This window comes from Rhipicephalus microplus, chromosome 2 (assembly GCF_043290135.1).
Source record: "Rhipicephalus microplus isolate Deutch F79 chromosome 2, USDA_Rmic, whole genome shotgun sequence".
In the NCBI taxonomy this organism is placed as follows: domain Eukaryota; kingdom Metazoa; phylum Arthropoda; class Arachnida; order Ixodida; family Ixodidae; genus Rhipicephalus; species Rhipicephalus microplus.
This window is the reverse complement of record NC_134701.1, coordinates 187,213,116-187,501,473: the sequence shown is the minus strand read 5'-3', so window position 1 is coordinate 187,501,473 and position 288,358 is coordinate 187,213,116. Positions and strand designations below refer to the sequence as shown.

General features: G+C 44.4%; 1 pseudogene; it reads left to right on the top strand.

The window, feature by feature from the left end:
- The first annotated feature begins 127,437 nt into the window (after positions 1 to 127,437).
- On the top strand, positions 127,438 to 277,991 carry LOC142792913 (cell adhesion molecule Dscam1-like; annotated as a pseudogene).
- The last annotated feature ends 10,367 nt before the right edge of the window (positions 277,992 to 288,358 follow it).

The following is a 288,358-nucleotide window of genomic DNA, read 5'->3' as shown; positions in this document are numbered from 1 at the left end:
CATCATCATCATCATCATCATCATCATCAGCCTGACTACGTTCACTGCAGGACAAAGGCCTCTCCCATGTTCCGCCAGTTAACCCGGTCCTGTGCTTGCTGCTGCCAATTTATACCCGCAAACTTCTTAATATCATCCGCCCACCTAACCTTCTGTCTCCCCCTAACCCGCTTCCCGTCTATGGGAATCCAGTTAGTTACCCTTAATGACCAGCGGTTATCCTGTCTACGCGCTACATGCCCGGCCCATGTCCATTTCCTCTTCTTTATTTCAACTATAATATCCTTAACCCCCGTTTGTCCCCTAATCCACTCTGCTCTCTTCTTGTCTCTTAAGGTTACACCTACCATTTTTCTTTCCATTGCTCGCTGCGTCGTCCTCAATTTAAGCTGAACCCTCTTTGTAAGTCTCCAGGTTTCTGCTCCATAGCTAAGTACCGGCAAGATGCAGCTGTTATATACCTTCTTCTTGAGGGATAGTGGCAATCTACCTGTCATAATTTGAGAGTGCTTGCCGAATGTGCTCCACCCCATTCTTATTCTTCTAGTTACTTCAATCTCGTGGCTAGGCTCTGCTGTTATTACCTGCCCTAAGTAGACATCGTCTTTTACAACTTCAAGTGCACTATTACCTATCTCGAAGCGCTGTTACTTTCCGAGGTTGTTGTACATTACTTTCGTTTTCTGAAAATTATTTTAAGACCCACCTACCTGCTCTCCTTGTCTAACTCCGTAATCATGAGTTGCAATTCGTCCCCTGAGTTACTCAGCAATGCAATGTCATCGGCGAAGCGCAAGTTACTAAGGTATTCTCCATTAACTCTAATCCCTAACTGTTCCCATTCTAGGCTTCTGAAAACCTCCTGTAAGCACGCGGTAAATAGCATTGGGGAGATTGTGTCCCCCTGCTTTACACCCTTCTTGATTGGTATTCTGTTGCTTTCTTTATGAAGCACTATGGTAGCAGTTGATCCCCTGTAGATTTCTTCCAGAATGTTTATATATACTTTATCTACGCCCTGATTCCGCAGTGTCTGCATGAAGGCTGATATTTCTACTGAATCAAACGCCTTATCGTAATCTATGAAGGCTATGTATAGTGGTTGGTTATACTCTGAGCATTTCTCTATTACCTGATTGATAGTATGATTGTGGTAAATTGTTGAGTAGCCTGTTCGAAATCCTGCTTGTTCCTTTGGTTGATTGAATTCAAAATTTTTCTTTACTCTGTTAGCAATTACCTTTGTAAATAGCTTGTATACTACAGAGAGCAAGCTGATCGGCCTGTAATTCTTCAAGTCCTTGTCATCTCCTTTCTTATGTATTATGATGATGTTAGCGTTCTTCCAAGACTCTGGTACCCTTCCCGTCAGGAGACACCTCGTAAACAGGGTGGCTAGTTTTTCTAACACAATTTGTCCTCCATCTTTCAGCAGGTCTGACGTTACCTGATCCTCACCAGCAGCTTTGCCTCTTTGCATGCTCTCCAAAGCTTTTCTGACTTCTTCTATCATTACTGGTGGGGTGTCATCTGGGTTACTACTAGTTCTTATAGTATTAAGGTCGTGGTTGTCTCGGCTACTGTACAGATCTCTGTAAAACTGCTCCGCTATTTTAACTATCCTATCCATATTGGTAGTTATTTTGCCTTCTTTGTCCCTTAGTGCATACATCCGACTTTTGTCTATCCCAAGGTTCCTCTTCACTGCTTTGACGCTTCCTCCGTTTTTCAGAGCGTGTTCAATTCTCTCCATGTTATACCTTCTTACATCGCATACTTTACGTCTATTAATCAACTTCGAAAGCTCTGCCAGTTCTATTTTGTCTGTTCTACTTGACACTTTCATGATTCGACGCTTCTTAATTAGGTTCTTCGTTTCCTGGAAAGCTTGCCAGTGTCCTGTCTAACTACCCTGCCTCCAACTTCCACTGCACACTCCGTAATGATACTCGTCAGATTATCACTCATTGTATCTACGCTAAGGTTGGTTTCCTCACTTAGAGCCGAGTACCTGTTCTGCAGCGACACTCGGAATTCCTGTACTTTCCCTCTCAGTGCTAGCTCATCGATTGGCTTCTTGCGTATCAGATTCTGTCGTTCCTTCTTCAAGTCTAGGGGAATTCGAGACCATACCATTCTATGGTCACTGCATCGTACCTTGCCAACCACTTCCATATCCTGCACGATTCCTGGGTGTGCAGTCATTATGAAGTATATTTCGTTCTGATTTCCGCAATTAGGGCTCCTCCATGTCCACTTGCGGTTTTCTCGTTTTCGGTAGAAGGTATTCAAAATCCGCAAATTATTGCGTTCTGCGAATTCTACTAGCAGCTGTCCTCTGGCGTTTATAGTGCCGATGCCATAATCTCCTACTGCCTAGTCTCCAGCCTGCTTCTTCCCTACTTTTGCATTAAAGTCGCCCATCACTATAGTATACTGTGTTTTTACCTTACTCATTGCCGATTCTACGTCTTCATAGAAGCTTTCAACCGAAGCGTCATCATGGCTGGATGTAGGCGCATAAGCCTGTACTACCAGCCTGTATTTGACTAGTAATACCATAAAAATCGGGACATGTATGTCATGAATGTCATGATTTACATTTCATGATCTGCAGCTCTTATGCTGGTTTCTTTCACATGGCATGCTGCAAACCTGGTATGGTATGTCATGATTGCATGGCGAACACAAGCTATAGACCCTCACATAAAAATCATGACATGCTTGTTGTCACGTAACAACATGACTACGTTCCACGCTCATGATGCGCTTGCGGCCGTTTCGCTGGCGTCAGATATACGAAATTCGGTATCACCGTACCTGAATAAATGACGAAAGTATGTGAAGGGTTCAAGCATGATAATAACGACATGCGTGTCATGTAACAACATGACTACATGCCACAGTCAAGGCGCCAATACATTTCGATGTGACGTGATGCGCGTGCTCGCCGGCGTTAATTATGACGCCTCACGCTGGCATTGCCACGCCAGGCACCGGTCCTGCCATATACTCGCTGGCGCGCGCCGCGCTGGAAGGGGAGGTGCTACGGTCGCCAGTGGTAACAAACGCATGTCACATAGGCTCCACCGATTTGTGAATGTTTCCGGAAGTTTTTCGAACTCTGCCCTTGAAAGTGGCACACCATCGGACAGATCCAGTGATCGCGAGCCCATGGATACCAGCTTTTTGGGTGAACGTGAGCTTTCCGAGCTTTAAAGCCTAAAACTGCAAGAACTATACGAATGAGCGTCTAGGCCTAACGGTGGTTGGGCCTGGCGCATACCGCGTCTAACTCGAAGACTGAAAGAACAGCCGAGATGGATGTAGACGAGGCAGGGACAGGGGAAGCCACGGACTACAGCACTGAACAAACAAGAAGCGTTTCAACGAGTGAAGACGAAGACGCTGACAGCGTTGCAGATGGCTGGATTGAAGTTACACGAAAAAAAAGAGGACGCGCGCGCCAAACAACGTGGTGAGACAAGAAGACGCCCGTTCACCAAGCCCGATGCGCCAAGGCCACCGAAGCAATGTCAGCAAGGTTCTACGAGCAAGCAAGGTGCTCAGACTGCCCAGGGACGATATCAAGGTAATTGTTTGACCGAGGGATGGGCTGAATATAAGGAGAACGTGCGGTGCGAGTCTTGATGAGGCAATACGCAAAGGAGCAGGAGTGGGCGACGACGAGATGATCACAATCTGCCCCAACCCCACGCAAAACATTTTGGTGATAAGCACACCGGAGGAAAGCACAGCGACGAAAATCGCCAAGATGAAGGTTTTCACTATCAGCGGAAAGAGGTACGAAATGAACGCATATGTTCCAGCGCCTGAAAATATGACAAAAGAAATCATATGCAATGTACCTCTTAAATATAATCAAGATCAGCTCGTGGAAGCACTGGTGAACACAAGAAACCCCTCTCTAACGTATGAGAAGAGGCTCGGTAGTACGACAAACGTGATACTGCTCTATGAAGGAAACCGAGTTCTTCGTTGGTTTACTTCAACAGCGTTATGATAAGAGTTTCTCTGTAGCGGAAACAGATAGACTTCTGCAAGGAATGCAGCAGGCTCGGCCACAGACCTGACTTGTGCCCAAGACCAGATATCAAACTGTGCCCAGTTTGTGGATTAAAGAACCCCCTCAATGGACACGAGTGTACGCCCCAGTGCCGAATATGTGGTGAGACGCACCCCACGGCTGACCGGATGTGCAAGGCCAAATACAAAGTGCCGTGCATAGTGAAGCAGAAAAGGTGGAAGGCCAGGCTCAGAGACTTTCAAGAGCGAACCCCGTAACCATCGGATAGCAATGCTGGTGCCGTGGAAGTAGGCCGCCCTAGTCGCTCAAGATCCAGAACCCGCTCCCAACAGGTCATGGGTCGTTCAACCCGATCCGGATCCCCCACACCGGTAAAAAGACGGAGCAAAAGTCGTAGTATGAGCAGAAGTTGGAGTCGGAGCAGAAGCCGCAGTGAGAACCGACACTACCCCCAAAAAGACATAAGAGGGGCCACACCTGGCGGGAAACAGAAAGGGCCGCGCAAAATCAGCTGGCGTGACATAGTCACGTGAACAAAGGCGGACTCCGCACAGGGGCACCCTCTCTCCGGCCGCCCGCACGCAGCCGCCGACCCCGGCCTGGCAGCGAGAATGGAGAACATGGAGAAAAAGAATAGGAAGCTTAGACAAGAGTTGGCCAAGGCCAAAAAGCAGAATGAAAAATCAACGCGGAAAATTGAGGAGCTACAACAGACACTGAACGAAATCCTCAAGCGAATGGGAGGACACCCCGCAGAGACCTCATCCTCTGGCGCCTTCTCGTCCCATGGAGCTGCCGATGAATGCGACACAACTTCAGCAGTAGGAGACGGGGACACGGACATGGGCTGTGGAGGTGAATATGAAGCGCCGGTGACGGTGGGCTTTAGGCGTAAGAGCCCAAGCGATTCTCAACATTTTGAAGGCGCTGAAAATCACACGCAAGAACCGAAATGGGCACGACCGGCAGGCCAAAAGATAGACGTGATCGAAGAAATGGTAGACGAACTAACCAACAAGACACAGCGACTGTTTGAGACGCTCCTCATTCGGCTGAACGAGTTTGACGCCGAAAGGAACGCACAGTATGCCGTGGTCAATAACCAACTTGCGGCCGTGAATAAGAGCATCGAATATCTGGAACGCGGGACGGCGCAGTTGCAGCGACAGGGACAAGGCCATGACGAATTGGGAGGGGACGCATCGACCATTCTCAACAGAAGCAGCAATGTCAACACCACCCACACTGACAAAGGAGGGGCGCACGGACAGTCGCGTTCCCCCAACGCCTTTGAATAGAAACCATGGCTGCGTCCCACGAGTTTGTCGGCAGACGCATCGTCTGGCAATGGAACTGTAGGGGCTTCAAAAACAAAAAACCTACAATGGTGCAATATATGAAAACTCTCTCGAAAAGCAAACTTCCCGGCGTGATTGCTTTGCAAGAACCTTTCGACCGGGCTCAGCTACGAGGCTATGTGGCATGTGGCTCTCCGTGTGAATGCACGCGGAAGGACATAAAGGTGTGTGCCCTAATCAAGAGAGGGACGGCCTTTGTCGACCATTCACTAGATATCAGCGAGGAGTCAGACATAGACCACAACCTGATTGAGGTCGGGTCTTGCATTGGAAACCAGAAGACCAGCCTATTCGTGCTTAACGTGTACAGCCCCCCCCGTTCAAAAAGGGGCCTCACGCACAACTTTGGCGCCCTTTTTCGCGAAGCGATGGCGAAGGCTGCCTCCAGTCCCCTCTTAATCTGTGGAGACTTCAATGCACCGCACACGCAATGGAGATATGGAGCTGACTCGCCCAAAGGGAAGAGGCTAGCCGAAATTATGGACGAACTTGGCCTGGTTCTACTCAATGAACCGGCATCGCACACCCGGATTGGACAGGGCGCGTGCCGCGACACGTCCCCTGATCTCTCCATTTGGTCAGACGCGGGCGTGATCACCTGGTCGAACACCTTTGAGGATCTGGGGAGCGACCACAGAGTCCTGTACATGACAATGGGAGAGGATAAAGGCAAAATGGACGGCTGCCAAAAAGCTAGAGTCGTGAACTGGGACAAGTTTCGAGAGCAAAGAGAACGAGAGAAGCAGGAAGGGCCGATCGAGGATATCGGGGAATGGAGCAGGACACTGCTCGCGGACGTAGAAAAAAGCTACAAAAGAAATAGAATGTCCAGACAGGCGAAAAGAGCCTGAAGGTGGCGACAGGCCCTGCGGAAGCGTCGACGACAGCGTTCCCGAGCCGTCCAGGGTGGACAGCCGGCTTGCGCATCTTGTAGAGGCCAAGAAATCTATGCAGCGAAGAGCGAGTCAGCAGAACCTGAACAGGAAGATACGCAAGAAGATTGCCGAGATCAACCGAGATATTGAGGCCCACTGCGTTCGACTGTGCGAACAGGAATGGCAGGAGCTGTGCGATACGATGGACGGAAACACGAGTGCCGGGCGCACATGGAAGATTCTCAGGCACCTGCTGAATCCAGCCAGCACGAGAACGGCGACTCGTGTCCAGATGGCCAAGCCGCGACACAAGTACAAAGACGACCCGCAGGCCTTCGTGGAGGAGATCATCCAGACGCACCTCACTCGCCCGGCAGGCGAGAGTCACATGGAATACTGTGGGGCTCCCAACGAGGAACTAGACGCGGAATTTTCCATGCAGGAAATTAGAGCAGTCCTCCAGCTACTGAAGACTAAATCGGCGCCCGGTCACGACAAAATCACCAACCGAATTCTGAGGAACCTGAATAATGAAGCCATCGAGAAGCTACGTCAGTATATCAACGCATGCTGGAAGGAAGGCCGTATTCCACAAGAATGGAAGACAGCGGATGTCATACTAATACCCAAGCCAGGTAAACCGCTTGAGGTTCGAAATATGAGGCCGATATCTCTGACGTCCTGCGTCGGAAAAGTCATGGAGCACGCCTGCCTCAACATGGTGACGACGATTCTCGAGAAGCGGGATGCCTTCGGCACTCACATCATCGGCTTCCGCAAAGGACTTTCGATGCAGGATGCTATGCTGCAAATCAAGGAACAGGTCATTAACGCACCAAGCACGCACGTGGGCGCCCTGCTCGGGTTAGACTTTAAAAGCGCCTTCGATACAGTAAAACATGTTGCCACTTTGGACAAGATCAGCCAACTAGGTCTTGGTTCAAGGTTCCACCGGTACGTCAGCAGCTTCCTGACCACGCGCAAGGCGACGGTGAAGGTCGACGGTGCCCCACCACGAACAGTTGACATGGGGGTGCGGGTACGCCACAGGGCCCGGTGCTCTCTCCCATGCTTTTCAACCTCATCATGATCGGACTACCGGACCGTCTCGACGCAATAGAGGGCATCAATAACACAATCTACGCAGACGACGTGACCGTGTGGACCACAGCGAATACGAGCGTTGGTGAAATGCAAGAGAGAATGCAGCAGGCCGTCCGGGCAGTGAAGCGGCACCTCGAAGGCACGGGACTCGTCTGCTCTCCCGATAAATCGGAAATACTCCTGCATAGACCACACAAGAAAGGACCTCACCCGCAGGCTCTACTGAACGGCCGTCGCTTGGGAATCCGCGTCATGACGAAGGAGGGGACCCAAATACCAACGGTGTCCAAAATACGAGTGCTCGGCCTGTGGCTGGAAGAGAACGGTGCGAACCACGAGCTGGTAGCACGACTGCAAAAGAAAGTGGCCGCCTCAACGCACCTTGTGCGTCGGGTAGCGAAAAAAAAGAAAAGGGCTAAAGGAACACAACGTGACGAAGTTAATACATGCGTATGCGCTGAGCCACATAGCGTATGTCGCCGCTTATGCCGACTGGAACAGAAGCGAAACCGAGGAGCTGAACGCGGCGATTCGTCGAGCGTTCAAGGTAGCCCTGGGGGTGCCTGTGATGCGATGGTGATGCGACTGGTGCGCGTAATTGTGAATGATTGAAAAGTGCGCGAAATTAAAGGATGACCGAGTGCACGTGCTGGGTCGCCTGAACAACGACGACGCCGAGGACCGGTACACGTGAGAGCGTGGAGCGCAAGCATCCAAGACCATAAAGCAAACAAGGGCCAATGGCTGATCACCACGGAGTTTTGAAAGGCCAATCGTGACGAGACAAGTGTGCCCCAGAGGAAGCCAATCCTGAAGGGCAAAAGAGCTAGTAGTTCGAGGTGAACGAGGCAAGAGGAAGGTCACAGCTGGGAGCTGAAGACAGGCAGTCGGGTGGCAGACCTGAGCCTTCTGGACTTCACCCGGTCTGGACCTTCGGACAACGCCTTCCAAGGACGGCGAGCTGCCTCAACGGTCGAGACCAAGGCCTGCAGATTCCGGTGCGGGTGCAGCAACGGCAGTTCGGGTCACGGGCCTGAGCCTTGCAACCAGCCACCTCATCGGGCGAATCTGGGCCGCCACAGGCATCACCGAGCGAGTCCCGTTCCATCGTCGCCGCCAGCGAGCATCGGTACACGCCGTCGCCACCATTACAGCAGCAACGTTTTGGTGAGATCGAACTTGCTCTCTTCCCTGCACCGCCGAATCACCGCGTCAGAACTGCATCATGTAGCTGTGACTTTCCGTCGGCAGTTTCGGGACTTTAGATGTTTGTTTTCCTTCTAAATCCCGCTTTTAGCCAGCTACTCATTTCTTGTAGTTTGTGTTTGAGTTTTGCTTCAGTTCTGCAGTAAATGTTTAGGTGTTGTTTGTTAAGCAAACGGCTTTGTCTTTATTAGAAAAACTCTCCGGGGCTCAACCAGGAGAAACAAATCAGCAACAAGAACCCGCATCACAAACTGGCGTCCGCAGCGACAGGACGAAGCCGTTGGTTTGACACCTTCATTTATTGACGCGGTTGACATCATGTCGAATATGCGAGAGCTAATGGCCTTGGCGGATCGCATGGGAATTGATGGGGCGGATTTTAAAGCATGGTACGAGGAGAAGGAGGCACGAGCACGAGAGGAACGGGCTGCGGAACGAGAAGCTCGAAAGGAACAGTTGGAACGGGAGACGCAGGCCAAGAAGGAGCAGCTTGAGCTCGAGACGCGCGAAAAAGAAAAACAGCTCGAACTGGAGACACGCGCAAAGAAGGAGCAGCTGGAATTAGAGAACCAAAACCTGCAACTGCGTCTTAGACTTGCCGAAGCTGAGAATAGCCGTGTAGAGACAAGAACTGTTGACTCAGCACCAGGCTCAGCACAAGAAAGGAGTGTTTCATGCAGCGTGAATCCTCATAAGTTGATACCGGGATTTAATGAAAGCCGGGACGACTTGGACGCCTATTTAAAAAGGTTCGAGAGAGTCGCCATCGGTCAAGAATGGCCTAGGGACAAATGGGCCACAGCTTTAAGTTTATGTTTGAGCGGAGAAGCCTTAAAGGTGTTTGGAAGACTTTCGCCGGAGGATTCACTCGATTATGATAAAGCCAAGTTGGCGTTGCTCCAGCGTTTCCGTTTTACGGCCGAAGGGTATCGGGAAAAGTTCCGACAAAGCAAGCCACAGGACGGCGAAACAGGCAAGCAGTACGCAACTAGGCTACTGAGTTTTTTTGATCGTTGGGTCGAAATGTCGAGGACCGGAAAAGAATATTCGGCTCTTCGTAACTTGATAGTTACAGAACAGTTCCTAAGAAACTGTCATCACCGTTTGGCACTTTTCCTGCGAGAAAAGAACTTCAACAAGCTAGAGGACATGGCCGAGGCCTCAGATAACTTTTTAGAAGCTCAGAGGCAAGTCAACTTGTTAGTTTTCCGAGAAAAAGTGGAATCTAAAAGCAATACGGAAAAAAGTGGTAGTTACTCGGAGAGAGGAGCAGTACGTTGTTTTGTATGTGGCAAAATGGGTCACAGGGCATCGGAGTGCCGATCAAGGCCAAAACAACCTTTCTGTGGATATTGTCAGAAGGCGGGGCATGATTCCAAAACTTGCTCAAAGAAGAACGGTTCAGCCAACAAGACGTCATGTCTTTTGTCGCCAGAGGAGCACTCAACGGAAGTGAAGCTTTCACCGGACAAAGAAGAGGACATGGCGGGCGCCGTGAATACTCACCCGAAGTTTGCCACACACAAAATGCCCGTGTTACAGGGCCGAATCTTTGGCCGAACCGTCTCAGTGTTGCGGGATACGGGTAGCAATACACTGGTGGTGCGTCGTTCTCTGGTACCCGATGAAGCCCTCATAGGTACTACCGCTACGCTATTCTTAGCCGATGGCAGTAGCATCATCGTTCCTGAGGCGGAGGTGGAAATTCATTCACCTTATTTTTCTGGTACATCTATTGTCAAATGCATGACAAACCCACTCTACGACCTTATCGTCGGAAATGTACCAGGTTCACGTGAAGTCCATGACCCCGATACCAAGTGGGAGGAAAGGATTCCGGGAAAAACCTACCCCAACTATATAGCGAGTGGAAAAGGAGCAGATAGAGAGGATGGTACCCTGAAGTCTTCAGTGGTTGGTATCAAAATCCGAGAGCAACGGTCAATCTCATCTGAAATCGATGTACCCACCTTGAAGACGACCCGAAAGGATCTTAGTGCCGCTCAAAAACAGGACAAGACCCTAGATTCTTGCAGGAGTAAAGTAGGTCAAGGGCTACAGGGAGGATCAAAGTCCTATTCGTTCGAGATAGAAAAGGGGCTGCTATACCGCTATTATCACCTACCATCTGGTAAGGTGATTCAACAAGTAGTAGTGCCCCAAAGATTGCGCAGCCAAGTGCTTACTTTGGCGCACGAAACCCTGATGTCGGGGCATCAAGGAATAAAAAGAACGATTGATCGTGTTCTACAATCATTTTACTGGCCAGGAGTTCAAGAGGCAGTGAGGAGATACGTGCGCTCTTGTGACGCATGCCAACGAACCTACCCCAAGAGCAGAGTTGGTAAGGCACCACTAGGTCGAATGCCTTTGATAGACACCCCATTCGAAAGAGTGGCAGTGGACATTATCGGGCCTTTAAAGCCAATATCACACATGGGTAATCGATATATACTAACACTAGTGGACTTCGCTACTAGATACCCAGATGCAATAGCCCTGCCATCCATCGATTCAGCCACAGTAGCCGAGGCACTGGTAGAGATGTTTTCTCGAATCGGGTTCCCGCGTGAGGTACTTTGTGATCAGGCATCATGCTTTACATCGGAGCTAATGAGAGAGGTCAATGACTTGTTGGCGATCAAGAATCTCAGCTCCACACCCTATCATCCCATGTGTAATGGCTTAGTGGAGAGATTTAATGGCACACTAAAGCAAATGTTGCGTAAATTGTGCCAAGAGGAACCCAAGACATGGGACCGACTATTAGCCCCACTCCTGTTTGCGTACCGGGAAGTCCCGCAAGCCAGCTTGGGATTTTCGCCTTTTGAGCTGATCTACGGTAGAAATGTTCGAGGATCTCTCAGTCTACTTAAAGAATTATGGACCGGAGACAATCAAAGCGAGGAAGTGAAGACAACATATGGGTATGTCCTGGATCTCAGAGATCGCCTAGAAAAAACATTGCAGTTGGCACAAGAAAACCTGTCACGAGCTAAAACAACGCAGAAGAAATACTATGACCGGGGAAGTCGGATGCGTCGGCTAAAGGTTGGAGACCGCGCCCTCGTACTACTTCCCACGACGGAAAACAAGCTTATGATGCATTGGAAAGGACCTTTCAGGGTCACAGGAAAGAAGGGTGACTCTGACTACTGGCTGGATATGGGACATACTACCAAGCTGTTCCATATAAACATGTTAAAACGCTACGAAGAGCGTCCTCCAGAAATATCACCCCAGTCCGCATCTTTCATTGTAGTGGAAGAGGAAGAGACAGACACGCCAGTGCCTACCTTTAAAGCTACTGAGGGCTTTGGTACTGAAGCTATCAAGCTTGGTCCTAACCTCAGGAATAGACAAAGGGAAGAAATTGACGAGCTCCTAGCCACCCATAAAGACGTCTTTTCCGAAGTCCCCGGCAAGACAAACTTGTTAGAGTGTCGTCTTAAACTGACAACGTCCGAGCCTATCAACACTCCACAATATCCGTTACCATTCGCAATGAAAGAGGTAGTTGAGAAAGAAGTCGGAGAAATGCTGCGACTCGGAGTGATTGAAAGGTCCGACTCACCTTACAACTCACCATTGGTGCTGGTGAAGAAGCCCGATAAGAGTTACCGTACTTGCATCGACTTCCGTCGCATCAATGAGGTGTTGGTCTCCGACGCAGAACCAATTCCGAGAACGGATGTATTGTTTACAGAGATCGGCACTAGAAAATTCTTTTCCAAGTTTGACCTTACGAAAGGATACTGGCAGGTGCCCTTGGACAAAGAATCCCGGCTAAAAACGGCATTCTCCACCCAATCGGGACACTACCATTTCCTCTATATGCCATTCGGTATCAAAACAGCGTCCGCAGTGTTTACCCGGCTAATGAGACGTCTCCTTCAGGGCATCCCGAACGTCGTTCATTATATCGATGATGTTCTCGTCGCTACGACAACCTGGGAGGAACACATGCAGACTCTGAGGGAACTGATGAATAGGATTCGAGAAGCAGGACTCAAAATTAAGCCCCAGAAATCGGAGATTGGAATGACGTCGATTGTGTTCCTGGGTCATCGACTGGGAGATGGAACAATTCAGCCGGTAGAGGACACGATCATAAAAATCGCCAAAGCCCCATTACCCACTACGAAGAAACAACTACGTTCGTTTCTTGGCTTGGCAGGATATTATCGTGATCTAATCCCTCACTACGCTGAGAAGGCACGGCCTCTGACAGAGATGACAAAGAAAAGGGAGAGTAACAAGATCAATTGGAATATTGAAGGGCAGACAGCTTTCGAAACACTAAAGCAAGCTCTGGCGTCTGGACCTATTTTAAAGGCTCCGGATCTCAAACGTGGATTTGTACTCCGCAGTGACGCCTCCGATTCTTGCATCGGTGCAGTCCTTATGCAAGAGCACGACGGTGTTTTATACCCGGTAAAATACGCCAGTCGTCAGCTACTGCCTCGAGAACAGAACTACTCAACAATCGAGCGGGAGTGTCTCGCGTTGGTGTGGGCAGTGGAAAAGTTCCACATATTTTTATATGGGACATATTTCACGGTTCAAACAGATCACCAACCGTTGCAGTACTTATCTCGAGCAAAACACCTCAACAGCAGAGTTCTGCGGTGGAGTTTAGTACTGCAAGAGTACAACTTTCACGTAGAACATATAAAGGGATCCGAGAATGTTGGAGCCGACTACATGAGTAGGTTGCAGTGAATATGTTCTGTGTGTTATTATTACAAGGTTATGCTTGTGTGGTGGACTGTTACTGGAGTTAATGACTGTATTTGTACTGTTCTTAGTTGCTGCCAAAAACTTTTCTTATTGTTGTTGGTTGAATGTTACGTTCTGTGGACTCGGTGTTTCGACGTGAGACATGTCAACGAAGAAGCAGTGTGGTGCCATCGGTGTGTTGTGATAGCTTGTGTGGTGCGCATCGAACGACAGTTTTTCAACGGGAAAAACTTCTTCGAAAGGGGGCCATTGTGATGCGATGGTGATGCGACTGGTGCGCGTAATTGTGAATGATTGAAAAGTGCGCGAAATTAAAGGATGACCGAGTGCACGTGCTGGGTCGCCTGAACAACGACGACGCCGAGGACCGGTACACGTGAGAGCGTGGAGCGCAAGCATCCAAGACCATAAAGCAAACAAGGGCCAATGGCTGATCACCACGGAGTTTTGAAAGGCCAATCGTGACGAGACAAGTGTGCCCCAGAGGAAGCCAATCCTGAAGGGCAAAAGAGCTAGTAGTTCGAGGTGAACGAGGCAAGAGGAAGGTCACAGCTGGGAGCTGAAGACAGGCAGTCGGGTGGCAGACCTGAGCCTTCTGGACTTCACCCGGTCTGGACCTTCGGACAACGCCTTCCAAGGACGGCGAGCTGCCTCAACGGTCGAGACCAAGGCCTGCAGATTCCGGTGCGGGTGCAGCAACGGCAGTTCGGGTCACGGGCCTGAGCCTTGCAACCAGCCACCTCATCGGGCGAATCTGGGCCGCCACAGGCATCACCGAGCGAGTCCCGTTCCATCGTCGCCGCCAGCGAGCATCGGTACACGCCGTCGCCACCATTACAGCAGCAACGTTTTGGTGAGATCGAACTTGCTCTCTTCCCTGCACCGCCGAATCACCGCGTCAGAACTGCATCATGTAGCTGTGACTTTCCGTCGGCAGTTTCGGGACTTTAGATGTTTGTTTTCCTTCTAAATCCCGCTTTTAGCCAGCTACTCATTTCTTGTAGTTTGTGTTTGAGTTTTGCTTCAGTTCTGCAGTAAATGTTTAGGTGTTGTTTGTTAAGCAAACGGCTTTGTCTTTATTAGAAAAACTCTCCGGGGCTCAACCAGGAGAAACAAATCAGCAACAAGAACCCGCATCACAGTGCCCCAGTACACGGAAACCCGTCGGCTTCTGGAGCTGGGTGTGAACAACACCCTCGACAAGATAGCAAAAGCGCAGAGAATCGCGCAGCTCGAGAGGTTGTCTGGCACAAGAACGGGAAGACGCATTCTCGATCTGCTTGGGATTCGATATCACGAGGCGCGTGGACTGAAGGAAGTATTGCTACCGGAAGTCAGGGACGCCATAGTGACAGAAAACATCCCCAGGAACATGCGCTCGTTCACGACTTGCAACGACGCAAATGCAGAGCTCGAGCAATCCTGAAGGCACATGGAAGCCAAGAGGGTGTCCTGTTCATCGATGCGGCCAGGTATCCACTGTCAGCCGGAGGTGGTGATGGGGGACGCTTGGAACCCCTACCGCTACCCATGAATGAGCGAGGCGAAGTCGAGGCGCTAACACTACCACCACTGCTACTGCTACGACAACAACGACTGCAGCGACAGCGGCAACATCAACAGCGAGTCCGGTCAGTGGCGGAAGGACCTGCTTTTTGTATGGCGGTCCTGGATACAATAGGAAAGGTTCGGGTCACGGCATCAGCACGGCTGCCATCACTCGAATCTGCAGAAGAAATGGCCATAGCTTTAGCGGTACTCCACAGCGGTGTAGACGACAGCCTGATAATCAGCGATTCTAAATCAGCCATTCAGAGCTATATTAGAGGTTGGGTGTCCGAGGAGGTGGCACGCATGCTTAACGCCAGAGCTGGGGACTTCGCGTCAGGCAAGATTGATGACAAGGTCCTAAAGTGGTTTCCCGCTCACATGGGGGACAGTGGAACTATCAACAACAACAGCCGTAAAACTAGCAGCACCAACGCCAACAGCCAAAGACTAACCGGCATCCCACCCAACCATAACGAGCGCGCCCACCTCGTCGTGAGGCAACTTACCCGCCGCGACGCAGCCAACAAGGGAGCAGCCGCCACCGTGGTTGGGAGGAGCACCGGCCGAGGCACGGTGGTGGCTACAGGCACTGGCCATGCCGAAATTACCACCCCCACCACGTCCGTTGCTGCAGCAACTGAAGTTGGTGCAGAAGAGGCGAGACAGCAGAGGTGCGCCGACTGCTATGGAGAAGAATTTCCTGCCACGTACCACGACGTGCTTGCCCACTATAGGAAAAACCGGGAGAAATTTCCGCAACCCCACGTGCGCCTGGACAAGTCGCAGGCGGTGGACCTGAGAAGGCTGCAGACGGGCACGTTCACCAACCCCTACCATCTGCACCGCTTATGGCCCACGCTGCACTCGTCGCCTGGCTGCCCGTGGTGCGCGCACGAACGGGCCAATATGGCACATATACTTTGGCAATGCGAAAGAGATGAAGATAGGCCACGAGAAAGGTTGACGTCAACTGAAGGACTCACCGAAATGGGGCACCTTGCTGAGCGATGGCAAGCCGCCCTTCTCAGCGAGGCCCTCGAAGACCAGGTGTGGGCCGTCCAGCGGGCCAGGGCCGTCGCCGAGGACCTCAAAAGATGTTGCTCGAACGATGTGTCCCTGGCAGCCTAGCCCCGGGCACAGCAACAACCGTTGGGCAAATAAAGTTTATTCAACTCAACTCAACTCAGCGTCGCGCTGCGTTGCTTTGACACATGCACGTCTCAGCGCATCCGGCGTTCCTCCGTCACGAAAAGAGGGAGACGCAGTGTTGTCTGGGTAAAGGCCGTTTCACATCGACCCAAAAAGTAGCGATTTTCAGTCCGCGAATTCGCTCGCAGCGAAAAAAAGGCCAGTTCGCTCACGCCGCAGTGGTCCGCGGCGAGCTTCACACATGTTGGAAATTTTCGCTCTGATCGCAGCGGCGGGAGCGATTTTCGGTCGGGACCCGTCGAAATAGGGCGAAATAGCGTCAACGTGTTTGTTTTAGTAATGGCCGATTATGTGCATTTTAAAATTAATTTATATTGAAAAGTGTTCTAAAATGACGAAACACAAGTGCTCTTTGTTACCATTCATGAAAACTTGATTATATTATAACGCACATAATGTTACATGAAATATGCAAAATTCTAGTGTCTGCCACAACGAACGGTAACAAGAAACGTTTCTCGCAGCTCCATTCGCAGAGCGAAAATCGCGGACCGTTCGCGGTCCATGTGAAACAAAACCACCATTAGTGGCGTTTACAGAGTGATTGGAGCGAACGGAACAATTTTTTTCGCTGCAATCACGCCATGTGAAACAGCCTAAACGCATCGGCGCGAAATGCAGCATGTCGCATTTGACGCCGTTTCCCGTCTGGCCACGCTGACGGCCGCTGGACGAGCCTGACTATGGAGTGCTCGCGTTTCGCTAACGTAGCGTCGCTGTGCTCAGCGTGCGCGTGCGTGAACGCTACATAGTAGTATACAAGTGGGCTTCTCATGATGCACTCGCGGCCGTTTTGCTACCTCTACATATACCAAATTTGGTGTTAGGTGACGTCAGTGGCTGGTGAAAATATATGACTGGTGCAAACATGATAATCCTGACATGCGTGTCATGTAAGAACATGACAACATACCACGCTAATAGTATACTCACGGTTGTTTCGCTAGCTCCACATATACTAAATTTGGTATCACGTGATGTGAATAGATGACAAAGGTAAACGACGCATCCAAACATGATAATCACGACACAAAAGTCATTTACGACATCATTTACTTCCACCTCGTAATGTTGTGCTGATTTTAAAGTGACATATCAACCTTTATTCATGCTTCGCATATTGTCGATTCCCACTGTACGTGGGACCTGCCTTTGTTGTTTTTTTTTGGGGGGGGGGCAATCACAGCCATCTGTGTCTATCACAGAACAAATACAACCTGCGCAGCCACCGTCTAGGCGTGATCGATCTGTTTTCTTGGCGCATTTTGAAGCAATGTCGTGTTCGGCCATGCGGACTAACTGTGAGGTAACACCGCCAATGCTTAGAAGTGTACCCTGTATATCTCAAGAAGCTGCAGATTTCCTGCACATCCCGCCGTCGCCTGAAGAGGTTAAGGTGGCCCTGAAATCTACGAAACGTGGAACGGCCCCTGGGCCAGGCGGTTTTCCTGTTGAGTATTACTTGACATTTTGAAATTAGATTGGTGCTGCCTTTACCGTGGTTATCCGGCGATGTTTCGAGGATAGTGTCTTTCCATCCAGTCTTCGAGATGGACGCATTGTGCTTATTCCAAAGGGTGATGCTTCCTTTGTTACTCCTGAAGATTGCAGACCTATCACGCTCATTAACGTTGACTATAAGATATTCGCGGCGGTAGCTGTTCAACGTTTGAGGGGTCTGTTGAACACCCTGGTAGGTCATCACCAGATTTCATCAGTGCTTGGGCGAGAAATACACAGCTTGTCACTTACATCACGAGATATCATAGCCTATTTTCTGTCGCAATATGCGCGTGGTACGCTTGTGTCTTTGGACCAGGAAAAAGCGTTTGACTGACTAGAGCACACGCATATCCTTAATGTGCTCACAGCCTTCGGCTTTCCTCATTCGTTTGTGGGAATGATTAGAAATACCTACACTGGTCTGAAAAGCACACTAGTTCTAGATAGCTGGGAAGTGCTGCCTTTTTCATAACACGTGGGGTCCGTCAGGGATGTCCATTGTCTCCTGTGCTATTTGTCCTCAGCCTTGAGCCATATTTGCGTGCTCTTGACAAGGATTCACGTGTTCGGCTTCTTGCGCTTCCTGGTAGCAGTGTCCTGAAAGTCACAGCTTTCGCTGACGATATAACACTGTACCTTTCAGATCAAGACAGCCTTTCACGCAGCCTGCGTGTATTTTCCCAGTATGGAGATATTTCATGCGCATCGTTGAACATCTCCAAATCCTGGTGTTTCTTCATTAGCTATCCAAACTCCAGGATTATCGCCGGTTTTTCTATTCAGCCGGCCGCGTCCCTTCGTAATTTAGATATTTTATACAACCACTACAGCATTTGCGAATTCGTTTAGTTAAACGCTGTCGAAGAAGTAAGACTGAAAATTAAAGATGCACTGAATTTCGACTTTCCGCTTCTTGAGCGGAGGTACCTTGCGCAGACTGTATTTTGCGGTCGCATTTGGTATTTTTCTCACGTCGTGCAACCATCTTTACGTATCCTGCGATCACTGCAGTCTGCTTTGTGTTCCTTTTTTTTTTGGTCAGGCGGCACTGAGTTGGTCTCTCGTGAGGCACTGGGACAGCAGCGTTCTCAGGGAGGCTTTGCTTTCCCTTCAGTGTCCATACGCTGTCGGCTGCTGGCACTGCGCTTCCTTTTGCGCCTAGTGAAAGGGGAGGAATCCCCCGCACGAACGCTTGCATATTACTTTCTGGGTACTCATTTTCGACATTTGATGCCTAATGTGCACCTTAACAGAGAGCCGCAGTCAATAACACTTCCTGCATTTTATGCAACAACTGTTGCATTTTTTCGCCATGTTCAGTCGACCTGTCCCGACATATATGTGTTGAACAACGACATAGTTGAGACAACTGCTGCTTTGTTGCTTCCGTTGGTCCCCCCAGCCCACCGTGCTCGCTCTAGGACGGGTGTCTTGGAACACGTTAACGGCTTCTTTTCTGCCTGGACACCTCCGGGACTTCATGTGGCGCCTGTGATGGGGTGTGCTTCCCACTCTCGACCGCCTGGAAAGGTGGAGAATGGTACAGTCAGCAACATGTCCAAACTGCTCCCTTCGGGAAACAAATCAGCGTTTTCTGCGGCATTGTGTTATTGTTCGCATTTTTTGGAGAGCCGTACATGCCGGATTTTGGTGCCTCAGAGTAAATCACTTCATTTCTTCTGGGCGTTGTTAGCGAGGCCACTTCGCTTATCTTCTCATTGTTGCCGGCTCTTTCTGCCCCTGGCGCAACCGCTGCGAGGTGGTTGCAGCGGGCCGCCGCCGCCACCGCGCGCTCTTCCCGATCCTTGAACGATTGTGCTCGGAGCTGATGCTGATGCTGATGACCTCTGATGGATGGCGCTTACCCACAAAGGGGGATTGGCCAAGAACCGGGCGGCAGGATACTTAAATGAAACTAAACTGAAAATGAAGCCAATCTGAAAAAGTAGCCTAAAATAATACTACCAAAAAACAAAAATGTGTGCTGAGCAAGCGGTCAAGCCATCTTTTGTTTTTGAAAGACATAACTACGAATTATAAACTAAAGATCTGAAAAGGTAGTGGTTCACTAGCATGGTAATCTTTTAGTTGCGCTGATGTAATCAAACACAGCGGAGCATACATCCCTGTGGCAGTAACCAAATGAAGTTCCGCCAAGTGATAAAATTACTGGTAAATTTACTTGTATTCCTAGCTTTTGTAATGGGGCTACTAAAAATCTTTTTCTCTGATAAGAATAACGATGACAGAATAAAAAGAAATGTTCAATTGTTTCAATTTCGTTGCACCAAATGCATAGCGGCGACGCCTTGAGCTGAGCTTTATTAAGGTAATAATTTAGTTGTGGAACTGCACAGCGCAATCTGGTATAAGTGACCTCTAACTGGCGAGATACACACCACTGTTTATTCCAGCAATATCTCAAATGCTCGAAATCTTTGAATTTATCCAAATTACCTTTTCCTCATTGCAGGCAAGCATTTCGGAACCTTAGCGCGGTTACGTAAGCCGTATCTGGCAAAACTGGGATGATGGGCCCACCCAGGGATACTGCTGCTAAAGAGTCCACCATTTCGTTCAAATATAATCCGCGGTGGCCTGGTACCCATAGCAAATGCAGTTTTTTTTACGTTTTTCGGTACTAAATGCCGAAACGTATTCATCAGCTCTGAATTTACTGCCGCAGAAAGTGCCTTACAAACTGATAACGAATCTGTAATGATAACTGCTAATGATTCGCTTGAGGGTAATTTGCGTAGGGCAAGAACAATGGCCAATAATTCTGCCATGAATACCGGGGTATAATCTGGGAGTCGAATCGAAAAGGACCAGTCCAAAGAAGGAGAGAAGATGCCAACCCCAGCCTTTTCTTTTGACAGAGATGCATCAGTCGCTATGATATTGCTTATCTCTAGGTGGGCTAGATAATCTGCTAACTGGTCATTTAATTACCTATGTGCCAATTGTTTCGCGTTATGAGGAAATATATCATCTAATTGTATGCTAAGCATTGACTTTAGGTTGTGTATTGGACCAATATGTCTAAGTTTTACATTCAGTTGCTTTAGTAGCGCTTGTGCAAATACTATTTGCGGGGTGTGTAGTCGCGACCAATGGGTTTCGAAAAATAAAGTCGGTTCTTGAATGAAAGCGTAAAATGAGAGTCTTTGGTGTGAACTGTATATCTATAAGAATGCTTGCACAGTAAGAATTTTAAACCTATTTAGCAGAGAAGGTAGGCGAGCTTCCATATGCAACACGTTATTTGCAACAAACTTTGGTAGACCCAGACACAAACGCAACGCTTCTCTTTCCAGCAGTATTAGAGGTCTCATTTTATAGGCTGCGCTGCCAGAAAATAATAGACATCCTAATTTCATGATGGGCCGCACATAAAGTTTATATATCATTATTAGCACATCTCTTCTTAAACCCGCTTTACGGTTTGCAAGCTTCCGTAGCCCCCCCATGGCCCGTGTTGCCTTGGAGTACACATCATCAATGTGACTTCTCCAATTTAATGTGTCATTATAAATGATGCCCAAATATTCAAAGGAATTCGCCTGCGGAATGAGCTCATTAATGTACATTAACGAGATGTTGATAGGCTGCAGAAAAGAGAATGCAAGGAGCACACGTTTCTTTACGTTCAGGGTCATATGAATATTTTTAAGCCATCTTTCTATCATATTGAGATAATTTTGTAGATTCTGGTATAATGATTGAAGGTCGGTATTACTTGCGAAGAAAGCAATATCGTCCGCGTACACATATAACTGAATATCCTTAGTTGATGGAATGGAGCTTAAGAAAATGTTAAATAAAACTGGTGACAGGACAGCCCCCTCTGGTACGCCACGTGTCTGCTTATATCTATTCGATGAGTACCCATTTTTAAAGCAGTAATATTCTCTCCCTTTTAAAACTCCGACACCCACGCAGTGATGTAGTTGGGAAAGTGGTGATATTCCATCTGTTTTAATAAAATTGAATGCTCAACCCTATCGTACGCTTTAGCCAAATCTAAAGTAACTAAAGCACAGTATTGGCGCCGACGCCGAGCCAGTTGTATTCGGCTCTCTAAATCAACATGCGCACACCATATTGAGCAACCAGATCTAAAACTAATTTGACTGGGGTTTAATATTGCATTATTATTATTATTTCATTACCCGGGCATTCAAAACCCTTTCAATTAGCTTAACCAGATTTGACGTGATTGATATCGGCTTTACATTGTCCAAGGTTAATCCTTTTTCGTGCTTTTTAAGAAGTGGAATCACTTTAGACAGCTTCCATTCCGCATGTATCCAAGCTTTTGTCAAAGAAAAATTCACCAGATTAAGTAATTCAGTTGGACAAATCTCGAATATTACTTTTATCATTGAATTTGTTACCCCATCTGGTCCAGGTGCCGAAGGAGATAAGTGCCTTATAATCTCTGCCAGCTCATCTAAAGTAACCTCCTCGAAATCCTCGCCTGCCATTGGGTTCACAATGTGCAGTGGTAGAGTTGACATAAATCTATCTTGGAGCCCTTTCGCAATATTTTCTACTAAATCAGAGAGCTCACGGGGGGAAAGAACAGAAGAGTCAATATTTTCAGCGGGTGGTAACATCTTTTGAGATCTTAAAAATCTGAAGAGCGCTTTTTTGTTTTTAGCCCTAGAAAGATACTCATGTCGTTTCATATTATAACCATCTTTTGCTGTACGTACTGCGCGTTTGAAGTCTGCTGCTGCGAATTTAAAATTACACCAATTTTTTGGACATTGGTTGACCGGCAGTTGTTTCCATGCAGCTTTCCGTTTTCTATAGCTCCTCGTGCACTCTTCAGTCCACCATGGACTAAAAGAACCTCTTGTGGCCGATTCTAATTTAAACGTTGCGTCTTTTATTGATCATTTTAACACTGCACACAGACTCATAGCCCTAATGTCACTTTGTATGTCCTTGCGGTGATCAAAAGTAGCCCTCAAGTCTTTTTATAATTTTCTATAGTTGAGGAATGAGCGGGCCTTTTTGGCGACATGTATTCTTGGAAAGTTCAGTACAAAACTACTAGGCAAGTGGTCACTGTTAGTAGCACAGTCTAAAGTTTGCCACGAACATGTATTTAGAGATGAGCTTGAAAATGTCAAGTCAATTACAGATTTAGAGAGACCTTGGACAAAAGTAGCAGATTGCGAATTTAAACAAGATAAATTCTTGTCAATAGCCCATTCCCACAATCGTTTTCCGCTTAAATCTGTTTTAAAACCCCAGGCCACATGATGTGAATTGAAGTCTCCAGTGATTAATATATCATTTCTGCAGGCAGAGAACATATCGTCTAGACTTCATGTGTCTTGCACCCCGGCTGGGAAATACGCATTTACAAATGACAAGGAAGAAGCGTCTGGTAATATTATGTCTACTATCAAAATTTCACATTCTGGAGTCACACAACAATAAGAGATCGTAGCTTTGTGACTAAACTTAGTTGCTATCAAGACAGCAAGCCCACCATCTCTACTAGGTCGGTCCAATCGAAATAGCCCATAATTTTTTAGGGGAAACTTCTGGCTGGTTGAAAGCCAGGTTTCTTGCAGTCATATAATATCCGGGGAAAGTTGTGAAGAAAGATACGATAGGTCTGTGGCTGCGGAAAATATAGATCTGCAATTCCACTGTAATATCGTTAGTGAACCTATTTTGACGACAGAACCGTCACAGAGTTTGCTTGGTCCAAAATATCCTTTCGCAAAAAGTCTTTCTTAGACATGTTCTCAAAGAATTTCTTTTTGATAGATACTTTTTAGATTTCGAATTATGCGAAGAGTTGTTTGATTGGGGAGGTCGGGTTCGCTTCAGAGCCTTATGAGAGTCCATATCCATATCTGCACATGCTTCCGAATCATCCGTAAGATCACCGTCTTCAGTTGTTCTGGAAGTCCCTGCCTCAGGAGAAACCGCACGCTGAGGTGTTGTCGCACGTTCTATTTCCGTACGCTGCGATACCAATGATGTCCGAGGAGCCCAATCGTTCGTAGATGCTACACCTAGAATTTGAGATAGTTGATTGGAAACCAATTGTGCCAAGCTTTCAAAAAGGTTGTTTGCCAGGCGTTCCATTGCCTTTTCCATAGCCTTCTCTACGGCCTCTGCGATAGATGTTGCGAGAGATGCATCCATGGCGGTGGTATTACGTGCTGCAACACTGGCATATCCTTTGGATCTCTCCTGCATTACTGCAACGGCTTCTCTCCGAGAGCACCTCTTGCGTTCTACAATATCCAATATGGCAAGCTCCCTTCCTTTTGCTGCACAGTCTGCGGAGTCTGAAGGGTGCGCCCCATTACATAAGCAGCACCTCTATTTCTCAGAGCTGTACTCGCGGCTGTCATGATTTTCACCACACAGACGGCATCTAAGAACTGATCGGCACCCTCTGACGCTATGGCCATATCGCCAACATTTCAAACACTGCAGGGGTTTGGGGGAAAGTGGCTCTACCTTATAGATCAGTGGCCATGCCTTAATTTCGGAAGGTCGGACTGTTCCTAAAAAGGTCTTATCACCGATTCTGTTGGTGATTTTATGTTGTCAATTGTACGGGTGCACCTGTACACTGAAATTACACCCGCCACCGAAAACAAATCGAGCACATCTGCAGGTGTCAGGCTTGTGTCTACACCGCGGACTAATCCTTTCGAGCATGCGAGGTGTGCCGGAATAAATGGGCTTACCGGATGCGCTGTGAATTCGGAACATTGCAGGAGCTCACGAATGCATTCCTGATCTGCGGAACAGCACAGGATGCCTCCGCGACCAAACTGGCGGACCTCAGTGATCTTCTGGGGATGCGAAGTGGCTTTTCGAAGCTCCACTTGAATCGCCTTTGGGTTCTTCATCGGAATACTGCCCCCATCTGTAGGTACCAGCGCCACAGGGACACTTCTCGCTCCACTGCGTAACAAATAGTCTATCGGCCAATCCTTGGCGGGAGTGGAAGCTAACCAAGGGGAGTGCCCTTGGCCGGGGGAAGAAAATGACATCAAAATGGAATGACTCGCTTCAGCTGAGAAAGACCAATACAGTTACCGGAAAATAAAGAACTCTCAAAGAACAATAAGGATACTTCCGCCCGATCCCGAGCCCGGGCAGTTTCTTCACAGTCGAGCCTCACATTCGAAATGCGACGTGGCGTTCCAGGCCACGTCGAGAAAGAGAACCAGCGTTGTTCTAGAACGAGCAGATCACGACAGTGATCGCATATAACCGAGCCGGGAGGAATCGCTGTCGGCTGCTGGCACTGCGCTTCCTTTTGCGCCTAGTGAAGGGGAGGAATCTCCCGCACGAACGCTTGCATATTACTTTCTGGTTACTCATTTTCGAAATTCGATGCCTAATGTGCACCTTAACAGGAAGCCGCAGTCAATAACACTTCCTGCGTTTTATGCAACAACTGTTGCATTTTTTCGCCATGTTCAGTCGACCTGTCCCGACATATATGTGTTGAACAACGACATAGTTGAGACAACTGCTGCTTTGTTGCTTCCGTTGGTCCCCCCAGCCCACCGTGCTCGCTCTAGGACGGGTGTCTTGGAACACGTTAACGGCTTCTTTTCAGCCTGGACACCTCCGGGACTTCATGTGGCGCCTGGGATGGGGTGTGCTTCCCACTCTCGACCACCTGGAAAGGTGGAGAATGGTACAGTCAGCAACATGTCCAAACTGCTCCCTTCGGGAAGCAAATCAGCGTTTTCTGTGGCATTGTGTTATTGTTCGCATTTTTTGGAGAGCCGTACATGCCGGATTTCGGTGCCTCAGAGTAAATCACTTCATTTCTTCTGGGCGTTGTTAGCGAGGCCGCTTCGCTTGTCTTCTCATTGTTGCCGGCTCTTTCTGCCTCTGGGGCAACCGCTGCGAGGTGGTTGCAGCGGGCCGCCGCCGCCACCGCGCGCTCTTCCCGATCCTTGAGCGATTGTACTCGGAGCTACTGTCTGTTTTGTCGGAGGAGCTCTTCTTCCTCGGTAAAGAGGAATTTCTTCGGCACTGGTCTTGCCCTTTTGTGTCGGTCTATGACGGACGAGTGAAACTTGTCTTTCGGCCGGCCTGGTATTGGTAGGCTGATCTGTCGATGCGCCGGCAGAAATGATAAGCCAACACGTAAATATGCAAAATGTCCATATTTATGTTATATCTGTGTCTCTTGTTTACCTTGAAGTATTTTTGTAGTTGTGTTTGCGTGAACCAGCGAATGTACATGTTCCTTCAATGTCATCTCATATCCATGTTCATGTAAATGACGTCACTTTTGTCATCATCGTTAGTGTATGTACTAGAAAAAATGTACTGATGAGTGTTATTGACGTTTGTGACAATGATTTTTTGTGAACAAATAAGTCGTAGAGAAGAGGTTGGCGCTAGGCAATGGACGGCTTTAAGCTCTCCCATAGTAGAGTAACTAGTACTCTAAATCGTTACCCACTTTTTCTAAACACAAAATAAGTTTTTAGCTGCTGGAGAAATGAAACACGGGACACCTTTATGCTCTGCCATAATGGAGTAAGTACGAAGTACTCTAAATTGCTAACAACTTTTTCTAAACACACGTTTGCTGTTTAGGCCCACGGGATGGCTTTTTTCCCTCCCATAGTGTTAAGTACCAAGTGCTTTAAATTGTAAGCAACGTTCTCTCAACACGCCTTTCTCTCTCCCTTCTTATAGAGTAATCATACCGGACGGCTTTAAGCTATCCCATAGTAGAGTACCAAGTGCTCTACATCGTTAACCCTTTTTTTAAAACACACTTTACTGTTACTACACCGTTCACAGCTTCTGCACGGTGTAATTTCTGTCGACGTGGCTTCATCAAGGGTGAGCGCAGAGGGACGGTTTCACGATCTCTCATAGTAAAGCACCAAGTACTCTGATTCGTTAGCCACGTTTTTTAAATATACACAGTTGATAACAGGACCTCATCACGTATACGAGGCCCACGATACTGCGATATGTTCTCCAATAGTTACAGGCGTATCAGCCAGGAGGGCAAAGGGAGTGCGCCCCCCCCCCTTCCCACAGAGAAACGGTAAAGGGGCTGAGCCCCCCTTCCTTCCCCTTTCAACAGTGGTCACTCTCCGCTGCACGCTGGGGAAACCAACAAGTAAGGCGAAGTTTTTCGTCACAAGAGTAATCACTCAATTATGTTCTTACGGGAGAATGAAAATGTTACGAGGCAATGGTAAACATCATGAAATTTTGCCAACATTTCCGCTGTGATAATTTTCCTTGTCGGCTCCTTGTGGTCCGGGTCACCTATACGACGTTTTTGTGTTTTGTGCTGTAGTATTACCGAGCAGGCAACCTCTGCACAGGGGCCCCGTATTATTACACCACTTGTTCATGCTTTTATTCAGCTCTGACTTGTTGACACAGTTGCAGATGAGAACGAACAAACTTTTACAGCGAAAGCTCTGATGAGATCACAACTCAGGTCATGCGTGGTTGTTCGCCGCTGCCACTGGTGTCCGTAACCACATCGTGCGAAATTAGAAAAAAAAACTTAGCACCAAAGACACAGTGGGGCTCGAAACCCGTGTCATCTGGGTGGCACCTCAGCATTCAACCACTGAACTACGCCGGTGCTTGTGACTTGTTGGCAAACCTTGCACCAAAGACATGGGGGGGCTTGAACCTGGGTCCACTGGGTGCCAGCCCACTGTTCTACCACGGAGCTACGCTGGTTATTTCTTGCTTTATTGCCTGTTAATAGGCACGTACATCAAACCACAAGCACAGCAGAAAGAAGCAGCAACAGTCCGACACAAACTGAAATTCCCTAAGTGCCACTAAAGGCTCTACACTCGGCAACCACTCAGATATAATCTCTTGAGTTTTTGGCTGTTCAACAAACTTGGCCATAAATTCACGGAAATACATTCGTGCAGGCCGTGCATCCTGATCGCAATAAAACCCCGCCATATGGGCCCGCCATAAACAGTGAAGGCCACATACCGTAATCAAATCAAAAGGCATTCCCTCTTCGACCACTATTGGCAGAAATATTACACCATAAGAATTCAAAGGTAATTTCTTCTTTAATGTCCTTTGAAGAACATCCCAAAAATAACTCACTCCCATCAATATAGAAAAACAGGGTCTATAGTTTCCTATTTTTCACAGATAAGGCTATCTGTCCCCCAAGGTGAGTAAAAACCACGGTCTGCTTCAAATGTCCTGACAAATAATGTATCTGTGTACCTAAGGGCAAGAGCCCATCTTGCTCTTGCCCACCAATGTACATGGCATGGTACAGGGGTCCAGGTGAAACAACATCACACACATCTTTGTACAACTTTTTGCGAGTCACTGTAAACAAATATTCATTAGGAAATCTAGCAGATAAAAACCCTACATTTAGAATAACCTCCCTAAAATACCCGCGGACCACACTCGTCATGTCATTCATGCTAACCACATATCCAGGTAAAGCCCGCATCACTCTCTATTGGCACACTGTACGTAAGAAAGGATTCCTTGTGTGGCGAAAAAAAAAAGAATCTATTTACGACTTGGCGTATGAACAGATGTGGTAAACCCAGCCCTCCATGTTTCAGTCTTCGAAACAGATTAGTTCGACTGCATCTCTCCGAGATTGAGCCCCACGTGAACACTGCAAAGATGCGATGGAGCTTCTGTATATTTGCCCTTGAACAATGCAATACTTGCATCAAATACCAAAGTTTGAGGCAAAGAAAAAATTACAGACAGTCATCCTCGAAAACGTTCACAGGTGATTACCATTGCATCTATTGGCTTTCGTCCATTTTTCTTTCACTCGTTCTTGGCAGTAGTTCTCATTCCCTTTATAATAATCCAGTGGCACCCCAGGGTACTTGACAGGTGTGGTCACTCACTTAACATTGGCAAAATAGTCCGGTCTTGACGACCACTCTCCATGCCAGAAGCCCCGACACTTTCCCCAGTTTACTGTTTTAACTGCAGTGATGGTAGTGGTAATACTATCTAGATCGGTACAACAAACAGCCACATCATCGGTTTACACCAGCGTTTTAACTTTGCATTTTCGTAATCGAAAGCCATGAATGCTGCTGTTTTGAGTTATTGCTAAGCACAACGACTTTATATATAAACCGAACAGTAGGGGACTCAGCGGGCAGCTCCAACGGACAGAACGCTTTATGTTATTTGTATCTTCTAGTATCTTGTTGATTACCAGACGGGTCATACAGTTTCGGTATGCTGCAAATACCCCATCTCTGATTACAGAACCAACGTTGACTTGGTCACGAATGACAAGCAGAATGTTGTGGGAAACACAATCAAAAGTTTTCTCAAGATCAATCTGTAGAATGGCTACCCCTCCTTGGTTGGCATTGCAACGCTCGAGTACGCAGCGCATCTTGTGTATATTGGTCACAATCTAGCGTCCCATAATCCCGCATGTTTAGTGGGGCCCTACCACTTCTTTGATTACCCTTGACGTCGCCGTGCTATTACTTTTACTAAAATTTTGTAATCACAATTATTTATTGATATAGGTCTATACGAAGAAAGTAATTTCAACTTCTCTGAATGTTCTGTGTTAGGTATGAAAACTGTGTGTGCTTCAATAAAGGAACTAGGGAGGCCATCCAGTTTATAAGCCCGATTGAAGACATCGGTTAGTACTTGGAGTAATTCATTTTTAAACTCCTCATAAAACGAAGCACAAAGGCCGTCCGGCCCAGTAGATTTACCACGATTCATTTTATCTATAGACCTTTCTACTTCCGCTGGCGTTATGGATAGCTCTAAAGCTCATTTGGTGTCATCTGACAACTTCGGCATTCAGCTAAGAAACTCCTGCTTAAATGTCTCTGCATCAATAGGCGTGACAGTGAAGAGGGCTTCGTAGTGTCCAAACGCTCATCCTATGCTCTCATTGTCTGAAACTTCAATACCGTTGACTTCAATGGATTCTCTATGATTTCGTCCGACATGATTCTTCTCTAATCCAAGCGCTCGTTTCGTCGGGCAATCATCCACAGTCATTCCTGCTGCTCTGGCTAGCACTAGCGCTCAGCGATAGCGTTTCTCCTCATATACCTTTATCCTCTGTATGATGCTCCGCAAATCGTCAAACTATACTCCAGATTTTTCACATTCAAGGGCTCTTAGCCTCTCAAGTGTCCATCTAAGCTCTTTCTTCTTATTTTTAGCTTCAAAAAATCCATAGTCTCTCTATCGCTTTCATTTTGATTTGCTCTTTGAATAGCTCCCATTCTTCTCCTATTTTGTCCATACGCTTCATGTTAGTATTAATAATTTCTTCTATATCTGATGCACTAAATGAGTCATCACTTCAGAGGTTAGAGTTCATTTTGCACTCTTCCCATAGACGTTCCTTTCTTCTAAATGCGAAGCATTTCTTAGCGAACTTCGGTGACTTTGAGCGTATCTATCTATCTATCTATCTATCTATCTATCTATCTATCTATCTATCTATCTATCTATCTATCTATCTATCTATCTATCTATCTATCTATCTATCTATCTATCTATCTATCTATCTATCTATCTATCTATCTATCTATCTATCTATCTATCTATCTATCTATCTATCTATCTATCTATCTATCTATCTATCTATCTATCTATCTATCTATCTATCTATCTATCTATCTATCTATCTATCTATCTATCTATCTATCTATCTATCTATCTATCTATCTATCTATCTATCTATTTATCTATCTATCTATCTATCTATCTATCTATCTATCTATCTATCTATCTATCTATCTATCAAGCTATCAAGCTATCTATCTATCTATCTATCTATCTATTTATCTATCTATCTATCTATCTAGCCACCTACGACTTTTAGCTCTGCTGGCCATTTCGATAATGCTATCAATACCAAACTTGGTTTGGCATGACATGACTGTATGAAAAACATAATTGACTGGTCATAACGTGCAAATCATGACACATATGTCATGATTGTCATGATTTACATTTCATAGTCCTGCAGCTCTTGCGGTGTTTCGTTCACATAGCATGTTGCAAAACTTGTATGGTATGACATGATTGCACGGCGAACATAAGCGACAGACCCCAACATGAAAATCATGACATGCTTGTCATGTAACAGCATGACTACATGCCACGCTCATGATGCGGTCTATGAATCCCCAGCAAGGTGTTCCGAAACAGTTTTCTCCCAGCCCGAGTTGTTTTTTAGAGCATTATGGTTGAGATTTCACATGCCTCAAGTTCGCCATATGCAGTGCTTTCTTGACAACCTAAATGTCTATATAGGTGCCGTATCTCCGATCAGTGATAGCAACAGCTTTATCGAAATACAATTTGACCAAATTTTTTCCTAAACAAGCGAAACTAACGTCAGAGCGCGCTTTAACTTCTATTCTGAGCTATTATCTCGTTTATTCCCCAACTAGGACAGTCATTGCGGCAGATGCTTCGCAAGACTAGAAAAAATGAGGAATTGGAATATTAGCCCCTATTCTAGATTGGTCATTTTCTCTACGCATTTCAGATTTTCTACCGATCTTTGCAGCAGAGTTTTTGCGATAATTTTGGCTCTCTCATATTAACATCACGAACTAGTTCAGCCATAATTTTTACTGATTCGCTGTTGGTGTGTTCTTCTCTCACTGCAACTAAGAACTCCCACGTGCTGAGTACTTTCAAATCATGAGTTTCACCGTATATACGGTTGGTTAAAATGGTTTAGGTAACAGGGCACAAGGAAATTTTCCTCAATAAAATGGAGGATGCATTGGCTAAGTCATCATTTAATGGCCGGGTTCTTCACATTTTACGAGCATCTAAATTCGTTAAAGTGGGTAGATTTAGGAGGAAAATGATAGCAGAAGATTTTTCTTTGCCGTCCATATTATACGCATCCGAATTTCAGCACCAAAATAATTCTTGGAAAAGTAAAATATGTGACACGCGTGCAGTTGAAGTCACAATCATAAAGCTGAGGCGCCATACTCCTTATCTGAACTTCTATTTACACAGAGCTGGTCTGGCTGCTGTTGGTTTTGTAAAGTCGCTCAAACATCAGACCATTATCTGATATATTGGAAAAAAATACGCTGCATAGCGCAAAGTCACATTAGATGTCGCCTTCCTTCGCGTAAGTTTGGAGTTGACCATTCCAAATGTAATTTATTTGGGAACTTTGTCTTTAGGGTTCATTGACGGAAAATTTGGCAATGCCTTGCAGAGTTTATTAAAGCTTCAAAGATGTTCAGACTGTAGAACATAGTACTACTCCTAAATGATTTTTTCCAAATTGCTTTGTTTATTCAGTTATTTATTTTTGTTGCTGAAATCATCTGCTTAATTTTATATATCCGTTCTTTCTGAATTTACATTTCTCACATTTAATTTCGCCCTTTTTCTCGATAGATGAAAAATCGTGAGCTAACGAATTAACAGTATTTTGTCAGAACTACCCGGTTCTTGGCCGATCCCCCAGTGGGGGGTTGTGCCACAGATTCCAGGCCCTTCCTTCCTTCCATCGCTCGCTGCTGCGAAGCGCTCCGTTGGTTTTCTGCGAATGCCAAAACTTTTGAAACAGCTCAGCTAGTATAAAAAAAGAAGTATTAAAAATACCGAGGAATTTCGACTGCGCCTCTTTCACTGAACGCTCAGCGCCTGATGTAATTGTTCTAAGGAAAGGTGCTTTCGAAAAACTTTCTTCGGAAAACTGGCTGTTAGCAACAATGAACATGTCCATCTCGGTGTAACTGTGGCTAGTGTGCTCAACGGCTGACTCGAAGGTCACTGGCTCTATCACTACCACCGCGCTTCGATGGAGGCGGAGTGGTAGAGTCCCGTGTACTGTGCGGTGTGAGTGCACGTTAAATAACACCGGATGGTCAAAATTCCCGTAGTCCTCCACTACGGCATCGCTGGTAATTGCATAGTGGTTTAATACTTGAAACCTCCTATATCCTTTTTTTAAGAATAACAAACTTGCTTTACCTTCCCAGAAGCGACGCCTTGAAAACTTCAGAGGTAACCATAGCCGCAAAATTTTTCGCTCAGAAGTAGCTGGAGCATGCAATAGGGGAGTGAAAATGTCCCTCATAAAGCATCAATGTTATCTCATCAGTTAAGCAATACGGGAAATGTGGACCTCTTTTTCGCGTATTCTGGAACCATGCAAAGAAAAACGCAAGAAAAATTGCTCATGCGCGCGTGTAAACCCGTTGAAAAATTCATTTCAGGAGAACAGATATGCGACAACACAAAAATCAGATTAACATGCGAACTATAAATGGTGACAATTTCGCTTTTGTTGTAACTGTAAACCTGGTAATGTAATGCGTGCAAAATATATATTAGAATTATAAAAAAATAAACGGTTGTGTCGACATCGCGTAATGACCGATCGTGTCACATCAAATATTTGTGACTTGAGAAAGGAACAATTAATCGTTCATAAAACAGCACGAATATTCCAGGTCTTCTGTAATCGAAGATAAGCTGAAGGATAGAGCTGCGTGTGCACAGATAAGAATACTTTGTTAGAATACCTCACTAAGTATGCGCATAAGTTGGAAGAAAAGGGCGGGCAAGCGGCTGTTATATGTTATTATTTCGTGAGATCCCGTGTATTTTGTGATGCACTGCTATATGCCCACAAAATTTCCACTCACCCGTATAGGCAGTCGAGTAAAATACCACGGAATACAACTAATAGTGAAAACTAATCCAGAGTGTTCCTGAAGTGTTAATACATCCTTGCAATTTGTTTTCGGTGTTGTTATCGTTGAAAAACACGCAGTCCCTAAAAACACACCCCATTGCGGAGAGTCGGTATCGTACGGCACGATAATATTGTTCCCTGCGGGATTCTGTATATGGAAATGACTCTGTCATGCCTGAATCACGAAATATGGGACGAGTGAACAACGTTTAGGATGTTGCCTGCTCATTTGAGTTACTTCTATAATGCACTAGAGAATGTGGTGTGTTCCCGCAGACACAACAACTTGTTCGCCTATAAACCCACCACCCTTTTCCTGTAAACGGAGGAAATGTTAGAGTGAAGGAAAGAACGATCTTTTCTAAAAAAGTATTTCGGTAGTACAAGAGTTGGTGAACACCATAAGAAATCGAGCCATATATTGGAGATGGTAGTGCTGAAATCGTGAAGAGAAAAGGGACTGACGTAATGAGAAACAAGAAAACCTATTAATCTTTTTTTTTCCACATATAAATGAACAACAAGTTGTCACGCTTGTATGCTTTGCTTTTCTGCCATCATTCTGTGACATTCTGTGTCTGACAGCTTCTGAATAGCGAACTGAAAAGAAGAGCTTGAGAGGAATGTAAATTATATTTAAAAAAATAAAATACCGGATTAGAAAATTTCAAACACAGAAAAAAAGTAGTCATTCAGCGTGATAACTCAAACAGTGTGCTTAAGGAAATTTTAGGCAAGAAAACAAACTTATGCGTTCAGTCAATCTTCGTATAGTTTAAGAACAATTTCGACAATCATACCTTTGACATCAGTCCCCATAATCACGGAAATGAAGAACCCTCTATGATAGTCATTACCACAGTATGTAAGTTATCGTTTTCATTCTTTTTAGGGAGCGTTTGAATCACAGCAGCCACAACTGAAGATGCAAGAAAAATTCCTATTCCAGTAATCTCAATACTCGCGTTTATTGTTTTTTTTATTGCTACCTGGTCTATCATATCGAGTGAAAGTCTTGCTGAGCATTCTTTAAATACCAGCCTTTGATGAGCGAGAGCATTTCTTAAAAGGTGCCAAAAGCCATTGGATGTGCTCAAACCTCAAGGCTGGTATTCTCATATCTCGCATGCAAGCGTCTGCCTGTAAACGATGCGTACAAATGTTTTCTCAGGTTGGTTGCTTGGTTAGTTGCAACCGAAAGGGGTGCCTCAACTCGCCACAGTGGATTGGCGAAGAGTTCAAGTTTGTTCGTTGTGCAAGAACAGCCACCAGACAATGCTGCAGAGGAATTCTTTGATGGCACAAAAACTAGGTAAGTTTCTGAGCAATGAACGTTCATGCAAAACTAGCGAATTATTTGGCTTTTACGAATGTGGCGATTTCGCACGTTTGAGAAGGCGTAAATGTGAGGAAAGCGTTTCTCTCTAAACTATGCAGATGAAAATGGAAATCGAGTCTACAGTGCTTCTAATTGTAGCTATGCGAACCCTTCGCATGACAGAAGAGCAGCACCCTCGGTGAACTGTGCACTGCCTGCAAGTTCGCCTGAACACAATTAGAGCAGTAGGTAAATTTCAACGGCGGACATGTCCTATTACGACTGCTTTCATTTCAGCTATTATTTTTACTTTCTAGAAATGTACTCTACGATGGAATCCGCGCTCATAACACTGGCTTCAGAGCTCTCTCCCTGCAGACGAGCTAAGCAGACGAGCTGCGTAAGGGCAGGTGCACCACATCAATCTTTTCAAGCTTCCGCCACGACATTATCTCTGAAACTTTCCCCACTCTGTCTAGAGATATTTCGTCATCCCATATGTCACCCGCTTAGCTATTCAATCACCGTACTCCTTGCCTTCATCTCCCTTTTTTACCGCCTCTGTCAAGCTGTAATCTCCAGCAGCCACTGGCTGCGCGCTCGTCCGTCAACAAAACTCTGCCGAGCAAGCAGCGCTCTCACAATTCACGAAACTCACTCGTAAATGTCGCCGCTTGGCTCACTGCGAACTAAATTGTAGCAAGCGTTAGGGAAGAATACGGTCGAGTAACTCCCCGAGTTACGACGCAGTGTGTGGAGGTGGTGGTAAACTAATTATATTTAGCTGCGGCTGCTGCGGCTTGCCGAACGAGCAAGCAAGATTATGGAGATACGCGACCGAGCCACATTTTAAGGCAGTCTGCCCGGCAAGCTCTTTCGCGAAAGTAGGTGTAAAGTCCATCATTGGGCGATAACGATAGCTTCGCATAGTTGTGAACTTCCAGGAGTGAAAAACGCTGCTCTAAATGGGCGTCACTGGAAGACTATATATCTAACGTCGCGACAGTGGTGACTGAGCCAATGCGATGAGATTTTTTAGCATTTCTCAGCTGCCAAACGTGGCTCAAAAGCTCCCACAGTTATGTCGAGCTGTGCGTAGGTTTTATACGCTTTCTGTATGGTGCTATTCTATGGAGTGTGCCAAAGAGCGTTATGCAGAGCAGACAGACCACGGAATATGACTGCTTACAGAAGAGCGGTCTTGGTGCTCCTGTTCTTGTATGCGTTAAACAATGCTAACTGGCTCTTATGGGCACAAATGAGTTCTTTACACCGCCATTCGTTTACTAATGTGAGTGAATATTGTGGGCGTAAGTAAAATTTAGCACTAAGTGTTCTTTGGTTCTAATATGAGAGGTGGATATGATGCTGCATGACACTGCAGTCAAGCCGGTAACGAGTTCGCTACCTGTGTGTCCCACAAAACAAAATATTTACAGTATAATAACAGCAGTCATGGCCCTCTATCCTCCATAATCTGATCCACTCATCAAAGAAATTTTACGTATTAGTACTCATTTTATTTCCACACAATTGCTGATTATCGCGAGGGTCCGAAATAGTACACAACTCTTCGCGTGACACGTGCAATATCATTTATTTAATGGGTTTGACGTCCCAAAATCATGACATGAATGTGAAAGAAACCCTAGTTGAGCACTCCATGAATTTCTACCGCCTGAGTTTCTTTAACGTGCACCTAAATCTAAGTGCATGGGCTTCAAGTGTATTCGCTTCCATGTAAAATGCCACCGCCGCGACAGGGGTTCAATCCCATGACTTTGGGTTCAGAAGTCTTTCACCATATCCACTCTATGGAGGGCGCACGTCAAAGGCCCTATATATGATGGTCAGAATTGTTTTATTACAATATTCGTCATAATCTTATCTTGGTTTTAAAGCGTAAAATGCCGGAGTTCTATTAACCAATTGGTTATATCTTTATCAGTGCTTTCTCCTGGCAATCCTTGCATGGAGTTATTTTGTGAGCGAAGTAGTGCGCCATCATTCCTCCGCAGTTGCTCCTACCAGAGAAAAAGCAGTGTGACGAATCAGTTACCTCCCTAAAAGAGCAGCTTTGATTCCCCTTATCTTTCTTTACTTCATATAATGTAGGGTGTCGCAAAGCTGATCTTGAGGGCGTCGTTTCGGCTCCCAGTCAAAGCGGCTGCATTTCGATGGGAGCCAATTGCCAAGCACGCTCGTGTACTTAAATTTAGAAGCAAGTTAAGAACACAAAGCGGTCAAGTTTTCCAAACCCTCTCACTTAACAGTTATTATTAATATACTTATACGTCAAAAAATATGATCATGAAACCGCTGTTTGAAACGGTGATTATTGTATCATTCGTTCTGAGACTCCGGAATAAAATTTCCTAAAATACTCTGAGATTGTGGTCTACGTTGGATTACTACGTTGTTGAGATGACTTCGTTAATATTTTTAGCAATAAAATGCATGTATATCGTAATCAATTTGCTCAAAAGAAACTTGGGAACAGTCACAATCAATTTTTGATTACATCTTAGCTTCCCTATAATGTGCGCCTATAGCTATACAATATAAGCTGTCATCGCAAGCTATTTAACTGCTTCTATACAAACATGCCTATTTCCTTTGCCGAGCATTTCGGTCACCCAGAGTCAAAAGTAACTAACATCATTCTAGTACGCGTCATAGATTTGACAACCATTACGTTATGAAATTTTAGCACTCTGAAGATGTTATATATACTATTTTGTAGTGAATTTTACCATGTTGCAGAAGACGAAGTGATTCGTTTACGGAACACATCTTGCTCGTCTTTGTGCTTTTCTGGTTTTTTCGCCGCAGTTGTGGGGTCTATCGCCCCATATATCGTGGTGATGGATGTTCAACCTCACGGGGCACCGTCCGAGTCCGGTTCGACCGCTGGGACTGCTTCGAGGAAGCGAGGAAACGCGTCCAGTGAGAGTGAGGACACTGAGCTATACTCCGCATCAAGCGACGAGTCCTCGGACGACGGCTTCCAACCCGTCCTGTACCGCAAGGCTAAACGACGGATCGTCAATGCATCTTCGGCATCAAGCACGACTACCGTGAAAACTGTCCCTCAGCGATGGCCTCACTCTATCCTGTTTGTGCCACTGAAGGCTACCGACAGTCTACGCGGGCTGAACAGGCAAGCGCTCTCTGTGTATCTCGAGAATATTACGCGAAATCAGATCAAAGAAATACGTCTAAACGCAAGAAAGAACATCTTGGCAATCGATGTGCTGAACCCACGTGCGCTAAACGCGCTTCAGAAAGTAACGCAACTGGGTAACATCAATGTCAAGTCTATAATACCAGCTGATAGCACCACGTCAACAGGAGTAATTTATGACATCGCCACTGAAATTCCAGAATCGGATCTTTCAGTGCTAATAAAACCGGCAAATGAAGATAACGTCATTGTGAATGTCAGTCGCCTTGGTAACACACATTGTGTGAGAATTACGTTCAAAGGGAACTGTCTCCCCTCCCATGTGAAGGTTGGCCACTTTCATCACCAGGTCCGACCATTTATTCCAAAACCTATGCGATGTCATAAGTGCCAGAAGATCGGCCATGTGCAGGGAGCGTGCAGGAACTCCGAGTGTGCCCCCGATGCTCAGAACCACATACCGAGGACAAATGCAGCGCAACCATACTAAAGTGCCCTAATTGTCAAGGTGCCCACAGTGCATCTTCCAAAGACTGTCCACGCATAAAGAAGGAATTTACTATTCTTAGACAAACGGTGCGAGACAGCTCTACCCACAAAGAGGCCGCGGAAAAAGTCCGGCGAAGACGACGACGTCACCGTCGAAGATCTTCGCGAAGAACGCAGTCAACTACAAGTAATCCAACGCATCTAGGAACGGCGCCCACTGCAGGGTACACCGTGGCGAACGCAGACGATGGAAAACAGAAAACAAGTAGATCTCTCTCTACTGAAGATTGGCCGCCACTTGCGCGCACGCAACTTGTGGAAGAACCACATCAGAAGCCGCATTCATCAGAGCAAGCTGCTACAACAGAGGAGCAGCGGAACTTGGATAAGCAAGTGATTGCTCTTCTACGACCCATAACTAATGCCATTCGCACTGTGTTAAACAACATGCGCACAACGTCAGCCAAAAGTGCACTTCAAGTACTGGACGCTCTGAGTCCAGTACTGGCGGCTCTTGAGTAGATAATGGCCCACCAGCCACTGTGTTTCAGGGAAGAGGTCAAAAAAGCAACAATTTTTCAGTGGAATGCATGGGGACTGAAGCCACGCATTGCAGATTTCCGTCCGTTCGTTTTCACTAATATGTTTCCCATCATCGTCATCTGCGAGCCAAATTTATCGAGCGCTATTAGACTCTCCGGATACGAATCCTTTATGTCGGCTTGTTATAGTGGAAACAGCAAGGTCCTGCTGTTCATTCGACGTGACCTGACCTACATTATTCGGCCTGTACCACCTGACAACGATAACCAATATATATGCTTAACAGTGAAGAAAAGGGGTCTTACTGTCACTGTTGTCGGTGCATACCTGTCGCCATCAAGTAGATTTGACCACAGAAGACTAGGACACATCCTATCATCCACTCCTGGCCCATGGGTGATCATCGGAGACTTCAACGCCCACCATACGCTATGGGGGAGCCCGAAGATCAGCGCAAAGGGTAGAAGTCTGATAACGTTTGCTTCAGACAACGAGCTGTGCTTGTTAAATGATGGCAGCCCAACATTTTTACGTGGCCCTGGATACAGCAGTTGCCTTGACTTGACTTTTGTTTCTCGAGGTCTTGTCAGATGTGCCGGATGGTTTGCGGACACAGAAACACATGGGAGCGACCACATTCCCACATATGTCAAGATCAGAGGATTATCACCTTGCAAGGTACGCGAAACTATCCAAAGAGTAGACTGGACCAAGTTTGAATCTCTCATGGAAGAACGCTGTCAAGAGAACACCTCATTTGACTTAGAAGAGGTGATCAAGTCCACAGTGCAAGACACAGTGTGCACCCTCACATGCTCTTCGAGAGTAACCGAAATTGATGTGGAATAGAACGACTTCGGGCTCTCCGACTGCGTGCGGAACGAAGGTACCGACGCACGAAAACAATCGACGATTTACGAATCGCTAGACGTCTTCAGAAGAAGATACAACGCCGCATAGGCAAGCTAGAGTCACAACGTTGGGCAGCCTTCTGCGCTTCGTTAGATCCTCGCAAGCCTTTATCTCACTTGTGGAGGACAATAAGAGGGCTCCGGACATCTCCCATTCAGCGGTCTCCATTCAAGGCTCTAGCCCTCTCTCAACAGAGATCGGAGGTCGACGTGGCAGAAGAGTTCTGTGCCAACTTATCTGGTCAACTCGCAGATCCCAACATCTCCACGCTCTCACGCGGTGGCACGACATCACACGATCACCCCATGGACCAATTTTTTTCTATTCATGAGCTTCAAGCAGCACTGGCTTTGTGTAGACGGACATCAGCACCCGGGCCTGATGGAATATTGTAGTGCATGATCATCATCATCATTTTCTCAATCACCGCGCCGCGCCTCTCACGCAGCAGATGCTAGCTTGAGCTGCGCGAGGATGAGAACGAGCTCACACGCCTGGCGTGGCGGACGCTGGTAGCCGACGTGGCTTCGCTTCAGGCCTGGAATAAAGTGGCGCGATCGGCACGGCCCCATCGGCCGCCTTCGACGTCATCTCACGTCTCTCTTCTCTCGCCGCTACATTGGTGACCCGGACGTGATGTTGTAGAGCACATACAGAGCACTGTGTCACCTTGGTGAGTGTGCGAGGAGTGCCCTCCTCGAGATATACAACGACTCGTGGCGAGAGGGCACCCTCCCAGTTAACTGGAAGACCAGCCGTTTGGTTCCATTACTGAAGCCTGGCAAGTCACCATTGGTGCTCACATCATACCGCCCGATTGCACTGGCTAGTTGCTTGGGCAAAGTCATGGAGAGGATGGTACTTGGACGGCTAGGATGGTTCCTGGAGCATCACAACATCTACCCGGACGCTATGACGGGATTTCGCCGTGGCCGGTCATGAAGTGATAGCGTCATAGACCTGGTCACCTACGTGCAGCACGAAAAAGGCCGTAAGCGTCTCTGTGCTTCTTTATTTCTTGATGTTAAAGGAGCGTACGATAACGTCACACATGAAGCTGTCCTCACCGCTCTCAAGGAGGTAGGAGTGGGTGGTCGGATGTTTCAGTGGATACGCAGCTATCTCTCTGAGCGATCCTTTTTCGTGAGAACCGAGGATGGTGACACTTCGCTACACTACAGCCACCGTGGTGTTCCCCAGGGTGGCATACTTAGCCCTGTACTATTCAACCTGACGCTAATAGCTCTAAATGAGCATCTGCCAAGTACTATCAGATTGTCAATGTACGCGGACGATCTGCGTTTGGACGTCTGCAGTAACACGCCTACAGCTGCGAGCGCGAATTCAGAGAGCTGCCACTCAAGTTGCTATTTACCTCCGTCAACGAGGTCTGGAAATTTCCTCTGAGAAATGTGCACTAATGGCGTTTACGCGCAAACCAATGCATAACTACAGCGTTCTGATAAACAACGAAAGAATACGTCACCTCAGATCATACAAGTTCCTAGGTGTTTTAATTGACAGAGACCTCTCATGGAGCTCACATGTATCATACATGAAAAGGCGATTGACAGGCATCTGTCATTTGTTCAAGTTCTTCGCTAGAAAGAACTGGGGAATGTCCACAACTGCTATGTTGCGACTATACAGGTTTCTTTTCCTTGGATTCCTTCGGTACAGCCTACCTGTGTTAACCAACGCAAGTAAAACAAGCATACGAATGCTTCAAAGTGTCCAGACTCAAGCACTCCGGATATGTTTAGGCTTGCCCCAAAGTGCATCAACAGCGGCGACTATCGCCATCACAAGGGACAACCTCATCAAGACCCACATTAATGTGGAAGTGCTGAGGACACATATACGACACCTTGCTCGAACCCCTCGACATCACCTAGCCTCTCTACCAGTGGTCCGACCATGCACATCTTACTGCAAAACAGTGACCGCACATGGTGAGTCGATCCCAACTTCGTTCTCTCCTGCCGCTAGACCTGTGACTCCGCCATGGTGCCTCACTCAACCAATAATTATTATTAACATACCTGGCGTCGAAAAAAAGGCCAATTTGTCGTCACCGGCTCTTAAACAGCTCACACTACTTCTCTTGTATGAGAAATATCAAGACTCCACACATATCTACACTGACGGATCGGTTCAGCGGGACAGCTCTACAGGAGCAGTAGTGATACCAAGGTTGGCCACGACAATTAAATTCAAGACATCTCACGCAACAACATCAACGGCAGCAGAATTGGCAGCACTTCGTGCCGCGTTGCAATTTGTAGTTGATCAGCCTACGCGCAAGTGGACTATTTTCTGCGACTCGAAGGCGGCACTGCAGCCTCTACTATCAGCCTTACGCCGTGGACCACACGAGCAGCTGGTACTAGAGATAGCAGAGATTATACACTACCTGACTGAGAAAGGGCACCAAATTACATTTCAGTGGTTGCCCAGTCACTGCGGAATCATCGGCAATGAACGGGCCGATCAAGCTGCCCGCTCAGCCCACACAGAAAATCATAAACTGCGACCACCACTTTCTAGGACGGATGCTGCACGAGAGCTCCGCAGACTTGCTTGCCGGAAAACCACATCGCATTGGAATCAGCCGCACTTCAAGCATGCCCGACTGTACTCGCTTGACCCTACGCTAAGTTTTCAAGTCCCGTCGAGACTTCGCCGAGCAGACCAGACCCTGTTATGTAGGCTGTGGTTGGGCGTTGCATTTACCAACGCCTACGCTTTCCGCATCGAGATGGCCGACACCAAAGCCTGTGGCCACTGTGGCAAGGAGGAAACCATTCAACATGTTCTTTGTGAGTGCCTAGCGTATAGTAGGTGGCGACTATGCCTTCGCAGGGAACTCAACAAATTAGATGATCAGCCTCTGTCGGAGCAGGAAATTCTGCAGTATCGTCAAGATGCGACTTCACAGAAGAGGGCCCTGAAAACGCTGCTGAACTTTTTGCGATTGACCGGCCTTGCTGAACGGTTGTAGCTGGGACGCCCTTCCAGTGTGTGTTTTCGTTTTTTTTATGAGTGCGGGTGCGTTTTTTTTCTCTCTCTCTAACCCCTCTTTCTTGCCCCTACTTCCCCACCCCAAGCGCTGGGTAGCAAACCAGATGCCAATATCTGGTTAACCTCCCAGCCTTTCCTTTCTCACTCACTCACTTACCATGTTGCACGTTTCGCACCGGTGATTTCAAGAACGTTCGGTCAATGACTATTATTTTATTGCATATATACCTCATTTTGTATTTCGCAGTAGCATCTCAAATTTTTATTAGCGCGAAGCAAAGACACAATAAACAGCTTAGCATTTAAGAATAGTTTTATTTATTGCCACAAGATCAATGTTCTGTCCTTCAAACTTGTTTGGAAAAAATGTGCAGGCCAGCATAGATATATAGGTTGCGTTCAGACTGGACAAACTATTTGTACCTTTTAAAGACGTTACATAAAACAATTTTACAAGCCTATTTATTTGTAGGTGTAAGTGTTTGAGTGAAATAGAGTTGCCTTATTATACCCTGCATATTATACAATGCAATTTTCATATCTCTTCAGGCTTTACAAATGGCCCCGCCGCGTAGGTCTAGTGGCTAAGGTACTCGGCTGCTGACCCGCAGGTTGCGGGTTCGATTTCCGGCTGCGGCGGCTGCATTTCCGATGGAGGCGGAAATGTTGTAGGCCCGTGTACTCAGATTTGGGTGCACGTTAAAGAACCCCAGGTAGTCAAAATTTTCGGAGCCCTCCACTACGGTGTCTCTCATAATCAAATGGTGGTTTTGGGACGTTAAACCCCACAAATCAATCAATCAGGCTTTACAAATGGGTCTAATTGCGTTAATGTAGCACAGCGAGTCATGAAAATGACTTCTATGGACAGGCAAGAAGAAAGGCAACTTAACTCCGCTCCATTATGTGCACAGCTCCTCAATCAATGACTCGACCCTCTAGGCTGGCTTAATTAGTGACGCCTTCAAACGAGAGAACATTAAGCTGTGTCAAGTGAAAAGCAAGAGGTGAAGCAATGTGGTAAGGTGCTGGTTCCCTTGAAGCCCTACGAGAAAAATACATACTTCTTTGGCGATATCTTTGTATTTTGGCGCAAGATTCAACTTCTTTCTTTCTCTCTCTCTTCCTCTTTCGTTGTGTGAGGTGCACACAGTTTTGTTTATTTTTCTTCCTGGCCATGGTCGTCGGAAATTGGTTTTAATATCCTTAGCCAGATTTCACGAGAGAACTTGAGAGACTTCAGAAGCCACCTACCGGTCGCGTAGCTGTTCTTTCATCGCACTTATTAGTATTTTCGTTTTTCAAGGCGCGATTATTAAAACGTTTATGGAAGGTAAGAAGCAGAGGCAGGTGGGGGCGCTCGCCTAAAGGTCTGGGCCTATGATGTCAGCCCATCTCTTTGGACATCTCATTAAATCTGTATTGAGCCACACCATAAATTCACAAAAGGAGAGAGGCAAAGTGAAGTAGTGGAAGCGTGAAAGTTGCACACAATACACGCTGTTTAGAGCGCCATGCATTTTGGTATATTCCTTCCACTTCGTTTCATTGCCTAGTGTTTTTGTTTTAAATAAGCCAGAGTAATTGAACGAACACTGTTTGAGGCCAGCTACGGACAGCCAGGATGTGGAAGTGGTTGGCAAGGTACGATTCAGTGACCATAGAATGGTACGGTCTCGAATTCGCCTATACTTGAGAAAGGAACGACAGAAACTGATACGCAAGAAGCCAATCAATGAGCTAGCACTGAGAGGGAAAGAACAGGAATTCAGAGTCTCGTTTCAGAACAGGTACTTGGCTCTTAGTGAAGAAACCAACCTTAGCATAGATACAATGAATAATAATCTGACGAGTATCATTACGGAGTGTGCAGTGGAAAGTGGAGGCAGGGTAGTTAGACAGGACACTGGCAAGCTTACCTGGAAACGAAGAATCTCATAAAGAAGCGTCAAATCATGAAAGTCTCAAGTACAACAGACAAAATAGAACTGGCAGAGCTTTCGAAGTTGATTAATAGGCGTTAGGTATTCGATGTAAGAAGGTATAACATGGAGAGAATTGAACACGCTCTGAAAAATGGAGGAAGCGTCAAAGCAGTGAGGAGGAAACTTGGGATAGGCAAAAATCGGATGTATGCACAAAGGGACAAAGAAGGCAAAATAACTACCAATATGGATAGGATAGTTAAAATAGCGGAGGAGTTTTACAGAGATCTGTACAGTAACTGGGACAACCACAACTTTAATACTGTGAGTACTAGCAGTAACCCAGATGACACCCCACCAGTAATGATAGAATAAGTCAGAAAAGCATGCAAAGAGGCAAAGCTGCTGGTGAAGATCAGGTAACATCAGATCTGCTGAAAGATGGAGGACAGACTGTGTTAGAAAATTTAGCCACCCTGTTTACGAGGTGTCTCCTGACGGGAAGAGTACCAAAGTCTTGGAAGAACGCTAACGTCATCTTTATACATAAGAAAGGAGATGACAAGGACTTGAACAATTACAGGCCTATTAGCTTGCTCTCTGTAGTGTACAAGCTATTTACAAAGGTGATTGCTCACAGAGTAAAGAAAACATTATAATTCAATCAACCAAAGGAACAAGCAGGATTTTGAACAGGCTACTCAACAATCGACCACATTAATACTATCAATCAGGTAATAGAGAAATGCTCAGATTATAACCAACCACTATACATAGCCTTCATAGATTACGAGAAGGCGTTTGATTCAGTAGAAATATCAGCTGTCATACGGACACTGTGGAATCAGGGCGTTGATGAAGTATATATAAACATCCTGGAAGAAATCTACAGGGGAGCAACTGCTACCATAGGGCTTCATAAAGAAAGCAACAGAATACCAATCAAGAGGGGTGTAAAGCAGGGGGACACAATCTCCCCAATGCTATTTACCGCGTGCTTACAGGAGGTTTTCAGAAGCCTAGAATGGAAAAAGTTAGGGATAATAGTTGATGTATAGTAATTTAGTAACCTGCGCTTTACCGATGACATTGCAATGCTGAGTAACTCAGTGAACAAATTGCAACTCATGATTTCGGAGTCAGACAAGGAGAGCAGAAAGGTGGGTCTTAAAATGAATCTACAGAAAACGAAAGTAATGTACAACAACCTTGGAAAAGAGCAGCGCTTCGAGTTAGGTAATAGTGCACTTGAAGTTGTAAAAGACTATGTCTCTTTAGGGCAGGTAATAACCGCGGAGCCGAACCACGAGATTGAAGTAACTAGGATAATAATATTGGGGTGGAGCACATTTGGCAAGCACTCTCAAATTATGACAGGTAGATTGCCACTATCCCTCAAGAGGAATGTATATAACAGCTGTATCTTGCCGGTACTTAGCTATGAAGCAGAAACCTGGAAACTTACAAAGAGGGTTCAGCTTAAATTGAGGACGACGCAGCGAGCAATGGAAAGAAAAATGGTAGTTGTAACCTTAAGAGACAAAAAGAGAGCAGAGTGGATTGGGGAACGAACGGGGGTTAAGGATATCATAGCTGAAATCAAGAAGAAGAAATGGACATGGGCCAGGCATGTAGCGCGTAGACAGGATAACCGCTGGTCGCTAAGGATAACTAACTGGATTCCCAGAGATGGCAAGCGGGTTAGGAGGAGACAGAAGGTTTGGTGGGCAGATGAGATTAAGAAGTTTGCGGGTATAAATTGGCAGCAGCAAGCACAGGACCGGGTTAACTCGCGGAACCTGCGAGAGGCCTTTGTCCTGCAGTGGACGTAGTCAGGCTGATGATGATGATGATGATGATGATGATGATGATGATGACGGACAGTCTCTACAAGCGGAATTTGACGCTTTTCCATGGAACAGCCTTTTTCGACAACTGCAAGTCTTAGAAATGAGAGTGATGTGAATAATCGTGACACACCCGGCCCCAACCATCTGCCCCACAAGCTGGCCTCCTCTGTTGCATGCAACGCTACTGTGTAGAATTTTTCTTATCTTCCAGCAACCTTGAAGTACGGGCAACACGAGTTCTTGAGTGTCTCTTGGAACAACATAAGAGTATACCACGTACATGTGCAATAACGAATCTCAATACGCTAACAAATAATTAGACAAAAAGAAGAACACATCTCTGCTAACACTGCATTTCAATTAGTCGCTTAGAGATTTCAATGTTCTCACCCCCATCGATTTCATCGGAGCGTGATCTGATTATATAGCCGGCCACTGCAGACTTGAGAACCGACACGGACACGGCAACACTTCATGTGTGCTCGCTGGCACATGAACCGTGCCTAGTAGTATAGGTCACTGTTAACACCAACTGGCTCCATTCCCACATGCATACGTCCCACATGCATATGGCAAATAACTCACGGCCCTCAGTCCCCAGCAGCTGCGAAGCAACTGACTACGGCGGCGGTCAGATCTGCAACGCAGCAGAGGGTGCTAAGAATCTCTGGACCACAGGCCGCCATTGGAACCTGAACTTGGCAACGTTTAACGCTAGAACCTTATCTAGTGAGGGAAGTCTAGCTGTACTATTCGAGGAGCTAGAGGGTGTTAAATGGGATATAATAGAGCTCAGTGAGGTTAGGAGGACAGATGAGGCCTATACGGTGCTACAGAATGGGCACGTCCTTTGCTATCGGGGCTTGGCAGACAGAAGAGAACTGGGAGTGGGGTTCCTAATTCACAGAAACATAGCTGGCAACATAGAGGAATATTATAGCATTAATGAAAGGGTGGTAGGTATTGTAATTAAACTGAATAAAAGATACAAGATGAAGGTAGTACAGGCTTACGCGCCTACATCCTGCCATGATGACGCTTCAGTTGAAAGCTTCTATGAAGACGTGGAATCGGCAATGAGTAAGGTAAAAACACAGTATACTATACTGATGGGCGACTTTAATGCAAAGGTAGGGAAGAAGCAGGCTGGAGACCAGGCAGTAGGAGATTATGGCATCGACACTAGAAACGCCAGAAAAGAGCTACTAGTAGAATTCGATGAACGCAATAATTTGCGGATGTTGAATACCTCCTACCGAAAACGAGAAAACCGCAAGTGGACATGGAAGAGCTCTAATGGCGAAAATAAGAACGAAATAGACTTTATAATGACTGCACACCCAGGAATCGTGCAGGATCTGGAAGTGGTTGGCAAGGTACGATACAGTGATCATAGAATGATACGGTCTCGAATTCGCCTAGACTTGAAGAAGGAACGACAGAAACTGATACGCAAGAAGCCGATCAATGAGCTAACACTGAGAGGGAAAGTACAGGAATTCAGAGTGTCGCTGCAGAACAGGTACTCGGCTCTTAGTGAGGAAACCAACCTTAGCGTAGATACAATGAATAATAATCTGACGAGTATCATTACGGAGTGTGCAGTGGAAGTTGGAGGCAGGGTAGTTAGACAAGACACTGGCAAGCTTTTCCAGGAAACGAAGAACCTAATTAAGAAGCGTCAAATCATGAAAGTGTCAAGTACAACAGACCAAATAGAACCGGCAGAGCTTTCGAAGTTGATTAATAGACGTAAAGTATGCGATGTAAGAAGGTATAACATGGAGAGAATTGAACACGCTCTGAAAACCGGAGAAAGCTTCAAAGCAGCGAAGAGGAAACTTGGGATAGGCAAAAGTCGGATGTATGCACTAAGGGACAAAAAGGCAAAATAACCACCAATATGGATAGGATAGTTGAAATGGCGGAGGAGTTTTACAGAGATGTGTACAGTAGCCGAGACAACCACGACCTTAATACTATAAGAACTAGCAGTAACCCAGATGACACCCCACCAGTAATGAGAGAAAAAGTCAGAAAAGCTTAGAGCATGCAAAGAGGCAAAGCTGCTGGTGAGGATCAGGTAACATCAGATCTGCTGAAAGATGGTGGACAGATTGTGTTAGAAAAACTAGCCACCCTGTTTACGAGGTGTCTCCTGACGGGAAGGGTACCAGAGTCTTGGAAGAACGCTAACATCATCTTAATACATAAGAAAGGAGATGACAAGGACTTGAAGAATTACAGGCCGATCAGCTTGCTCTCTGTAGTGTACAAGCTATTTACAAAGGTAATTGCTAATAGAGTAAAGAAAACATTAGAATTCAATCAACCAAAGAAACAAGCAGGACTTCGAACAGGCTAATCAACAATTGACCACATTCATACGATCAATCAGGTAATAGAGAAATGCTCAGAGTATAACCAACCACTATACATAGCCTTCATAGATTACGAGAAGGCGTTTGATTCAGTAGAAATATCAGCCGTCATGCAGACACGCGGAATCAGGGCGTAGATGAAGTATATATAAACATTCTGGAAGAAATCTACAGGGGATCAACTGCTACCGTAGTGCTTCATAAAGAAAGCAACAGAATACCAATCAAGAAGGGTGTAAGGCAGGGGGACACAATCTCCCTAATGCTATTTACCGCGTGCTTACAGGAGGTTTTCAGAAGCCTAGAATGGGAACAGTTAGGGATAAGAGTTAATGGGGAATACCTTAGTAACCGGCGCTTCGCCGATGACATTGCATTGCTGAGTAACACAGGGGACGAATTGCAACTTATGATTACGGAGTCACACAAGGAGAGCAGAAAGGTGGTTCTGAAAATTAATCTGCAGAAAACGAAAGTAATGTACAACAACCACGGAAAGGAGCAGCGCTTCGAGATAGGTAATAGTGCACTTGAAGTTGTAAAAGACTATGTCTACTTAGGGCAGGTAATAACCGCAGAGCCTAACCACAAGATTGAAGTAACTAGAAGAATAAGAATGGGGTGGAGCACATTCGGGAAGCACTCTCAAGTTATGACAGGTACATTGCCATTATCCCTTAAGAGGAAGGTATATAACAGCTGTATCTTGCCGGCACTTAGATACCGAGCAGAAACCTGGGGACTGACAAAAATGGCTGAGCTTAAATTTAGGACGACGCAGCGAGCACTGGAAGGAAAAATGGTAGGTGTAACCTTGAGAGACAAGAAGAGAGCGGAGTGCATTAGGGGACAAACGGGGGTTAAGGATATCATAGTTGAAATAAAGAAGAGGGAATGGACATGGGCCAGGCATGTAGCGCGTAGACAGGATAACCGCTGGTCATTAAGGGTAACTAACTGGATTCCCAGAGAAGGAAAGTGGGTTAGGGGGAAACAGAAGGTTAGGTGGGCAGATGAGATTAAGAAGTTTGCGGGTATAAATTGGCAGCAGCAAGCACAGGACCGGGTTAACTGGCGGAACATGGGAGATGACTTTGTCCTGCAGTGGACGTAGTCAGGCTGATGATGATGATGCTGATGATGATGGCTCCATTAATACTTCCGAGTTTCATTTTGCGCATCATACGAACAATTTTTTTTTAGTTTTTTGTTTTTTATTTCATAGCGAAGCGGGTAAAATGACTGCTTGAAAGTTAAACTCGAACTTCAGGAAACCAACAATCAGCACTTTACTAAGTTCACGCAAACGCATTGGTTACGCTGATCCATTTTAGAGGGCATACCTCATGTGCCCTTTTTTGCGAACGGCCCGTCAAGGGAAAGAGCCCAGCGGAAGATTGTAGAATGAGGAGGAATTCCTCACAGCTTTACTTCCGTCATTCGGAGTTTACAACGAGAACTCGGCCACGTTGCGTGTCATGTCACCAGATGGTCCGCCTCCACGCATGTTCGCGCTACTGTTCCTTCGAGGATCGAGCCGGCTCGTGCTTATAAACATTTGCGTGGGACAAAACACTTGCGACCTCCATCTTCTGGCTGTCAATGTCAGGTGTGCCAAATACTTATGACAACATTCAGCGAGTACACGGCAACTTTATTACTAGTATAGTTATCGGTCATTGTAGCAAGATCGTACCACCTTGCAAATCCACATAATTCATGCTGTTGGGGCTTGTGTTGTGTGGAACTCGTAAAACGCGCGTAGTGCTGTAAAGAATTTCTTTTCAGAGACGGCGCACCTTACGGTATCGGCTTGCCGGCTCGTCATGTCGTCCTCATCCCAGTCCGTCATAAACGGCTACGCACCACAAAACCTCGACAAATCTGACTACTGGCCACCGGTGCATACTATTTATTTATTTATTTACTTATTTATTGAGTACCCACAGCGCCAATACTAGCATTACATATGCATATGAGGAGCTAAAGGATCATCGTTACTGCCTCAACACTACATTCACTTTCGCGGCAGTGTCAGAATCCCCATGAAAGTTACCGAAGCGATCAAGTTTCTTATATAAAACTGGGAACACAAAGGTGCATCATCTCGAAACTAAACCCATCCACTTGAAGCACCACTTCTTGAAACATATTGGTGAAGTAATGATACATCTGTGAAATTTATTTATTTATTTATTTATTAGAATACCCTCAGGGCCCGTAGGGCATTACAGAGGGGGTGGGTACAACATATATAACACACAAGAAAAAAAGACAAAATAAAGAAACAAGTATCAGATGCGCAAATCAGGAAGGCAATAGAAGTCAACTAAAAATGTATGAGAATTCAAGCACATACAAGACAAAGATAGATAATGGAAACTGCGTATAGTTACAAGCATTGCTGAGAAAGTGCAGTCTTGAATAACAAAGGGTCTGTTATTGATACAACGGAAGAGGGAAGGTGGTTCCAATCGGCGGCTGTTTTCGGTAAGAAGGCTGATGAAAAGAAAGGCTGATGAAAGAAAGAAGAAGTTGAGGCGAGTAAGGCTGTAAAGATTTTTAGGAGCACTAAACGCCCTCTAATACGGGAGAACCGTAAGCTGTCCCAACATTACCATTGTTTAGAATGACTGTTCGACAATTTAGAGTACGATGTACTCTACTATGTATGGCAGAGGCATGACGTCCGAAATGGCGGGCGCGCAGCGTCTTTCGCTCTGGCCGTCCCAATCACCGCGCTCCACAGCGAAATGAACGAGTATGGTCTCACGCGCCCGGCTACCGCGAGAGGGCGCGGATTCCGGTGGCGGTGGATACAACGACAGACAGCATAGTGCACAAGATTTCAGCGTGCACATGGTATTTTTTTTCGCGCACGCGCAAGATTCTTCACCCCAATCTTCTGGCGTAACTGAAGGAAAGCATTCTTTTTTCTGTCCCTGCGTTTATTTTCGTCCAATTTACCAAGAAAATCATAGCTACTGCTGCATTTTTTTATTGACATACGTTATGCGGAGGTATCAATTCACCTGTGGCAGTGTTACTTTTTTTCATTACAGTGACTTTTGTCTCGGTGTAAATACCTTATTTGATAAACATTGAGGCATTCTAGCATTTCTCTTTTCTGTAGAATTGTATGTGAAAAAACTGGGCTAATTATCGGCGTTGAACTGTATTGCTTTCTTACCCTGACTCCTAATTTTGCTATTATATGGCATGCGAATATTTATGAGGTAGTGAACCGAAGCGGGGATACGTTCTACGTAACTGAGTGTCCTGGTCATGTCGTTTAAATAAGGCACGTGAGAAGTAATTTTGCCGGAATAATATAGAAGGCTTCAATCAGCCAACGTACATTCACTACCCACGCCTTTCACAGTGAAAGAGCCTGAGTTGTAATGGTCTCTTTTTTTTTGTCATCTGAATATTATTTAGGTTTGGTAGCACAATGCGAAAATGAGTGTCGTGTTCATTTACTTTACTGTCGACTGAATTCAAATCAAATGGTCGCACATGTAGCATAACATTCGCCGGAGTAGACTACTTAGGAAAGAAAAGGTGCGAATTGTCACTTCTATGTAAAACCGCAGTTTCATACCAAGTAAATCAAACTCTGAACGCGTATTGCATACTTTTTGAACAAGAATAACTATCCTGTGTTCCTTATTACTTAGCCCAACGTTTTCACTAAACAATGTAAAACTCACAGTGCGACTGGGCTACTGTAAGTGTTCAAAACGTGCCTGTAACCAACCCGTCGTTGTCGCACAACCGGCGACATTCAGTCTAGAATCTGGACGCATGGCGACTGCCTGCACCCTCCTCCCTGTATCCTGCTTCTGCGGCTTGACGGGAGGATTATGAAAACTGCGTTGCAATGAAAATCAGCGCTAGTTTTATGAAATAAAAAAGAAAGCAACCCTTTTATTTAGTGTAATCCGTGAACGTGGAATGCGGCACTCTTCTGATTTCGCTTGTTGATCGGCTTGTCATTTTTTTTTTTCGCCAGTCCCTTCCGTACTATACAGCCGGCAAACTTCGAAGTACAATAAGTTTCTAGAAAATCCGGATCTCTTGCAGAGGCATCGCAATTATAAGTGCTCTAACATCGCTGGCGCAAATATATTTTATTTTTTATTTATTTATTTATTTATTTCAACATTCGGGATGCTGAGGGCCGTAGTCAAAAAGCCTCTAATGGGCTTGACTGTACAGCAGATATACAGCAAGAAAGCCCATTTAGGAATATATACGCTCAAGTATTGACTCTGGCTCTCGTATACCTTGGCCCGACATTCCCAAATGAGCGTGAAGTTATATTTTTTGCTCATTACATGCAAGCTTTCGCAAGAGTACGGCAGTCTTTTCGACCATAGGGAGCCTTCATGTGCGCGCCGCCTCCTATTTGATCATACGAAAGAGCACCGCGGTTCGGGAAAAAGAGCAGGCCACGCCCCCATCTAAAAACACGCTTTTTCCGTCTAATTGGGACGGCTGGAGAGAAACTCGCCAGAAGCTCGCCACACGCCCGCCATCTCAGGAGCCATGGCAGAACTGTAAGCTGTCGCAACGCATTAGGAAAGGTGGGGTTCTTATACACTTAACTTGTACATACACAAACGAAACATCGAGAACATGTGAAGACAGTGTGTACATCTTACAAAGGAGCACCGAAATCTATTTGATCACTGGGTATCCAATGTTACAAGGCGAAGTAAAATTAAAATTAATCAGGTCAATCACATTTTACAGAATACCACGTATGCATGCGTACTAGAGTGGGTGGTGGCTAGTACGGGACAACTGGAAACTTCAGCTATCCCTCCCTCTTCTGAAGAAAAGTGTGTACCATCGTCGAAGGAAATCCTCTTCACCGTGCGTTTCCGGCTGCTCATCTAGGTAATTCCACACAATAAGCCGCATTTTCTGGAGTGTGACATAGGCGCCTCTGGGAGGTTTGTGCCGTACTTCCGCTAAACAGCGTTGCCGCCACATTACGTATAAGGTCACGGTAAAAACCAGTCTTGCCTAGAGAACACGTTCTGCTCCCATGCGCACTGTGTGTTTAGAAAAAGTGGTTAACGATTTAGAGTACTAGGTACTCTACTATGGGAGAGACTAAAGCCGTCCCGTAAGCATCTCCTGAACTGCAGTGCGTAAGCCTAAGAACCGTGTATGTGAGTAGGAAAGCAGCTGGAGCAGACATGAAAACGCCGCTACACCAAACGCATTGAAGCAACCAATGATTGAAGCAAGCCTTGAAGCAACCAAAGCAACCAAAGCAACCATTGAAGCAACCGCGCTTGCCCTCGCTCCACAGGTATCTGCAGTTTGCCACACCACCCTCTGTTCACACCAGGAGTCAACATGCGCTAAATATTACGCCACTTCACCCCAAAACTGATTTGTTTAAGTATAGTTTTTTCCCTTCACTATTGAGCTCTGGAACTTGCTACCCGGCGATACCCGCGGGCTCCCTTTGGAGCAGTTTCTGAGTGCAATATCACATGTGTGTTAAGTAGATATTTCCATGTTCTTTTGCTTTCTGTGCTCTTGCTCTGTTCGTTCTGTATCTTGTGTAGTACTATGAACCACAAATTTGTGCCATATGCTCATGTTTTTGTTTGTGCTTGTTATCACCTGATCATTTGTATGTCCACTCCTGCAATAGCCCTAATAGGGGCTGCAGTATGTATAAATAAAATAAAAAATAAAAAGATGCACTGGTGTGCAGACGCGCAATTCTGCAGATATCGTTCATCGCCTGAGGCAAAATGTGACCAGATAGAGTAGAGACAAAGCACACGCAGCTCTTTTTTTAGCACAATTTGAAAATGTTCTTTTCATTGATTTTTGAGCATCCGTAAAGACGCTCAAATAGCGACACGTCGACCTATCAGAGGAAGGAGCACTCCCCCAATGGCTCCCAGGGACACTGTTTTCTTCAAAAGGCAAGCTAAGAGATAGCTGTCATTACCTGGTAAGAGTCAATAAAAGAACAAAAGAAAAAAGTGCCGCCGTATTCACCAAGTGAATGATGATGAGTGGGCGAAGCTCCGGAGGTAAACCTGGTAAACCATGAATCCTCCGTACATTTTGCCCACTCGATTTTCTTACAACGCTCCCCCTAACGTGCGTTGTCGCCCAAAATTGAACAATGGTCTTCCACCAATGACACGCGCCATATGTGACATCATTCCTATTTTATAACATCTCGCAGTTTTCATCATCAACTACAAGTACCACCGTCTAGATTATAACATCTTGCATCTTTTCATCATAAGCTACAAGTACTACCATCTAGTGAACACTGCAGGGACTAAACAAAAGGTGGCTACATACAGGGTACGCACAGCCCACGCCTTAAGGAGCTTCGCCCCTAAAAATGCGGGAAGAAGTTAACGTCTAACATGTGAACTTTGAGAATCATGGTACCATACTTTCCTACATTCTCCTTTTTCTGCCTTGCCACACGCATTGATGATTGATATGTGGGGTTTAACGTCCCAAAACCACCATATGATTATGAGCGACGCCGTAGTGGGGGTCTCCGGAAATTTCGACCACATTGGGTTCTTGAACGCGCACCCTATTCTGAGCACACGGCTTGCGACACGCAGTCTCCCTTTGTAGGCAGTGCCTGCAGCATGGTCGGTGGTTGTTTCAGCCATTCGCACATATTCTGTTATGTTTTCTGTTGTTGCTCAAGACATTTTAATCTTTTTATAGCGTAGGTTTGTCCATTTTTGTATGTATTTATGTAGTAGTACGTAGCCACCGGTGGCACATACACGCTCTAGAGCGGGTATGTGTCACAGGGGATGTGAGATGGGAGATGGTGGTACTTGGAGTGTTCACTGAATAGACGCACGGACGGACGGATGGATAGACTAGCAGACGGACGGACGGATGGATACACGCGCGGACGTACGGATAGATGGATGCACGAACAGACAGACAGATGGATGGACGGGCTCACGGACGAACGCGCGGATGGACGCATGGATGGTCGTGTGGACAGACGGAAGCACGGACAGGCTGATGTACGCTTCGCCCCACTCATCATCATTCACTCCATGGATATGCTGTGATTTTTGTTTGTTTTTGAGACCTTCGTCTGTTGCTTCTTTGTAGTAAGTTGTGGATTCTTACGTGCGTCAGCTTGTGGTTTCCTACGCCAGCCAGCATTGAATTTTTTTTAGGCGGCTTCGGTGGCGTTCTGATGCATCAGTATGCGCCAGCAAATATCCCCTTTCTGCAGCTGAGTGAGACATTTTTTCTTTGATACAGTTGTTTTTCAATACATGGATGAGATATTCATGAACAGAAGTATCAACACGTTAAGTGCAGACGAGGTGGAAGCGTAGCAGTCGCGTAGCCAAGGGGGGGGGGGGGGGGCATACCAAGCCTCTGCCCCCCCCCTCGAATTTTTTTTGACATGGCATACAGAGCAATAAAGAAATGACCACTTCAACAATGCCCTCCCTCCCCCTCTTGAAAACAAATGTTTGCCTACATCCGTGAACCATACGGCTTCAGGGAGAATTTCTTGGTGTTATAATGAATATTGCGGTAGTTTTAGTTTTCAAAAAATTTACCGTAATCTTTGATCGAATCGCTTGAAATTTTCTCTAGGCACCGAATCACATTCAGGTTTGCGTAGCGATTGCTCTGTGTTGCTCCCATGAAGCGTAAAATAAGGAGATTGCGCAAGACTGTAAGCACCTCGGTAGAAATATGTGCTAAAAAAATTAAAAGCCTAGATTTCACGAAGTACCCTTTTATTTTAAATAGCACCTTCGGTATCACTTTGAAGAATTTGAGAAGTGAAAAAAATTCTGATCGTCGATTAAAGGAAGTAATAACGAAAAGTTAGGCATCCCTGAAAGACTATCTATTTTTTCAGTCGGTTATCTGCAAGAGAAAGGAGGGCAACGAAGCATATGAATCGCCTACTACATTCCCACTTGAGCAAGATGATTCAAATATTAACCGAGAAGGCATATTCAAGAGCTTCTTCTTTTGAACAAGAAAAAATATTGTGGACCTTAAGATATACCGAATGATTAGTTCCCACGATTTGTGGATTGGCCATCGTACTACCTAGTGATTATTTTTCAGAAGTCCTTGTAATATCACTCGTTACCTCATTATTGCCGGTAAGCAATTGCTGTCCCAGTTTTTAGAGGTGGGGATAGAACAGCGTTCAACATCTATAGAGGTGTGCCTCTGATGCCGGTGTGTTCCGGAAATATAGTGTACCAAATTTGAATTATTCATTGTGCTCTTTGCTGATTTGATTAGTCTCTTGACTGGTCACGGCGCCAAAAATTAGAAAGCCTTAGTGATAGCATATAAATATTACTAGTTTGCGAAAAATCTGCAGTTGTCGATAAACTTTCATCTTTGTTATCGCGAGAATGCGGCATTCATTATTAAAGCTAGCCGACCTGAAGAAGAAGCACATTATAAAGGCACCTGACCGACGAGCCATGTGATTCAATGTTAGCCTTTAGTGTTTTTTTTTGTTACTGGACGCGTGGGCGATATTTTGAATGAAATTTGTTCAGAATATAATCAGTATCATAAATGTATTCAGCTCATTCTTTAAATCGTCTGGGAAAAGATGCAAACAGAATGATCACCATTGAAGTGACGCAGACAATATTAGAACAATAAATGTTGTCAACTTAAGTACGATTGAGTGAAAAATATGTTCGGTAGCTCGAGCACACCGCAAAGCAGGTGTAAGTAAGAAGATAAGTGGCGTGACGCAGCTTTAACAGGCACGTTATCAAATTTTGTGCATAAAATCTCGAAGCATTAAAGCAACCCAACGCGTATGGTTGTTCGTCATTTCGTTCTTAACTTGTAAACACACGAATGGACAAACACAGGTTCCAGTTAGCGTCAGTTCATGTCTCCAGTCGTAGCCATCGTTTCTTTGCACGATACCTTTTTGTTCCAACTAATTGAGGAACTACCTTGGCAACAATGTCTTTTACGTTGGACAAATTATGGGAAATACAGAAGTTCAACAAACAGATCAACAAATAGGTAGACGGTACTTCCCTCTATTTATTATTTCACCTCCCAAGCCCCAAAAATAAATAGAATAAAAAGTTCATATGTCTTCGTAGAAACAGTACGAAAGCTTAATTGTGAATGTCACCCACGCAAGGACTGAGCATGCCAAGCTAACGTTCAGAATTCGATTGAGTGCACGTTGCCCGAACGTGCGTTTTTTGCCATGCATCTAAAAGGAACTTCAATAAAGTGATATAGTTGCATTATGGTAAATGTATTTCTAGTTTGCGAACAAGAGCTCTATGCGCTAGTTGCGTGCTGCGAAGAAGTATTAGAGCAATTTGCATAGTTGCTTATAAAAGTCATCTGAAATTGTTGTGCGTACCCTGTATAGCCATCTATTTTGCAGAAACAAAAAATAACCTGCAGACGTTCTTTGTGTGCGCACGTTCTTTTTGCAATGCACCGTGTACGCAGATATTACATCTATGCCCTTTCATGGATGCTGCTTCAATTAAACCCCCACCACACATTAGCGCACTTCATATAGCCCTGCCCTGAACACACATGGCAGCCCTGCTCTGCACACACTTGGCCTTGAACCCCCTTTGAAGTATAGAGGCCATCTATAGCAGCTACGCCGAGCACCCCCTTCATGTTTGCGGCCTACGACCTTCCTTCTTAATCGCGTCCGACAGAACTGCTCTCCGGAAGCAATTCACTCCGGAGACTTAATTTGAATTCCGAAGGGTGGCCAGGCCATCCACTTTGTATCGTTTGCACACTGCCAACAAAGGCACACTCATTAACTGTTGCCTCAGCAGACTGCGATCGGGCACGCTGACTTTTTACTTCCTATTGGCCTTGAGCATCGCAGCCACCTTCCACCAGAGAGTGGTAGTGCTCTCACCACAAGCAGAAACAGGGGCACCAAATATCCATCTTTCAAGAAGTGCTGTAGAGAACGGACACTTTATAGCCCATCTCATATTTGTCGGCCCCTATGATCGCGTTAACGTAAAGTGCACCTTTCTAGATATTGCGGCAACAGACGTTATTAGATAAGCGTTAACTGAACGTATATGATATTACTTTTCCATTGAAGTGTCTATCTAGCTGTACAAAGAAGGTGTAAAATAGAAAGCACATGAAGGGGTGTAAGAAAGGCGTTTTTTTGTTTTCTTACATCAAAGAAGATATTTTAAAAATGAGCGATATATAAAGGTCCTCTGGATAGGAAGGTTGTGTAGCCGTGCTCTGTTTTAGAAAAAATTATCCAGCCTTGCGATCACTTATAACATTCAAATTAAACTTCAATAAACATGAGTGGCTGCCTTGAGCTATTCATTTTCATTCACTTAAAAATGAGCAGGCCTGCAGAGAACATGAGAAACGGTTACAGCGAAAGCTCTCACTATTTTGCGTGAGCCGCCTTTGTTGAGTTCGTCCCAAACTCATTTTTTTAGTGGGAGAGGGGGCAACGAATGCAATTACCTTTGATAGGTACCCACTACGTCAGAAGTCCAAAATTTTGCGAAATAATATAGGACTCATATTTATCAAACATTCTGTGGAAAGACGAGGTACCTGCATACACCTGTGATGCATGATGTGCACTTTGTTTCTGCTGTGACTGAGAACGCAGAAAAATTATACTTGCGCTGTGCGTAACATGTGGGAAGCCCTAAACTAGCCACTCGTAGCCCATTTCATAATCTGTGACGCTCGCTTGCTCTACTTTACTTCGATGCATTGTTACTTAAGTCTACGTAATTCCTTGCCTAACACGATCATCCTTGTTTAGGCTATTTCTGCAAAGGAGTTTCGATTCACCGGTAGAATAGTCGACTGCTACGAAGAAGGCCGGGTTCAATCCTATCTGAGTCTGAATATTTCTTTCCAGTTTTTTCAAGTGTGGAGCACTTTAGACGTCCGGCCTCGTTATCCTCTATTGACTCGATGGGGCATGATCACGCTCGAATTAAAGCGTTACATACAGGCAACAAGAAAACTAGCAACGTTCAAAACTGGGTTACAATGAGTGGCATAATGAAATTGTAGTTAATGTTTTTTTTATTATGTTGCCGGCCTGTATCTGAAACGTCATAGCAACTCAAGCAAGTTATAGTTTAAATGCACCGTGAATAATAAATAGGTACATTATTCTTATATATAGGAAGACAAACACGACACCTTACAACTGTCCAGCAGGCCACCAACCATGTAATAATTCTGCCCGTTTGGATTATGAAGTGGTTAAATATTACCTGCTCTCTGATCGTCGAACACGGGAGGCACCATGCGATAATTTCAGCACTATTGCCGTTTTTAGCGCTGGATACAGTAGCGTTACAAAATAAGTGGCAAGCAGTTGCATGGCTTGCTATTATGCAGTGAGCCTTTTTTTTCTTTTGTAAATATATATTGCAGAACGTTTGTCACGATACGGTATCTAACAAATGCCAGATTTAGCACACTAAAAAGGGATTCACCAGTCCCACGCTGTCAGCTATAGACACTCCATTCCTTCTTTCGACGTTCATCACGGAATTCCGAGCAATAGAGCTAGTTGTTTCTAATACCATTCTGATTTTTTCAATGGACACAATATTGCACTTACAAGGTAAATAACACTTGCTTTGCAAGATTTGCATCAGAAAAAAGCGAGACTACTTCTTCGGCTGAAGGATGCGGTTGTTTCGAGTCACGCAAGTCGGTCTAGAGCCTCAGCAGCTGTCCATCCTTAGCATAGCTTTCGCGCGAAGTATTTTGAGCCTCAACTAGCTCATAAAATCACTCTAGGACGTAGGTGAAGCCAGGAGGTGTGGGGCAGGGGGGGGGCGCAAATGCAGCTCTGTACATTGACTTAATAAGAAGAGGATGCTGCGACGAACTTTCACTACTCCTGAAGGGAGACCCTGCACATGCTTATGCTACAGGACACGTAATTTTTCACAAGGCGGACTTCTGCATATTTCGGCCGTCTCCTAAGCCCGTACAATGCAGCCGAATGCTCTAGGAAGGCCTCGACTGGCCAGAGCACGTGAATGAGCTCAGCTTCTACAAGGTCTCGGCCGGAGATAAATCTTCATGGGAACCCTGACTTTTGAAGCACGTGACTGGAGGGCGGTAAATGGAATGTTTGTCGTCCACTTTGATGTTCAAGGGAGGAGGCCGGAAGCCATTGCTTAGAGAGGAAATGGGGGACTGCTGAGTTGGAGGGGTGTGGCTTAGAACGTGCATGCTCTGCAATTAGCGTGCGCGCCTTCGTTTAATCGCTCCGGCACGAAGCAGAGTCTATCACGTTGAAAGTGCGTTTTCCTGTTCGACGCTTTTATTACGCGAAGCTACATGAAAACGCTTCTTGTAAGAGCGCTCCTCTTCGGGGTTACGTTATCATTTTAATAGTTAGGTGGTCGTCAGTACGACAGTTTTAACATGTTATACCTATGAGTCAGTTTTTCCTGAAAGATCACCTTCAAATTTGTCGCAATAAGCTTTTGCTGTGTATTTTATAACTTTATTTAGTATTCGCAATGCACGTTTTAGAATAAACAAAACGGTGCTTTCTTTTATGCATTGAAGTTCGGCTGGAAGAGCACAAGGTCTGTTCATGTTCTTTTATTACAATGAAAATGCGCGCACAATGTAAACGAGTTCTCTTTTGCCATCAGCACCGCCTGAAACGTCATGTTCCGCACAAAGTCCAAATTGATAACACTTTACCGTTCATTGTATACTCTTTGTGCCAGTGAGAGCACATGAGCACTGGCGACGAACGTGGCTGAAGCAGAGTCGAAACAAGGCGACCCATTCCCACCACATGGAGAATGCGTGCGGTAACGTCAAACCGCGTCTGAGGTCTGCAGTCTATTGCTATTCAGGCGGAGAGGAAACGCCCTGTCTATCTTTCGTAAGCAACGTCAAGGGACTCCCGGTAAGGTATAGGTGGGTAGACTGCATTGCTTGAGCAGCAACTGTGAATTTTGGCTATACGGGTGTGGCCGCGATGGTTGGCGTGCGCGCTAGCTCGGAGGGCATCAGCAAACGGCTCGTACCGCTTGCTCATGCTGTGCTTTTAACGGGAATAGACTGCGCGAAAACTACTTTTCTACCTGGTGCGGCTGTGTTACCTTACACCATTGTTCGTTATACATACACATAATCTAAACCAAAAGAATTACTTGCTGGCCTTACTTCGTCTATAATTTCGCAAGCTGAGATGGTGCGCGATCACTCATCTCATCGAGAAGCCGCAGCTAAAGTCAGAAGGCGTCGTTAACGTCGACGTCGGTCTTCAAGGACGCCCGCTACCTCCTCGACACGTTTGCCAGATTCCTCATCAGTACCACCTCCTTTGCCTCCCAGACCACATGCCGTGGGAAAGGCTGTAAAGGACAAAGCCAGCGAGCATACCCTAACTGCGACAGAGTGGCCTGCACTTCAAAGGGAAGCAGCATCAAGCGAACCGAAGGAGTTTTATGACGGCCAGTCCGCGATCCCGGTTCGAGATTTTTCCAACCAAGACAGGCAAGTGACTGCAATCGTGCAATCATTAATTGCCATGATTCGCACGCTACTGAGCAGCGTACAATCTCCGTCTGCTAAGAGTGCACTGCAAATACTGGATGCACTGAATCCAGTTCTTGCTAACGTCGTATAAGCACGATGGCTCAACAAAATCTCATCTTCCACACTGAAGGTAAAAGTGCGTCGATTTTTAAAAGGAAAGCCAGAGGCTTCAAGTAGCGTATCTCAGACTTTCGCCAATTTCTTCGGGGCCAATAAAGTCCCTATACTTTTCTTATGTGAACCAAACGTATTAACGCCTTATAGATTGTCCGGTTATGAAGCTTTTTGTTCAGACGATTGCGAAGACTGAAGCAAAGTAATTGTTTATGTGAGCATGGACTTGACCTATGTTTCACACCCAATAAGTTCAAATGACGACAATCAGTACGTGTGTCTTCGTGTAAAAAAGAATGCTGTTTCGTTCACGCTTATTGGTGGATATATATCTCCGTCATCGCGATTTGACTGCGACAGATTAAAAGACATCCTAATGAGAAGCGATGGGCCTTGGATCATCACCGGTGACTTCAACGGCCATCGCATGCTTTGGGGGAGCACTAGGGTGAATGACAGGGGCCGGAACATTGTTACATTCGCTTCCGATTACGACCTTTCCATCATGAACGATGGTACGCCCACATATCTGCGGGGTCTCACGTATGGCAGTTCCCTTGACCTGACATTGGTGTCACGGTGCTTCTCTCACAAAGTTAAATGGTTTTGCGATATTGAGACTCATGGGAGTGATCACATACCCACCTACGTGACGATCGATGGTATCATAAAAAAATCTCTTCTGGTGTTGTAATTGGCACTGACTGGCCGACGTTTACATCGCGTGTTGAGGACGCTTGCCAAGATGGCCTCGCCTACAGCCTGGCAAATACCATAGCAGAAGCTATGCAAGCGTCCAAATGTAAATTACCATTTTCGTCTAAAATAACACAGTTTGACATCGAACTGGAAAGATTACGAGCTATACGAAGGCGTGCTGAACGACGATACAGACGCACAAGATCATTTTACGATCTGAGGGAAGCAAGGCGGCTCCAGAAAAAGATTCAACGACGCATTTACAAGCTGAAGAGCGAACGCTGGAAAGCATTCTGCGAATCTCTAGACCCTCATAAACCGCTGTCATATATCTGGAGAACAGTTAGTGGTCTTCGCTCCTCTCCGCAACAACGGCACCCTTTTAAAGCTTCGGCACTCCATCATGAAAAAAGTGAACTCGAGGTGGCTGAAGAATTTTGCACGAGAGTTGCCGGGAATATTATGAACGAGAGCATCGACGCCGTGATCGTTCCTGAGACGCGATTACCGGAAATGGACATTCCATTCACCATGGAAGAACTGGAAGGTGCGTTAGTCGCTTCGAAGCGCATGTCATCGCCAGGTCCTGATGATATTACTTATAGTGCGTTGGGACACCTTGGACAAAAAGCCAGAAAAGAACTTTTAACATGCTTCAACAACTCCTGGCTCAGTGGCAGTGTTCCCAGAGAATGGAAAATAAGTCGATAATTACCACTTTTGAAATCGGGAAAATCACCATTGGACTTGACAGCGTATCGCCCCACTGCCCTCGCAAGCTGCCTTGGAAAAGTGATGGAAAGAATGATTCTATTTCGTCTCGAGTGGTACTTGGAACGATACACCCAATACCCTTCTTGCATGGCGGGCTTTCGTCGGGGCCACTCCTCCATCGACTGTGTTCTTGACTTATTGGCATTTGTTCAGCAAGAAAAAAGTTGCAAGCGCATATTAGTGGCACTCTTTCTTGACGTGAAGGGTGCATATTATAATGTAGCTCACGATGCCATCCTCACTTCTCTCGCAGCAATGGGCATTGGTGGACGAATTTTTCAATGGACAAAAGATTATATAACTGGCAGGGAACATTGTGCAAACATATGAGGGTACAACTGCTGAACATTACACCTACTGCGGAGTACCTCAGGGAGGTGTTTTAAGCCCCACATTGTTCAATGTTTCCCTCATTGGTCAGGTGAAGTTTCTGCCAATATCGGTGTGCCTAGCCATATACGCCGATGATATTTGCCTCTGGAGTGCTGCAGTTACTCGCCCTCAGGTGTGTGCACGAATACAGCGGGCAGCAACCCTCACAACAGCCTACCTTCAGAAACAAGGCCTAACTATATCAACTGTGAAGTGCGCGTTGATGGCGTTTACACGCAAACCAATGACGCCATACCCTGTTTACATCAATGGGCAGAGTGTCAATTATGCACGGACGCATCGTTTCCTGGGTATAATAATCGACAGAAGTCTCTTGTGGAGCCCGCATTGTGCGTACTTGAAGAAGATACTGCTATCTAATCTGCATATAATGAAATTCATGTGCGGGAAAGCATGGGGAACTTCTTTGGCCTTTATGCTACAGCTGTACAGGGCCCAATTTCTGGGTCTATTGCGCTACAGCTTGCCGGTACTGACTAACACTTACTTGCAAATCCAATACTCATTCATTGGAGAGTTTGCAGGGTCAGGCACTGCGTATCTGCCTAGGACTGCCCCGTTGCGCTTCTACTTATGCCACAATCATGCTTGCCAAAGACCATCCGGTCAGGACACATATAGTTGTGGATTGTCTCAGAGCGCACATTCGACATGCTAGCCGTGTCCCCGACCACCACTTGGCCCTTCTACCTTCCGGAAGACCACGTGCTACGTTTTCAGACGTCATAGCCAAGCACCTAAACAGCATTCCATCAGGATATACGCCAGCTGCGAGAACGGCATGTACTTTGTGGTGCCTCGACCAGCCGCAAGTACGTCTAGAAATTCCCGGAATCAAAAAGAAAAGCAATCACTCCAGAGTATCATTGAAGCAAGCAACACTGCTATTATTACATGAGTTGTACTTAGACCGAACGCAGATATACACTGATGGGTCCGTCTCGTCCAGCAGCTCTTCAAGTGCCGCTGTGATTCCGGCTGCAGCAAGGACAATCAAGTTTAAGTTGTCGCATATAACTACATCTACGGCATCAGAGCTTGCTGCTATAAGGGCTGCTTTACAATATCTCGTTCAAGAACGTCCAGGAAAATGGGTCATATTCTGTGATTCCAAGACAGCGCTTCAGAGTTTGCAGTCTGCCATGCATAGGAGGAGTCATGACCAATTGGTACAAGAAATAAGACATTGCCATCATGAAGCTCTAGCACGAGGGCATGATATTATATATCAATGGCTGCCTGGACATATCGGTATTACCGGAAATAAATTAGCTGATGATGCAGCCCGCTCAGCCCATGAAGGAACCCGTGTAGTCCCGATTCCTCTATCAAAGAATGATGCAGCAAGACAACTTCACCTGCTGGCTCGAGATCTCACACGCACGTTCTGGTCGTCTACCAGCTTCCAAAGGTGTCAATTTTATGAACTGGATCCTTCGCTCAAGCTAAAGCTACCATCACAACTTTCCCGCTCCGATGCGACACTGTTATGCCGCCTTTGGTTGGGTGTTGCATTTACAAAGGTGTACTCCTTTCGCATTGGTATGGCAGACACTCCTACATGCGACTACTGCGGAGCTGAAGAGACAATCGAACACGTCCTGTGCAGCTGCGCTTGCTACGACACACAGCGATGCCAGCTCCGGATGGTTTTGAATCAACTTGACCCCGGACCATTTTGTGTGCAGAAGATACTAGGACCTTGGGCATCTGCCTCAGTTGCGCAGAAAGCAACTAAAGCACTGCTACTTTACCTAAAGTCAACAAACCTGAGCGACCGCCTGTAGACTGGGTGTGCCCCCCGAGTGTGCTCGTGATTGTGTGTACCTTCTGATCTCTCTACAACCTCTTTTCTCCTCTTTATCCCTGCTCCAGTGCAGGGTAGCAAACCGGATGGGCGTCTGGCTAACCTCCCTGCCTTTCCTTGCATCTTTGTCTCTCTCTCTCGCAAGCTGTTGTTTTAGCGTATATCGCTTCGCCCTCCCAGGGAAACTGCAATTTTTCGAAAACGTTGCTTTCACACCCAACTACTATTTTTCTGCTGTATGAAAGTAAATGTTGAATTTCTGCCACTGGCAGCAATATACGCATGTCTACATAGAAGCTAATTGTGAGGACAAATTTTTACAAATCAATTTCGGTTATTGGTTCTAGTCAAGGCGTGATGCTAACATATAGTAGCAGTCCAAAAGTGATTATAGTCAGAATAAAGCTTGGCTTCTGAAATACATGGTTTCCACTACTTCAACGACTAAGGTAAGAAGGTTTGGTGCGTTAATTTCCTTCCTTTCCTCATCCCGAAAGCAACGTTCTTTCAATTTTGAATGCGTACATATACACATACACCAACAAACGCATTGCTAAAAAGCAATGCTAAAACAGTACAAAGATAATAACAATATCGAGCGAAATAAATGCTTAGTGTAAAGTTATAGACTGCTAGAATTGCTAAAAAACAACATGACGTAGCACAATGTTTAAGAAAGTGGGCCACGCGAAAATGAAATTTCAAGTTTCAGACCCCGACTTCATGCGAGTACTGACGCACATGGAGCTTTGATATTCCAATGAGCTCATTATGTACGGTTTCCTCCTTGTATGAATTTCTGTTTATAGATTTTAGGCTCTTGCAAAGGCATCGTACTTTAGGCACAACATGACTTCGAAAACTACCATCTCAGATGGCGAGGCATTCATATTGTTTACAATTTAGCACAAAATTTTTGTGTCGAAGAGCCAGTACTGCCTCAAAACTTTTCAGTTTTTTTATTTGTTTATTCCTTTCTACGTGGATGGAGCGTAATCAATTCTGCAGGCGTTTCGAACAAAGTTGTTTTTTTTTCTCTCTCTCTCTCAATTTATGTTCAAGCCTTCAAGAGCCTGAAATGTCTACGAGTAAGCGCGAGTGAGTCTTAAAATTTGATTAAAGCATATTTGTAAAAGCTAGTTTCGGTTCTTACAGTGCACTGACGTTACCGTCTGGTGAGAGGTTGTCACGTGCTTCCGCGAGACATCGTGACAACTGAGCGGCTTCTCCACTCTGTGGCTCTGTTCGTGGCGCACGAGCAGCGATTTTGTATGTTTTGTATACTAGGCGCCTTCGAAACCAGTACGTGAAGTCGCGATAAAACTGTTGCCTGACGTCATGCTTGTGCCGACGTGAATAGGTACACGCTGCGTAGGTTGAATTGAGTGATGAAATAAAATATCTTGACCGCAGTTACTGAGCTTCAAGCTTTGTCAGAGCCATTTTTATATGCCGAGAAGTCGTATGGTGGAGTAAAGTTTATTAGAGGCTTTTATCTTCTATGCGTATGTTTTTTTTACGTTACAGTGTTACCAGAACACATGTTCTGGCAGAATTTTAACTTACCATACATGAGCGTTAACATGCGCTGGTAAACCTATAATTTAATCTTTTAGAAAACCACTAATTAGAAAGAATAAGTGAATTCAAACTATTGTAATTTAAGTAACATACAATCTCCGCTGTGGCCAAAGCATAGTAGAGTGTTTTAGAGTGTACGCTATTCCAGCAGACGCAAACGAAGTGTGGTAATATGGGTTTTCCGAACAATGATTTTTCACATCTTATGAAGGTTCATGCAGTCACAATCACTGGTACGTTTGTTGTTGCCTGCAGTTTCTGAAGAAAAAACGAACTTATCAAAGGGAAAATTGATTAGTTTTAATGTCCCTGCCCGGCATTTACAGGGGAAGTAGAGTGAACCATGTTTCTACAAGAACACACACATGCATGCATGCACGAACACGCACACACTTCATTTATTTCTTCCAACAGGAAGCTTTATGCGCAAAAAACTGTTTTCGCACTCGTGACAACCAGTCTGCTTAACGTCAGTTATCAAGGACAGCTGGCGTAATGTTCCTTTTCAAAGAAAAACAAAACAAGATGCCTTGAAAAAGCGCTCATCGCAGTTAGATCATCTCAAATGACCTGTCTTTAAGCCAGACTACGTTTTTAAAGCACCGTGTGTGATTTAATATTGAGACTATGCTTCGCCTCGATGAAATTCAATGCGCGTACAACTCGCAAAAGCGTAGCGCCTGGAGCCAGGGCACATTTAAGTTAGAAAAGGTGAATGCTCTCACAAATTTCACTGCAGGAATCGCGGATGTACGGTACCTGTTCAGAAAGTTACATAACTAAAACACTAATTTTTTCCACCGCATTCCACGTTGGAATAGCGTGCGAACGCATTAATTGGATGAATTCCTTCGGGGTGTGCCTGAGAAACGAGCAGAATGTGCAGAATCTCCACAGGAGAACATTAATTTCTATTTTTGTTGGTAGTATAAATTTGCGTTATGAACAACACTCAGTATAGTTATTGTTTATTGTATGACAACGACTATTGCTTTACGACGCGAAAGAAGGATGTCTTGTTTCGCAACATAAAAGCATTGAGGCTGCTCACGCAGTTCGCAGCTGGTCACTCAGATTTGTTGGGTTCAAGTATTTCAGTTACACTCTAGTTGCTTTCTGTGCTACCGAAGCACACATTCAAGGTCTTACGCTCGCTAGACGTCCAGCGATGCCCACACCGTATGGTTTTGACAAGACTCCAGATCATTTCTGTACAGAAGATTCAAGATAACGCTTTTGTATAAGGGATGGGGCTTGGTGCGTCAAATCATCCCAATTGATGCTGATGTCTTCAACGAAGGCTTATAAACTAGAGAGAGAAGTTCCTGGGGCACTCAATGGTAGGAAGGAGACTAAATGAAGGGATACGTTCTGTTAACACACTGAATGCCGATGATGTATGAAGATTATTTATTATCTATTAGCCGAGCTCATGCTATCACTAGCCAATATCTAGGAACGCCATCAAAATAAAGGAATACTTAGTCAACACTACCTAATATACGCAAGAATCATGCCATGTTTGGCTCGTATTTGGCAGCTCTATCTGTGTGAATACCAAATTTGAATTTGGTCAGAAGCATGCATCCTAATATGCCATAGGACCTGTGTGTACGAAGAACTCTAATAAACATATAAACATGCAGTTTTCATGTATAAAATATTGCCAAGATCGCACTCTCTGAATGATATAAACAAGATACCTCTAAAGAACAAGCCAGGGCAGGTGGTCCTGCCACGTTCTTTGCTGACACTTGATAAAGTAGCTCCACTGCCTCGATCCAATTTGTGCTACGTAAGCCACAATAATAAAAGAAAGAGTACGTGGGCTGCTTCATCGCAATTACTGACGTGTTAATTGCCTCTTTAGCGCTTTAGAAAAGTGATTAAGGCACAACAACAACGCCCCTGATGCCTTCTTTTGGCGCTGTTTACAACGCCCTTGCCGCTGAGGCTACGCGAAATGAGGTGAGCAAGTCTTAATGAGCTAATCAGTGCCTTTCATGCTTACATTTACAAATAACGAAAAAAGAGTTTCTTTATTGAACAAATGAGAGGAAATATCTTTAAAAAAAAGAAGAAGCCCGCATTGCCTTGCCACGTCATAATGGCTTAGAAGTAAATAATAGGTGATAATTACGGGCATGGAAGCGAGTACAGTGAAGTAGAGCAAATAAAGTCATGTTTCCACGATTTTGGTATGTTTGCAGGTGCTAAATGGTGTCAATTTGCTTTTCAGAAAGAACACAGCGGATGTAGTGGCAGACGTTCATCTTGCAGTAAAAATAAACTGGCTACCAACTGATATCGCTGACAATGTAGGCCGTGACAATGACGTTTACTGATTGTGAGGCCGTTGATCTATGCTAATACTTTAACAGTAGGCTCTCGAAGCCCACCATTGGTGCGTGACGTGAGAAAATCATCACGGAATGATGATCATCACGAATCACCCTGCTCTCGCCTTCTTCTTTGTAATTTTAAGTCCCAGAACAAGTGCGCTGATTTCCCCCCAGCCTGGCCGTTAATGGTTCTGATGGTTGAAGAAACGCCTGCAGAAAAAAAATACAGAAATAAAGAAAACATTCTGAGTGAAGTAAGTGAAAAAATTGCTTGGCTAATAAAATAATTGACGAGGTGGGATTCGAACCCGAGTAAACACGATATAAAGATGGCCATGGTAACCACTTGGCCGTGCGGGCAGTTTTTTTTTTCTTTTAGTGATTGGAAGTATTTTGTGCACTATGGCCAGCCAGTCGAGCACAACATAGCGTTGTATAGTATATCCAGACAGTGAGAAAGAAAAGAAAAGGTCGGTCGGTCGGTCCTCAGACGGCCACTACGGCCTCGCAAATGTATCTCTGGCTAAATCCCTTTTCAGCTGCTCCAAAGGAAAGGACCACAGGAAGGGAAAATTTTAGAGCCAACCTACGAAGAGGTTCTTCCAACAGTCTCTTCATTTGATTTGTATGTAACCTGCATGTTAAGAGGAAATGGTGAAATGGAAAGGAGCATGGACATTAATGTTTTGAGAGTGACGAAGTGGGAAAGGTAGAGGATAGCATAAAATGAAAGGGCAAAATCGAGAAAAATGAAAGGTACAAAAACAGAAACGCAACATCGAAAAAACTAGCGACAGACATATAGACAGAAGGAGAAGGAGATAGATAGGAAGAGGTAAACGAGAAACAGAGAAAGCGAAAGACAAGAAAGAGAAGCATAGACGAGTGAGATAGAGAGAGAAAGACAAAGTGAAAGAGACACGAGGTCATAGCAAAAATTGATGTGAAAGGTGAAAACAAGACGAAGAAAGAAAGGCAAATAGAAACGATGGCTGCACAGCTGCGGACCACGTTTATGCTAAGCGGTGCGAAGCTGCCATATTTCGTTATTTGTAGTGGGAATCTAAAAAACGGCGGGAAGGGGAAGATGGAAGCTTGCGACGAAAAAAAATGTTCTGTTCTAGACTTGAGGAAGACAAGTACCCTTGTAGAAACGTCGCCTCGACACAACCCACACATATATAGCGAACTCATGCAACTCAAGAAAAACTGAGCAGTTTCTGTAGCCTGTGTTGGGGTTTTCGGAGAATCTCTGGCTCTTTCTAGATAATGTTCGTTTATGGTCTTGGTTATGCTTATAAATTGTTTATGAATTTCTTCAAAACAGCCATTTCAACCTGTGTGTCACTGTCATTTGAGGAGGAAGAGGAGGGTGGGGGAGTCCGTGAGTCGGAGCTAATGCGAACAGCTGTTATTAGGCAGTTCCTTGTTTTTTTTCTTGATAGGAGAGGATAAGATAAGAGATAGTAGTGGGGAGTCAACTTAGCTTCTGTCCGAAAAAGACACAGGCGAATTGAGAAACAATGTATGGTGTTTTCCCGCCACCGAAGACGCAGTACAACAAACAAAAGCATAAAACACTTTTTAACCATTCATTTCAATAAATACACACACTAACTAGTGGTTTTTTTTTCGTTCTCGAAGGTGCATGCTCCTCTCGTCACGTGGTTTTAAGAAAAAAAAAAGAAAAGAAACCTGGCCATACTCCGTCCATACTGCGCACAGTTGTCACAAATACAGAATAGAGCCACAGAATATGTGTCCCTTAAAAACTGCTTTTCTGCATATACGTGCATCCATAGAACTCCAACATATCTCTTGGCGTTTGCTCATTATGCATTTCCCATTCGTTTTACTTGGCTACGAACAATATGGAAAGCAGTAAACGGAATGCTATTTGTGTTGATAACACGTGGGTTTTGCACAGCGTGCTGTACTCCACCATTCGGGAAGAACGCCATTTTATTGTAGATTTTTATACTTATTGTAGTATGCGCACAAAGTTCGTTCGATCACAATGCAGCCTATATCTAAGTTATCCGCGTGAAATTCCCCAATGACGTTCTATTTGCACAGCCGTTACCCTGGAAAGACGAGGTCTACTTCCCAGAAGAGTAGCACCAAGCCTCGCCTCGGCTTGAAAGAAGCGCTGTACACTATTTTCAATGTGGAAAAAACGCTTTTTTGTGTTGGTATTATTTTCGACGCTCCCGTAGCGTCCCGCATATTTTTGGTCCCATGCGTCGAACTGAGTGAGCCTCCATTGCTTCTGCCGTTTCTTGGTGCAGAAGGAGATGCAAATGTAAGCCGACGCAATTTTTTTCTGCTGAGTTCCTCTGTTGCCGCTATGGAACTACTTTTCAAAAAGTTGAATTTTGAACGAATTCCTTTTGACAAGCCTGGGTTTCATTTATTTAATTTTCGGTGATAAAAGAAAAGGCTTTAAGGAACCAGGCTCGCTACATTTATGCTGATCTAGCACTTCAACTGGAGCGCAGATGATAGTAAGAATATGTGAAAAATTTCTCGAAACAATCCAGCTGAGTAGCCATTTTTCTGGATATGAAAACACCTTATGAGATGAACTACAAATGAAGCAACATTCACGCGTATCATCATCAGGAGCAGCCTAACAACCCGCCGTATTCTAGGACGTTTTTTAACTAAATGCTTCACTTTGACTACTAAAACAGTGAACAGAAAAGGAAAATGTTTTAGTCATTATTTTTTTGTTATCTGCATTAAATATAGAACTGGAATATCCACAGAAAAACGATCAGTCCAACGGTTTCAAATGCTGAGGCAAAACATTGCCATCTGCATATGCTGTATTTTCTGTAAAAATGTTCTTTGCAGTAAACTGATGAAAACCTTCAAAAGTTCTTTCAATTTCCAACAGGAATATTATTCAACGAACACAAATACCGCAAAAAAAACAAAAGGGGATTGGGGGGTGGGGGCTGAAACAGTGAAATCTAGGAAGGTTGACGAAGCTTACCGTTATGCTACAGCCATGCAGCGCAGAAGAGAGTGAGCAGCTAACTAAAATAGAAAAGATAAAAAAAAGGCCATAGCAAGCGATACTTCCTATTTCCGGTCATTGTAAATGAAACATTGAAAGCACGTTGCTAAGCCTAGCTGACAGTTAAAACCTGAAGAAAACATTCATTACTATATTGAAGAAAAACATTCATCTTTTCGCGGGGAGAAATGACTAGAATAGAGAGAGGGAAAGTGAGCGTTGGCTGGCAGACGCTACCTGCGTCGATGTTTCGAAGCGAGAGAAGGGCGGAGGACGCGCATGTGCAGTAAGGGTGGTCACACCGCACACCATATTCAGCTCGGCAATAAGAAGCTTCGCATCTGAAACAGCTCATTCATAATACATAGCAGTGATTTCCTAACGCCTTGCCCGAATTTGAAGGATATTTTGTCAGCGGAAGGACGTTACAAAAGTCCTATTTTTCATCGTTAAGTTTACACTCTTAGACAATTTCTGGCTATAACACACGCCAGCACGCAGGAAATGAAGTCAAATTATGGCGGCTTCTACTCAACTCGCTACGCGTCTCCATAGCCTTATTTGAGAAGGATCGGTCATATTGTAAGTTGACTTGAGAACAAGCGGAACAAATGATGGCTAGGATCTTAGGCCAAAATTTTTCTGTCTATAGTCCACTACAAACTATATTCAAAAATATCGACTAATAGAAACAAGGTGGCATTAAAGGTCAATCAACAAAAAGAAAACAACAAGCAGAATTTCGTGAAGACTACTCCACAATATAACATATTCGTATTTATACTATAATTCAACTAATAGAGAAACGCACAACATACAACTGACCCCTATACATAGCTTTCTTAGATTATGAGAAGGTGTTTAACTCAGTCGAGTTGTCATCACTACGGAATCGAGGCATCTACGAACCCTACATAAACATGCAAGAAGAAATATACAGTAGATCTAGAGCCACCCTAGTTTCCCATGAAGAAAGCGATATAATTTCAATAAAAAAAAAAGATGTAAGGCAGGGAGACACGATCTTTTCAATGTTATTTATCGTGTGTTCACGGGAAGCTTTAAGGACCGCGGATTGGGAAGAGTTAGGGATAAGATTTAATGAAGAGTAGCTTAGTAACCTGCGATTCACTGATGGCATTGCCGTGATGAGTAACTCAGGAAACGAATTACAGCTCATGATTGCTGAACTAGAGACGAAAAGTAGAAGAGTAGGTCTGAAAATTATAATGCACAAAAGTAAATAATCTGCAACAGTCTCGGCAGAAACCAGCAGCGCTTTGCGATAGGCGGAGACGCTGGGAGTTGTAAAGGAATATGTCCACTTAAGAAAGCTGGTAGCCGCGGAGCCGAATCATGAGAGTGGAATACCTAGAAGAATAAAAATGGGCGGATCACATTCGGCAAGCATTCCTAAATCATGAATGTTAATCTGCCGCTAACCCTCAAGAGGAAGCTATATAGAGTGTTTCAGCTAAAAAGTACCAACTGTTAAAAAATTAAAAATGATCGCTACGCGTCTTCAATTAACGAAGTATTGTTCTAAATCGTATATATCACGTCAGAATATTTTCCCGATCTGCCAAGCACGGCAATTAATAAAAATTATTTAACGAATGGTTTAAATAGTGACTCTAGAGAAAAATCTTCACTAAAAAATTTGAAATATTATTATTTTTCATCTGCAGTGAGATAACTGCGCTGCTTAATTTTTGTCTGGCCTTTGTTTAAAGTGTTCAACAATTCAAAAAATACCAGATTATTGCCCAAGGCGCAGCGTTTTCAGTGTCTTCAAATGTAAGTTCGAGGAAATATCGAAGACTGCTCACGCACGGAGGTCGCTTGAAAAGGCTATCGGTGCTTTTCCCTCTAATGCAGGAGTAATGAAAACACAGCTTCTTTGGGGCCGCAGGCGCAATGGAAAGCCCATATTCCCCTGTGATTTTCTTGAGAGTGCGATACTCGGTGCACGCAAGGCAGAACTACGGCCGCGTCACACGTTGCGCACCATTAGAGAGTTTTAGTACTGTGGAATGGTGCTACGTACGCATCACGCAAGCGCCTTGCGTTACGTGGCGTCCTTTGCCACAGATCGGCTTTTAGTGCACCGTAGCACCCGCGTACGTAACGAACGTGAAGCGTGTTGCGTCATCTGGTAAATCAAAATAGAAGCACGTGCTGTTGACCGCCAATGTGAGCCAATCGAAGTGTTATAGCCAGATTATGGCCATATTTTGAGCCACAGAGCCGGTCGGTGCTTGCCTTCGATGCCGCCATTTTGCAAAACGAAGTCTCGCGCTGTCGCGAACTTGTTCGAGAGCGGCGCGATCACCTCAAACGTACGCACGCACGCATGTCATGTGTGCGTACGTAGCAGCTGCGTACGTAACGCGATACGTGCGTGTTGCGGTCTGCGCATGCGCACTACGCAGAACGTGGCGTCCTTACGTACGCAACGCCGCCACGTACGCAGCGTACGCAGTACTAAAACTCTCTATTAGCTGCTGCTGCAGCTCTTGCGCCCTTGACTTTTTCAGCAGGGACTCACCTACTGCGACAATGACTGAGCGAGGTCACGCAGCTTGGGCTCTCTTGTATCTATGCTCAAAGGTATTCACAATGTCGCTGGACTAACGGGAACAAAGCGGTCTCATCCAACGGAACAAAACAAAAAAAATTACAGCATATCAATAGGGTGAATGATGACAAATGGGGTGAAGTGGACGGACGGATGGACACACGAACGGACGGACGCATTGACAGACGCATGGGCAGATGCATCTATGGATGCACGGACAGACGCATCGACGAATGCATGGACGGACGCATGGACGGACGGACGGACGCCTAGACGGATGCACGGTCGGACGGATGGATGGATGCACGGAACCACAGAAGGACTTACGCATGTTTCGCCTTACTCATCATCACTCGCTGCGGGGATATGCTGTGACACCGTTTTTATTGACATGTAATGAAATAAATGCAAGTGGCTACTACGACGGCTGCGATCACACGGTACATAGGACATACGGCTTGAAAGGAGCTTCGCCCATAAAAACTTCGGAAATTTGTCTCAAAACGGCTTCGAACAGATACAGGTACACGTCTTGGTCTGGGTTAACGCCTCAAATAGATATTTTTTTCTAAATATCATATCTGTGCCTTAAATTAGCTTTCATACTGTTTATTACCTTTTCTAACAGGTACGGGATAGCCATAACATATACCGCGTAACAAGTTGATAATGTCTGCTTTGAGAAATTTATAGACATTATGTAGAGCCAACGTACAATGACAACCTCTAGGATTATTCGCGTGTTTTTATCGAGAAGTGCGAAAATGCCAAAACGTCATATCAAAAGAGCCCTGAACACCGGTTTTACTAACAAATGAAGCAGCAAACAGAACCCCAAAGACAATTCATTTCACACTCCAACGTGTGTGTGCTTGTGGGTATATCACTATTGATAACTTGGCAAGTATTATCTTCTGAAGCCAAGACGCTCATGTGATAACGAAGTTTGCAGCAACCTGCAACACGGACGCGTAACCCCGACTAGCAACAGGAGCAAGACGTAGGCGCACGGCACGCCGACAGCTATCAGCTACGGCGGCAGTCATGTTCAAACTTGGGGTTCCCGTTGCCTCAAACTGGCTACTTTTCTACTCGTTTCTCTACGAAAACTTCCAGCTGGCGCCATGGCTATTTGCTGGTTGCTTTAAAATTTTTGGTTTTACTTATTTAAAATAGTTTTAATTATTGATCACTAGTAAAGACCATGTTAATAATAACACAATTGTATCAATTGCCGAAATATTTGGTGATAATAATAAATGACAACACTAGTTTTGATACATTTGCCTTCAGTTCTGGTGCCATTTCAGTTCCAGCTGATGGCAACCATGTTGAAACTTGTCCTCGCCCCGCAAGAGATCGCGGTGGCTCGATCGGCAGTTCGGTGGTCATCGTTTTGTGCTTTCTGTGGCACTGCCAGCTTTCTGTACAGATTACTGGCTGTTATCCTGCATAAAGTATACGCTCGAACTGTCTAATCCTCACTTATCATCAGCGTTTCGTGAAAGTGTCTCTAGTCCGTGCTTTCGCCGATGCTTCGTTACACCAAAGGCCGGATCTTCTCGCTACCTCCGCTGCATCTAGTAACGTCGCACGTTCAGATAACGGGCTTCATTCAGTAAGCGAAGTTGAGTGCACAAGGCTATTCGTCATTACCAGTCGCACACTTCAGCTGTCTCGCAACTGAAACGCTCAACGCCACAATTCTTTGCTGGTGGTTCGGTCTTGGTTCAACGCGAAACTACGGAGGACGCACCGGTGTGAACCATAAGCCATATTGGTTCGTCCTGTTTTGAATCATCTTGTTCTGCGGCTTATAGCTCTTGGGCGTACGAGCGCACGCTTGCTTACAACCAACAACCATGTCGAACTGTTGCTGACCAGTAATGTCGCCTCGCCGGCCTCGCCTCTGCAGTGCAGTTATCAGTGGTTCTCAGTGATTCAGAAATACTTGACAACATTTTATCACATCGTTAATTCAAAATCCGGTTTTAGAATGACTTGCCCTAATGTTGTTTATTGAAATAATGGTTAGGTTACTCATTTTTTTTGTATGCAGCTTCTCGTCCCTGCTGTTAGTCCTAAACGTTTGGTCTGATATATATACTGCACCAGTGCAGTTTTTTTTTCTTGACATGAATTAGAGTGCATTCATTCAGAAATTATATTTGTGTTGCTGTCACTGAAATCAGCTTCAGATAGCCCGGTTCTCTTCTATCTTATTTTGTGTCACATTGGGTTGCGCTTTATACATTAATAAAGCACTTCTCCATAGTCATGAAATAATTTATTGCTGGTTATAAGCACATATCATTGCCAAACACTAAACGTCATTTATCAAGTGTGTCCTAATCCTCTGCACGTACAGATTTAGTATTTGTTCAATAGCAAACTAACATGTTATATTAAAACTGCATGCATGTGGTATGCTGAAGCAGTCATTACTTTCCCGGCACATGACACTTATAAGTTACAAAAAGAAATTTTTCAGTCCACAAGAGCCGCGAGTGGAATCAACATCGAACATTTATATACATCAGAATGAAGGCACCAGTGTATGAACAGATAGGTTACCGATATCGCTTGATTGCTTAGTCACCTGCGCGACGAGCAACATAGAAAATGAAAGAAGATCAAGAAAGAGCACTAGTGAAAGCTGTTTCCAGCATCGTCAATCTCTAACTTTTTAGGGTAGCCTGTCACGCTGCCTACCAGACGGGCTCAGAATAACATCATAAAAGCTTGTTTCATATTTCCGATGTCACTACAACGAAATTCTCAAAGCATCTAAAAAGATCCTTGGTTTCGTCTAAGCAAGGCTTTTTTTAGAAAACCTTTATAGCGTGGCATTAACAAGGTCAAGCGATGATTAGATAGCGTTCTACGGCTAGTGAATGTCTTGACCGTATACATCGATTAACCCTTATCCAAGCTGTTAAGGGCGTTGTTTTTTTTGTTGTTTTTGTTGTCGTCGTCATTTTTTAAATGTGAAAGACCCTGTTTTGTTTCATTGGAGTAGACCACGTATTTTCACCCTTATCACACACACCTTGAAGCAGTGCAGTGTTAGGACTCAAACTGAAAGTAGCGTTGCAGACAATGCGCCATTTCGCTCCTACCGATTCGACCACTGTTCAAATGACACTGTCGAAAATAAAGCAGAAAAGGTGGTGGTTTGCAGCGGCATTCTGCCGCGCCCATCCCGTATTTGTTTTACGAAGCCCGGCATAAGTGACATAAAGCAACTTGATATTGCACGCAACTACTAGCAGCAACGTTATCAAAAATAATAATTTTCTCTAGCTGCCTTTCACGCGTGGTACGCGCACACACAGCTGAATGGAAAGCGGAAATTTACACCCAGCTAAAGATAGCACCCATTCGCACTGTTGGCATACTTGCTTTTTTTTAAATCACTATTATAACAAGCTGGGCGTGGTGGCAACTAACGGGACCGTGGGCCCTTTCATCCTTGTTTCCGACCGCAGTCGCCGCGAATCTTCCTGTGTTAGTTTGAGGCTATTTGCTAATCTCATGGCTCCCAACTGCACCTCGGGTGTCTTTCTGCCATACATTTGTAAATGTCATCCGGCTTTCTCGCTCCGGTGTGGCAATGCGATTGCGGTAGCGTCAGCGAGCATGTCCCAACCTACCGCATTCATTGCCTTCTTTGTTTCGCACAAACTGTGCGCTCGCTATATTTCTATCAGGGAAGTCGAGTCGCACTGATAACGTGCCTACTGTTCATGACAGGGAACTATCGTGTGCAAGGCTACAAGGGAACGAAGGGCACACGAGACGGACAGTGCTTATTCTTGTGCCCCCGAAACGCGCTAAAATTCAATTTGTTTTACAATTGACCAGTCGATGCAACACCCCCCCTCCTTGGGGGAGGAATTTCTTCGTGCCCTGACACATAAAATCTCAGAAGCAAATGAATAGATCTCATTCTATTTTCCTGGTGATGCCAGATTGCGCAAAATACTTTTAATGAAATAGCGTTAAATAGCTCGTCTCGCAGGGATTCCGGCATCGCTGTAGGCGTCGTTGGTTGTGAGCGAAAAATCATCTTATGCGTGACCGAAAAAGTCTGTGCAGATTGCCTGTTTCGAGGAACACATGCAAAAGTAGCATACGTACAATTGAAAACGTCCAGGGTCAGGCACTCAGAGTTTGTCTTGGATTACCATGCTGCACATTCACAATGGAGACCATCGCAATTGCCATAGATCAACCGGCCTCAGTGCACATTGCTATAGAGGTGCTTTGAGTGCATATTAAGCACCTTGCTTGCGCCCCTGCCCACCACCTCGCTTCGCTTTCAGAAGACCGACCGAGTGCCTCCTTCTGTAAGAAAGTATTGAGTTACCGTGAGTGCATTCCAGCAGGCCACACACCTCCGGAACGTATCCTGACACCCCCTTCGTGTTTAGACCGTCCAAACCTACGCTTGACTGTGCCAGGAATTCGCAAAAAGGTGGATCTTTCGACACCAGCTTTGAAGCAGCTGACTCTACATATGCTGAACGAAGGATATAAACACCACTTCAAACTTTATACGGATGGTTCTACAAATGTTAGGGGATGTTCAGGAGCTGTGATCTTCCCAGCAAAAGCTGACCCCACCCAATTTCAAACGTCTCACAAAGCAACATTGACAGCCGCAGAGCTCGCAGCACTCCGCTGTGCACTTCGAAGGACTGATCAAGAAGCACCTTTAAAATGGTGCATATTCACCGATTCGAAACCAGCTCTGTATTGTATTCGAACTGCGCTACGTAATGGACCTCAAGACCGATTGGTGCTGAAAACAAGGCAATTGTATCAGCAAGTACTACTTGGTTAGCAGACCACTGCGGAATCATCCCTAACGAGCATGCCGACGCTGCAGCAAAGAACGCTCACGAAAATGGCATAATGGATCCCATTCCACTGTCAAGAATCGACGCAGCAGCAAGGATTAATACGCTCGCGCATGATTTCACCAGGTCTCTGTGGAACATGCCGGGATTTCCACACACCCGTCTTCACCGTCTGGACCCATACCTAGACTTTCCATTCCATCTGGGTTATCCGGATCTGACACAACCGTTCTCTGTCGCATGGGGCTTGGGGTGTCTTACGAACGCCTTCACTTGTCGCATCAGATGGGCAGACATTCCTGCGTGTGATTATTGCGGCACTGACGAAATCTTGAAACATAATTTGTGTCAGTGCCCTCAGTACAACTGTCAGAGACACTCCATGTCAGCAGTGTTTGCACGCCTTAACGACCAGCCGCTTTCCGAAAAATTATTTTTTGATTACGGGAAAGATTGAGCTTCACGTCGAAAAATGACGAAAGCCCTTCTGAAGTTTCTGTGATCGATCCACCTCGTCGAACGTTTGTGACGTTTTAGTGTGTTTGTATGTTTTCGTTCCCGTCCCGCTCTCTTTCTCTCATTACCTTAACTTTTCTGTCTCCTATTTCCCCTTCCCCAGTGCAGGGTAGGAAACCACGCACTTGCTTAGTGGTTGCACGCCCTGCCTTTCTTTATATATATATATATATATATATATATATATATATATATATATATATATATATATATATATATATATATATATATATATATATATATATATATATATATATATATATATATATATATATATATATATATATATATATATATACAAAATGCTGGTTGAGATCACACCCGGATGCTCTGGGTCTGAGTGCGGATCGATCCCGGGTTCTTTGTCTGGCAAGCGGATGTTCGACCACACAGCCATGCGTTTGCTTGTGAACACAGTGAAAATAACTTCCCCTGTCTGGAAATGTAGTAAAAGTAACTTTCATGCTTTACTAACACATGCGTCCTGTATAGGTGCTTCACAATACAACATGAAATTCTGCAGCAGTGATGCGTGGTACAAGTGCCATTGTCATGGGTCGTCAGAGCATGTGATTATCCTCATGACTTCGTAGTTTAATTCCGGCCAACCACTACAAAAGGCACACGCGCTACTGCACCTATTCCCTTAATGCTATGTAGTAGATGCATAGCAAGTTAGAATAGGTTTCATGCACGAAATGCTTGAAGTACGCACTAGGAAAAAGATAGCACTATCGTATTCAACTCTTAAAGACGAAGCTTTAGGATCCCCTAATTTTTTTTTGTTGTTCCACGGAAAACGTGTCTCATGTCTGGACTCAAGAGTAAAATGAATATACGGCCTTAATGTAATGGGTATAAAATTTTAATGATTACATTATAAACAAAATGAAGCAATGATTACTACGTAATCTGTGTTTGCCACCCCGAAAAGCTAGCAACTCAACAAGAATATTTGTTAATCATCATGCATCTAAGGACTCCTCAGTGTCATCAATCAGAAATAAATAACATTTTGCTGCTCTACAATTTGTTTTTTGGAAAAATATGCTTAGAAATAGGTTTGGTATCTCTCAAACGCACTGGTAATTTACCGAACTACTAAAGAGCGGATGGCACAAAGTGCAAAAAAAAAAAACCCTAATATGCGCTTCGTTAATAACTTTCGAAATCAGCGTGACGCGAGGGCATCGAAGAATGTGGGGACATCATTTTTATGAAGAAAATGATGAACAAAGTAAAGACATGCGTGCGCACAACTTTAAGCTTTATTTCGATTGTTCCATTCAGTCTTCGTCGGGAAGATTTTGATTGCACTGAATTTTCACGCTGTAGTTAAGATGGCTTTCTTCCTTGCTTTTCTCTTTCTTTCTTTCTTTCTTACTTTCCTTCCTTCTTTCTTTCTTTCTTTTTTTCTTTATTTATTTATTTCTTTGTTTCCTTCGTTGTTTTTTTAATGCGTCTTTTACAATCGGAAACCATGATAGAAATAACGGCAATAGCACACCATTTGCGGGATCCAGTTCGTGATGTCAGGATGGGATGACGGGATTCTTTGGTGAATTCTTTTAAATAATGCGGGACAACTGCAAAACGCTCTAGCAAACTGATACTACAGATAAGCTGGTGATCTAAAGGGGTGTCTACTCTTTCCTTAAAAACGGTCGTTACCATTGAAATTAAGAACCTACACCCACCTATATATTTTGGAAGTTTCGCTTCAGGGGGCCCAACTGAACGCCACATAATGCAGAAAGTAATGATATGTCGTAGTAACCTACCTCTACAGCTAAAACCAAAGTAGTACCAAAGTCTAAAAAACAAGTGTGTCATCTGAAATCAAGTTTTTCTTAAATTACCAAAGAAACAGCTCCTATATAAGTCAAAATATGCTACTGACAAAAGCAATTACGCAGTTTTGCTGTTCCTTAATTTCTTACGCCATACTATAGTGCAGTCTACAACATCTTGCACATGTTCCATGAGTTGAATATACCAGCAAAAGTAACTATTCCTTTCCGGTTAGCTGTCAAGGCCATGTTTGCAGTCGCTTGAATCTCTCCAGAAGCGGACCTTTTGTATGGAAGCCTGTCATTTCAGCCAGAAAGACGGTGAATGAAGGCATCGAGATTGTATGAATAGAGTAATAGTGTATTATCGCAGTTAGCACTCTCATTGCTTCAATGTTGAAGAATCACTGCACAATTAAAAAATACACTGTCATTGTTGTGTCAGATTTCTGTTGTAACTGTCTCGCTGTGGAGAGGCTAAGATTTATAATACTTCGGTTGCTCCATAAAATAAGTTCAGCAGCGAAAAAAAAATAATCGCAAAGATTACCCAAAATGAGTGATGAGCCGCTAAAAACACTAATAGTGTACTGAAACAAGTTAATTTAAAATACCATAATCATAATATACCGTTTCCTTCTACAAGTTTTCACTGCAATAAACATTAGTTCTCTGGAGTGAACTGAACATGGAGGGAAAGCAAGCCTTACGCAGGAAGGAAATGAGGTTGTGTTGAATATTCCAGTAATCACAGAGCTGGATGGATGAATGGATATGGCTGTACCCTTTAGATCGGGCGGTGGCTAGTGCCACCAAGCCGTAATACCTAATAAACCAGAAACTATATTTTTTTTTCCTTAAAAAAAGAGTTTGAGGATTCGTACTTTGCAGTGAAGAGTTTAATTTTCACTCGTGCCTTGACTTTAGCCACCAATCAGATAACCTCCTTCTAGTTAAGTCTACCCGCTTAAAGTTTATTTTGCCCTCCCGGTCCCTAAACCCCAGTGCTTTGAAAAACTCTGCGCCATCATCCTGAACTATAGGGTGAAGCCCTTTACAGAACATTATCAAAGTGTTCGGCTGTTTCTTCTTCCTCTCCACACGCACTGCATACTGTGTCTACCCCTTCGTATTTTGCCCGTTATGTCTTGGTTCGCAGTACTCCCGTTCTGGCCTCAAACAGTAGAGAACTACCCCGAGTATTATCATAGATCCTTTCCTTGGCAATTTCCTGCTTAAACGTTCGATAGATCTCTAGTGCGGACTTCTTTATCATGACCATTCTCCACATGTCAGTCTCCATTTCCTTCACTTTCTTCTTAACCGATAGTTCTTTTTGGTTTGGCCACCTGCTGTTTTTCAAGTATTTACCAGTCAACTTCCTGGTTCGCTTCCTCCATTTTGTATCGACATTCTTCAAGTACAAGTAGCTGAAAACCTTCCTAGCCCAACGCTCTTCCCCATTTCTCTCAATCGCTTCTCAAATTTTATCTTGCTGCTAGCTTCCCTGCCCTCAAATGATGTCCATCCCATATCACCTTGTACCCCCTGATTTGGTGTATACCCGTGAGCTCCTAAAGCAAGCCTACCTATTCCACGTTGCTTAATTTCTAATCTTGCTTGAACTTCTGATCTCATGCACAAGACCGCATTGCCGAACGTCAGCCCAGGAACCATGACCCCTTTCCATATTCCTCTCACAACATCATACCTATTGTAATTCCACAGTGCCCTATTTTTCATGATTGCTGCATTCCTGTTACCTTTAGTCGTCACGTATATTTCGTGTTCCCTCAGATACTCGGTCCCATTGCTTATCCATACGCCCAGATATTTGTATTTATCTGTTATCTCTAGCGTGACGTCCTGTATTCTAAGCTCACTACCTTCGTTGTCATTGAAAATTATGACTGCTGATTTTTCCTTACTGAATCTAAAATCTAACCTATCTCCCTCATTACCGCAGATGTCCATCAATCTCTGCAAATCTTCCTTGTTGTTGGCCATTAGCACTATATCATCTGCGTACATTAATGCTGGTAGTGCCTGATCAATAAGTTTTCCTTGTTTGACTAAAGAGAGGTTGAAGCCCAGTCCACTTCTCTCTAATTTTGCCTCTAATCTTTGTAGGTACATCACGAATAATAAGGGTGACAGGGGGCACCCCTGCCTAAGGCGCCGTTTTACCTCTGCAGGCTTTAATACCTGTTTTTCCCACTTTATAACTACCTTGTTACCTTTATAGATACCCTTTAAAAGATTAGTGACTACATGTTCCACGCCTAGTGTGTTCAGTATTCCCCACAATTTCTCTTGAACCACGCTATCGTACGCTCCCTTGATATCCAAAAATGCTAGCCACAGGGGCCTGTGTTCCTTTTCTGCTATTTCGATGCACTGCGTCAGTGAGATCAGATTGTCTTCCAACCTCCTGTGTTTCCAAAACCCATTCTGCAGTTCCCCCAGCACCCCCTCATCCTCTATCCACGCCTGCAGTCTTTCCTTTATAATCTGCATCGCCAGCCTGTAGACCACTGATGTCACTGTTATAGGACGGTAGTTGTTTATGTCAGCTTTGTCCCCCTTTCCCTTATAGATCATGCTCATCCTGCTAAGTTTCCATCCATCGGGAACTTCACCATCGATTATTATTGTGCTCACTGCCTCTCTCAAAGCCTGCTTAGACTTCGGACCTAATGTCTTTATTAGCCTGATTGGAATGCCATCTGGGCGTGTTGATGTACTACTAGGATCCATTTTCTCAGCCCTTTCCCACTCTTGTTGTGAAAATGGAGCCATTGCACCACTTGATTCGTCTTTGTCTATTGTGGTGCATAAAGTACTTCTTTGTTGAAATTTTTCTGTCACTTTTGTTCTTATATATTCAATACCTTCGTCCCCTTCTAGCCTAGCACCTTGGGTTGTAGTTATAAACCTCTGCTCTAGGCTCGTCTCATTTCTTAGGGAGTTTAGATGGTTCCAAAATTTTGCAGCTGCCTTTCTATCTTTTTTATGTACTTCTGCCAGCCACTGAGCTCCCTTCCTTCTAATTTTTTCATTGATCAGAAGGGATGCATCCCTTCTACAGCTTAGAAAGGTTGCCCATTTTCTTTCAACATCATCTGTCGGTTCACCCCGCTGCTTAGCATGTCTGTGTTCCCTAGAGGCTTCCTGACGTTTTGCTATGGCTCTCTTAACTTCCTCATCCCACCAACTTTTGGGTTTGTGTCTTCTTTTCCGGTGTGACTTGTGTTGCGTCTTAGCAAGCTCTAGCTCAAAGAGTCTGATTAGATTCGTGTATGTCCACACTGTCTTATTATCCTCCGTGATTACTTTTTCAATTTGTCTAGTTTTGCTTTTCTGGATAAAAATTTTCCTGTAGTTGCTCATCTTGTCTCCTTCCCACTTTCACTCCTCTTCGAAAACTTAGCTTGATACGTTTGTGATCGCTACCCAGACTTCTGGAGCCACCTTCATCTATGTGCATTCCCCTGAGCTTATCATACATCCTATGTGACATCAGTGCATAATCTATCGTCGACTGAAGCCTTCCTACCTCCCATGTTATTTGCCCTTCACACTTCTCGGTACTGTTGCAAATGATCAAATCAAGCCTTTCACACATATCCATGGTCATTAGAGCTTGCCTTAATTTAAAGTGCGGATGGTGCCGGCATCCATTCAGTACATACTTCTACCTTCCTCTTAATTTCCAGCAGCAACTGTTGCATTTCCGATGAAGGTAAAAATGATCGACGCCTGTGCACATAGACCTAGGCGCCCATTAGAAAATCTCAAGCGATCAAAACTTTCGCAGCCCTTCAACGAGCCGTCTATCATATTAATAGCGGTGTCTTAGAATGTTACAATGTAATAATTATTATTGTTATTGTGGTATTAGTGCCGCACTATTGCTCAGTAATTTAACACGAAAGAGTAATTCTCAGACGACTGAATCATTAGACTGAGAATCCGTGAAGATGGCGTGTCAATTCTGAAATATTTTCGAAGTTATCAGCTCATATTTCTAATGAGAATAGCGAAAGTAAATGAGGAGGCAGGAAGTAAAAATCGAAGATAAAGTATGAGCCTAGAAATAATAAGTGGTGACGTACATGAGACTGTCCATCAGTTGCGGTTACAGCAGTCATAGCATGCAGTTTTGTATCTAATCAAACATGACGTTTATTTACTTACTGCCAGTATATCCTGAAGGGCGAAGCTAATTCTCTAAGCAAGAGCATAACATCATTGTTATACTAATGTTTGACTCAAAACGGTATATATGATTGAACAAGCATTATATTGTACTCCTTCAATATACACCACTGCTTCTAAGGGTGCGCTTTTGGCATATGTAGACAGAGATGGACAGCAGGACAGCCCTAATATAAGGAGTTCGGATATTTACAACTCTGATGTTGAAATTTATTTGCCTCGTACATTCTTTTGTAAAAAACTGAAATAGCTTGTGCGAAGCCCACCCACAAACACACACACACACACACACACACACACACACACACGCACACACACACACACACGCACACGCACACGCACACGCACACACACACACACACAGAGACAGACAGACAGATGCATACATACATACATACATACATACATACATACATACATACATACATACATACATACATACATACATACATACATACATACATACATACATACATACATACATGCATAGACTAAGGAGTATTGTTGATTGACAGCCTTGCGCCTGGATTTGGTAATTTGGTTACACAGGTGTTTTTCTTTGCACACCCTCATCTTGAAGCGGCCGTCAAGGCCGCATCGTAAAACTTGGCAACGCAATACCTTAGCCACCAAGCTTCGAAAAAAATTGTCTCGTGGTAATCAGCCGCATTGAATGTTAGTGCAAAGTACGTGACGGTATTTTCATAATATAGCTTCTCAAGCCCGTCCTTCAGAGTTTAAAATCGTCTACCCCTAATTCATTATCATAATTCGCAGCCTAATTATACTCAATAGAAGGCAAAGGCCTCTCTCATGTTCCGCCAATAAACCCGGTCCTGTGCCACGTCGTGCGTGCAAACTTCTTCATTACATCGGTACACCTAACATTCTCTCTCTCCCTCGTGCGTTTGCTTCTCTTGTAACCATGTCAGTTGCCCTAGATGATCGACCATTGATTATTGTGCATGCGATTTACGTGCTTGGTCCATGTTCATTCCTTCTCAATCTCAAATATGATATTCTTAACCATTCATTGTTCCCGGCCCACCCTTCTTTTTTCCTGTATGTGGATGATACACCTACCATTTTTTTAATACTGCTTGGTGCGTTGTCCTCAAGTTAAGTTGAAACGATGTAAGCCTCCAGATTTCTGCTCCGTAGGTAAATACCGGTAAGATACAGCTGTTGTATCCCTTCTTTTTGAGGTATAGAGGCAGGTAATCACTCATAATTTGAGAATGCTTGTCGAATGTGATCCACCCCATCCTTTCCTTCTTATCTTTTCATCCCATATTAATAACTTCAGAACGAAATATCACTTCATTTTCAGTCACCTAAATAATTAACTCATCATGACAGTTTTAAAAGCCGAAGCAACGAAACACCACTTTGTCTCACATATTGGTATTTTTTAATCAGTTTCGCCTGATTCCTTCTGTCCATCATCCTTCTTTTGCAACATTTACGTGACCGCCACCCCGAAAACGCGGAATGTGCTCCGAATATGCAGCGTTGCTCGTTGCACCACCGCGCTTGCTTGCCTCTGCGATTCCGCGCTTCGTGTCAAGTGCCTGTACTGAGCTTTATGGGCAAATTCTATCAATATGCAGCAGCTGGTATCAGCAGAGGAAACGACGGAAGCCCAGCGAACAGCCGCTTGTGACGAGGCACAGCGTCGTGCCAAAGGCAGCAGGTACTGCGACCTCGTCACCTTCTTCGATGGTAGCAGATGGCAAGCTGAACCTGCATGTACAAGCCGTTGTTAGCTGAGCTAACAATGGCTGCCATGTATAAGGCGGAAACAAGATATAAAGAAACAAAAGGAGCTGTGTGAAACCCAATGCACCAGCTGCAATGGTGACCACCGAGTAGATAGATACATTAAGAAGCTTTCCTGGCTGGAAGCCTGCAAAAAGGAAAACAAAGATATATAAATAATGCCGGCAAAGAATCGAATGGCTAAGCTGAAGCTGCGGATGCACCCACGGAAGGGCTCACCGGTAATACAAAGTCAGTTTCCACCTGCCTCATCAAAGCCCCAGAGTCCTCGTTGGCATCGATCAGAGCGCCCTATATAAGAATACAACGCTTTCGTTTCCGCTTGCGTGAGTTGCTTCAACACCTTCATCTCGTCGTTCGGCGCATCCTATTACGGAGAGTGTTTTCACAGCTTTCTCTTGTGTGGTCGTCACGCACCTGCAATCTATTTTTTTTAGGGGGGGGGGTGCCTAATAAAATCACGTCAGATTTACGCTGACCTAATTACTTACGCGTTTTTTTGTATGGCTGGGAGAGAGCTGTAACCTCTTCCTTTACTCAGCAACTTCTGAAAAATTATTTAGTACGCACGGTTCTAGAATGCAGGGCGTAATAATGAACTATAGAGGAATCACATGACCCTTCTTTTGATCTTATCCTTCACAATGATCGCAATAGGACATTCAAGGGCCGCTCCGTTTTTCGCACTGAATCCTAACAAAATCTATGGCCCCACCTGGATAGTCCTGACATCGCTGGCCAATAACGAAACGAAGAATATTTTGTGTTTGCGAATTCGTCTGCGTAGTTTGCCCTTCCCTTATATGGTTGGATGGCTTTCTCAGCACATATGGACTTTTGTGAGAAGCTTCAGACCGTCAGTGGCGCGTTTGTGTAAAGCGACTATTTTCGTTACGATTCATCCAGAGCAGCATAGCCAGTTAACACTCTATCTCACTTGGGAGAATTTGAATGAGGTGATTTTCTAAACAAGGCTTTCCAAAGCAACTGAGTTTCGAGAAACCAGCAAAAGATCACTGCGCAGAAATCCTCAGACATGGCATAAAAGATGGCATTGTTCGTCCCTCATCAGTTATTTACACTGATGCCGCCTTTTGCTACTTGTGTGCTCTGAATATTTGTGAATTTGAAGTAAACGTTTTTTTTCGCTTCTTTCTGGGTTTCATCTCTAACATCAGCGAGAAACATTTCGTTAAGTTGGTGTTGCGAAGTGACTCCGAAGCTCAAGAGAGTGATTTTCACACCTGCTATAGCAACTACCACTGATTAGATGTGGTGCTATCAGGCGGGAAACACATGCTTCGATCTTGAAGCTTCATCAGCATGCAGCGGTATCTCTGTGCACATGTCAATACTTTTTCGAACCAGGGAAGAGTTCCAGGAAGATGCTAGCAGCTTTCCAACCACGCTGCACTGACCAATCTAGAGAACCAGTACATTTGCGAGCCAATGAGTGATTTGCGCATATTTTGTCCTGTAATGACTATCATTGACTTTTGACGTCTTATATGTAGACGTATGGATAGTGTCTATGTCATGTTATATTTATTGTGTGTTTTGTGTGAGTTTGGCCACCAGTGTACCCCATAGAAAATGTACGAAAGGGCATAGTAGCCTATACACTCAATAATTAATTATAGCTACAAACAATTTCAGGTTACTCTCATAGCGACCACTATGAATAGATGTAGTACTGTTCTATCCACTGTAAAACGCAATCTATGCCGTAAATTAAACTGAATACACCATTGCGGAGCCACGTTATCAAACATTAGCTTTAAGTTCTAGTAAGTAAAGCCTTGTGGTTGTGTGATGTTTTGACGGTCTACATCACCTGCCTCCAAAGGCTGCTGACTTTAGTAAAACGTTTACCTATGATCCCTCTCTGTTTATTTATTTCGAGCAGAAAATAGCAATATTCTTTCAGGAAAGACTGCCATGGGAGCTTAAAAATGAATTTCGTTGCTGGATAAGAGCCTAGTATGGAATTTTCATATTTCGAATCTGTGCAGTGAATGACCAGAAAAACTAACAAATCACTGAGTGCGAGTGCACTAGTATTGCGAATACAAATAACGTTATATAGGGGAAGGGGGAGGGCAATGAAAAACAAATCAGGTAAACAACTTGCGTTATAATCAATATTTATTTAGGATGTAATGTATTAACATTACGTGAACCACCCCACAGTGATCCACGTTTAAGTACGCTATGCATTGCGAAGAACTGAAACTACGCCAAGGCTTCCATAACATTTTTTTTACAATCAACGCACACATACGCACACCAGAATGCCCCTAAGTTAACCACCAGTACAGAAAGCACAAAAAGGAGCACACATTTTATTTTTTATATTCTACTCCATTTGACACAAAGAGTGTTTCAGTGTGGGTCTATGCTAGAAAGCATAAAAAGGTGGAGAGCTAGACATGTGTGCAAATTACTAATATATTAGGCCCATGAAGCAGTGTGGTTCCTCGCTCATTATTCTAACAGATATCATTCCAGAAAAGTGGCATTGTAACTGACTAACACAGGTTTGAAAAGATCTGTAAAAGATGATCCGGAAAAGGGAGCAAGAACACAGAAAAAGTCAAGTTGAAAAAATAAAACGGAAACGGAAATGTTCCTCGAACAACCAGAACTCTCAAGAACAGTCAATTGCGTACTTTTTTATCTGGGGTTCGCGACTGTATGTTCCCGTCCCGGAGATTATTCTATTTTTCTGGTGAATGTTCGGTGGAATTTTACTTGCAATATGAAAAGTGTCTCTTTTTATGCGTTTTGCCTGTCTGTTGAACATTATTTTAAATTTGTCTTTTCCTGCTCAGCGCGTTCGTCTGAGTTCACTACGAAGACGCGCTTTTCAAATTTTCCGTTTGTAGTTTCAAACGTGGTCTTCTATTTATCTAGCTGCCGAGACGGAGATTTTGTTTTTTAAGAACCACGAATATGCTCTCGCTGTTTATATTTATTCCAGCAAGAAAAAAAGAGACCTCTGCATCACACCATTTCTAATATGCAGACCTTCACTTGAATGCAGACACAGACTCTAAACGGAAAGGGCAGTTCTAGGATCTTCTAAACATTCTACGTAAAAGAAACTGCAGATTCGAAACTTATCACCAAGGGACTTTTACAAAATTAATGCGTATGGCAGAAAAAAGCCCGGGTACTAGCTATTTATTCGCGTTATCTTATGCTCGCAGCTGAAGCGAGATTAGCAACGTGTGGTTCAGCTTGCTTCCCTAACACGCATGGGTTCAATATAAGAAAGTATATTTTGTGGAATGGGCTAGAACTTAATAGCTTGGAGCACAATTTTTACTGTTCGTATTTCAGGTAGTGTCGCTGCAGTTTTGCTCAATCGAAGAGCTGGAATGACGTGAAGCTGCAAGGTTTTACTATTATTTCCTTGGAACCCTGCATTGTCTCTCTCTCTCTCTTTGTTTTCTGCGCTCGTTTTTCTACGGACATAAACAGGGCCGAGGTAGACACTGAGCTGCAAGGCGAGTGCATAGAATGCATTCCGACAAACGCAAATGAAATTGGAAATAAGGGTGAATGTAGGAATATGCACTACTGCAAAGGATTTCACGTTCGCAGCTGAATCGCTTGAAGCACCATTAAACACAGATGTCCTTTTTTTGGGTAGCTACACATCATAAAACACTGTCCCGTTGTATCATGGCTCTTTGTTCGTTTATTTTTTTTATTTGCATGTGTGTGTTGCATTGTGTGGTAAGGAGTTTCGCCGTTTTACGTAACATTTCTTCCTTTCACAAGAGAGAGCCTGAAAAAAAACCATGACCGTAATGTGGCTCTAATTGAATCTCGAATTGGGAAAGCTCACTTTGTAAATCAATTGATTTGATTGATATGTGGGGCGTAACGTCCCAAAACAACCATATGTGTAACATAGACGCCGTAGTAGGGGGCTCCGGAAATTTCGGCCTCCTGGGATTTGTTAACGTCCACCCAAATCTTGGCACACGAGCATGCAGCATCACTTTGAGAATCCTAAACACGTAGAAACGTATTAAGTTTTCGGAAATACGCTAACTCTGTAAGTAAACATGTCACTGCAGGAATGAATCCCGCGGGTAATAACGCAGTATACTTGGAGCGGCGATAAAGATAGGCATAGTTAAGTTTTTATGGTTTGTACCCGCACTCTGCTGAAGGCCAATTTATGTTCGGAGTTTTGGAGAAAAGAGCGAGTGTACCGGAGGTTTTAAGTGCGGAGCACTTCAGAGGCCTGGGCTGTGTTATGCTATCGTATGCTGTCATCACTCGGCGTGTCACGGGGTCGTGACGTGGCCGAAGACAGGAGACTTCTTGTTGGAATTCAACTGTTTATTTAGGCGAACCTGTGCCCGGTAAACAGAAAGTCCAATTACAGCAGCAGTCTCGCACAGATAGCAGTCTCAGACTGATAGCGGCGAACGGAGCGTCGGCCTTCGATCAACAACTGACAAGCGGCGAAGCGCGTCGGCATTTATACTCCCGCCGTCGAATGTTCTAGTGCTATCGCTGGCGGCGGCGTGCGTTCCAGAACAATCTGTACCATTCGCACAGTGGGCGTGATCTTTTCGAAATGATCTACTACAATCCGGAACGCTCTAGAAAACTGCAGGCGCGGTTTGCGCTGAGAATCGTGTGGTGTTTTGGGACGATAACAAAAACTTGGGAAATGGAACGTGGCATTGCCCCCCTCTGAAAAAGGCATCGTCTCGATGCTTTAACTAAAGATGAAGGTACAATAATAATGCAAGAAAGTACAATGAATAAATTACGATACAACAATAATACAAAAAAACACTGTTTCAGTTTGTTAACGCGTATGAAACGGCTTGAGGCGTGCGACATGGACGACGTCAGGTCGCGATCGGCGTCGTTGAGAGTTCGTGATGCCGTCGGGGACAACCTCGTAATCAAGTGGGCCGAGACGTCGAACCACCCTGTACGGTCCGAAGTACCGTCGCAGAAGCTTTTCACTTAGTCCACGTCGGCGTATCGGCGTCCACACCCAAACACGTTCAGCGGGCTGGTATTCCACGAAGCGTCGTCGAAGGTTGCTGTCGGTCGTCTGTTGATTCTTGATACGGAGCCGCGCAAGTTGTCGGGCTTCTTCGGCGCGATGAAGGTACTCGCTCACATCGAGGTTTTCTTCGTCGGTGACGTTGGGTAACATGGCATCGTTGCCGGGCTCCTTCCGTAGACCAATTTGTATGGAGATATCTGCGTCGTCTCCTGCACCGCCGTGTTGTATGCGAAGGTCACATACGGAAGAATGGCCTCCCACGTCTTGTGTTCGACATCGACGTACATTGACAGCATGTCGGCGATCGTCTTGTTAAGCCGCTCGGTGAGGCCGTTGGTCTGTGGGTGGTACGCTGTCGTCCGGCGGTGGTTTGTTTGGCTGTATGCCAAGATCGCTTGAGTTAAGTCGGCAGTGAATGCCGTTCCTCTGTCGGTGATAAGGACCTCCGGGGCGCCGTGACGTAGGACGATATTTTCGACGAAGAACTTAGCTACCTCGGATGCACTACCTTTTGGCAGGGCTTTTGTCTCGGCGTAGCGGGTGAGGTAGTCGGTGGCTACCACGATCCACTTGTTTCCGAAAGCCGACGTCGGGAACGGCCCCAATAGGTCCATACCAATCTGCTGGAAAGATCAGCAAGATGGATCAATTGGCTGCAGAAGTCCCGCTGGCCTTGTCGGCGGTGTCTTGCGTCGCTTACAGTCCCGGCATGTCCTCACATAACGAGTGACGTCGGTTGTAAGACGCGGCCAGTAGTACTTTTCTTGTATCCTCGCAAGCTTGCGAGCAACACCGAGGTGCCCTGCCGTCGGATCGTCGTGCAGGGCCTGCAGGAGTTCTGGTCGCAAAGCTGAAGGAACCACAAGGAGATACTTAGCCCGAAGCGGTGAAAAGTTTTTCTTTTGTAGAAGACCGTTTCGTAGAAGAAACGACACAAGTGCGCGCTTGAATACCTTCGGGACTTCGGCGGTCCTGCCTTCGAGGTATTCTATTAGGGCCTTAAGTTCCGGGTCGGCCCGCTGTCGTTCAGCGAAGTCGTCGGTAGTTATCGTTCCCAAGAAGTAGTCGTCATCCGGGTCGTCGGGTAGCGGTTGGTCGACAGGCGCTCGAAAGAGACAGTCGGCGTCGGAATGTTTTTTGCCGGACTTGTAAATGACAGTAATGTCATATTCTTGAAGTCTCAGGCTCCATCGTGCGAGGCGACCTGAAGGGTCCTTCAAAGTGGCTAGCCAACACAAGGCGTGGTGGTCGCTCACAACTTTGAAGGGCCTGCCGTAGAGGTATGGGCGAAATTTCGACGTAGCCCAGATGATGGCGAGGCACTCCTTTTCTGTTGTGGAATAATTTGCTTCCGCTTTGGATAGCGATCGGCTGGCGTAACTAATAACCCTTTCAAGTCCGTCAGCCCTCTGTACAAGAACGGCGCCAAGACCTACGCTGCTTGCGTCAGTATGTATTTCTGTCTCGGCGAATTCGTCGAAATGGGCAAGTAACGGAGGCGTCTGGAGGCGATGTTTAAGCTCCTGGAAAGCGTGTTCCTGTGGCGTTTCCCACTTGAACTCCACGTCGGCCTTGGTAAGGTTAGTGAGAGGATCGGCGATGCGGGCGAAGTTTTTCACGAACCGCCTATAATAGGCGCACAGGCCCAGAAATTAGCGCACGGCTTTCATGTCAGTGGGCGGTGGGAATTCAGCGATGGCGGCTGTTTTCCGTGGATCAGGACGAACTCCAGACTTGCTTATAACGTGCCCCAGAAACAAGAGCTCTTCATACGCAAATCTGCACTTTTCTGGCTTCAGTGTGATTCCGGAAGTCTTGATGGCTTGAAGTACAGCTTCAAGGCGCCGAAGATGCTCGTCGAAACTCGAGGAAAACACGACGACGTCGTCCAAGTATACAAGGCAAGTCTGCCACTTCAATCCTGCCAGTACTGTATCCATAACGCGTTGAAAAGTTGCAGGCGCTGAGCAAAGGCCGAAGGGCATCACCTTAAACTCGAAGAGGCCGTCCGGTGTTATAAACGCCGTCTTCTCTCGGTCTCTTTCGTCGACTTTGATTTGCCAATAGCCAGTCTTGAGGTCCATTGACGAAAAGTACTTGGTGTTATGGAGCCGATCAAGTGCGTCGTCTATTCTTGGGAGAGGATACACGTCCTTTCTTGTGATTTTGTTCAGGCGGCGATAATCGACGCAGAAACGTAGGGTCCCATCCTTTTTCTTCACTAACACCACGGGGGATGCCCATGGGCTCTTGGACGGTTGGATAATATCATCCCGCAGCATTTCATCAACTTGTCTCTTGATGGCCTCACGTTCTCGCGTCGAAACCCTGTACGGACTCTGACGGAGTGGTCTGGCATTTTCTTCGGTTATGATGCGATGTTTCGTGATTGAAGTCTGCCGAATTTTCGATGACGACGAAAAGCAATCTTCGTATTGCAGGAGCAGGGCCTTGAGCTGTTCTTGCTTATCGTTCGGAAGTCTGGGATTGACGTCGAAAGCTATGGGAGGGGCTTGGTTCCTCTGAGCAGGTTCCGCAGAATCGGCGAGGGCGAAAGCACTGGTGGCTTCGACAATTTCTTCGATGTATGCGACCGTTGTTCCTTTGTTCACATGTTTGTACTCATTGCTGAAATTTGTGAGCATAACCGTTACTTTGCCTCTTCGCAACTCTGCAATTCCTCTTGCGACGCAAATATTTCGGGTGACCAACAGATGCTGACTGCCTTCAACGACGCCTTCGAAGTCAGGTGATTCAGGAACGCCGACTAAAATAATGACGCTTGAGCGAGGCGGAATGGTGACTTGTTCTTCCAGCACATTCAAGGCATGGTGTCCAGACGGCGTGCGTGGCGGTAGTGCTTCTTCTGTGGATAACGTTATCGACTTTGTTTTTAGGTTGATGACAGCACCATGGAGGCATAAGAAGTCCATGCCAAGGATGACATCTCTCGAGCAACGCTGTAGGACTACGAAGTCTGTAGGATAATTACTGGCGTTAATGGTGACTCTCGCTGTGCAGATTCCTGCAGGCGTTACGAGATGACCTCCGGCTGTGCGGATTTCAGGGCCTTTCCAAGCTGTCCTAACTTTCTTCAACTTCGCGGCGAACGACCCACTGATGACAGAATAGTCGGCTCCAGTATCGACGAGAGCGGTCACACTGTGGCCGTCGATAAGAACGTCGAGGTCGCTAATTCGCGGTCTCGCATTACAGTTAGGGCGTGGCGTCGGGTCACGGCTGCGTCGGCTTGTTCCGCTGCTTCCATGTTGCGTCGTCAGGCTACCTTCGGTAAGTGAGCTTTCGCCGTCAGGGCTTTGCCTGGTTGGCGTTGTGTTCGGAAAGCTCCGTCGCGGCGTCGTCGTCGTCGGAGGATCTTCGGTAGTTCGTCGCACAGCAACCGCACCTCCATCGGTTGCTGCCCTTAGTTTCCCGGATACGGGCTAGGAGACCGGCCCCGCGTTGGGCCAGAGTGCTGTCGGTAGTGCGGTGACGTGCGGCGGCTGGGCGACGGCGAACGCGAAGGGCTTCGTGGTGTACACCGAGTTCCTGTCAGGTAGTCGGCGATGTCACGTGGTCGTTCTCCTGGCTGTGGGCGCGGTGCATTGACGGCGAAGCCACGCAATCCCATCTGTCGGTACTGGCAACGGCGGTATGTGTGTCCGGCCTCGCCGCAGTGGTAGCAGAGCGGGCGATGGTCAGGGGTGCGCCAGACGTCAGTCTTCCCCGGTGCACTGCGCTGGGCCACTGGCGAACGGTATGACGTCGGTGGGGGTGGTGGCGGCGGTGGCGTCTGTCGACGGAAGTGCGATGGGGTGGCGTTTTGGCGTGGACGGGGAGGAGCGTTGTGGCGCAGTGCAGCGGCGTAGCTCATAGCTTCCGGTTCGGGCAGCGGTGCGTGGGGAATTCGAAGCGATTGCCGAACTTCTTCTCGCACAATGTCGGCGATCGAATCCACTTGAGGCTGCGCCGAAGGCAACAGCTTGCGCAGTTCTTCCCGCACGATCGCTCGGATCGTTTCACGCAGGTCTCCGGAGTTACTGGCTTGAGCAGCAGCGCAGTCTGCAGTCAGGCGACGATTATACTGTCTGGTGCGCATGTCCAGGGTCTTTTCAATAGTGGTCGCTTCGGCTACAAATTCTTGGACGGTTTTTGGTGGGTTTCTCATCAGCCCCGCGAAGAGCTCTTGTTTGACCCCTCGCATGAGGAAACGAACTTTTTTCTCCTCAGGCATGTCTGGGTCAGCGTGACGGAATAGTCGGGTCATTTTTTCTGTGAAAATGGCGACATTTTCATTTGGTAGCTGAACCCGGGTCTCTAATAAAGCAGCGGCCCTCTCTTTTAGAGCGACGCTCGCGAACGTTTGCAGGAATGCGCCGCAGAAAACATCCCACGTTCGGAGCGTGGACTCCCGATTTTCGAGCCAGGTCCTTGCGGTGTCTTCTAAATAGAAGAACACACGACGCAGCTTTTCTTCATGGTCCCAGTGGTTGAGGGCGGCCACACGGTCGTATGTCTCTAGCCAGGACTCCGGGTCTTCGAACGATGACCCATGGAAAATTGGTGGTTCCCTGGGTTGATGCATGACCATCGTGGGCTGGGACGCTGCGGTTGTCATTGTCGCTGCAGTCGCGGTCATGGCCTTGGTCTTCCGCGGCTTGTCGTGTAGAAGCCCGTACTCCGGTGGTAGCCCTTGCTGTCGGCGGCTTGTTCACTGCTCCTGGTTGGCGTCGGTGTCTTCTCCGCGACGTGGGCTGGGTTCACGGCTTGACGGGGGCGTCCGGTACATGAACGAAGCAGCACCTCCACCAAATGTCACGGGGTCGTGACGTGGCCGAAGACAGGAGACTTCTTGTTGGAATTCAGCTGTTTATTTGGGCGAACCTGTGCTCGGTAAACAGAAAGTCCAATTACAGCAGCAGTCTCGCACAGATAGCAGTCTCAGACTGATAGCGGCGAACGGAGCGTCGGCCTTCGATCAACTACTGACAAGCGGCGACGCGCGTCGGCATTTATACTCCCGCCGTCGAATGTTCTAGCGCTATCGCTGGCGGCGGCGTGCGTTCCAGAACAATCTGTACCATTCGCACAGTGGGCGTGATCTTATCGAAATGATCTACTACGATCCGGAACCCTCTAGAATACTGCAGGCGCGGTTTGCGCTGAGAATTGTGTGGTGTTTTGGGACGATAACAAAAACTTGGGAAATGGAACGTGGCAATATGTGTAACATAGACGCCGTAGTAGGGGGCTCCGGAAATTTCGGCCACCTGGGATTTGTTAACGTCCACCCAAATCTTGGCACACGAGCATGCAGCATCACTTTGAGAATCCTAAACACGTAGAAACGTATTAAGTTTTCGGAAATACGCTAACTCTGTAAGTAAACATGTCACTGCAGGAATGAATCCCGCGGGTAATAACGCAGTATACTTGGAGCGGCGATAAACATAGGCATAGTTAAGTTTTTATGGTTTGTACCCGCACTCTGCTGAAGGCCAATTTATGTTCGGAGTTTTGGAGAAAAGAGCGAGTGCACCGGAGTTTTTAAGTGCGGAGCACTTCAGAGGCCTGGGCTGTGTTATGCTATCGTATGCTGTCATCACTCGGCGTAGCGCAGGCAACGCAACGTTTAGTATAGATGCAGATCCTAAACAGCCATCTGTGTCGTACTAAGCGCATGCTCGTGCCAAAAAAAAAAAAATCTTCCTCCACTCGTTGTTCGAGTACCCTAATGAGAATATTCTGCTTAATGTGCTGTGTTTATCTCTCTTCCCTCTCTCCTATCTATCTTTCATCTCCCCATCCACCTCATGTGCATGGTAGCGAACCGGCTGCCTATAGACTCGTTAACCTCCCTGTCGTTCTTTTCCTCCTATTTTTCTTCCTTCCTTCATAATGCAGCTCTTCAGTGCGGAACGCTTTGGGGAGCCTGGGCTGTCACATTCTGTCGTCGCTTGACGTATTGCAGAAAAAAAACATGTTTAAAAAATTTTAAAAAAGAGTAAGCGAGTAATAAATAGCAAGTAATAACAAGGGTAGAAAATAGAAAGAAAAATAGCTGGAAAGAGCAATAAAGAAAGACGCGAAGTCGCGAAGTCAGAAAAAAAAGTGGGTAAGAGAGAAAGAAAGAAAGGATTTGGGAAAGGACATAGAAAGCTCAATACAAACAGACTACGGTTACCACACGCTCCACCTTCCTTCGAATTTGGTCCCACTGGTGCAAGGCTTGCCTACGTTTTATGAGTGCAATCTGGAAACGCGCGTATTATAAATTTACTGAGATGCCGCCGAAAATTAGCCTATTTGTGAATAAACCACGAAGAAATATTCGTAAATGCGGCAGTCTTTTCACTCTACCTTGATATTACCTCCGCTGAAAGTACCCAGAAACAAAATAGAAGTATTATGCACTTGGCGCATCCTTGTTAGTTCTTGTTTTATTTTTCCGAAGTACTCTTTACTATCTAGAAACGGCATGTTTACCGAGAACTAAATAAAAAAGGGTGCATTTAAAGGCGCGTAACTGTTCGTTCTCAGTTCGCAAAAACGCCGTAGCGCAAACTTTCCATCAAAGGATTGCATGTGACGGGTGGGGGGGGGGGGGGATTCACAGTAAAGGAAAAACCGAATCTTACTTGTGCTTTTAAAGGCATGCAGTGAACACCCAAATCAAAAACCATGATGTCCCGCTATGCATTGGTGATGCCAGTACTGACCACATTTTTTTAATGTGAGGATTGCTGCAACCACGAAAAAAAAAAAAAACGGTTAGTCACTAGGGTACGTAGTGTTAAAATGCCGAGGAATGAAGAGGATATTTGATGAAAAAGTTTGATGTTGTCCACGTCTATAACCCAAGAATGAGTTCAATATTTTAATGTCGAATTGGCTACTTTCACAATAACTTCATACCTGGCTAAGACATTTGGCTGCTGACCGGCAGGTCACGGGATCGAATCCAGGCTGCGGCGGCTGCATTTTCTATGGAGGCGAAAATGATATAGGCCCATTTGCTCAGATTTGGGTACATGTTAAAGAACTGAAGGTAGTCGAAATTTCCGTAGCCCTCCACTACGGCGTCTCTCATAATGATATGGCGGTTTTGGAACATTAAGGGCTCCGTATCAGTCAATCAATGAAAATGCCATGACGTCCTAACAAATAATAATAACAGCAGATCATGGGCAGAAAGTTTGATATTACCACGCGGCATGTTTATTTCAAAGTTCTAGCTGTACATATTTAATGCGATTAAGCGAAGTAAGAACGAGACAGCACACAATTTATTTAAATATACATATTTTGCAGTGTAAAGGAAAAGTTAGGAGTAAAACAATTTTTCGCGCATTACTAAGTACAATTTCATAATCAACTTAATGGTAATTTATTTTGAACCTGTTTGAGATGAATACACAAAGTATAAATGCAGATGGTGCTATGACTACAACACTGTCTTGTCTTTGTATGAGCATGATCATTGCTTACTTTAGGCTATAATCAAATTAACTGAATCTAATGCTGCACACGAATACATACCGAATGGCGCGAACAAAAAACGTCCGCATCGCAGCTGGGTTCACCTTGCCGAGCAAAACACGTTGTCGGGCAGACGTGGCAGGGAATACAATACTGCATTGACAAGCAGCCGACGGGTACACATATTCCTTTCTTTTACTTGTTCATGCATGTTAGTGCACAAGTACTTTATTTCATTCAGCTGATACTCTTTTTTTTTCCTATGACTTGTCAAGAAAAAGCGCTATGAATACTCGTTAAGAAGAAAAAAAGATGTTTGCGGTTCTTTATCTCTGAATTCCGCTTCACACAATATTTGTAGCGTCGGCTTTCAAAGATTTATTTTGATTTTAGGAGTATGAGGCGCGCTTTGACGGTGGCATTCATTCCTCCAGACATATACTCACTCATGTGGAAATGTTATGTGACTGACCATGCGGAAAGCCTGTCAAATATATATGGGTGATGCGAAGACATCGCTTATGGTTTTTTGCAGAAGTGTTTGTTCTTCTCGTGATTCGACAGTCGTAGTTCGCTTTAGCGTCATAAAATTTGTGTCTTAGTTTTGGAAGATCTCTCACAAATATATACATGCTTTTCTGCTGGCGTTTTGGGTGGCATCTATTCTCCTATATGCACTTTTTTGGAGTATTTCGGCACAAATCGTGGTGTTTGTATTCTCGTTTTTTTTTTCAAACACAAGGAAAAAGGAAAGCCAGGTACAACTGCTCACTGTTTTTTCTAAACGCATGCGACATCCAATTACTGCTAAAGAAATACATCTCAGATTGTTTAGGTACTGCATAAGAATGATGAAGTTGAAATAGAACGGGAGGAACGTAGATGAGCACTGACTAGGAACTAAAAAAAAAAAAAACGCCAAGTGGGTGCGGAAGACGCAGCACAGTCACAGCGAAAGCTAGAAGAGTGGCCTTTCAGAGCCTTTTCAATACCCTCATTGGGTAACTACTGCAAGCCCACTTACTTGATACTCACTAGGGCATTAATAATAAACTTCTATGCCGGCATTCGCTATGTTGTTTTTGTTATTCTTATGAGAAGCACGGTATCCGCTAAACACGTGCAAGGAATTTCGTACCCCTTGTTCATGCAGTGGCTGACAATGATTAGGAATTATGGCTGACGTGGGTATGTGCCACAGTTTATAGGGGAACAAGAGTAAGCGTTTCTAATGTGTTGGAGCATCGGATGGATCACTCGTTATGCTATTCGCACTGTGTGACGACTGGTTGTTCTTTCGCTGTTTCAAAATGCTTTATAAGTCGTATTATTGCGATTGCTTTCCCGACAACGAGCCTGCCTAAAGCAAGTTTGCCAACAAGACATCAACACCAGTGTAGCTCAGTGGTTTCTTAACTAAGTATTCCTGCTCATTTGAGACCAGAGAGACTCTTTTTTACGTTCCTTATTTCAAACAACGCTATTACACCACATGCCTGACTTCTTTGTATCTTCAGACAGGCGAGAACGACACACCTTGTCACTGTTCTTGCGCGAAGTAGAGTTCTCATATCGTTTCTTAAGGGTGAGGTTTTCGATAGATTACCTAACTAATGTGAAAAAAAGCGCCTTATGAAAGACCCAATACAGAATGTTTTTCCTGTGCCCCTGTACCGTTCAAAGTATGAAAAATTATTTGGTCATGACGTACTAAAGCGAGTGAAAAACATGTGTATACCACCCAATGTGAAAACCTTCTTTTTAAACTTCATACGGGAACCTTGCCAGTAAAAACGTGGCTTGAAGAGAGAGGGATGTATGTATCAAGGGGAAGCAGCTGTCTCCTGTGTAACAAACCTGAGACCATTGAACATGTGTTTTCGATTGTAAGAACGCTATTTTCTTTTGGGACATTTTACAGAGGACTTGAAAAAAAGATTTACCTCTTACTTTATATGGAATTCGTTTTTTGCCTTGTGATAGTTCTGTGCAAAATTTGGATATTATATTTATACTTGGTCTTCATTTGGTTTGGCGTAGTATGCTATCGTACAGACACTGTGATGTGAGAGTTCTATCCGTTATGAATGTTTCGTGGAAGCTGTTATGAAAGTGCGAGATGTATGTAAGACTACCAACTGTGTTGAAGATGTAATATTTTTGTTCGACGCGTTATCACGCATGAAACACGTGTGATAGTGATTGTCGTATTAGCTTGACCTGTAGTCAAGAAGGCAATAAAGAAAAAAAAAACAGTGTAGCTCAGTGGTAGAATACTTAGCTGACACCCGGTAGAGCCGGGGTTCAAGCCCCACTGTGTCTTTAGTGTTAGGTTTTTTTTTTTTCAAATTTCGCGTGATGTGGTTACGGACACAGGCAGCGGTAGCGGCGGCGGACAACTACACGTGACCTGATTTCTGATCTCATAACAGCTTTCGCTGTAAAATATTTATTTGATGGACACGTAAACGGAAAAGCAAGAAAGAAAACATCTGAATATTGCGCAGAAGTGTAAAAAAATGGAAACAGTAACTTAGCTTATAACCTAATGGTACGCGTGCGCAAAAGATAGGCGAGTGCTTTTCTTCCGTAAAAGACATTTATGCCTCGCTTAGACAGGCAGGCGTCTATCGTGCAGTTTATGGAATGCCTCTATAACTTCTCTACTTGTCTGGAAACTGCGTTTTGATAATATCTGGAAAAAGCTCTGAGGAGCCACACGTGTAGCGATGCGATGACAGGTGAGAAGCGTTAGAATACTTGAGCAAGTTTCTTGAGCAAGGGCATCAGCCGCTCGGGCCGAGGTAGGACCAAAACAAGTAAGTGGGATCACGCAAACAATAGCGCGCTTGCGAAATACAAACGATGACACATACTTAATTCCTGAGCCACTTCTTTCATTCCCATTTCACTTCATTGTCATGTGAGTCAGGTAAAATTCGTGCGTGAGCCCGAGTGACTGATCTATTAATGTGCGCTTAGAAGAGCACTAAAGTTCTCTCAAGAATCCTATCGTTTGGCATGTGGCATCGCATTGCTACAGGTATGGCTGTTCATCTGTTTTTGTCGATGCAGACTTACTGTCAAAATATGTACCCCCGACAATTTTAAAAGAGACAAACGCATTCTCCGTGAGCTGAATGGGTGACTCATGCGTAAGTCAGATATCGTTGTTTTATACGCATATGGAGTTCGTCCATCATCTGCGCACCTGTGCCGCTTGGTGATACGTTATGTAACTTTTCCCATTCCTTTTTAGCACTTCGGCACAGTCATTTCAGGTTCATGCGTTCTTCAAGTAAACCTTTTTCATTGTCGAGTAACCACTCCTCTGGGCCACTTCTGTTCCATATCGTATTCTTCGTGCTCGCGCTGTGCCTAAACATGCGACCGTATACCAACTGGCCTGACATTCAGCATTATTGCAATACATCCAAACATTGTTGCGTTGGCTTCGTCAGCGCGTTCATGAACTTTTGGTGAAAGTTTGACCGTTCATACCTGATCAACTCCAGTTCAAACTATATTGTGCTTTGTGTAGACATTAGTCATCGAATCAATAGAAACCAGAATTTATGCCTTGACTTACGCTTACTGACATGTTCAAGGCCACAAAATCACTATTGCGCTTCCTGATGTCGACCGAATTTTATGACCTCTTGCCAAGTACTAGTGCTTACACATAGTGTGTGGGTTCGTACTGACTGTTCATTCTTTTTACTGCAAATATTTTCTTTCTTTATTACCTGTTCCCATTCATCCTCACTATTTAAGACGTAAATATACGAGCACTTACTCTGTTAAATTTCCTGCCTTTCTTCTTTGTCTCTCCCGCTCCCTTTCTCTCTCAAATAGACCAGTTATTAGAACAAAAAAAGTTGTTCTTTCCGGTTCCTTTTTTTCCCTGTTGGACAAAACAAAGAAATGGGATTGGTGCATGAAAAAAACAAAAACAAAACAGAGCAAATAGTTTAGTTTAAGAACTTTTTATTCCTTAAAAGGTAGCCCTTATAAGAAAATTAGCAAGGCATCTTGGAAAAGCTTTGACATTTGTTTGCATTCTCTTTTTTTTCGTTATAGCTTCTCTTGCGGACACAGCACAAGGCCACAAGAATTTCTAGCTAACGTCACTGGCTGGCGATATATACACGTTTCCTTTGTCTGCCATTTCTAGGAGAATACACTTGCATGACTTCTCGGACATGTGTTGTAGAGAAATATGTAAACATGCTTGTGTAAATAACTGCATCAGTAACACGGGGTAGGAACAATCACATTTCTATTGAAGTTATTTTAACGGACATGCGTATCGTAAACTAAGAATGCTGATCTCACAGATAGTATAGCGCCTTATTATCTGAAACAATTTATGACGCTATTTCTTATCACCACACTAGAAACCGTTTGCCATTCGAAGTCCTGGCAACCCACACTATCATCACGTATACCGAGAATGTTTGCCTTCTTTAAGAAGTTGGCACTTGCTTCTGTGGTAAGTGCAACGCATAGGCGAAAGTCATCAGTGCTTTAAGATAGTTCAGCACCTTCTGAAAATGCATGCCTGCTTATCTCTCGCACAGTACTTCAAGTTTCGCCATAATGGCGAAACGTGCATATACTACCGCAAACTGTTCCACCGAGGTAACCTCTAAAAAACTGTGGAACTTTATACCGGACAGGCGCAGCTTATTGTTCGTGTGGAAATGAGCTCGAGATTTAATCGCGCTTTTTCTTTTTTCCAAACATCCACACTTCCGCAACCTTCGAACGCAAGTGCAGCCAACGGTGACCAAAACTTTGGTAGAAAATTCGAAAGTAGGTAAATTAGCCTCGGCCCCACATTACTAAATCACAGCTCCGCAATTATTGTCGAACACGCGAAACGCGGAATGCGAAGAAGACAAGCGTACCATGAACTCTCTAAAACGCAAATAGACGAAATGCTAGAGAATTACCGAGGCACATATATGTAACAAAGAACAGAATGAACTTGGAAGCTGGCGAAATAGTTGGAATGATTGCATGATCACAGGTTGTTCTAGTGTCTTTTTCACAATGATAAATCCGGGTCTGCCAACATGACACTTCTGTAGATCAGGCTGATCAGTTAAAGTGCTGACATGCGATATTAAAGAATATTGCGGTGGGTATGTGATATCTTTATAAAATCACATACCTACAAACACGCAAGTCCTGCATTATTCCCTTTTATCATTTAAATTAAATGCGATGGCTCACTGCGGACATTGTTCTTTATATGTGTGAAATAGAGCTATTTATGGCCAGTGTAAAACATATAGGTAAAACGTGATACGAAGAGAATAGGTATGCTGCACAAGCAATAAAAAATAACACAGAATTGAGGGTTAAACAGCATTGGCCTTAAATGTTACTGTTTAACAGTTTCATGACCACGAGAAATATGGTCGTTTTTAGGTAGTCTAGGAAACATTATTTTTTAGAGTTCCCAAAGTTTCGGTTGTTTAGGGTATGAATTTATACAACAAGGAGTTATCTTTCAAACAAAGTCACTTTGAAACCACAAATTTATTAACAATAATACAACAAATATTCAAACAAAAAACTAGCGTAAACAAGCAAATTTCTTAAAACCGTCAACACTGCTGTGAACAGGGTGAGCTTTGGTTGTGTAAAGTTCGCCAATGCATGAATTTTGGGTACCTTATTGCCAAATCCTAAACCAACAGTATTACTCCGCTGACTTTGGTGCAAAAAATGTTGATAACTTTCACTCGTGGTTTTCTCGCCATATATCCATGTGTTTGCTTTTTTTTTTGTCGCATACAATTTTCGACCGTCGCCTAAAAAATTGCAGCAAAAGTATGTTCGCAAAAAACGTACTGAAGTGAATGGCCTCTTTTCAAAAAAAAAAAAGAATACAAACACGCACCATCAAAGTCAAACGTGTCTTAAAGACACGCACCATCAAATCTACACTGAATTCCCCGTGTTTTATGTCAACCACTTCTGTGTATGACATGAACGCGAACTTTTTTTTCACCTTATTCAGACCATCTTCTCTCGCTGTAACTACTCAAGTGGTCGTCGAGATAAGGAACATTTTTTTCTCAAAGGAAGCGTTCCCTAAACACCATCAAAGTCAGGCAGCCCTTCGGTGCCCGTCCTTCCGTTCAGAAAAAAAAGGTTACAGTTGAGCTTTTGTGACAAATCTTCGCTCATCCCACCTGAACGAGCACTAGCCAAGAAGGTTGTTTTGAGCTTATGTCGATCTATATAAGCAAAAAGCAAGCTACAGAAAATTGAAACCTCATGTTTTCTTTCTTAACCGACTGACAGAAAAAAGCAACTAAGAAGAATACCGCTACTACAGACTTCAATTGCCACTAGCAGAATTCTATTCAATATCTATGTGGAACCTTATAGAGTTGTTTTATAATAAACATGTTGAAATAGTGAGGATGTTAAAATGTTAGGATGTGACTGGAAAAATTCTCTAAAAAAATGAAAAGAAAACACAACCATGGCGCCAAGAAGATTTCGAAGTTCTATGTCTTCCAAAAGAGTTATGTTCTAAAGGAATGTTTTATGTCTTCTATGCCCACACTAACAACATTGCACTGTTTCTTTTATCACGCTTTACCACCACGTATAAATTTTCTCCTCTCCGGTTGCTCCTATTCGATTCGTCGATTCTTTCGCATACAACTCCGTGTGCGACTTACAGTGTCCATATCAGCCAAGCTGATCTCCGATTAAGTGGCAATAACTGTCGCGCCCAGGCTTTTGAGCAATATATCTCCACCTTTCCAGACAAAACAGCTGCATTGCTTCATGCTCTCCTAGCACCTTTTCGAAAGGAATGCATCTTTCTGGCACCTTTCACGCTCTACGGCTACTTTGCGTCTGCTGTGGCGGGTTTGTGCTTCTTCCTTCCTTAGCTTTTAAGCTAGGCTGAGAAAGATTGACTGTGTTGTTTCGTTCGGGGTGTTCATATACGGGTTTTGTGCTCCCTTCTCTAAAACTTGCTGGCCTTTATACTAACGTAAAGGTTTCCTCCCTCAAGTTCTTCTTATATTATCATGTTTTTTTTGTTTTAGTAGCATAATTCGGTATGAATTGACGACTTGCTGCATATTTTTTCTCTTTATCATGAAACAAATAGGAGAATGGGCATTATGTTTATGCACGTTGATGTGCTATGTTAAAGATATTCAACATTGCTCAAAGTATGTCTGAGCGGAACAACGACAATTGATTTGTACATGTGACACGAAACTGTTATGTGTAGTATGTGCTTATTTCGCCGAAATTTACGTAAACCTGAAAATACTTCATTAAAGCCAAGTAAAAAATTAATCCTGTGCGTATAACTGGAAGCGTAATCTTCAAAAACGAAAACATTGGTGTCTGCTCATTGGGCCTGGCATACTGTGTGGATATGACAGAAAAGCAACCCTTGCTTTTTGTCATGTGCGAGCATGTACTTCAGGCAGGCATGTGCGGAAAAAAGAAAACTTAGACAGTTTCACTTATCAAGAGAATTTACGTTCGACAGTATGTGTTCTGAAAAAGAATTTTTTAAAATGCTCATTTGCCCTGCCTGAGGGCAAAATGAAAAAAAAATCTGAAAAGATAAAGTGGACCACACTCTCCATGTTCAGTTTTTTTTTCATTATCCTGGCTGTTTACCTAATCAATATTCTAGTTCGCAATACATCGCTGTTGATTATTTGTACTGCCAAGCACAAAACTCGGCAATCTGGTTTATATTCGTATATTTAGCCATTGGCGCTGCAGAAGACACTGAACAGACCCGCACTGCCTTCCCTCAATTCTTAAAGCCCGTTTCTGAAGTATGATTTGCTGACAGTTGTAGCTTCAGTACCTTCAGAGATTGATAAAGTGCTTTTGAAGTTTGATGACGTGGCCTTGCTCAGGTCATAAGCGTTGCCTGCTTAAAAAGCAGAATCAATCATTACATAATTCTATATTACAATAATATGAAGTTTGGAAAGCTTACAGAAAGCGCCAAATAAATATGCCGAATATGATTTCAATTTCCTTGAGGCCCATGACGCATCAAGCTTGCTTGTATTGATAGGCACACAATCTTCTAAAGTGAGTTCGAAAACTGCATCTTTATGTGGAGGCTAGAAATCACTAGCAAAGCATAAAACTACCGTCCAACTGCTAAACTGTGGGTCATCCGCGAATATCGCCCCCTACATTATCAAAGACGCGACAGACACTGTTTATATTTTACAATGAATAATATTATCGGTAAGTTGTAGCTATACGTCACTTCCGTTACCCTTTCATTATAACAGCTTTATGGTCGGTGAAGTGATGGATCTGTGAAGGGGCGTAGTTGTATGTTTGCGAGGACGAAGTAGTGGACAGTTTGCGAAGGCGGAACTATAGACGGTCACGTGGAAACAAGGGATGGACACAGTGCCAACATCTATGGATTTCTAACGCGCACCTGGATACAAGTTCACGACCATCTTGCATTTCATATGGGCTACTTCTCAATAGTGTTGACTTTATGGTCGGTAAAGTGGTCGAAAAGTGATGGGGTGTAGTGGAATGTTTGCAAGATGGCTACATACACCAACCAACGCAACGTTGACACCAACAAAGGAAGGACATACCCACACTCTAAGGAGCTTTGCCCATAAAAACCTGAGACGCAACTTCGTGGTTGACCACGGAATTTCAACCTTGTCGCTGTTATTTTCAGATAAGTCCATTGAGAAATAAAAACAGACGCCATTGTATATCACTGTGGTTGTCATGACTTTTCATTTGCGGAACTTAGTTTGAATAGAAGAAAAGGGAGTCTAACATGCCTCACAGTGCAGATCGGTGTTCTTTCTTACCTTTTTTCTATTCTCATATATTTATATCAATATGGCTCTTCAAGCCGTGAAAACTGAAGGAGAATTTATTTTGGCCAAAATGCTCTACTTTTACGGTCATTGCATTGCATGCATGCATGATCTGATGACAAAACATAAAAAAATGAGTGACAACAAATGGACATTAGCATGGGTATGAAATCTCAAAATTGTCCCAGTGACCAAATAGTTTCATTACCGCGGCTTCATCACACCTTGGTTATTCCGTCGTTAAACTTTTCGGCTATTCTAAAGCTCCTCATGCAAATGCACTTGCAGAAAAAATAAAGAAAGAAGCTTTTACAACATTGTCATCTTTGTTCGCGCCTTTAGCTACATCACAGGAAAGGATATGTCTCTGCCTTCTAGTGAAGTGCCAATTCTGAAGAAAGAAAATACTTCTCTGGGCACAAATCAAACTTATCCTTCTTAAATGTGGATTCTTTGCAAATGTGGCGAAACTGCTCTGTGTCGTTAAAAAATGTTTTTGTAATATATAAAAGCCCTCACGACGCACATTTGATCAATTCCCTATTATCGCTCGATTCTAACACTGCCTCCTTATTTATGAATATACGTTATTTATAAAGTTCGAACAATGAATGATTTATGGTATGTGAGGTTTAACGTCCCAAAACCACCACTTGATCATAAGAGACGCTGTAGTGGAGGGCTCCGGAAATTTCGACCACCAGGGGTTCTTTAACGTGCACCCAAATCCGAGCACGTGGGCCTACAGCATTTTCGACTCCATTTAAAATGCAGCCGCCACAGCCGGGATTCGAGCACGCGACCTGCGCGTTAGCAGTCGAGTACCTTAGTCGAGACCTCCGGGGCGGGGCGGGGCGAACAATGTTCGTTCAGGAGAAATTTGTCATTACAGTCGAATACCTTGGTATGCAGACTAACAAAGTTAGAACTCTTTTCTAGGAGTAGTCCATGTTTTACGGCGATATCAAAATTTTTAATATGAAGGACTGTGTAAAAACAGCGTGAGTGCATTATTTTGCTTTAAACCGTAAAAAACAAAAATAGTACCAACAGCACTTCCTATTCATATCAGATAAAATGGCAATTAAAGAAAAAGGTATCTCCATCTATGGAAGGATCATTGTTTAGGACACATAGCAATCAGTCTAATAAAGCCCCTCATCAACCTCCAGTGCTCATAAATGACAGAAACTTTTTGACAAATGAAGAGATAAGTGTCATTTGGCGAATAATTTAGGAGCCCGAATTTAGAGACTTGTTGCAATTTTAAGGCTACGTTGTTTTTAATTGCATTACAGAATGCTATTGCTTTATTTTTGCAAACATTTTCCCAAGCGTGAGAGGTTTCATTTACCGCAGGATATTTGTATGTGTTTGCATAATGTATTGCTCCTAGTCGAATGGACTAAGTTAACAAAACGAGACGTCATGGATTGTCAAATTGTTGTTTGAATGGAGTAATGTACTGGCAAGCTATGCACATGTAGACATCAATAAGCAATGTCAGTTATAATTTTGAGGATGTGTTAAAAAGCCACTAATGTGGCTTTATAACTCTTACTTGCCATTCATATTTCTACAAGTTTGTATTGTCCCAGTCAGTTACATTTTTCTCGTCATCTGCTGTATGCTTCAGCTGTTTAGATCAATCTGATTACCATGCTAATAACAGTGCCAAATAGAGCCTTACCTTGCTCAATCGCGGCTGCAAAGGCTGCTTGTTCAGTGTTTTCTTCATCCCTAAAATCATAACAGGGATATTTGTTTGTCGGCTGATGTTTAGCCAAGACATCATTTTTCTGGTTTCTTCATTACTGACGGCTTCGGCAAATCGTCCACTCCCTCCTCAAGGCCACTCCACCATGAGCATTTTTGTACAGCATACTTTATTTATTTGTACACTTGCTTGTACACTATATCGTTTATTCTTTAGCACTTCGTTGCCCCGTGTACCTATCCTTCGGCACCCCTTTCAGTAAACTGCATTCCTTTCTACGCACGTTTGTACTGCCGCCTTCCTTCGTATTCAAAACGTTTCGTTCAACAGCAAAACATATACCAGCTCTGCTCAGACTGCTATAGATCGCTGCACTACTTTTGTGCAATTCCATTCGAGTCGTCACACTTTTTTTTGTTTTTGTCTTTCCTCGATTCCATCGTTGCTATCCTCGTATCGGTGTTGTCAGCGTACCCACACCGACTGGAATACGCGCAGTAACTTGCGCCATCGTGCATGCTGCAGCGGGTCGCGCAGAAGGTCTGTCTTCTTTAAGTTCACGGATAGCCTGCAAGCACTGCAACAGATTATGTGGGCGAAGTTAGGACGAACGAAAAAGCAACTAAGCAAATAAGAGTATTTCTATTCACAAAAAGATGTACAAGACGTAGAAAACCGGAGAACTAGCGAATACGGTGACACCGGGTGAAATAAGTAGAGTCGGTGCAGTGCGTAAAATCGACGCCTTAAGGCCTGGCATGTAGCGTTGGGCGCGTCATCAAAGCCGACTGCTACAGCCATAGCTTTTCATTGGCTTCGCTTTTGACTTTTGGTGTTGTTTGACATGCATGCTGTTTTTTTTTATTTAGGCGTCGTATCGCTTCCTTCATAAACAATGAAAGTACTAATGCTTGACGCTCCTGTAGGGGTCATAACTCACAGGTGGTAACAAGAAAATCATGACATACCTACCATAATAATAATGCACAACCACGGTCATAATGCATAATGCACAAGATCAGTTTGGAAGCTTGATATATATCAGGATTTGAATTGCGTGACACGACTGTAAAATTGGAAGATGGAAGTGACGCGAAATATGTAACATGGACTGAAGGAAAGAAGAGAGACCTTCGTGTCAAGTGCAGTCTCAGAATTACTTTTCGAATATATTGTAATGTTAGTGAAACATCGATTGTAGTGCAGAGCTGGGGGATGGGGGCTATCCAGTTTTATAAACAATACATACGTAGCCGTCACGTTGGGTTAAAGTCAATGGAAGTTATTGGACATTCCCTGAAGTTCATTTATAGAGCAGTGTCCAGGGCTACCATCTTTGTGAGCACAGGCGCTTCGTAAGATGCTTACGTAAGCAGCTGTTTGCACTTCGTGAGTGCAAACAACAGCTTACGCAAGCATCTTAAAGTGCTTCACATATGTCTATGCGTGCAACATTCATACATTATGCTTTGCTTCATTTTACGACGTGTTAGTCCTTTAGAAAAGTACAACACGGTCACCTTCCCTCTGCATGCTTCGCATAATGTTGACTCTCATGGTACGCAGGACATGCCAAAATTTTTCACCTGCATGTGAGCAAAAATTTCACATTCTTGCTGATTTAGTTTGAGGATGCCGACATATATTGTAAGGCTTAAACATTCAAGAACTGCATCTTGTGGAAGGCTATGCGTCCTCTTTTCGTGGCTTGGTATCAGCTATTATGCCGATCCTGGATAAAACAACACATAAATGCCAAAACGATGCCGTGAAACAAGGCACACAAGGAATGGCGTGCATATGCACTGTGCATTGAGTATTTATGTCATACAGCTGGTATAAAAAAGTCCTTCGTGCAGACTGCTCACTTTAATTATAAAGAAGTGATAGTGACCGCTGAGCACGCGCTGTCCCAACTGACGTGACCAACCTGCATTGATAGATGATGTGCTGTCATTATTACTTTACATTTGAGGCGACAGATGGTAGAAAAAAAAAAAACCACGTTTCTCGCTGAAGCGGCCATATTCACTAAAAGTAGCTTTTTTGTAGAGTTATGTCAGTTCTGATCCAAAAGAGTTAGCGGCTAATAATTTTTTTGTATAAAAGTCGAACCTGCTGCTACCGCCATCATTGCTTCACGCTTGTGACGAAAACAATGAATTTTAACTCGTTACAGTGATTAACATATTACCTCCTCTCAAAATAGTAGGCAGGCGTTCTGCCATTCTAGAGAACAGTTGTCAGCCTACCCCTTCACTTTTTTTGCTATGCCCGTTGTTTATTATTACACAAAGATGAGGTTTTATAAGAAAAATATTTTAAAATATAGTTGATGCGAACCCGAAATTTACGAGAGCAAAAAACAGCTCACATCAACAGGCAGCAAATAATGGATGGAGTTAAGTGAAGAACAGAAATACACAAAAAAAACACAGGCAAGTCTCACGTGCTTACGATAGCGCTCGGCAGATGCGAAGGCACCAAAATAAACGGCAATAGAGCCATTTCCGGAAAGGGAGATTGCGATCGCTGGAGCGTGGACAATAACTCAATCGGGTGCATCGCAAGCGTGCGGGGCTGGAAGGGCCGCTGCTGCCACAATGTGCGGTCGCTGCCGAGAACAAACGGCACATTTAATGCGACAGCAAGATAAACACGAACGACACGGCTTCTACATGGCGAATGGCCGAGAGTAACTTGCCACCGTGGGAGAAGAAAAGCCTCGCAGGAACGCTATTGTCTCGTCACTTTTCCCTCGTTCCTTCCTTGCACCGTTGCGGCTATTACACGAGATTTATGCAGCTTGAGCGTGCCCTTCTTTTTTTCACAGAAGACGGCTTCTTTCCATTCCTTCTCTCTTATTTGAACTAGGGGAATGCACTAGTTCAAACATGGGAAGGAACGAGTACGCATCTTTGAATATTATCATAATATTGTAATGGAGCCCAGCTGCACCACCGGACGCAATAAGCACAATGCGTCTCGACTTATGCAGATGTCCTCTCACTCAAATGTGACTAATCTCTCTGTGCCTTGCGATGAAGCACGTTTTCTGTATTTTCAGTCCCTAGCCCTAAACGTGAAACATTTTAGGGACAGTCGGCGACATTGGAGTATCAATGTATGACACATACAAATTATAGGTCACAATATATATGTACCTGCCATAACTAGCACGAATAACATGACGAGGTTGTCGTATGCATTACGTAACCTTTCCTAACAGTTAGGTGTGTCACATACCCGTAAAAAACAGCCCCTGAAGTGAAAATACGTGCTATAGGTGATTTCTCTTCATATCAACTCAATAACAGCAATAATGAATAATGTCAAGATGACAGTTTTCAGGAGCTCTTGTCATAGTGACTCGATGGCTGAATCGGTGGCGTTTATGTTACCGAGAAACCCCGATGAATGCAATGAATGAAATCGCAGTTCGAGGTGGTTTTAAAAGTGCACTCCATTGCATAAATGCAGGGGCAGCTGGAAATGTGGTTGCATTGTAGGCTATCCCAGTTGATAACAATTTAACAAGCATTACATGCGTACAATAATGACTCAGCAAGCTAGAGTCAGGTGTTGCTATAGCCCTCCCATGGTGCAATACGCCAACGACAGCCTCTCATGGTACGCACATAAGAGCGTTTGAATAAAAGCGATCAACGTCTCCGTCTCCGTTATAGCGTGAGCGCCTATGTTACACAAATATAAATCAGGCTAGTAGTCGCAAAATTTTTTGCTATAAAATTCCTCCTCCCAATGCGTGAGAAATGACAGATTTTAAGAGCACAATACCAGAGTTGATTACCATCCTAATTGGTCTGTCACGGCAACGCAATAGGAGAAATTGAATTTTTGCAGGTAAACACTGGAGGAAACGTCGTGGTAAACCGATGTGTTCAAATGAAGGCGATGATACAGAAAGACCGGACAGAGACAGGTGCAAACTTTCAAGTGACTTCATTATTTCGCGAACCCCAGAGATATATAGCCACGAAAGAGACTTAGTCAAGTGATCACACGAGTTTGCGCACACCAGCTTACCTTACATCATGAACCAACTCGGCCAGCGGTAACTTCTACTGGAGGGAACACAGTGCAAAAAAAGACGAGAACAAGAAAGGGCGACGCTTTGTGTCTGCCTCGCTTTTAACTGCGCCTGTCTTCTTTTGCACCGTGTTCCTTGAACTGCAGTGTTCCCTCCAGTGCCATAACCCAGAAATAATTACAAGGTTTATGACCATGTGGTATAATACGTGGATTACCACGAGCTATGAATGTGCGTTGAAAAGTAGAAGACATGTGGTGGCCGCACCTCTGTTTGGGTCCCTATGTGAAGCAGAATATATGACTTGTGGCACATAAGTCTCAATAGAGTATCATACCCCTTCCTGTGGACCTCCGGCCCTGTTTCTTTATCACAAAAAAATCATACGGCAGCATGGCACGAGATTTGCTTTCCAGGTAAAAGAGCCACAAGTTTCCCGTTTCTTTATGTTTATTGGTTGTATTGTTTTATTTGTTGTGCGTAATTTTTGCCGCAGTTCATTGCCTTAGAATATTGTAAAGCAGTAGTGTTACAAGCGGGATGAGTTCTAAAACATTCAACTTTTTCCAACTAAAGAATAAGAAGATGCCTGAGAGTACAGGTGAGCGTGGTAGGCTTCCGAGCGTTTTCGATCGCAACAGATAAATATAATACCTAATTGCGACATGCGTTTGTCGATTTCGACCCAAGCAGGTTGCATGCATTTGACGACACTGCTTGGCTGCTGAAGAAGCAAGATTGGACGAATTCTCGTGCCTTCATTTGCTTCGCTTCCTTCCACGTGACATCTGCTGTCTTGTGTCCGCAAATTACTTTTGTTTATCTAATGAGGTTCCTAAAGTTACAACCATTTTTTAATCGGCCAAGTACACTTGAACCGTGGTTCTTGTGAAAGGCTTCTATTGAGGGACAATTGTATACATTTTAACGTACATGCTCAAACACATTTTTGACAAAACAAAAAACCAGAATTTCCTATTTTTAAAACGAGTAGAGATGAGATGCCAGAGACAAGAAAATGCCGCAGAAATGTCAAAGATGTTTGGGTGGAACCATGAGACAGTCTTTGTCGACGTAGCGCGCTACCAGGAACGTCACCGCTTCGTGGCTGCTGTCGTAGACCACACACAATATTGCAATAGCAGCGCGTCAATCATCACACGAAACGTAGAAACGGCAGAGGAAGTGCCTATTGCAATGGCCATAGCTCACACTAACGCCTCATGTGTAATCAGCGACTCGCAGACAGTCGTTTGAAAGCCCCGCAGTGGTGGTCTAGTGGCTAAGGTACTCGGCTGCTGACCCGCAGGTCGCGGTATCAAATCCCGGCTGTGGCGGCTGCATATCCGATGGAGGCGGAAATGTTGTAGGCCCGTGTGCTCAGATTTGGGTGCACGTTAAAGAACCCCAGGTGGTCAAAATTTTCTGGAGCCCTCCACTACGGCGTCTCTCATAATCATATGGTGGTTTTGTGACGTTAAACCCCACATATCAATCACTCAACATTCGTTCGTAACTACGCCAGCGGCAGAATCTCCCCCGAGGCATTGCGGATTCTTAGTACAGGCAAAATTCACGAGGCGGACGAATATGGGCACATTCTGTGGTTCCCTGTCCACACACCCCTAGGTAACCCGGAGGACAGTCCAAATGAAGTGGCCCACAACGTGGCTCGAGGTCTTACGTTCCTAGTTGCGTCAGATGAAGTGGCCATCCAAACGGACTTTTCTGCGCCGGTGTCGGTAAGGGACGATCGGCTCACTAAATTTATCGACATAACTCAACACTATCGACTGCAAAGGCGGGAGTACGCTCCACCTCACCCCAAGCTAAATCGGGCCGAGTCCGTTCAGTGGCGGCAGCTACAAACACGCACATACTCGAACCCTGTCATCATGCACCACATATATCCCGACGTCTACAGTTCCAATCTATGCCAGTACTGTACCACCAGAGCCAATCTTGACCATATACTAAGGGAATGTCCAGCATTAGTCAGAAATTCTGGGGTCGCGGCCACCAATGAAGATCTTTGGGTGCGTTGGCGGACTGCGCTGCTCCGTTCGGGCTTGGACAAGCAACTTTGGGCGATCCAGCAGGCCAAGGAAGTTGCCGGGAGACACGGTCTCTCCGTTGGCCCCTAGGTGGGAGGCCATTCTATCAATCTGCCGGAAATTAATAAAGTGTACATCTCTCTAAAGCCTCCAAAGTACGTTGTGATTTACATTTGCGGGTGGTGCAAATCGAGAACGTATGTACGAAGTTACAGGCAAAGCATTTCAGTTACTGCTGTTTGGCGCATTTCAACCTGCGCCAAGAGAGAAAGCAGCTCTCGCTATACCAAAATGTCGGAAAGAATTTAATTACGGAGGCGTCGAGACAGCGACCGAAGGCCTCACTTGTAGACTTTAATCTTCAGTGAAAGAAAGGAATAAGGAAAGCAGGGTACATAGCGCTATTGAAAAAAAAAAGAGCTGTCAATAAATGTCAATTAGCATTGTATAAAGCGTGACTGAGGCTACCCGAGCAAGCGTGATGTGATGTGTTTGAGATTACCATTCTATTACAAGAAATACAGTTAAATGTCAACGTTTGCACGATGTGTCAAATACGCCCTTTCACGAAGATAGACGCCACAATGTCTCCGAATTTCCGCTCGCGTTCTGCGCGCTTTTACTGTTTTACTTTCTTAATCATCTTTGCAATGAACGAGCAGGCATAACGTTGGGAAGAAAGACTTATAAAGATACGCTGAAGTGCAAAAAAGAATGCAATCTTAAGATTCTGCGATTGCTCACTATTCTCAACGTGTGAACGCTAGCTGCGTATACAGCTCGCTGTTAGAAAATCTCGAAGTAATGCAAAAAAGCGTGAATGCATGTTTAGAAAACGAAAACAGCCAACAAGACATTCCCTTTTTTGAAGCTAAAAGAACCATGCACCAATAGAGGTGAAGAAATAGTGCGACCTAAATTGTTGAACTCCATCGAAACACGGTAAAGGGGCGGAGTTTGCACGCACCTCCAAAAATGTAGAGGAAGGGGGCATCAGGAGAGCATTCGGCGCTCGGCGGCAGTTGAAACTGCCTGGCGAAGCGCAGATTGTCGCAACGCCTCTTCTCTACAACCGCGTTACGCTGAAGGAAAAAAAGAAACAGACAACAGATAGTTAAAAAAAAAAGGCGAATGCAACAATGAAAGATCACACGCCATTCCCGACCCATGCTTCTTTTTTTTTTCGTGCTGTTTCCTGCAAAGAGGGTCTAGTAGAAGCCGAAAAAAAAAGCATTTGCCAAAAAGCAACGTGAGATAAAAACGTTTCTGGTGTTTTAAAAGTTTTTGCGCTGGGAGGCATTTATTTTGTCTTTCTTCCTTCTTTCTTATTTCTTTTGCTGCTTGGAATCAGCCTTTGTAGCGCACCTCTACCTTTCAGCTGGAGGAACGGTGTGCTTCAAGGTAGACGTATAAAACCACTATATTCTTTTTATTTTAATTCTAACGTTATCGTGACTCAAAAGGGCTCGGGCCATTGTTTGCCCAGCATATTTTGGCGTCACCAGCTCAAGCTAGAGCACATCACATGGTTGAGAAAGGTGCGAAAAAGGTTTAGCCTTAGGTGTCTTTGTGGTTTGGCTTTGCCATGAGTTTTAGTTAAGATGGCTTTTAGTTTTAGTACCGCCGACTAAAAGCATAGCACTCACCAATCCCCCCCCCCCCCTTTACCCTATATTTTCGAGGTAAAGAAAATGAGTAGGCTAATGGAAAGTGTGCGCTTATGAAAGCAACGTGATATCTATTAGTTTGTTGCCACTTCAGCCTATTATCGGTTTGTTTGCAGCTTCATTTATTTGTTTTGTAGCACGTGTGAGTGTCAAGCGTGTAACAACGTGGCCTCGCGCTACGCTGGAAATATGCTCAGGCAAAGAAATATAACTGTGCCTTTGCCGCTGATGCCCACAAACGTGGACGTGTCTTTTTTTTTGACTTCTTGTTCGTTATTTTGTCGTGAGTGGATGTTTACGTTTAAAACTTTAAAAATTTGGCGTAAATATAGAAATTTAGGTGCAGTTTTGTGTCAGGCAAGAATGTGCTCGCGCGTAAGCGGCCGCCAGGGCTCTTTTTATCTGCATATTACTGCCATGTATGTGTGTTCGTAATCGACCACGGCAAGTTAGCCACTGCTATTTAAGTAAGTCCGCCTTGCATGCCAGGGAGAGAAGTAGTTGGTTTAATGAAAACAAGAATTATGATTAGATAGGAATTGGGCATGAAATTTATTTTGACCAGAATGACGGAGGCACTTCAAGAATGCTAGCGCAATAGCGTGTATATCTCGCGACATTGAATAGTTAAATAAAATAGATGTATTTTCACATTATAAAGAATGATACCAGAAAATATACCCCATATTCATCAATTTCCTTCGCTCTGCCTGTACTGTGATTATAAGGCGCTGGAGGTCTCCGTACTGTATGATGTCAGTGCCCGCGAAAAAAGTTCACATGGTCAACAGTTCTCAGTATTCCCACTATGGCGTAATTGTAAATTTTATTACACGTTCGGAACATAGTAACTAAGTCACTCTTATCAATATTTTTACCGCTCTTATACATTTCCACCCCGTAGTCATCGTGTAGTATATGAGAACATTGCTAACTATATACTTATTTACAATGTTAGGCTCTTTCAATGTTGATATGTACAAATTTAAACTTTGTCAATTGTTTTCTAATACACTAATCACGATGCTGCTTAATCAAAATTATGAACACAGCCTTTTATGTTTTTAATTGTTTGATAAATTAAGCCCCGTCTGCGTAGCTAACTGGGAGACCACAGAAGGCGATGCGTAGGGGCACTCCGCAACCACCAATGCGGATAAACGTCCCTTCACGTAACGCTTCATTTCCACCTATACGCGTATTGGTGGATGCCCTCACCGTATACCTTAGTGACTATGTCGTCGGGAGCCGCATGATGGTGCCCACTACTGTGGCACTGCAGCGGGCAACAACAGACCGTGTCATCTCGCAACAGCATGTGTAATTAGGCTTGTAGGTAATGAGTCATGTTTAGACTGAATAAATCGTTGCTGAGAGTAGGCGCCCGTGATTTTAACGGTTTTTTCTCCTTCTTGTGTTCATGTTTCTGTGCGTGCTTTATCCAGTCTCAACACGTCGTATGACTAACTGGTTCCATCCTTCTTGCGCCCTCCCAACTATCGCCGTCTTTCGACATCCTCTGTGATCCGCGATCTTTCTGCCGGTTACGATGACGCTGAAGCCGCTCAACGCAAAAACAATCGCTTGAATGCAGCACTCCAGAAAATTTCCAAGGCAGTTCTCCTCGATGAACTCGCACCGACGTGTCTGCAGCGTGGCGGCGCGTTGACTACGTGCGGCCACGCTGCAGGCAAAGGGATGAAAGGGATAACTTTAGCGGAACGCTTTCCACGCTGAATAAAAAAAAATGGCAGCATATCCACGTGGTGAATGGTGGAAGGTGGGGCGAAGCATCCGTCCGTCCATTCGTTCTTGCTTCTGTCCATCTATGCGTGCGTCTGTGTGGCCGCTCGTGCATCCATCCGCCCGTCCGTGCGTGCTTGTGTTCGTGCGTCCGCACATTTATTTGTGCCTCCGTCTTTGCTTTCGTCCATGCATCCGCTCCTGCTTCCGTCCATGCATACATCCGTCCGCGCAGCCATCCGTGCATCCGTCCATGCATCTGTCTGCGTGTCCGTTCGTCCACCTATCCAACACTCCAAGTACCACCATCTCGCATCTTTTCGTCATATATTCCTCATATAGAAGCACCGCCATCGAGTGGACATTCCAAGGACCGAACGAGAGCAGGCACACGCACACTATCTTATGGCTTGCTCTTCGTTTCTACTTCCCACGTTGAAGCACCTCGAGTTCATGGTATATACTAGTTCACTGTATTCATGGCACTGCGGCCCAACGCTCGCTAAACATTTCTAAAACCAAGAAGGTTACGCCCAGCGAGCATAACATAGCAACCCTTTCTTGTCAGATAGTGCTCAATGTACATGCCAATGGCTGCTAAGGGGGAATAAGAGACAGGAGAATTCGGCTTTTAGTTAACGCGCACGCTGCGAATCTTGTATTGTATTGTTCAACAACGCACAGGAGAAATCTCCCACCGGCACCACCTTGCAGGTCAATGCGTAAAACTGGTTACGTACTACGACTACGACGAGTGGTGAACGGGTGCCGCTTTAAGGAGCTTCGCCCCTAAAAAACGCTCGTATGCCTGTGTATTCGCAAGCAGAGACAACGTGCAGCTGGGCGTCAAACGTGGTGCAGCTTAACTCAGGAGTCTAAGTAACAGGTTGCCGCAGTTCGGGAGTGCAATAATCACCCATTCCTCAAGGGGAAAAAATATTCAAATCCCGGCTGCGGCGGCTGCATTTTTGATGAAGGCGGAAATGTTGTATGCCCATGTGTTCAGATTTGGGTGCACGTTAAAAAACCCCAGGTGGTCGAAATTTCTGGAGCCCTCCACTACGGCGTCTCTCATAATCTTACGGGGGTTTCGGGACGTTAAACCCCACATATTATTCAACAAAGGGAGAAAATAAACAAATTTATGTATCCGCAAACTAAAGGTCTAGTCTTTTCTCAAAGTGAGTAAAATCATTTTGCTCGACAAATGTGCTTGAACTGTGTAGCCCTCCATTTTTTAACGAATAAATTGTTTCAACACAATACGGCAAACTTGACTCTCGCAAGCTGCTGAAAAGCCACATTCGAAATAGAATAAAAGAATGTTACGTTCTCGCCTGCTTGACAAAAAATGTTGTTCCCTGCTTATTCAGGTGCCTGTTTTTCAGTGATTATATCATGTGGCGTGAATCTTGCTATGTGGATCTTGCAGCCCCCTTTCTTTGATCTATCCCAGCAGTGAGCTTTCACGTCAGCATATTTCTATGCAGTCGGTGTGCCTTTGATGATGGATAGATAGATAGAGATAAGTTACGAAAGACGCTAAAGTGGGAAGGCGCAAGCCTGTTTCACTATCCTGCATTGGGCGATAAAGGGCAAAGAGAGAGATGGACTATATGATTATTATTACTATTAATAATAATAATAAGAAGAATAAAGTTATATTATTATAATAATATTATTATTATTATTATTGTTGTTGTTATTATTCTTATTATTCGTTTTGTGTACATAAAAATGAATAAGCAGAGGAAGTAGACAGGGAACAAATAAAACAGAGGTATACAGAATGACGCGTACTTCGCGAATCATATTGAATCTACCGACGGTGGCAGAGGCCTATAGGGTGTAATTATTCAGTAACGTTGCAAGATCTGGGCACATATACACAGCCCACGCTTCTTGGCTCCAGGAAGTGGTCTCATGGGCATTTGGTCGGGAAAAACTCATAGGCGTATCGCTGGGTGTTGAATAGTCACTGCAGCTGCAGAAGACGTGCTCTAACATCTTGTCGATTCACCAGGAGTCACACGTGTACAGGTGCCCGTTATGCCAATGTGAAACGAGCTCCATTTTGTGCACAAACCTCATCTATTGGGTATGTAATAACGTCGCATATGAGGGCAAAACATTGAGGACAGTGCCATCTTGAACGAATGATCAACGCACTGTAGGTGACACGTTCGAAACCTAGAAGACTACCGAAATTGATTGATATGTGAGGTTCAACGTCCCAAAACCACCATTTGATTATGAGATATGCCGTAGTGGAGGGTACCGGAAATTTTGACCACCCGTCGTTCCTTAACGTGCACCCAAATCTGAGCACACGGTCCTAAAGCATTTTCGCCTCCACCGAAAATGCAGCCGAAATTATATCCCGCGACTTGTGGGTCAGCAGCCGAGTCCCTTAGCCACTAGACCACCACGGCGGGGTGAGACTACGGAAATACACGTGTACGATTCCAAGCAAGCAAGTAAAGATGTCTTTCCGCATCTTTACTTGATTGAGCAATCAGAATCACTCGAGTATACACGTTCATAGTTAGAGTTGGCTGCTCCGTTGACTAATTCGCTACCAGTAATAATTTTTCTAGTAACTGTTTGGCTCGTCAGTGACGTGTAATATTGTTTATTTTTTTGCGAATTATCCCAACGACTTTTGCTTATGAACAGATTACTCGCGAACAATTGCTATCACCTGGAAGACTGCTAACTGGTAAGTGAAAATTACGTTAAACAGGAAATTTGACCCTGCGAAATCTTCGCTCACAAACAAATTTACAACGCTATATTTTCGGAGAAGAAAAACAATCAATCAACTGGTTTTTGTTGAATATTTCGTCCGATTGCACATTCTTGCTAATTGATATTCATTGCTCAGGTGACATGTTTCGTGGCGCATATTTCGTGTAGGTCACAAGGCAAAGACGTGATAAGCAACAGGTGGCCACTGTTTTTATTACACTCTGCGAAAGAGGAAGGCCTTGCCTGGTGATTCCCTAGCACTTGTGCACCCTCAAGATCGCGTAGAGAAGTGCACCGAATTGTCTTAGCATGACTAAACAGGCTGTTTCTCCAATGACCGTTGCATGACTCAACGAAAGCTGTCTTCCCGCATACATATGAAAAATATTGGTAATGGCTAGAAAAATATGATTAATAAATAATAAGCACACTCTTCTTTCAAATATAAAAATCTAGCCGACAAATACCGAAAGAGCCCAGATTGATCTGGCTTTCTGGTTTTCATGTCTTTAGATTGTAATCTGAATAAATCCAGGTATTCTCACCATGACATCCATAACCACTAATACATAAGAGTGCTTATAACCTGGTGACGGTAGTTTCATATGCGAAGTTAATCTTCTGAAGGCCTCTGGGAAAATGATCATACAGTAATTAGCGCTCCGTATCGTCTACAACAGCTGAAACTACGCACTTGAAGAACTAAAAATTGTGAAACTTTGGAATGTGTAGCTCATAATAGGCGTCCTCTCGCAACACCATGAGGATTGGCGCGTCTTTAAAGAGTATCGCTTTAGTGAATTGCATTCGCTGATGTTGACAAGCTAAGCGAATTCATCGAGACATACGTAGCGTCCTTTTTTTCCCCGCATTAGTGTTTCTTTCCGAGGCACGCAGACTTTCAATCATTTCGTGCAGTTATATATGCAGATAGTTGTGTCAGCCTGATTCCAATGAACGCTTATTAAGAGGTGAAAAAAAGCTGCACAAATGAAAGGCACCGCTCACCTTGTCACAAAGGGGAAGAAAAAACATCGGTAACACATTCGCTCTTTAGTTTCGCAATCAGATGGAAATTACGCAAACTCATTACTGAGCTGCACGTCAGGAAGCATCTGCTGTCTCGAAAGACAAAAATGACTTCTCTTAAACCGTAATTAGGAAGAAGACGGAAAAGAGTGCTCAAAGGGCACTAACCACCCGCAAGGGAAAGCATAAAGTCCCAAAGGACGTCTGACTTGTCCGTAAGCAGTGGTGGGGGCGCACTCTCATCGCTGAAGGCAATAGAGGAGTGTCGAAATTTGTGCTTGTTGGTGCATTGTGACGACTGAAAATAGCGCTAAGAAACGAGGACACAAGAAGAGGACACACAGCACAGGCGCTAACTTCCAACATAATGTTTATTACCACCGCACGCTCGCCTATATCACAAAAAAATATCACAAGACATGAAAGATGCGCACAAAAAATGAATTTCTTAGAAAATACAGTTCTTTATCACTAAGCGCAAGAGAGGGAGTGCTGACGCACTTAGACCCCAGTGAGGCGATAGCCTCAGCCTCAATAATCTCTCTAGTAAGCTTATCAAACATTCTCTTGATAACTGTGCATGCATTGAATATCGGCGCGCAGCCGCAGGATTTACAATGTATGGCCAACCAGCTCCCCTGGCCGTTTTTCACATTATTACAATGTTCTTTTAATCGATCATTAAGGCAACGGCCCGTCTGTCCAATGTACTCTTTACCACAAGAAAGCGGGATACATACCAACCACGTACGAACAAACCGGTCTTTCCTTACCAATCAGCTCACTCTAAACTAGTGAAAAGAGGCATCATCAGTCATTGTTTTCGTCATGCTTTAAGCAAATCTTGTGAGCACGAAATGGCCAATAGTTTTCATAATCAGTCAGACCGTTTGTTGAAAGCAGGTTATCCTATGCACGTCCAAACTTCAGTTGCAGAAAGCTTGCTTCGTACGCTTCGCAACCCAGGATGTACAGCGAGTCGTGATGCCGAGAAACCGAAGCACCTAGTCGTCATACCATACTTTCACAAGATATCGCACAACCTAAAGAAATTAGCTAAGCGCTCTGAAGTTAGGATTGTCTTTTCGGCTCCCAAGAAGTTGGTCAGCCTTTGTGGCCTTCATAACCGTGACGAAAAACCCAAAGGGTGTAGTAAGAAGCATCGAACTGTTTATGTTCCCTGCATCATATGCGTTGTTTATCGTATCCCGCTTTCTTGTGGTAAAGAGTACATTGGACAGACGGGCCGTTGCCTTAATGATCGATTAAGAGAACATTGTAATAATGTGAAAAACGGCCAGGGGAGTTGGTTGGCCATACATTGTAAATCCTGCGGCTGCGCGCCGATATTCAATGCATGCACAGTTATCAAGAGAATGTTTGATAAGCTTACTAGAGAGATTATTGAGGCTGAGGCTATCGCCTCACTGGGGTCTAAGTGCGTCAGCACTCCCTCTCTTGCGCTTAGTGATAAAGAATTGTATTTTCTAAGAAATTAATTTTTTGTGCGCATTTTTCATGTCATGTGATATTATAGAGGAGGATGCATGAAAGTCGTTGAGGAGCGAATGCGTAAAATGTGTGGAATGCGTTAATTTTGCTGCTGCTCAACGGCACGCTGTGCTCATAAGAGAACAAAGATCCACATCGAAATAAAAGAGAGGTTTCCAAAAGAGGTTGAATGCACGTTGAGGTAATGAGTGACTGATCTTGTAAAAGAATGGGCTTACAGAGAGAACAGATAATGTATGCGTTTTATATGCTGCGTTGTCAATATGTCCGATGTCGCTCGAATTAATAAGGTCCTATTTTGATGCCGCCATGATCCCGGAGAATGGGAATGGTAGCAGCATCACGCGACATGTGGAAGTGGTTGTGGAATGATGAAACTAGCACTTTCTTTAGGTGAGTAATCCTTGCAAGCGCCTCCATATTTTTTTTCCTTTTGTGAGCTTCAAAGCGCAGTGCCTGGGTATAAACTTGGATGTCGGAAAGAAGAATTATCATAATGCAGCAAGGTGAGAAAAATGGAGACTATCTTGTGACTTCGAAATGTTGCGAGAGATTTGGAGCATGTGGCAACACGTAGGCATTCTAGGAAAACGTACGCAAGCGTTCAATTAACGAATTTTGCCCTCTAAGCAGCTAAATCTAATGAAAGAGTGCATGATTTTATATCTCGAAAGTACAAGTAGCCTTCTTTATTTTTGGAAACGCCAAATCCTTTCTTTCCTGCTGAATTCCTACTTATTTAGCTTGGTTGATCAATCAGTTTTTGAAACCAGCAAAAACGGCAACACCTTTAGAAGAAGAAGCATCAGAGAAATTTGAAGATCAAAAACAGCTCTTATAGATGTCCTGATATGAAAAGAAAATGCTTGTGTGCTAAATGTGTCATGTATCTAACATCGTTAAGCAAACGCCATTTATAAGTAGCAGAATTTCAATGCGCTATAATGTGCTTTTCTCTAGTTAGGTGTATTCCAACCTAAATTTGTATTGCAAACAATGGGACTAAGGGAGTGTCTAGATTGAATTTCACAATATCAAAATGCCGTGCCTTTTCAGCACAAATTACCCAGTCACAGCGAAAGCTAAAAGGGCGGCCTTTCAGAGTGCTTAGTAAGCTATATTGAGGGCGACTGCTACTGGCGTAGTTGCAAGGGACCCACTACGCTATACATCCTCATAGTACTGGGAAGTTGCGAAATACTCAATGTACCCTCTTCATTATTCTGCGGAGAAGACCGCTATTTGCCGTTAAGAACTGAAGTCACATTTACAAAAGTGTAGCCTTCATTAGAGCAGAAACACGTAATGGAATCTCGTGGGTAAAAGCGAATTGCTTATTCACTTTTTTTCCCGCGTTTTTCACCGCTATAACTTCAGTTTACGGTATTTTAGCAATGCGGTGGTTCTGCAGGAACTAGCGGTGTTCTTGTTGTGCCTGTTCCAACGATGTCATTATTCAATGATAATTTCTCACATAAGCTGTGTTATTTTGAGAGGTCCTAAGCAAACTGAAAATATTAACGGGGCACTGAGAAGCTTTTAAAAACAGCGCTGTAATAATCAGGTGGCGTGTACTAATCAAACTCAGAAATATGAACGAGTTACGAGGATTTTGTTACTGGTTGTACACTTTCAGTTTCGGATAGACAAATAATTGGGTTTGAGGGAGTTTCAAGCACATATATGATCATCAATCGATAATTCTAAGCACTGTACCGCTAAACATGTAGACGGATTTACTTGAATCTACATCTGTCCACTTTCAGAATGGGAACCTTATTCTTTTGTGGAGAAATCTTTGCAATTATTAGTGTGCCTATAAATGCGCGAACCTTTGTATGTAGACTCAATGAGGCAGGAGTTTTTTCGTTCGTCAGTCTGTCTCTTGGCAACGCAACAAGAATCGTCGTAGAAAAATGATAGCATAAATAAACATGTTTTTGTGGTGCTTCGTTTCAAGCCCAGAGGCTCATTACAACTCCAAGGTCAGGTCACCCTAATAAGTTGGCGAAATTCACTGTGCCTAAAAAAAGTCATAGCTGTGCCGCAAAGGCGAAGCAATGAACGTGATAGCAACGAATTGTAAGGTCACGCGCAGAATGGCAAGCAGATCGAAACGTGCCCCGTGTTTCTCACGCACAAATGACGCACGGAACGTAATCACAGGTACAGATGAACACGAATAAGCGTCTCAGTTTTTACTTCGCTGTGTCTGAAAATCACACCCTTTTCGCAAACGGAGGCTGTGCAACGATTGCAGGGACTTTTGTGCGCCCCTCAACTACAACAGAATCGTTCCAATGCAAGCCAGCCAAGACGCATGATCCTCCCCACCGGGTGATGAGGGCGCGCGAGAGATGGTACATTCCCCTCCTCTTCGCCGCGGCACGTTCATCGCGCCATCTTGCTGATAATGCTGAAAACACAATATCTCCCCCCCTCCCCCCCCCTACCGAGATGTCCGCCAACAGCGATATGTGGTAGATATAAATTGCTTGCCGTTTGAACGTCCATGGAGGTATTCCTCTGTGGCTCAGTAGTTAACACCTCGCATTCACGACGTGGAGGTCACACATTCAATTCCGCGTGCCGGAGTCTTTTTTTCCGGATTTTTTTCTTTCTTGCGTTTTCATATATTTAGATACGTATACATATATGCTGCATGACATCGACGCCGACGATAATGGTGAAATCCTGCGAAGAGTGTCCATATAATTGCTATCACAATGGAAGTAACACTTGGTGTATTTTACTTTAACCCTCAAGATTTATATAATTTTTTAATTAACATTTTGACCTCTTTCTATTCGTACCGCTTTTACTTATTCTTGGTCATACCCATCTGACCAAGTCTTGTGTCACACTTATGTGGATGTCGGTTTACACTCCCCAATGGAACTAAAAACTAACAAGGAATGGAAATAAACCTAGGATAATTGTTTATTCTTGATATCGTAAATATGGGTTATGTAAAAGTAAATTGAAAATTTTGGATATCGTAGCTCCATGGGATGAATATAGCTCAGCAATGGCTTATAATGGACATGTTGAGACACACACATTTCTCTTCCAGGCCTAATTATGACAATAGGAAAACTCCGCTCATGCAGTCATTTGTAATATTTTGACGGTTTCCACGTGCGTATTGTTCTGTATACATATCTTCGCTTCCTTCATTTTCTAGAGCCTCATTTTTCTAAAGCGTGTTTAACGCACCCAAACCACATTTCTAATTTCCATGCGATACCTTTGGCGTGTTCGACGTTCATTACAAAGCCGTGAAATATCGCTGTGGGGCCGGAGCTAATTAACCTACTTGCAATCCCCCCCCCCCCTTCCTCTGTTTCTGTCGTCGTCGAGTGCAGTTGCGCTCGATAGTTGCGGTAGTGCGGAGGGTCGGAGACACGCAAAAGCACGACTAATTTTCGAAGTAACTCGTTTCCGTTCCTGCGAAACTGCAAGGACCACATGAACAATGCCCATTTTCTGTAGGAGCTCCAGGATGCATCCGGCATTACTTCGGTGAGACAGCATTCGAGAACAGGTGCTCGTGTTTGTTTTCTATTTGAAATTTTGAGAAGATTAGTGTGAGAGATAAGCAGTTATTTATCGTCAAAAGTTTGTGAACAATCCTATAGAGCCAAACGGTGTTAACTTCAAACGTCTTAATGCAGTTAGACTAATCTTAAGCTACGTGGCTAGCCTAGTGATGGTGATGACGTCAAATGACATGTGTTTTCCATTGTGGTGATGATTGAGCGTCTGACAGCATGCTGAAAATAATGAAACTCTGCTATTTTACTCAAATCAGCAATCTTGATTTTCGTAATCTGCGATTTGTTTCAGCCTCCCTAATCATTTGCTGTAGTACTTAGAAAGGGCGTGCCTCAAATAACGTGTTTTGCACTGCGCTTCTTGTCGGGTCGAGCAATGTGGAAAACCAAACACTGACCTAAGGCACTGTCCCTGCAAATTTTTAACTGGACATGTGCTGCTCTTCTGTGACGAAAAAATGAATAAATTGAGATAAAAAAAGTTTTCTCGGTGAGTATATTTACAGAGTCACGTTACGCCTATTTTGGTAATACTACGAGATCAAGAAATGTATATACAAAGAAGCATACAGTTATAATTTATGAGCATTCAATGGCACAGCAGGCGCGTAATCGGGGAATTTTAGGAAAGACTGAATTTCTACGTACACTTCATTCAACACAAATTGGAGGGACTTCAATTTTTCCCCTCTATTCCTCACACGTTTTCCCTGTAATAACACTTTTCCTTTTGCCTGAAATCGAAGAACAGTTGTAGCCTTGTCGTTTCAGTGCTACGCACAATTTTGTTTTTCATCAGTTTGCAGAGTTTTGACCATGAGGACTACGGCTGTATGATCGTAATGTGCAACTTGGTTTATTTTGTAGGTATGTCAATGCAAATGCGAAACCGAATTCAGAATTTTTCAAAACCATTAGTTATCACATGTTTTTATAGGATGGTCGATTTGACAGAGCGGTTATTTTTTAGCAAATATGTACGAATATGTTCCTTGGCATTCGTTATAAAAGAAAACAGCACATGTTAAAGAACGAAAGCCTGGTGAATGTTCTCTAATATATTTTTCCATTTCAAAACGTCAATTTTAACTATACACATGTAATTGACATCACTTAAATTAACATTTTCTCACTACTGCTAACTCGACATGTATCCCTTTTGCAGATGGCGCAATTGGAACACGTTTTACCTCGGCTTCTGACTGAGCGAGACATAATACAAACGTAAAATCTGCCGGTTTTCTTATACCGAGCTGATCTCTTTCCGTCGATAAGTTGTTTGTTTTTTAAGTATCAGTGTTACAGCCTAACATATGATGTAACCTAAGGTTCATTTCGTTTTTGAGACATAATCATTATACAGTTTGCTTCGCTGAATATAAGCCTGCAACAGGAAAAATGGGAGTTTCTTCCCGCTGAATAATGGTGGTATTGAAACAGCAAAACAGACAAGGCAAGTAAAAAATAAACATCAGAAAAGAAAGATCGGCACACAATTGCAATTGACCAAGATGACCTATTACAGAACTATGAAGTTCAAATAAAATATTATAAAGTTGAATACTAATAAAATTGAAAAAGACGACGCAAGCAAACATGCACTATACCACAGCTTGCGTCTAAGTATACATTCAGTAATGTTTTTTTTTATTTCCATTTGCAGGTGCGCGAGCCGATCTCCCACCACCCACGTCTGGTGGTATGGCTGCACCGGCGTTCCTTCATGAGCAACCGGTGCAGGTTGTATTTTCCAACATGACCGGGGCTTTGGTTTCCTGTTCTGCTTCCGGTCAACCCCGACCCGTTATCAGCTAGACTAACGAGAGTGGCTCGCCTATCGACCATATTCCTGGTCTGCGCCGTGGAAGACCGGACGGCACGCTGGAATTCTTCCCTTTCCGCGGAGAGGACTACCGCCAGGAGGTTCACGCGTCCCCATACCGATGCAGGGCCTCAAACACTCTTGGTTCTGTGTTCAGCCGAAGCGTCCATGTCAAAGCGGGTAAGTGGAAACGCCGTTTACTATTCCTCCACCAGTCGCACAACGTCCCAGTGCTCACGTATGTGACGCATTAGCTTCGTCTGAGTTTAGTGAAATAAGTATCGTAGTTAAAACTTTGGGATAATGACAGTGCACTGAAGTACAAGAACAAATGCAGGTATAGACGTTGCACAAACTGAAAGCTTTTCATATATTATATATTTCGAATAGTTGAGCTAGGAATGCACAACTAAGCCGACATCGACCGACTTGGCCGGTTTACTGGCTTCTTCAACTTTCTTCAGTTGTATCAGTGTAGCCCCTCAGTGTCCTGACAAGCGTATTTATACCATAAGCAGAATCCAGGACTCCCTTGAGAACATTCATATACGTCTGCGTTTGAAAAACTACGTTCAAAATTAAATCATAGTTTCGCTGCAAGGCGGATGAGTGAATGAGATAGCAACACATGAGAATTGTATGCGATCTGAAACTAGCAGCTAACATTTTGGTATCCCATCTCTCGTAACTCTACAGAATGATGAAGTAAGGGAATATGGCCGCGCCCAGGCGAGAAGCAGTTTTTGTGTTGTGTGTCGTCTTCACGTGAAGAAATAAGGGAGAACATGGTGCGCAAGAGCCGGCTCCTGATGTATGTCGAGATAGCACAAGCACCAGTGCACGCGACCTTACACTTTGGAATAAAGGTCGCAGTTTCTCCTCGGACGAACCAGTCGCGTCCTCCCCTCCCCAGTGCTGGCGTTGCTGCTCTTTCTCTCGACAATGGTCGTGCGGGGCGTTTCCTCTGGGCTTCAGAAGACATCGACGGCAGGTCCCGAGCTAAGGTGCTTTTGTCACATGTTCCCTTCATGAGGCGATGGTGGCCGGCACGTTTCTTCTCTGCTTAAGCCGCGTATATCACCAGTGTCAACGTGCGTTTTATTACTGAAGGGCAGAACATACGATGCGCCGGATGAAGTTTTTCATTTGGACCCTATGTGAAACATGATGATGAAGGGGGCGTTGAAAACCCGCCAAAAGTGTTCAAATAAGTGCTGAGCTAATCAGCTTTTGGCATAATGTCATCATTAGACAGCATGACTACATTTTAACAGGAATGTTACTTTTCAAGTCCAACGCTCATCACAAATGAAAATTGCGAACCGAGACACAACTGAAGTAGTTGCAACACCACTGCAGCTTGCTAAGAGAAACACTTCATATGTCATTCAAACTGTTATTTAAGGATCAAAACATTGAGTTGTGAGCAGCCCGATGCATCCTGCGCTGTTAGCTAATTACCCTAACCACTGTCCTAAATCTAAGCACACGGGAGATATCGTTCATCGAAAAAAGTCACAATACCGAAGTAAAAAAAACTGTATGTCCCAGAACTTTTTCTCCTCAAAGACAACCCAGATGAAAAACAAAGTCTATATAAAATGTCAGGTGTTGGCTGCAGGCGAGGACACACGTAAAGCGGAAACGTTTCTTTTGACTGAGGGGTGCCATTTATAGTGCACCTCATTACGGTGGGGTCTGTTCCGTTCCGGCTGAGTCGAAGCAGTCACGTTCGTAGACAACGCCCAAACTGCCGCCCTCACCGTCCCGAATACTAGTCCACGATCGTTTTCATTTCTTTATTCCTAAATGGCCGAGTCAGTGACTTTTTCCTCCTGTTCTATAACTTTCCTTCCCATCTCCCCTTCCCCAGTGCAGGGTTGCCTCCCGATGATCAGGCCTGGTTAACCTCGCCGCCTTCCTCCTTATTTTCTCTGTCTCTCTCCTGGTAAAGAGCTTCGAACACGAGTTAGAAGGCAATGCCTTCTCTGATTGACAAAGCTTGCATCTGCAGTTTCAGAAATGATTAAAGTTATCGACCAACGCTTTCAAAGGAACCATGATAGGATTCGAAGCAGGAGTGGTGAGCACGGCGTTGACCCGGTTGAAACGGGAGTCGATGCTGGTGCTGAAAGAACGACTTGAAGCAAAGCAAGATGTGGCATTTACACGAGTTGATTTTTGTTTGAAACGCTAGGACACAGGAGGTGGTTTGGGTTTCCTGCAAGTTTCATTAAAGCGTTTGGCAAGACTTCGTAGGCGTAGTTTTTTCACATTCTAGACACGGACGCTGGAGCGGACAAGGACGCGTTTAGCCTCAATTACCGCTGCATTGTGATCGGTGAAGTTTACGCTGAGAGGTACTTGCCAACATGCGACGTCGACGTGGCAGCTGTGAGCGCTGCGAGGAGCGTGCTGCGAGTGAGATGAAGGGTGACGTCAGCGTGCGCCTTAGAGGAAACCATGTGAGGGGAACTGACGTCAACGCGCAACTTCGGCGTGACCAACTTGGCACCAATCCAACACCACCTGCGGCGAGGGGAATGCGTTGCGGTGCGTTCGTATGGACGCACGTAAGTACGGCGTTACACACCTGAGTTCAAGAGCTGCTTCGCATTTAAAAAAAAATGAGAAAGCATACGTTGAACGTGACCGAAAGGTACTTTTTAGATGCGGAGCATCTAATACTCGAGGCTTGTAGTGCGGCGCCGTCCGCAAGCTTTCTCCTCCTTCTTCCACCATCTGTGCATCCCTTCCTCCTCTACACATCGCGCGCGCTTCACTCCTCCACCATCTGTGACCCTTCCTCCTCTACACACCGTGTGCGCTTCTCCTCTTCACGAACATTCGCTAGCTGTATAATGTAGCGCGCATGCGCCGTCACGCTTCGAGAACATCGGCAGCTGACGCGCGCGCATGCGCCGTCGCGCTTTGAGAACATCGGCAGCTGACGCGCGCATGCGCCGTTGCGCTTCTCCCCCTTCTCGAACATTCGACAGCTGACAGTGCATGCGCCATCGCGCTGTATATATACTCAAGGTCGGTGCTCGCTCGCTCAGTTGCCGCTCGTCGGTTGGTTTGTACGGCGCGTCGACGTCCGAGGTCGCAATGATCGCCGTCCCTTCGACCAGCGCCGGCCAAAGTGGCATCTAAAAGCCATCGTGCTTAAAGTTCGTCGCAATAAATAAACACCGCCCTTTCGCATACGTGTCGTACGTGTTCACTCATTTAACACCCCTCCTACAACCACGTTAACCAATTCAGCCAGCGACCTAAGTAAGTCGCAATTTAACACCCCATTTCACAACCAAGTTAACCAAGCCATCGACCCAAGTAAGTCGCACTTTAACACCCCGTTCACCAATTATATGCTCCGCATCCTCCTCAGTGTTCCCCCGAGGGAAGCTGCGGGCAATTTTTTTTGAAGAAAGCCGATTATTCATGCCGCCATGATACCCGAAAGCAAAATATACAAATGCATAAGTAATAGTCATCGCTAATTAAAGCGGCTAGCCTCAGCGGGTAAAATAATGTTTATTTAAGCATAATTGCCTCAGTATTGAACGCTAAACTCATAATAGTGCATTTAAATAAGAAAAGCAATATTTCTAGATATACAATAAGGGAAACGCTCCAGAGAAAAAATTCAAAGGGCCCCAGACGTGCTTGCTGACATTCACACTAATGGACTTCTGTTTTACTAAGCGGCCTTGTCATTCTTGATGTGTTAGTTTTACCAGGGCAGGTCAGAAATTGTCGGAACTTTTCTTACACTACGCAGTTTATCTCCTATCTTTGCATACACTATTGTTTTCCACTGTGGTAATGCTCAGAAAGTTTGAAGTTCATTCCTCAATTTGTCTCCCTTCTGTGGGTGGCATATCTTGGCTGCCCGATTAGAAGTTTGCAGCAAAGAAGAACAATGACCAGTAATTCGTTCACTGGAGTCAGAGGGTGCCACTGTTTGAGACATTTCTCACAGACTATTCTCGCAATAAGGGAGAAGTGCGCTGTCACGCAATACTATGTTTTGGGGGATCGAGAACACGCAATTCTCAATAAACGTAACAAGAAATTTGCCACAAATGGCCAGGTTTGTTGTCGAAAAAAGTTTTGTTGTTGCATGACATTGCACAGCCAAACACTACCAATCACACTATTAAAATCATCAAAACAATCGTTGTTGGAGCACTTTTTTTACGTCTCTGGGCTAGCTTCATGTAATTTTTACTTGTTGAGCCAGTCAAAACTGATTTGCGTCGTAGAATCAGGTCGTATTAAATACGATTGAAAAGTTGCTACACGACCAACCAATGACCCTTTATTCGTAAAAACACGTATGTATTTAAGTATCTTTACGTAAAAAATGCGTAAATTCGTTGACTGTTGTGCCAAGTGCAATAATAGGAAAGAAGATTACGTAGAAAAATGGCAATCATTGTATATTGCCAGCTTCAAGCTAATAATCTGTCCAGTGAAAGTTATGGGTAAATATGGCTTTTCAGTGGCGTCCTTTTGAAAAAGATTACACTGAAAAAATGCAACGGCTCTATTGCCGCAGTGATGCAGTCAACCATGGATAAGGAGGAGGGAAAGAAGCAATAAAAGAAGGAAGGAGTAAAGGAAGTAAGGAAGTTAGAGAAGTGGACTAGTTTACCAGATCCGCGTTATGTAGGATATTTTACGATGGGAGAAGGGTTCCAAGAGAATAAAAAAAACTAAGATTTGCGAGAAAGTAAAAAAAAATCACTGATGTGCATCATGCGCAGCATGCAGAAGAGACTTTTTTTTTCGAATTTAGAGCGAACATTTCAGACTTTTGTCTGATTCGACAGACTTCTGTCCCGCCAGTGAAAACAAAAGTGACCCCCCCCCCCCCTTCTTCGCAGCTTGGGCAACAGGAGTTATAAATTTTTTTGCTTCCTGGTGGCCCTCAGTCAGCTATGAAGGAGTGTTTGAGTGGCACCCAAGACGTCGAGATTTTTCATTTCACGAAAAAGAGGTTTTTTTATTTATTTATTCAATACTGGCAGCCACCCTTTGGCAGCCAGGGCAGGAGTGGTACAGTGCAGAGTTTTAATGCAAAGTTTACACGCGATCAGTAACACGGTCCGTGGTACACAGGGAAGTATTGAAGCAGTTAGCTTTCAGATTGTCATGGCACACACACATAAGTGCGTGCAATCAGTAGCACGGCCCACGATTCGCAAAGCAGTAGTAATTCTCCTTACAAATTTACAATGTGGTTTTTACTTTGAATACATTTTGTTTGTATTGTTTTATTGAATCATGGAACACAGACAAATGAAGAGGTTACAGCATGCCATGTGTTCAATTAAACATTCTTTTACTATCTTGTTCTGGCTTGCTATGTTTAAAAAACACATGCAGGGCGAATATCATTAAACATGGAGGTGGACTTTGCTCCGTCAGACATTTAATGGCTTTTGAGCACCACTTAATACATTGTTGTAACCGACGCTTGCAAACATAGCAGTTTTGTGTTGTCGTGTGTTTGTTTTTAGTGTTAACAAAGAAATTTCGAAACCTCTGCTGCTTGCTTACGCAAAACAATAATTGCGATGAATTAATTGTCAAGCTAAGCAATTTATAGGGAAGTTTAATTGTTGTAAATACGTAGTCATATTTATTATATTTACATTCCCCATACTTCTCTTGCTTGATGTACAGTGGTTGTAATAAGTGTCATGGGTGTCTAAACACCTAGAATAAAAGTTTCGTTTGGAAAACAACCAGCATTTAAAAATACAATAAATACAAATTAATTTTGTAGTATGTCTGTCGAATGAGCGCCAAATTTATATAAAATATGGCAACTAGACTTCAAGAGCAGGATGTTGGCATTAAAGTGAGCTGCAACGCCCAAAGTTTTAAGAAGTGACATACAATAACGCATAAGATGCACGTAGAATATTTATTGACAGTTGAGAAATAACCGCAGCTTGCTGCGCGGTACAGAAATAAAAATCACTCCCGGGTAACTCAATACCTCCATTGTTTCAAAATGGAAAAATGGGCTTTATGCTCCAGAAGAAAGAAGAACAGCAAGAGAGAAGGCAGGGATGTTAACCGGGCACATGGCTGGTTTGCTACCCTAGGCTGGGGGAATGGAAAGGGGAGTATAGAAATGATAGAGATAGGAGAGCGAAGGAAAGAGACGAAAAAATTGCCAGTAAATGGGCTGACACGTACGCAGTGCTTGGTACTCTACAAAAGTCAAAGGCACTCACATGAGCCCGTTGTCCTCGGAAAGCTCCCGCTGCACAGAAGACCAAGGGGAGGAGGGGGTATAAGCTAAAATTTCCAAGCAGAACATGATTTTCAGAGATAATGCAGATACTTCTGGTATATAAAAATTTGCACAATGTGGTACACTTTCACAATTATTTAGCGTGGTTACATTTTACCGTATAAGAAAAATATTCCCAAAGAATACGTATGCGTAAAAGGTGTTGAGTTGGTTTTATTCCGCAAGTATCGTGCGCTCTTTGGCGTTTTGTATTGCTCGCGATATAGTGACATATTACGCATTACTATTTGCTTAGTTTCAACATCAGCTTTATGCAAGACGTCGCAGTCAAGCAGAGTGATGTATATTTGCATTACTATGTCCAATATCCTTGATTTCGTGTCTTTTGCGTGCTACAATCGGTGTCCTTCCTGTCTTTTCGCTCATTTAGTCTTGCTCCTCCTTCTTCGATTTCAGACACTTACTAAACTGTGCAACTCTCTTCCTTTTAGTACTTACAGAAGCAAAAAATGTGCTTATCATATGTGACAGTGGCGAACACTTCACAGCAACAGGAGTAAAAACTTTGATAAGCTAACAGCTGTGCACGCAATTTATTGTGTCACTTTGGGAAGCTAAAAACATACAGACTGCATCGATCTGCTTGTATTGAATAAATTGCTTGAAGTTATCGCAATTCGTATGCTACTTTTCATCTCGTCTGAAACGCAGAGGGTTTCTCTGTGGTAAACCACAGAGAAGGAAGTGTCGGATGTTATGTGAATTTCCCTCGTTTATGTTCCAAGGCTTCGTAGAAAATCACTCCGCACGTAGTTACAACCAATCATTCTGAAACTATGCCAGATATCGGCATCCTCAGTATGCTTTTTGTGTTTTGTTATAATAGCAATTAAAAAAAGGTGCGCTTACATAACTATGTTCATATCCGTGAGCAAAGCTCCCTCAGACGTTAAGGGGAATACGGTTGTTACCAACTAGGTACAACATTGACGCCAGGAATGCGCCACTGCATTTGATGCAACGGCTGGTCATTAAAAATAAGTGCTTCTTTGAGCCCGCCGATGGACACCGACAAAACATCATATAGAGAGATGTTCACGTGTATTTCATGACTCTTCCTTCGTCACTTTCAATTTTACCGGAGAGAGGACGTGAGTGCGTATTACACATGCCACAATCCACTGCTGTTTTGACTCGGACCATCCCAGCGGTAACTGTGATGCCTGTATAACGAATATGCATTCTTTAAGAATCATAATTAAGCTGGAGGGTCATGCCTCAGAGTGATTTTAATACCTGCATGGCGACTGTTTCTACGATCACGGTTTAAAGAAGTCCCTTCTACAGTAATAGTTGAACATCTAACTACTGCACATACATGAAAATTCAGGCCTTTGTATTCTCATGGAAAGCATGTACAAAAAGCCAATATGCTTATAGTCAGGCAGAGGAGTCAAGTAGACGTGTTTCTGGCTGGCTTCCACGTGTTTCTGGCTGGCTTCCACGTTCGCAGGAACAGTCAGAATAAGATGAGTATACAAAAAGCACTAAGAACACTTAGATGAAACCACGTACCTGTACCGAGGTGATGAATATTTAAAAAAAAGAAAGGTTTGTAAGCTGAAAAATTTGCTGGTGACGTTTACATTCCTATTTCTATTTTCTCTATTTCACTACATATCTATGCCTTTGTCCGGACTTGTTCAAGGTCATAGTTTTCACTATGAACTATTACTTTTCGACTGCTAATCATTTGGGAAATGCTGTTTTAAATTTTGAAGATGTCTAACGCCCGCGTAAAGCACAATATGCGGTAGACTGATATACAGTGGCTGTGCACTCCCAAGTTTCACCGACAGTTTATAAACGCATTGTAGAAACCAATGCAGCAATGTTTCGATTTACTCATTTAACAAAAATTTGGCCACTTATTCCCTGCTTTAAATATTTTTCTAAGCTTGAAGAAACTTGCTATCATATGTTCAAAAACGCATGTGAATAGTTTGATTAAAAAAATACCGTACCTCAAAACGCGAGTGACAAACCACGTATATATATATATATATATATATATATATATATATATATATATATATATATATTGAGATCTAACAGACAATAATGCCAAGAAAAATATAGGGGAAGATATTCGGTCTAATATCTTCCCCTATACTTTCCTTGGCATCATTGTGTATTAGATCTCATTATTAAATTGTGAAACACAGAAAAACGAACCCTTAAGTATACACTTCTTTCCATATATATATATATATATATATATATATATATATTGTTATGGCGTTTATTAGCCGGCACACAGCGAGTCTACACAATGGCGACAGTAACGGCCAAAACACGGGGTCTCCGCGCGAGCGGCGTTCTCTTTGGGCAGACCCACTAGAAAGCACATAAGAGTTCGACCCACTTCAGTGTTCGGCGGCTTCTGTACAATTACCCCGGGGTCGAAGAGGGAGCCGCCTGGCGACCTAACAGCTTGTTACTACGAGCGGGTCATAGTAAGCCTTCAGACGCTCCACGTTGACTATGTCGCGCCCGCGGCGGCGCATGTCCGAAGATTGTTCAATTGGCTCGATAAGATAGTTGACCGGAGATGTGCGCTCGATCACACGGTAGGGACCTTCATATTTCGGGAGTAGTTTGGAAGAAAGGCCAACTACAGAGGTCGGGATTGAGAGCCATACAAGGGAACCAGGAAGGAAGGTGGGCTCAGAAGTGGCGGAGCCATCACGAATACTCTTCTGCCGCTCTTGCTCATGCGTCGTAAAAGTCTTGGCAAGCTCGCGACATTCTTCAGCAAGCCTGGCGGTCTCGGAAATAGGTGTACACTCAGATGGATCCGGCGTGTACGGGAGTATCGTGTCGATGGTGTGTGACGGGTGCCTTCCGTACAGCAAAAAGAAAGGTGAAAAACCAGTCGTGCTCTGAGGGGCGGTGTTGTAGGCGTAAGTGACGAAGGGCAGTATGGTATCCCAATTCGTGTGGTTGGCGGCGACGTACATCGACAGCATGTCGCCGAGGGTGCGGTTAAAGCGTTCGGTCAGACCATTCGTCTGCGGGTGGTAAGCAGTAGTTTTGCGATGGACAGAATGGCACTCAGTGAGAATGGCATCGACGACTTCTGACAAGAAGACACGGCCTCGATCGCTGAGAAGCTCCTGGGGTGGACCGTGGCGCAATATAAATCGATGTAGTAGGAAGGACGCAACATCACGCGCAGTAGCCGCAGGGAGAGCGGCGGTTTCGGCGTATCGCGTTAAATGATCTACGGCGACGATGGCCCAGCGGTTGCCAGTGGACGTCAGAGGAAGTGGTCCGTACAAATCGATACCTATGCGCCCAAACGGACGGTCAGGGCAAGGTAGCGGTTGCAGACCGGCTGGTGACATGTGTGCGGACGGTTTGCGGCGTTGGCAAGCGAGACAGGAGCGAACGAACTGCTGGACGTAGCGGTACATCCCGCGCCAGAAGTAGCGTTGTCTAATGCGATGGTAGGTTTTGAATACCCCAGAGTGCGCGCACTGTGGAACAGAATGGAAGGATTCACATATCTCCGACCGCAGACTGCGAGGTATCACGAGTAGCCACTGCCGGCCATCGGCGTCGTAATTGCGTCGGTGTAGGAGGCCGTCACGAATGGCGAAATGGTGAGCTCGACGACGCAAGGCACGCGTGGATGGCGTTGCGGACGGATCAGAGAGCAAGTCGATCAGTTGGGCGATCCAATTATCCTTTCGCTGTTCGGTAGCGATGATGTCAACATCAATGGCAGAAACAACAACCGAGGATACTGAGCAGAGCACGTTAGCTTCAGGCAGAGGGGAGCGCGAGAGGGCGTCGGCGTCAGCATGCTGGCGTCCGTTGCGGTAGAGGACGCGGATGTCGTAGTCTTGTAAGCGAAGAGCCCAACGGGCGAGGCGGCCTGAGGGATCCTTCAATGATGACAGCCAGCATAGTGCATGATGGTCAGTGACGACATCGAATGGGCGACCATACAAATAAGGTCGAAACTTTGTAAGAGCCCAGACGATTGCCAGGCACTCTTTTTCCGTGACGGTGTAGTTTGTCTCGGCTCTTGTGAGCGTACGGCTTGCATATGCCACAACATAATCAGGGAACCCAGGTTTGCGCTGCGCCAGGACAGCGCCGAGGCCTACACCACTGGCGTCCGTGTGCACTTCTGTTGGGGCCGTAGGGTCATAGTGGCGGAGAATGGGAGGAGACGTCAACAAGTGGCGGAGCTTCAAGAACGCGTTGTCGCACTCTGACGACCACGAATTGAGGGGCCCGTTACTTCCGAGGAGCTTCGTCAGCGGTGATATAATCGTGGCGAAGTTTCGTATAAAGCGTCGGAAGTATGAGCACAGGCCCACGAAACTACGCAGTTCTTTGACGGACGCAGGTTTTGGGAATTCGGCCACGGCCCGAAGCTTGGCTGGGTCAGGAAGAATGCCATCTTTGGACACGACGTACCCTAGGATGGTGAGTTGGCGTGCTGCAAAGCGGCACTTCTTCAGATTTAGTTGCAAGCCGGCATTGCTCACACGTGCGAAAACTTCTTTTAGACGTTGGAGATGGGTGGAGAAATCTGGAGCGAAGACAACAACGTCATCGAGGTAACACAAGCACGTGTGCCATTTCAAGTTGCGCAGTACGGTGTCCATCATGCGCTCAAATGTCGCAGGTGCATTACACAGACCAAACGGCATGACGTTGAATTCGTACAAGCCGTCGGGTGTGATGAAGGCAGTCTTCGGTCGAGCGTCATCAGCCAGGGGTACTTGCCAGTACCCCGAGCGCAGATCGAGAGAAGAAAAAAATTGGGCTCCGTGAAGGCTGTCAATTGCGTCGTCGATGCGCGGCAGTGGGTAGACATCCTTGCGAGTGATCTTATTGAGCCGTCTGTAGTCCACACAGAACCGCACAGAACCATCTTTCTTCGCAACAAGAACAACAGGAGACGCCCATGGACTGTCCGAGGGCCGAATGACGTCGCGTCGGAGCATATCGTCAACCTGCTCGTTAATTTGCCGGCGTTCAGCAGGCGACACGCGGTATGGACGTTGCCGTAATGGTGGATGGGCACCAGTGTCAATACGATGCGTAACAGTGGACGCGCGACCGAGAGAACTTCGCCCGACATCGAAAGAAGAACGGTATTCTTGCAACAGGTCTAGAAGCTGGGAACGCTGCACTGACGTAAGGTTGTCATCAATGAATGGGCCAAATACATCAGGAGATGATGGGTCAGAAGTAGAAACAGCACTGATGGTACGTGAATCGGGACAACGCGAGTCTTCGGGTACGTCCAGGACTTGTGCGTCGTCGACTGCTTCCACTCTGCCGAGACATTCCCCTTGAACCAAGGTAACAGTGTACGGGAATGGGTTGGTCACAAAAATAGCGGCGTTGCCTTGGGTGATTTGCACGGTCGCGAAAGGTACTAGCAACCCTTTCCTCCTGGAAGCACGGTAGGATGGCGAAACAAGTGCAATTGTGTCGGAGAGACCGGTGCAGTAGACCGATACGCCCATCGTCGAGCTTGGAGGCACTATAGTATCGTCTTTCACAAGAATCTTGTTCAGTGTCGAGGGACCGTCTTCTGGCGTCAAATGCGAGAAGGGCGAGAGTTCAATTTCGGCGGCGGCACAATGAATGACGGCGTCGTTGCGGGAGAGAAAATCCCATCCCAAGATGACGTCATGAGAGCATGCAGGAATGATGATGAATTGGGCGACATACACAACGTCCTGAACGACAACGCGAGCTGTGCAGCCTGCTGTAGGATTAATACGATGTGAGCTAGCGGTACGAAGGGACAGTCCAGAAATCGGCGTCGTCACTTTTCGAAGCAAGCGGCAAAGGTTTTCGCTCATAACTGATACCGCAGCTCCAGTGTCAATAAGAGCAGATGCATGAACACCGTCCAAAAGCACGTCAATGACATTAGATGGGCGGCTCTGAGGGCTTTCACAATGCGATAGCGTCGCAGTCCTTGCCTCTGGGACTGCGACGACTAGTTTTCCCGCTCATGAGCAGAAGAACTTGGCCGCATGGGGGACAGAGACCGACGTCGTGGAGACGGCGACCTTCGAGCAGACGGACCTGGGCGAGACGACAGTGGCACAGACGGCAGTTCCTCGTTATACGAACGGCTAAGGTGGCCAGCAACAGGAGAAGTGGGAGCCGGCTGTAGTCGAGAGCAATAACGGGCTACGTGACCGGCGTAACCGCAAGCAAAGCAGATGGGCCGGTTGTCGGGTGTGCGCCATCGGTTTGCCGGGGTGGGTCTCGCCCGGAACGGTGTCTGGAAAGGCTGCATGGTGGGCTGAAAATGAGGCTGAGGGGTTGCGCCAACATATGCAGCCGGCATACCCGCTGCAAAGGACGGAGGTCGTGCGGCAGCTTCGGCGTAAGTCACTGGTGCAGGCGCTTGAACGACTGGAGGCGGCCTTGCGACCACTTGGGCGTAACTTGGGGGTGCAGGGGCCGGAAGTTGTTGTGGGTGGTACGCAGGCATGACCTCCGCTATTTCCTGCTCAATCGCTCGGCGGATGGGTGGAAGAATGGTAGGGGCCGATTGTTGAGCAGCCGGTGGGTGGGCAAAGGGCAGGAGAGAGAACTGCCGCGCGATTTCCTCACGTATGAAGGACTTGAGATCTGCCAGCAGTGCCACCTGATCACAGCTCGCTTTCAAGCCTGCAAGCCCTGCATCTCGTGGTGTGGAGCGACGGGTCATCGAACGCTGCCGGCGGAGCTCCTCGTAGCTCTGGCACAGCGTGATGACCTCAGCTACTGTGCCTGGGTTTTTGGCAAGCAGCATCGTGAAGGCATCATCGTCAATGCCCTTCATGACGTTCCGGATCTTGTCTGATTCGGACATGCTGTCGTTCGACTTCTTGCACAAGTCCAGGACATCTTCAATGTAACTGGTGAATGACTCACCGGCCTGCTGAGCGCGTTCGCGTAAGCGCTGCTCGGCTTGCAGCTTGCGAACGGCAGGGCGGCCAAAAACGTTGGTGATAGCAGTCTTGAAACCGGACCAGGTTGCAAACTCGGACGCGTGGTTGGTGTACCACAAACTTGCAACGCCCGCAAGGTAGAACACCAAGTTTGTCAACTTGCCGTCCTCGTCCCATTTGTTGGGGACGCTCACGCGCTCGTAAATGGCGAGCCAGTCCTCCACGTCAGTGCCATCGGCGCCCGTGAAGATGGGTGGATCGCGGATCCTGGGGACACCGGGACATGGGGGTGGCATGGGAGGAGGCGTTTGCTGAGAGGCGTCGTGGGACATGGTAGATTGCAGCGTACGTGAGCGTAGTTCCAAGGGCATCGAAGGGGATCGTAGCACTCTCCACCAATTTGTTATGACGTTTATTAGCCGGCACACAGCGAGTCTACACAATGGCGACAGTAACGGCAAAAACACGGGGTCTCCGCGCGAGCGGCGTTCTCTTTGGGCAGACCCACTAGAAAGCACATAAGAGTTCGACCCACTTCAGTGTTCGGCGGCTTCTGTACAATATATATATATATATATATATATATATATATATATATATATATATATATATATATATATATATCGGTGACAAACCATTGCATAAATTTTTGTGGCACGGAAACAAACCACGACAGCCCAACAACAAGCTTCACGCTTGAGAAAAAGCCAGAAGCCATGCCTTCGCTTCCCATTCGGATATTCTTATATATGAAAGGTTTGCTCTTCGCTGAGTCAGATCACATTTGCGCATGAACAAGTCTATTTCGCAGAGAGCTAAAACCAGCACATAAGCGCCGAATACCCCGAACACTGAAACAAATTCTAGCATGCAGTGAAATATGGACAAATAGCACCGCACACTTTTTTCGGTACGACTTCTTTGTAGCCTTGCTTCTGTGACAGCTCATATGAGAAAGCAGAAACAGCCGAACGGAATAAGCAACTTGTGCACCACCGTGCTTTAGCTGATAATGTACACAGGTATTTGCGCCTGTCACCGGCTTGTCAATGCCCTCCTGCATGTTATGCTACGTCTGCACTACTGCAATCCATGCTCGGCAAGCTGGAACCAGGTGAGATGCTGGCACTTCTGTTTTATTTTTCTCTGTGTATTGGAGTAAAACATTTAGTTAAGCATTTTGAATAACAGCGGAAAGTATATTTACGGTGACAACACGCGCATTAAACGTACTCAACGTCGCAGTCAAAAAACCGCTTGAAGATGAAAAGCTTCATGCTGTCTGCCCCAGCTGGGTTTCCTGAAACGTCGAGTTTGTTGTCCACAGCAGATAAAAAACTTGTGTATTTTCAGTTACGTGAACAAGCCTTATTTTCACCACATTTCCACAAACGCAAACAAAACACAGCAACTTCTGTATTGGGAAGACAAAGAAAAGGTAACTTTGAAGTTTTTGTAAATTTCCATTGATCAAGGCTTTCACTGTCCTTATATTACGCGTAAACTTCCATACGCTGTGTTTCGTTAGGCGTTGTCTAGTTGTTATCTCATTTCACTTGGTATATAGGAGACACTTCGAATATAGCAACGCGATAATAATTCAATTCTTGGAAATACACTGCCATTAGATGGGTTAACTAAACATAACACCGTTTTTTTGTCATTCTTGGTTTGAAGTCATGAATAAACACGTTTCATGTTTGAAAATTTTAACATTTACAATGTCGTTAGATGACAACAAATGTATCAGAAAATTCTTCCTCGTCTGCTTTCCTTTACGGATAACTAGGCACCATGGCCTTTACTATGTGTTTGCATGTGAGGTCTCTGAAAGCATGAGTACCTTTTTCTTGTCACTGATGTTTGGGAACTTCAGGGGTACGTGTATGCCAATGCATCGCGGTCTTTTGGAAGCTGTGAACCTGCTTACCTAGCACTGGATGGTATAATTGAAAGTTTGCACTGCACTACAGTAACATAGCCAGGAGGTAGCACTGCATGGCCCGTCTCCTCCCCCCTCCCCCCAAATTTTTCTCCCATGACATACAGAGCAAAAATGACCCCGTTTAGGAGTGCCCTCCACGAAATCGAAAAGGTGCCTTCCCTGCCCCCTCTCGAATAAAATGTAAGGCTACGCTCCTGCTACGCTGTTTCCACATACTTAGAGCAGTACGTGACCCTGGAGTACGTCGTCCTCTACTTTATATCCGGAATAAAACTCAACCAATATGCTAAAAAAACATTGCTAGAGTTATGTTGTGCATGCATAAAGGCCTTTTTTTTTTGCTTTTTTCTGAACAGCTTCAGCCATGTATAGAGTTCATTTAATGCAAACAGTGTGCCAAGGTCAAAAGTAGGTGCATGCTTTCTGCTCATGAACAGGCTCATTTCTTACTGCATCTTAGTGGACTTTAGTGTTTCTACACTCTAATAAAAGAATAGTGAGGTTCGGTGAAGCTTTGCCGCGAAATCCAGAATTCAATCCAAGCAGAGGGCGAACGGAATAATTTTGCTCCCTTCATTGCAGCGACACTGAGTATATTGTTACAGCCCCCTCGGCGTTCCTATCAACGCTTTGAACTTTTCTTGGCAGGGGCATATATGTTACTGCGTGTTAAGTATTCAGAATACTGAGGTGTCCTTGTTCGAAATCATCTAGGAGTCGTCCCGCTTCTCTCTCTCTCTTTCCGCTCTGAAAGGAGGAACAGTTATGATGGCAATAGGTTTTGCGTAAGGTGCAAGACGAGAAGTAGCTATCGGAAGGAAGGTTCTTTGCATGCTTAACGCTGGTGCAAGAGATTCTTTCTTTCTTTTTTTCTTTCTTTCTTTTTTTCTTTCTTTCTTTTTTTCTTTCTTTCTTCTTCCTTTCTTTCTTTCTTTCTTTCTTTCTTTATAGATTCAGCAGGGAACGTTGGATATTTCCGGCACTACACGCTGCTCTTTTCATTCTGAATTTGATTTTCGTTTTTGTTACTTGAAGGATTTCAACCATTCACCCAACTTGCAGCTCGGCGTCTCGCTCGACCCGGTTTATGCCCGTATATCCGAGTGCCGAGAGAAAAAGAGATAGAGAGAGAAAGAGAAGTAATGCAGGGTTCCCAAGTGAATGGTAGTAAAACCTTGCAGTCCCGCATAATTCGGACTCCTCGCTAGAGCAAAACTGCAGCTATACTTTGCCTGAGACCCACGAGCGAAAAAATGACGAACCGAGCTTGAAAATAGAAGCAGTCGACGGAATGCGCTCTTGTTGAGCCATGGGTGCTTTGAAAGCAAGCAACGCTATGTGTTCCTAATCTCGCTTTCTCTGCAAGCGTGAGAGTGCACGAATAAATAGCGGAGATGCAGGCTTCTTTGCACCCTACACTTTTCTAGAAGTCACTGTTTGCTGTTTTTTCTTTTTGTTTTATTGTTGTTAAAACTGCAGTAGCCTGTATGGAGCATCAGCAAACACCGTCAATGCATTTAGCCGAGTGGAAAGCTGCATACCACCAACGTTTATGCACAGTTTCTAGTCTCACGCAGGAGGAAATGAAAATTTAAACTATCTCTAAATGTCAAGAAGATGGGAAGAACACTAATAAAAACTAGGCCATGTTTGCTGTTGTGAATAGAATGTTGTAAAAGATGTTCTGCATAGAATATAAACCGAACAGGGTTGGTAAGAAAGGAAAAAAAAGGTCTGTCTCACTAAACACGTAAAAAATGTAGGAAGAAATACTTTTGTCGTGAAAAAAAACATTCAGTAGGAACAATAAGATAATATCTACAACGACAGCACACATTGTGAACCCGAATCAAATCAACATCTACTTTACAATTCCTTAGACTTCCGGTTGTTCAAAGTACATTTCCCCTTCCGATTGTTTCGAAGTGGCTTCTTTTTCGCTCTCTCGGAGCGTACTTCTGGTATTGCCTTTGAGTTTTTACAGCATCTTTGTGGCCTTTGTCACAATGTCACGTTTATCAACGCTTTCGTGCCATGCAATAACACTATCTCACTTCGAGCTTTTCCAGAAAAATATTGTCATTTGCTATATTAAAATTCCCCAAGAGTATTGCGCAGTGGAAAAACTGCTGAATACTCCAGCCTCCAGAGATTTTGCAAGCAGGGGGAACGTGTCCAAAAATAAAACAACCACAGAGTTACACTTGTGAACAATTGTGAATAACAAATTTTTTATGCAGTGAGTTTGCGAGCTTACTCTAGTATAGTCGTTGCGTTCTATATCACATGGAACTGTAGTATACATACCGATAAAGAGTGGTCATTGGAACCCTTGTTTCAATTGCAGTGTTGTTGAAATTGCATATTCGGTATCATATACCTTTCGTAATTTCTGTCAACACTGATTGTGTAACGTACTCAATAAACAAACAATAATAACATCTATTAGCAATATTTGAACTGTTGCGTTCGAAGCATGTAAACATAGTTTATTGAATGCAGATGAGAACACAGCGCGAGCGCAAATCACAGTGTCGATCATAATTGACCATAGTTATGCATCAGCTCTCTCGATGCATGCTTTATTTTGTGCTGTGATACTCATTAGAAGTAGGACGCCCCTCTTCGACATCATCCCACCACGAGAAAAACAATAGGTATTTGCTCGGAATTGGCAATGCGCGATGAGAGAGGAGCAGAATGAGCGTTTGTGTTTCTGTCTATATGGTATCACATCTAATCAGAGGTATTAGGTACCGTGAACACACAAAGCGCTCTCGTGAACTAGACAGTCGCTTCAAAGGCCCACCATAGCGTAAGCTCTCTTGCTTGCTTGCTTGCTTGCTTGCTTGCTTGCTTGCTTGCTTGCTGGCTTGCTTGTTCTTATATGCCTTGGCTCGTACCTGCTATGGGGGATCTGCCATTTAACCAGTGGTGATTGTATTGGGTAAAAACGAATTTTTAAATTTTGACGAAGAAAACATAAGAATTCAGCAGTCATCTAAGAATTAAAAGAGTGGATAATCATTAGGTGACTCATGAATAAAGCAGGCAAATAACAAATAATTGAAAGTAATAAGTGAATGGTAATTCCTAAGAGCTAGAATTTCATTAGTTAAAAAAGAAAAAAAGAAATTTGAACAAGCAAGCGTTCTTGTGTCTCTCAGAAGTTCACAAGCTGCTACGTAGACGCTCCTTTTGCTGTGGCCCAAAGAATAAACCCCAAGGGAAAGGTTATTTTCGGAATTAACGGTAATTTTAATTTTCAGAATATAATTTTTGAATGATTCTTCCTGTGGCTTGTGAAACGTCGGCAAATAAGTAAAAAAATGATCCATGTTTTGCGGCTCTTGACAGTAAAAGCAAAGGGGAGATGGCACCTGATCAGACCTGTATAAATAGACATGAAGAGGCGGAACTCGGCATTGAAACTTTGTGATGCACACATCCAATTTGTGAGAGGGGCATCATTTATAATTTTAAACATATGAAAGTTGACCGTATTCTTGAACTGGTAATCTAATTTCTGAATAGTGATTTCTCAAGAGTGAATGGTGCTGTTTTGAATAGCGATATAAACGAAATACCGTTTTTAATAATTCACGAGCGCCAAACAATGTCATCCCCTGAGCAATGAATGAGGACCACCACACTATTATATACCACGTTTTTCTTAGCAGCAGAGTTTTTTTTAATAGTTTGCTCCAGCAAATCCCGTCCTTCGATTACTTCCACGTAAGGACAAAGTGTAATTTCTCACTACACCTCTTGTTCGTGTCTCGTTAGAAGAGCAGTCGTTGTACACTAATGCGCAAATTTGAATCTGAATAGTTTCACAAAAGTTCATCTGTGTCTACGTTGACCTAATACAACAGCTAGTACTATAGCAGAAACACAATAATAGCGGAAATAAATTCACAAACACGAATTACTTTTCTAACCAGCAAAAAATGAATTGGGCAGGTACCGTCTGAGCCTTTCTAAAATATTCAGTAAAAGGAATCGGGAAGTTTTTCAGCAAGGCAGTAGAGTAATTTGCTAAAGAAAACAATGCGGAAGTAATACGCAACGTCTTGTTACTTTAGAATTCATTTTGTTGTTTTAAAGCCACATGCATCAATATTTTTCTATGGGTTACGACGCGCAAGACGACTATTGAGCTTTCGAAGAAATACGCAATTACGACTGCATATCCGGCGACATTCAATCGAGGAATGGCCATAAAAAAAACTCCCTATATCGCAGCTGCGTGACGACCAGATGAGAGAAAGTTGTGAAAACACTCTCTGTAATAGGATACAGCGTGCGACGAAATGAAGGCGTTGAAGACACACGCACGCAAGCTGAAACGGGAGCGTTCGACTCCTATATACCGCGCGCTCGGATCGATGCCAGCGAGGATGCTGGTGCTTTGATGAGGGAGGTGGATATCGACTTTGTATTATCGGCAGGGGCTTCCGTGCGTGAGGCCGCAACGTTCACTTCTTGCTTCCTGTCCTTCCTTCTAGTCATCTTTCTTCTCCTTTTTTTAAGCAAGCCAATTTCGCTTTTTTCTACATCTTCTCTGTGGTCGCAGAGCAGCCGGTGTGCTCGATCTTGTGCTATATCCTCCTTTTTTATATCTTGTTCTTGACTTCTATAAATGCAGCCGTCGCAAACACGGGCAGCGACGGCTTGTCCGGGCACGCTGACCTTGCCATCTGCCGCCTTCGACGGAGGCTTCCGTGGCTGCTCAGACCGTTGGCACGACACGGTTTCCCGTCACACGCTGTTGTTCGCTCGGCTTCTGCCACTGGCTCCTCTGTCATCAGCCGTTGCATATTGAAGCAAGCAGGCTGCAACGCCGAGTAGGCGGTTCGCGTGAAGCAGGGAATTGTCAAAGCAGGCACGCATGGCGCTGCAACAAAGGGCGTCACGTGCGAGGAGCAAAGTCCGCGTTTACCAAGTCGTGGCTGCAAAAAAGTGGCAAATAAATGCTAGTCGATAGAAGATATTAGAAAGAAACAATAAAAACAAATTCAAAAAGGAAATAGCGTTAGATGATTATTACATATCTTTCATGAGAGGCACATATGCCCTTGCTCTACTTTATTTTGCAGCAATGGGAACACGGTCGTCTAGTTTAATAAATATTTTGAGCGACATGTTTCTTGGCTGACAACAAAGAGTAAATCATTGCAAGCTCAGCAGCACAGGCCCGTAAAATGCATATAAACATAACAAATTGTCGCCGTCTTTATACATATATACAATGCAACCACTTACCAATTTATAAGCTGATTGCTTGCGTAGTGCTTAAGGTATATCGCTCCAACGTACCGCGAAGTGGTCACGAATCACCGCACCGAAATTCTGCACGTACGCATACGTATTAGGATGCAATTTCTAGTTACATCTAGTGCAAACACAGTAGGTCTCAATGTCTCAAAACTAGCTACCTTTTACTTTTGGGGGCTTTTATATGGCTTGCATTTTTAATGTATTAAACATGCGATTTCCTTCGACAGTCTAACGAGTTCTCTGTGTTCGTCTTCTTCGGGAGCTGTGTGAATTTTCCACTTTTGCCCTCAAATGAATGGCGCAGTTATTGTGCGATCAATTCCCCAAAACTTTCACGTCATTATCTGATAGGCACTCTCTTAATGTTTAGCAGCGATTTGCTTTTTTCACAAGTAACATGTTTTGGAAGTTTGGTCGGGCCAAATGAGAGGTTACCAATATAGCTTCACACTAGGACACTAATTTTCCCGGCATGCTCGTAACAGTTACGCCCACTTGCTAGCAGGAATAATTCGTTACACTTGTGGGTCCACCAGATAAAAAGTTTTAGAAAATCAGTCCTTCCACTTGTGAACATGGAATATCAACAAAGCCTTCAGCGGCTGTTTACAAATTGTCTTATCCTAGCGATGTCAACGGATATATCTTGATGCCACACTGACCATGGCCGAGCCCCAAGTGGGATATATGCGCACGATCTGAAAGCATGGCCGCACCAGCCTTTATTCAGCGAGGAGGAGGGGGAGCAAACATTTATTTTTCTAAACGGTGTAGCGTTGTAGGTTTCACGTCTATCTTAGGTGGGAGGTCTCCTCATTCCAAGGACCCTCTGGCCTTCACTGCCTCCTTGGCCCTGGCGACAAGACGTCATTGTTGGTCCAGGTCGTCCAAGGCGAGCTTGACCTCGCACGTTTTGAGAAGGTGTTTCTTTTCTTGAACAGCGTCGCAGGTATTCGACAAAGGTGATAGAATAACGAGCAGCAATGCTGGTCTGTTTGGGCGAAAACGGCGGATGTGTAGCTTGCGTACGTACGAGCTATTAGAGTGGTCCGAAGATGATGATTAGAGGCGCGCGGCTATAGAAGGCACGGAGACACCACAGAGTGGCTCGTCCTTGATGTGTGTCAACTGGGAAATGGGGTTGTGGGGCGGCTGGGGCGGAGGGTGCTCCGATTTGGGTAGGTACGCGAAGCTGTTGCAGGTGGCCAACTGGCCAAGAGAAGCACAACCCTCTGAAGCAACGAGTCTCAGCCCATTCTACACCGGAAGTTGTTAAGGGCAATGAGACACCGCCATATTTTATCTACTAACCACGGACGTCACACACTGCATCGGTACCCAAACAAATTGCAGACCTATTCCCGTTAAAACTTTCAGTATCTCGGAATGAACTGGTCCAGTTTGTAAGCAACTTTCTTTTTGGTATTTTCGGCCTCGTGATATAGTGAAGATTCTGGTGAGCAACGCGTTCGTAACTAGCATCATTGAACTGATCGTCTTTCAGTCATTTTAGATCCGGGATGTCGACTGAACTGGCGTTTGTCTTGTCGTTGGCGCTCTAGATGGCCGTCAAGTGTAGTTACGCCCTGTCTCGAAGGCGGCTAGAAACTTGAGCGTGGCGCCACTTGCGTGCTGCCTCCGAAAAATGACTCGAAGACCTCGAGCGTATTGGAAAACATATATGACACAATTTTAAATGCGAAGCATTTCTTAGGGAACTCCCGCGACTTTGAGCTTATCTATCTACCTAGCAGCCAACGACATTTAGCTCTCCTGGCCATTTCGATAATGCTATCAATACCAAACTTGGTACGGCATAACATGACGGTATGAAAAACATATTTGACTAGCCATAACACAAAAATCCTGACATGTATATCATGAATATCATGATTTACATTTCATGATCCTGCAGCTCCTATGGTGGTTTCGTCCACATGGCATGTTGCAAAACCTGTATGGTATGACGTGATTGCATGGCGAACACAATCGACAGACCCTAACATGAAAATCATGATATTCGTGTCATGTAACAACATGACTACGTGCCATGCTCATGATGCACTGGTGGCCATTTCGCTAGCGTCCCGTATACCTAATTTGATATTATGGGACGTGAATGGGTGACGAAGGTATGATGCGAGTGCCAACATGATAAACATGAGATGCTTGTCATGTAACAACATGACTATACATATCATGCTCATGATGCACTCGCAGCCATTTCGCTAGCTTCACATGTACCAAACATGGTATTACGCGATGCGAACGGACGACATAGGTAAATGACATATACAAACAGGATAATCACGACATGCGTGTCATGCAACAACATGACTACATGCCACATTCATGATGCGCTCACGGCCGTTTCGCTAGCTTCACACATGCCAAATTTGGTATTACGTGACGTCGATAGACGACGAAGGTATGTGACTGGTTCAGACATGATAATCATGAGATGTTTGTCATGTGAGAACATGACGACAAGCTGACGGCAAGGCAGCAATACATTTTTACGTGACGCGGTGCGCGTGCTCGTCGGCGTTCATTTTGTCGCGTCACGCCGGCGTTGCGACGCCAGGCGCCGGTTCTGCCATTTGCAGGCCCGCGCCGCGCTGCGTTGCTTTGACGCATGCGCGTTTCAGCGCGTCCGGCGTCCCTCCATCACGAAAACAGGGAGACGCAGTGTTGTCTGGGTAACGCATCAGGCGCGAAATGCACCATATCGCATTTCAAACCGGCTGGCGTCGGGCCGCGGCGACGGACGCTGTCGCGTGGTCGCGCCTGGCGTGATACTATAGCGTGCTCGCGTTTGGCTAACGTAGCGTCGCTTTGCCCAGCGTGCGCGCGCGTCAACACCAGATTGGAGTGTATTGGGCCCTTCATGAAGCGCTCGCGACCGTTTCGCTTGCTCCACATATACCAAATTTTGTGGTAAGTGACGTCAATGAATGACGAAAGTATACGACTAGTGCAAATATGATAATCCAGACACGCGTGTCATGCCAGAACATGACAACATACCACTGTCATACCGTTTCGCTAGCTCTGCATATACTGAAATTGGTATCACGTGACGTGAATAGTTGACGAAAGTAGACGACACACCCAAACATGATAATCATGACACAGAAGGCATGTACTGCATCATTTCCTTCCACTTCGTAACGTTGTGCTCATTTTAAAATGACATATCAACCTTTCTCATTCGTGCTTCGCATATCATCGATTCCCAGTGTAGGTGAATGGGATCTGCCAATTCTTAGATGTCAATCGTTCACGGCCTCATTGTGAAATCATATTTTGGCTTGCGTATTGAAGACAACAAGTTGGTATGCCTCGATCTTCCTTCCGCCTTTTGTGACGACGTAGGATGTATGGGTGTCGGCGTCGAATTTCCTGTCGTAATGAAGAACAGTAAGAGAAAAATAGGCTAAAAAATATAAATAATTTAGAGATAAAACAATCCACGCAATGACTGCTCATAACGCAATTGACTTTTGCCCTGTGTTCACTCTTGATCTCTATTTTCGGGCAATAACTTAATGCACAGTTTTCACTTCTAATATCTTAATTAGCTTTCATTATCCGATTCTAGTATGCTTAAAAATACGATCGAAAAGTTCTGAAAATAATCTAACGCTGTCTTCCTGCAATCTGAGTCGAATGATTTAGCCGTATGACAAATTTCCTTCTTCCAACGTCATTCAAGCTACACTTCACAGTTTAAAGGAAGACGAAAGCATTGAAAGTATGCAGGGAACGGTTACGATTGAAATGTCAGGAAGAGATAATTTCTTTTTGTATTCTAAATCGACAAGGTGTGTTGCTTGCGAATGTTTTCATATTTGTAATGGTTACATTCAATTCAGACAGCTGATGTCTAGTTCATCGCAAGCTGTGTATTTGCTGCGCTTTTTTGCGCAGTGTGTGTGTGTGTGTGTGTTTACAACTGAAATATGAGGAGCGCTGATGGTGAAATTTTGAAAGCCATTGATTCCTTTCCGTGATCTCGGTGCATGCATTTACTCTCACTGAGATTGGAACGACTGGCTTCTGTTTCTAAGTGCGATGCTTTATCGAACTTATTAGGAAGGCCTAGTTTCTTCTTTCCCCGCTTCTTTCGACTCCAAGTACAATTTGCCGCAGCGTTTTCTTGCTTGAAGTAGAACAAATTTCCGAAAAATTAATCAGAACCATATCAGCACAGTTGTGATTAGCAAATTATCATTCCCATAGTGAACACCAGCGCCGAACTATCCAGTGTGCCTAGGGGAGACTTCTTGATCGGATTTTCACAGAAGAAAGCTTTGGGAGCTTGGTCTCACAGCGCATCAATTTAGCAAGCCACCTGAGCCCTACTTCAGTTCTTGGAAGCAAATAATCGATCGATTGATTGTGGTATGGTGCTGTGTGTGTATGCGTGCGTTTCGAAATGTTTGCATTTGTGTTTTTTTCCAAAACATCTCTTTTACTTTTATTTTTCTTTTTGTGTGTAGTCTAGTTAACCTCGCAGCGTTTCCTGTATTCTTTATCTCTGTCTAGTTTTTATGGAGGCACTTTTTCAAGATATTTGAGATGACAGATCTCTTTCGAAGGCACACTCCTTGTCTTTCTGCCTTTAAGACTATTTGTTTTCCACTGAGCAACCTGGTTACTGGGACATTAAATTCGCTCCCTCGCTAATCTATGTCACGCTCACAGAGGCATTCTGAAGCACAACTGCGAAGGGCTATAGACAGCTGAGCTCTTACGTTAAATGGTAATGACCGCAATAGAGACAACAGTGGATCACTTAACCGAATCACTTCTCATCGGTAGCTTTATTTTACAAGAGCTGACTCAACTGCCCGGAATTCTTTTGACAAGATTGCCAAGCAGTCACGTCTTTGTTTTCTGTAACTTCAAACACCGTGAACATGACCCTCTAGATTGCATGCCATTGCTAGTAGTTTATTTACTTCTAGGAGGTGTAAAAATTTTTGTTAAACCTCCTTGATTTCAACTCACGTCACAGGAACGCACAATTGAGCTTAGATAACAGGTTCAAATAAATAAAATAATTAAATAAATAAATAAATAAATACGAGTTAGTTCGGTGCGTAAATAAATTGAGTGCTTTCAGGCTGCCCATTTCACAGAATATGGAACACTTGTAATCAAGCTGCATGCTTAATGTTCCTCGAACATATCGTAATAAATAATTGACCGTCGTGTTCATAACGACGAAGCCAACACACTTTATTACCTTCGTGTACAATTGGTTTTAAAAGTTATCTACGAGGCACATCATAGAGGTATTTCCTGTATAGTTCATAACGTGCTCTGCTAACAACTTTGTAAAAATCCAGCGTTGTTGAAGGTAACCAAAACACATTCCAAACCCACTTTAACAGAAAAAAATAATTAAGGAACCAAACTTGAATGACACGTTTGCACCGCTTTCAAGAGTAAAACGCAACAGTCACATCGGACCATGTTCGTACCACCTACCGAATCCCTCACGTGGCTTCGCTTATTGGTGTACACTGAAACCACGTCGCTATGAAATAAAAGTGCGAATGCTGTCTAGAGTCAAATATCAATTCATACGGCGCGACGAAACGCAGCACCCGGAAGGCGAGGTCGCCTAATTGCTCACCGTGAGCTCGTTGCCCGTTTGTTGGGTGATAAGTCAAACCACTGAAGAACCTCCGAGATTTGCGTACTGCTAGAACTACATTGTGTACATAAATAGCTTCTGGTAGTGTACTGAAGGGTGTATGAGTGGCGGCCTAGCGGCTAAATCCTTGTCTCTGTAGAGCTTGTGGCCGCAGGTTCGAATACATTGTTCGACTACAGTAGAAAATGTTTTACTATTTGCTTATTTGCATGTGGTTGTATGTGTTACGTGATTATTTTTGTATATGTGACAATTATCCACCAGCTCCTGGAGTTGCATGTCCGACGAATAGCCAGGCTAACATCTTAAGCTTCCCACTGAGACATTTTTTCTCTCTAATTTTATTTTATTTATTATACATCATAAAATATACATCGCACTTGTATGCTATACCTCGGAATCTTGTCGAATTGTGTATACGAATCGACTGGTACTATACCCCACTGTAAATGCTTTTTACAAGTATTTTTTAATATTTCTGACATTTAACTTTTGAAAGTGAAGTTGTTAGCACGACATCGAAGTCTGCCGTGTTCTTGCGCCACGCAGTCGCGCGCAGAAGGAGTGGTTATTGTTGTTTTTACATAAAAAATAGCGTCAGATTTCAGGCGTAACAACTTTTACTATGGCAGTAAAAGTGTAAATTCTTCGCGGACGCAACCCGACAAAGCGAAGCAGCGTTCAGGATAAGAAAGAGATCTAACACGGCAGAAGCATCCTGCTTTGTAAGATGCCGGCAATTTGACACCCGCCATTAAACTGTGAACCGTTAGTGGGAGCAGAACAATGTAGCTCCACGGAGATAACAGAGTTCGGAAATGGGCGTAAATATCGCCAGTGAGTAAGGTGCGGCGCAATCCTACACATAACCATGTACCAAGCGTTGAATCGGCAGGGTCGCAGTCATCACTGCAAAAAAAAAAGTGAGCGCAGGCTTTTTGACGTTGGCGGGAACTATGAGGAAATAGATAAAAGACTGAATGAAGAGGCTTTCGTCATATAATGCACGGCGCCGAATTACGAATTCCACCAGCGCCGTTGCAACTCCCGCCACTTCACCTCTCACACAATTGTGATGCGTCGAGATTCTCGAATCGAACTGGAAATCGTTTTATCCCGCCTTGTGTTGCCATTGGTGCCATTGGTCAATGATTACGTATACGAGGTAGAGAAATGTAAACGTTGCCGATTCTGTGTCGTTTCCAACGCAGCAAAAAGCGGACATGTGTTTGGCTTAGCAAAACATCTTTAGAAAGAATTTGCTAAGGCCGAAATCGCAAGATGAAAAATGAAGGCCTGTGAAAAAGAAAGACATCTCTGCTGCTTTCATTGCAGATCTGGTGCCACAGAGTCTTCCATCTCGCTTCTCACTTAAGCTTTGTTCGAGTTTTCCTGGAGCTGAAGGCAGAGACATCACTTTGAGGACTGAAGTAAATGAAAAATTTTGTGATAATAGTACTATTGAATAAGATAAAATACATTATTTTTGTAGGGTATCGACTAGAAGGCGTATAATCATTACATTACCCATCGTAATATTATTAGGTGTTTGACGCATGTTGTTTCGAGCCAGTCTCCATAAACAGAGCTTGATAGAGGTACATCGCTCCTAATACACATACACAATTATAATGACGGCAATACAGTTTGTCTGAAATTAGGCATAGCCTGTATAATAGCCAGTTTATGCATTGACCAGTCCCGCCTAGCGAGTGTACATGGTTCTCACATAGCTACATTGTTTATGGGGAAAAGAGCTAAGTAGCAAAATGTTCAATCCTTCTGTTACGAACGCAGTAAAATAAACGCTTCAGTGCGCCCATTTGCAGTGAAAGATGATCATGCGAACAAATACGCATAATCCACAATGTAACAAGTAAGCTTAAACACAAAAACGGGCAGATGTGGATATGAAAGTCATTCCTTCTTAGGTTATAACGGAGAATTCATGACTATGCATCATTGCACACACGCGCTGCATTTCGAATTTTCAAGCCTGGCTTCCTCTACGGAACACGCTCTACTTTTTTTCTCTTCACGCCGTATACCTCTCTCTTTCCACGATGGGTATAGCGAGGAATGGATTGAGATCTTTACGCAGCGCTGCTTGCAGAACGGAAAAATGACACTCGCTGCATGAGGTGCTTTTTTCGCTCTTGTGCTAATTTCTTAAGGGCAGATCAATTGTACGGCGTACTTCATTCCCCCAACTATACGCTAGACTCGCAGACAACAAAAGCAGGACAGCACCATAAACACTTTGCCTTTCCTGTGTTTTATCGTTACGTTCCGTGCAAGCCCTTAAAGTTACTATATCAACTTTCAAGGTTTTTGTTCAGCTATTCGCGTTCACTGTGTGTGTGTGAGATGAACCGAAAATTATGCAAGCGACATTATCCAATCTCTTGGCCAAAAATCAAAAGAAAGCAAAAGTGAGACGTTATAAATCTAGAATATGGAGCTGGTATTTGTTTTTACAGGCAGAGACGCGTGTGGACTAAATGCATGAGAATGAGTATGGATTGGTGGTTTATGTAACGCGTTTTTATTATATTCCTGAATTGGCTCAAACTGATGATTATTATTCTTTTCGCACATGAGGCCTTCTCTCATTAGGTTCTAGTTATTTTCTTCCACAATGAAATAGAATACGTATTAGAAGATGACTGAGTCCATCATTTCTTTCAAATGTCATTTGGTATTTCTGTACTGCTACTCTTACTTCCCGCTTGGCAAGACTATAGAGGAAAAAACCTTATTTAATTTTTGAGCTAACACAAGTAGTCACCCTCAGAAGAGCAAGCGAACAGCTCAGGATGTCTTGGCGAGAAAAAAAAAGTTGGCAGCATATCCACGGAGTGAATGATGGAGAGTGGGGCGAAGCATTCATCTGTCCATTCGTCCTTGCTTCCGTCCGTCCATGCGTCCGTCTGTGTGACCGTCCATGCGTCCATCCGCCATCCGTACGTGCGTCAGTTCGTGCGTCCGTGCCTGCGTTTGTCGATGCATCTGCCCCTGTGTCCGTTCATGCGTCCATCTATTCAACACTCCAAGTACCATATTCTTGCATCTTTTCATCGTATATTCCCCATTTAGACGCACCGACGCACACTTTCTTACGGCTCGCGCTTCGGGTCTACTTCTCATATTTAACCACCTCGAGTTCATGGTATATACTAGTTCACTGTATTCATGGCACCGCGGCCCAACGCTCGCTAAACCTTTCTAAAACCAAGGAGGTTACGTTCAGCGAGTATAACGTAGCAACCTTTTCAAGTCAGATAGTGCTCAATGTACATGCCAACGGCTGCTAATGGGAAATAAGAGACAGGAGAATCCGGCTTTTGCTTTCTTACGGCTTGCGCTTCGTATCTATTTCCCACCTTTAACCACCTCGAGTTCATTCATGGTATATATACTAGTACATTGTATTCATGGCACTGCGGCTCAACACTCGCTAAACCTTTCTAAAACTAAAACTAAGGAGGTTACACAAAGCGAGTATAACGTAGCAACCCTTTCTTGTCAGATAGTGCTCAATGTACATGCCAATGGCTGCTGATGGGATCGCAGCATGCGCGCTAACTAAAAGTCGAATGCTCCTGTCTTTTATTCCCCATTAGCAGCCATTGGCATGTACATTGAGAACTATTTTTCATTGTTCAACAACGCACAGTAGAAATCTCTCACCGGCACCACCTTGGAGGTCAAAATGTTATACTTGTTACACACTACAACTGCTACGAGAGACGAACGGGTGCCGCTGTAAAAAGCTTGGCCCTTGAAAAATAGAGAAGCAAGTCGATGAGACTGAAAGTAAACGGATGTATTGCCGCCGTGGTAGCTCAGTGCGTAGATCATCGGACGCGTTATTAGAAATTCGCGTGTTCCGTTCCCGCCCTTATCAACTTATCTTTTCATGCATTTTTCTTTCTTCAAATTTACTTTACGTTTACTTTTAACACCATCAGCTATACTTTCCTTGGTAATACTGTCTCTTATTTCTCATTAATTTGGCACCTAAAAAAAGAAACGAGCCCTTATCGCTACACTGTTCTTGACTTCATTTAGGTGTCACATGATTGGGTTGCGCAGAGTGAGAGAGATAAGAAAAATAGAGGAAGTTTTGCCGCAGGAGGCCTCCTGTTTGCTATCCTGCACTTGAGAAGTTTAGAAGAGGTGTAAAGCAAAATAAAGAAGAAGTCTCTGACGAAAATAGGTGATGAAATAGACAATAAAATTGTCAATATAGACCTACCTAGTTACTGCACCCGCACAATGTTTGAGAATAGTCATAATTTATATTTCATCGATTCCAGGTTTCTCAAAGAAACCGCAAATGCTCGCAGAACAACGCCTACCGAATACCGGGTAGGCCTATATTAATTAAACCGCATTGTCTTCATATCATTTCCCCGGGATCACATAGCTGAAACAGCATTGTCATGCTTCCCAGCGTCCTTGTTTAGGTGACGAATGGCTATGTGACTTGGTGCCTGTTTGATCAAATTTGGAAAATATCAACATGTGTTTGATGATTAATGATACACTCAAAGATATATTCAAGACACAATACTTAAGTATCTAGCTTTGCCTGTAAATTTGTATGATGTATTTCGCACGTGACTTAACTAAACGCCGTTCATAATTTGGGCATAGGCTTACAGTTATGGTTCCTAATACACAGTTAGACCATATATTTTTGCTAATAAATTGGACAACCGTTTGTTTTGTCAACATAGACTTCAACCTTCACACCATCCGTAAGATTTACTTGCTTTCTCAAACACCAGAAAACAACTTAAAGCCTCACAGCAAATCTGAATTAGGTTGCCCTTTGTTAGTAATTTCTGTTATTTTGAATTCACATCGCCTATATTGTTTTCACCTGAATTGTTACATTCTGTTACACTGAGATAAAGTATCTTTTCATTTTTAAGCGTCACTGCATGAAACAGCTGTGCCATACAGAACAAATATAGAGGAGCAATCGCAAAAAAAAGTGCACTACATAGGTCTGATGGGACGCAAGAAAACAAACGTACTCATATTATGCAGCCCACACGGTCGGTTCTGGGACGTTTATTCGCATGAGATGATTCATTCTGGGAAACAGGAGCCCGAACTCAGCTACACGAATCTGCGTCACCGGAATGGCAGTTAGAAGGCTAATGCTGTTAGGATGCTTGAGTATACCAGCATCGCTCGCTGCATCGCTAAAGAGCCGCGGACCGCTTGTTGCTCGGAGAAAGAAATGCGCAAAATAAGCGAGAAGGTTTGCAGCCGCATGCGAAGAGAAATAGCCCGCGTACTTGAGGTCTCGGTGCCACCCTCCCTACACTAAGCTTCATAATTTCGTTTTCGTTGGGAGTCTTGACCGTGGCAGACGCAGGAACGACTTAGGTTGTTCTGCTTTATTTTTGTACGCATCGTACAAGCCAAGTGCTAGCTTTTTCAATTCGTGTTAAACACCGGTGCTTAGTTTGTTTATTTTTGTTGTTAAGCAACTTGCTTACCCTTTGGCTGTCGCAATTCCGGCTGGAGCCTCGCCGTCGATTTATTTAACGTTTACTTGTGTTGCATCAACATGATATTGAGTGTGTCACTCACGCCGAGTTCGCGATTGTGACTAGATTATGGCAAACATGTTTTGTATGTTGCCCTTCCCTTGAAAAATAAAGGCGGCCTTTGACGGTCGAATCAGACTGAGTGGGTGAGTCAGTGTTTGCGGAAGCAAGTGTTTTGGGTCGTTGCATTATTCATCTTAGTAAGCACCAAACAATAAGCAAAACTGCTTTACTTCTTTTATGTCAAGACATTGTGAAACTAGCAAAAATAAGATAACTAAACAGGTTTGCACTTTAGCTGCGAAGACCTTAGGGGCTAACACTTGTAGGGATCTGGTGTCGTCATGATGTGTCATAGAGTAGTGGTTCATTAGAAAAAACGGGTTTGTGTGTATATGGGTTAATCCCACTTTTGATAGCAGCCAAATAAAAAACAAAGAAGGCAATATTTACCAATTGTTAGCGCAACAAACAGCCGACGACGTTCGTGGAGGGTACCATTCCTTACATGCCACAGTGAACCGAAACCCGGCATGTAAACAAGAAGACCAATAAAGGAGCACCACTTCAGGCTAAACTGCATTTCGACGTAGTTTCTCGACGGCGTTAGTGGAGCACATACGCTATCTCACATGTCACTCTCAGACTTGGGTTCAGTATTTCCTCATCAAATAGAGCTCCCTCAAAACACTGCGTACTTTGCCCCTGCTAAGTTTTCTCATTACTAAAGCTGACACACCTATCTCTATATACAATACCCCTCCGCAGTTCTGCTTCCTTTTATATTTATTTTGTTGTCACTCCTGTTCCTTCATGTATAAGGCATCCAAGCTGTAAAATTTGGTTGAGTCCCCCCCCCTCTTTTTTTTAGTTCATTCCTCTGATTCCCGTCATGCTAGTGTTATACTTTTAAAATACGTATCGAGGTTTAAAAGAAACGCATTTAGAGACATTGTTGAAGTTCTTGTCAATGTTTTCGGTAAGTCGCCAATGAAGACCTTAGCGAATAATGCAGTATTTAAGAACAATAATGAATCTTTGCCTCAGTATGAAAAAGCAAAACAACAGGATTGGTCGGTTAGCCACATCCTGACTTAGCGCAAATTGCAACCGATAAGAACTTGAAGATATGTTTTTCCTTTTGCACCTTCCAACGATCAACAGTAAACTTCTAAGTTAGTGAATTCTCGTAGTTATGTTTTTTTTAAAAGACTAACATCTTGCATGAATATACATTATTGCAGACACGTCATTTTTTGAATTTTTGTTCTTTACTGTCAGAAAAAAATATAAACATAGCTGAGTTCTTCCACCCCTTCGGTGTTCAGTAAATGTGTGTTTTTGCTGGTGCATCTGTTTTGCCAAAACGTGTGCACTCTTGTCTATATGAAATGCTGTAATAACTAAACTACCAATATATATCTTTTGCCTGTCCTTACAACATCTTCCTCGGATGATTGTTAATTGCACCATGCGCTTTCAGTGAACTTTTTACAGGACGTACCGAGGCCGTCGAAAATTCCCAGGCCACGCTGCCAAAGGAATATCTTGCATAGCAGCGTGGAAATGTTTGACGGCACCTGTACACTTACTGCTGCAGTCATCTGTATTCCACTTTAAATATTGCATAGTAACACAAGTATATGTGCTTGGGTAGTCCTGAAACCTCTGTTTATTATTCGCAGAAATAATATATTTGGGGAAGGAGGAGACATGAGCTTTCTTGTAAGGTTGCCGGCCTTCGGCCTCCCATGAGGGGACGTCAAGGGCTTGCCTCGACACCGCCTCACGGGTGTGCTGGGTCACCCAGGTTTCGTCGTGAAGAGCGGGGCTCCGCAGAGCCTCATGGAGCTTCGACGAAAGGGTCGTGTTGTTAGTGTGTCTGTACTGTGCCGGGCACTCCCACAGTATACATGCCGAAGCGTAGCCGGGTGAGTGCCACAGCACCGGCAGTGGGAAGTTGTGGACACGTCAGTGAATATGTGGTGAAGGCGGGCAGGCGAGAGATACGTGTTTGTTTGAGGTAGACGCAAAGTGGTGGCCTGTGCCCGGTTGAGCTTGGGGAGAGGGGGGGAAAGGCTTGACGTCTGAGGTAAAAGTTCTTAACGAAATCATTGTAGGTAGTCAGGTTGTCCTTGGGGTCCATTTCGTCTACAGTAGCTCCAGTGTGGTTTACAAGACCTCGCGCAAGGGAGTGGGTGACCTCGTTGAGATTGGGGAGGCGTGGGCGAGCTGGACACGCGTGGTCGGTGATCCATGTCAGGGTGGTCATGTTGTCTTTGGAGTGTCGGGCCTGGCAGAGGAGGCGAAGTGCTCGAGAAGAAATGCGGCCTTTGCTGTAGTTGATGACGGCAGAGCGAGAGTCACTTAATAATATTATCTGGTGTTTAACGTCACAAATCTACCATATGAATATGAGAGACGCTGTAGTGGAGGGCTCCGGAAATTTCCCCCACTGAGCACCCTAATCTTCAACGAGTACCCTATTCTGAGCACACGAGCTTACAGCATTTTTCCCTCCATAGAAAAAGCAGCCGCAGCAGCCGGGATTTGATGCCACGACCTGCGCGTCAGTAGATGAGTATGCCTTAGCCACTAGATCACCATAGTGGGGCAGGGAGGACCATGAAGCTTAGCTTTTAGGAATTTAACGCCATAGCAATATCATGTTTCTAGTGCGTAATTCAAACACTCATTATATGCAGTCTTTTCGAACCTGCTATGCACGCACTACGTGGCCTTATGGGTGGAGTAGCGTGTGTGCTTTTTGGAGTGTGTGACTGGCTTTAAGCTGTTTGATGTCATAATAATTCTCGGTTCTGACACCCAATGGCAATGCACGTTTGCCCCACGCATTATTTTATCTTGTCCCACGGCCATATTTTATGTTGTATTGCGAAACATGTACACAGTACGCGTGTGTTTGTAACGTATGAAAGACATTTTCACTACATTTCCTAGCAAGAAGGTTCTTTTCAGTGTATTCACAAGCAGAGACGTGGCTGTGTAGTAGAACACCCGCTTCTCACGCAAACAAGCTCCATGGGTTCGATTCCCACTCAGACTCGGAATTTCAAACTCGATAGCAGTAAAGAGATTGTTTCGCAGAAATTGTGGTGTTGGGTTTGGTAGTTGTGAGAGAAAAATCATTTTAGCTTGCCCGCAAACTCAGCCACTTTGCGGAACGAGAAAATTGAGAGAGATGGAAATAAAACAAAAAGCATTTCGGGTCATAGTGGGAATAAAATCTGACCTCGGTTCGTTTGCCTGACAAACGGGTGATATACCACAGCCAGGCCTCCTCTTGTGATTACAGTGAAAATAGCTTCCTCCGCTTGTAAATGCTGTGAATGTATAATTTACGGTTTACAAACACTCACGTCTTGTGTACATGTTTTGCAATAGAGCATGAAAAACGACCGTAATAATGCGTGGGGCAAACATAGCTTGCCACCTAGAGTCAGAACAATAGAATTATCATGACTTCATAGTTTAAAGCCAGTAATCCACTATACAGAAGGCACACACGCTACTGCACCCTTAAGGCCACGTAGTCGGTACATAGCAAGCTCGAAAAAGTTTCATACACTAAGACATTGAAGTCCGCACTAAGAACAAAATATCGCTGCCGCGTTTAACCCCTAAAGAGGAGGCTTGAGGGTTGCCGGATGTTTTATTTTTTATTTCATTTGCATCTTTCTCAATTTTTCGGTGATGCAAAAACGGCCGACTTTGGTTTCACGCAAACATGTCCGATTTTTAGAGCGAAAGCTGTTATGAGATCACGACATGGGTCTCACACAGCGCCGTAGTTGTCCGCCGCCACCGCTGGTGCCTGTAACCACATCGCGCGAAGTTAGAAAGAAAAATTTTGTACCAATGGCACAGTGGGGTTCAAACCCGGGTCCACTGGGTGCTACATCCGTATTCTACACTGAGCCACGCCGGTGCTTGGGACTTGTTGGCAAACTTGCCTTAGGTGGTCTTGATGTCGGGAAAGCAATCGCGTTAATACAATTTATAAAGCGTTTTAAAACAGCAAAATTACAAACACTTGTCACACGATGTGAATAGCGTAACGAGTGGGTCGTCCAACACTTGAACCCATCACAAAATTCTCTTTTTGTTCAGCTATTAACTGTAGTGCATAACCAATAACTCCTCAGCCAATACCATGCTTCTCAGAAGTATGACGAAAAATAGCATAGCGAAAGCTGGCCTACCACACAAATGTTTTTATTAATGCCGTAGTAGGCATTATAGAAATGTTCCGGCAGCAGTTGCCCAATGAGTATTTAGAAAAGTCTCTGAAATGCCGCTCTTCTAGCTTTCGCTGTTACTGTGTTGCGCCTTCCGCGCAGGCCTGGTGTTTTTTGGTCACGCAATAATTATGATTTTCTTGCTCACAACCACTGACGCCGTAATTTCTGCGAGACGAGTTCTTTACCGCTATGGCATTAAAAATTGAGTATCCCGGTATACACAGAAAACACGAAGACGCAGCCAAATACGTACGGAGAGAAATTCATACAGAAATGGGGCAGAAAAGGGGACGTGACTCACGTTTCTCGCAAAGCACGCTGCAGCAACAACAGTAGCGGGCAAAATTGCATTCGCATTCTACTTAGCTAAGGCAAGTTCCGCACGCAGTATAAGGACTCACTGAATTTCTAGCAAGAACTAAAGCATATGGCAACCCGCAAATGCGGCAAACGCTGAGACCTTATTTTTGATTTGCAAACAAAGACACAAAAATACGTTGTCCCTTCTTTTTAAAAACTCTGTTCACTGCGACTCTCAAGTGAAGGCGAGCAACAGAGTGACTCTTTCGAAAAGTGGAGCTGCTGCTTGCCAGGTAAAGGCTGCATATTTGAAATTTTGGTGGCAGAATTTTTGGCGCGAGTAATTTTTGGCGCGAGAATTTTTGGCGCGAGTATATTGGTATCCAGGGCATCGAACGCCTTTGTGTGGATCTGACTAGACATATCAAATCAATATTGCAGCAGCATATCTGAAACCATCGAGTACTGCATGCTATGCCAAAACAAGTGATATGAACATGAATGTTATTTGATTTCCTGATGCTAAATTGTTCGTTATCTAGGTTTAGTCAAAACAAACAAGTAATGAGCAGTTGCCCAGAAATACATTAGTATTCTAGGCGCGCATTCAAACGCAGAAAAGTAGTTCCCGTGCCGAACACAGCTCTCCGCTTGCATATGAACGATCGATAACTGCGGCCGAAGTCTGCATGAAGTACCTTTCAGGTTTTGTTTTTTCTGTACGAGAATGCTCAGGACGACCGACACACACATCTTTCAGAAAGTAATGGTCGTAGCTCACGCTTTCGTTTATTAAAGTAGATATGCGAAGATGTTGTTTATTTGTTTTTGTTTGTTAAACTACCGCCGTGGTTGCTGCTAAATGCGAAACGTGACAGTCATTGTATCATTTGACGCGTACTCAACATGCACTAGGCTTGAAATTGAAAGTTGGCGTAAACTTGTCTTGTCAGGAACAAACATGAAGAGAATAAAAAGTAGACACTGAGCAAGATACAAGCAATAAAGCAAGATGTTTTGGATTGTTCACAAATGAAAATTCAGTGTGGAAGCAGCCCGTTCATGTATCGGAAATTTCACGCACTAAATGCATTACCAGACTACTCACGCAATGAATTTTCGTTTGTAAACAAGGCTCCTTCAGAGGAGCGGAAACAGCTTGCTTTTCGCTTTTACCTTGGTCACTGTCTTCTTGTGTTGTATTGTGAGTTGTAAATGCAACATTTTCAGTTTGCTGGCTTCTGTAGCTGATACAAAAACCACTTGTCTTTTTTTCCCTTTTCCGGCGATTGGTGCTGGTACTTCTAAACCTTTTCATGTGCGAAAATTGATAGTTTCTTTCGGTGTTCGCGGAGCAAAAATTACGGGACTGGTGTCAGCGTCTTTTTCAACCTTCAAAAAAAAAAAAGGGGCGAAATTCTGCTCAGCGATAATTTATGTATCTATGCATGAAGCAACTGTTGCATGAGTACAGCAACGTGAATAAATATTTTGTTACTTTATACAACGAGCTACACAACACCAAAAGTTTAGTTCGTCTTGAGGCCGCACATGTGATGTCCATTGTTCGGAGACGAACGTAGAGTAGCAAAACGATTTATTGCTATATATTGTCGCAAGTACGACGGTACAACAGCGAATGAAAAGGGTGAGACAGGTCGGCAGCCTATAGACATGCAGCTTTATACCGATCGCAGTCGGGTCACATGATTACTCGCAGCTGGGCTGGCCGCTCTATCGACAATACGTGGCGCTATCGCATACATGACATTTCCTCCCGCTTAAATTGTGGGGGGCTACAGTTACACAAAATTAAGATGACACGTAGCTATCTGGCGCTCGTCGACTGCGTACTGGATATCTTCGTACTGCTGGTGCTGCCTCGGAGGCTGCGGGCGCTGCCAAAGGTTTCTCCGCAGTGGCATCCGAGAACTCCCAGAAGGTGTCCTTGTTTTCCTAACCATCGGGGACGTCAGCTGCACCCAAGATAAGCTGATCTTGGGGACGATGCCACATGGCCAGGCCCCGTGGCGTGTGTACTTTGACGGCATACGAAATAGGTCCTTTCTGCCACAATACAGTACCCAGAAGCCATCTGGGTGGTTCCCTGTAATTTCGAACAAAAACACCGTCGCCTACAGCAAATTGTTGGGCTTTGGAGCTGTATAGGCTGGACTGAATAAATTGCTGGTGGCGAACTAATTCTTCTAATTCTGGCTTGAGAATGTCCAGTTTGGAACGAAGACGGTGACCGAACATAAGGTTAGCCGGCGCTTCTTTCGTCGTAGCGTGGGGTGTATTCCGATAAGCAAGCAAGAAGCTGTCAAGGCTAGCCTGCAGGTTTTCAGTATTTAAATCTTTCTTCACGGCCGTCTTTAGGAACTGAACAAAACGTTCTGCCAAGCCATTCGAACTTGGGTGATAAGGCGCTGTTTTGACGTAGCACCCTCCTATCTCTCGAACAAACGTTTCGAACTCGGCAGACTTAAATTGTGGGCCGTTGTCCGACACGATCGTTGCCGGATAACCTAAACGGCTAAACATTTCGCGAAGACGATCGATGGTCGCCGTGCTAGTAGTGTTTTTTATGATGCACACCTCTGGTCATTTAGAATGTGCATCAACCACAACTAGAAATATGTGATGCCGAAAAGGCCCAGCAAAATCGATGTGTACTAGCTTCCAAGGGGATGTTGGCCACGACCGTGGGTGCAAAAGAGCACTGTTAGGGGCACTACGCTGCTCCTGGCAAGGTTTGCATACTTTGATATGAGACTCGAGGTCTGCGTCAATTGAAGGCCACCAAACATAGCTGCGGGCCAACTCTTTGGATCGCACAATACCTGGATGACCCTCGTGAAGTTCTTGTAGCATCAGAGACCTCAGCTTTGCAGGCACCACTACACGCATTCCCCACAGGAGACAGCCTTGGTGTGTGGTCAGCTGTGTCTTCCTGCTGAAGAAAGGCTTGAGCTCCGCATCGCCCGTAAAGTTATGCCACCCCATACTTGTGAGCTCGAGTACTCTGCAAAGAAGCTGGTCATGTGAGGTTGCACGTGCAATATCTCTATGCGTCACCGGCATTGATTGCAAGCGTAAGGAGCAGAACGTTTCCTCTGCATCATTAGCAGATTTTCGACAAATCGGCAAACGCAACTAGCAGTCAGCCTTTAGATTCTCGTTTGTCGGTCGAAACTTCAAGGTGTCCGTGTAGGCAGATAACGTCACTGCACAACGTTGAAGTCTTGCTGCTTCCAAGGTAGGTATGCCAGAATTCGGACTCAAAATTGTCTGCAGTGGTTTATGATCCGTTATCAGCGTGAACGAACGCCCGTAAATATAGTAGTGAAACTTCTTAACGCCAAAGATCATTGCTAATGCTTTTTTCTCGATCTGGCTATACTTCTGCTCAGCATCGGACAGAGTCCTTGAAGTGTTAGCAACAGGGCGAAAGGTTCCATCAGCAAAAATATGAGAAAGCACAGCACGTAACTCGTATTGATATGCGTTGCAAGCCATTGGAAGCGGTCTTTGCGGATCATAGTGAGCCAGCACCTACGGTGATACCAACGCAGCCTTAATGTCGTCAAAGGCCGTTTGACATTCGCTGGTCCATGCCCAAGCTTGGTCGTCACGCAGGAGTTTTTACAGGGGATGGGCTAGCGTAACCAATTGAGGTAGGAATTTTCCATAGTAGTTTACGGCTCCGAGCAAAGAACAAAACTGCGGCTTGTTCTCCGGTGCTGGCGAGGCTACAATGGCATCAATCTTGTCTGTCGTGGTATGTATGTCATCTGCACTCAACTTGTGCCCCAAGAAGGTTAATTCCTTCAAAAAAAAAAGCCATTTCTCAGCTCTTACTCGAACTCCTCGGCTTTTCAAACGGGTTAGAACTGCTTCCAAGTTCTGTAGGTGTTCGACTCTAGTCCTTCTGGTCACTAGGATATCGTCCAAATAGCATGCAACACCTTTGAGACCCTTAAGCATGGTGTCCATTATTCGCTAAAAAAAAAACCAGGCGCCGAAGACACGCCGAAAGGTAGCTAGTTTATGGCGAAGAGTCCTTTCGTCGTGCTTTATCGCCAGAAGACGACGCGCCGGTTCTGCTAACACTACCTGTTGATAAGCCCTGTTCAAGTCAATTTTTGAAAATTCTTTTCTTCCACTGAGTGCAGCGAAAGCTTCTTCAACACGTGGTAAAGGGTAGCGATCAGTGTCTAGCATAGGGTTGACAGTAGTCTTGTAGTCACCACATAGGCGGATGTTTCCGTCTTTCTTTACCTCAGGCACTACCGGTGTAGCATGCTCACACCTGGCTAATGGTGTGATCACACTCATTGACGAAATTTTGTCAAGCTCTTTTTCCACTGCTAGAACCAGTGCGAAAGGCACACTGCGCGCCTTCAAAAACTTTAGACGAGCGTTCATTTTGAGAAAGAGTTCTGCCTTCTCCTCTGTGATGCATCCCAATTCTTTCTTGAAAAGGTTACTGTACTTCTGCAAAAGCTTGCTAACCTCTACTTTTGCTTCCTTGTTTGTCGGCTCCCATGCCGAGCAGAGCTTGTTGCAGGAAAATACAGCGTTCCAGTCGAGGCGCACGTGCTGTAACCACTCTCGGCCCAGAAGTGCCGGTCCTCCCTGCTCAGTGACATAGAAGAGTAATAGAACACTTTGCCTATTATGTTCAACAACAACTTCAGCCACTCCTGCTGGTTCAACTAATGCACCCGTGTAAGTGCGTAGACGCAATCTTGTCGTGCGCAACTTCAAAAAGGGGAACAACTGTTGCTGTCGCCTGCGAGAAATTATGGATACCGCTGCTGCTCCCGTATCCAACTCCATTTCAAGTGGAATTTTGTTTATCAACAGGCGTACTTTTATGGCATCTTTTGTCGAGCACTTCATGCCGTTTAGCATCACTTCTGTGGCCCAGTCAAGAACTTTCAGGCTGCGTGTCCGCGCCTGAGATAACTTCGCGTTTTTATCAGACTGACATACACGCTAGATATGCCCTTTCTTGCCACAGCCGAAACACGTCGCCGCCGCATGTCTGCCGTTTTTGCTCACGTGCTTAAAAGAACCGCACCGCCAAGACAAGTTTCACGCTTTCTAGCTGTCAAACACTACAGCACAAATCACGAGGATGATCACCAGAATCTCTGACAAAAGACGGGGTGTGAAGGAGGAGGACACTTGTAGGCTTCGACAGGCCCTCGTGGTCAGTAGGATTGTATACAGTGTCCCCTACCAAACACCACTCCCACAGAAAAAAGAACAATTAGAGGCAATCCTCAGAAAAGCGCACAAGTGCGCCCTTGGTCTACCTGTCAGCACCTAGACAGAAAAATTCCTTAAACTCGGGATAAACAACACAGTGCAAGAACACATGGAGGCGCATCTCGTTGCGCAGAAAATGAGATTAATGTTGACTGCTACGGGCGGGCATACGTTGCAGACATTGGGCATGAGGGATGCTTGCGGAGAAATCAATAAGACGACGAGCATACCAAAGGACATTCGCCAGATCATTGAAGTCAGCCCAATACCTCGAAACATGCATCCAGAAATCCGTAAGGCTCGAAGAAAACCAAGATCAGAAGCACGAGAAGAAAAATTTCAAGGCGAGAACCGACGTATTGTACGTTGACGCGTATTGTACATTGACGCGACCACATGCAGAGAGCACACCGGGACAGTTGTAAGCGTTGTTGATCACCAACTTAGGGAAGTCAACAGCGCTTCGATTAAAAGCAACATCCTCGAGGCTGAGGAAGTAGCGATCGCGCTTGCCATCACACACCAGAGCGAAGAGTCTACTACAGAAATAGTTACTGACTCGCAAGAAGCGTGTCGACGGTACAGCAGTGGACGCATATCCAGTGCTGCCATCCGCATACTAGAGGGAAGAAAAATCAACTGTTCGAGCTGCTCCAATACGTGGACACCAGGCCATGAAACTGTGACAGGGAACCAGCGTGCCGACGCCATTGCCCGAGAATACGCCGACCGGGCGGCGCACAACGACGAGGAACCAGCCACGGTTACTAGACGCTATGGAGCAATTTTAGAACACCAGAGAGCCCTGAGGAGGATATACCCCCTCCCCACAAAGACCTCAACAGAGAGCAGTCGGTTGCCTGGAGACATCTGCAGACTAATACGTACCCCATTCTGAGTCTTACACCAATAACACCAACAAATGCCCGCTATGCAAAGAGCACCCCACACTTTACCACGTGACATGGGCCTGCCAACACACACAGGTAGTGCCAAGAAACTGTACACCAACACCGGAGCAGTGGGAGGCTGCGCTGTCCTGCTCTAAGCCTGAAGAACAGCTCAAGCTGATCGACAGAGCTTGCAAGATGGCAAAGGCCACAGGGGCCCTGGACTGAGGGCTCCACCTTCACCGGAAAAAGGCTATTTGTAATAAAGTTTTGCATTCCATTGACGCTTTCTTTTCGCTGGCATCTTTTACGGCAACTGCTTTATGCCCCGGCTTTTGTGCAGTTACATTATGTAAGTCAGAGACGCTTGTTGAACCATGCACTTCTGCTGCACTTTTTGTTGCCGAATCCAATGCTAAAGCTTTTTTGACTGCCTTTTGAAATGTTAACTTCTTGTCTTCAGCAAACAGCACTCGCTGAATATCTTGTCTTTGTAAACCACAAACGAATCTGTCCCTCAGTGCCTCGTTTTAAAAATTATCGAACTCACACGAACTCGAGAGAGAACGCAGTTCTGCGACGAAAACGGCAATGGATTCAGTCTCACGCTGGGACCGTCGATAAAACTTGGCTATCTCACCAATTGCTGAAGGCTTCGGTGCTAGATGGTCGCCAAGCAATTGCCTGAGGGTGTCGTACCACTTGCTTGATTGAAGGTCAGGGGCGGTAAGTGACTTGAGTAAAGCGTATGTCTTCGCCCCTATTAGGCTCAGGAACGCGTGAACCTTGTCTGCCTCCGGTACTTTATTGAAGTGGAGAAACGATGTAAACCGCTCGTCGTATGAAGTCCAGTCGCTTGAGGAGTCGTCAAAAGGCTCCATGTGGCCAATTCTTTCTACCACTTGCGTGACTGGGTCTTCCATCCCTGCTATTCCAGTAGCTTGCTATGTGTCGGCGACCACCCCAGGAACTTCAAACAGGGTAGAATCTTTCATCTGTTCTGCCCACGCCCCTGAAGGTTCGAATCACTTCGTCGCCAGATGTGATGTCCAATGTTCGGAGACGAACGTATAGTAGCAAAACGATTTATTGCTACATATTGTCGCAAGTACGATGGTACAACAGCAAGTGAAAAGGGTGAGCCCGGGCGGCAGCCTAGACATGCAGCTTTATACCGATCGCAGTCGGGTCACATGATTACTGGTAGCTGAGCTGGCCTCTCTATCGACAATACGTGGCACTATCGCATACATGAGAGCACACAAAGTGGATTTTTATTTTTTGTACGTCTGGCATGTTAGAGAAGCTAAACGCGACAAAAGGCATCCAGTTGCCTCAAAGAGCGTATTATATGATAAACCATTATTGAACATTTCTTATACATGATATTTTTTGGGGAGGCTTTACACTTACAACATTTTATCATATAGAGCTTTCTGGGAGGTAAACAACATAAAAGAGCACTGCTTGCCGTTCAATACTTGACTCCCTTCATTTGTGCTGCATCGAAGTTTTTTCTTGTTCCCGAGGAAGCCTCCAAGAGACGCATAAAAACCGTCAGAAGTCATGTCGTCTACAAACATTTCTTGGAATCGAGTTTTAACGTCGTAACTTCAATACCCCAAATTAAAAAAAAAACAAGCGCTAGAAAACTCAAATCTAGCACACTTTTGAATCCATTGCCTCCTAAAGTTTAGCGGACGAAATTGAAAGCCATCAAACACCTCAGTAGTTCTGCATCAAAGCAAAACAGTGGTGAAAAAGATACGTCAAAACATTTATAGTACCCAGTTAATAAATTTTTCAATGAGGCGTAAGCATTCAACAAAAGACAACATTGGCACAAACAAAGACTGTGTTTTATCCGCGAGGAGTTTCATACCTACACAACTCCGCGCTCTCTGTACATTAATTTTGTGAAGTCCAAGGACCGGGCTCATTAAGACAATGTAAAAGCCCACAGAATAATTTTCAATTCCTTTTGCTGCAGAAAATAAAAGAACGATTTTTTTTCACACTGTCTTTTTCTGCCTCCGCGCATTGTTTTCCACGCAGGTTGGGACAAAATTTAAATTTATGTTCAAAATAATATTTTGAACGGTAGTAGCATGGCAGTATTCATGTAGCACATACCTTTTACCAACCGAAAAGTTTCAGCATAGAACTTTAGCCCCGCCGCGGTGGTCTAGTGGCTAAGGTACTCGGCTGCTGACCCGCAGGGCGCGGGTTCGAATCCCGGCTGCGGCGGCAGCATTTCCGATGGAGGCGGAAATGTTGTAGGCCCGTGTGCTCAGATTTGGGTGCACGTTGAAGAACCCCAGGTGGTCTAAATTTCCGGAGCCCTCCACTACGGCGTCTCTCATAATCATATAGTGGTTTTGGGACGTTAAACCCCACATATCAATCAATCAATCAGCATGGAACTTTATTTGTAAGAAATTAAGTGAAAGTAAATGTTCACAATCTAAATACTTTTCTCGCATTTTACCCCACCCTACACTATATGGTGCAACACTTTACGAGCTCACGCACCAAAGATGTCTTTTATCATCGCCCTGCTTAATTTTTCCCAAGGCAGTTACGAAAAAATTATCCACCATAAATTTTTTCTTTCATGTCATTGTTTTCATTTCTTTTCAACTTCTCCATGATTAGTTATTGGTGTATCTCGCAGATAAGAAGACAATTGATTCGTATTACGCAACACTTTATGAGATCATGCCTCCTTTTTGTTTAGTAGGCAATACAATCACCCCTATGTGTTAGTCGCCCTTTATTTAGCTTTTCTTAAATTTAGTTTTAAATTGTTCACCAACGGAATTCTGCAAGTGCTATAGGCCTAATGCGAAAGGACTCTTACGCTTAGCGTAGACGATTGTAGTTAGTTAGAATAGTCACTAGCATTTTACTTGACACCAAATTGAAAAAAAAACATCAAAATTGCTACAAAAAAAAAAAAACGCCAGGCCTGCGCGGTAGGCGCAGCACAGTCACAGCGAAAGCTGGAAGAGCGGCCTTTCAGAGCCTTTTCAAAACACTCATCTGATAACTCGCTTAATACCCACTAGGGCATCAATAATAAACTTTTGGGTAGTAGCCGGCATTCGTTATGCTATTTTTGTCATTCTTCTGATAAGCATGGTATCCGCTGAACACTTGTAAGGAATTTTAGGCCAATAGTCCATGCAGTGGCTTACAACGATGATAAATTATGGCTGAAGTGGGTAGACGCCACAGTTAATAGGGGAACAAAAACAAGCTTCTGTAATGGTTCGGGGCATTGGACGGCCCACTCATATTGGCGTTTAAATGTGAGCACATTTTATAACAATCCCTTATTTTCGAGTGCTTGCGTGAGTCTTAGGCGCAATACTTGACAGTTTGTGTAAAATGTAATTGGTTCTTGGAGCACGCATTATCGTTCTCAGCGGTTTAAAATTCATCTAGCATCTAAAATGGCCATACAGCAATGCGCATTTACTTTCTTCTTTTGTCTTGTGTAATCACTCCATGTTCTATACCCTTTTACTTCTGCTCTTAACTGCCATACCATGTTTCATCAACATAAAGGTAGTCATATTCTCTGGTTAAGCTTGATATGTCTTGTTTGTTTATCGCTCTTGTCAAGCTTTCTGAAGAATAATGAAACTTATTACCTTATGACATTTTTATAGCTGCCACTCGCAAGTCGGTGAAATTTCGATAAGAGGCAGCAGCGGCTGCTAATGGTAGCAAGGCCTTCGCTATCGCTTATCAGGCACAAAATGATACGCCTAGACTACGTGTAAGACCCAGCAATACGAACGGATCCTTACTGCTGCCTTTATACAGTTAAAAAAAAACCACTTCGTGAATAATACGAAGACTATGATGTGTTTTGAGAATCTACACCTAAATAATGCATACCACCCTAGACGCTTTAGAGATTTTATCATTGCATAAACAAAACTTTACATGAGCAGTGATGCAGAAATGTAACGACATCAGGTTTTTTGTAATATATAGACATATATAAACAGGCAGATAAACCGATTCATAATTTCCACTTTTTGATATGACCCTAAAGCATACATGCATCTTTTCTAAGATCGTTATGGAAACCAACAAAGTTCTACAAACATGAGAATGAAAAGAGAATTATTTATTGTAGGCATACTGCATCGTAAGTTTACAATACCATGAATAGCCTAAGCACGTAAGCAAGGCTTAGAGTGCATACGACATGCTACAAATGAACAGAGATAGACACGATATTTGATAGCGCCGCTTTCTATAGTGTATACGTACGTACATGAAAATCGAAAGTTCCGACATCCTTTCCTGGGAACCATTACCGGGAGAAACAGCAATTCAAGTTTTTCCCGTCTGTAGAGCAGGTTTTTGTTCTTTTATTATCTTACATTGCAACCTATGTAATTTTATCCTTCGACAGCAATACTTATATATATCAGTTACAAGCTGAAAATAATTGTATGCATTCCCACAGTAGTGTAAGTACTACACAGAAAAAAATATTATAAATTCCTCATGCAGATGTATTCGCTCATTTCGACGATGTCAGGCACAATTAGTGCATGTCAAATGGTTGTTTTTCATTTAGGTATATATTGGAGCCGCTTCTTTACGTTTGAAAGCAAATTTGGCCAGGTATAAGGCAACGCTGCAGTAGCACTGCTTAGTGAAGCTGAACAATATATCCCGTTTCAAAGAGCATAGAAAATAGTGCGATCTAGCACTACCGACTTTTACATCTGCTGTCTAGGAAGTTGGTCGATTTTTCTACGAAGCCGTGCATTTGTTAACACGTGCTTAAGCATTATTTTATTGCTTTAGAACTGAAAAAAAACACAGAAAAAACACTTATGGGTAATCCATTGCCCTTGTTTCGCAAAAAAATTACTACTAAATCCCAATGTTCACTATATTGGACAACTTCCCGCGGCTGAGTGACATAAAGATGCAGAAGAACTACGTGACACATTTCCCCGCTGTACATTTGAAGAAAATTCCTGACAGAAAGGTTACTCTGAGTCTGAGAAGGTATAAGTGAAGTGCATGTTTTAGTGAAACGTTCCTTGATGTGCATAACAAAATTTCACCTGCCAAGGTGAATTAATGTTTGAATTGTGTTAGGTATGTGCAAAAAATTTGCGCAATAGAAATCAGTGGTATTATACTCAAAACTATCTACAGCTGCTTTTACATCAAGCTTCAAGAAACTCTTACATGGATAGCTAATGTGATTATAACATAGAACGTGTCCCTAGCAGAGGTATGAGTACAGTTTTAGATGAGTACTTGTGACCTGGGTGTTCTAGCACATCAATTCCTAAGGAAACAGTTGCTCTAAAAAGAAGGCCTTGGCCATCTGTAAATGAAGCTTTCGAAATGGATGTATGAGGAGTTCGAGTTTTAATGAAATAGATTTTTTTTTACAAAATAACCTAAAAAGACAAAAGCTACCTTTAAGATGAGTGACTTCTTAAAAAGGGCACAATTGTCTTACCTAGGAGGATTCACGATTTCAATCTGACAAGAACTACATGCGATATTTACCTAGCTGTAACAAAAAGCACAAATTTGAGTTGTCAATGAGGCCATAGTCACGAGAAATCTCCTCGGCGCATTGATGTTTTAAAAGCCACTCTTTGGCAATTAGGCGACATCATACAATGCCTAGCGGTAATTTTTACTGATAAGAAAGAAACAGTATAATTTGTATTTTCAGTGAAAGCATCTGCTGTTTACAACACAATTAAGAGAAGATGACTATAACAAAAAGATAATTTGTAAACAAACTGCTGCCCCTTCGGTGCACATAGGCACTTGCACAGTCTTTCCGTACCACTCTTGGCAGGTATTCAGTAACAAGCCATTTAACAATCGGAATTTCTAATGAAAGGGCAGCTACACACTAAGAGTACCAACCATAACAACAGCGCGGTTCTGGCTGGCCTTCTTAGTTGCTCTTCCGTTATATCTTTCTTTCCTACTCTCTTTCATTTAGTCCTTTTCTGTCCTTTCCGTCTTCCTTTTTGGTCTTTTTCTTTTCTATTGTTTGTTTTCATTCCTTCTTTTTCTATCTCTCGCGGCTTCTTCCCTTTTTTTATTTTTAAACATGGTATTGCCTACGCTTTGCCAAGTGGTGACACCGTACGAAAGTCTGGGTCACTGATGTTCTTCGTACTTATCTTTATATAGGCTCCCGAAGAACAAGATGAAGAAGACTTCTCCTTGGCCCTAAGCGCGCGCGATATATGCTACACATGATATATGCTACACATGACTATACTAGTCACGTTGTAAGCCCCGCCAAGAGAGAGAGAGAGAATAAAATGAGGGAAAGGCAGGGAGGTTAACCAGAAAATGGAGCATCCAGTTTGCTACCCTGCACTAGGGAAAGAGGGAATGAGGAAGAAAGATTGGAAAGAAAGCGAAGAGGGAAATAGACGCGCGCAAAAAAAAGGGGGGGAAGCTTGGGTGCTACAGTCTATACAATAGGCCGCTGCCACGCAAAAAGTTCAGTAAGGCCTTCACTGATTTTCTGTGAGCACACAAATCATGTCGTCTTTCAAGCACTGATTGTTCAGACAAAGGTCTGTCGTCAAGGCGAGCTAACGCAGCAGCTAGTTGCCGTCTTTGCACGCTGTAACGAGGGCAGTGACAGAGAACGAGCCCCGTCAAGGTGGTCTAGTAGCTAAGGTACTTGGCTGCCGACCTGCAGAGCGCGGGATCAAATCTTGGCTGCGGCGGCTGCATTTTCGATGGAGGCGGAAATACTGTACGTTTGGATGTTCAGATTTGGGTGCACGTTAAAGAAGTCATGGTGGTCTAAACTTCCGAAGCCCTACACTACGGCCTCTTTCATCATCACATGGTGATTCTGGGACATTAAACCGCACCTATAGACGTGTGGTGGATCCTATCCTCACACGTTTTCAAAAAAGTCTTTATCTCGAATCAATGTTGAAATTATACTTAGTGTTAGGCATTACTTTTGAATATGCCAAAATATAGAGGCCCTATGGCCAAGCAATCCCAAAGTAGGCCTTAAGAATTAGAGATATGGCAAGTACTTACGTCATCTCTTTATAGGTACTGTGATAATGCCCTGCGCGGTTGCCTAGTCCTTATGCCGTCGCAATGCAGCGGCTGACGTAGTGGCATTACGATGAAAGCTAAATGCATAGAGGCTTTTGTATTTAGACTTACATATTGTTAGAGAGCTCCAGCGAGTTAAAAACACTTGAGAATTACTCAACCATACGCCATGCCACATGCTCAGACTAGTGTGTTTGCACGTAAAGCTCAGAAACTTTTATCTTAACTAGAGCTCTAGAAAAAGGAGGAATGAACGCGTGCAGGCGAGCACTGTACGAGAAGAGAAGTTGGAAACAAAAAATGGTGTTCTGTCTGGTTTCTTCGCTGATCGATAGTTTTCCTTTACATTGTGAAAACCCCTCGTGCGCGCACGTCTCCTTCATCGCACGACATGAGGGGCCTTCTACTCGACCGCGTCGTGCTGCGGGCGGCGAGGATCGTTACTAATCAGCGTAGATCAGACTCGACTTCAAACACCGGATACGATGGATTGCCTCAAGACCAGCACTTAGCTTGACAAGCCCAGAACACCAAGCTCCTGCAGGTAGCAAAGTATCTGATCACAGACTCTACCACGGGCAAGCGTAAGCTCACAGGTATTTACGACCGTTTGTCAGCTAGCAACATCGGGCTCTAGAAGAATAATGATGCGCTCGAGGAGCACTTAGCTGACGAGGAGCTCGAAGCAGAGTATGCCGCGGCAGCAAAATATGACGACCAAGCTATCAGCATGTTCGCCGAGATTCGCTGCAATATAGACGGTTTGAGACGCGTGAAGAGTACAGCGGTGACTGCTCCTACGAACGCGACAGAAACAGTTCTTGACGCTATGACCAGAATTGGCCCAAGGCTGCCGAACCTTGACTTGCCAACATTCAGAGGCGATATTCACGAGTTGTCGGCTTTTTGGGAGTAGTTCGAATAGACTGTTCATCATAATAACGCATTATCAACGACGACGAAGTTTTTCTACCTGCGGCATTATTTTGCGGGTGAAGCGGCAGCTGCAATCTCTGAATTCCTGACTTTCGAATCGTGTTACGCTGACGTTATATATCTACTGAAAGAACGGTTCGGCGATCGGACCAGAATTGCAGCACCAGCTGTCAGTGATTCGCAATCTCCCGCATGTCAAGTCGAAAAACGACATCCAAAGCCTATACGATACTGTGCAGCTCAACGTACGATGTCTCACTGCTCTAAATGTACCAATGGTAACTTTCTCGGCAATGTTGGTGGACATTCTACTAGAGGCTTTGCCATACATTATCGTTCTACCATATATCACAGCAAAGCGCAGCGAGACTTTAGTACAACATGATTATTCTTCAAATGCGTCAGATTCAGCATTGACAGCTGCAAACTCGGATTCAGAACTAAACGGGCTGTCCATGTTCATACGTATTGAGCTGGAAAGCCGGGAGCAGCGTCAGCATTTTTCAGAACGACCTGTTGTCAACCACGCTCTCCGTCATCATAGAGGACGAGACTGCAACACAAGCACTGCTTCGGTTCTACAGAGTGCGTCGTACAAGACGAACGAATGCTTTTTCTGCAAATTTATGGAACATGTCACACGCGCCTGTGACGCCAACCTCACCATCGTTTATAAGAAAAAGAAGTTAGCTGAGGCCAACTGCTGCTACAGATTCACATCACGAGGTCACCTGGCTCGACCTTGCAAAGTGAAACCTACGTGCTCAACTTGTCATGGAAGGCACGCAACGAGTACGTGTGACTAAATATGTAAGAAACCCGGCTACATCGGAAACGTCGTCATAAGTAGAAGCTTCAGACTCCACATCAGGGACACCGCACTCAGTAATGCTATGCGGTAAGAATTCCTCAAGTGGTTGCGCAAAGACGGACACAGGAGTGCACCTGCAGACCTTTCGTGCCTTTGTCGTCAACGGTAGCAGATGAAGATACGTTGAAGGGATTTTAGATGGAGGAAGCCGGCGATCATACATCACAGAAGATCTAGCTGGAAAATTTCAACTTATGCGGCTGGGAGAAACTCGAGTTTCATTTACCACCTGCGGCAGCGTTTCCCCAAGTTCTGCAGAAAGACTAAATGTTGTTGAAGTCCACTGTGGAGCTAACATCATTCTCAAATGCACATTATTCGAGCCATTGTCGTACCAGTTATCTGTGACGACATTCTTTCGCCGACATGTGATGGCTAACTCATACAGAAGTTGCGTAGCGAAAGGAAGGTTATTGCAGATGAAAAGAACATTCTTGAGGCGGAGACTGAGACTGGCATGAGCTTGTTGATTGGAGCTGACCATTTGTGGAAAGTTACTACAGGAGGAGTCATAAGAAGTACAGAAATTCGAGGATTGGTCGCAATCAACACAGTGTTTGAATGGACTCTTCAAGGGCCCAGTAATCAAAGTGACTCGCTCGGCTGTGACACTAACATCACACTCTGTGTTCTGCAAGTAGAAGCGATCAGCGTAAGCGACACAGTATTGCATATTCCCCAATCATTCCGGCAGTTTGAAGCAGCAGCTATCACAGATCCTGGTGAAGCACACTTACATGAGTCGATTGCGAGCTTCCGAGGAACGGCTGACGAGCGAAAGGAGAGAAAAAAAGATCGGAAACAGCTACTCATAAATGACCGTGATGCCGTGCTGACATGTCTACAAATGTTTTGCGAAATTCAACGGATGATAGGTATATTGAAGCGATAGGCCCATTCGTCCGGCAATGCATGGGGCAAGGTCAAGCTGAGATGCTACCTGAGAATGCTACGGTCTATCAGGCTAACTGTCATGCGTCACATCAAGAAGTTGTAAAAGAACACTGACCTCTGAGCTCCAAGTTGTGTTTCACACTCCGTCACTCGCCCAAGGCATACAAGCCCTCAACTACTGTTTCTATAAAAAGATGAACCACAAGTCAGAGAGAGCATCAAAGCGAGCTTTTCATTCACACAATCAACGCATTGAAGACATTCGAAGTTTATTTCACGTGGAGCCCATTGGTTGGGTGGTTCGGGGGGCAGATTTGCCAGAGAAGTGAAGTCTTCGCTGCTCAATGCACTTTGAAAGAGCAAGCACAGCTGCGAAGAAACGGAGAAGGGGCAAGTGTAAGCAAATGCGAATGACAAATAAAGACAGCTCACCTACACGCATATGGACATCAAAGAGTGCAGGCGAGCACTGCACGAGAAGAGAAGAAGTTGGAAAGATGAAGTGGTGTTCGGTCTGGTTTCTTCGCTGATAGATAGTTTTCCTTTACAAGAGCAAGACATCTCTCTCGCACTTGTTAAAATTTTCAGTATGCTAAATGGCGTCGGTATTAAATGAACTGCGTTTGGTAGGGAAGCATTTCACTGGCATTTTAGCGTCCTCCTTCAATAACTCACATGCTTTCACACCACGTGTATCGCCTGTTACGAATAAAAAAAAAGCTTTGTGATACGCACCTAGATTGAGTGTTTTCATTTCTGAGATATCTGCCACATTTATAAAAAAAGATGATTTAAGACTTAATATATGATATTTCACTGCAAAGTTTTTTTTTGCATTTTATGTGTCAATCGAGAGAGAGTTATTTTATTGGGCATCTGCAGAAGTTTGCCTGTCTTTTCACCTCACATACTACTCTAGGTACCGGGTGATGACTATGATAACTACAATGATAAACACATAACGCATAAGGTAACACACACGCACTACACTATTTACAAAGTTTTGCTCAGACATGTGTCCCTAGAGAATGTCAGTAGTGATTTTGTGGCGTGAAAAGCACTGGAGCTGTTCTGCCACGGACCTATAATATCTGTCAAATACAAGCTTGTGTTCCGTTGTAGTTTTGAAGGCCTGAATCAGAGACTCTCTTTCCCGTGCGTTTAGCGTGCACTCACAGACGACGTCATTTATGTCTTCTACGACCCCACATTCCACACGCAATAGTGAGTCTGACAGTCCAACTTTATTCCAGAAGTAATTGGTATATGTGAAATTCATTCGGATCTGGTGTAAACATGTTTCGTCTTGCCTGTTGAGATTTCTGTATTGATACATAAACACTCAGAAGGAAATTCTTTTACAAATACACGTGACTAAAATTTACGAGACGTTTATGGAATAGGCTGTGAGCGCATATGTCCTGGTGCGTGTGTTCATGCATGTATCTGCGGGTGTCTGTGCATGTTCTATGGTATAAAACGTAACGCATAAAGGCGACACACAAAAAAGGGAGGACACAGGACACGCGCTGATTTATAGTGTTTTTCCTGACTTCTTGTTTTGTGTGTTGCCTTTACGCACATCATTTGATACCATGAAGCTAAACTAACTCGCTCAGTTTTGTACGCTGGTGCAGTCTGTACGTGTGTGTGTGAGTGTGTGTGTAAATCTGTGATTAAATGCAAACGCATATCAGTTTCAGACCGGATCAGACAGTGTTAACAAGAAGCATATTAGAGTTCACGTTCTTCTTACCTATACACTGAATGAGGTAGTACCAGCTAATAGATGATAAGTAATACCAAATAACGCGATTCACTTCCCCAATGCTTAGAGGAAGACAACGTAGCTTATTTTTCCTCGTCGCTTGCGCTTCCTCACAATTGTAGTGTTTAAAAAAGCTATATGAATATCACTTTGCACGATTCCAAGAGAGTACATATACTTATGCAGTGTGAGCACAAATCCGACTGGTCCTACACAGTGATCGTTCAAAAGCAAAAACAGCATAAGAGTATCATTAGAGCGCCACCATGCACCTTTGTTTTGCCACTGGACGTTATGTTCGGTAAATGACAAAGCATGCTCTTGAGCGGGCAGCCACCGAGGTCGGCTTTAATGGTCCGTGCAAAGACATTTTCGAGAGGAAAAGAAATCGAGAAAATGAACGTAACATACTTGAAAAAGCGCTTTCAGACGCTGCCCAAGATGGCGTGTGGCCGAGTGCCCATTATCCGATAAACCACAGTGGCCTTTTTGGAAGTGCACCGCTCTTCTTTATATGTACAATTTCTTATGTGAGTTAGTTCTTGGTTTGGTATTTGTGTTCTCTATTTCACTGTAGTTTGCTTGATCTGGAAATTTGACGTCTTTTGTGGGATCCTTCTTGAGTGAGTTTTCATTATTAACGGTCTCTTGTGCACTTCACGGCATATGCCCGTTGTGAAAGAGGCATGCTTTCTCTCTTTGGTTTGCGACAGTAGACAGCTGTTCCGGAAGTGTTCTCGAATGCATAAATCGGTCCTTGCATAAACAAAAACTTTCTTTTTACGCGGAGCTCTTGCAATCTCATTAAGGCGCAGAAAACTGCAGTTTTTTGTTGCGTATATGTGTGCGCGTGCTTCAATGTGTTCGTGAGCACACTACCTAGTTTTGGCGTGTGTGCATGTATTCGATATTTGCAATGTATTTCGTCCAATGACGCCATGCTGAAACTTTGTTTACAAAAATGTATGTCTCAAATAATAGAGAGTCCATGAAGTCAAAAAGAGGGTAGGGGAGAGTCCACATGAGGCTAAAAATAGGCGACTACAGAAAAGGCTCAGAATAGCCAGAGCACAAACGAAACCATTTTAAATTATACACTCTTAGTCGTTAGAGTATGTTAAAATTTCAACGTGCTATAATAATTCTGGACTGTCAGCTGATTATAGTGTTAACACAATTCAAGAGCTTTACTCATAATGTCCCGGAATCGTGGCGACTATACGATTCTTCTGAAGAATTTTTTTTGCCGTGTTGTTATAGATTACACTACATGAGAAAGACGCAACTCGATATTTAGAAGCACCATGGAAACCAGCGAAAAACCATGGCTCTCAACAAGTATTTGTAGCTATATGTTGCTAGCTGACTATAGTCAGTAGTAATACTATATACATGCGAATATATCTCCTTATATATGCGTTTCTGTGGACCCACAGCAACCCGATATCTAGCGGTAATATTCTATAATTAAGAAGTTTAAAAAGTGCACTGCTCTTGTTCTGGATCACGACCAAAATATATCTTAAGCCACTTTACCTTGTTTTGCTGAACTTGATAAATAAACACGTTTCAACCAAGAAGTTCTTGTAATAGATGTGTATTTTGTAGGTTTAACACTTACTAAAGAAGATGAGACGTGGTACCTGTGCACCCAAAAGAATTAGAAAAAGTATATATATATATATATATATATATATATATATATATATATATATATATATATATATATATATATATATATATATATATATATATATATATATATAATATATCCACTCTTTTGTTCTTTCTTTTAGTGAATTTTAAACAGGCGGGCACAGGACAGGATTTGATACTAGCTTGGACTATTGCATGGAAGCGAATGGGGTGTGTTCGCTGTTTCGGAAACAAAATTAGGAAGGCTGAATCACTATAAACAAGGCATGGCCGTATTCTCCAGCACAAGCTTAGAGTAACCAGGTTGAAAACACGCTGAATACTGGAAATATTGTGTGGTGGTTCTCGTGCTTCTGCAACAGAACGAAGCGCCAATGAACTTTAAATTGTAGGTCTACAGAACACAAGAGGAATACACACCGTCTAACACTCAATTTCGGGTGGTATGATTGCTTTAATAGACAGCACAACAAATATTGAAGAACGAAGATATCTTATGCGGTCTTTTTAGGAGTCCAGCGCATACCTTGCTCAAGTGTTTGCGAAGAAAAAAAAAACATTTAGAGACAGCGCTTTGAAGGAGGCACCAAGCGTACTGGAACTCAAGGCATTTCTACGTTGGCACTACGAATTCGGCTATAGAGCCAGGCATGATAAAATTTTCATTGTAAAAAAAAAGATTCCTGAAATACTATTACCATTAGGTCTAGCTGGCAGAAAAACGCGTTTTGAAAGTTAGGAAAACACGAAAAGGTAATATAAGGCTGCCTTTTTTGTCACCCTTGTTCTTTCGTTTATGTAATCTTTAATATTCGCTGAAGGGTGGGCCGCCCCGGGCGTTTAGAGCGGGTGTTATGCAGACACCGTCCCAGAGAGCACAGTGCTTGTGAACTATGTGCATATACTGAGTGTTCTCGGCACCCGCGTTATATACATAAAATTATACCATGTTCCCTCATCATTCTTTTCAGTTTGTTTGCTTTTAAAAAATGTTCTTTTTTTGGTGCCTGAGCTTTTGCTGGAAAAAAATACTCTCCGGCGTGACGGAACGAACCTGGCTGTCGCTAGCGAAGCAAAAAAAAAAAGACAACTTGCAAAGTCGTTCACATTGAACGAACAAAATTGTGAAAGCCGGAGAAGGACAGAACCCGATGCGGGCTACGGATAATCATTTCCTTCGTGCCCGCAAGGCATGACCAAATGAGAGTGACAGTAGAAAATGTTAGAACGGGGGAGGAGAAAACAATAAAATGGCGAGTGAGTAAGTGAAGTCAACTAAGCCTGGTTCCACGCGAAGAACACGAAAACGGTATCCAACGGTGACTTTTTAAAGAGAGTCTAGCAAGAGCGGAGACTCTTTCAACCGCTTTAGAAAGATTGCCGTTGAAAAACTGGAGTTGCAGCGCTGTACTCGGAAGAAGCTGCGTCTCTTACACTTTTATTGTTTTGTTTAGTAAAGCTTAGCGTTTTTAAACGAGTGGCTGCGTACCACTGTAGTGGAATCTCAGCGCACTGTAACAGAGTAGCTGTCAGATAGACAACGCAAAAAAAATATTTCCAGGCCTTATCAATCTTGAGTGCTTCCTCGATTGGAGCATGGAGAAAGGAACGAGGGTTGTCATGGATATGTCTCCTTTTCGTTGGACCACCGGATCGTTTGCATTCTTTTCGTTGCGTATTTTTACATTCGCTTTTGTGTGGTTTCAAAGTGTTTCTTTTGAAATATAGGTAGAACCTCTGTAGGAAGCCAATAATTGTAGGGACTGCCAACGTGGCAGCAAGCATTAATGTCACTATACACAGCCCGCTGAGGTTGCAGCGCCCTGCAGGTGACATGCAGCGGGGATATCGGTCTTCTCTTTTATGGGCGAAGCTTCTTATAACGGCACGCGTTGGTCCCTCGTAGCCGTTGTAGTATGTAACAAGTATAACGTTTTAACCTTCAAGGTGGTGCCGGTAGAATATTTATTTTGTGCGTTTTGAACAATAAAAAATAGTGCTGAATGTACATGCGAATGGCTGCTAATAGAGAATGAGAGACAGCACCATTCGGCTTTTAGTTAACGCGCACGCTGCGATCCCCATTAGCAGTCATTGGCATATACATTGAGCACTATCTGACAAGAAAGGGTTGCTACGTTATACGCGCTCGGTGTAACCTCCTTAGATCTAGAGGGGCTTAGCGAGCATTGAGCCGCAGTGCCATGAATTCGATGAACTAGTATATACCATGAACTCGAGGTGGTTAAAGGTGGGAAGTAGATACGAAGCGCAAGCCGTAAGAAAGTAAAAGCCGAATTCTTCTGTCTCTCATTTCCCATTAGCAGCCATTAGCATGTACATTGAGCACTATCTGACAGGAAAAGGTTGCTACTTTATACTCGCTGGGCGTAACCTCCTTGGTTTTAGGAAGGTTTAGCGAGCGTTGGGCCGCAGTGCCATGAATACAGTGAACTAGATATACCATGAACTCGAGGTGCTTAAAGGTGGGAAGTAGACCCGAAGCGCAAGTCGTAAGAAAGTATGCGTGTGCCACCTCTTGTTTAGTCCTTAGAATGTCCGCTGGATAGCGGTGCTTCTAAATGGGGAATATCGGATGAAACGATGCGGGATGGTGATACTTGGAGTGTTGAATAGATGGACGAACGGACTCACAGGCAGATGTATGGATGGACGCATGAACGGACGCAGGGGCGGATGCATGGACGAACGCAGGGATGGACGCACGAACAGACGCACGCACGGATGGGCGGATGGACGCATGGACGGTCACACAGATGAACACATGGACGGACGCAAGCAAGAACGAATGCACGGACGAATGCTTCGCCCCACTCTCCATCATTCACTACGTGGATATGCTGCCATTTTTTTTTGCTGATCACTGACTGCACCTTTTGTCTTGGTAAACGTTCTGCATAGGAAGTCCTTGAATGAAATTTGCGCCATATTAACAATTAAATGTACACACCAGGTTAACTCTTTAGCGTTTCGCAGTGTCCTTTTCGCAGCTCGTGCTTGAACATGATTAAAAGGTAAAAGACGTCCTTCAGAAGAAAACAACCTCATGCTCCTGGCTCAGCGTGTCATGTCGTCGTCCTGGTCCGTCATAAAATGGTATACGCCCAAAAATTCGGCAACTCCCAGCACTCGCCACTGTTCATAATATGTGCATATGAGTATTTGTTTGTCGTCACTGCCTAAAATATTGTGTTTTAGCAATGGCGTCAGAATGTCCGACAGGATTTACCAGGACACTCAATTTTCTAGTCTAAAGCCAGAGATACAACCGCAGAACTCCAGGGTAAACCCATCTATTTGAAACGCAATCTCTTGAAACATATCTGCAAAGTTATCGTGCTTTCCATACCACCAGTTTACGAAAAGTGATAAATACAACAGTGAGGCCAACGTGCAGACGACGACGGTAATAGAAATAAAACAATTTTCCCTACATGCCGTAGGGAGCGGAAATCCGGCAAACAGGGATAGAGAAGCACCTTAGGGTAAGCTTCATTTTCATGCAGTTTTCCGATCACATCAGGCGTGCCGAAACACCCTTCTCTACAGCCTAGTCCTCATAAATGGTATCTATGTAAAACTAATGTGACGAAACATCTCAGTCAGGTCCTTCTTGTTCTTTCTTTTCTTCTTCTTAATCTCTCTTCAATTGTTTTTAACAGTATATTTGCTGTGGGAAACACCGTCGCAAATTTCATATTTCACTCACTCTTGCTTTTTTGTAAGTGGAACTCAAACAACCTTTTCTCGTACTTCGCCCTTCCTTATTTTCACTTTCTGTCTGGCTTTCTTTTTTTTTCCTTCTCAAGACACGGCTTTGATGCGTACGCTTCACAATGCTTTGATTGATTGATTGATTGATTGATATGTGGAGTTTAACGTCCCAAAACCACTATATGATTATGAGAGACGCCGTAGTGGAGGGTTCCGGAAATTTCGACCACCTGGGGTTCTTTAACGTGCACCCAAATCTGAGCACACGGACCTACAACATTTCCGCCTCCATCAGAAATGCAGCCGCTGCAGCCGGGATTCGAACCCGCGACCTGCGGGTCAGCAGCCGAGTACCTTAGCCACTAGACCACCGCGGCGGGGCACGCTTCACAATGCTGGCTACATTGGCACCATATCACCTGTCAGATCTAAAAGCACCTTTTTCCTTCGTGTCCTTGCCTTGTTCTCGCGACTTATTTTACATACTCCGAACAAAACAAACCGGACCATTTTTCGTCGAGGCTACATGACTGAAATTCTGCACAACCGAGGTACTTGCTTTTGCAACTGTGCAGCGCCTCTGTCTCGCCTGCCAAGCACCGGTAGCTCCTGTGCGTTTGTTTATATCGCGGAGATTTACTGCGTCGTAAAGCGAGTCCTTCCTACAGGGAACGACGCTGCAGAAAGTAAGGGCGGTATAAGAATAGGCGCCTTGGCCTTGTTTGTGTCTATGGGACACCAAGGACACGCCAGCCCGTTCCCCTTCAGGGTCGTTCTTTCCCTCCAACGCCATCTGCCACCGATAGTCGCGATTCGGGTAGGAACTACATGTGTGGGTCTCACGATGACACTAAGAAACTTGCCGTGTTGGAGAGGCGAGGACAGTGAAAGGAAGGCAAGTATTCCAACATAGGTGCCCGCTGCTTTCTTCAAGGAGTCCTGATGCCAGCATACGCCAATCAAGAAGCGCGATAGGAACAATCAAGAGTAATGGCCTCATTGGGGGTCGTATTCGGGAGTATGGGTAAACTAAGCCTGTTTTGGGCCATATTGTGTTTTCTTGCGTCTGCGTGAATCATGGCCTCCGTACGAAAGCATGGGCCAAAGCCTTGAAAAGATTGTGGTTTAAGCATGTAGCAAATTTATTTATTTATTCAATCATGTATTTATTTATTTGATTAGTATACAGAGATACACAAGGACACGGAGGAAAGAGGGAGAGAGCAAGCTGACAACTGCCTCCTAAAGGAGCACAACGAAAGACAAGTAAAACTAGGCTTAGGATACCTAACGCATTGTGGTTTACCATCTCATGGTTTCCATAAACCATGTGTCATTTTCCTTTGTAACAAAATTGAACGGCTTTAACTTGCTAAGGCCCCCCTTTCCATTGTTGCGTTTTCTGTTTCGTCTTAAGTTTTGTAGCTCCACCTGTTTTGTTACGAGATGTTTTATTTTTTAGCAGGAAGTGTTTCTCGATTCGCCACATCCGTTATGGTAGCCCCCCGGGCAGTTTCGGGAAGAATCTTGTGAATAATGCTGTGATCTGAAAAGGCCTTTCGACAACATTCACCTCAAAGCGCGGGTTCTGAGAATCCATGACATTATTAAAGTAAAGGTGCCTTCCCCTTTATATAAAGCGCAAATATTTGTGCAAGCTTCTGCAAGACTAGCAATAACTTACAAGCATGCCACATTTCAAAGTGTTCTTGCCGTAGTGCCTCTTCACTGATTGCACCGTATTTCAGTTACGTCACCCCGAACGGTTCCTAAGCGTGCGAAAGCCTTCAATGATATTGGCGTACTCAACAACGAGACACAAATATGTAGAGTAAGCACTGTTGCAACAGATAAGTTCACGATGACTGCCCCAAAAAGCTCATGCATTCCTGCCGCCGTACGTACCTTCCTATTTGCCTCCATTCATCATCACTGTTCTACATAATGCAGCCTTAAATGAGGCTGGCTTTCACGCATAACTTAAATGAGTGCTAACACATGTACAATCGCAGTGAAAATTTTGAAGACGACCGGAACGCGGGGCAAATAGTATCATGGTGGCTGTTCCGAAACTCAAAAGCGTGAACTGCGCACACGTGTCCTCGTTGCCTTCCCGGTCTCCTCGTTCGCTCGCTTCAGCTACGCGCGAAGGAGAACTTTAGCTGCAGGCTGCCACTTCTGCAGTCACAGTGGAAGCAGCGAGTGATTTGCCCGTAAGAAAAATTAGCGCCGCTTTCTTTAGGTCGAACCACTCGGTCACAGCAATGCTGGTAGGCACCAATCTGGTCCTGTAGCTCTGCAAGGTTTTTCTAAGTTATGTCCAGTGTTCTGTTCTTTTGCAAGTTTTATCCAGGACCTGTACTTAAGCGAGTAAATTATTAACAAATGTAGAAAATTACGTGGCGTAGTCGAAGCTGCAAGAACTTGTCACCAAGGTGAGCGAGGAAGCGTAACCTGGTAACGCGGAAGAGCGAAGAATGGCAAACTAGTGATACTATTGTACAGCCAAGGACGTGTGGAGCGGTGGTTTGCAATTCTCCCCTTCCTGCTCAATGGGCGGTGTCGTAAGACTACCCGCTTTTCGAAGTAAAGCATCTTTTCGGTTCAGGTGTGTAACGCCATACGTATGTGCCTCCCTATACGAATGCGCCGCAACGCACTCCTCTCGCCGCAGGTGTTGAAGCGGTGCAAAGTAGGTCATGCCACAGCTGCGGGTTCACATCGTGCTCCCCTCGCACGCTTTCTTCGCCGGTGCGCGCTGACATGATTCTCTTTCCCACCCGCAGCACGCTCGCCGCTTCGCCCGCAGCTGCCGGCTCCTTGATCCGCTCGCAATATACTTCTCACTCGCTTCACCCTCTCCAACGCCCGCAACACTCGACCACACATCCAGTGGAAACAAGCTTTCGTCTCGTTTATCTGCGATAAAACTTACACGAAACCCAACCCGCCTGCCATGTTTTTGTGTTTCTAACAAACGTTTACTCGAGTAAACGCTACATTGAATTTCACTTCATGCCATTCTTCCAGCACCCGCATCGACGCCCGTTTCAACTGGGTCAACACCGTGCGCATTGCTGCTCCTTCGCATCCCATCAGGGTTCCTTTCGGAGAGATTGTCCGCATTGTTTCTTTGAAGTCTACTGGTCTGGTGTAAATTTGTTGTTTACGGCAAGCTGTTGAGCTCATAAGCACGCAATGAATGCCCCCTGTGGAGGTTCTCACTGAATGACCATGACACTCAAATGTTTTTATACCAAGGGGTTAGTATTTATGTGACCAATTTTCCCCTGCTTTTGTTTTTCCTTAATATTTACTATTTTTTATTTTCCCCCCAGATGTTTCTTTCTCCAGTGCACGGTTACCCACTGAGCATTTATCTTCCAGTTAACCTCCATTTTCTCTCTCTCTTTACAGATGCAATTAGTGTCAGTCTATGTCTCTATTTATCCCCATTGCATAAATATTTGTATTGGCGATTGCAAGTAAAAACAAAGCTCCTCTTAGAATTTGGAGCGATAGCTACATTTTACAAGATGTACGATCACGAAAAGCCTTGTTCCGCAAACGTGGCCTTCGTGCTCATCCGAGGTGAAACCAGCATTCTTGAGTTGTGTAATCTCTGCGGGATATCATTCACATATTGATAGAGAATATTGATATTGTTACAGGGAGAAGGCGTCTGAAAAATGCCTTTACTTTCGGTAAACAGGCAGGCATACAATATGGAGCCCGGTCTGCACGAGCTCGCTCTAAATATTGTCCTCTTTTCTACAATGTTCATTTGTGGTACCCCGTAGCATCACCCCCGGCGGCGAAGGCACCATCTTGGTGCTTGGTTGGTCTGAGGAATATCGTTTCAGCCAAGTGACGTGAACAACGTCAGAACACGATCGCGCGCTGGTGGCGTTAAGAGGTCCAATTTCATATGTCACGTCGGTGACTTGGCGCACCACACGGTACGGACCCGAGTACGGTGAAGTCAGCTTTTTGCACAGGCCAACTCGCCGTGATGGCGTCCAGAGAAGGACTGTGTCACCTTGACTGAAATGGACATCACGATGGCACTCGTTGTAGACCTGTCGTTGTCGTTCCTGTGAATCGCTCAGACGCTGGCGAGCAGTCTCACGTGCCTCTAGAGCTCTAGAAATCACATCGCGGGCATATTCTGACGTGTGGCCAACGGCAGGAAGGAGCGTGTCGAAAGGCAACGTAGGTTCTCGTCCGTACAGGAGGAAAAATGGCGAGAAACCTGCAGTGTCATGCCGAGACGTATTATAGGCAAATGTTACAAATGGAAGGGTGGAGTCCCAGTCACGATGGTCGGAAGACACGTACATGGCGAGCATGTCCGTGATGGTTCTATTTAGCCGCTCCGTGAGCCCGTTGGTTTGAGGATGATACGCCGTTGTGAACTTGTGCTTTGTAGCGCAAGAGTGCAATATGTCTTGGATAACTTGTGATAAAAAGTAGCGACCCCGATCGGTAAGCAGTTGCCGAGGAGCGCCGTGGTGTAATATGACGTCTTCTAGAAGAAAGTCAGCGACGTCGGTCGCACAACTGGTAGGAAGGGCCCGTGTGATGGCATACCGAGTGGTGTAATCCGTGGCGACTGCTATCCACTTGTTTCCGCTGGCCGATAAAGGAAACGGTCCTAGTAAGTCAACACCTACCCTATAAAATGGTTCGGATAGGATCTGAATGGGCTGAAGGCGTCCCGCTGGAAGGGTTGCTGGTTTTTTGCGGTGTTGACAGGATTTGCATGAGGCGACGTAACGGCAGACGGATCGGTAAATACCGGGCCAAAAGAAGCGACGTCGAACGCGGTCATAAGTTCTTGAAACTCCCAGGTGACCAGCTGTCGGAATATCATGCAACTGTGCAAGGACAGTCTGACGCATATGTTGTGGTATGACCAACAGCAGTGCAGGTCCGTCAGGATGCATGCTGTAGCGATATAAGACGCCATCTTGGAGCAGGAACATACGGAGAGACGGAGGAGTTGTGGGACCACTAAGCCGAAGGATTATATCTCTGAGGCGAGGATCACGGCGTTGCTGATCTCCGATGTTGCTAAACGCGGAAAGTGCCAAAACGCAAGTAGACTCATCGCTCTCAGAAAGGTTTGCTGGTTTTACTGGATGACGCGACAAGCAATCAGCATCCTCATGGTGGCGACCAGATTTGTAGACAACCGTGTAGGAATATTCCTCTAGCCGTAGAGCCCACCGGCCGAGACGTCCACTAAGATCTTTTAAGGACGACAACCAGCATAAGGCGTGGTGATCAGTGACAACTGTGAACGGGCATCCATACAAATACGGCCGAAATTTAGCCACTGCCTAGACGAGTGCGAGGCATTCGCGTTCTGTTATGGAGTAATTTCGCTCTGCTGGCGATAAAAGACGGCTAGCGTATGCAATAACGCGCTCGCAGCCATACTGTCGTTGTGCCAAAACGGCTCCGATTCCGTGGCCGCTGGCGTCGGTACGCACTTCTGTTGGAGCGCGTATATGAAAGTGGCCGAGAATCGGTAGTGTCGTAAGTCTACTCGTCAGTTCAACGAATGCTCTGGTTTGTTCAGGTCCCCACACAAAAGTCACATTTTTTTAGTAGTTCCGGGAGCGGTCGTGCGACGTCAGCAAAATTCCGCACAAATCTACGAAAGTAGGAACAAAGGCCCACAAAGCTTCGAACATCGTTCGCAGAGGTCGGCAGAGGGAAATCTTTGACGACACGGATTTTCTCAGGATCGGGACGAACACCAGAAGAATCGACAAGGTGTCCAAGGACAGTGAGCTGCCGGCGGCCGAAGTGACATTTAGACGAGTTTAGTTGGAGCCCTGCTTTGCGGAAAACCGAAAGAATTGTTGAGAGACGCTCGAGGTGAGTTTCGAAAGTTTGCGAAAAAACAATGACGTCATCAAGGTAGCATAAGCAGATTGACCACTTGAAACCGTGAAGAAGAGCGTCCATCATTCGTTCGAATGTAGCCAAGGAATTGCATAACCCGAACGGCATTACTTTGAACTGATAGAGCCCGTCGGGAGTTAAAAATGCAGTCCTTTCACGGTCCAGATCTTCAACTGATATCTGCCAGTACCCGGAACGAAGGTCGATCGAAGAGAAATAATTTGCTCCACTAAGGCAGTCAAGAGCGTCGTCTATCCGCGGCAGAGGATACACGTCTTTTTTTGTAACCTTGTTAAGATTTCTGTAGTCGACACAGAAGCGCCAGCTGTTATCCTTCTTTTTCACAAGCACAACGGTCGAAGCCCAAGGACTTGAAGAAGGTTCAATGATGTCTCGGGCAAGCATCTTGTCGACTTCTTGCTGGATCACGTGGCGCTCGGTGGAGGAAACTCAATAGGGTCGCCGGTGTACTGGATTTGCATCACCGGTGTTGATCCGATGCTTTACGACGGTCGTTTGACCTAGGGGTCGGTCGTAGAGATCGAAGACGTCTTGATACGACGCAAGAAGGCCACGAAGCGCAGACACATGCTCGGTCGGGAGATCAGAGGCAATCATTCCAGTTATGCAGTCTAGTGTACTGCGCGACTGAATACTTGCAGATGACGGTGTATCCTCTGCTAAGGCCGATATGTGGTAGTCACCAGCCGGGGCAAGGGTTGCTAGGGATATTCCTCGTGGCAGCACTTCAGAGCAAAGTGCAAAGTTCACAATAGGGAGACATGCCACGTTGTTCTTCATTGTGATGATGGTGCGGGGGAACGCAATATTGAGTGAACAGAGTACTGTAGGATTAGGCGAAATGACATAATCGCCGTCAGCCACAGGTGGATCAGAAGAGACGTCGATATACGTCACAGCTGGACAAGATAGGCGAACAAAGTCGGCGGAGCATAGCTTTGGCGGCGCAGGATCAGGAGGGTCAACGGCGTGTGGTAGGACAAGCTGAACAACACCAGCAGAAGAGTCAATTAGGGCGGAATGCTTCGACAGAAAATCGAGTCCCAATAAGATGTCATGTGGGCAGTGGTCCAGTACGTGAAACAGAACAGTGGTATGACGTCCAGCAACAGTGACACGGGCGGCACACATCCCGGTGACAGCTGGTGTTGCACCATCAGCTACTCGGACAAGAGTGATCGGAGCAGGAGTGAGCACTTTCTTGAGTCGAGCACAAAGGCTGGAGTTCATTACTGATATGTGAGCGCCGGTGTCAATGAGTGCTGCCACAGAAGTACCGTCAACATTTACTTTAATCAAGTTGTTGTGTCCGGGTATCGTGTGTAGAGGAATTTTGGGTCGGGTCGTCGAAGCAGGCTTACCTCCAGGAGCTGCGCCCGTCAGTTTTCCGAGGACTGGTGGTAGGAGGGTGAGGGGGAGCGATGTCGGTTAGTTGAGCGGGACATGCGTCCAGAGGGCGACGGGGAGCGGCTTGGTTGGGCGGGCCTGGATAGCGAAGCATCATCTTGTGCCGTGTAGATCGGCATCCGAGAGCCTGCAGGTGGGCGTCGGGTGTTGGCGTAATGCGACCATGGCTGCCAACCCCAGGAAGTGCGGCAATGACGTGAAATATGGCCCACTCGTCCACAGTTGAAGCAGATCGGCCTGTCATCGGAAGTTCGCCATTCTGCGGGGTTCCGGTAACGTGGGCGGTTGTTCGGTCCGCGGGACATATTAGGTGTACTGGGCAGTCGGTAGTCAGGTCGGTTAACGGGGCATAGCGTCTGAAGTCCGGCGTTGGCCAGTTCCTGGCGTACGACACTCTTGATTAAGGAAATCGTGGCGCGAGAATCGTCAGGGGCCTGGACTTGGTCAGACAGGGGAGATGCTGCCTCGATTTCGTGGCGCACGATGCGCACGATATTGTCGGAAGCAGCAGGGGCTGATGCCAAACGGGCGTCCTCACAGGTTGATGTTGCAGCCGTGTTGGGAAGACGCGAAAAGTGTGGAGTGATACGGCGACTTTTCGCGTCTTCGAAGCGTCGGCATTCATTAATAACGTCGTCTACGGTCGATGAGTTTCAAAATACGAGGAGATTGAAGGCGCCATCGGCGATTACTTTGAGGATGTGCGCGACCTTTTCAGATTCCGGCATCTTGTCATCAACCTTCCTGCAGAGGGCAAGCACATGTTGTATGTATGTGACGTACGACTCGGTGCCGGACTGGAGTCGGGACGCTAGCTTTTTCTGCGCAGCACGACGACGCCCAATGGGCTTGCCGAAGAGATTGATGAGTTTCTGCTTACCGATGTCCCAACTCATGATATCTTCCTCGTGGTTGGAAAACCAAACTTTAGCTGTACCATCGAGGTAGAAAATAATATTGGCCAACATGAGTATCGGATCCCTGTTGTAAAGAGCGCTCACCCTTTCGTACAGCTGAAGCCATTCCTCCACGTCAGTACTGTCACTGCCCGAAAATGTGCCTGGGTCACGCGGTTGAGTCAGGACGACGGTGCGGTTAGTAGCAGCTGGATGCGGTGCTGTTGGTTGCTGCGTAGTTGGACGAAGCATGGTTGGGGTAGTCTCCGAAGAATCCTCGTGTTCGTCTTGATCAGGCATCGAACGGGCAGCCAAGGAACGTCCGCTGCGTAGAATCGTCGTGGTGTTGACTGTGGGAAGACCCGCACTCTCCACCAAAATGTTACGGGGAGAAGGTGTCTGAAAAATGCCTTTTTTTTCGGTAAACAAGCAGGCATACAATATGGAGCCCGGTCTGCACGAGCTCGCCCTAAACATCGTCCTCTTTTCTACAATGTTTATTGTGGTACCCCGTAGCAATATTGATAGAGACATATTGATAGAGAATATACACATATTGATAGAGAAGTGATTGATACGTTCGCGCTGGTGTTTATGCTGCGTTTCAGCCCGTTGTTCACACGCTTCATTTTACCTCAGTCGCGTTAAGCGAAACATTATAGCCGCAGAGAAAACAAAAAGCGCGCTCCAACCATGGCTGCAAGTAGGCAGGCACGACGTGCATGAGCACCTTAGACTTACTTCTAATAAAGAGTGGAGGTGTGTTGATTCCTCAGTTCGTGAGCGCAGAGGTCGGTTTTTGCCTAAGCCCACGCTTGATGTAAAGTTAAATTCACCTCTTCTTTTTCCAAAGTAAGCTAAACTGAGCTACCACTCGACAAACTTGGTATAACCATTTTCAAGCACTAGAAATAATATATGTTTATGCATTTATTTTATGAATTACTTTATAAATCAAGAGATATTTTTGTGATAGCAGATGCATCTACATTTGCTACATCTTTTTTGTTTATATTTGACTGTTGTGTGAGTACCACATTTCAAAAGTGTTTTCGACAGGTTCCAACCATACGAGACAATGTTCTGTTTGACTACACATGCGTATATATCAAGCTGTTTCTTATTTATTTGTGTACTTCTATTGGTACATCAGCTCAATTTATATTTCTCTGGTTGTCATCTACGTTTGAGAGTTTTGATTAGTTTTCTCATTCATATGCGGTGCATAGAATGGTTCGTCTTGCGCGATTGCTGTCTCGGAGAAAAATAATTCCGCGACCTCCTTCATCCCAGAGTGACAATATAATTGAAGGCGCGTCGTCTACGTGTGACGCGCTCACGCCTTCTCGCAGCGCAAACGTATCACTATTTTCGGGATTCGGAGCACGCCTCGCCCCCGGCTATAGTTGGATCGCATTCCGGGAAGCCCTCGGGGGCCGAGACCAACACCTATAGCCAAAAGGCTGGTGTAATAAGGTTGTTCGATTGAAAAATGGCCGGCACAACACGCCTGCTCTCTCCATGACCCTCTATTGTGTGTCGCTGTTCTAGCGTGCTCGAAGTAATTGCGCTGTAGGCTGGAACCCCTTTTCATTAACCCCCGTAGAAAACACACCTCCTATATACATTTACGTCAAGCGGTGGTGAAAAGGGTAAGAACGGAAAGGATGTAAATGACTAGAGAAATTGCTGATGACGCTGTCGCGGTAGTGATAACAGTATACTGGTAACAGTATCTTTCTCTTGTCACCTCCGTAATTACCTTTTGTAGCTTTGCGATGTTGAGCTTTTATGACACAGCACTTTGAGCTTCAGATGTTATGGCAACATCTTCTTTGCAAGTTAGCCTTGCCTTTAGCCGTTGTGACGACCCGACTCCCCTTTATGGCACAGACGTCCGCTTCTAACCCGTGATTGAATATTTGCAGCGATCAGTTGAGAATTTAGCTTTTTAAACAGGCCCAGTTTTAGAGTTAGCTTAGCGCACTTAAGACTAAAGCAAGCAGGATAGTTCATCATTTCTCATTTACTGTTTTTTTATAGCAAGTTCTTTTATAACTTCTTCGGAGAGCTTAAGCTCTGTTTTTAAGGAAGACTTTTGAGGTGTATTTGTAGTGTTAGCTTTTTTATAGTGTCTATAATTATTGTACGCCTAAGCGTTTTGAAATTGTAACTAAGTTCACAAATGAGTAGTGTTTCATGTCCATTATTTTTAAAAGGCGTCTGTCCACAACACAGAAATAAACATTTGTTTTGTACACAATGCGTTTCCGCTCTCGGATAAGCTTTCTTGTGTGTGGTGGCACATTTATTGTCGCTATCTTGCGCACTCACCACGCAAACGATTCATAATATTTTGTCATTACTTCGAAGTTATAACTTCGCCTGTGTGAATCACGATAAAAATGTCATGAAAGTGGAACCTATGTATTTCCTTCTTTAACACTAAAACGCAAATCTTTCTTGAACTCACGGCGCCCCGTTAGAGTTGCGTGCTGCAGACTACTGGCGCCATAGTACACGGTTCATACTCAATGTGTTCCGGCATGTATCCTAGTTGCCGGTGCTGTATGCATATTCTATCTCATTTCGTCAATATCTAGAATGACTTGCTAGACGTGTGGCAAGACAAACACCATCAGTATTCATTGAACAGTATTTTCTTCGTTCTGACTCTCCCTCTTTCCTTTCATGCGTACTCAAGTACTGGTGTTTTATCTGTCCGTGCATTTTGTTTATATATGTTACTGTAGACAAGATTAAATTGCACTACACAATAAGTGTGGATATATAGACGACCACACAGAAATCATGCATCACTATATAGATCAACAAATTGATTCCTTCCTATTAATGCCCCACCTGCAGTATGCTCCATCAATCGAGTAAATAACGTAAAAGTATTGTTTTAGCGTAAAAGTCAGATTTATTATACACGGCTAGGTTGCCGAATAAAAATGATTTGCCTTATCTAACGGAAGTGTTTTTTTTTCTTTTCTTGGTTTTTGCAGTGGTGCAGCAGCAATACGAGATTCGCGTTTACGACGACTTCGTAATCCGCATGAACACTGGCGTGCTTCGGTGTCATGTCCCGAACTACGTGAAAGAATACGTCGTCGTAACGTCATGGGTTCGCAGCGACGGCTTCATAATTTCTGTGCAAGCCATTCCAAGTAAACGAAGTTGTTTACGAAAGGCTAGTAATCATCTAGAGCGAAAACTTAGGTTAGTTTTGTCAACAGTGGAAATCTACTTTCAATACTGATGCATGTATTTGGCTCTCTGATCAATTATTTGCACAAAAGGTTATTTTCTCGTTGGAAATGTCGTCGTGTGTTATGTTTCACCGAGCATGCCTGGTAATTATCTATATGAATTCTTTAAGAAAGAGTTAACAGCGCATTGATGATATAGAGAAGCGACTGTATAAGTAGGGGCGGAAGGGGCCCTTTTGCTCTAGTCTTTTTGCACATTTTTCTTATCGTCTACGTTGCGCTAATACGTAATACTGAGATCTTTAATCTGAAGCTTCAGTTCTTACCAGCTAATTTTTGCGATTGGGAGCTGAATAACCAAGCGCTTCTTATCTCTTCCAGCTTATAAACTAGGACTATGTATTTCTGATTGCCAGAATCAAATATATCAATAATAAAGTAAATGTGCAGAAAACCAAGAAAAATTAGAATAAGAACAAAAACTAATACATTTTTGGTGTAACACTACTGTGAATGTACCACAACTAAATTCCGTTGCACAATTTGATCAATTAGTGACCTCTCGATCAGTTATCTCACCTAAAAGCATTGCAGTAAGAACAAGTCTGGTTCCTGCTTTCAGGCTTACTGGTGCGAGAAGCAGGCACCAATGCTGAAATAAATATAAAGTGCAGTTGATATTGAATTTCTATAATTCTGCGGCATATTTCCCCTATAAGTATGCCTTTTCGTGCAGTCATTCTCATCGAACGACTTTTTTCGGAGATCAGTAACTGTCAGGTTGGTTTCTTAACGAATGAATTGACCGAAGAACACATAAAATAAAAACGAAGTTAATATTTAAGGTATAAGTACGAAGTTTGTAAGTTAGGATGATATTGAGGCCACATAATTTGACTAGGTAAACAATGTTGCCAATAATGTTCCCAGATCTTGCGCAGGAATCTGAGCTCTGCCCAATGATAACCATTGGCTAATCTTTGCAGCAGCGTTTATATGAACCATGTTATATTATTGGTAGAAAACGATATAATATTTAGAGTCTACCAAGTACTCTTACGAGCCTTCATAAAAAAACACGAAAACCCGACATTCATTTAGGCAGCTTGCGAACGATTACAGATGAAAAGAATTCCCTAATTATTTGGGTGCTGAAGAAATCAGCGTAAGTCGCGCTTTCCTGCGCATCAATATCAGTTAGCAGTCGCAACTTCCGGCTCGCTTCGATAAAGACGCACAAGAGTCCATTTCTGAAATTGCTCTGCATCGAAAAAAAAAGGCTGGCGCTATAGCTTTGGAGAAGAAAGTGGGAAAGCCTCAGAATTAATTTTATATCAGGCTAACAGTCTGAGTGAGGCAGCCAGCCCCATTATAATTATTGCCTACGTATGTTGCGTGCTTGGCAAGAATAAATGACTATTTAGTTTCCTGTAGCGCGAATTAAAGTTCTTATGAGGCTCCTACACGTTAACGACACGCATGATTACGCGTGATTCATTTCTGTCTTTGTTGAAAAAATTATTGGCAACGTGAGCGTCCACGTTTGTTCAAACTGTGCTTCTCTTTCTTGCGTGTGTTTGCTGGTGCAGATGAGAATTCGAAGTACGTAGCCTTCGCGTCGGGTGAGCTGCACGTTCGGCGTGCAGAACCTGAAGACAGCCACCACTCGTTCCAGTGCCAGACCAAAGACACTCTCACCGGTGCAGTGGTTAGCAGCATCACGGCTGGAAAACTTGTGATAACTGGTACGAGCAGGCATTCACTATAAAAAGGAATTTCAAGCATGGTGTGCTTGTCTCCCGCTGTTCGTCTTAGAGCTAAAATGTTAGAGCTAAAGACTAGAGCAAGTATCTACGCTCTCAAACGAGAATGACGGCGAATAGCAGCGAGAATAAGAATGAGATCATCCGGTCACTTTGTCAGTATTGTGGTAAACGTATAAGCAGTAAAATATGAAAACGTCTATGTGTGTTCTTCCATTTCTTTTACACACAGTGTCTCAAGTCAGGCTGGGGTAGCGGCACATTGCCACGACAGGAGCTATTCAGAAGTTATGCGTACGCCGTTTCCGAGGAAATGCAGACGGATGAACCGGTCACCTCCACCAATAATGTAACAAGGAAATGTCTATTGACGTACATTCACCGGAAGGAGTAATGACGATTGCCAAAGTGGCTCAAAGTGGAGCCTGTCTATTAATCATTGCGTTCGTTTTGACCCGTGTTTGCCTCATAGAGAGTCCCGCTATGGTCTCGGATAACTTATCTACTACTGCTAGGTGATGATATATATATTCGAGCGGCAGACACATTAAGCACATGAATGCATTGATTTTACTCCGCTCAAGAATTTCTTTTCGAAGTAGTTGTAGCTGACATTTGCAGCAGTATTTATATTCTTCCGTTTAGCTTTCTTTAGCGCAGTGTACGATTAGTAAAGATAGTAATGCTGTCGTATTATAAATGATAATGCCTTACGTCGGATCATTGAGTGCAGATAAAAGCACCAATACAAAACCTATTTTTACATATTTCTGATGTACGGTTCTATACACGCTTCGAATGGCAACCTTTCTTTTTGCGTCGGACTGTGTGAGTTCTCCCTTGACTCCCCCCCCCCCCTTTTTTTTTTCGGCAGAGCCACACTCCAGCATTCCTGCCAAGGTGATCCACTGGAGCCGACAGGTAGAAGGGCCGCAAGGATCAGCGCTTTTCGTGCCGTGCGAAGCCCAGGGCCACCCACAGCCTTCGTATCGCTGGTACCGCCAGTACGGTGCCCGACTACGACCGCTGCCACCCCTCAGCGAGCCAGGAATCGTGCTGGTCGGCGGCACTCTCGTGTTCAGGCGGGCGTCGGTCCAGGACAGCGCCACCTACGTGTGTGTTGTCAGCAATGGAGCAGGAGCCGAGGAGAAGAACGAGATACAGGTCCTGATCACTGGTGAGTGACCATTATTCGCTCCCATGAGGGCATCAGCCTAAATGATCTTGTTTTGTGCATTAAAAATGCGCACACGTTCGGCTGCCAATCGAGAGGTCGCTGGTTCAATCCCAATTACAGCAGTTGGATTTGAGTAGAGGTTAAGTGCTAGAGGCCTGCTTACTCTGTGATATCTGTACACGGTATATCACCTAATGATTAAAATTTTTGGAGACTTCCTTTTGGATGTCTCTCGTTATCATACTATTTTTTGGCAATAAAAACACCAGATATTATATTTATTAAACATTCGCCGACATCTACCGAAGCACAGCGATGATTGCTAAAAAAAGAAGCCGGAGTTTTTATTCTCTCCAACCATCTTCAGTTATATCAATACGAAACGAGCAATAAATCGAAAGCAACCTAATGGTAGGAACTTCATGCATAGTTTTACAATGTTGTTATTATTAACTGTTGGAGCTTAACATTCGAAAGCTACGATATCAATATGAGAGACGCTGTACAGGAAGGCTCGGGAAGCTTCAACTGCCTGGGGTTCTTGAAAGTACACCTAAATCTAAGCACATGTGCCACAGTTTCGCCTCCATCTAAAAATGCGGCCGCCGCGGCCCGAATTTGATGCCGCGACCTGCGAATGAACAGCCGAGTACCTTAGCCACTTGACCACTATGGCGGGTATTGACGAGGGCGTTAACGAGATAGCATGACAGAGCTCTTTTATAAGAGCGATAGAGAGAGATAGAGAGAAAGGGGAAGGCCGGGAGGTTAACCAGAGTCGTTCGTTGGGAGCCGAATTTCAGCATTTGCTGCTGTTAAAAATTGGAGATGGAGTCAAATAAATTAATATGAAAAAACTCTAGTTCAAGTGGCAGTCAAATCTATATCATATGCGTCGCCAGCTGGTGCTCTGGCGCAGCGCTACGTTAGTGCCTTAAACTGCTCTAAAGAAAAAAAAATCACTAGCAAAGCACATTTTACGGATTGTTAACCATTGCAGTTCAAATGTCCGACCATGGGTGGTTGTAGATGTCTTAAACGAATGTTTGACTGTCCCTCAGTGAAAATACGAAATAATGTAAATAAAGAATAATAATAACAATAACAATATTAAAAAGCTTCAAATTGAGTGACCACGGAACAAAGCGCTTTCGTGCGTCAAGCAGACGTTGTGCCACAGAGTCATGACACTGCTTCAAGCTGCTTCGAAAAACATCACTCAAATATCTCACGTAATGAAAGGAGTCTGCTCAAGACTTGGTGTGGTTGCACTAGCGCACGAATATATGAATTCCTTAACAATTTGGTAATTAAAATTTGCCCACGTAATACGACGTGTGTAGCTGCGCAGGTGCGCGTGGCAACTTACTGACGCGCAGTTCATACTTCGCCGGTTCACGATAGGAAAAATCCTTGCGTAAAAAAAATGACAGCATATCCACGGGGTGAATGATGGAGAAGGGGGCGAAGCATCCTTCTGTCGATTCGTTCTTGCTTCCGTCCATTCATGCATCTGTCTGTGTGACCATTCGTGCGTCCATCCGCCCGTCCGTGCGGGCGTCTGCTCGTGGGTCCGCACGTCCATTCATGCGTCCGTCCCTGCGTTCGTCCATACGTCCATCCGTTCGTGCAGCCATCCGTGCGTCCGTCTATGCATCTGTCTGTGTGTCCGTTCGTCCATCTTGTCCACACTCCGAGTACCACCATCTCGCATTTTTTCATCATATATTCCTCATATAGAAGCACCGCCATCCAGCGGGCATTCCAAGGACTAAACGAGAGGTGGCACACGCACACTTTCTTACGGCTTGCGCTTCGGGTCTACTTCCCACCTTTAACCACCTCGAGTTCATGGTATATACTAGTTCACTGTATTCATGGCACTGCGGTCCATCGCTCGCTAAACCTTTCTAAAACCAAGGAAGTTACCCCCAGCAAGTATAACGTAGCAACCCTGTCTTGTCAGATAGGGCTCAGTGCACATGCCAATGGCTGCTAGTGGGGAATGAGAGACAGGAGGATCCGGCTTTTAGTTACGCACACACTGCGAATTTTTATTGTTCAACAACGCACAGGAGAAATCTCCCACCAGCACAACCTTGCAGGTCAAAACGTAAGACTGGTTACGCACTACGACTACGACGAGGGACGTATGGGTGCCGCTCTAAGGAGCTTCGCCTTTAAAAGAAGTTTTCAACTGTAGTTGGCGCATGCGTTCAGGAACAGTGTGAAAAGCTCAGAGATATACGAGTGCAAACGTTCCTTTTCCTGCGGCGTTGCTGAGGCGTCCATCGATAGGCGCCGTGTGAGTTAGCATTTGAGAAGGCAGTGATGATGACTTGATATTTGGCGTTTAACGTCCAAAAACTACCATATGATTATGAGAGACGCCGTAGTGAAGGGCTCCGAAAATAGAAGGCAATGACCATGCATGGCACCAGAATACGTCATCACATTCTATTCTTGACGACGAAGCTTGAGTTTGAGGCCTTAAGTAGCCTCCAAGTTTGTGTCTTTTAAGCCACTAAAGTAAGGTGTTCCTGCGCAAAAAAATCTGCGCGTTTAAAGCTACCAAGTTCGTAGGATCTGCAGAGGCACGTAAGAAATGAGAAAATTTTCTTAGCGAAGCAAAGACACTTTGGCCCAACCGGGTGGTCGAGTGGTTACAGCACTTGACTGCTAAATGAGATCGGACCCTTGCTACGAGAGTTGAGTTTTCCAAGGACGCCAAGTGTCTGAGGCTCCTGTACATAAATTTAGTTGCACGTCAAAGAACAAACACCAGGTAGTCGAAATTCGTGGAGCGCTCCACTGCGGCGTCTCTCATAATTATATCGTGGTTTCGGAAAGTTAAAATACTGTCATTATTAGGAGGGGCATTTTAGGCATTTTTATTTACATGCCTCTCTATCCAGCTACGCCAGGGTGCTCTTGTGATCGTCTTCACAGTATGATGCAGACTGAAATTGCGCAAGAGAGTAAGAGTGCTTAAGTAAAATTACTCTCCAACTAAGACTTGAATAACTCTCAAATCCTGTCGCGTACGTCGTCAACCCTTTTCCTCCAGACGATAGGGGCACATATGCGTGTAGCAAGGGCCAGGTTCTAAAGGTATGCACCACTGGTGATTGAGTATGTCTGCCTAAGAAATGCCAGACTAAGCAATGAAAATTTAAACGGTAGGGTTAAAAAAAACTGACCTCTGCAGCGTTCACATGGCGAATGCAAAGAGTACAAAACACAATCTAAGCGGGATAAAATCCGAAGCAATCTGCGTGGCAGCCAAGTATTCTATCACAGTGCTACCCCTGATTTTTCTGTATTGTAAAATAAAAAAATAAACTGTGCACGTGTAAATGCACGTGTAATTGTGCTTGCATTGCTAGCTATCTAAATTTATCAGAAAGCAATGAAGACATTACTTATGCACATCTACTATATAGACGTCATTTCACCTTAACATAAATTGCGTTTCAACTATTAGCTCCAATTTAATCGAAGTCCAATAAACATTACAATGTAATTCTAAGATTCAGCAAGGTATATTCAAGTGGTTGCGTAAGCGCCGATGAAAATACTAACGATAGTTACGTAAGTTAATCACATCATCGGAAAGCAATGCGCACAGCGTCGTAAGAACAATGAATTATGTGCTATAACATCAGTGCTGACGTTACGTACGACCATAATCGCCCATCAAACTGCAGTGTAGTCGATGTGCCTGAAAAGCGGATGATGTGCGCCCAACTGGTACACTTACGAAACACGTCGTTCCACCATGTAACGCCTGGCGCTCAAATCCAATAATGCTGATATACGACTTCTGGCTGGGTGACTGCTTCGCATGAAACGAATTCTCGAAAGGTGTGAGATGCATCGCATTTCTTTTTATTGTTGAATACTCATTGGGTTTTGTTCATTCTGCCTTATTAAAAGATTCGCTTTTTCGCACGCTGTTCTTCCTAATCTACGTTAATGATGATTTGCTAATTTTCGTTCACTTAACTAATTCCCTGTGTAATGCCTATAGCTAAAAGGGTACAATAAGTAATAAGAACAAAGTTTATGATAGGATTTCGAAGTACTGCGTGCCACGAAGAGCACAGGCCACGTAAATCTACTATTTTTGTCAGTTCTTTTTTCATATAGCTTTTTAGCTTTTAACGCTAAAGACGTCGCTGCATGTGCCTAATTAGGACCCCTAGATTTTTGAATCACCCACTCACTCTTATCTAGTACTGCGAACGCATTATATCTCTACGTATTTGTGACCGCCATGTCTTTTATCACATAGGCACGTCTTATCTGACGCTCTTTTGTAACACACAACACATAGTGCTGAGTATTTTATGTGGTCTCTAGAAGTTGCATATACATATTTATATATATTTACACTAAAACTATTTTGATTTGTACTGTCTCTAAATTGCTCCAAGTTTACTGTTCACGTACACATTCCCCTACGCTTTTAAATACCCCCCAATCGAGCGACCATGACCGCTCCTTTTCACAGGCGTTGGAATTTCGTAAGTAATGATCACCCTTACTTAAATATTGTAGTGCTACATTTGACGAGAATGAGTTTTGTAGCGCTGCACCTGACAAATCACCATTACCCGTAACAAATGTCTCAAGATTCCCACGCTTTACACTTTAGAGCCAAATGGGTAGTCGTAGCACATGCGTGCGTCAATGATTTAAGCCCGTTTTATTCTGCTTTTGTGTGTCCGCTCACGAGAGTAAGTTTCTGTTTTGTTCTCTGCTTTCTCGCACAATGGGTAAAATGGCAGAAAAGCTTGCGACTCATCTTTAAGTATAACGGAGCCGGTATGAGCGATACCAACTTTCATATTCCTTGATGACCTCTCAAACTTTACGTTGAGGATAAAAGCGATGTTCGCTCATCGCCCCCATCTATTCCTTAACGTTCCCTACGTCGTCGTAATTCGACGCTCCAGCCATCATTGAGGTGAAACGTGTTCGAAAAACAAAACTTTTCTACATGAAACTGGCCATAAACTGCACGAGCAAATATGTTTAGTTCAAGCAGTTTTTTTTGTGGGTTTGTGCGGGGTGATACTGGTGTGGTAGCACTGATGGTGGCAACATTGTGTACTTTTTTTCTTTTATCTTGTTCTTCCTTTAACGGTCCATGAGAATATAACGTTGATAATGCGTCAATTTTTCAAATCTACTTGGGCAACGAGAAAAAAAAAAAGAATCGACCATTTTCTTTTATCTTCACCTTATTTCTGCGTGATATACTTTCTCGTATTTGCCTCGGTGTGTCTTTTTTTTCATTTAGTGTTAAGTACCGGGAAGATTGGCTAAAACTCTTGTCCAACTTTAGGAACATGAATGAGCAGCTGGCACCGACAACTTTCATTGCGATACTTTGCTGGTGATTCAAGAAATAAAGAAAGCTTGTGAACTGTTTCTGTCATGATGCCCCTGCGCACCTGCACACCACGAGCGATATGTTGTTCTTGAGCCTAACGCGTGATGTGGTTTGCATTTACACATAAAGCTGCATTTGAAGTTAGGCACGTAAATTTAGAATCACGCAGACGGGACATCGTTCTTGGCGGTATTTACACGCAAAGTACCTATCTACATTTTCCGCATTCACTGAGAGAGAGCCAGCTAAATTATGCTAGAAAGCCCATCAATGCTTGCGTGAGTTAAAACGAGCGTTCAAGAGAAGTTTGAAGTTGTCTATACTAATCAAAACCTCGCATCATGGTTTCTTAAGCTGAGCGTCATTCATCGCAGTGACGAGTGAAAGTTTCACAGTACTTCAAATTACGCTTAAATATACTCGCTGAGGCAGCGTTGATGAGCACTGCTAGTATCATGGAAGTATTGAGAAAGTCAAACCATGTTGCGTTATTTTGATTTACGCCAATTCTACTAAAGAAGCACGACTTCAATTGCTTTCCTTATAATGGATAGAGGAAGAAACAGGGAAGATTATAGAGAATAACGAAACTCAAGCTAGTTTGGCTTCCCTACATGAAGGGTGACGTCGAAAAGAAATTAAAGGTTAATATAGAGAAAAAGTAACGGTAAAGAAAGAATGAAAAAAAAAAACAGTTGCTGTAGACACGCACAACACGAACTCATGCCCATAGCTCGCAGATGCTCGAAAAGTCTGGTTGTCTCCAACCCCAACAGGGCTTTCGTGATCTTGTCCTTCTGCTACAATCCTCACTTTGAAGCCATCAGTCTAAAAACAGTATTAAGTAACGATAAATCTGAACTTCCTTTAAATGCTGCTTTAACCTTCCTACTGTATTTGTTAGCCATAGCGTGAGCGCTTCGTTAGCGTTAGTAAAGAAGATGATTGCGTAGATTGCGCGAATCCATCGCTTTTGTCAGTTGATGGACAGAGTGCAATGCACAGCTTATTCAGCTTGTGTCTGCAAAAGTGGGAACTCATATCGCACGAAATTTCATATGTTCCATATTTCAGGAGATTCATGCTGCTGTGTCTACCAGGAATATAACTGCAAACTTACCCAGGCCCCACTATTTCATTTCGAAAAAAAATGTTACAACGTTTTTCTCGCGAACCAATATAAAAGCAAAAGCAACTCTCAGGTTAACATTGTTTTTTTTTCTTCTTTCGTTCAGAGCGAAATGCATCCGCGACACAGCCTTCTTGAATAAGTAGTTCGCCCTTGTTTGCATGGAAAAAGGATTCCTGGTCAAAGCACTTGACCAAGTGAAAATGACTGAAACAGTGTCACTTGTAGTAAAACAGGCACCGAAAAGCCGTGCTTCTTTATAAATTCAACCTACATCGATTATCTTCTACAGAAAATTAATGTGGCCCTGACGGGAACGGCTGTGTGACTGGGCAAAGAAACAATGACCTCTTTAATTAATTCCGTCGCGTTGAAAATTAATGGCTACGACACAAAATTGACTTCAACCTTAACGGGAAGAAATATCACATGCCGGCTAGAACCAGGGCCAGTGAGGAGGAATAGGAGTATTAGAAAACAATGCAGACCGGAGAAGCTTGGTACGCTATGTCAACTGATCTGAGAGTGAATAGGAATGGATGAGCATGCACCGATTACGACTTCGTTTTCCCGTGAAAAAGAAAGAATCAAATAATTATCTCCATAGCCTCCAAGACTTTGTTTTTGATATCTCTGAATATGTTTTACGTGTCTACATAATGAAACAACCTGACATAAACAAGTTTCTCAAGCGAAAACTGTATAGGTGGAAATAGATACCCCATAAAGAAAGGCAGCGAGGGTTGATCATTATTAACATAACTGGTCTGCTTTCATGCGCTAGCGGAAGTGGTGGAAAGATAGGTGCAAAGTAAGCGCAGAGAAAAATCACAGCGAGGAAAAAAAAGCCTGAACCCGAACGAAAGATGAGGAGCAGTAATACTATATAGTGTAAAATAGGCCGCTGTGACAGAGCAATGGTCTAGGGCTCTAATAAATTTTCGTGTGAAGACAATTTTGAACTGTATTCTAACACTGTCTCCTCCAACAGGGGTCTGTCCCCAAGCCGGTCTAACAATGTTGCTAGCGGCAGTCCATGCGCCCTGTGGTGGGAGCTGCAACATAGAACGCGTTCAGAAGTTTCAACGCTGCCACAGCGATTGCAAGCAGCTGTTACATACCTGCCCATTAAGAAGGCAAAATATTTGGTGAAAGATAAATCAAGCCGCTGTGGACAAAGCACCTTTGTTTAAAAACAGGTGAGTCCAGACAGCGGCCAACAAAGTCGGAGATATGTGGATCTATACCGTGGATGGATAATCGCAAGTGGCTGTGCTTGTCGTATGCTTTGTACAGCCAGGACAGAAAAAAACTACTTGAGCTTTCCGGACAAAAGTTGCGATTTTTTCTATATTTGGCTATCAGTCGAATCTGTGCCTGAGTCATGCATCGTTTGGGGTGGGGGGGAGTTGTTCTGGCGGGCGTTGACTATGAAAATGAGGGAGGCACCCTGGTCACTCTCCCGACAATTCCGCAAAATGACAACCATAGTATAACGAATGAGTTCGTCCGAATTCCAGACAGAGACTACCGTCTGTTTCTGTCAAAAAGCCACAAGGAGTCCGTGCGAATTTTTTATGTAGGAAATCATTTCATTTGAAAATATGGCTGATCCCCCTACATAAAAATCAGTAAAACACAAAAGAGAAACATGCCTTTACAAAGGTAGTTGAGTGTCTATTGTGCATTTTTTCAGCAACAGCAACAAATCGCTAAGTCAGGTTAGGAACGAAAAGCAGCTGGAAACCTGAAGCACGCGCCTCAAGCAGAAAACACGCACAAAATTAGCACACACTGGACGGACGCGAACTAACAACTGTCACAATTCTCTCTTTATCGTCTGTCAGCAGTGTGCTACTTTCGTAAACATGGCCGTGGCAGCCTGCAAAGTAAGTTACTTTTGTCTTCTCCGGATTACAAGTCTGATAAGCGCACGTGCAAGGAAGACCAAGTTCCTTGGGACAGTGGGGTGGCGCTTCACGGAGGCGGCAACCATGAGAGAACGTTGAACGCGAGACCGTCAAGCCATCTCGCCAGTGATAATAAAAACGTGCTAAAGTTTTGAAGGTCTGACGACTTCCAAACGTTGTATGGTGTATATAAATGGCTTGCCGTAAGCGCTCCTCACACATACGTTTTGTGGGGTAGTGGTTAGCGCCACGCGCTGAGAATCGTGATGTTGCTGGTTCGAACCCGCGCGACACTCTTTTGCCTTCTTTTTCTTTGCAATCTGCTAACATATGTTTCTCAATGTTACTTCTGTGACAGAAGTATGTCAGTGGAGTCGAGGTGGACTCCTGCATAAAACACTTTCATGTTAAATAAACATCGTCAAACACCAGGGATCGAACACGGTACAAGAATGAACCTGGATTTGGGATCGAACTCGAGTGTTTGACAAATGCACCCTCGCAATGCATTTTGCTAATATTCTTGTTTGAAATTTGTAGATGGACCACTCCTGGAAAGCGCTAGTAATGTGTCCCAGCCCAGATGAAGATACCTTTTTTTCAACTAAGCCTTCTGTCCGATAAACTCTACGCATCTTTTGTGGCTTTGTGCTGCACACGATTCATTGCGAGAAAGCTTTTCGTGATGAGCAAGGATGTGCACGAGACACCCCATGTGTGCTCTGAGAGTTGCCATCACAGTGCATTCGTTTTTGCTGTGAAGTCGTTTTCAATCGTGATGGCCTTTTCTGTTGACAAATATCACGGAAATTGAAATCAAGCGCTAGGCGCCGTATGGAAAATGCTTTCGAGCGTACGAGAAAGATTAAAAATTCTCCTCTGTCTTTGCTGCATACGGTGCCTATGACCAAATCGAACTAGAGGGAGCGAATTTTTCAATAAAGAGAACAGTACCTCTGCTTTTTAACGACATACACCATCCGTGCTAAAAAAAGAGGTAACCACTGCTAGCCATGCACCAGTGATTATTTAATGAACTTAGCTTGTATTAGCGCTGTATTTATGAAAAAAAAAGATGACACGGACGTCCACAGAGGTAGGCGCTAAACTTCCAGCTGTTTATTTCGTGCCCTTCACATCCATTTAATGCCTGCGTAAAAAGAGCTTATTTTGCACTTGGTCTCATACTAAGGTACGTCAATTTTTTTCTGTCATAAGAATCTAGGGCCCACTCATACAAAAGTATCCCATATCTGCTATGGCTTTAGCTTCCTTTCACGTGTCAGCTGATTCTAAAACCAGCCAATAACGATGCAGTTGTACAGATTAGGGGAGCTAAAACAACCCTTTCCGTGTGCTGCTAGCCGCTCAAAGTCTAAGATTGCGTTGTAGTCGTGTTCCCGTAGTCTACCATTAAGCCATCACTTTGACTGCCCTATATAGCACTTGCCACACGATAATAAAACTTGTAGACAACGCAGCCCACACAATCTACACATCTGATCTGGTGTCTCATATCACAGACTAAGCGAGGGACATTAACACTGGGACAAGTCAACTTGCAAGAGAGAGAGAGAAAATTTATTGCGGAAAGGCAGGGAGGTTAACCAGAAAACATATCCGGTTTGCTACCCTGCACTGGGGAAAGGGTAAGGGGAAAGGGAGGAAGAGAAGCACAAACACACATACACACACTCGCACACAGTAGTGTCACAATCGTTCAACGAGGCGGGTCGCTCGCAGAAACTTCATCAGCGCCTTCGTTGCTTTCTGGCGTGAAGCTCGATCTTTCCGACATTCCAAGATTGACTGCTCAGAAAATGGCTGGTCGTCGAGGCGAGCAAACACTGCTGAGAGGGACTGTCGCTGAGAGCTGTACTGGGGGCACTGACATAAAATATGTTCAATTGTTTCGTCATTGTCGCAATGATCGCATGTAGCGCTGTCTCTCATTCCGATGCGGCAGGCAAAAGCGTTCGTGAAAGACACCCCAAGCCACATACGGCAGAGAAGGGTCGTCTCGGATCGGGGTAGGCCAGATGGAATAGTAAGTCGTAGGCATGGGTCCAGGCGGTGAAGACGGGTGTGGAGAAAACCGGGCGTATTCCGCATAGACCTTGCGACATCCTGCGCAAGCGTATTAATCTTTGCTGCTGCGTCGCTTCTTGATAGTGGAATAGGTTCCATCACTCCATTTTCGTGAGCATTCTTAGCTGCATTGTCGGCATGCTCGTTACCGATGATGCCGCAATGGCCTGGTAACCACTGAAAAGATATGTCATGTCCTTCGTCTATTAGGTGATGGTACAGTTGTCGTATTTCGAGCGCCAATTGATCTTGAGGTCCACGACGTAGAGTATTGTGTAGACATTGGAGAGCTGGTTTCGAATCAGTAAAAATGCTCCATTTTTGTGGTGTCTCTTGGTCAATCCTGCGGAGTGCGCTGAGGAGTGCCGCGAGCTCCACGGCTGTCGATGTCGTCTTGTGTGACGTTCTGAACTGGATGGTTTCGGCTCTTGCTGGGAAGATCACAGCTCCTGCAGATCCTCCAACAGTTGTCGAGCCATCCGTGTAAAGTTTGACATGATCTTTGTATTCTTCGTGTAGCATGAGTAGAATCATCTGCTTTAAAGCTGGCGCCGAGAGCTCCGCCTTCTTGCGAATCCCCGGCACTGTCAAGCGCAGTTTTGGTCGGTCCAAGCACCAAGGAGGTGTTAGTATCCGTTCCGGAGGTGTGTAGACTGTTGGAAGGCACTCACGGAAAGTCAATACTCTCTTACAGAAGGAGGCACTCGGTCGATCTTCTGGAAGCGAAGCTAGGTGGTGGGCAGGGGCGCGAGCAAGGTGTCTAATATGAGCTCTAAGCACCTCCAAAGTAATGTGCACAGTGGCCGGATGATCTTTGGCGATTGCGATGGTTTCCGCTGTTGATGTACAGCGTGGTAATCCAAGACAAACTCTGAGTGCCTGGCCCTGGGCGTTTTCTATTGTGCGTATACTGCTTTTGCAAGCGTTCGTCAGAACCGGCAAGCTATACCGCAGGTACCCCAGAAACAGCGTTTTGTACAAATGCAACATCGCGTGCACTGATGTGCCCCACGTTTTGCCTCCGAGGAACTTGAAAAGTTGTGCGATGGCCGTTAGGCGCTTCTTTAGAGTGGCCACATGGGGACTCCAGCAGAGATTTCGATCGATCGTGACCCCCAAAAACCTGTGGGTCCTGGCGTAGCAGACACTGTGTCCATTGATGGCGATGGGATATGACGTCATTGCCTTCCGCGTGAACGCGACCAGCGCCGATTTCTCAGGAGAAATCTCGAGGCCTTGTTCTCTAAGGTACGCCGATATTGAATTCGCTGCTTTCTGGAGTCTCGCACGTACCTGAGGACGTGTTACACCTGATGTCCAGGCACAAATATCATCTGCATAGAGAGATATCTGCACGGAATCTGGTATGCGTTCAACGAGACCGATCAGAACCAGGTTGGACAGTGTGGGGCTCAATACACCACCTTGAGGAACACCACGGTGTGTATAATGTTCAGAAGTCGGCCCATCATCAGTTTGCATAAACAATGATCTCATATGTAGGTAGCATTGGATCCAGCGGTACACTCGCCCACCCAAACCAACTGACTCGAGGGCGTCAAGTATGGCTTCGTGAGAAACATTGTCATATGCTCCTTTGACATCTAAAAATAGTGCGACAGATAACCGTCTGCTCATTTTCTGGTGTTGTACGTAGGTCACCAGGTCAATGACATTGTCAATGGAGCTCCGAAGACGACGAAAACCGGCCATGGCGTCTGGATATATTCTATGGCGTTCTAGGAACCACTCGAGTCTGGCAAGGATCATTCGCTCCATCAGCTTCCCTACGCAACTAGCCAGCGCTATTGGGCGGTATGATGTCAGCTCTAGAGGCGATTTTCCAGGTTTGAGAAGTGCAACCAACCGGCTTGTTTTCCACTCTCTGGGGACCGTTCCATCTCTACAAGACTCATTGAATACTTCCAGCAAAGCATTTCGTGCTCGATCACCGAGATTGCATAATAGGCGGTATGATATGCCATCCGGCCCAGGCGATGACGATCGATTGCATGAAGCAAGAGCCACATTCAGTTCTTCCATTGAAAAAGGCAGGTCCAGGTGCGGGTCAAGTGAATGTGGCGTGTAATCAGCAGTAAGGGCTTCTGTGCAATTTGGTGGGCCCGCAATCTTCCTACAAAAATCTTCCGCTACCTCGATATCCCTTCTATTTTGGAAAAGGGCCAAGGCTTTAAACGGAAAACGTTGTTGGGGAAATGTGCGTAGGCCTCGCACGGTTCGCCATATTTGAGAAAGCGGTTTGCGAGGGTCTAGACTCGCGCAAAATTTCGCCCACCGTTGAAACTCCAGTTTGTCTATACGACGCTGGATCTTCTTTTGCATGCGCCTGGCCATCCGTAGATCTTGAATGGATTTTGTGCGTCGATATCTACGCTCCGCACGCCGACGAGTCGCACGGAGTCGCTCTAACTCCATGTCCGTTTCTGAGGGCCTTGAAGAATATGCCAGCGTGCGCATCGCACTCTGCGCTGCTTGTTTGATCGCTTGCTCAATGCCAGAGGTTAAGCCTTTTTCACAAGCGTGTTCAATGTTGGTTGTGAATGCTGAAAGATCGATCCTCCGTACGGTTTTCGGCGGGTGGTCGCTAGCAAAGCCTTCGATGGTGAGATAACTGGGGATGTGATCACTACCATGTGTCTCGATGTCTAAAAACCACTTAACGCTTGTGGCGAAGCGACGTGACACGAACGTCAAGTCCAAACAGCTGCTGTACGTTGATCCTCGCAGAAATGTAGGGCTCCCATCATTAAGTAGAGACAGTTCATGAGTCGATACAAATGAAGCCAGCCTCCGGCCCGTGGTATTGACTTTTGAACTTCCCCAGATTGGGTGGTGGGCGTTGAAGTCCCCTATAATTATCCACGGATCCGGGACGCTCGAAAGAATGTCATCCAGTCTTTGGCAATCAAAACGGGCTGAGGGAGATAAGTAGACACCTATTAATGTGAAGGTGAGGGTTTTCTGCTTCACAGTCAGGCAAACATATTGGTTCTCATCATGAGGCGACACAGGTTGAATGATGTAGGTAAGCTCCCGACGAATATACACAATGACCTTGCTGCTTTCGTTTCGGGTTTTGGACGGGATTGATTCGTAGCCAGATAGCCTGATCGGGTTTGATAATTTCGGTTCACATATTACGATGATTGGGAAAAGGTTAGAAGACACGTACTGACGAAAATCGGAAATCCGTGATCTAAGTCCTCTTGCGTTCCACTGGATGACTGATGCTTCTCTGACGTCTTTGCGGAACGATTGTTGATCTCCTGCCATGACTCTACGCGAGGGAGGCGAGGACTGGGCTCAGCGCGTCCAACACCTGTAACCCGCTTCGAGCGGTTGGAGTTCCCAGGCTTCTTAGTATGTCTGCCATGACAGCGACGAGGGATCGTAACATCGGGATGATCTGTCGATCGACCCTTGACACATCCTCAACGGAAGTAGACTCGGTGGAAGGTGTAGGGCGGCGAGGCCTCGCAGGAGGCTCCTTTGCAGGCTGTGTACGCGGAAGCGTAGGCCACTCATCCGCAGCTGTGAGCTTCTCCACTTCTTTTCGCTTCGTGCTTACTACTTCACTCGTGCTCGGAGGAAATGGGTTATGCGCAACACTCTGTCCTACACGCCTCCGTCGGCGACTACGTCGCCGCCGTACCCTTTCAGCAGCCTCTCTGTGGGTTGAATTGTCCCTAACCATTTGTTTGATAATGGCGATTTCCTTCTTAATCCGAGGGCATTCCTTGGATGCAGCATCATGCGGACCATCACAGTTTCTGCACTTCAGACTTGTTGCCCGACATGCGTCTGCAGTGTGCGGCTCAGCGCATCGGGGGCATACTGTGGTGTTTGTACATACACTCTTGATGTGACCAATTTTCATGCAGTTATGGCACTGGAGTGGTTTAGGGACAAATGGTCGAACAGGATGTCGGAAGTGTCCCACTTTGACATGCGACGGAACGGAATCTCCTTTGAACATTATCTTTACACATCGGGTGTTTCCGAGGCGAAGTACATTCGCGATGAGAACTCCTTCGTTCGCTGGTTTTATGAGAGTTGGGAGGTCCGAGTTTGCTATGGCCAAATCAATGTCGTAGATTACTCCCGCCGTGCAGGCACCGTCCATTGGAATAACCGGTCGTACTTTGATGCCTCCCAAATCTGATACTCTGCGAAGCTTGTCTATGGCGCTGGCAGTCATTGTGTCCACAGCTAGAATATTCTTCCGCGTGTTCACCCGGATATCCTTAATGTCGTTTGGTGCTACCCCCTCAAAGTACATAGAGAGAGCTTGCCTGTTTACTGCTCGAAGGCTGATGGTGGAGTCCTCGGGCATGAAGAGGATGGTGTGCGGCCAGCATTCTCCTTTTGACTGAGACGTTAATGTCCCTGCTGGTGAAGACGACTTGATACTTCTTCTTTTGGCCTTCCTGCTTCTCACGGTCTCGAAGTCGTCATCCGACGAGTCGTCGCCAGTGGCCGAGTACAGTTCCGTGTCCTCGCTGGTGCTCGAACAGGTGCTTCGTTTCCGCGACGAGCTTGCCAAAGGTGGTCTGTGGTCGGACATAGCCGCAGAAGGCTCCACGTCCACAGCCATGATGCAGTGACTATCACCGTTGGCCTCACTGGTTCTGGGCCAGGCGCGCTGATTTACCGAGGAGCTCGCCATAGCAGACCTCTGGCTGGGCGGACCAGTGGATGACTCCGCGTCCGTCGCCTTGGGGCAGGGAGCAGCGTCTCCCGTAGAAAGCGAAAAACTTGATAACAATGCTCGGAGCCGAAAGCAGAAGCGTTCTATGAAGAGACACTTCGTCGTCGTCCCTCAACTTGCAAAGCTCCCGTAGTTCTGGGGGGACCGAAAACACTACGCGCACGTTAGTCCACTGGACCACTTTCTTAAAGTTACGGTAAATGGTGTGCATGTACGAGATCACACCTACTCTGCTACCCGAACACACCAACGCTTGTCGCCTATTGTTATGTGAATCTTTTAGGCGGCGCTTATACAAGCTAAGACGAACTCACCCGAGCCACAACACTTCGGTGGCTATAGGCTTATGGCGTTATGATGATTGCGAAGTGTGACTTTATGTGTACGTTTTTCCTCTCCTATCTGTCTCTCTTTCGCCATCTTTAAAACTAATCTAGGCGTTTTACCAGTGTACGGTAGTATACCGGTCCTTCTAGACGCGTAAACATCCCGGCCTTTCTTTTCAATCGTGTTCCTCGTACGGTGCCTTTGCGAATATCTTGTGAGATGCTGCTTGCTTTATAGTAACATTTAGTGTGCAAGTGGAAGGCTACTGATGGATAATCTACTGTTGTAAATTTGATGCTTATACACCAGGCAATCAAAAAGAACATTGCCAATACACCTAGAATTTTACAGCGAAAGCTGTACATAGCTAAAAAAAACGAAAAACCGTCTGGTAGCGGTGTCACGAGCCATCTCCATTGGCTGTGTTATCAAGTACGTCATTCGCAGCGTCATACACAAGCATGCGTGCCATTGGCTGGATCATCAGTGACGTCATTCATCTCATCGAAGCCATGTCTTGAGCACGCACGCATGACTTTGTCTGGAAGACTTTCATGTGAGTATGCTACAGACAACTCTAGAAGAGGGCCGAAAGTGGAAACGTAAACAGTCGCTGGCAATACGTTCTTCAGAGGCCGGAAGTCAGATTATCTTTTAGCGGGATGGCTCAGTGCTCTCCCACAGTTCAGTACGAAGTACTCGAAATCGTTAAGCACTTTTTCTAAACACAAAGCTGAGATTATCCGGGCCGACGGTGCAATCCTGGCACAAAACAGGCCCGGGAGGCCAAGTGCCGGTAACGACTGCGTACCGTTGATCCAGCAGTGTTCCAAGCCACACTTAATCTCGAACGAAAAAACCCCCGGTGGTGGGCGCATCCTGCAAACCACACCACCAAGTTAGTTAACGAGGTCCAACGCTTGAAACAACGCGGCCTTGCAGCGTCATAGCGATGATAGCGGGAGCGCGTTTGCCGCGGTGAACGCCTGCTTTCGACGGTAGCTTGCTACAGCGGCACGTTTGCTTCGGTGGTGACGTCTATGACCACATATGGTATGGTTCCAGAACAACCACTGTGATAAACACATCGCGAAAATCATTTAACCGCTCTCTACACCCTTTAATAAATATGATCATGTAAGACACAATGTGCGGCATGTGGAGTAAAGACTGTAGTAAAACCAAGCCAAACGTGTGTCTAACCTCATCAAAAAGCACGAACATGTCACCAATAGTTGTGAAAGGCTTCTGTGCCGCGTCGGTTGAAACCAATGGTGAACACTGTTGCCGCATGTTTCAGTTTGTGTTGGTTAAACATTTGTACGAAGTGCTTGTGTGGTTATTTTTTTATAAGCTCTGATAATGCATCCACTTGTATTTCATTCAGCCGTCTTCAGTGTGCTAATCAATAAAATGTGCTAATCATGTGTGTGCGTTTGTGTTTTTCTCTTTTGTTCTTTCCTTCTGCTCCTCCTTTCACAGAACCATTGGAAGTACAAATGTGGCCCAGAACACGGGAGGTTCGCTCCAGCGATTCGGTCACTCTGAATTGCAGCGTGTCCGGGTTTCCTGTACGTTCCGTCACGTGGTCCAAGGACGGAAGACCTGTACTAGGACCATCAGCCACGGGCGCATCGACGTCGGCGGGCAGTGGCGGCGCTTCGGCACTGTCGCGGCGCGTGCTCATGCTGAACCGGTACGCGCTGAGGATTCAGGCAGCGCAGAGTGATGACTCGGGTGTATACCAGTGCCACGCTGCGAACGAGAGGGACTCCGCGCAGGCGCATGCCTACGTTCATGTCAAGTGTACGTGAGCATCTTACGCGTTTTATAGGAATATTTTAGCAGCCCAAACGCCTCAACATATGCGTTATACTTGCATGCTCGGTCACGCTCTGTTATGTTTATCAAGACAGCGTAGATTGCCCAAATAAATGTTTATTCGCGATGCAGGCATTGCCTATCGAAGCTATCTGAAAAAAAAAGAAATTTCATAAATACACTATAGTTTATGCTTTAATTCAACTTTTAAATATGGTTAGCTGTGCGAGTTGCTAATTTAGCTTGATGTGGCCAGCGTGAAACCTGCCAGTGTTCTGTTTGTATTTTGCTCTGTTGTCACAGAACGAGCGCTAAACAAGAGCGCGCCGCCAAATCCTTGCGACAACGGGCGGCAGAAACGCCGCGAGGTAAAAAGAAAAAAAAAAGAAAGCAAACATCCAGGGCTCCCGGGCGCGCGCTCTCCCCGCAGAAGCACGGCTTCGCAGACGATCCTCCTCACCCCACATCGGCGGCCCAGCAAGACCGCGATTTTTCTAGAACGAAGGAGGCGGGGTCAGACCGAGTGAATCATCCTCGGGAGAGGGCAGTCGAACCGTCTCGTGCCTCTCCACAGCCTTCGCTGCGTATCGCGCCGACGAAATGACGAGAAACATCTGGAAAGTCGCGCGCAAGGTATTTAACCGAGCAGCCGAGACGAGAAATCAGGAGGAGACGGAAAGTTAGCGCCGGAGCGCGTAGGAATTCCGCCGTGTAGTCGGCGAAGGTTCTGCCCGTAGTGACAGAACAGGAGGAGACGGAAGTGAGCGCCAGAGTGCGTAGAGAGTCCGCCGTGTAGTCGGCGAAGTTTTTGGTCCGTAGGGACGGCTCGAGCTACAGGCAAGAGCGTGGGTTTACCGCTATCGAGCGAAGACGCGGGCAACAGCTGCGTGTGGGAAGCCGACGGATTTCCGGCGAAGAAGTTGAAGTTGAAGAGTGGCCAATTGAAGACGGGAGGTTTCCTGGAAGAGAAACTTCTGAGGGCGCGGAACGACAACAACGCTGGACTTTGAGTGAGTGATTCTCGGAAGAGTATCATTCAGACTTTTGTTCCAAGGACTTTGGACTGAATAGGTTTTCTATCTCTTTAGTCCTTAAGTGTCTTGGTTGTTCAATGCATGCGACTGCATTGTAGTGCGTATCGTTGTCTGTGTCCGTTGTTTTGAGTGTGGCTGATTGTACTGTGTAGTACGTTGTTTGGTTGGTGACGTATTGTATGTAACTATTGTGGAGTGTGCATTCTCGTGTATTGTTTTCGATCTGCCAATTTCGAGAATATAATTTGTTTGTTTATCAACTCTCGGCTCTGACTTGTTCTTTGGGCCACAGCCGGCGTCCGCTGGTGCACCAATAAGGACGACTTCTAAATTGTCCACGGTTTCGTGGTGCGGTTCGGGGGGCCGATACTTCGGCTCTTGGAATTAGCCCGGCGATTGCCTCCCTAATAAACGGGACAGGTGTGACATCTGTCTTTGCGGTTCTCATGTTGAATACGTCAAGATGCATAGGCATGCATGTAAATTTTGGGAAATATTGCCGAAGACTTTCCGTCACGCAGAATTTAACGAATAATTTACGGAAGTTGCACGAAAGAGAGCTGCTGGATTCTTTAGATAAGCTTTGGTGACTTGATATTGTGGCTGTCCCGCCATTCATCTCCTAAAGTTTGTGTGCGTGCGTGCGTGCGTACGTGTGTGTGTGTGTGTGTGTGTGTGTGTGTGTGTGTGTGTGTGTGCGTGCGTGCGTGCGGTGATAACAAAAATATTTAGTGCAATGCCGTATTTAAGATATATCTAACTAAATATGCACAGTACTAGGAAAGACAAGAATACTTCTTTTTCGGTAATGCTAGAAACAAACGTGAAAGAGTGAGCTGTACTTAGTTTCTGTCTGAATTAAGTGAAACGTTCGGTGCCTCATCTACGTGTATAGATGTCTATATCAATAGCTGGTGAACATTCAGAGCTATACTTAAATTTATTTATTTTTTATTTTCCGTGTCCTCAAAATGCATATGCGTAGTTGAAAAGGACAAAATGCAAACATCTAATGCGCGCTATGCAGCCAGCTTCTCGACCTATAATCTATACGGGTGTAGTTTTCCTTCTACATGGCCATGAGAAACGAACGGCCACATCATTTACGCTAAATGTAGGGCACTATTCCGCCTATCTGCCTGCCATTAATGGGTTTGCAACTCTTCCTAATGACTGACGGGAACATTTTTTCATGTGAGATAGGACAGCGTCTAGTAATCGTACATCGTCTTTTCCTGAGTATACCATCCCATTTTTTCACCGAAGCGCCGAAAGACCACTTGACCTAGTTGTCAACAGCCTCGCTCGCTTAGTGATGGTGCTAGCTATATAGCTAGACATTTGTTTATTGATTGTGATACGTAAATAGCGTGAATATCTATTCTCAACGCGCCTTTGGTTTGTACAGCGGAACCGCCGGTTCTCGTTTCACACTTCGAAAATAACGTTGTACGTCGAGATGAGCCGGTGTCTCTTCGATGCGCCGCCACAGGGACACCACTGCCCCAAATAACGTGGTCCATCTATGATATACAAGTGCAGGACTGTAGTCGAGTGAGTATCTTCTTACTTGAGCAAGTTGTACTGAGTGACGCTGCCTGTTTGTTTGGAATAAGGAGGCATTTTTACTGAATGAACCCAAAATACAAAAAAAAAAGAAAGTGATTCTAGTGTTTTCGTTATGACAGGAATGTATGAACGTACTGCTGATTGCGGTTGTGGGTAGGTTTATGAAAAATAGCTCTGTTACGTAAAAACACTACAAATTCTGGTAACGGCCGCTTTTAAATGCAAATACATTTTTTAGTCGTGTTATGTCAGGCATTTGGCGTAGTCCGCGGCGGTGACCGCGCACCGGCAGGTGTTCTCTATAAAGCCCCTTGATTTTGGGAAAGTACCGCCATCCACTGTACTCGTCGCAACGCACTCGACCTCCTCTCTCTCTTCTCGCACCCTTCACGTACTCCCAGTCTCCGACACTTCTTCTGCAGAATGATTGGTCTCCTTCGCGGTCGCCCTTGAAATCGCGTGGGTCTTGCACTTTGCTTGTGTTTTAAGTGCGAAGCATTTTTTAGCGAACTTTGGTGTCTTTGAGCGTATCTATCTATCTATCTATCTATCTATCTATCTATCTATCTATCTATCTATCTATCTATCTATCTATCTATCTATCTATCTATCTATCTATCTATCTATCTATCTATCTATCTATCTCTATCTCTATCAATCTATCTCTATCTCTATATCTATCTATCTATCTCTATCTCTATATCTATCTATCTATCTATCTCTATATCTATCTATCTATCTATCTCTATATCTATCTCTATATCTATCTATCTATCTATCTATCTCTATATCTATCTATCTCTCTATCTATCTCTATCTATCTCTCTATCTCTCTATCTCTATCCGCCTACGACCTTCAGCTCTCCTGGCCGTTTCCATAATTGTATTGATACCAAAATTGGTCTGGCATAACATGACTGTGACGAGCATAAGTGACTAGACATAACATGAAAATCATGAGACGTACGTCATAAATAACATGATTTATATTTCATGGTAAGGCAGCTCTCACGGTGGTTTCGTTCACTTGACATGTTTCAAAACTGGTATCGTATGACATGACCGCTTGGTGAACCTATGCAAAAGACCGTAACATGAAAATGATGACATGCGTGTCACGTAACAACGTGACTACATGCCACGCTAATGATGCGCTGGGGGCCATTTCGCTAGCTTCACTTATACCGAATTCGGCATTACAAGACGTGAATGGATGACGAAGGTATGTGACCAGTGCAAACATGATAATCGTGAGATGTGAGATGTAACAACATCACTACATGCCACGCTCATGATGCGCTCGCGGCCGTTTTGCTAGATTCAGCTATAGCGAATTTGGTATTACGGGACGTGAATGAATGGCCTTTTCGCTAGCTCCAGATATATGAAATTTAGTATCAGGTGACATGAATAGATGACGGGGTAAATAACACGTCGAAACAATGTAATCTTGGCATGAAGGTCATGTACGACATAATTTATCTCCGCCTCGTAACGTTGTGCTGATATTAAAGTGACATATCAACCTTGCTAATAAGTGCTTCGCATATCATCGATTCCCACTGTACGTGGGAACTGCCAATTTCTTTTTTTTTTCTGAGAGATTGAGAATGAGTGGACGCCGTTATATACATTATCAATCGACTCGCTATGTCGTTGTACGGGCTGCGCTTGCATGTAACATGCAATTATAGCATGCGCCATTATAGTGCATGGTGGGATTATAGCATTCATGGTGCATGGCAGTTTCAGTTATTGCACGCACGTGAAAAAGTTTCTTTCCTGTGACCGTTGCCTTGAACAGTGACGTCATTCGGGTCGTCTGCTTGCGGCGCTCATCGGTGCTTCAGTTTCGGTTACGCCGTCGAATTTCACTGCGCCACGATAATTACTAGGGGCCGCTTTTTCTTTATCTCCAAGCAGTTATGCGTTCTACGCATGAAGAACTTGAATTCACCCTTTAGACATTTTTCGCCATTTTTCGCCGACGCTCTGCCTAACAAACGTAGCGCACGCGTTGTTATCTGCGCTTTGTGTGGGCGCTAAGCCATGCTGTTGCGCCTATTAGTGCAACAGCCACAGTGAAAATGATTACGCGCGTTTTACAATACCCCAACGTAAACGCGATGGCTTACGCAAGCAGCAGTGGCTGCACAACATCAGCTAAAGAAAATCTTTCCAACAAAGAACATTGTATCTTGTGAGGTAAGGCGTGTGTCTTATTGCTCGTATCAAAGAATAACCGAATGCTGCATTTAAAATATTGTTTCGGGCTGCTCATCAACATACGTGTTTTTTATGCGCGAAGCTTCTTCCGCCATGGGTCGTATATCCTCTGTCGTCGTGATTGTCATAGTAGCCAGTTGCAAAGCATTAGATGACGATAAAAACGGTGCCACAGCATATCCACCCAGTGAATGGTGAGGAGTGGGACGAAGCGTCCGTCACTCCGTCCACGCTTCTGTGCGTCCGTCTGTGAATCCATCCGTTCGTTCAAGCACCCATCCGTAGGTCTGTCCGTATGTCTGTCCGCATGCCTCGCCCCACTCGTCAACATTAACCTCATGGATATATACATGCTGAGATTTTTTTCTCGCTTATTCGTGCGTTGCTTCAAAATAGAGTTGTCATCAATATGCTGAATTCCATTGTTAGAAAAAAAAAGAAAGTTGAATCGTGTAACGTTTTTATACAAAATTGTGTCAGGGAAAGTTGCCCTAAATGTACCTTCTTGCGTTCAGCCAGCAACTGCTAGGAATATGCTCCGTAAACATGATCGACTCTTGGCACTCAGGTTTGTACGAACTAATGCTTACAAACACAGTTATTTTGCCAGAGCAGTTGATGAATGCAATCGACTACCTCATGAGGTTTTTTTAGGTGAAATTTTTTATGTCGCTAGAACGTTATCTACTTGGTAATTAGAATGTTCAAATAAGTTATAAATTTTGTTGCTGTTTCATAGAGATGTGACCTCTGTTACAGTAAGAATTCTTGTTGGTTTTTTTTTGCTGTTACGAATGACTTGATGTTTCTAATGGGTTCCTGCCTGGACCAAAATGCTGGTCAGCAGTATTACTAAATATCTAAATAAAAATATAAACATATTCAGCTCCTACTTCATCACCTCTCACACACTTCGGCAATCATGGAAAATGCACAACTGTAGTCTGTTTTCACTGCGAACAATTACGTAGGATGATACACCTTCTGGATCGGGCTTTCTGGGACTGTTGGGATGCGTTTATGCGAATGTTTGTTAGAGAAAACAAATGAATCGATGAATAAAAATAACTCTAATTGACGCTACTTTTCGTAAGTGTATTTATTTTTATTGTTTTTGGGCATATCAACACACAAAATCAAGAAAGATAGGCGGTTTATGAAAAAAAGTAAAGAAATATCGAAACGCAACGAAAAAAAAAGCTATACCACGGTAATAGCGAGTGACTCATTTTTTTAGGAAACCGTGGCTGCAATAATTCTGGTCCCGCCTGCATAAGCATGTCTTCCATTCTCTAATAATAAACTTTCCTATACTTTTTACGACAGTCACCTGAGTATTTCTGAGCGGGATCAGTCACTCCGGATGGGACGTTTTTGGTCGCTATAGATGCGCAGAATATGATGACATTCCTGGTGAAGAGTTTCTCCTCTCACTAGTAACCCCATCGCTAGTTTCTTTGACAAAAACATGAAAAAAGTTTTAAATAATCATTTTCCTATGTTTCTGTTATTCTGGTAAATGAGTCACTGTTGGCGAACCTAATCGAACCGATATTGCTCAAAGGCCTTCTTACGTTTGCAGACCACTGCGCACAGCTACTCTCACGCCGAGGAGATGAACACATGACTAAATGATCCACCATCCACGAAGTAATTGCAATATGTGACGCTTTAAATACCTCTGTCGTACACTGGCACAAAAGCACCAAATAAAATTGTGAACACACACGGACATGCCACAAGCGGAACTACTTCAGATGCAAACCTACAGCCTGTTATCATGTGGCAGAACAACTTCCGCATCATAGCAATTTCAATAAATACTTTTATTTATTAGCATGCCCCATTTATACAATCTTTGGAAGAAGCTAATCCTTTAATAGACGGTTGCCTCAGTGTTTATAATTTTATTATCACCATTTAAAACATTTTCAGTACTAGTGCGGCGCGCAAGCTGTCGCAAAAAACCGCCTCAATTGAATTGTGCGGCTCACCCGCGAGAACGTCGGCGGAAAATGGCGCCGCGCGCCGCGCATACGGCAAGCGGGCGAGAAGAATTAAAGAGGAAACGCGCCCGTGGAGGAGAGTGTCGTTACTTTCCCAAGTTCAAGGGGTTTTAGTTCTCTATCCGCTCTCCCCCCAACCCCTCTCTGATAGCTACAGCTGCGGGCGCGCGCACCTGTCTTCGCCCCTATAGAAACCAGAGCATGTGGCGCCGGAGGGTGTTGGAGAGGTTGATACAGTTTATCGCCACTTCTTCTCTCGCCGTTCGCTCTCTCTTCTCCCTGCAGTCCACTCTTCCGTCCGCTCGCGCATCATTCTCGACCGTTCACTGGCTGGGCGCCTATCAATCACATCCGGAAATGTGGGTTTGAGATGAGGCTGTGAAACGCCAACGCCGAGGCCAAAAACGCTGGCGCCCCACTCTCCCGCCCGCTCGCTTCTCACTCTGGAACCTTCACTGACTGGGCGCAATAACAGGAGTTGGTAAAGGCGAATGTCTGACGGCAACAGTACCTTATCTCGGCACAAGAAAGGCCTTCGAATTTCCTCACGGTTCTCTTTGGTGAGGTTGGGGAATTTTTCTTCATGCAACACTATCCCTCCAGAAACGAAACGTCCTAGGGGAATGAGCCCTAACAGTCTGGCACCATGACAATGCAATAATCCCGTAGCCCGTTTTAAGAAAGGATCTCATATCTTGTGACACGATACGTCGCAAAAAGAACTCATAAATAAGGAAAAAAAACGTACCGTATTTGGTCAATTAGGTGCATCTTTTATTATTTATTTTCGATACCAGTCAGATGTGCCTGATAATAGTAATACTAATATTTCTTCTACTACTACTACTAGTAGTAGTAGTAGTAGTAGTAGTAGTAGTAGCAGTAGTAGTAGTAGTAGTAGTACTAGTAGTACTACTACTACTACCACCACCAGCACTACTACTACTTCTACTACTACTACTAATAATATTAGCAATGTTGATTACTCACCAATACGTTGGATGAAGGACAGATGCAGGTAAAAGCTGCTCTCCGAAAGAGGCAGCTTAGCAAGGGCCCTCAGCCACCTTTTCACCGATTTATTTTTTTCCCTCTCATTCATCACACCCTCATCTGGTCCTTCTCTGCTCAGTCCCATTGCTTAGCCCTGACGCCTACTTTTAGTCCATGAGGGAAAACAACTTCTATCTGATGCAAGGTGGCTAACTAAGGAAATTTTGGTTTTCTTTTCGACATATCCCTAGGGTGGCGTCTTGTTTTCCTCACGATCAGATTGTTGGTGGTCGCGCTTGCTCCCTTTGCGACATTCTCTTTTCGAATGGTGCGTCTCCGTTCGTCGCATTATGCGGGCTGCCAAATCATATGCGTCACTGCGACGCCGCTGCATGCGCTGTTTTTATGATGCTCGACCACTGACGCTAATATGTTTGCGGGCGTCAATCTACAGTGCAGACTTCCGTGAAGTTTGGTACATGGTTCAAGGTCTATTTTGAGTATTATAGGTGAGCCGCTTAACACAGAGAAAGAATGAACTTTGAACTCAAGCCATCCTTCTTTTCCTTTTTTTGCAACGAAATTATAGCACCAAGAATTGCTAGTACTAGTGCATTTGCTTAATATTGATAAGTCGCTATAACTTCCGTGCTTATGCAAGAACACAGAGAGCCAGTTAATCATAAAGAAAGGAATCAACTCAGACTATCAAGCTTGCACAAGTGAAATAAGGGTTAGGCGTATCGAATAGTTAGTTAGCTGTCATTACTGAAGTTGGATACATCACTCAAAAGAGAAATTACTTGGATGTTCAAAAGCAGCAGACGCCATAGCCTTCCAGGATTTTCAATATTCTACCTTGATTGTCAAGCTATTCAATAGTTTATGTTGCGTAGTTTCCATGCTTTCCTCTCACGAAAATTTATGAAGCAGCTGTGGCGCAGTGTCCATGAACTATTATGCTAATTGGGGGCGAGACGCGTGTAGGATCGTAAAAGCAATATTTCTGTAGGTTGAAGGTCAGCCCATATGTATGATATCGAGCAATTTCAGATTTAATAAAAATTGGCCACCAGATTCAAATACTTGCGTTTTCATCGACAGTGCTTTGACCTGATAAGGAAAGTTTTGTGATAATAAGAGTGTGTTCAAGTGGCAGGTATTGCGCTGTTAACATTGATAAAATTAAGTTGTTGTATTAACACATCTTGCGTCGCTCCAGAGAATCTCGCAAAGCGAGGAACGTTAGAAAGCACCCAGAATACATAGACCTGAAAGAACAAGATTTGTGATCGGCGCGATGCGATAAATTCAGGAGGAACCGTGATTCAACGTAGCTTCTACACAATAGCCCAAACCCTCTGATTAGGTCAAGTTCCGAGAAAGCTTTGCAGTCCTTATATTTTTTATCTCTCTAGCTTCACAAGGGAACTTGGGTATAAAGTTCTAATGAATAAATTGTCATGGATTTGGTATGCGCGAATCAAGAAACACGACTATTATGTCGAGATGCTGACAAATGACACGACACAAGTGTGTAGTCCTCAAGTAGTACACTGGCTAATGTACACGTAAAGTGACAACAAAAGAACACCAATATAAGCCGATACGTAAAAAGCAACGCCCCTGAGATCGCTGGTCCTTTCTCCCCAGTGTATAAATACACGTGAAGGCCCGACGTGAGAAGAACGCTTTGTGGCTTTGCTGTTGGGGGCACCTCGCAGGTCCGTGTCGGTGACTACGTGAGCCGAGATGGGTCCGTGATCAGCTTCGTAAATATCACAAGGGTTAGGCCCGAAGATGGTGGTGCCTACCGCTGCGAAGCGTCCAACGAACACGGCTCGGACGCACACTCCGGTCGCCTGAACGTGCTTGGTCCACCGGCGGTGCACACAATGCACAACCGCACAGTTGTTGCGGGATGGAGGGCGATGCTGCATTGCCCCTACTCTGGCTTTCCGGTGACGAGAGTAATTTGGCGTAAAGGTGAGTGCACGAAAATGCGTTTTACGTATGTGATGGAAGATGTGACCGAAATATGACTGAGTGCTCCTATACTTTGTGGCAAAATTCGTGTTTCGAGGCAGTGACTGTTGGCCACAGGGTAGCTTTGTGTGACTTAGAATCTCGCTTGTCCAATGACTAAAGTAACGAAGATTGCCCGAATTAACAAGGTATACAGGGTGCTATGAACAGAATGTGATAATATCTTCAAATATATGCGTATCGAAATTCGGGCCCAAGTGATCGTTACTTACGTTAGGGGATATAGCAAAAAGAGGTTTGATACATTGTGTCTTTCGAAATGTGTCTTTCAGAAAATGTTTCAAAAGTCTAAGAAAGTAAAACACATTTTAAGCAGCAATTAAGAATGTTAGACTAATCTACTTGTTAATTATTGAAGTTAGGTGGCTGGGAAAAGTAGGAAAACTGATGTTCTTCAAGCGAAGAACCAATCACAGCTTTGTGATATAAAAGAAAAGACAACCTCCAGTACTTGTTTTGGCGTGAAGAAATTCAAATAATTGAGAGTCGAAACCAAAACTAAGGTTTACCATAACAAAGAAATGCTCTGAATGGCTGAGGCATCAATTTACTGAAAGTGAATGCCACATCGGGTCATGTCACTTGTGGCGATGAAAGGTGTCGTGGCTTAAGAGCTCCGTACGGCTATGCCAAATTGATGCTGGTGTAGAATGTACGCTTCAAACTCGGACCACCTGGGCTTGAGTGGTAGCCGTAGAGAGTGGACGTTTCTAGTGGCACTTGTTATAACTGCATTGTTTTTTCCTTTATTCCTGAGTACCAGTACGATTTGCTTCATTTTGCTAAAACAAATTAACGTGAACGTGACCTCTCGTGTCAATTTTTTCATTTACTGAAAAGAAAAATAAACGAAAAAGTTATTGTCACCATTACCTTGCGACGGACTCTTCTATTCACTTGAGTGTTTGAAATAAAGAATTAAAAAACAAAATAGCATATATACTCGTATGCAGTCCTACATAGGTGATAACAAAAGTTCTCATGAGGCCGGAACAAACACGCAGCCACCACATTCTCGGTTAACTCTTATTCGCGAAAATCACGGAGTTCCTACTTTCAATTTTTGATCAAACTCATTCGGTGGCCTTGAAAATAACTACGCCCACTACCAACTTTTTCTCTTTTAGACTTCATAGTTCACGTTACTTTTTGTAGAAATACGCAGCAACACAAGCTAGGCTTAAGAAATAAAGAAAAACTAATGCAGCTATGCCAAGTGAGCATAAAAGTGAAAACACACTTCAGCTGCGATTCGAACTGAGGCTTTTCGAGCGGGAAGCGGGTATTCCACTTCTGCACCACGTTGGTGGAGCAGCGCACAACCCTTATGCGAAGGCACGTTGTAAGCTCCCGATCGCAGCGTCCCATTGAGCTTGACCCTGTTCTTGCTTCACTTCCTGAAGCTCATTCCGAGTACTCCCCTTCTCTAGTACCCCTACCGAAACCTAGACACGGCCGATTGCAGCAAGCAGGCGACCAGTGGGTTCACAACACATGACAGCATTTACAGTGTTGCCAGCATTTGTTAAAGTATGTGTATCATGAGTGCTATAATTGCAAGCCGCACGTCTTCATAATGAAGTCGGTTGATGACTGGTATAACCACGCGCACTCACTCCTGTCATTTCAGCGGAATAAGACAATAGCGCTCTTGCAGGCTGCGGTTTTGGTTTCACTGATGAATTCGGAAACAATATAACATACAGGTTCCCAGTTCGAAATCCCACAGCTGTACTGAGTTCTTCGCATGAAGGGTTTCAATGGTCGCATTTGGCATAACCCCCTAACTCTCCTAATTGAAAAGTATGTTGTGTAAATTTCTTAACCATTATCTGAAATGATGTTCTCAACAATCCTGATACATGCGGCTGCAGACGAAGTAATCGTGAAAGCATCGAACACACAGCATTTTTTCGAAGTTTTTGAATTTACGACTCATTGCGTGAAACACCCTGAATGTGGGAAATATACTCAATGAACGAGCAAGTACCAACACTCTATGAAGCATTCATTGAAAAAAAATCATAGTCATATGCAGGGTCGGCAGTGTTATTAGTGGAGCAAGCTAAATAGGAGATCTAACTCCATGTTTTGCTAACAAATAAAAAAAATATTCAGGATGGAATGAGGGAGCTCATTTCATTAAAGTGGGATGGGATGCGCTAATACTGATCCTAACGCTGAATCAGGCTAACATAATTCAGAACATAGCCCATTGATACCGAAACAAGCGCAAATGAAAGAAATGAGAATTTTTATCTCTGCGTTATGTGAGGTGCATATCGCTAATCAAAGCCTTTGCGCAAGAATATGCATTCCATTCATTGTGAGAAATGCAGGCAGGCCAGAGCCACAGCTTTGCATGTTGAGTACGGGTAGTACAGAATGACAGTTCATACAGACGTCGGGGAAGTGAAAAATTATTACCAACTAGAGTGGTGGCTTCAAACGCTCAACGCGCCATGAGGGGTTGACTAATGCGCAGAGACCGTATTTGTCGCAACACACACGCGTTGAGTGAAATATACCTTGATGTCATTAGGCCGGAATGCGCATGCTGTGAAGCAGTGGCAAATTTTGATCATATTGCGTGGGATTATACCATAGATATATATCCCCCACCAGCAGATATTATGGGTTATCCGACTCTCTAGCATTGGGGGCAGGCCGCAGTAGCACACTACAGCCAATTTGGCCAGATAAGCTTCATCTAGGTCACCGTGCAGCTTCGGTTAATGTACGGAAAACGAAGAATTGTGTGCATCTGCTGTCTTAAGAAATACCTTTTCATCCATCGAGTCAACCTTCAAAACTTCAGAGCAGCGCGCACAGTAGTCATCTATACCGGTTAGGAAGGTACTGCTGACCTAAAGGTCCTGAGACCTAATCCCTACCTCGGCCACTCAATTTAAATGAAGACGAATTGCTGGTGTCCCTCGTATTTATATTAGGGAGCACGTTAAAAACACCAGGTGGTGTAAACTTCCAGAGCTCTCCACTATGACGCATCGTATATTCCTATGAGGGATATGGGAAGTGAAACCCCGATATTGATTAGAGCTTCAGTGCAGCGTCCTATGGGGGATATGGGACGTGAAACACCGACATTGATTAGAGCTTCAGTGCATCGTAAAGATTTTAGTTGAAATAAAGCTTTTTTTACACCGATGACATGTAAAACTTCACTACCATAAAATTAGTGGTTCTACAGCCCCTTAACTGCAACGATGACCCTAGGTTTCCTATTGCCATGAGTATTTGCAAACGTCCAGGTATACTGATACTTGACGTGATATCGCAATACGTAATCATGTATCGAGAAGCGCATCCAGTATACCGAAGAGTGCATTCTGCGTGGTGCCCTGTCTGTTCTTCTGAGCGTGTACGCTGTAGTTCATGGGAGAAGCAGTCTTTCGTCTTGCGAAACACCGCAGACGGGAAAAGCCTGCCCAGCAGCAAACGTGTGATGTCGTATCAGAACGGATCCCTCATTCTGGAGACGTTGAGCCGCAAGGACGACGAAGGACGACGAAGGACGCTACTCCTGCACCGTACGAAACGAGCACGGCATCGAAGTCCGCAACCATCTTTACCTCAGGGTTCTCGGTGAGTTTGCATGTCGCATTAACTTTAAATTGGTTCATTTTCAAACGTCTAGAATCAGGAGTATCCCACTCATTAGGAGTGAGACTGCATACACTCGTGTCACTAAAGTATTCAAATTCCCGCACCCCTTCATCTGAACCCCCTCTCCACTAAAAAAAAAAAAACATTCTGTAAACACAAATGCTCACTACCACTGTCCCGTACCGTAATTTGTATATTACGCATTTGTTGTATCAAGCTATGAAGAGGAAGCAGTGAAAAGAGAATATCGCTCGAGGCTATGTTTCATGACGACTGCTTCTTTCGTACATTTATTTCACTCGCTTGAAAAAACTGTGCCCACAGCCATATTTTCTGTTCAGTTATTTTCTAATCACTTCAGTCCTTCATCATAGCTGAACATCTCTTATATTCGTCACTCTTGTTACGTAAAACGCAGTTCTACTGATTTTCTCGAGCAACATGAAGAGTAGGACACCTGCGTTTTGTAGAGCTTCGTTACATATACGTAAATTGAAGCCAAAGAAAAGGTGCGTGATTTCAGCCTAACGGTCGCTTCTCTTGCGAAAGCTTGACAACCCTTACACGCGTGTTATTCACCGTTAAAGAATTGTTGAGAAAAGTTACTGCGTGCAAGAAAAACGCAACACACACAGAAGATACAGAAGGAACAAGCGTGTGTGTGCATAGGTTTTTCTTGCACTGATTTTTTTCTCTGTATGTATCACATGGGTCTTTAAATTGTTCAAATTAATCGGAGTAATCTTTGTTCTTTCTTCTAGCAGATAATGCAAACTTCACTGTGTCTAGAGGTTTTCTTATTGAAATATGATGATTGCTCCCTCATGATATACGTTTTGCTGCTTCTTTTTGACTGTGTTTTCTGGTGTCCTCATAGGCTCCCAAAGCAACGCTTGGTGGCGGTGCGACTCTGCACAAGCAGCGCCATCTCTGGCATAAAACTAGGAATATACGTACCTCGTGCAATTTGTATTTTCTCCGCCAGCGCGCTGCAGCTTGCTTTCGTACACGTGCAGGGCTCTCCCGCTCTGCTTATAGTGTTGCGCAAAGCGGAGTTTGAAAGCAAAGTTTCCCAGCCAGACAGGTGCTACGAAAAGTGAACGTAATTGTGCAGCATCAGCGCGTGCAGAACGCGTGCTGCACGTGCTTCGCCTGCAATGAAACACATTTAAGCACCTGCGCCCTATGTCGCGCCTATCCCCAATTTCCCCGGCCCTTGCTGCCACAGCCGCAGCGCGGCGTTGTCATCGCTCCGCAAACATGAGCTTTGGGTCCCTTTATATATAGGGATCCAAAGTGATGGGCTAGTTACCTATATTACCTATAGTTACCTATAATTCCCTACATATGTCTCTATATATGTTTATATATGGTTATATTACCTATATATGAGAACATCCAAGAGAACTTACACACCCTTCCTTTCTGTTTGCGTCCTCTCTCGGAACACGAAATTTCCTACAGTTCCACCATTGATCACACCATTCTCCTTTCCGGAGAAACCTCAGCTGGGCTCCCGTACCAGCGTTACATGCAGCGTTCCCGATGGTGACCCACCAATACGTCTCTCATGGCTTCACGATGGCGTGCCATTGGACTCATCGCCATCTACCGGAAAAGAAGGTGTCTCTTTCGGTCACGTGGATGACTTCATCTCCACGCTGGTGTTTAAGTCCCTGCGTGAGGAGCACACGGCCGTGTACACCTGCCTTGCGGCGAACGAAGCCGCTGCTGTCAACTACTCTGCGCCGCTTGTCGTCTACGGTAAGTACAAACGAGACGTTTTCAATTAAGGTCTGGATACTATGCAACAACATACCAATAAATGTGGTATGTGCGACAAGAGAAATTCAAAGTTCCTGGTGTTACTCTATTGTGAAAGTTTGCCGCTAACAGCTTTCGTATTGAAAAACAAAAGACAGCACTCTTCAAAAGTTGGCAAATTGTATAACACGCAGAAAATCTACGTACATTTATATTTAATTTATGTGTACGAGATAGCCGCACGCTAATGATTCTGTTCAATGCAGCTTGTTTACCTATGGTGATGTTTCTGTTCCACATTCGCAATTTTAGGACGATGAACCCGACTGACGTTATATACCACAATAGGCATTCGCAATTACTTCTTACAGTTTTTTTTGAAGTTTCTATATACTCTTTATCGACTTATGCTGTAATAAATAAAGTTTTATCACTCGATGCTCGGTCTTTCTGTGGCAGCCCCACCAAGATGGCGGCTGGAGCCCGCGGATACGACGGTTACTACCAGTGAGCGTGTGATCCTGGACTGTCAGGCTGATGACACCCCGGAACCCAGGGTTCGTTGGAAGAAGTCGGCAGGTTTGAAGGTTTCCCTCTCGCACCACTCTTTTGCCACTATAGCCTGCCTACTTAAACAGTGTTCTTAACTGCTTCCGAGTTTGCAAGGTTGAGTTCATGGTTACTCGTACCACAGTTCCTTAATACCGTTCTGGTCACGAAACTTCTCCGTCACTCTATGGGAGAGCTTGATATGGTCCTAGGGGGCCATCGTCCTAGGGGGGCCGTCCTAGGGGGGCCATCGCCCCGCTGCGCCCGGCGGAACGCACTGGCCGCGACGGCATCCCGAAGGCGTTGTGTGGTGGCAGCTCGCGGTTTCTGCATCATCGTAATGCGAACTTCATGTGCCAGTGCACCGTGCTGAAGGTGGACGGCATGAAAATTCGAATGAACAAGGCCTAAGACGTGCTGTGTGCCGGGTTGCAGCTCCGGATACCGAAGCAACAAAGAAAAGGCGTCGCTCTTCTGTTTCCCAAGTAGTGCCGAACTCCGAGAGAAATGGAAGCGAGCTATACCGCGGTTGGAAGCTGGCGGTTTCAGCTTCGAAAGTAAGAACGTTCGGGTGTGCGAAAAGCATTTTGATGCTAGCGACGTTGTGAGAACCGACGAGCACGTCGTGAACGGGGTGGTCGTGTCGCTTCAGCGAGAGAGACCGTGGCTTTGCACGAACGCCGTTCCAAGAATTTTTGACGGGCTCTCGGCGTACCTGACAAAGCTGAAACCACGTTCACGGCCTGTGACTCAGAGGCAACCAGCGAAGAGGCGGCGAGAATTGTCACCGGAATGCGCAGCAGTGGAATGCCAAAATGTCAACACCGACTCGGCAGGACAAGCCAGTGACGGTAAGCTCTTGAGCCGGTTTAGTCGCGGCGTTACTTTGTTCCCTCAGTCGCATGACCCTGTGTTAGCGGCTGGTGGCAATGAGGTGCTTCTGAACAGTGTTATTGAATTGTATTACAGATGCAGCAGCCAGCGATAGTGGACACGCAGATCAGGCCTGCCGAACGGAACAGGCAGTGTGTTCGTTTCTTGAAGTGCAGGCGCTAAAGGCGCAGCTTTCGAGTACGCGGCAACGACTCGAACGGTGTCAGAAGCAGCTTGCGAAGATGAGAGTCCTGGCCAACAAAAATGCAAGACTCTTGCAAAACCTGGACAAGCTATCTACCCGCGAGAAGCTTATTTACGATCAGTGCATCATGAAGGCAAACGCGAAATCTCCGAAAACTGCCAGGTAATCTTCAGTCGCACATTACTGCCACGAAGCTATGAATATAATCGCACATCTTTTTCGTGCCACTGTCTTGTGCATATTTTTTAAGAGAAGTGCACGCTAGCATTGCATGTCAGAGTAATCCTAAATTGCCCGCTTTTCATGATCGCACAATACAAGCTTTCTGTTGCTCTCGTGCTGGAGTAGGGGTGCATGTTAATATTGAAAACGAGAAGGCATTTTTAAACGCGGTGGTTGTGTATTGCGGTATGAAGAAAGATGGTGTGATGCATGTCATGCATCTTCTTTTTTCTGCTTGCTGTGGTTATGCACTTGCACTGTTCACTCACCAGTCTCGGTTTACCTGAATGCACAACGAGCCTGCACTCTCTTTAGGTACAAAAAAGCATGGATTTATGACTACCTGCTACTGAAGATTAATTCAACAGTGGTCTATACATTCCTTCACGAGAAGGAGTACCTTCCCTTGCCCAACCCTCGCACCCTCTACACGTACCTGAGAAGCCCCAAGGCTGACTTTGGTTTTGACAGCAGTCTATTCACCGTTCTCAAAGCCAAGCTGCAAGTACTTCCTGAGCGAGAGCATCGAGGTTTGGAACAATGCACAAACTTGCTACTGCATTCTATGACTTCATTTCTCATATGTGGTGCATGTCTAATAAGATGTATTTTTTTACAGGTGTCCTGATGTTCGATGAAATGAGCGTAAGAAAGAGTGTGCACATTAGTGTGTCAGACATGGCTCTGCTCGGAAAAGTTAACTTCGCTGAGCACACAAGACCCTCGGACTGTGAGAAAGATGGCGATCACGTCCTTGTCTTTCTCTTCCGACCATTTCTTGGAGGGTGGTCGCAGACTGTTGGGACCTTTTGTTCCTCCTGTGCAGCCCCTGGTTCAATAGTAGCGAAGTTGTTACTCCAGTGCATTGTGCACCTTTCTAACGCTGGCGCTATTGTCGATGGTGTTACATGCGACAATTCAACACCAAATCGTTCAGCTTTAAGGAGATTCGGTTAGTATCTGGGGACACGAGTTACATTTGTCAAATTAAGATTTGAACACTACTAACTGCATTGATGTGTTCTTTTCAGGGATAAACAGTGACCAGAAACAGCTGCAAACTTCATTCCAGCATCCATGTGACCCTTCACGGACAGTGCAGGCACTAATTAATCCACCGCATGTCTTCAAATGCATAAGGAACAATCTTCAGAAGGTTGGAAAGTTTCTGGTAAGCAGTAATTCGTATCTACGTCAGGTTACTCCCTTTGCGAGGAGTGGCTTCACCTTTTTATCGCAGCTACCGGAATGACATGAGGTCCATCACTTCCACTACTCTGCCCCGCTGGAGTACGAGGAGCAACAGGCTGGCCTTCGGGCTGTCCCGAAGCTCACAAGGGCTCACATCTTCCCGAACGCCTTCCAGAAGATGAGTGTCCGGCTTGATGTTCAGGCGAGTAACCACTCCTAGTAATTAGTAAGGCTACTTACAGGCGAACTAATGACAGAAAACTTTGCTGATGATTTGTCAAAAAACACAAATTTCAATGCAAGCTCTTTCGTTCAACAACAGTAAGCCATCATTTTCAGCTTTTCAGCGGAAGCACGGCGTCTGCAATGGAGTTTTATAGCAAGCAAGAAGGCTGCCAAAAGCTACATAACTCCGCAGGTACATACGACTTCACGAAGCAGATGAACGATCTATTTGACTGCCTCAACTCAAAAAGACCACAGGACGTGCAATACGACGAAGCCGAGCACATCACGGTGAGTGATTAAATCACACCCAAATATGTTTTTCTTTTATAGTGTACTCAAGGTTAATATTTCTTGCATTGCAGACATTGAAGGCGAATATAAAGTGGCTGGAGGATTGCTGCACATAAATAGAGAGCCTGCCGAAGGAGAGGCAGGTGTGCTTCCTTAGCAAACCAACTTGTGGTGCACTGAGGATAACGCTGCACAGCACGGTGGCCCTGATTGATCGACTCTTGAAGTCTGGCTTCCGTTATGTTCTAGTTGGAAACCTCGGCCAAGACCCTTTAGAAGTAATTCAGGTACATTTTGGCACGGTGTGTTGGTAAAGATACCTTTCTTTTTCCCTGTCCAGTGCTTCTTTGGGATAGCCAGGCATGTTGCAGGAGACGGGGGCCAACCAACTGTTCAGCAGTTTTGTTTATATACCGGATGCTGTCAGTGAACAACCTCTAAGCGAGCTTCAGTTGACGTAAGCGGGCCACAACTGCTTCTCACTCTGCAAGGTCTTTTTGACAAGGAAAAGCCCTCCACTACTCAGGTGTTTTGCAATTTGTTTCCTGTATGTGTCCTGAAGTTTCCTTTTTATCACCTTGAAAATTCAGGAAGTTGTGCACATTTCAGGTGGACACACTAGCTGTTCTGCTGGACGATGTCCTGCTGGTGCCAACAACAGACTGCGTGGAGGACTTTGGCCCTCTTTCGACCAAAGACTCCATTTTGGATTACCTCGGCGGATATGTGGCCAAGAAGTTTTCTGCTTTGGATTGCTTAGGCTGCATCGAAACGATGTTGAGTACAACACGTCAGCCATCTGCCTTGAACCAAGCGAAATCGAGGGGCGATTTGAAAGTACCTAGCAGCCGTCTTCTTGCTCTCCTGAAAATTGTTGAAGAACATGTAGAGACGTACACGGTGCAAAACATTGCATACGGTGACGTGTACGCGAGGGCATTTTGCTCGACAGCCGCACAGCGTCAGCAAGTGTAGGTTGTCTGTTGCACTTTTCAGGGACAACAGCTGAGGTTGTACACATTTTTTGAGATGTAGATTACATTTCTTCACTCGAGAAAAAACAAAGCCTCGCGGGCAACTGTGCGCAGTTCATGCCATGCAAGTGGTGGGCGGAAGCCACAGTGTTCAGCATAATGGCTGTGTATGTGAGCACGCCTTCCCATTTGTATATAGTGTTGTATATCTTGAATACATTGCACTGTAATATTTTCGTACTATTCATATTTATCTGCATATAGTGTAAATAGTGTATATTCAAATACAGTTTATTTTAGGCAGTGAGCTAAGGCAGAGTGCAGCTGTTATTGAAACGAAATACACACTGTACAGTAGAGTCACAGATTGTGTAACATTGCTCAGAACAGCTGCAATAGTTTCTAGTGCTTTTCTTCTCCAAAGTGTTGTTCTCAGTGTATTTTGTGTAAATAAATGTTTTCCAACTTTCTCCCCATTACATGCACCATATGTGAATCTCCCATTTTTAAGTACACACCTGACTACTAGGCGGCGTATCATTAGCACCAAATTTAAGATTTATTGCATGCCTTAAATCATAACCGCCCTTCCCCCCCTCCCCCCCCCCAAAAAAACAAAAACAAATGTGTGATGAGGTACCTCGGTAGTGGCAGAGGCGGCCAAGCGGCTAGCACTGGCATCAAAAGGAACTTCCAGATTAGGCTGCTGTACTTCCGTTCCCGGAAAAATCATGGGTTGTCGGCCGGTAAATAATAAGGCCCTAAACAGTAAACACAAGGAAACGTCAAGCGGCGGGTGTCCCGTGTAAACTGCGTGGAAAGAAGTGATCAATCAAATGTTGGGCACGTTTAAAGCGATCGCGAAAACCCTCGGCATCGAAAGTCCCCGCGTCAAAAATGCGATCAGCGCTCACAAACGTGTGTCCAAAACAACTGCGCATTTGGGTATAAACTCAATTGAAAGGTCTGGAATAAAACTTCTGGCTCAACCATTCAGTTCATTTGAATAATTGGGTAGTAGCGTGCGAGAGCCGAGCCGGATATAAACCGATGTGATTGCTCCTGTACTACCCAGTCGCGTTTCATTTCGTTCACCTTCCTCCCCCTATTAGCGGCCCTACCAGAATATAAAGCTCACCTACCGCATATACATAATCGCCCTTTTGCCGGGTGCCAATACAAACATGTTGTCGAGCAGATCAAGCAGTAGCTGCTCGCATCAAGAGCATGGAGCATAAGCATCGTCTTTCAACACTTGCGAGCTATAGCTCGCAAGTACCGCTTCGAGGCATCGTAAGTATGCATATAATTGGGCTATGAGACAATTATTGACACAATGCGTTATCGCGCGGTGTGAGAACACTTTTAATGCGCTGCTGTTTATAAGGTGGGCCCGCACTTCCAAGTAAACTACAGCTCTCATTCGTCGTCGACACTGGATCCCGTTTCAACTTATTTATCTGGTGGCATTGATGCGTTCAGAGACGTTTAAAAAAAGGTAACAGGAAGAACAGCACGCACATAATCGTGTCGAAACGTCAGCCGCAGTGCGCATACAAGCCCAGCAGTAGCGGCGGCTTGTGGCCCCCATACGACGGGTGGCGCCTCTAGCGACAGATTTTGTCCCTATATCAACCTTCGGGCGGAGTTTCGTGACCAGAAAAGCATTGAAGGACTCTGCTCGTACTAAAGGCTAACGTTGAACATGACATCAGTTTTCCCTCTATGCGTGCCTTTACACTCCCGTAATCTGCCATGTTCACAACTCGCCAACTAAGTTAATAAACTTCGGCTTAAGGGTGAAATTTCGCGTTCATCTTTTTTCTCTAATTATCACCAGCATATGAATTGTTTGTGACAAACTCATTCTAATAATCGCAAAATGGATGAGCGTCAAATAAATCCGTAAGTTCAGCTAGCCTACTACAAAAACGTAAGCCATGGTAAAGCAAATAAACGCACTAAAAACGTTGCTCCCTCGTGCCTGAAATTCCCGGTACACTCCACACACTGCGCTTTGCAAACTCAAAGTTTTAATTGCTTGATTATGCAAGCACGTTTTGTAACAATCTGTTCACTCAAAACCAGTTCGTAGTTCATAGGCCTTTTTTTCCATCAAATCAAATTCAGCAGTTTCTTTTCTGTCATAGTTCGCCTGATAGCAAAGGTGCTAGACTGGCGATGCGAAACTCGCATATGCGATTCCAACCCTCGCTGTTGCATTTCACTGCAAGTTAAATAGTAGAGAGTGAAGGACTGTAGCCTTTCGCTGCAACTTAACTAACCTGAGGTGGTTGAAATTAGCCGGAGCCTTTCAATGTGGTGTCTTGGTAACATGGGTCTCTTTTGGACGTTCAACCTAACAAACGAACCTAACTATGCAATCAACGCTCACTTATTCAAATCGAAAATCGCACCGCTAGTAAATTGCAAGGGAGCTTCGAAAAAATACATAATAGACCGTGTCTAAAATATAAGCTCGTTAAGAACGTCTCGTTATATTGGATGGCGCATAGCGTCTGTTTATCAGAACAGCTAGACGTCGACCTGTACCAATTGCTGAGAACACAACTTCGTGGCATTTCTACACTTGCTTTTTCTCTACATCGTTTCCCTGTGGCACATGTGTGCCAATCAATAATGAACCCGAATAGCATGATCTTTTCCCATACTCGTGGTAATATTGACTGTGCACTTGTATTATTGTGAATTTTAGCAATTTTACCCTACAAAGAAATAAATGTATGCTATGCTATTTCTAGTGCCATTAGGACTAGTATTTTACTATATAATCGTCTTGTATTGTTCTAAATATATTTTCATCTCGAATTTGAAGTTTTTTCTAGCTTTCACGTGGCATATTCGCGCTATTCTTGCGTTTTGTCAGGACCTCTGAGCACGGAATTCCGCACCGCTATCAGCAGCTCTCGCATGCAAGCACTGGTGAACGGATTGCTAGTGATTCAAGAAGTGGAGACCGCGGATGCAGGCGGTTATATGTGCGAGGCCTCGAATGGCGTTGGTCTACCCCTGTACACTGTCGTGCAGGTTAACGTCCATGGTAAGCAATTCAGTATTATAAAAAATGACAAATAGCGCTAAAAAGTGCGTTGTAATTAGGCATGCGATTTCTAATATTAGGATAAACCATGCTTGTGTCTCAACAGTAAATAAACAACTTGTATGACTTAAAACTAATGTGCCGAAGAATCAGTGTATTTTGATCAGGACAGCTAACGAACCTAAAAAGCACTGTATTTTGATCAGGAGGTGTAGCTGTAGCCGAAGTTGTGCAAACCGCCGTGAGTAATTTTCATCTTAAGAAGATGTCATCACTAAAAAAGGAACAGATATGTAACCTAAGATTTCGATAATGATATGAGTCTTAGAACGGTTTCACTTCACTGCTCGACAAACACAAGATTCAGTGATAGCTGGGCCTTTTTTATGAAAGGTCTGCACTGAAAAACAATCCACGAGAATAACACGGTTTCAGCTCTCACTAAAGCCTTCGTTGTTTGTTTTAGAATACTTAGCTTATTTCTTTTGCACGCAGGAATAACATTATTTTTTTACCGTTCTTTTTTCATTTCAGCCCCCGCCAAAGTAAGGCAGCGTTTTATGTCCCACATGGCTGGGAGAGGGCAAGTGGTGAAGCTACGCTGTGAAGCTACGGGAGATGAACCTATCAGCTTTTTTTGGTCGAAAGACAGCAAACCAATCAAGGCATTCTATAATCCTAGGTAAGGACAATATTATGTAACCAAATACTGGAGCTTACTTCATCTGTTATTTTAGAACAGTTTGAGCTTTCTGTTTTTCCTGTTACCGCTCTACAATATGCCATTCAGTTACATTAAGCTCAGCGACATACTGTTTTGTACCTTCGTTATTGTGAAATAAAACGCGAAATTGAGACTTGTTAGTGAAATTCGTTTGGCATTGTATACGGGAGCGAACACGCATGCGAGACCTTAGCATTGCCTTTTTGGTTTCGATGAATGACTACGGTTGGAAATAATTTTCAAAAAAAGATTTTAGGATTGATTTACAAAAAAGAAAATGCTCGGAAATTTCTGAAACTAGAAAAAATCAACGTGCACACAATTATTAGTTTTTTTAGAGAACATGATGACAAATGGATGCAGTAAAGTTATTTTGTGGCAGTCAGTGCATCTTTTGATTAGGCACGATTTGAACAAGTCAAGTTTCATGGTTTGGCACGCTACGAAGCTCAAGCAGCATGACGGTCCCATCGGGTTCGTCGTCGCGTGCAGGCCACCCGTAGCTATAAATCAAGCCCATTCAGGACGTTTCGAACACTTCAGCTGCTCGTTAATGGCTTTCTTAAAGTGTGGGTCTCGAAGTGCTGTAAAAGGTCAGAAGCAGGCGCGGTCATCTTTCGAGAGGCGACGTCATAGTGCTCTCACCCTCGGACTTCGTCCACCTTCGACCATCGTCGCTCTTACACTGGACGCACAGGTGTACGATGGCGTGCCTACTCGGGTGCAGGTACATCATCAAAGACCACTCCCGCGAGGAGTCACCCTGGTCCGAGCTGATGATACTGCTCGCCGAGAAGAACGACACAGGCACCGTCAAATGCGAGGTTTCCAATGCCTACGGACACGACGAGCAGGTGACACACCTCTCCATACAAGGTAGGCCTCATCATAATATCGTTTCTTTGCCAGATGCATAGTTTCTATTTTGTGCCTTAATGCTTTAAGCGTAATAAATTTAAGAAATCGCACTTCGAAGAACAGAGGTGGCCTTCAGTTCAACCAGTTTTGTCGTGTTTCCATGATAAAGAAGAGTGTCAGATTTCGCACTTTTAAACAACATATATTTCCTTCAAGCTTTGTTCTTGGAAATCGCCACATTTCACCCGGTTGTTTTTCGTTTAAATGTCTTATACATAGCCAATTACTGAACGCTGTTGTGTTTATCTAATCAGAACTTTCATGGAAGCCCGTCTGCTCAGGATCAAACATTATAACAAAGGACCAGCACATGCTAAAAAAAGTTTGTAAAAGAAATAGGCTTCGGCTTGTTCACATCTTTTCACGAACAAGCCTTTTAGAAAAAATACAAAACATATTTTCTCATTGTTTTATTTGGCAAGCAAATGAATCTGCTGGCATTTCATTTTGTCATAATTGTGTTTACACACTACAATGCCCAGTTGAATCACTCCCCATCTTTGAATATTGTCATGGTCTTTTCTCCGTGAAGTTCTTGCCGCGGCAAATGGAGGTGAAAACTATGTTGAATAATTGACACGTCAGAGATATTTCACGAAGAATGAAGTAGCTCTTTCTCAGTTACCGGCTCGAATTGCAAGTGATTGACGTTAGGCTGCAGTACCCATAAGCGGATGCCGGTCACTCTATCTGTCATTGATATTGGCCACACATATATCTGCCGTATCGTACTTATGCAAAATTTCACAGAGCGATGTATTTTTGTTGTTATCAATTTTCTAGTCATTGTTTATGCACGCTGTACATTGGTTATAACCATAATGGTGTACAAGAAGCATGTTCAAATAAAGTCGTATTTCCAACGTTTATCTTATATTTGATGGTCAAATAGAAGAGTCGTTTTCATCCAAGAGAGTTATTACGCACGCACCACGCATTATTATTGCAATGCTACATCTTGTATTGCGAAGCATGTATAGGAGACGCGTGTGTTTGTGAAGACTAAAAGTTATTTTCTGTGTATTTGCAAGAAGAGGAAGTTATTTTCCCTGTATTCACAAGCACCTGTGGTGGAACACCCACTTGCCACGCAAACGAACCGAGTTCGATCCCCACAAAGACCCAGAATTTATTTTATTTGCTTCTTTCTCAATTTTTCGGACACGCGCAACATGTTTCGCTCACAACCAACGAAGCCGACGCCGACGCCGGATTTTCTGCAAAACGAGTTCTTTAACAATATCACATTAAAACTGGATCCGGAAAAAAAAAAGGTTGGCAGTGAACGTGAACTCAGGCATGCCGCGCACGCAGTGTAGATTTCTTTACGCGTAAAGTGTTTGCTGGGCGCATATATTCTCATAGTTGCGTGCAATGTGTTTAACAGACTGGGTATCGATTGGTCTTTGCTTAGCCCTACCGCTCTTCATCTCCTTTCGGGCCCGCCTTTTCTATCGCGATTCTCGTGTTCCCTGGGTTCCCGCTGCGTTCTGCTTCTTTACTTTCCTTCCCTCTATGACAGAGGTTCTTTCATTTGGCACGTGGATAAATGGCGCACGTTGTCAGTTGAGCGATGCCTCAAAAATCTAAGTCGGCGGAGGATCGTCTTACTGAGGCCGGAAATACATATACATGTTTGTTGCGAAGCGTTTTCGAAAGGAAAGCGACACTTGTGGCACTTTTTGAGGGGAATAGCGGCAATGAAAGACTTTCATGCTGCATTACTTGTTTTGTATATTTGCCTATTGGTCTGGCTGTTGCGGATTGTCATGAATTTTTTATATTACCTTGAACCGAATTCGATTCTTCTGCAGTGTGCACCCAAATTACTACTGACTGTAACAAACATTAAACTTCAGCACCGGTAGCACAAAAGATAGCTGTTGCTAAACTTGCTCACAGTTAATTTCACTTCTATATGTTCTTATCGCGCAATATTTAAGAAAAACGAAAACACTCTTATAAGTATGCCAGTGAATAAAATGGTGCAGGTGTAAGTACCAGAGTACTGTGTTTTTACCTGCGTAGCAACACAAGTAGATTTCAGCTACATCAGTGCAGTTATGAATGTACTGGAACTTCTTGTCAACAGTTTGAATACATTATTTAAGAGCAAGACAATCACACAGCTCAACTTCACCTTGAATTTCGTAAATTCAAGAACATGAAGTGCAGTTTAATGCAGGTGCTGTAAAGGCCGCTTCTAAACCAAATGTCCGTAAGTCGTTTTCAGTGTTCCGGTTAGTTTCTTGTAAACTTCACGCCTCTAGTCAAAAGTTCGCGGTCTGCCTTTGTCCCTGCATCCGTGATGAATGAGGGGTGTCCGCCACAGACGTAGAGATGCGGCACATCTGGCGCTGCGCACTCTTCAAATGTAGTTGACCCATTGTTGAAAGGATGGATGGTGTATACGAACCAGTCAGGCCAGGTGTCAAGAGAGTGGGTTCCTGTTCGCATGAGTAACTGACAGATTTTTGGGGACGGAGTAAATAATATATGAAAGTATGAGGCTAATAATAAGAGCGTGCATGTACCACCGAAGGGAAAGTATTGAGCAATAAGCGGAGGCCTAACAGTTGATATCAAGTTATAACATCCGCATTAAACTGTCATACATCAGTGCCGGTAGCGGTGCTGACGAGAAATAGTGAACGAAGCCGGCAGAAGCACAAGAAGTGCATTGTCAAACTCTGGCATCCAAGATATATCTCTTCGAGCGTTCGAAGACAACATGCTAGGCTTTTTTCTGTGTGCACTTGACTACTCACGCACTCTCCGGAGAAGCTTACAAGTTACGCGGGGTAACACGAGGAAGGCGAAGTGGCTTCCGGTCTCAAAAAGCGGAAAGCAATATTACATCAGAAAACCCCTGCACGTTTTAGAAGTCAGCACGATTTAGTAGTCACTAGACCGCTTTAATGAAACATTTTTAGATATACTGTCTCGTGACCTCATTCAGGGTGCATTATCGTACTATTTGCTCATTTTGTTGAGAAATAAAATTTAACTATTATGCACAAAAGAAAAACAACTTTCAGCTCATGCGAATGACTCCTATCTGTGAACCAAGCCGCCATGCTTGTGTTTTCCTCCAAGACAGGCCCGATGAACCTCCCAGACCGGAAGCGCTGAACGTGCTCAGCCGATCTGTGACCATTCTGTGGAAAAGCCCGAACGATGGGAACTCGCCCATCCCTAAGTACATCGTGCAGTACAAGAGGAACATCGGTATGTTTTCTAGTTCTGCATGTTATTATTATTAATATTAATATTATTATTATTAATGTTAATTACTTCAAGTATTGTGACAGGGTTATGTGCATGCATAAGTGGGGAACAATTCTTGGGAACCTCAATTTATTTGGGCATTTTTTAAATGTCGGACTCGGTATACTGACCCGACGCATTTTTGCTGTAACGCTGCTCATTGGTCGGTTAAAAACGACATACACGCCCTTTTGATAACGATAATCTTGAATGTATAAGTAAGCAAAAGAAAACCTCATCAGCCAGAACATATACAACAATGAAGTGTGGAAGATTTCAGGCACCGAGAAAGACCGTCTCTTGCTCCTTGCACTTCGATGTGAACGTTGGAGCAAATGACAAAGAGAAAGAAGCGCAGTGTTTCTTTTTTTATCGCACCGAAAGCTGTGTTGCTGTTGAAAATAAGCTTCGGGAAATTGGCAACTAAATGGACTCTACTTGTGTAAGAACAATGTGATCAACGTTTCTGTAGTTGTAGTTTTATTTGCGGTTGTTCATTTACTTGCCGGCCATTTCTAGTGATAGGAGAACAGTATGAGCAAGTCAGCTACAGTAAATGGCTAAGAGAAGAATTACTAAAACAGGAACCAATCGAACACTGGGCGTGTCCTTGTGCTCGTCTTTCCATGTCCCTTTATTTTCGATTTTAACAATGAACCTACAGAAGAATACCACTTTAGGTATTTCTTGAACGATTTTTCAGGTGTTAGAAAATCTGTGATTCATCAGTACACGTACATACACAATTGTTGTTATTGTAATGGCAATTATACGAAAACTCTCGGTGGTTTGAGGTTTGATATGTCGTCACCGTCATGTCCCGTAAGGAGTATACGTTATTTACACAAATTGAATAAACAAAATGAACGGTATATATATATATATATATATATGTGTGTGTGTTATCCCTCACTCCGCAGTGCGCCCCGCGTTGCACAATTTTGCTACCCGCCATGCGTCCACCAGCATAATATGGCCGAGCTATCTTAAAACATCATTTGCCGCTCGCTATCAGGGCACAGATACGAATATTTTTTATGGCATTGTTTATGACCCTCAATATGGCTCAAAGTGTGCCTTTAAAGCAACATTCCTAGATTTTCTTTTCTTTTTTTCAGACGCACACGAAACAGTGGTCAATTTCAGCACCAACTCGCTACGTGGCACGCCGAGCACCCGATGCGTCGGATGCCACCATGAGGCAGTAAAAGTATATGGCTCACTTCCAGTGTCACAGCTAAAAAAAGCAATAGGAGCGCTTGCTCGTCTGTTGTCGATCCTTAAAACAAGGTTTCCAAACACGACGTAACAACTGTGACAACTGCTCCCACATGTCCTGTGTAGGGTTATTTTTGTGCGTGCTTTGTGCATGAGCGGTGCTCTGCAAGTTCCTAGCTGCTTGTTGAAACTTTTGTGACATTAAAATGTGTTACTATCGCAGTAATTTCTTTCCTCTTACGGTTTAGCTGTTACTTTATTCACATGAATTTTCTGGGCGCTATGTTTTAAGAGGTAAGAATTTTACGTGAAGTTAAATAAAGCCATTCAATATTTGTTTTTGTTTAAGTCTACACCTGAAAGAACACAATGGTTTACTAATATTTCATCAATATCGTTCTTCTGACCTATCGCCACCGTCTTAGAAGCATTCAAAAGTTCTGAAAGCGGTATTAATTGAGAGTTCTCGCATTCACTATTTGTCACCATTGATCGCTGCATAGTCATGGGAGAAGCAACTCAGCAAAATGGTGGCCGAGGCTGACCAAAGCCAGGTTACTGTGCAAGACCTGCACCCACTCACCGAATACAACTTCAGAGTGCTCGCTGAGAACGTCATTGGTATCGGGCCACCTAGTGAGGCGTTGACGGTCATCAGCGATGGAGAAGGTGAATGCCGGAGCAGATTGCATTCGCTGCGAATGATGCAGAAAAAATAAGTTATTATTTACGGTTGCTCGGAGGAGCCTCTTCGTGACGTCCAGCGCAAATTTACCAATAACCCGTTGATCGTAACTATATCACTAAGGCATATGAATGCGCTACATTATTTAATTTTTTTTTTGCATCAAGCAGGCCTGTTACATGGTGGTAGTTGAAATCATTATATTGAAGGCGAATTTTTGTGTGCACTAAGACATGACCACAGTTTTCAATGCTGTACTGCAATTAGAACAGTGTGTGGCAGTTCTGCAATCAACATCAAAACATTGAACGAAATAGAAAGAGTCATTGCTGACAACAAATGAGAAATATGGAGCATCGCAGAACCAGATAGTTTTGTAGACAAAGAGTGGAAAACACTCAGGTGGTAATAGAATTTGAAGGTACTCCGGATGATTATTAAAATGAATAACTCAATGTGATCATCGCATGTACATGCTGCTATTCTAGAGCGAGAAAACACTAAAAAAATGTTTCTTCTTGGGACATTTCACAGTACCTGCAACTCCTCCTCAGAGCGTGAAGGTGACAGCAGTCAGCTCAAGAAAAGTAGAAGTGTCATGGAAGGTGAGGCGCTTCAATTGGTAACTGCAACGCTTGATCAGTGATAATAATCTAGCGCACAGGCCAGCTACATCCAATTGAAGATTAATGCTCTTACGTTTCACTTTGCAAGTATCTTGTACTCAATATATTTGAAACCGAAAATACCGAATGTGTTACCGAAAGCATTTCTATAATTATGGGCAAACTCATTTTGAAAATGATCAGCTGTCTTTGATGTGTCTGCCTACTTTGCTGTCATTTCAGTGTCACTTGTATTCACTTTTTTGTGACTTTCTCAAAAATATATAACAGCTGTGTGCTACGCACTTTATGTTCTTTAAACTACGATGTGAGTAGAGTTAACCACAAAGCAATATTATATATGGCAACAGCATTGTATACCGAGAAGTGTAAAATTTCCAATTCCTGCATTCATGACTCTAAATTGTGCACTTCGCACTCTTCTTTTCAATCTGCGCAACACGATGCCACAGCCACCACCAGTACACCTTCAGTACGGCGAAATCCAGGGTTATTATGTTGGATATCGGGTACACGGCTCCACCGAGCCATACGTCTTCAAGACCGTCACGGGATCTTCATCTTCGCCGGGCAACCCCTTCACGCAATGTGTCGTGAAAAACTTACAGCGGGCCACTGCCTACGCCGTAGTAGTGCAAGCGTACAACGACAAAGGAGCAGGACCGCTCTCCGACGAGATCATGGTGCAGACGCACGAGCAAGGTCAGTGCGTCGTTTTTAAGGAGATTAACCGTGATAAACAGCCCGGCGAAACCGCAGGGGCGAAGCAATGAAGAATACAGCGATAAACAGTAACGCTATATGAAGTAAGGCTAGCCACTAACTCTTTTGTATTCCGTTTATGTAACTCTGCAAAACACAATTTGCGCACAGTCACTTTACATTCAGAACACAACACTTCAGGAGTAACATGCGCCATCTGCTGATGCCTACCAAAGTAGCTCGCGTTCCAGCGATGGCGACCGCGCACTTTTAATAAAATTTCACAGCTGCCGCTCGAGCAATGCATTTTCACCATGGCCACACCACTTCTTTTTAATGGTTGCTCAAGAGGGGTGAAGTGTTTATTATCTGCTTCGGTACTCATCAATATCAGGGCTCACTCGCGCACTCATTTAGCGTATGCACCCGCCGTGAGATGGAGGTAGGTCTGGTTCTTTGATCTCTGCTTCAGCCACTTTCGTAGCTTTGTCGCCCCCGTTCGCTTTACTTAAGAGCAGAACATACGATGCACGGGGAATATTATTGATCTGCTTTTGATGCGGGTCAGCAACGGCGACGACAAAAACTTGTTGATACTGCCCTTATACCTCCTATTGCAAGAAAAAAAAAAACTATGCACTCAGTGCTCTGTAACGACTTATATCGAATTACAGGGCGTTTCAAGAAATGGGTCCAACTTTCTTAGAAAATTAAAGAAAGAAGGTAGTCACATGCTGTTCGTGCCGATACCTCTATTGACGCATAGGACATCTGAAGATGGGTAGGAACATTATTACGGCAGCAATTATAAAATTAAAAAATAATTTTCCAACAAAAGAAAATAGGCTGTCGAATAAAACGGGTGAGTTTAAGGTCTTGCTAAAAGTAGTTCATAGCCAATTTATAATGTCTGAAAGGCAGCCACTCTTAATCACCCCGGAGCCATGAAATCTTCCCAAATCAGCTGGCGAAACAGCAACCGGTGCACTAAACAGCGCATCTTCCATTCACTTTAAGAACATTCTCGATGTCAGCACTATTTCTGTCGGATTGGGGGGGGGGGGGATATGAGCTAGCGTCGATAAGCAGCCATGTGGCAAAAACGCTTTGCCACTAAACAAAGTATCTAGATTAATGGTCGATAAGGGTGAGAAAACAGTGTCATCATTGAAGGCGTTTTTGAAGTAAATGGTAGATGGGCTGTTTCGTACGTCTGTTTTGATTTTCGCTGCTAAATTAGCGAGACTTCATTGATTCGCTGCGTATACCAGTGACCGTATTTCAGAAATTTTTAAGTGGTTATGGACTGAGTGCAGGAAGAACATATTTGACTCTTTCGACTCGGCAACTTACTTCCACTGATTAAAAAGTTTGTTTTTATTTTTTGAATTTCTATTGTAATTAGCTTTTGTGCGCATCTTAAGACGCTTTATGCTACAGCAAAGGTATCGCCGCAGGTAGCATGCGAATGCCTCCTTTCTTTATACCTTTTTAACATTACTGGATATTTTTTTTAGACATGAGCGACAGCTGTAGGCTTACCTCGAAATGTACCTTGCATATTGTCCCGATACCCTTGACGCACAATATTTTCGAAGGATTTTGATTCTACATCCTTGTAAATGGTCCTCCTAAAGGGTTTCATTCGTGGTATGGGGGCAAATACCTGCAGCACTTCAAGAAAGTGGGCAGGACGTATTTTTATGGTCGATATATTATTTTGTGTATTGGATGAAATAGATGCCTTATTATATAATTGTGCCTAATTATGCTTGCGAATGCGCATATTCTATGAATGTATATTTATACCAATTTTGTCACACTCGCCAAAAATTATAAATATTGAAAATGTGGCAGTTTTTTAAATATAATGAAATATTTTGCTGAAAAATAAAGCTTGACATGACTAGTTAAATAAGAGTAAAGGCAGACACAAACAAACTCTATTGCTGGTTATATATATTTTAACTTTTCTTTGTACAATGATCAATCTATGCTATAAAGTACACAAATTGAGCTTTTTGTGTACTGTAGGGTTGTTGTAGCATTATAGCATTTATATAACGAACTTTCTGTATATTCTCTTTCTGATTACTCGCGCGGTGTCACAATAAAAGCCCCTGATGTCTTCAAGAGTTACGGCAGTGCTCTCACAATGCTTACAATATCTGGGAGCGCGTTTGCGCGTCCCTCATCAATTAAGTGGCAGCAAACATGATTGTTTTATACAGATCCACCACCACCGCCTCTGGTGACCGTGACGTCTAGAACGAAAGATTCAATTGAACTTTCTTGGACGCCACAAGACGAAGGAAAAGAAGTCGTTGAAGGTTAGTCTGGCTAAGTCACTTGATAACCTTTGCGCGCAGTGCATTACCTTAAAAATATTCGCTTTCCTGCTCGCAGCAAGTATACTTATTGATGTTCAAAGAGGGCCAACTCGGTGTTGGAATAAAGTGTTATATATTTTTGTGGCCCAGTTTTTGGCTTACGCCATCATGTTGTGAATTGTTTAAATCAAGAGCATTCTAGAGGTCGGCGCTCTCGGCATCATCTAATGTGTCATATACACGCTGGCAATTCTCTACATAGCAATGTCAATGTATTGTTAAATATTGCAAAGGGATGGGTGACGGAAATAAGTGTGTGGAAGAGAAAAGTGCATGGTGCGAAAGTAACGCATGACATATCAACATATAGGAGGCTGCAGGTAAACTATATATAGCGTGTTCTGTTATAGCACAGCACAGGAAGATAGAAAAGCGAGGGTGAAAAAGAAGGATTTGTAGATAGATTGGAGGGTTGGGTAGAATCAGCCTAGCGAAGTTTAGTACAGTAGAGAAGGCTTAAAGTGGGAAGTGAGGAAGAGTAAAAGTAATTTGTAGATAAGGAGGGAAATGCGCAGTGGTGAGAATAGGGCGTAGCATGGGCATGTGTATAGTACGATACAGCATTGGCTGGAAATGGGACGTCAGAAAGCATACAAGTGATGCAATGGCAAAGAGTAGAGAAAGGAGGAGCGGGAGGGTAAACATGTTATATCACTGTATCGCGTAATCGATCAAGGGGCGCGAACAAAAAGTGAGGGTAAGGGCAACGAAGATGGCGAGGGTTTGTCGTATGCGTGAATGGAGTTACCATAGCATGGATATGTACAAAAAGAACTAATGCGGAGGGGAAGAGTTGTGAGGCTAAGCATAAGTGAAAGGAGGAGAGGGGAAATGAGGACAGCCGCAAGCGCTTGCCCGTATATACCAGCGCCGATGAAGCGCAGGCGTATAACTGCTCTGCGCTTTGTATCGCTTTCACGTCAACTAATACTGCACCGAACCTTTTTACCGTTACTTCGACGGGAAACGCACGCTGAACTATACATCTGTAGCAAAATATAGTTTTTTTTCTAGTGGAATGCTTTAGGCAAAAGCGCATGACTGAAGTAAGTGAAGGAATTGAGACAAAGGAACAATGTATAGATGCATGGAAAAAGTTGTTCATAGTGTCTGAGTATTGAAGAGGAGTGCATCTGCTTCTCACGTTTCATTTTAGTTAGCATAAAACCATTACCTAAATACACAGTAAACCGAAATGAAAAACAATATATATATATATATATATATATATATATATATATATATATATATATATATATAAGGGAAAGAGATGTATACCTAAGGGCTCGTTTTTCCGTGTTTTTACACAATATAATGAGATCTAACCGACAATAATGCCAAGGAATGTACAGGGGAAGTTATCAGAACAAATGTAATGTAAAATTTACAATACATTTGATCTAATAGCTTCCCCTATACATTCCTTGGCATTATTGTCTCTTAGATCTCTCTCTCTCTCTCTCTCTCTCTCTCTCTCTATATATATATATATATATATATATATATATATATATATATATATATATATATATATATATATATATATATATATATAAGCTAGTTCGAGCTTCTTTTTTTCGGTTAGTCCTTGCCAAATCTGTGCACTTGGTAATTAGAGCCTTCAGAGTATGCCCACTGAAAGATTGGTCAAATGAACAATAACGTGAAATATTTCAATGCTTTCATACTTAGAAAACAATGGCGAGACTAATTCACATGGTGAAAATTTGGCGCGTTCTCTCTTGACATGGAGTCTCTTAGCTCGTGATATCGCGAATAATATGTTTAGGCGAGTAGAAACCCGAAAGTGTGAATACGGGTCAGGCACCCCGGAGTCGAGATTATGCCCTAGAGACTGGCCTACGAGTTGTCTTTCGCATCGTATACGACGCCCGAGTGTGAGTCGCTGCTCCCTCGTTTCGGCAGCGTCGACGGCATCGAGCGGTTGTGCGGCGTGACACCCCTTCAGTACGGCGCGCTGCAGCTGCGCTCGCATATTTGCGGATGCTACGTGGCAAAGGCGCACTGGCCTGTTTGCTGTCTGTATGCATACTTGTTTGGGGAAGTGCAACGCATGGGTCGTTCCATGACGAGACTATTGGAGATGTTCACAATGAGAACGAAACGATAATGAGAATGAGTTCAAAAAGAGGGGCGCAGTCCCTTTGATGTGTTGAGAAGTAATAATGTTTTTCCTTGAGCATACAGTGATGCATAGCTTTAGTGGCACCAGTGGCACGCATCACAACGAGAATTTTTCTTGAAAAAAAAACCATTTTCTGTTTGTTCTTCTGCCTTTAAAGATCTGTTTTTTTTACCTCTTAGTTCTAACCTGGTTCATTAAATGTATTCTATGCAGATTTCGAATGATGACCAGTATGCCATTGTTTACATGCTGAAACGATTCCATTGCTCACTTATAAAAGCTTCTAAAATGCAAGTCTGAAAGACCTAGAGCACGTGCAAGATATGCGTGACAAGAAAAACGGCATCCACCTCGTGTTCTTCTTCAGACGAAACGGCGTCTGGTAGGCAAGTCTAATAACTAGTTCATTCGATGCGTAAGAGCTTCATCCTATCCCAAGAGCAAGACCACTGAGACGTACGAAAATAGCTTTGATCTATAAAACAATATACTTCCTGCCTGTCAGTAAAAGACCTTGTGGCTTACAAAAAGCGTATCTAGTTGAGGAGTGTGTGCTAATTCATATCTTGTATGATTGCATTTACTTCCTGTCGAATACAGTACTACGCAAGCTTGTTCAACGTTTCGTTTCGAATTGCTACGCAGGCTACGTTGCCCGCTACCGCGCGCAGGAGGGTCTTGAGTGGAGCGAGGTTCCTATAACTCCCGACAAGGGGAGCTACCTGTTTGAAGGTCTCCAATGTGGTAGCACCTATTCACTGTCTGTGCTCAGCTTCAATCGCAACGGACGTAGCGAGCCCGAAGAGCTGCTGCAAGTCAAAACAGAAGGAACAGGTACGTGAGCGATGAGTGCGACGGTTCGACTGTCTAAGTGCACACTGATAGAAACTGGTGTTTGTACTGTTTCGCATGGGCGTGATTGATCATATTGCTGCCCCTTGTTGTCGGAGCATTGTAAACCCCTGGTATTTTTACTCCTGTACTGGCTTAGCTAACGGTTGGACCAGGATAAAAAAACACAGTTGCGCATCCGTGCGTGGGCACGCCCGTCAACTCTCGTTGGTGCAGCCCTTGTGAAAAAGTTGACTTAGGGTGTGATCTCAAAAAAGCACAAAGTTTCTGAGCAAGAGAGAGAGAGAGAGAGAAACGAGAGAAAACGAAAGCAGGGAGGTCAGCCAGATGCTAGTATCTGGTATGCTACCCTACACTGGGGTTGGGGAATAGGGGGTTGAAAGAGAAAGGGAGAGTTAAAAAATAAATAAAAGAAAAACACCGACACACACGCACACACAAAATCAATCCACTCAGAGGCGTTCCGACAGGCCAGTAGTTCGTAAGAATCCCAGTAGCGCTTGCAAATGCTCGTTAACATAAACGCGGTAACCGTATAAATAATATTTTTGTACCCAAATATAATTAGTCGGGATCGAGTATCGCGAGTGTCCAACGTCTACTCCCGGAAAGTACACGTATCTTACAAAGTTTAGATGAAATACTGCAAAAAAATATTATAGATGCCTCACTTTTGAGCTTTGTAACCACAGTTTTTTTGTTGCTGCAGTTTGCTGAAGTTATCCTTTAACTTTGTTTTATTGGTTGCTTGATCGTTATGGCAGCGATATCGTCGTGTAATCTTACGGGTGAAGTATTGAAAGAGAAGGCTGAAACTCTATTCATATCGTGCATTGCAATATGCTGTATGCGGCACACTTGCTTGCAAACGCCCACCTTACCTTGCTCGCTGGCGTTTTCTGTTACCTTAGATCATTTACTTCTTCACGTTGCAACAACTGTTATGTTACGAGCTTTTTTTATTGTAGAGCTTGGCTTACGGTGCTTGGTGCCATAGTCGTCTTGCTTCTATGACCTGCACTGGTGCTCTATATCGGCAATATTTGGACTCATTGCATGTCGTTTAACAACGAAACATTATAGGCCTGCTCAAAAGTTTGAAAACGCTTGGCAAGGATATAGGTATACCAAAGGCTTCAAAAATGATATGTCATTCGCTACTTAGTGGCTGAAAGAGCTGTAGCGTGTAAGCTTCATTTAGCAGCACCAGGACAACGTGCCATCAGTGAAGCATTACTACCCTGCTATCCCTGGCAGCCCCCCAGGCTCCCTCGCCAAAGGCGGCAATACTCCCCAACGTGACCAGTCTTGGCCTCGTGCTGGCCGCCTGGCGTGATGGCGGCTGCCCTATTAGCCACTTCCTGGTTCAATACCGGCCCCGTGACGAATTGGGCTGGACGCTGTTGTCGTCGCGTGTACTTCCTGACCGAGACGTGGTGATCCTCAGTGACTTGGCGCCTGGAACCTGGTACCAGGTGCTCGTGGTTGCCTATAACAGCGCAGGCTCCACAAAGGCAGAGTACACTGTCGCCACGCTGACCCTCGCAGGAAGTGAGTCGAATAACTTACATAATTTCATCTTGATGTCAGAGTTTTCGCTCTGTTCTTTGTTAAGAATACGGGCCACTTTTTGGCAAATGTCACAGTGCTCATCCTGCTACGCCAGTGCAGAGAGCTACGCGTGTTTCTTAGAGATTGCCGCATTGTATGCGACCCGTGTTTTGTTGATAAATAAAAGTTATACGTCATATTATTCATTATATTCTCTAAGCAAGGCCAAATGTGTCTGCTCTATGCAGGAAGTACAAGGGAGTGCGTGGGTCAGTGCATTTTGTTTCTACTCGTATTCTTTCTTTTTGCGTTCATTGAAGTAAGTCAGCGATGACACTTACTCAAGCTCCTTCAGCCCTCTTGGTATGAGGGACGAACAATACCGAAATATTGGTTACATCTGAATACAAAGCCGCAGATCATTACCGTTTCTGTATACGTTCGTTCCTGAAGTTCCGCGTGGGAATGGCCGACACAGCTGCATGTGACCATCGCGGCAGTGACGAAACAAGTTGGCACATTTTGTGTGAATACCCACAATACTGCTCGCAGAGACAGCCACTCTGCAATGCACTAGACTAACTGGACAACCAGACTATTTCGGAAGAAAGAATTCTGCGCTACCGACAGGACTTTTATGCCACAGAAGAAGGCTGTGAAGGCGCTCCTGCGGTTCTTGCGTACAACCGGCCTGTCCAAACGACTGTGATCCGAACTCCCTGACTGCGTGCGCATGTGAATTTTTTTTCTAATTTATTTTATATATCTCTATTACTATCCTCTTTGCGACCCTTTTCCTCTCTCCTGTACTGGGTAGCAAACTAGTTCTTTTAGGTTAACCTCCCTTTCTCTTTTTATTTATTTCTCTCCCTCTTAGTTCCGCAAAGGCACCTAAACAGACGTACTGGCCTGTTCAAAATCGTACATATTTGCTGCCATATTTTTGTTCAACACATGCTGTACTTATTCTAAGCGTGTTTTCTAGGTCCTTTAGAGCCGGATAAAATATCTGAGGCTGGACGGGACAGTGCTAGCCCACGGTATCGAAGCTTATCTATCATCGTGCCTATTTGCTGCTCCATAATTGTCCTGATGGCCGTCACTGTGGCCATCATGGTGCTAGCTTGCCGGAGAAGGTCTTCCGGGACCCCACCATTAGCCATCAGCACTTATGAAGGCATGCCTGTTTCACTGTTTCCTCTATTCGCTTTTTATACGTGTTTGATAACGCTAGATAACAGTGAGACCGACTGGGTTCGTGTATAAAATAATTATTGGTGCTTTTGCAGCGTTAGAGTTGTAAGATATGGCAATTTTCTACACACCAAATTAAGAAGCAAACACGTGAGGACGCAAAGCTGTATGAATAAACGAAATGAAAGTTTTTTTTTGTAGAGTTCTAAAAACTGCAGTAATGGTGACGACCGAACGAAATATAGAAGGTGGAAGGGTTAAAATAGATGAATGGAAATAAAATAAAAGTCAGATCAATTACAGGGCTTGCTCGTTTGAGACGGAAAAGAGCCGCGATGATTGCATACGCGCACTCTTGAACTGTCTCATACGTGCTAACCCGGAGATTTTACCACGTGTTTTTTATATCTCAATAATGTGGAGAAATTCTCCTTTTCCATTCCCTGTGTCAACAGGCGTGCGCATGTGCGAGGACCTGAAAATGGACTCGCTCATCATGTCTGAGCTGGAAAAGCCCCACGGAGGCTGTGGTGGTGGAGACGCTGGCAGCCGCGAATACTACCCTTCACCGTACGCGTCGTCCAAGCTGCCCGACATCTCTCGACGTGGCAGCGAAGGCGACGACGGTGATGAGCCTTGTCCTCGTGCCATGGCCGCGGCTGGAGTCTCCATGTCTCCCTACGCATCGGCTAGGATGGTAGAACACATGTATGACGTGCCGCAGCACCCGCGGGATGGCTCGGTAAGAGTTCTTGTAAATGAGGGTTACATTTAATGCGGTATCTTGTCGTTCCAGCATCAATAGCTGGACACAAGAACACAGTGAAATACGACAGGGAAAGGCCGTTGCCTTCCAGTGCGGCCCGTTTGCGCCTGGTTCTTCATTCACTCTGCTCTTGTGTTGTGCCTTGCAATAAATGCTGAAATGGTATACCATGACGCCCAAACTCAGGTCATTTTATTTATTTTTAATAAAGAAAATATGTTCACGTAATATAGTCTTTGCTGAGACCGAAATTACAGAAACTGATGTGGTAGCGACACAATGAGACGCTTTCACTTTAAGCATTGGTTGAAAAACGACATTTTTCATCCGGCCTTTTTAGAAAAATCAGGAAAACTGGATTGACGTATGAATTGCATTAGGTATCCTCGATTATTAGATAAGCAGCCCATTTAAGTGCTGTCGCGCCTTACAAAACACTTGACCATTGTCTGGTAACACCAGTATGAGGCCACTACAGTACACCAAGTGGCAGTTCAAAAGCCACCTTTCTTCTGAGAGAATAAATTGAGCCCTTTTAATGATAATTTGTTGGTTTTAACAAGGAATGCGTGCTAAAGGGTAAAGTATTTATTGCTATCAGAGGCTGGTCGAACGTAGCGCAACATGACAAAAAGTAATGCTAGTCTAGCAAGGCTTTAATTAGCGATTCATTTGGTCTTTGTTTTTCTTTTCTTCAGAAATTACATGCATTTAAAAGTGAGCATAAGCACTCTTCATGTAACGACAAGCTCCAAAACCACATAGGTGAGTACAATTCTTCCTAAGTGATTGGCCTTGAAATTGACGTTTACCTGAACTCAAATATATAATAAACATACCTGAATACGAATATATAGCATTTATTGTAATTGCTAATAATAAATGATTACCATTGACGTGTAGAGTATACATATATATGTTCTTCGGCTTTTTCGAACTTATGAGTAAAGAAAAAATCTCTAGATGAAAGAAAACCTGAAAAAACGTGCATTCGCAAAAGTACATGAGTTTTGTTCGACATTGCTATGTGAGAGCTTGCGCTACATCTATTGGTTTTTGGCAGTTATAACACCACTACACCACATGATATAGACGCACCCAGGTTGACGCCTGATGGCACATTTTATTGCGATATCAGTTATATGGACACTCTTGGGTGAATTTTGCTGCCGGCATCGGCGTCGCCGTCACTCACCGTATATGTATACGTATATATGTATATGAAAACGCAAGAAAGAAAAAAATCTAGGAAAAGAGTACAGCGCGTGAAATCAAATGTGGGACCTCCACGTCGTGAATGGGACGCGTTAACCACTGAGCCACCGAGGGCTACCTCCTTCGACGTTCGAACGGCAAGCTGTTTAAATCTACCACTTACTGCTGTGGGCGCGAATCTCTGGGAGAACTATCATGTTTTCAGCACTATCAGCAAGATGGCGCAACGAGCGCATGGCTGCTCTCATCTCTCACGCGTACATTGGCACGCAGAGAGGAGGAGAGTGGACGATCTTTCACGCTCCTTCATCTCCCGGTGTGGAGCATCATACGTCTTGACTGGCGGTGGGCTTGCACTGGAACGATTCTGTTGTAGTTACGGGGCACACAAAGGTCACTGCAATCGTAGTACAGCCTCCGCTTGCGAACAGGGGGTGCTTTTCAGACACAGCGAAGTAAGAGCTCAGACGCTTATTCGCATTCATCTGTGCCTGTGAGTACGTTTAGTGCGTCATTTGTGCGTGAGAAACGTGGGGTACGTTTCGATTTGCTTCCAATCATGCGCGTGATCTTCCAATTTGTCGCTATTGACTTCATTGCTTCGCTTTTGCGGGAGAGCTTTGTCTTTTTTTGTCCCAACTACCAACGTACACGAGCATGTTTAACATTTTTGGAAGTTGTTACGCTTAACATACCCTTCGAAACAGCTTATTGTGAATTCCTTGCAAAGATGACTTCAACCTGTACATAATGAGTGGTTGCACCCTACTGATCTGTCGTTTTTCGAGGCACGAAAGGGGATGTTGTGCACTCTCTGGTAATAGGTTGATCTGCACACTGTTCATGAATTTAGTACCCAAGAACAATATTCAGGAATGCGTAAGGCAGAGTTCGTCGTGGGAGCCGTAAAAGTGCGAAGACGTTCTACTTCGCGTTGACGTGCCGCTAACTGCGCCAAAACCCACTTGCACACTAATTGCTCGTGGAAGCGTTGTATTACTGCGGAGCTTATTGAGACTGCTTTATTTGTCAGTGCTAGTGCAATGGAAGCAGTAGGCGTTGCAGAATCTTCATTTCACTCCTCTAAAGTGGTCACAAGCTGACGCGAAAAGCAAATAGCCCAACTTCTTCGTCATCATGTGCAGTCACTATTTCGAAATTTCACTGGCCACACACTATTCTACAGTATAGCAGTGAAAGCTTCCGTTCCGCTAATGGTACAGAAAGCTCGCAGTCGTTACTCGCTGTTGTCATGAGGTATTAGGCATGGCCTCCGAAATAGGCTCCGGCTATGCGCCACAGGTAGCGTTGCTTAGGCCGTTTTGTTTTCATGGGAAGGTGCATTAAGATACAGTGGTTTTACAGCCAGAATAGTGCCGGTGAAGAGCTAACACAGGGGCCCAACCACAGCCATGCTAGAAACATGAAGAGAAACACATCGAGAATCCCGTCTCCTCTTTATTACTGACGTGGTACTTCAGAGTTCAAGCGGAGAACACGAAATGACAACTAGGCAAGAGGCGATGGGCTATGTTTTAATAGGAAGGGGTGTTATTAGCAACGCTTCGGCTCCCACCTCACTGGGTGTTAAGACGTTGACATAATTACATTGTGATCTCCACCACCGCCACACGCAGGCTGCAAGCGGTGCCGATCACGGAGACCACGATTACACTTTTTTGGGAAAATCCTCGAATTGGGGGGGGGGGGGGGAGGGGCTGTAGAAATGGTGCTAATGTTTGTTTCCTGAGTTTATCACAAAGACCATGAATTACTTCAATCCATCACTGGGTGGCGAGATCACTACGCGAGCCTAAACCCTTGCGAAAGATAAGTGTGACAGATAAAATACGCGTTTGTGAAGTCTCCTTCAGTCGTGACAGTGGGGTTGACTTCCGTCTGCTCTAATCGCGTACCGATCGATTGTGGCTCATCTCCTGTGTACAAAACATTTTTTTTTCATTTTTTTTCTTACCGTCTGAACGCGTGTAATTTTTCCTGACCTATTTCTCAGACGTAAATACGTTATCAACGTCTTGGTTGACTCCGGCATCGAACACTTCCACGTTAAACGTGGTTTGCGGCGCTAGAAAAGTGCTATTCACTGGTACAAATAGGAAATACACAACTTCATTGATATTGAGGCTAGATCATGTTTTCGCGAGAGAGATAACACTTCATATGTCAATTTTAACCCGTCGTAGCATGTGCCTTTGCTGTAGTTCTCGTCATCGTGTTACAGCCTTTCTTTATTTTTCAGAAATGTGCAAAAAGGAGCAATACTATCAGCGGCTCACTGGTAAAGGACGCCCGTCGGCGTATGGTTATAGCGGCTGTCAAGAACCTCCCAATCACTCGTCGGGCACCGCTTATCGCTGGTCCGAGCCCGGCGAGTCCAACCGGCCGGACAGGTAAATACTCGCCCTCTTGTAGACCCCGCTAGGTAGGTCTGCCAACCCTCTTGATCTCTTTTTCCTCCTCTTTGGCTCCATCAATCTCCCCTGGCACGCATTTCCCGCTTTTTCCTTCCATTAAGCCGTCACGCATGCAGTACCGGATTGACTGTTGTCTCCAACATGGAGTTGATGCTCGCGGTACCGTGTGTTGAATGTATATCGTTAATGCTGTAATCTCTACGAGTGGTAACGTAGAGGCGCAAAAAATGTTTCGAAAAGATTGAAAAAAGAATTTGCATTATTCTTTACGAATGTTTTGATGAAGCTGCATTGGTTGTAAAGCAAACTTGAGCATTATGGTACATGCACAAAAGTTCTTTGGTAAAAATTTTGCAATTGAAATAAGTTTTTAGTTTAAAATTTGATAAATGCGCTTTTTTCACAGAACTTTTGTTTTTGATAATTTTTTATTGAAAATATTTGCATTTATTGAATGGCACCAAAAAATATATAGATGCATGCTACTGATCGTCAACTGGCGAATGGGCCATCGAAATGACTCACGGTGGTCACATATGGCCATTGCTTATCTCCCATATAAGGAGTTTCAGACTGGCTACGGTACGAATCAATTGGATTCTTGACTTCAAGAAAATTTTGTGTGATTTGTCTAATATCTTTGGTTTTTTTAGTTCTGCGTGAACTGCATTTGATATGACGTAGAAGTTAAGTATATTTACGTCGTGTCGTTTCACGCATATCTGCTTGTATTAGCATCAAATTCATTCATAAGCGTAATTTGTAAGATGTAACCGACCAGGCACATTTCAGGAATGTGGTAGTTGCTTGTTGGGAGACGTACACTACGGCGTCATCTAACAGCATTTACATCTCTCCCAACCAAAACTTACGCGGTTAATCACCGGAAACGGGCATACGTTTGAAAAAGAAATGCGCATAAGCACCGTACACCATACAGCGAGAACAGTTTTTCATGTATCATATTTTCTGATGCAAAATGATAAGCTTATCGAGTTATGGTTGTTTTTCTTTATTTTCTATTCCTATTGATTGCTTTTCGCACCAGACTAGTTCATCTGCACTATGAACACTCTCGACCTGTGCGTCCAGAGACACTAAGGCTGAAGTGAATCACCAGTTCTTAAACTCGTGACCGAAATTGCTTGTTTTTCTACGAGAAATCACAAGACAATCTGCCTACAATCATCTGCCTACAGATCATATTCTTTAAAAACGCCACTTGTTTTCACGGTTACATTATTTCTTCATTTCTTCTTATTCTTTCATCAGGTGGTGTTTAAGTGAACGGGACTTGCACTTGAGCGCATTTCCCACGCCTTGTACTGGAGGAAATTTGCCGAAGTTTATTGAAATATCGGACACAGAGTGCGACAGGGACCTGGAGCGACTTGAGCAGGGTGCGTACATGACGCAAAACTATTACGTGATACTATTTTTTTTATTTTGGCGACTTTTGCGTATTGGTAAAAAAAAAGAAGCAACATTCTTTTTTAATCTCTTTAGGAACGTTTATTGGCATGTCACAGCAAGAAAATTAGCAATACATCAGTGTTTATAACTATACCATAATTTCTCGAGTATTATTATCTGTACCATTCGTGCATTGGCTGTGTGCTTCTACCCGGCAGCATAAGAAGGTGATTTTAGAAATGACATGCTTTTAGTAGTTGCATTAGTGTTAATAATTTTTAGCTACAATTTTTATGCGTGTGGCATGTTAACAAGCGAAACATTGCTGCCTACTACGCGAGCATGAAGACTAAATGAGCATAATTCATTCTTTCTACTGATTGCTACGTTCCTTCGGCTGTTTGTTTCTTTTTTCCCACAGCAGAGATGAATTATCGTTCGTCGCTGCAACGGCACAGCTTGTACGCATCTGTCCAGTAGAAACGCAGCGGAAGGAACAGGAAGACCACCGACGGGGCCTCAATGTTTTTTTCATATCAACGTGACTTCTCCATTGCCTTGACAGCAGCGAGATAATCAAACAAAAAAATTCTTCCCACCCACTGAGGAAATGCGCATCTTTTTACAGCGACAAATTGCCGTTTAAAAGCTGGATACTTATACAAATTATTCACTTTTTTGTCGCCAGAGTACAGGCCACTGAGTACGTCCCTTCACCTGTATACCTTACGGATGCGTGCGCGAAACAGCACATTGCTACTTTGGAAAGCAAGTGTGGTAATAGACCTTGGGGCGTAAAACTCTTTGCATGCAAGATTTTAAAACGTAACAGTGGGTGGCAAAAAGAAAGAATCAAGGGTCTTTGTATTTGTATGGGGTCAGATTAACAGCACACCTTCTAAGTTGCACCACCTAAGTTTCTTTCTATGTTTTTGTTGTCGACATATGGTGTTTGCATATGAACGCGAGATGACCAATATACAGTCGCTCCAGGCTCACATGTTGGAAGGCATGGGTCGGAGGCGAACAACAACTACGCTCTCTAACAGGACAAAGAAAAGGGCAAGAAATAAAATTGCGGAGGAGTTTGTCGACTCCTTCATTTCTAGAGTTTGAGTCACATGCAAATAAACAATAGGTTTCTCTACATATTCAAGTTTTGTGTAATAAAGTCGGAGACATTAACAGAGAAGTGTCTGCAAGTGCAGTGGCCTGTACTTTTTCGGTAGCGATCGAGCGTACCAACATTGTGTCTACTTTGAAGTGAGTGAACAAGCACATGTACATATAGACCACGGATCCTCAATTGGAGGATCCGTGGATGGCACAGCACGTATGCCTGCCGAAGATGACTTGTTTTGTACGGTAAGAAAAATTCTATAGGAATGAATGACGAATGATTACGCACGCGTGGCAAGAAGTTGAACAAAAAAAGTCATTTACCCTGGGTAAAAGTGTGGCTCAGGCATATCTAAGCTGTTTGAAAACTAATTCCGTCACGTACACAGCGTAAAATCCTCTATTTTGTTTCATAGGTATAAAAAAAACGTACTACGATTTAAAGGTTCAAATTTGTACACTCACTTTCTTGCCAAAGCTCCAGCAGCAAGGGTAAAGTATCATAGTTTTTTATTACTATTTAGAGTTTTCGTTCATTAAAAACACCTACCTGCAGCGCGCATGACTCGCGAAATGCTGTGTAAAACTGCCAGTGAATGGAGAAGGTCCGAGATATATTTGTACATATTGACAATATGCGGAATAGACTTGAAATAAAAAAGCACAAGCGACTTCGCCTAATGTCTCTGTCTCTTTTTATTATATTTTAGTGTCCTGTATTCAATTACTGGTCTGGTGATGAATCCGCACACGCATTTCAGTGCGCAAGGAGCATGCAGGCTCTTATGGAGCTTGTAGTACACCACCTTGTGGTAAGGCGTTATTTGTGAATTAATTGGTCCAGTATCTTTTACACAACGCTGTGGAATTTTTTTTCCAACAAGTAAGGGACAAGTAAAAAATTTCACTAGAAAAATCTAAGTAGTATTAGCGTTCACCTATTCTGGCAAATTTTTTTCCGCAATGCTCAGCGTGGTTGTCTGCCATTGAGATTCAATAGTTAAACTGAAAGGAAGTAAAAGAGAAGAGTGTGTTATATTAGGATAATACAAAAATATAAGAACTTTGCATAAATGCCAATAACAATTCACTCTAAAAAAAGCAAAAACGTTCTCATGTGAAAACTCAAAGTCTCAAAGATTACTCAAGTAGTGTGCCAACTGTGTCACCGCGGGGCAACTTGACGTTTATATTGCGCAGCGAAGCCGATGGACGGGAGTTCCTTTTTGTCTACTGTGACAACAATTCTTTAGGTATAAATGCGCGTTAGAGAGGCCCAGAAGGCCCAATTGCTTCAAAATTCCGAGCTATGCCACCTCATATTGCATTGCGGTTAGAGTGCGTACAGCCTTGGTATTTATTATACAGAGATCTGTCGAGACCGCTTCATTTTCGTCGTTCCAAGGGTCGCCCGCTTGGAACGACGAAATAAAATCAATATCCTTAAGCTTTGTTTTTAGGACTTCGCATACGAAATTTGCTAAAGCGGCCTTTTTGTGTGGCTAAAGACATGAGGCATACATGGGTTCTAAACCGCCGATTCACCTCACGGAGAGAAACAATGCAATTGAAATCTATAGCAAGCGCAAAATTGTGTCGAAGTATGCAATAAGTAACATTGCCCCCAAAATTGGCGAAGCTTAAAGTAAGCCTAGGAAGCCTTAAAACACCAAAACTGGATGATTCTAGAGACTAATATGGTGACGTCTAGACTGTTATTAGGCCTTTTCTAGGAGATACCATTGATTCTGAATTGATTCTACATCGTTGCTAGGCTTTCTACAGTGAATGCTATAGGCTGTTTTTATACGTTGATTTCCAGCGCCTACAGGTTTGAGTTAAACCGCAGACAGACACAGACACCACACGGGCCCGTCGCCGTTGGCGCATGCCTTCCATCGCTTCGTGGTCTTCTCGCAGTCGGTGTTGCCCTTTAACTTTCCCCAGTATTCTCATTGTGTGCGTGCTCGGCCTCTTCGTTTCAAGGGCGTCGCTTCGCCGCCCTTTGTTTTGTGAACTGGGGCACATACTTGTTAATGACGATGATAGTTTTCCGATAGGCCACATAAATTTATGTTGCACATACCCATTTGTTGAGCTGTGTGTCACCTTTCTTTCTTTTTTACTTTTTAATAGTACAAAATGGAAGAGGCTGGTGTCATTATGGTGGCACCGGGTACTCATTTTCTATTAGTATGCAAGATATGCCGTAAGTTCAACAAAAACTTTCAGATAGCAGGCCTTTCACAGGGAACGAAGATACAAGGTCCAAGGCCAACTGCAGGTCTTTAGGAAAGAGCACTTGTCGCCTTCAAGAAGTTTTTTAAAAATCAAATATTTTATGTCGGTCACCTTGTTTATTTTATTCGGCCTGTGGCGACTACTGGGGTTAGCCCAATTTCCGGGGATCATGCCAATTTACGATGTCCCGCCACGGTGGTCTTCTAGCTAATGTACTTGGCTGCTGGCCTGCAGGTTGCAGCAATAAATCTCCGCTGCGGCGGCTGCATTTTCGATGGAGGCGAAAATGCTGCAGTCCGGTGTGCTCAGATTTTGGTGTACGTTCAAATACGCCATCCATGTGATCGACATTTCTGAAGCCCTTTAATACGGTAGCTCTTATGGTTGTTTTGTAACGTTAAAACCGCACATATCAATTAATCAAATTGAATTTCTCATAACGATATGTTATGGTACGGGTGAACAGAAAAAAATTTATAAACAGCTTTGCTGTTAGTATGTGGCTTATCAAGCATGTAATCACGCCAGGCATTAGCACAACGCGAAAAAAAGCCGGTACCACTTGATTGTGTATAGAAAAAGTAATGTCAAATAAAACTCGGTTATGAAGCTGAACGCATAAGAATTAAGTAAAACACATTCTTCAATAAACAGCAGGAAAAAACCTGATTGAGTTTGCGTTTACTTTGAAAGCTCGCCAAATAATGCAATTTAATTGTATCGTATTGATTATTCTGTACACCCCATTGCAACTGACTCCCCTTTCTCAACTTTTCTTTAATTGTCAATGTACACCCAGCTATTTCATTATAGCCAAAAAAAAAAGGCAGTCGCTGATCTCTGCCTGCAGTCGTTTAGTGGCACAAACGTTTGTATATGGGCACTATGCAATGAAGTAGTGCTTCTAAATAGAACACATGAACAAATTTGAAAATAAGAAAGCAAAATTAACTCGCAGTTTTTTTATACACTTTATTTATGGAGCCCTCAACTGCTATGGTATTATTGTGAAAGCATGCAGTTGTTTACTTCAATTCCATTTGGTCGCGTCGGTGCTAGGAACAGATTGTTAATGTAGATCCCCAAATTCGAGAAAATTTTTGCTGTTGTAGCCAAAAAGTTGTAATGGCTCCGGCTTGTAGGGTTTGGGTAATGTTCAGATTTAAAATGATGAAATTATAAAATTGAAAATAAGGTTTTGAAAAAAAATGATATGGGGGAAAAGATGCATGTTGCGCAAGCAGTCATAACAAGGAAATGGTAAGTGAGATTCAAATGAAACTTGGCAGGTGCGTAGCGGGGACAACATTCTGTGCATCTAAGTTCAAAGATTACTACATATTCAACATGAGGTGCGTTAGCATAAAAATACTGAAAGATTGATACTTGACAGGCTCTTTTTGCACACAATTGGTCTTAGGACAAAAAGTAATCTCTTGCTCAGTGACAAAGAGAGAGATACTTTTTATTAGAATGCACAGACCAACCAAGCGAAATACAGCACGCAATGAATACTAAAAAAAATTATTAGAAAGAAAAGTTCACTGTTCGCTCAACTGCAGACTCCCCAAAATTGTGTTTCGAGACAAATGATTTTAAAGATTTGAACTGAATGACCATGCAAGAAAAAATATTCATTATATCAGAAATTCTCCAGGGTCATAGCTTGGAATTCGTTTGAAGCTGTATGTTCTGCTTTTGAGTGAGCTAAAGAATGTTTTTTTTTTCTAGCTTGTTTTGCGTCTTGAGCTGACTCACATCTGCCTGCTGCACAGAGGGTGCACGTTTGGTATATTGATTCCCTAACTTGAAGTCTTTTAGGTCCTCCAAGCATTAGGACATACCTAGACAAGTTAGCGATGCGTAATATGTACACCATGAGATATTTATGATCACATGGCAGGTTTCTGCGAAATGGTGGCTTTGATGCGCGGTGTCGGATGCGTCTAAGAATGGTTGGACAAATTAGCATAACTTTTAAATGGCTCAAAATATCTATACGTAACTCTTTTTGTAAATAGAATTGAACAGCCACTGGTAGTAAAAGAACATTTCAAAATATTTTTTTTCAAAAATTACCTTTTTTGCCATAACTGAAATATTCTGCCTCTAGCAACAGCTAAAAGAAAAGAACAAGAGCACCGATCGAACGAGGTATTTTAACATAAGGCTCTAATAAAAAAAAGAAGTTTTCCATCTGCATGTTTATACCCAATACTGCCAACAAAGAAGCCACCGTATCCACAATAATATACTGCAGGAAGTGCCATTTCACGTATATTTCACAGAAAATGTTTTATTCAGAAGACGGGGCTTCGCGCAAAGCAGCGACCGGACAAGGCAGTTGTCTGTAAAGGTCTAAGGTGGAAGCTCACAACTTCGTTGAGAATTGCTGCTGTTGCCGCTGTAAAGGTGGCTTCTTGCCGGATCTTTCAACGTGGTGCCGACCAAGATGGTCCACTTTTAGATACGGAAGTCTTGGAAAAATTAGGTAAGGTGGCTAGGGCGATTAGAATCTCTTTATACAAGTTTTAAAAGAAAAATAACCTTGCTGCAGTTTTTTTTGCGAGACACATGTACATAAGCAATCTTGCGTACTTTGTCCAGTTTGTCCTCTTTTTTTTCCCCCGAACATTTCGGAAGAATGTTTTTCCACGCAGAGCGTAGCGTATACCAATGAACGAACGTGTCAACGTTATGAATGAACCCAACCATCACAAGCAACTAATATCCGCACTTCCACAAGAACACCTAACCTGTGTTTGGTTGTGTTTGGTGTCATGTTTCAAGTACTTCCCCTATTTATAAAACAGTGGAAGTATGCTTCAGGCGCATATCTATGAGTTTCTCTTGCAAACAAAAAAAATAATGGCAGTCACTTTTCTAGCCGAGTAATATGACCTACAGCCGGTACCACAAAAACTGAAGTTATCAAGGGAGACATTTGGCTGGAGTTCTTTTCGCGTATATCAGCTCGTTCTCTCAAACACAGCGAACATCTTGATCATTGTATTCACGTTACTTTGCGGTCTTCTACCGCTAAGCCCTCTAACCAAGAAGACTGAGATGAACACCTCGAATACAGCTACTCGTGCAGGGTATGCTGGTGTTGACGCTGAGTATGAGTGCTTTCGGGCAATACGACGCCGATCTGAAAGAAGATAGCGCAGGTCGAGAAGTTTAGAAGATTTCAAGGTTGCACAGAAAGTACATTATGCAAAGCAGAACCAACTGCAGAAGCTTTCAACGAAAAGGTGGCAAGAGTTATGTGCCTCACTTCTCCATTTACCATGGCGCCTCACACGCGGAACTTGGTACGTACCCTCTGACAGCCAGTAGTCCACTCGAGACCACTACAGGCTTTAGCGCTGTCTCAAGGAGTTAGCGAACGTGTGATTGCTGAAGAATTTTGAGATCATATAATGAGAAAATGAGAGGCCGTCCAAGCTAGCAAATATAAATACTCAGCAGAATCAGCTTCGGTGGTTGTAATGAAGCTCTCTATGGTCAGTTCATCAGACCTGGATGACAGCTTCACACCAAAGTAGCTGTCATTGTTTCACTGCTTTATGCAGTAAAGCGAACAAGTTCACCAGGACCAGATGGAGTTACATAGGCTGCACTTGCTAATTTGCGCGAGAAAGGAAAATTACACCTCTTGGTCATTTACAATAAAAGTTTGCAAAAACAAAAGGTTCCGGAAAGTTGGAAGATATTAGGAGTAGTACTGTTGCTATAGCCAGGGTAGAGTCTTATGCAGTTGGATTTGTTTAGACAAGTTAGTTTGACAAGCTGTATTTCGAATGTGATGGAGAAAATGTATAATGAACGAATTTATGGCGGTAAGACATGAAAAAGCTACTACCAGAAAGCATAGCCGCCTTCAGAAGAGGTAGATGCTCAGTAGACTGCATTTTGGACTTGGTCACAGATGTTGAAAACTAACGTATGCAAGAAAACATTACTGTCGCTGTATTTTTTCATGTCCAACGAGCATACGACACAGTGAGTCACGTTCATGTTCTGGAAGGCCTGGTGTTGAAGCTATTCAAGGGCAAAATACTGTGTTGGATCGCTGACTTCTGGAAGCACCGGCAAATTTTTGTGGTTACGCAGGAGAACCCAACGTCAGAACAAAGTCGTTAACCACGGAGTGCCACAGGGCATAGTGCTAAGCTCTACTCTCTTTAATGCAGCCATGCCGCAGCTCCCGTATAATATACCACCTAACGTCAGATGTTCAGGATATGCTGCTGATATAAGTATATGGACGTCTGGCCAGTTTGTTTTGGATGTCCAACAAACTTTACAAAAAGGATTGGATTATGCAGACACCTTTTAAGAAAAAGAGGTATGGCACTGAGTCTGGCTAAAACAGCCATTCTACCGTTTACATTAAAAAGACCTGGAGGTTTTTGGACTATTCTGCAAAACCAGCCTATTCAAATGGTAAAAACTCACAGATTCTTAGGAGTGATTTTAACCGGAGACCAACATGGTCACCTCATGTCCAGTCCCTTGAAAAAAAGTGAATTAGGCTATTCGAATCCTCCGGCATCTCTGTGGGGCTAAGTGGGGCGGTACTAAGAGTTGTTATTAGCCCTACATGTTGCGTGGATACGCCCCATCGTTAGTTACTCACTGCCTCTGCTGCACAGACTTCTAGCCTCCACCGAAAGGAGACTTCACTTGTTATTGGCAAGGAGCATGAGGGTAAGTCTGAGGTTTCCACGGTCAACTTCGAGTGTTTAGTGTATGCAGAGGCTCGACAGCCACCTTTGGCAGTACTCCGAGCTAAGGAATCATCTCGAAATTTATTCAGAATTTTCACGCAACATGAAAGTCATCCTTTACCTGGTGCACTAACACAAAGGACGGCAACGAGACTACAGGGTAGTGTATCATCATTTCAAACAGTAGTACAAAAATTTAAACAATGAAAACCTTCAAAACTGCCTTGGACACTGCCGCTTCTCAACGTTATCTCTGAAGAAGACGGCATAGAGAAGAAATCAGACATAGCACCTCTAGTAGTGGTACAGATGGTACTTCATCATTTTCATATATTGCATGATTAAAAAACAAAAATATATACAGATGGATCATACACTGAAGAAGCGGCAGCCTGTGCCGTATTTATACACAATATTTGGAAAAAGACATGTTCAAATTATCGCACAAACTTTCATCGACGACAGCGGAATGGCTGGCTATCTTTGAAGCAGTTAAGTTTATCTGCGAGAATCCTGAGCCATGAAAGTGGGTGATATGTACAGATAACAAACCTGCTCCTTGGATAATCAGAAATGCGAGATCACTTTACAAAAATGGTAAAATAGCACAATGTATTGCAGAAACTGTGGAATATCCCTCAGCGCAGGGTCACAACATCGTATTTCAATGGATACCCAGTCACATTGAAATAAAGGTAAATGAAGAGGCTGATAGCCTCGCCAAAAAGCATTGAACGAAGGTCGCGATTTCGCAATCCCTATGTCTGGGGTGAATATTCGACATTTTGTCACGCAAGAAGCTAAGCATTGTTTCATTGAGAAGTGTTTGGATAGCCTTAAATCAAAGAAATCAGCACTTTATGAAGTTATCCACACAGAAAATGTTTCATAGCAAAACATCTTTCACGACACTTAGAGATGTTAATCCACAGACTTCGACTGAAAGTAGCAAACACAAACAGCTTCTTGCACAAGATACATCGATGCAACTCTCCGGAAAGCCATTGTGGTCATGCAGAACAAAATGTTTGCCATATTCTTTTGGAGTGCGTTTTGGAGCGAATGAAGGAGAAAAATAAAGAACTGATTAGCAACTTTGGACAGACGGCCTCTCACATTAAAGAAATTACTTCGACCATGGCCTGAGATGCATCTTCGGAAAAAGGCAAACATCTTCCTGACAGACATTTTAGTGGATAAGCGCCTGTATTAGACAGCCAGGGATTGATATATATGAAATGTGTCAGCGCATATACTGACAGTAGACAAAAAAAGGTGCGCGTGTGAACAGTTTATGACAGAGTGATCTGCTGCAAGCAAACTATGTATTGGCATGATATATGAACTGGTTTCAGTGTGATATTATGTCTTTATTGTTCTGTTTTTTTTTTTCTTTTTTTCGCTGCAGAACTTCGTGATATGGTGTAGCCGAGGTAATTTGGACCTCAGCCTCTCCACTGCAAAAGAGTTAGAACAGAACAGAAGAAAACAGCAAAAACTACTCAAGACTCTCTGTTCATCAACAAGCGAAGATTCAAGAGAGACGCGATCCTTTCATGTGCCTTGTTGTTTTCGTATCTTATTTTTGGCGCCCGTTGCTGATCATGCACCTCTGGTGCTTACACGGCAGCGAATGACGTCTACGTGATGACTGGCTTAGTTTGCCGAATTTTTTTACGTACCATTTTTTTCACACACGCTCGTCAACTGTCGGTTGACCCTAGGGAATTGTGCCATGGTGACACCGAGGATAACATGCAAATCAGAAACCGTCGAAGTAGAAATAAAGACTGAAACAGAGAAGGCCATGGGAAGGGGGTGGGTGAACATGTCGATGCTGTTGACAGATAGGACGTCAATGTCGTGTTCCGGGGTTGATAAGTTGTGTTGAAGCATTTTTTTTATTTTTCACCTAGCTAAAGATGAGTGCAATATCAACTCTCATGCCGTTTTATTTTTCTTGTGGTGTAATGAATAGGTACATCGGGTAAATTGCTGTTTTAGTAGCTAACTAGCAAAATTAGAGAGCTCCAAAGCACAGAAAACTAACAAAAGGTTCTCAAAATATTCGTAAGTATGGGCATTCATTGCAATATGTTCAAGGGGTTTTGCTATCGGACACAAAATCCGTAACCGTTGTGACTGCTTATTGCTGTCATCAACCGGAGCGAGGGAAGCGTGTAGTTCGTGCGCGGAATGTTAAGGAGCGCTAGAATCAACCTGCACACTGACGAGCCAGCAGGTTTGTCACGTGGTATTTTTTAGGGGCCAAGCTCCTTATAGCGGTACCCATTCGTCCCTCGTAGTCGTAGTAGTAATGTGTAACCAGCCTTACGTTTTGACCTCCAAGGTGGTGCCGGTGGGAGATTTCTTCTGTGCGTTGTTGAACAATAAAAAATTTGAAGCGTGCGGGATAACTAAAAGCCGAATTCTCCTGTCTCTCATTCCCCCTTAGTAGCCATTGGCATGTACATTGAGCACAATCTGACAAGAAAGGGTTGCTACGTTATACTTGCTGGACGTAACCTCCTTGCTTATAGAAAGTTTTAGCGAGCGTTAGGCCGCAGTGCCATGAATACAGTGAACTAGTATATACCATGAACTCGAGGTGGTTAAAGGTGGGAAGTAGACCCGAAGCGCAAGCCGTAAGAAAGTGTGCGTGTGCCTCCTCTCGTTCAGTCCTTGGAATATCCGCTGGATGGCGGTGCTTCTATATGAGGAATATATGATAAAAAGATGCGAGATGGTGGTACTTGGAGTGTTGAATAGGTGGACGAACGGACACACATACAGATGCATGAACGGGCGCACGGATGGCTGCACGGACAGATGCACGCATGGACGGACGCAGGAGCAGTTGAATGGACGAACGCAGGGACGGACGCACAGATGGACGTGCGGGCGCACGAACAGACGCACGCACGGGCGGCCACACAGATGCGCGCATGGACGGACGGAAGCAAGAACGAATGGACGGACGAATGCTTAGCCCCACTCTCCATCATTCACTCCGTGAATATGCTGCCATTTTTTGTATTTAGCTGGCATTTATAATTAGCAGAAACACACTAATACTTAACAGATATAACGTTCAAAACTATCTATTTGGATGTTTGGAAACTGATATACAACTTTCTCATTGAATTTCGCTATCCATCTTCATTACTTCAAAAGTTAGTTAATTAAAGATATCTAATTAAACAATATTCGAGAACACAACAAATAGTCTGACTAACTCCACGCAACGGTAAGCAACATGCATTTGGTCGCGTCGTAATTACGTGTCCTGGCATATTTTTAAACTCTGGCTAAAATTACGTGGGACACTATATATATACTGCACTTAGCAATTTGGTTGATAGATCAGGAGGCTTGAGGTATAAGTCAGTAGAAAAATTTATCACACTTGCTTATTCAGTCATTTTTATTCATTAATAAACCTTGCACACTAACATTACATGACATGTATTGGAAGAGTAGAATCAGAAAGGTGTGATTGTTCTCATGCATGACATCTTACTGTGGCTTCTTCAAGTGAGCCATACCCATCAGTGGTAGCAAAAACTAAACAAAAACTGCTGGTGCAATGTTCGTAAAATTAAATTTCTGAGGTAATAGCTTAGAAATAATGGACTTCATTAAAGGATAAAGACACTAATGTCGTCCCATGTGCAACGTTCAGGTGTTCAGGAATGAAGACTTTCTAATGATTATTTCTTCCAGTAGCCTAGAGTGTGCTCAGAACTTCGTTTCCCTAGAGATAGCACAGTCTGTACGAACATATTTATTAACATTTAATTCTAACGTATTCCATTGTTGTGCTCACGAGGCTTTTTTATTATCTGGAAGCTTGAACATACTTATTACTTTTTCAGATGCTTCAAAAAAATTGTTTGGTTAGATAAGTCCTTATTTGTTCGCATTCAGTTATGCATCACAACTTGGTAATCAGTTTTGGAGCAGTGTAATAAAATAGCGGCTCTTTATATAATATTGCATCATAATCCATCAGGATAATTAGACTTTTATTTTATATAGGTTTACATTATCTATCTCAATCTTTTAAATTAACACCGTATTGATATTCATAGTACTTTTCTTCTATTCCACATCTTACGTAAGACACTATGAGGCTGCAGTATTAGCGCTGGCCGCCAGGCTGATGTCGCGGTTCGGAGAAATGCTAGAGCCTCGTGTGCTTTATTTACGTGCAAGTTATAAAACTTCAGCTCGTCAACATTTGTGGGGAAGTGTCAAAGAACGACTGAGCGTGCGCGCATACATGCAAGCCTGCTTCTACCTTTAGACTGGCACTGAAGCAGTAAACAGCAGCAGCTATTCAACATTTACTTTCTCATGATCACAAGTGGTTCCTCAAAAGTTATATCAGATTAAATGCATCATTCTTATGAAGCAACATCTTGCACACGTGAGCTCGGATTCATCAATTTTATTCGTAATAGGTAAACATTACCAGAGCAGTGCCCTCATTGGTCCTACTTACAGATGTTTATTATTGCCCGGGCCATGCTTGTTCGCATTCTCAAGTTTAAGTCTGTGTCTTTTGGCTGGAAGCTTTCCTAAGTGAAAGCTACTGACATCTGGTGTTCCATCAAACTGGAAAAAGAAGCTGCATAAGAATGTTCTTTTGAGGGGACGCTATATTGCTTGGATGCGCAAATAGTACGCATAGATTCGTTGCATGTCAAAGCTAAACATGGGATGCCTATTTTCATTTCTACAGCTCCTAGAACTGCTGTGTTGTATTCCTTTCATTTTCCCCGCACTCCTACCTCACCCTAAATTCACATCACACGCCACTGATTCTAGTCATAGAGTCTGATCTCTGTGTGCGTGCGCAAACAGAATAGCCACAGTGGAATGCGCCATGCGTAAATTTTAAACTCTCATGTGTGTTCCGGAAAGAGGAGTGGTACTAAGTGCTGGAAAGGGGGCGGTAATCTTACGAACACGTTCCCAACACGCGAGCACCAAATAAAGAATCACTATTGTCGAAGAGAACAGCTACGTGCTCAAAAAAGCCATTCGGCTAGACGACCAGTAGTAATGATGTAGGAAATAATTAGGGAGGAGTATTCTAGCTATTATACGCCAGAAAGTAAGGCAGAGAAAAAGGGCTAAACAAAATAAACAAATGCATGCATGAAAGCAATGTAGTGATCGGCGAGCGAAGCCATTTGAGTGTACTAATGAACGCCAATTTACATAATTACACACTGTGGCGCCTTCTTCATCGCGTGTTCAGCCCCATCTATCGGGCTTCGTTTACCCATGCATTAATTTTAAGTAATAAAACACGCACTAGTATAAAAGACACGTGTGAAAAAAAATAGCGCCTAAATAACACTAATAGCAGAGCTCCGTCCTTGCGGTCTTGACATTTTCGAATGGCAAATACCACAACGATGTTCGTCTTATTGAGAGCACTCCTCTCTTAATAGGAAAGTATGCTAGCGAGAACAAATAAATGGAACAGCGCCTCTTGAAAGAGCCACTGCAGAATCAGTATGTTGTTCGAATGCTCGCAAGAAAATTTGTGTGGAAGTAAAAGGCGTCCCTTACAAGTATCTTGAATTATTTGTATCGTCACCTTTCTGTGTAAGTAGTTATTCAACGAATTAAAGCGAAATACAATAACTGACCTTAAAGTCAGCTGTGAGTACGTTATTTTGTACATGCCCGAAAGGAATCCTCTTTTTCATAAAGCTGAATCCATTCCATCCATTTGTTCTTCTCATAGGCACGTTAGAATCTCTAGCACGCATCATTGACTAATTCATCCGCATTTTATTTTATCCAACGTAACCTCAACCTGCTTGCCTGTGCAACAAAATCATGCCTTGTTGGGATCCGTAGCTAGAGTGTTTGGCTGCTGGCCCGAAGTCACGGCTTCGAGTTTAGCCGCGGCAGTCGCATTTATTTGATTGCTGCGAAATTGTTAGAGGTCCGTGTAATGTGCAATGTCCGCGCACGTTAAAAACAACAAATGGTCAGAAATTCTGGAGCGCTTCAGTACGGTGTCTTTCATAATAAATACTTGGTTTCACTTGAATTAACATGAGTTAACACGATAGACGCGTTCGTACGAGGCTTCTATACAATTGATCAAACACTTTTTGTCACTACCTCAAGTAGTGCATGGTATAAGACCTTTAGAATATATATATTATTTAAGCGCCGATACTATAAATACTTTATATGCAGTGTAAAAGTTAGTTCGGTGTCCAAGATTAGGCGTAAGAATTTATGTTCTGTGTTTAGAGAAAGACGCTAACCATGTTGTTCAATGTCAGGTTCGGAATGAATGACCCTGATTCTAGAAAATCAGATTGCACGTGATTTTTGTTGATTAAGTCGGAACCCGTTTCTATCTACCCATTTTGAAATTCTATTCATACCAAGCTGAGCCTCCCACTCAATAGCACGTTGCGCTAATGCCACTCCTTGCTAGGTCACAAAAGTTAAAGCCAACCTGGTCATCATCAAGGTGCAGTAAAATATTTTGTGAGAGATGGAAAAGCGCGATGAATTCAGTCTGACAATAAAAAAAAACTACAACTCAGTACACCACTCAGAGGTTTCCCTCTCTCCTGGACAAATGTTTGGGACAAGAAAGTGCCTACTCGAACACGGAAGGTCTGATTGGACATGTAACGTTAAATTGTGGGGAACATTCTACCCCGTACGCCTAAATCTGAGAGGTATCACAATGTGCCAAAGCGTCCGTCATGTGCTGTCACAACCCTTTTTCTTATCGAGGAACCGAGAAAGAAAACCATGTTTGTAGACGAAAGCATCGCGAATCTGTGCCTCCATACATATCAGATCGTCGATGGTGGATCTTCCTTCTAGAAAACAGCACTGCTACGGGTCAAGAGGACTTAGTTTCGAAGTGTATAAGTCAGCGATTTATCATATTTTCTAAGAACTTACATAGGCAGCTTGTCATTGCGACGGGCCTGTAGCTTCTAACAGAAGATGAATCCTTGCTCTGTTTCAATATAGGAATAGTAATGGCCTATTTCCAAGAAAAAGGGATGTTGCCGGAAAACTAGGTTGCCATTTTCAGGGAAAGTAAGGTTTTTCGCATTTGAAGTGGCAAGTTTTTCAACATTTGATAAACCATATGCATGGTCAAATCCTCAAGTGGAATTGCTGCAGCAGTTCAGAGATGCTTGCCTGCAGCTCACTGAAGCGGAAAAGTTGGTTTTACGCTTCGAATTTTCTGTTATTTGTTGTCTAGTTTCTTTTTCTCCACTCTTGCTTTGTATTGTTGGAACACTCGAGAGTAGTGTGACGAGCTCAAAACTTGCTCGAAGTGTGCGCCTTGATAGTTTGCCTGGTCCTCAAGGCTGTCGTCTTGTGTGCCAACTAGAGGGAGTGAATACGCTTGTTTTCTTTCTACGCTTCTCACCCTAGTACATACTTTACCCTCTTGTGTATATGAAGTTTTCTTGATAAAAATGTATGCCGACCTTCCTTTCTCGTCTGTCGCCACGTCCTCCGGCCTTGAGATTTTGTATATATAAAGTTAACAAGATTCCCGGCTATGGGTGAGTCTCGAAGCAACTACCATGTCTTGTTTTTTTTTTTGCGTGCATTACAGCGCTCATTTTTACACTATAGGACACGCTGTTTCCCTGGCAGTCTAAGGAATACATATAGTGCAGCGTCAGTCAAAGAAGCCACAAAGTAGTCCACAGCAGTCTCTGTGCTTAGCACTCCCATGACAGCGCGTGTTAAAAAAAGTAACTTCTTTTTGAAACCATTGCCTATATCTTTTTCCTGTCAGCCATTTGGGCATGTGTGGAGGGCAATCATTTGCCATTGGTGTGCTCAGAGCTACAGGAAAATGATCAGTTCCATAAGGTTTCCAAAGACTTTCTTTTTGAGTAAAATAAAAGGCATTGGAGGTGTAATGCTAAGCTTCATGGACGATTATGTGTTGTTAGCAATGCTGTGATATGTAGTGTTTTTTTTCGCATTTAGGTGACATGCGCATCCAGAGGAATCGTTCGACGAGTCTCCTCACCAGTCACCGCTGGTGTCGCCCCATGGACTGCTGCGTGCGTCTCCAAGCAGAAGACATGGTTCTGGAAGTCAATATAATATTGACTGGAATTCTTTGTTGATCACTTGATGGGGGGGAGGCTATGTAAGTTCAGAAAATTGTAACCAATTTGTAGGAGATAACAGCACGGACGGTCACTGTCCCAAAGGATGTCTGAAATGGGAGATGAGCACAGACGGTTCCTTAAATAACTATAATGGCAACACCACCGCATGATGTGACAGCATTATGATTCCTTCATAAAAATAATGTAACAGCGTGGGAAGTTAGTGTTACGATTTTAAGTGTGCGTTTTGTGCGCACAGCACCTTTGGCGTATTTTTGTGTAAATGTTTTTGGACATCTACAAGCTTTTTCTGAAGACCTATGACATTCTATTGTAGTATCCCTTTCTTCATTTTGATGTACTTTGGTGCTGTGTGTACAAATGGCGTTGCCTTATGTTACAGGATCTTTTGAGGGCCCTGTGATGCGGAGTGTTTTTTTATATATTTTTGATGTGATCCAAATAGCTGCGGCTCTCTCTCGGCGTCTAAGGTGCCGGAGAATAGTGACTTGTACCCTAACCACTTCGGAGGAGGTGAATAGTAAAGCACAATCGCTGTGGTTTCCAACCCTGACTGCGATTGTAGTGGCCCGGGGTCCAGAAGACATGAGAATCTACCTACTCTATTTGTCGGGTGGCTCATCAGTACATGCTACTCCAGCGCGGGGCGCTGATGGCTCGACCATGGTCTGACTCTGTGTGAGACTCGCGGGCGGGGGAAGGTGTAGCGGGCACCCCGGTGCGTCACATCCACGAAGGAGAGATAAGACGGGTACTGTAGTAAGAAAGTTGGAAGGACAGCTTAAATTAGGTTTGTGGCTTTATTATACCCTTCATTTTGTTCCACGAGGGGAATAATCGTCAGTACGCGGAATGGTCCACTTCACAGTTCGAGCAACGGGCTGCAGAGGTGCAGTTCTCAAAACAGTGTTTTTTGGATTCACATTTGGCACATGTGCCGTGCTCTCTTCAGTTTTGTGACCCACGACCGAAGCTTTGACACTTAAAACAACGACTTGGATTAAGAATATATGGTCGGACATGAAGATTACAAGCCGGTTTCGATAGTTTCTGGTAGGTTGCTGGTCCCGAAGGTAAAGATGGTGTGTTTAGTTTGGATCTCTTTATCTTCTAGTCGGGTCATCATTCTTTGAAACTTTACTACATTATGATCGGGCCAACCTTCCAGTAGTTCACTTTCAGTATTTATAGCAGGTCACCGTCAGAGGAAACACCGCGTGTTGTATTCGTGTACCTGCGTGGGCCGATTGAAAGCGAAATGCCCCCAAATGATACGAGTTTAGACAGTCTGTCATGAAGGAGCTTTCACAGACCTCGAGATTAAGATCGCCGCTCTCAATCTTTGCCATGTTATAAACTGTGACATTAGCATCTGAATTCAGTTATTATATTGAGTTCAGGATCTTTTTACAGCGTGTGCGGTGGGTGGACTGTCTCCAGAGTGGCAGCTAAACATCGGTGAGTCGGGAGTTTCACTACGCATCGCGATCAGAGTTGCCCCTTAGCGGGCCCGTGCCTCATACCTGGCAAAGCCCGGGTATGGGGGACAACGAGATGCCGCTAGCGCCAAACGGAGCACCACTTATCCATCCCGCTCGCCTTCAAGTTGCTGCAGGCTCAGCAACAATATCGACGTCCCATACAGAGAGCAGCGAGGCCTCGCAGTGCAAGAAGAGGCGCACAGAGGAGGAAGAGGTTGACAACGATGACGCTACATCGACGTACTCCCTTAATGACATGACACAGATGGATACAGAAGCACCCAAGGAAGACGAGGGAGCTTACACGGTGGTCACCCATCACAAAAACCGAGCTACGGGCATACCGGTGGTATTCAGACCAATCGCTGCCGTGGACTCCTTCTGGAAGATGAATTTCAATCGCATAGCATCTGAGATAATCTCTGCTATCAATGAGAAAGTGACATCATCAAGAATCAACAGAGACAAAAGTTTTTGTGTTGGAGTACGGTCTTTGTACTCGGCAAACAAGTTGCTGCTGATCAAGAGCCTGGCTGTATTGCCTGTACATGTGATGATACCTCAGTCTTGCATGAAGACCCTAGCAAAGATAAGAGGTGTTCCACTCGAACACAGTGATTATGACCTACTGGATTATCTTAAAGATGCTGGAGTAATCTTGGTCACACGACAAAAGAGATGGGTAAGAAATGAAGATGGAAGTGCCACAATGCAGCCCATACGTAATGTAATACTCCAGTTTAGACATGACATGCCGTTGCCAAAAAGAGTTGCTCTCGGCTTTACGGTTCACACTGTCGAGGAATGCATTGAGCCGGCGGTAAGGTGTTACAATTGCCAGAGATATGGGCATAAGGCTAAGACTTGCAGGGGAACCAAGAGATGCAAGGTATGTGCGGGCGCACATGATTACAAAGAATGCACCTCGAAGCGTCAACCTAAGTGTGCCAACTGTGCTGGACCACATCCGGCGTCGTTCTCAGGCTGCTCTCGAAACCGTTTGGCATCAGCGGCACAAAGAGAGAGAATTGTAAAAGGGTACCATAAGATACAAAAAGGTCCAGCACCCAATGCGGATATAGTCGAAGATGTTCCTGCGGCACAAAGAAGTGCAAAACAGTGGCACCACGACTCTTACTCGGAAGTATTGAAGCGTTCAGCACCAAAACATCGCGTTGGCAAAGATATCCGGGCCCAGGAACAAGCTGAAGTGGAACTTTCTGCCGGGCCAGACACAGCCAACGAGCCACTGACTACCAAAGGGAAGGGTCACAACAGCTTGCTGAGGAAAACTTCTTCAAGGAATGCGATCTCGGCGGAGACAGCCGGAAACGAGCAAATCATTTTACCAATAATCTTTGCGGCTCTCAAAGCAATTCTACGATCCCTGCCACAAGCAGGTTCTTTACCAGAATTGAAATTGCTGCTAGATGTTGAGCATCTTCTCTTGTCGTAATCATGGCTACCGGACTATCTAACTGGTACAAAAGAAGTGCAATATTCCAGTGGAACTGCAACGGTTTGCAGAATAAGAGTGGAGATTTTCGGAAATTCGTCGCTCAGCACGGGTTTCCGATTTTGTGTATTTTCGAAACAAGAGTATCCACTAACTTTCGCTTGTCCAATTATGTGGTGTACCAAACAGACCGTCCTGCTGCAAAAAGCAGAGTGATGTTGTGTGTGAGACGCGATATTCCGTCGACACTTGTGGCTACTTCAAAAACAGATGCGCCGAAATTTGTTAGATACAAAGTGAAGTTTTGTAACGTTACTCTAACTGTAGTTAGTGTTTATGTGCACCCTCAAGCAAACGTTTCATACGCAGAGTTGGCTGCAGTGTGTAGATCTGACCATGATCCCATAATTATATGTGGTGATTTTAACGCGCACCATGAATTGTGGGGTAGTGAGCGTTGTAGTGTAAGGGAATCTGCTATAGTAAAAATATGCGAAGATTATGGTTACACTATACTAACTGATGGTTCTCCAACGTTTCTACGGGGGCATAACTTCTGCAGCGTACTAGACATTACTGTGTGCTCCTCTGAATTAGTGGCTGGAACAGACTGGACTGCAGAGGCTGACACAAGAGGAAGTGACCACTTGCCAGTATTCATATATCACCCAAAGTTGAAGAAAACGAGAAATAACCGCA